Source organism: Schistocerca cancellata, chromosome 11, assembly GCF_023864275.1.
Source record: "Schistocerca cancellata isolate TAMUIC-IGC-003103 chromosome 11, iqSchCanc2.1, whole genome shotgun sequence".
NCBI classification, from domain to species: Eukaryota; Metazoa; Arthropoda; class Insecta; order Orthoptera; family Acrididae; genus Schistocerca; species Schistocerca cancellata.
Genome location: NC_064636.1, coordinates 165,178,825 through 165,446,924, shown reverse-complemented (window position 1 = coordinate 165,446,924; position 268,100 = coordinate 165,178,825). Strand labels below are relative to the sequence as shown.

At 41.5% G+C, this 268,100-nt stretch overlaps 2 protein-coding genes across 2 annotated transcripts; one reads left to right on the top strand and one right to left on the bottom strand.

The window, feature by feature from the left end:
* Positions 1–37,402: 37,402 nt before the first annotated feature.
* Positions 37,403–134,539, bottom strand: LOC126108436 (protein RCC2). Its single transcript, XM_049913653.1, has 9 exons — positions 134,162–134,539; positions 122,998–123,268; positions 108,072–108,203; positions 105,830–105,918; positions 93,536–93,650; positions 86,689–86,855; positions 80,205–80,385; positions 41,364–41,542; positions 37,403–39,284 (listed from the first exon to the last, which is right to left on the bottom strand). The coding sequence occupies exons 1-9, from the start codon at positions 134,339–134,341 to the stop codon at positions 39,114–39,116; spliced, it is 1,485 nt and encodes a 494-aa protein (XP_049769610.1). The 5' UTR covers positions 134,342–134,539; the 3' UTR covers positions 37,403–39,113.
* A 402-nt stretch (positions 134,540–134,941) lies between these two features.
* On the top strand, positions 134,942–262,547 carry LOC126108401 (zinc finger CCCH domain-containing protein 10-like). The gene is made up of 9 exons (XM_049913611.1): positions 134,942–135,171; positions 143,008–143,417; positions 160,910–161,171; positions 174,040–174,501; positions 215,771–215,966; positions 222,222–222,353; positions 238,584–238,593; positions 248,409–248,464; positions 258,212–262,547. The coding sequence occupies exons 2-9, from the start codon at positions 143,132–143,134 to the stop codon at positions 258,410–258,412; spliced, it is 1,605 nt and encodes a 534-aa protein (XP_049769568.1). The 5' UTR covers positions 134,942–135,171; positions 143,008–143,131; the 3' UTR covers positions 258,413–262,547.
* Positions 262,548–268,100: the final 5,553 nt, after the last annotated feature.

Genomic DNA, 268,100 nt, shown 5'->3' with positions numbered 1-268,100 from the left:
CACTCAGTCTCCCACTACCCCCTCCCCCCTCCCCAAGCCTCACTCTACAGCCACAGAGGAGCATCTCCGTCATAACTCAGTGTCACCCAGGACTGGAGCAAATGAATTACATTCTCTGGCAGGATTACGACTACCTCTCGCCGTGCCCTGAAATGAGAAATGTCCTACCCACTACGCTTCCCACCACAGTGGTATTCTGCCATCCGTGGATCCTACACAATATACTCATCCATCCCTACACAACGCATTCTCCCGACCCGTTACATCGTGTCTCGTACCCCTTAATAGGCCTAGAAGCAAGACCTGTTCCAAACATCCTCTCTCCACCACCTACTCCTGTCTGGTCACAAACATTACCTAGCTGTCAAAGCCAGGGCTACCTGTGAAACCAGTCATGTACTCTACAAGCTAAGCTGCAACCACTGCACTGCATGATATGTGGGCATGACAAACAACAAGCTGTCTGTATGCATGAATGGCCACCAACAAACGGTGGTCAAGACACAATTGGACCACCCTGTTGCTGAGCATGCTGCTCAACATGACATCTTTCATTTGAGTGACTGCTTCACAGCCTGTGCCATATGGATCCTTCCAATCAACACTAGCTTTTCTGTATTGCACAGCTGGGAACTCTCCTTGCAATACATTCTACGGTCCTGTAACCCTCTTGTCCTCAACCTTCATTAGTCTTTTTCTCACCCACCCAGCCCCTTCCCTGTTCCCATACCAGCACTACACAGCCATTATTCCACCAACGCAGCTAGTCTTTTGACATCTCTCCTTTTCTACTAACCTCCCCCCCCCCCCCCCACCTCTCTGCCACCACTCTCTTGCCCCTAGCTACACTACCCTCACTGCACCTTGTTCTTGTGTGCTCGCCAACAGCACTTCACTGTCCCCCACCCTTACCCTGCTTTACCTCCCCCAGCCTCCTCCATAACCCCATCCATTTGCCACTCCCATCACGCACTGCTGCTGTGGCTTGCTGTGTGGCTTCAGCTGCCAGAGGCTGCAGTAAGGTGTGTGTGTGTGTGTGTGTGTGTGTGTGTGTGTGTGTGTGTGTGTGTGTGTGCACATGAGAGAGAGAGAGAATTTTGTTTGGTGTGCACACTTACATGTGTGTCGTCTACTTTCAACAAGGGTCATATTGAGCGAAAGCTTATATTGTGACAGTCTTTTTTTTGTGCCTATCTGTGACTCAGCATATGGTGAATAGCAACTTTCCTTTATGTAATATTGTTACATTCCATCCCGGATTTTCCAATGTTTGATGTTTGCTGATAGCTTTTCTTCAATCCTCCCAGTGCCGTTTTCCTTTGTTACTATTTTCTAATGCAATAATATACTCAATGTCCGTCCTTCTTTGTAGTCTTTCCTGTGTTTCTCTTGTCACCTTAAAAACCGCACTTCACACTCTACCTACGAGCAACACTGTGTCAACCATCTCGGCTGCCCAAAACAAATAGCTACAAGACCACTGTGATTGTTGGTGTAGCACCTCACTTCACAATTACTCCCATCAATATCATTAATCCTATACCTTCAAATTGATCACTCTCCTGAATTTTCGCATGTTATTTCCCGCACCTTTCCGGTGTCACACAATCGTGTACTTCATCGTACGAATCCCGCCCCACCCTTCACTCTCCCCATTCTATTCCAGATCACTCCCACTAATTTCACCTGATCCAGTCACATCTTCCATCCCCGTTCTTCACATTTATCCACCCTCAGACCTGCTACCCAGTACCCACAGTAAAATATCAGTTTTTCTATTATTTATATCTTTTCTTTGATCTCATTGTAAGCTCATGCCAATTTTAGTGAGTGTTCGCCTTTCACTACAGTCGACTCCCTCAGATTCCATCTTGTTTCCCCCTTTTCATCCGTTTCTTCTCATAATATTTCCCACGTATTTTGACATAGTTTTGAAAATTTTTTATGGACATAATATACGTAATTTTTCGCATTTTTTTCCACCAACATAGGTCATTGCTCCTTCCATCTGTGTCAATACAGAAAAGTTTCCTTATTCCTAGCGTTATTTTCTGCCCACTCGTCTAATATAGGGTGCCTAGGAAACTTGCTTTCTCAGATCACTAGACAACAATTCAAGCAAATCGTATTACTAGATTTTTATTACAGTAAGAGAAATGACAACACTTAACTTTGTGTGTTGACAAAGGTGTGTCTCAAGCAAATAGTGGCACGCAGAAAATCAATGTCCTTCGGTATAAACAATTCCAATGCAAACAAAACAATACAGTTCATAAGTCGCTGCTGTAGTATTCAGAGGATGGCTCATCTCCAATTCGATCCACAGCTGTGCGGCGCTTATATTCTCTTCGTGTAGCGGCTGCTCCTGTCTCGGTGTCATCCTAGAGAGCGACCCGTCATTGTATTATTGGCTGACGTTGTCTGCTGTAATGTTCCTTGCCGACTTTCCGGCTCTTGACATTATGCCGGAACTTTCTCCCACCTACGAGACAAACCGTCATTGTGTAGGGAGCACAACAAGGATGGGGGAGGCAAGACTGCGGACACTGCACTGGATCGGAAGCCGTGGCTGTAGGGGACGTCTCGCTTCCCGTCGTACCCTGCCATCTGGCCTTTACTCTGACAGAAACGTCCCCTGGAAAATGACCGGGAGGGTACGCATCCACCTCTCGAGGCCAATAGCAAGATGTTGAAGGCACGGTCTGCTGCAGCACATGCAGGTGCAGCTCCATCGGTAGGACGAGAGGAGTTGGAGGAGGCGAAGGCTCCGTCTCCGTGGGGTTGTCCCACGACGTCGTAATGACACCCCCTGGCAGCTGATGTGGCTGCGGTGTCCTCGAGATCTGTGAATCTGGGGGAAGAAACACATAAGCGTCACCGTGCACGTGACAGTGGCAAAGTTGACTGTGCTGTAGGCGCTACAATCCGTCTGGACCTGAAATGAGATAGACGCAAGTGCTAAGTCGACGGACGATCTCGCCTCGTGCCCACTGTCTGCTGACAGTAAAAACCCTATAAAACACAATATCGTGAAGTGCGGAGCGATACTTGCAGCCTTCCTTCAGCGCTGGATGCTGAGGAGGGTGGTTCAGGTGGAGCTGTGTCTGATGGTGACATTCGTGAAGCAATTCCGCTGGCGATGGTCCGTCTCGTGGACGTGAACTACAGGAGGCGAGAAACAGTTGCAGTGCTCGATCCCTGGTGTGTGCGGATGGAAGTTTGGCCATCTGCTGCTGGAAGGTTCTGATAGAATGTTCCGCTTTACTGTTTGACTGTGGATGGAACAGTGCACTAGTCAGATGCTGTATGCCATTGTGTTCACATAATGTTTCAAATTCATTTCACTTGAACTGAGGGTTGTCTGAAACTATGACTTAAGGTAAACCTATGAGGCAAAAAATAGACGACAACACCTGAATTGTCCTACGTGATGTTGTCGAGTTCATCGGTACAGCGGAAGGAAACTTGCTACGAAAGTCAACCGTAATCGATCGTACCCTGCCAAGTACAGTGTTGACACGCTAGCTGTTTCGTACGTACGATCCCCCAGTGTCCTGGGTGAAGTAACTGCAACACTTCTTTTTGCAAAGCTTTAGGGTTCAAAACGAGCAACTGTCCACTGTCATTTTGAACAAGAATCACACCTCTCTGTATCACGGGGCTATGCCAACATACAAAGTATCAGCGTACTGCAGAGTTCTTTACGCTATGCGAGGAACGAGGACGAGAAGTACAAATTTATTTTAGCAAAATGTTCACATCTGAATCAGCTTCCGTGGCCTGTCAATTTCGAGGCTCCACCACTGTTGTTTTGAACTACAAGAATTACCTGGCAGGAGGGCTCCAGCAGCTGTCAAGATACATCTACCTACAAACGTTGCCACAGTAACCCCATTCCAAAAATCCAGCAGGATCTCCAGTCACTACTCAAACTCTCCCCGAGTCCATCTCTCGGCTCACCCCCCGCACTGCTGTTTTCTACGTGCTTCCTAAAGTTCGTAAACCCGACCACCCACGATGCCCGATCGTGGCTGGTTACTGTGCCACTATTGAGAGAGTCTCTGTGCTCGTAGGCCAATATCTTCAGCCTCCGGAACCTACCCTCCTGTATGAAAGATACAAATCATTTCCTCCCCCGACTCTCCACAGTCCCTGTCCCTTTACCACACGGTGCCCTGCTCATCACTACTGATGCCACATCCCTTTACAGTAACATTCCATGGCCTTACCACTATTGAACACTACCTTTACCGACACCCGACGGATTCCAAACCGACAACCTCCTTCCTAGTCACCGTGACCAACTATATTCTCACCCACAATTACTTCTACTTTGTAGGCATTACCTACAAACAGTGGGTATGGCTGTGGGCACTCTCATGGCACAATCCCATGCCAAACTCTTCGTGGTCTGTATAGAGGAATCCTTCCTAAACACCCAGAATCCTAAACCCCTCACCTGGTTCAGCTTCATCGACGACATCTTTGTGATCGTGCAGCCTAGCCCCCTGTAGTCGTCGCATCTGCTATGACAGGCGGTCCCTCTCAAAATATACTGAGGATCTCACTGAGGCCTTCACGGGCAGTAATTATCCTCCCAACCTTGTACAAAAACAAATCTCCTGTGCCTTATTTTTCCATTCTCCCACTACCCCCTAAGTCTAACCATCTGGCCACAGAGAAGAATTACCCTCATAACTCAGTATCACCCAGGACTGGAGCAACTGAATTACATTCTCTGCCAGGGTTTCAACTACCTCTTGTCATCCCCTGAACTGAGAAATGTCCTGCACACTGTCCTTCCCGTACCTCCCACAGTGGTATCCTGCCGTCCACTGAATCCACTCCACATACTCGTCCATCCCTACACAACCTGTGCTTCCGACCCCTTACGTCGTGTCTCGTACCCCCGTAATAGACCTAGAAGCGAGACCTGTCCCAAAAATCCTCCCACCACCACCTACTCCAGTCTGGTCACAAACATTACCTGGCCGTCAAAGGCAGGGCTACCTGTGAAACCGGTCGTGTAATCTACAAGCTAAGCTGAAAGCACTGTGCTGCATTCTGTGTGGGCATGACGACCGACATTCTCGTCTGTCCACACGAATGGCCACTGACAAACGAGTGCACCACACTGTTGCTGAGCATGCTCCCATACATGTCATCCTTCATTGCAATAACTGCTTCACAGCCTATGCCGTATGGGTCCTTCCCACCAACACCAGCTTCTCTCAATTGTGCAGGTGGTAACTCTCCTCACAATATATCATACGTTATTGTAACCCTCGTGGCCTCAATCATCATTAGTCATTTTTGTCACTCACCCAGCCCCTTCCCTGTTCCCATTCCAGCACTAGACAGCCATTATTCCACCAATGCAGCCAGTCTTTTTACTTCTCTTCACTACCTCCCCCCCCCCCCCCCTTCCCCCACCTCACCCCTGGCCACCATTTCACCTTCCAACTGCCTTACACTCTCTCCACCTCATCCTTGCGCACTCCCCAGCAGCACTTCACTGTCCCCCACCCCTAACTGTGCTCTTTCTCTCCCTCCCTGCCCCAGCCTCCTCCTCCTTGCCTCCACCCATTTGCCACTCCCATCACAACATCGCACTGCTGATGTTGCTTGCAGTGTGGCTTCAGCTGCCAGAGGCTGCAGTAAGATGTGTGTGTGTGTGTGTGTGTGTGTGTGTGTATGTGTGTGTTTTGTGTGTTGTGTCTGTTGTCTATTTTCGACAAAGGCCTTATTGGCCGAAAGCTTATATTGTGACAGTCTTTTTGTTGTGCCTATCTGAGACTCAGCATCTCCACTATATTGTGAGTAACAACTTTACTTTACATAATACACTACTGGCCATTAAAATTGCTACACCAAGAAGAAATGCAGATGATAAACGGGTATTCGTTGGACAAATATATTTTACTAGAACTAACATGTGATTACATTTTCACGCAATTTGGGTGCATTGATCCTGAGAAATCAGTACCCATAACAACCACCTCTGGCCGTAATAACGGCCTCGATACGCCTGGGCATTGGGTCAAACAGAGCTCGGATGGCGTGTACAGGTACAGCTGCCTGTGCTGCTTCAACACGATACCACAGTTCATCAAGAGTAGTGATGGCATATTGTGACGAGCCAGTAGCTCGGCCACCATTGACCAGACGTTTTCAATTGGTGAGAGATCTGGAGAATGTGCTGGCCAGGACAGCAGTCGAACATTTTCTGCATCCAGAAAGGCCCGTACAGGATCTGCAACATGTGGTCGTGCATTATCCTGCTGAAATGTAGGGTTTCATGAGGTCGAGTGAAGGGTAGAGCCACGAGTCATAACACATCTGACATGTAACATCCACTGTTTAGAGTGCTGTCAATGCAAACAAAAGGTGACCAAGATGTGTAACTGATGACACCCCATACCATCACGCCGGGTGATACGCCAGTATGGCAAAGACAAATACACGCTTCCAATGTGCATTCATCGCGATGTCGCCAAACACGCATGTGACCGTCACGATGCTGTAAACAGAACCTGGATTCATCCAAAAAAATGACGTTTTGCCATTCGTGCACCCAGGTTTGTTGTTGAGTACACCATCGCAGGCACTCCTGTCTGTTATGCAGTGTCAAGGGTAACTGCAGCCACGGTCTCCAAGCTGATAGTCCGTACTGCTGCAAACGTCGTCGAACTGTTCGTGCAGATGGTTGTTGTCTTGCTAACGTCCCCATCTGTTGACTCACGCACGAGACGTGGGTGCACAATCCGTTACAGCCAAGCAGTTAAGATGTCTGTCATTTCGACTGCTAGTGATACGAGGCTGTTGGGATCGAGCACGGCGTTCCGTGTTACCCTCCTGAACCCACCGATTCCATATTCTGCTAACAGTCATTGGATCTCGACCAACGCGAGCAGCAATGTTGCGAAACGATAAACCGCAATCGCGATAGGCTACAATCCGACCTTTATCAAGTCAGAAATGTAATGGTACTCATTTCTCCTCCTTACACGAGCAATCACAACAACATTTCACCAGGCAAGGCCAGTTAACTGCTGTTTGTGTATGAGAAATCGGTTGGAAACTTTCCACATGTCAGCACGTTGTAGGTGTCGCCACCGGCGCCAACCTTGCGTGAATGCTCTGAAAAGCTAATCATTTGCATATCACAGCATCTTCTTCCTTTAGGTTAAATTTCGCGTCTGTAGCACGTCATCTTCGTCGTGTAGCAATTTTAATGGCCAGTAGTGTCTTATTACATTCCATTCTAGATTTTCCATTGTTTAATTTTTTACGTACATATTCGGCATATTCATTAGATGTGTCTCCTATTTTTTGGCACTCACCTCTGAAAAGAGTGGTGCGATGTAGTTCTTTCTCCATATGAACACAGTGGGAATTTTATGCTACTGTACTTTTCAAGAAATGTCCAAGCACTTGCAACCATTGAAGGAACAAGATGTAACTCACACAACCAACAGCAGGTTGTGACATGCAATGGAACAAAATTGGCAGTCATCTGCGGTTTGAGGTCATACTTGGACCATTCCAGCAACTGGCATAGGGGCTGAGAAGGCAGGCCTTTCTCATGGAGTTTCAATGAAGCTCACGATCTGCAGTATTTGATCCTACAGCTTATTGGGAACCTTTGGTTCTGAGCTGAGTAGAAGTTAGATTTATGACCAGCTCATCTCTGGCTTACTGGACTTATACCATTGGGTCGGTAACTTCCGCATCCCTCTAAATGGATGTCCACTAAATGTTAGAGGTCGCTTCCAGGTGGCTGGCTGTGTGTGGAGTGCACACAAGTTTCTACACGACTCTCCGCCCAATCCAAATAATGATAGCTGCAAGAGAGCCTGAAGTATTAGGGCAAGGTTCAAAGAAATGGCCCTAAAGGTTAAATAAAATTCTGAAGCACTCCTAAAAGGCAGTGGAACTCACAAAATGTAAATTTCAGAAAGTTTGTTAAAACCTGAAATTAATATCAGTAAGATTTTTGGGGAAAAATTAAATATACCATATATAAAAAGGGTAGGCTGACAGGAAACAGAGGTAGTGTATTTGTCACAGTAGAGAAGAAACTCAAACCCACTGAGATAGAAGCTAAAGCTGTACGTGAAATTCTTTGGGCAAGGCTCAGTACGGAGGGAGGCTTTCTCTCTCTCCTTTTTTGTGTTCGTAGCTGATAAAGTTCTTGTTTCAAAAATAGATGATCCACAGTTTCAAATTCTTCTTATTTTTTTTTATTTTTTTTATTTCATTGTAGGTCAACTAAGGACCACAAGATAACTATTTCTTGTTTCCTTCCTCCTTCTCCAACACACTTCCATTTTCTCATAATGAGCTCTTTTCTCTCATCTGACCATTTGACTCCATTTGTTTTGGTCTGTTTTTATCTTCCTTACAATTTCTTGACTTCTTGTCTGAATTTGTCTCTGTCGAGTAAGGAGCTGTTCGATCTCCATTTCTCTTAAGTCCTTTTTTGTATTACCTCCTCACCCATTTTCTACATCTGTTTTGATTTTGGAAGAACATGTGGATCTTCTTTGTTAATCTGTCTTCCTCAATTGTCTCTAAATGTCCACAGATTGGAACATGTCTTTTCCTGATCTCATTTATTATTTTAGGGCAGCATAAAACTGAACTGCCACATTAGTTCTTGATCAGACCTAATATTTGCCACAAGATTCTTCTTTCTTTCCTTTCGAAATCTTCTAATGTCATTTTGCATCCAAATAAAAGTAGTGTTTCTGATCCATACAGGACTTCTGGTTTTACAGCTACATTATAACATTTAAATTTAATATCTTTAGAAAAACGTTTTTTATTGAGCATATTTTTCAGTTCTGTTTTCAATTGTATATTTTTTACATTTTATGTTTATATTTTCACCAAGATATTTAAAGGCATCCATTTTCTTGATGTTTCCATACTTTTTAAAATTCTTGGTGTGCTGCTTTCATTAGCCACATATTCTGTTTTCGAAATATATTTTTTAGATCTGGCTTTTCATCTGTCTACTTCAAAAGTTCTCGTACTTTCATTACATTCTCTGAGGTTCCATCTATTATTATGTTTTCTATTCTTTTATAACTTTTCCCAGCTCATCGCTGTATAATTGTGGTGACAAAGTATCTCCTTGTCTGTCTCCTTGTTACAATTTGGAAGGGACAAGAAGTTGTTCCAAGAAATTTAACTCACACACTCCACTGCAGAGTGAAAATTTCATTCTGGAAACATCCTCCAGGCTGTGGCAACGCCATGTCTCTGTAATATCCTTTCTTCCAGGAGTGCTAGTTTTGCAAGTTTTGCCAGAAGAGCTTCTGTGAAGTTTGGAAGGTAGGAGACGAGGTACTGGCGGAATTAAAGCTGTGAGGATGAATCGTTGTGCTTGGGTAGCTCAGATGGTAGAGCACTTGCCTGCAAAAGGCAAAGGTCCCAAGTTCGTGTGTCGGTCTGGCACACCGTTTTAATCTGCCAGAAAGTTTCATATCAGTGCACACTCCGCTGCAGAGCGAAAATTTCATTCTGTAGGTACAGTGTTTGTAAGAGTTTGTTTAGTTAGTTGCAGGGCTTTCCTTTCTACTGCAAATTCCTACAAGATTTTGAAGAGGGAGTCTCTGCCTATTGAATCACAAGTCCTTTTAAAACCAACACATACTAGCACTATCTTTTTATATACCTAATTATTTCTTTAAGGTTTAGAATTTGCTCTGGATAGGATCTACTACTTCAGCTTATACTCTCCAATTTGTTTACCTAATAGAGGCTTTAATATGTCCAGAACAGCTTACAATAATATTTTGTATTCTAAGGGCAGTAATGAAATTCCTTTGTAAGTATTGATACCTGTTACGTTCCCTTTTTTTATGATGCAGGCGTATTAATCCATCCTTCCAGTTTTCTGGAAGTGTTTCAGTGCGTCAAACCTAATCTAGTGTTTCTTTTATAAGTCCAGGATGGAGTAACAACAACATCATGAAAAAGATAGATTGCTGCTCACCACATAGAGAAAGCGTAGTCCACAGTGGCTGGATACAGTGGATAAGTGTTTGTGTGAGTTGTGCTTGTGTGAATGTGTTTATGCTTTCTGTTTTGGAAGAAGACTTTTCACCATAAGGTTAATTGTTTAGTAGCCTTTTTTATAATAGTGACACTGAATTTTAGAGTTTTTGCTGTGTGGCTACCTTCACCTAGGGCTTTGTTGTGGTTCAGATGTGCGACATAACTTTTAATCAAATCAGTGCTCGTGGATTTTAATTTTTAATTTGGAATATTACTATGGAATTTTGTTTATTTGGTCAGTTTTTCCCAGTTCTACTGCTTTTCAAAATATGCTGTGTTTGCTTACAGTTTATTCATTGTTAAGTGCACATTTTCGTTTTAATGAAGTGCAGTGATTGTAGAATGTACCCAGATATACAGTTCTTAAATGTTTTGTAACAGCCTCTTGTATTATATTTACTGGAATATTCTGCTATTGTTTTGAGTTACACCTTTTGAAAGCACCTCTTTTATGCCCTAATAATCTTATCTGCTTGCTTCTTATAAAAATGCTAGATTTTCCAATAACCCCCTGTTTCCTGCGATAGCAGTTGTTCCAAGATTTCCTTTTTTCCCCATCTAAGTGCATCTTGACATTTGTCATGCACATACATCATCAGTATTTTTTGGTGGTTGTTCTCTGAAGCTATTTCAGACATAGTCATTGTTTAAATGTTGGCCTGTAAAGCTATTGGCATCAGTACTCACTTCCTTCAGCATCTTTTGAAAATCACATTCCTTTTCCTTCAAAGATCCATTATTAATTCTCTTAGTTGTACTGGTTTGCTTCTGGATTTTATGTTTTGGTATAAATCTCAATGTGGGTCTCAGACGGGTAGAGGTCTGAATCAACTTCCTTTTCCTCTCTCAACTCTAATGTTCCTGATAGTTATATCTGGAGATGACGATGTGATCAACTTGAAACTCTCAAGTTAGGGTTTGATGATATCCATGTTTTTGCTTTTTAGATAGAGTTTTGGAGTGTGTTGTCACAATATTAAGATCAAATGATTTGCATCTACATGCTAAGTTTGAGCCATTTGTGTTAGTTCTCTTGCAAGCTGGATAGTTTCCAATAACTTTCTGGAATGATTTCTCCTTACCCAGTTGTGCATTTAAGTCCTCCATTGTTATTATTACATTGTGAGCTTCCAACAGCCTGTTTTTCATTAGTTCCTAAAAGTGTTTTACTTTTATGTTGGTTCTACTTGCTATCTTCATTTGTTGGTGTATGGAAGTTGAATGGTGAGTAATTTTTATTCTTGTCTTTCACTGAAGTATTCAAGATCTAAAACATTTTGGATTATACATTTGCGAACTGCAAAGGCTGTTCCTAAAACCCTAGGATTTGAGTTAGAAGGTCTAACAGCCAATTTTCCTTAAAAAACTCGTAGTGGCAAACCCAAGATAACTGCCCAAATTTAATCCTTGTACCCCTGAAAAGATGAGTGAAATCAGTGTTAGTGCCAGTGGTGTTGAGAAACAGCTGAAAACATTAAAATTGGACAAAGCTTCAGAGCCTGATGAAATTCCTCATATTCTATAGTTGAATTTGCATCTGTGTTAGCCCCTCTTCTAACTATTGTAGATCCCACAAACAAAACACCGTGACCAGTAGTTGGAAGGAAGGACAGGTAATATCCATCTACAAGAAGCATAGTAGAAGTAATGCACAAAACTACCATCCAGTATCTCTGACATCAGTTCATCGTAGAATCTTAGAACATATTCTGAGCCCAAACGTAATGAGGTATCTTGAACAGAATGACCTCCTCAATGCCAACCAGCAAGATTTTCGAAAACATCGATCATGTGTAACCTAACTTGCACTTTTCTCATAACATACTCAAAGTTTTGGATCAAGCCAACCAGGTAAATCCAGTGTCTCTTGATTTCCAAAAAGCATTTGACTCAGAATCACACCTATGCTTATTGGCAAAAGTAATTCTTATGGGGTGACAAGTGAAATTTGTGACTGGATTGAGGCCTTTTTGGTAGGGAGGACACAGCATGTTATCTCGGATGGAGACTCATTGTCAGATGTAGAAGTAATTTCAGGTGTTCCCCAGGGAAGTGAGTTGGAACTGTTACTGTTCGTGTTGTATATTATTGACCTTGCGGACAGTATTAATGGCAACCTCAGACTTATTGTAGATGATGCAGTTATCTATTATAATGAAGTACTTTATGAAAGAAGCTACATAAATATTCAGTCAAATCTTTATAAGATCTCAAAGAGGTGCAAAAATTGGCAACTTGCTCTAAATGTTCATAAACGTAAAATAGTGCACTTCACAAAATGAAAAAACATTCTATCCTCAGATTATCATGTCAGTGAGTCACAGATGGAATCGGCCAACTTGTACAAATGTCTAGTTGTAACACTTTGTAGATATATGAAATGGGATTATCTTATAGGATCAGTTGTGGGTAAAGCAGATGGTAGATTTCAGTTTATTGATAGAATATTGGGATAGTGCAATCTGTCTACAAAAAAGATTGCTTCCAAATCACTTGTGTGACCCATTTTAGAATACTGCTCAAGCCTGTGGGACCTGTACGAAATAGGACTAATAGTGGATACAGAACATACGCAGAGAAGGCAAGCATGAATGCTGCTCACAGGTTTGTTTGATCCATGGGAGGGTGTCACAGAGATAGTGCAGAAACTTAACTGGCAGCCTCTTAAAGATAGACGTAAACTGTTCCGAGAAAGTCTACTAACAAAGTTTCAAAAACCAGCTTTAAATGATGACTCGAGGAAATACTAATACCCGCTATGTATTGTTCACATAAGGATCGTGAGGACAAGATTAGAATATTTAATGCACACCTTGAGGCATTTAATCATTCTTCCTGCACTCCATACATAAATGGACTGGGAAGAAACCCTAATAACTGATAGAATGTAACGTACCCTCTGCTACGCACTTCACAGTGGTTTGCAGGTTGTGGATGTTATGTAGTTGTCACTATACATTGTTATGTGCTTCAGCATACCATGTTTTTTGGATAGCTGACGGCAGGATGTTGTTGTTTGTTTCCCAACTTTGCGAAGTGAGTTAATACGTGTCACAATAGTTTTTGGGATCTCTGAACTGTTCCTTGTGTGATGGTTCAGGCACTCAATAATACAAACGTCTGTCTCAAATCCTTTCAGGAGTAGTGGACTGGCCACCTGGGTAATATTAATTTCTTGTTTATACTCCACAAATATCAATTTTGTATTTTATTTACGGGATTATCCATTTGAAAGGGCACAGCCAGCCCATTTCCTTCTTCATCCCTTGCTAATCTGAGCTTGTGCTCCACCTCTAATGATCTTGTAGTCAATGGAATATTAAATACTAATTTTCTTTCTTTTCCTTTACTTATTTGTCTTTCGTGACACTACATTCCAGACTGATGGCTTGCACGGTGGTATGAACGGTTGATTCTTTAGAGTGTTGTGACCCCAAAACTAGCAGCAAAGAATGAAATGATAAATGAAATTAAAAAAAGTGAGGCTGTGGAATTTCTTTTCCAAACAGGGGTTTTAATCATCCAACAGTTGACTGGACAGTAACAGTTTTGATATCAATGGCCAAGAAGGACATCCTGTGGAACATTACTAAATGCCGTCTCTGAAAACTACTCAGAAAGGATAGTTTGGAAGTCCACTAATGACGTAAATAAACTGCTGGGCAGGGAGGGGGGCGGGGGGGGGGGGGGGGGGGGGAGATTAGTACACCTGGAAAGACAATGCCGATTTTGATCTGATGATGGCATGTGCCATCTGGGGAATGGTAGATGTACTGAGAATGGTTTTTAGCATCGTCCGCCAACATATAGCAAAGCGCCATCTGTGTCTACCTCTTAATAGGGAATTGTCACAAACAGAAGGCTCAGTGTGGTGCAAATGTGTGAAGCAAGCAGGCACCCATGCCACAGAGACACCTGTGGTTCCTCCGTCTGACTGAACAAGTTTGAAAGGTCAAATTGTACGCTTCTGAATTACAAGATGGTCCTTTTTAAAAACTGTCTCACAAGTTCGATGTGCCGTGTCAGCCGTGCAGCAGTAATGGTACTGGTGGTCACGTGAACATTCTCACACCTGCAGACGAGTCCCGGGTGACCGTGCAGCACGGACGCCCACCGAGGATTGTCGTATTGTAAGGGCAGCAGTGGCAGATCATATAGCTATCGCAGATAAGAGTGCTCGTGAGCTGAGACATGCCAACACAAACTGGTTATTAGCAGTGGTGCTACTGACACACACACCTCCGACCCGTCTTCCACTAAAGCCACAGCGTCCACCTGCACAACTTGACAGGTGCCATCAGAGGATCACTCGGAAGGTGGAATGGCGTGCCACAGTCTTCAACAGTGGAGATTCTGCCCGTGTGCAAGTGACGGCCATTTGCGCATTCGATATAGACCCGGTGAGTGCTGTCTCCTAGAGTGCAGTCGTTGCCTTACCCCACGTCTTACAGTCTGCTGTGCGATAAGCTATAACTCTCGTTCATCTTTGGTGTTTCAGGAGGGGACACCGACCCGTGCTCGGTACGTGCAGAATGTTGTTAGACCCATTCTTAGGCTGTTCTCGCAAGAGGAAGGTGATGTGTTGTTCCGACAGGACAATGCTTGCCCATGTACTGGTGCAGCAACTTCTCTGGCCAGCACGATCTTTCCAGATGATCGTGTGCGAGATATGATGGGATGAAAAGTGACTCATGCGACTCGTCAGTCGAAAAGTCTTACATAACTACCTGAACAGGTCAAGCACGTACAGTATATCACGTATCCCAGGACAGTATTTACCATCTGTACGATCAACTGGAGAGTCAGTGCCTGCACTTCCCGCACATAGAGGCTATAATGTGTACTGATATGGATGTTTCAGCACGGATCGATACCTGGTACCTTAGAACCACTTGTGCTATTGATTAGTAAATGTAATCCTTTCGTGTACTCCACAGTCAATGTTGCAACATTAAATCTAGAGTGAATTGGGAAACTTTAAAAAGGTGTACTAATTTCTTCCGCCAGCAGTGTATATTGCATCTAATAGCAACAAATAGACTTGAACTCTTTGAGGATGTGCACACTAAAATTGGTGTCAGTTACCATGAGGCTGTTGTAGCACCAAAACTTATGAAGTACAAAGGGGAAATAAAACAAGTTGAAGGATTTATATTTTCCATGCTACAATCACTGTAAACAAACTTCTTTAGAAACAGACTATTGCATTACAAGTGTAAAGCAAAGCTTAGGTCTACAGATAGAGAGATTCCAAATTAAGAATGTTTGGCTGTCAAAAGAACAATGCATGAAGCCATCAATGCTTTTTGAAGAATCACTCACAAAACCAAAGAAATTCTGGTCATACGTAAAGGCTGTTAGTTGTGCCAAAGTTAGTGTCCAGTTATAAATGAGGCAGCGACTGAAACTGAGGACACTAAAGCAAAAGCAGAAATGTTGAACTCCATTTTCAAATGTTCCTTTAGAAAGGAAAATCCTGTAGTATTGTCCCAGTTGAATTTTCGCACCATTGCGAAGATCAGTGAAACAGGTATTAGTGTCAGTGGCATAGAGAAACAGCTGAAATCATTAAAACTGAACAGAGCTCTAGGACCTGTTGGAATCTCTATCTTATTATGTACTAAATTTGCAGCTGAATCAGCACACCTTTTAAACATAGTCTGCTGTAGGTCCCTCAAACAAATGACTGTGATTGGAAGAATGCTTAGGTCACACTTTTCTCCATTAAGGGTAGCAGAAGTGATCCACGAAAGTACCATCCTTCCTCATTGACATCCATCTTTTGCAGAGACCTGTAACATATTTGGAGCTCAAACATGGCGCAGGTATATTGAACAGAATGAAATCTCAATGCCAGTCAGCACTGATTCTGAAAACCTAGAGCATGCGAACTCAAATTGCACTTCCCTCACTTGACATCTTGAAAGCCACGGATCAACTAAATCAGCTGGATGAAGTATATTTTGACTTCTGAAAGGCTCTTGATGCAGTACCACACTAATAACTGATAATAAAAGTAACAATTATATGGGGTATCATACAAAACTTGTGACTGGATTAGGGATTTATTGGTAGAGATGAAGCAGCATATTAGCTCGGATTTAGATTCATTGATAGAATTAGAAGTAACTTCAAGTGTGCCCCAGAGAAGTACAAGAGTTGTTTGAAAAGTTGTCAGAATGGAATAGAAAGAAATAACTTATCTCAGAGAAACTTTTTTCTTCCTCAGTGTAGTCTCCTTGTATACTAATGCACTTGGTCTATCAATGTTCCAATGCTTTTATTCCGTCTCGAAAATGGCCCGCAAAATACCTGTCAGCTTTGGCTGTCAGATTCCATTTGAAGAGAATCTCAGTCCACCAAGGAAATTTTGAGCTTCGGGAAGATAGGGAAGTCTGATGGAGCCACATCAGGTGGGTGTGGCAAAATTCGTGTTGCATTTCACATATTTTTGCTACGGCAATGACAATTGCATGTGGGTGCCCATTGTCTTGATGAAAGATGGCTTTCTTCCTTGCAAACCTGGCCTTCTTTCACACCTCTTTTGCTGTAGTAGGTTAGTGTAGTATCGTCTTGTAATTGATTAGTGGGAAAATAATTTAACAGCACAACCCCTTTTGCATCGCATAAAATTGCACCACGACCTTTCTGGCCGACAGCAATGCTTTTGCCTCCTTCGGTGGTAGTGAATCGACATTTCCACTTATTTGACTGTTGTCTCTAGGGTATAGCAGTGGATTCGAGTTTTGTCTGTGGTCACAAACTGTATTAAGAGTTGTGGCACCCATCTAGCAGATAACTTTCTCATACTGAATTCCACTGTAAAAATGTGACAGGTGACATCCCTACAACTTCAGAATTTTCTCGTACTTTCAGTTGGCAATCCTCCACGATCATTTTGTGCACTCTTACAATAATTTCCGGGGTAGTGACACATCGTGGCCTGATCGTCATCTGATCTGTCCCGACCAAATTTAAACTCATTTGTCCACTTGGCAACAGTTGAATACAAAGGATCAGTGAGTTCTGAAAATTTCCTTTACTTTCAAAACTCTCTTCACAAAGTATTTAATCACTGCTCAAATCTCAATTTTTTTTCCATCTTCACAAATCACTATACGAGTACAGCAGATAGTTGTCGGTACCACAGATCTCTACCCAGAGCCCCGACGTGTCACGTGTTTACTCATAAAGGAAGAGCTATTATAATGTGGAAACCTCACTGCGGTGAAGCAGTTATCTACGATGAAGCACTGTCCGAAAAAGTCTGCACAAATATTCAGTCAGATCTCGATAAGATTTCAAAGTGGTGCAACTTGATTTAATGTTCAGGAATGTAAAATTATCCACTTCAGAAAATGAAAAAAAACATAGCATCCTACGACTAGCCATTGACGTTACAGTTAAAATCTGTCAACTTGTATAAATATCTGAGTGTAACCGTTTGTAGAGGTATGAAATGGGATGATTACATAGGCTCAGTTGTAGGTAATTTCATTGGTGGAATTCTAGGGAAATGCAATCACACTCCAAAGAAGACTGTGCACAAAACAAATGTGTGTCCCATCCTGGAATATTGCTCAAGTGTGAGCACTTTACCAAATATGACTGACAGGAGATATTGAGTAGGTACAATAAAGGACAACACGAATGGTCATATATTTGTTTGACTCAATGTGCAGCATCACAGAAACAATGGAAAACCTGATTTGGCAGAAATGAAGATAGACACCAATTAACCTGTGAAAGCCTGTTTACAAAGTCTCAAAAGCCAGTATTAAGTGAAGATTCTAGATATTCATCATTCCACTGTGTACTACTCTCACAGGGACCACGGAGACGAGATGAGGCTCATTACAGCACAAACAGGGCAATTAAGTAGTCATTCTTCCACACATTATATGCACTTGTAACAGGAAGAAGCTCTTAATACGCACTATTGTGCTTAGCATCTTCTGCCATGTGCTTCACAGTGGTTTGCAGATTACGGAAGTATAAATAGAGTGAGACAGGTCTACGATAAGAGGTGATTTGCCAGTCTCCAATTTTATAGCTTGGTGTTAACCACAGAATATTTGTCTGCCTGGAAATATGCTCCGGGTCACTAATTGATTACCATATTAGAATATTATGAAAAGGATAGACTACTAATCACCATAAAGATGACGTGGTGAGTTGCAGACAGGCGACAAAAAGACTATTACACAATGAGCTTTCGGTCAGACCAGGGGTCTGGGGGACTAAGAAGATTCCTTCTAGATGACCCACAAACAGAATGGCATAGGAAGATGCCAGAAGATTTTTTTTTTCTGTGTTCCTTTATATGCCTTCCCTCTTCCTGTGAAGGGAATGTATGTAAACAAATCTGCAGAACAGCCACTAGCACCTGCACGAAAATTTCCTTGCCAACCTGTTTGAAGGCCTCCCAATACCACGAACCCCTGGTCTGGTTCAGGTTCATTTATGATACCTCTACGATCTGGACTCCAGGTGAGAACACCCGATCCTCGTTCCTTCACAATCACGACATCTTCTCTCCCATCTAATTCGTGTGGTCCTTCTCAACCCAGTGTACAAGCTTCCTAGACATTGACCACCTCTGTCCTTATTAAATCCACCGACCACTAACAGTACCCGCATTTCGACAGCTGCTACCCCTTCCGCACCAAAAAATCCCTCCCCTACAATCTGACCACCTGGAAAAGGTGTATTTGCAGTGCCGAGAACTCCCTTCTTTAGTAAGCTGAAGGTCTCACCGAGGCCTTCGAGGACAGACACTGTTGCCCAGACCTCGTCCACAAACAGACCTCCCGTGCTGTATCCCCACGTATCCTCGTTCCTCCCACCGACCTCGAGAACCGGCTACAAAGGAGTATCCCCTCTGTCACCCAGTACCACCCCGTGTTGCAACAACTGGAACCACACCCTTCATCAGTGCTTTGATTACCTACTGCCACGCCCTGAAATGACGGACATCCTTCCCGAGATCCTTTCGATCCCTCTTAAAGTGGTGTTCTTTTGCCCACTCTGCCTCCACAACGTCCCAGTCCATCCTCACGACTCCCTCAATCTCGACCCATTGCCACAGGGTTAATATCCCTGAGGAAGGCCTAGGTGCAAGTATTGCCCAATCCACCCACCCAGCACTTACTATTTCAGTCCTGTTAAAGGGCTTGTCCTACCCCATCAGAGGCCTGTGAAATCAGCAACATGTCACATACCAGCTCTGCTTTGTATAGTGGTATGACCACCAACCAGCATCCACCAGGAACACTCACGACTGACAAACTGTGGCCGAGACCAAAGTAGACCACCTTGTGCCACAATGTCCGACTGAAGATAAAATGCTGATTTCATTGGCTGCTTCACAACCTGGACCATCTGGATCCTTCCCTTGACCACCCGCTTTTCTGAACTGGGCATATGGGAGTTATCCTTACAACACTCTCTCCGGTCCCAAATCATTCTGTCTTCAACCTGTGGTAACCTACTGTTCCCACATCCTGTCCTATCATCTCCCACTAAATTATGTACCCTGACCCTCACTGGGGTATAACACGGAACCCGTGCCCAGGGTTACGGGTGGAGACCTCAATGGCAGCGACGGTGGAGAAGGAAGACTTCGGAACGGCGTAGCTGGCAGATGAGGCAACCCTCCTTTCTGGGGATTAAATGAGAAGGGAACCACTGCCTTGTGGTGGAGGAGAAACTCCAAAGGCTAAGGCAGACAACCCCAACAAAAATCCTTTCTCGTGTTATGCCTAGCAAGCCAGTAGGAAAGTCTTCATATATTGCTTTCAAAACACAGCCGAGCCTCGGAACGAACCACTCGGGATTTGACCCCACTGCTTCTTCGAGTACTGGTGCGAATGATGGGAGACATGATATTTGTCAGTACAAGAAGATGAGACCGACTGGACTAAAAAATAACCTAAATATTGGCACCCTTAATATATTAACCCTCAATGGAAAAATGGAAGAAATGACAGATGTACTAACCGAGAGGAAGTTAGATATATTGGGATTAAGCGAAACAAAGTGGAAGGGAAAAGGTGAGAAGAATTTGAGAGGAGGAGGAAAACTGTACTGGAGTGGGAATAACAGGTATGGAAGAAATGGTGTGGCAGTGATGGTGAATAAGAATGTACAAAGCTGTATTGAAAACGTGAGATATATATCAGACAGGATCATAATCTTAAACCTGAGATTCCAAAAAGAAACACTAAAAGTAATCCAGATTTATGCACCTCAAGTGGGATGTAGCGAAGAAGAGAAGGTAGACTTTGAAAATGTGTTAGAAAACCGTATAGAGAGTGCTAATATAGTGATGGGAGATTTTAATGCACAGGTAGGCAAAGACAGAAAGGGATTTGAGCAAGTATTGGGATGTTTTGGATATGGAGGCAGAAATGAAGAAGGGGAAAGACTCCTGGATTTGTGCCAGAGGAATGGAATGAAAATAGCAAACAGCTGGTTTATGAAGAGAGAAAGTCATGTTATCACCAGATACAGTTGGGATGGAAGAACGAAGAGTGTAATTGATTATATTCTAGTAGATAGGGAATGGGGAGAGAAAGTAACAAATGTGAAGGTAATTCCAAGTGTGAGTGCAGATGGAGACCATAGATTACTGGTGGGACAATGGAAAATGAATCAGTGTGTGAAAAATAGAAAACAGAAGAAAGTGATGAGGATACGGGATTGGAAATTGAAGGAGAGTGAATGTGCTGAGAAGTACAGGGAATTAATAACACAAAAATTTCCAAAAGAAGTTTTCTGCGATGTAGAAAAAGAATGGAGTTTATTCAAAGACACTTTAGTCGAAGCAGCACAAAAAGTATGTGGCAGAACATCTGGAAAGGAAAAAATAAGACAGACAAGTTGGTGGGATGATACCACAATCCAAGCAGTTAGAAGAAAAAATGGAGCATGGAGAAAATGGTGGAAAACTAAAAATGATGAAGACCATAAAAGATATGTAGAGGAAAAGAAGAAGTGCAAAGAAATAGTGGAAACAGCAAAGAAAAAGGCATGGGAAGAGTTTACAAAAAAACTTGAAGAAGATGTGAAGAGCAATAAGAAAATGTTCTATAAAATGATGAAAAATAAAAGGAAGGCTTCTGAAGTACCAGTAAAGATGGAAACAGAGGACGGTACCAATATTGAAGATCCAGGGAATATAAAAGATCTCTGGAAAGAACATTTTAAGAAGCTGTTAAACGCTGAGGAGCAGGTACATGAGGAAACAACAAATAATGAAGAAATTGAGAGAAGTTGGGAAGCAGAATTAGGACAAATTACACGGGAAGAAATGGAAAAAGCTGTGAAGAAGATGAATGGGGGAAAGCCCCAGGACCTGATGAAGTATCAGTGGACATGATAAGAGCAGCAGGTCCAGTGGGAATGCAGTGGCTGTATAGAGTACTATCAAGCGTGTGGAGAAATAGTAAAATACCTGACGACTGGAGAACAGGAGATATTGTTCCCAACTTCAAGAAAGGCAATAAAAGACTTTGTAAAAACTACAGAGGAATAACCCTCATGAGTCATACAGCCAAGATTTTTGAAAGAATTTTACTAAATCGAATAAGTGAAAAGATAGAAAAGGAGCTGAGTGAAGAACAGCATGGGTTTAGGAAAGGAAGGAGCACGATCGACCTGATATTTTCTATCCGTCAACTGATGGAAAAAAGTTGGGAGTATAAGATAAAAGGGTGATAATGGTTTTTATGGACATAGAAAAGGCATATGACTCAGTTGACAGGGAAAGACTCTGGGAAGAACTGAAGAAGATAGATATAGAAGATTGATACATTAATGTTATAAAGACAATGTACAGAGGCCACAATTGTAGAATTAGAACACCATTGGGGAACTCTGAATACTTCGAAATAAGACAAGGACTTAAGCAAGGAAGTATTCTATCTTCTGCGCTTTTTAATGTTGTGATGGAGGGAATGAATAGGGCAGTTAAAGATATAGTAAAAGAAAAAGACAAAAAGATGATTTTTGCAGATGATATGGTAATATGGGGTGACAAAGAGGTAGATGTACAGTTACAGCTTGATGTGTGGAAGGAAATAATGAAAAGGTATGGATTAAAAACAAATAAAGATAAGAGTGAAGTAATGGCATTTGGAAGGGAGAAAGGAATCAACGGAAATATTACCTTGAATGGAGAACCCCTCAAAGTGGTAGAAAGTTTCACTTATTTAGGGAGTGAAATATCTAGGGATGGAAGAATAACTAACGAAATTAATAGGAGGTTACAGAAGGGAGGCAATTTCTACCAAACAATAAAACATCTGATTTGGAACAATGAAGTTTCAGAAAGAGCAAAACTCCTTATGTATAAGAATTATTACATCCCTATTGTCACATATGGTGGAGAAACATGGACAATGACAGAAAGGGACTGGAGCAGACTGCAAGCAGGGGAAATGAAATTTCTCAGAGCAGTTAAGGAAAAAACAAGAATGGACAGAGTAAGGAATGTAGAGATTAGAAAGGACCTCGAACAAAAAAGTATGAGAGAAGAAATTGAAAGAAAGAGATTAAGATGGTATGGGCATGTTAAGAGGATGCATGGGCAGACTCTCCCCAAAATTATGGAAGAACTAAAGACAGATGGGAAAAGACCTAGAGGGCTCCCAAGAACACGGTGGAAAATGGGAGTGAGAATATCTGTTGAAAGGAGAGGTGTGACCTGGCAGCAAGTGGAGGAAGAAAAGTGGTGGGAGGACCGAGCCAAATGGAGAGGACTCGGCAGCACCCAGACCCGGCAGTAGCTGGAGCAGGATTCGGATATAGATAGACCCTCACTGTACTCATATGTATGTGCAGTGTGCTTGCTTGTATGAATGTGTGTGTTCTGCTCTCTGCCAATGCTCCATCAATCTTTCCCCCTTCTCTGCTCCTCTCCTTTTCCGCTCCCTGTCCCCCCATCCCTCCCTCCTCCACAGCTTCCCAATGCTGCATCTGGTAGCATTGTCCACCCACTATGTTGTCCTGCACACTCTGCCAAAAAGCAATGATTCTTCTGCCCACACTCATATCCCACTATCCTCCCCCTTGCCCGACGCAGTCTGGATTGCTGCTCCCGTCTGACGTGACAGCATTGCATTCTGACCGGAGATGCAGTTGTTATGTGTGTGAAGTGTGCTTGCTTGTGTCAATGTGTGCAAATTTTACTTTCTGAAAAATGCTTAATAGACTTTTTGTTGGGCACGCCTGCAACTCTTTATGATGAGTAGCAATCTATCCTTTCATAATATTGTTGATATTCGGACCTGGACTTTTACATTGTTCGATTACAAAGACAGTTTACGAGCAAACCTATCAAGTCAGCACAAGATTTTAATGTTTGACTAGAAACACTACTGCAGCAGGCAGAATAGCTACTATTTATTGACTTAATGAATTTTATAATGTCCTCCTTATGGGGTATACATTTAAAACTAATGTCTATCTACACTGTTTGCTATATAAATTTCTCCTGAGCACTGTTTCCATAATTTCTCTGTAAACACTGACATCAAGTCATTTTTTATGATTCTGGGATACAATACTTTACTTGTAATGTCTGAACCTAAGGGGTCAGTAGATTCTATTGCTAACATTTGATTATCGTGCACAATAAACCATGAACTCCTTGTTTTATAGCTAAATTATTGCAAGTTGCTGTGTTTAGAAACAAATTTTCAAAGGTTTTTGCATTATGCCCTTCAGTCCTCATAAAGGATTTGATTGTGGAAAATAATTCTAGTTAATCTAATAAATCTGGATTTGGTTGCATATTACTGGGTGAAGTGTTTGCTGTTGCTGTGAGGGAGTAATCATTAAATTTGGGGGTCAATAATTTGAGTGTCACCATTTCTGTGAGAGCTATTTCTGGAGGCCTTATTTCATTTAGAGTTCTACTTTTATTTTTGTTTGATAATGTTCCACATATTTTTTGCTCTGTTTACTCACTGTTTAATTTTTTTTTTTTTTTTAGTATTGTCCTCTAAGTTTTCCTTTTTTAATAGCAGTCTGGAGGATCTGACAATACTAGTGCTATTGGAATTTCAGCTACTGCTTGTTCTCCGAATTACTACAGCTCTCGCTTTATGGAACAAGATCTAAGAGAGTAGACCTTGATTTGCTTCTGTTTTATTTTACCCGTATATGTTTTATTGGGAAACAGGATTCAAAGTGCTGTAGGAAACAGTGTAGCAAAGTTAAATTTACCACCTCCTCAGTATTATTTTTGTATTGTCTCTCTAAAAATTGTGATAAAGTCATCGTTTTTGATTCTATGATACAGGACTTTTCTTCAATGGCTTGTACCTACCCAATCTGTACTGTTTGTGTTCTAGCACCCTGAGACAGTGGCTATGTCTGTGTGAGATGTGTGAATGTGTTTTCTACTGCAAAAGGACATGGCCAAAAACTTTAATATTTTGGTAGTATTTTTCACTGTGCCTGACTGAGACTCCTCTATATGGCGAGCAGCAATCTATCCTTTCTATACTGTTTTTATTCCATCTGCACTTTGCATTGTTTGACTTCTACTAATCAGTTGATTTTATTGTTTACATTTTATCATTGTGGTCAGATAAACTATTTAACTATTGGTTTTACAGTAAATTACTGCAGACTGTTGTGTTTAGAAACATTTTCAAAGGCTGTTACACTATGCCCTCCAGCCCTCAAAGGAATTTCGCTATGGAAAATAATCAAAAGCCAGACACCAACAACTTTATATGCCTGAGATGTACTATCTGACAGAAAATTAACATTAAAGTCTTGACAAAAAAGAACTCTCCAGATAATCTGCATAATCTTAATTAAAACTGTTCTTAGCTGCTTTATGAACCTCGACATACTCTCTTGTGTATGCACTAAAGGTTCACACGTTTCCTGCTCTACTACCGTGGCAAAACATTTAGGTGCTGTTCAGCACAACATCCGTTAACTTTTAGTGTCTCGAATTGACATTAGTTTTTTGCATACACAGCCATTCCATCCTCCTTACTGAATTTTATGGTAGTATTTTATTAGCCTGTAACCACCATATCTGTTAAATTTGAGAGATTTTCATGTGACGTTCTGATATACACCGACAGTCTCTCTCCTTTCATTTTCATGTACAGGCTTTCTCATTGACTGACGGAAGCCACTATATGCATTTTCTGTAATATACGAGGTGCATTCAAGTTCTAAGGCCTCCGATTTTTTTCTCCGGACTGGAAAGAGATAGAAACATGCGCATTTTTTTAAAATGAGGCCGCGTTCATTGTCAATACTTCCCAGAGATGGCAGCACCGTACGGCAGATGGAATTTTACCGTCAGCGGCGAGAATGAGAACTGTTTTAAATACTTAAAATGGCGAAGTTTTGCTTACTTGAACAGCGTGCAATCATTCGTTTTCTGAATTTGCGTGGTGTGAAACCAATTGAAATTCATCGACAGTTGAAGGAGACATGTGGTGATGGAGTTATGGATGTATCGAAAGTGCATTCGTGGGTGCAACAGTTTAATGAAGGCAGAACATCGAGTGACAACAAACCGAAACAACCTCGGGCTCGCACAAGCCGGTCTGACGACATTATCGAGAAAGTGGAGAGAATTGTTTTTGGGGATTGCCGAATGACTGTTGAACAGATCGCCTCCAGAGTTGGCATTTCTGAGGGTTCTGTGCACACAATCCTGCATGACGACCTGAAAATGCGAAAAGTGTCATCCAGGTGGGTGTCACGAATGCTGACGGACGACCACACGGCTGCCCGTGTGGCATGTTGCCAAGCAATGTTGACACGCAACGACAGCATGAATGGGACTTTCTTTTCGTTGGTTGTGACAATGGATGAGACGTGGATGCCATTTTTCAATCCAGAAACAAAGCGCCAGTCAGCTCAATGGAAGCACACAGATTCACCGCCACCAAAAAAATTTCGGGTAACCGCCAGTGCAGAAAAAATGATGGTGTCCATGTTCTGGGACAGCGAGGGCGTAATCCTTACCCATTGCGTTCCAAAGGGCACTACGGTAACAGGTGCGTCCTACGAAAATGTTTTGAAGAACAAATTCCTTCCTGCACTGCAACAAAAACGTCTGGGAAGGGCTGCGAGTGTGCTGTTTCACCAAGACAACACATCCGCACATCGAGCTAACGTTACGCAACAGTTTCTTCGTGATAACAACTTTGAAGTGATTCCTCATGCTCCCTACTCACCTGACCTGGCTCCTAGTGACTTTTGGCTTTTTCCAACAATGAAAGACACTCTCCATGGCCGCACATTCACCAGCCGTGCTGTTATTGCCTCAGCGATTTTCCAGTGGTCAAAACAGACTCCTAAAGAAGCCTTCGCCGCTGCCATGGAATCATGGCGTCAGCGTTGTGAAAAATGTGTACGTCTGCAGGGCGATTACATCGAGAAGCAACGCCAGTTTCATCGATTTTGGGTGAGTAGTTAATTAGAAAAAAAATCGGAGGCCTTAGAACTTGAATGCACCTCGTACACAGCTTTGTCCAAGCTGCAGTATTTGTTTCAATAGTAACTGTTTCATCTACATCTACATACATACTCCGCAAGCCACTGTACGGTGTGTGGCAGAGGGTACCCTGTAACACTACTTTCATTTCCCTTCCTGTTCCACTCGCAAATAGAGTGAGGGCAAAATGACTGACTGTAAGTCTCCGTAAGAGCCATAATTTCTCGTACCTTATCTTCGTGATCCTTATGCACACTGTATGTTGGTGGTAGTAGAATTGTTCGGCTGTCAGCTTCAAATGCCGGTTCTGTAGATTTTCTCAAAAAGAGCATTGCCTCCCATCCAGGGATTACCATTTGAGGACCAGAAGCATCTCTGTAACACTTAACGTGTCGTTCGAACCTACCGGTAACAAATCTAGCAGCCCGCCTCTGAAATGCTTCGACGTCTTCCTTCAATCCGCCCTGGTACAGATCCCAATCACTCGTGCAGTACTCAAGAATAGGTTGCAGCAGTGTCATATATGTGTTATCCTTTACAGATGAACCACACTTTCCTATAATTCACCCAATAAACCAAAGTTGACCACTCACATTCCCTACCACAGTTCTCACATGCTCATTCCACCTCATATCACTTTGCAATATTATGCCCAGATATTTAAATGACTTGGCTGTGTCAAGCAGGACTCTAGTAATATTGTATCTGAACATTGCAGGTTTGATCTTTGAACTAATCCGCATTAATTCACATTTTTCTACATTTAGTTGCCATTCGTCACACCAACTGGAAATTTTGTCTAAGTCGTTTCGTATCTTCCTAGTCATTCAATTTCGATACCTTACTGTACACCAGTTGTGATGAAACTGCAGCAACTGTCACAAGCTATTACTGCTGACTGCATTATCAGCTAACAGAGAACTAGGATGGATTCTGAAAGCACAGATTCAGACAGTGTGCACGGAACTATATTTTCTGCCGTGTCATTCTCAGCCGACACACGATGCAGACACAGTGGGGCACGCAGTCAGTCACCACTCTCCTGGCCGTCATCAGTTTTCGTGACCGGGCCCACTGCTTCTCAATCGAGATGCTCTGTAGTCGGCCTCACGAGGGCCAGTGCACCCAGGTCGCTGACAGCGCTCGGCAGAACCGGGCGGTTACCTGTTAGAGTGCTAGCCAAACCCGGCAGTGCTTAACTTCTGTGATCTGACGGAAACCGATATTACCATTGCATTAAGACTGTTGGCGCATAACTGTACCGCTGGCCACTAAAATTGCAAACAACGAAGAATGGAAAATATAAAAAAAATACTTATTGTGGGTGCACAATTAAACTGGTAGGTAGTATGCAAATTGTGAAATTAAATATACAGAGCTGTCACATCTGTCGAACTGAGCTGAGATGTTACGATACGTGTACTCCTGCGCCAGAGTTAGATCACGGTGACTGGCAATAGGTGGCCTGCCAGTCTCTCAGCAACTCGTAACCAGATGTTTGCAAGGGGTGAACAGATCTGGAGTGTGTGCTGGCCAGGCAACAAGGCAATACAGGCAACACGTGGTCTCACATAGGTTAACATTGTGCTACAAAAGTAAGGCACAGCCACTGATCTAAACACGCAAGAAGTGGAATGGCTGCTGTCCAAACTACCTGCTACGGCTAGGTGATTGTGTTGTGTAGTCATTGGTACCCCATAACATAATGCTAGGAGCTGTGACCCTACCACAATGACTACAGTCTGGCAACATTTGTTCTCCATGGAACCTCCACACACTGATGGGTCTGTTACGGCTGTATACAGAACGGTCACTGATGGAAAATGACCTGCGTATTTCTCAGTTTTGGTGTCTAAAGTTATACCACAGCTTTTTATTTTAGAAAAGATTGACTTAATGTGAAAAAATGTTTGCAGCCAGTAAAGTAATGTTTTATGTGATTGCAGAGAGAGAAAATCAGGACACGTGTGTTTATATCTAACACCACAACTACACTTAAGCTTACCTTTCTTGTCAGTTATCGTGATATTTTGAAATCGATAATAGGCCCAAAACAGTGCAGCAGCTGAAAAATCCATAGTAAGACTGTACCTTCATTTTGTTAATTGGACAGGAAAATATCACACAGAAATAAAATTCTTTTCTTCAGAAATAAAAAAAGACATATTTACTTTTTTATTGTAACAGTCTGGATATATTTTCTGCATGTTTAATCCCATACTAGGTACTTAGGTGCAATTTATTAATCCTAAAAACCATGTAATATACTAATCAGTAATCAGATACAAATTATACATTTCATATTAAAATTCAAGATTTCAAACTGCTAGGGCAAGTGTGTATACATGACAAATGAAATGCAATAAGCATTCGAAATGCAATAAGCATTCGAAACACTCACATTCTTCAAAAAAATTGACTCCATGTGGCTGCAGTACTATTATGAGAAATGGTCTCAGTTAAATGTTGCTCCTTTATACCTCCTTTGCTTCTGTTTATACTTGTCTTGAAGAACATGACGTGGAAGATCGGTATCTTTTCAATGCATTTCTTACTCTTTCTTTAGGTATAAGGCAAGTTAAACCAAATGTAGTAGGCTTATATACTGTGAACATATGTATTTCTAAATCCTTCTACCCCTAGGAAACTCGTTTTTCACTAATATTTAATTACTGCACACATTTTGTTTCTCAATTAAAAAGTGGGACAATTGAGTGTCCCAAATGATGTATTTGGGACATCAGGACATTTGTACCAAAACAGGGATTCAAAATTGCGAGAATCCTTAGTAATTTTCAGGTGAAAGGATTTTCTGCCCACCATCTAAGATTTCGGACGTGCTGGGACCAGTGAAGGATAATTTGTTATTGCGGAAGGCGGGAATTTACAAAATATCTACCCAGAGTGGCATGGCCTACATAGGACAAACAACATGGACAATGGAAGAGTGATGCACAGAACACAAACGTTGCATTCGCCTTTTGTTATCCAGCAAGTCTGCAGTTGCGAGGCATCGCATTTCCAACAAACATGCAATGGAGTATGACAACACATGAATTTTGGCCACAGCAACATTTTGTTGGGGTTCCATTATAAAAGAATCTGTTGGAATATGCATGGAATCCCATCATCTACATACAAAGACAGCAGAATACTCTGATGGCTGTGGCTGCTGATCTTCACTGTTCCACCAGTTGAGAGCACTGCTGACGGGTGGTGTGGTCTGTCTGTCACTGTGACTTCGACGCATGCACGGCAATACTCCAATGCGCTAGTGGGGCAGAGCAGAGAACTTCTTGATCAGACTTCGATGACTTACTGGAAGGTAACTGGCAGGTGTCCAGTTGAGATATTGTAGAGTGAAGTTTATGATGACCGGCTGCATTCCCAAAATCTCTTCGAACTTTTAATTCGCTGGAGAAATTTTAAGTTTTATGTGTGTTACCTGTTAATTATGACTACAAGTACTCTTTATCACTCGTGCACAGCCAAAGAAAACCTTAAAATTATTTAAGCAGCAGAGAATATCTGAACCCACGCAGCAGGAAGAAAGTACAATGTGACCGAAAGCTGTATTCACGACAATCCAGCATTACGATACGAACAGGCGGCAAGGAGAAGCAGAGGTGTACAATGATGATGTGTGTAACTAGCAATGGACAAAAGTTACCACCTAATGTGATACTTAGAAGGAAAACTATTCTAAAATACCAGTCAAAGGCATATTGGTGAAAGTGAGGAATGACAATGACCTTCAATTGACAGTGTGATGTGTTCGGCAACATCTCCCTGGTGCGTTACTGAATTTACGTAAAATGTTGTTCCAGGACAGCTATCGCAAACATACAGCTGAGGAAGTGCGAGAACTGATTTGGTCGTAATCCCTGGAGTCCTAAACTAACATCCATCCTGCAATCACTAGACGTGAGTATAAATTAGCCATTTGTAGTTGCACTTAAAACAGTGATAAACGCAATGGATGGCTGGACCACAAGTTCGTGCCAAATGGAAAAATCGAGATTTGTGAGTGGGTGAAATGTGCACGGGACTCCACTCCGCTACCACTGATGGAAAAGTCCTTCAAGAAAGGTGGTATCACAAATTTAGTGGACGGAACCGAGGATGACGCACAATGGGAAAATAGTGACGCACACAATTCTTCCATTAGTGATGACAGTGAATGTGACAAATAGAACCATTATGTTAGAATAATTTTTTTGTAAATAAAACACAAATTAAAGCCAATATTTCTTCCTTAAAACTGGGGTGCCCAGATTATTTGATGGTGTGGATTATTCGTGTATACAGAACCGATAAACTTCAGGGACAGATTCCCAATTGAAAATGGAGGAAAAAGGTCCTGTGAACATGCATTTTCATACACATCATTGCCACGGTAAATGGCATTGACGAATTAAAGTTCCTCTGACCACACGCTGTGTGTTCCTTATGTGTTGCAATCTGTGTGGTCGATGCAGCATAATGGTCCTGTATTCATGTTGGGAACAAGCCGAGATGATGTTTGTGTACGGCCAAGCAGATGGAAACAGTCGAGAGGCAGCACAGCTGTTCCAAAACAAGTACATCTACGTCTACATTTATACTCTGCAAGCCACCCAACGGTGTGTGGCGGAGGGCACTTTACGTGCCACTGTCATTACCTCCCTTTCCTGTTCCAGTCGCGTATGGTTCGCGGGAAGAATGACTGCCAGAAAGCCTCTGTGTGCACTCGAATCTCTCTAATTTTACATTCGTGATCTCCTCATGAGGTATAAGTAGGGGGAAGCAATATATTCGATACCTCATCCTCAAACGTACCCTCTCGAAACCTGGACAGTAAATTACACCGTGATGCAGAGTGCCTCTCTTGCAGAGTGCCACTCGAGTTTGCTAAACATCTCCGTAACGCTATCACGCTTACAGACACCAATATCGTGCAACATTGCCCTTTCTGGCCATTTGTGTGATCACGGGTCCTTTCAGACAGACGAACGTGCAGAGAGGCACCAGATCTGGAGGACTGGGTTCTACAAGATATTCAGATGAACCATCGTACAAGCTCCAGGCGTGTAGCCTGCCATCGTGGTGTAAGCCAATGAACAATTATGTATATCCTGCATGACAATCGCTACTGTCCCTATCACCTGCGCAATGAGTGCAAGGATTATCAGCTGTGGATTTCCCTCTACGAGAAAGATTTTGTCTACAGTGTTTTGCACCAGACCACCACAATTATGGGATTTCTGTCAGCAGTTCTCTTTACTGATGAAACTACCTTTACCATAACTGGCATCAGTAGACTGCGTAACTGTCATCTGTTGTCTACAAGTAATTCTCAAGGAATGGTTCAGGTGTCTCATCAGCATCTACGCGTGGCAGGGATTCTTGGCAGCCAAGTACCTGGACTGGTTACGATTCGACAACGCCTCGATTGGAGAAACGTATTTGGACTTTCTGTAAAACATTGTGCCTGGGCTGCTTGAGAATGTGCCTTTGACGATATGTAAGGTTATGTGGTTCCCACATTATAGTTTGCCTTCACCTCAAACACATCTTTCCCCGGCTGATGGTTAGGACGAGATGGCCCTGTAGTGTGACCTGGACTTAACCCCCTGGATTTATAACTCTTAGGGGCATCTGAAAAACATATATGGTGAACCAGATCCTGCTGTGCAGACCCTTCAACAGCACGTTCACGACACCTGTGACACTATTCGGAGAAAGGCTGGAACCTTTGAAAGTGTGTGGCAATCCACGATGGCCGTGTTCACTGCATCCCACGGAGAACACTGAATATCTATTGTGGCACAGATGCAATGCAGCTCCATACTGTGTTCCAAGATGACCTATTGTCATTGCATGCACACTGTCAGTTTCCACACACTTGTTCATAGGATCTCTTTTCCTCCATTTCCAATCAGGAACACCTTCCTGCAGCTTGTCAGTGTTATTAACGTTCCCCAGCATACAGTAAATGTATCTTAATTCTTACTGTATACATGGCTTACAATAAAATAAAATTTCATTCGACCTAAAATTCAGACAACTCAAGAAAGTAAAATAATCTGTTGGAATTTGGCCCCCTTGTCTGACGTTCAGGGTACATCTCTGCGTTGAGGTGCAAAGAGTTTCAGCAAGCTGCCTGCCAACAGGGCTAGAAATTGGGAACCTGCAAATTCAAAAAGGGGAAAAAAATGTATCTTCTTCAGCACCATAAATAATTTGCTTAGGCAGACTGAAAACCCTTACTAGCAGCACAACATTCAATGTAATATACTTCCATACTTAAGAGTTAAGATGAATGTTATTCTTTGACAACTGTGAGTGTACTCTTGTAAAACAGTACAAATACAACAGCTTTTGTTAAAATTGCCCTCGACACTGGTCATATTGCATTCACTTACAACGTTTTTAGCATGAACAGTCTAGCAGATTAAGGGCAGTTAACTGTGAAGGCCGCTAATTCTCAATGTCAATATACAGAGTGGCCAGGAAGTCCGTTTACAAGTGCAGTTATTCCATCGTAACCCTAATAATGCTTACAGTTATTTGCCCAAAATGCACGAATGTGAACCACTGTTCATCTTTGCACAGCGTGATACACTTTTATGTTCTACTTATCCTCTTAAACAGCTGCAGAATTGCACATTAGCAGGTCTAAATCCACTTTTGTGTAAAGCTGCAGTGTGTGCTTTTTGATTCAAAGTTACGCAGCACACTTTCTGGTCGACTTGCAGGATGATTGCATCACTGATGCACACAACTTCTGCACTTTTCCCTTCAGGTTGATGGAAAACATTAGTGGGGGCAAACAAAACACTTTCCAGGTGAAAAGCTTTCTTTTCTAACACAAATCTGAAGATTTTGTTGCTCTTTACAGAACCAGTCAAGTAAATTTTCCATAACCTGAATCATAATTTTGTTGTTGTGCTTCTGTTCATAGACCCACCCACTTGTCACTTAAGTACTTCCCCAAAGCACCAAAGCAAAGTTGCTGCTGCCTGCCATTGTCCTTTACCAAATATGGAAAGGCAAACAATGAAGTGGTGAATGCACAGACTTTATTATCCTCCCCTGGCAGTCACACAGCAATGCACATGAAGGAGACTGTTGGCAAGTCAATGATCGCGATGACAGGTTCACATCTAAGTACCTTACTATCATATACTGTTACCTGCATTTAGTTTGGGTGTAATGGGATTTCCTTGTCACCATAGTTTTTCACAATTTAATGTACTGTGGGATGAGTAATGGGTAGCTGTGGGATATTAATTACAATAGTAATGAATTTCACATGAATTTTCTGCTTTATTGCATCAGATGAAAAGTTTTTTCTTTTTCAAAGTCTATACAAAGAACAAAAACTTACAAAACTTATTTTATGAGGTAGTAGTCCATTTTTATGAACCATTGTATATATATTTTTGGCTTCCCAAATTGTATATTGTTAAAATTTTTTGAAGTAACTGCAAAAAGATGTTTCTCTTCATTTATTATCTGAGAAAATCTATTGAGAAAGGACAATAAAATTGCTGAACACGAATAGACTGAGTTGTACACGAATTGTTGAAAACACACATCAGAGTACCTTCCCACTGAGAAATATTTGCTCTCACAAAATATCTGTACACACATTCTGGCAAGAAAATTCTGTTTTATAAGGGCATTCTTAACATGCCCTTCCACTTAAATAGATTAATGTTGTAATCATTAGAGCATACAAAGATGGACATTCCCCTAAAGCTACAAAATTCACATACCAACTTTCAAAACCGTACTTAAAATAAGAATGCTGAGAAATTTTGTACTCCTCCTCAACACTCAACACACATGATATTTCTGTGCCCATAAAACTGATAGAAAAGATCTTTTTCATTAAATCACTATAGCTTTCCATCAGTTCAGTGCGGCAATCTGTTGTGCAAACAAACAAAAAGGCTTACAACTAAATTAAATGCTACTTTGTGCTTAGTACCACCACACTTTTTCCAGTGCATTTATGTTTTACATCAATAGGTACATAGGGAGACAAGAAATTACATCAAAATGGGCACAACAATTGCTTCCCAACTTTTCCAGGGAGAAGATATTCACTAAAGCGCTCTGACTTTAAAATAGGTGCAACATTGTACAACAATTAAATCACTCTCCAAAATACAGGCACATGCTATAAATCTCAAAGTTATTAAAAATGCAGTCAGTTTTCACTCTTGCCGAACATCCTCTCTTCCGGAGCAGTCATACTTATAAATAGACACAAAAAGGAAGTCCCAAAGAGGTTTAAATTCTAAATTTACATAGCACACAAAAAATACTATTAACTATAATACCGGTCCATTTTATCTATGCAGTCAAGACAACCATTTACAACTCTTAAAAACTAAACTCAGTAAAAAATAATGAATCACTTTTTCCATGTTCTACATCTTTAAAATATTCTGTACATCAAAAAAGCTTTTTCATTATGAGATCTATATAGTGAGTGCAAATATAGTTTTTCCAATTACTGAATTCTTTCATTTTAAAAGTAACTGTGAAGGGCATATCTGGAAAACTGGTAAATGCTCAACTCTGTTTCTCCATATGATATTACATTATTATATCAGCAGTCTCCATCAACCAGTTGCAAGTTAAAAGGAGATAACTCAAACACAAATCTCCTCTGAAGTATTAAATGTCACCTATGTGGGTGATTGTAGGTATATAACAACAAAAAATGAAAACTAGGAAACAGAACAAACATGTCAAAAGAACAGAAGTCAATGAGAGCAGCCAGTCATCCACTGTGAGTAATAAAGAGGCTTGATAACATAAAACTATGCAATTCAGAGGTTCCACACAAGTTAGCATACTGCTGCAGAATGCAAATTTTGCTATGTGGTTTTTTTTTTTTTTTTTTTTTTTTTTTGTAAAAATGTGGAAAACAAAACATACCTCCAGGAACTAATTATTTTTTAAATATCACTAACTCTTGTCAACATTTTTAAAAAGTCTTTGATTTAATTCTCGGTTAATTATTTTTCATAAATAAAATGCACAAGATGGCTTCAGTACTTTCACTTCCACTTCTAACCAATTTGTAAATAGTAATACTTAAATTTTGTGTTAATAATGTTCATGTATGGCTTGGTTACTTGTTGTAAACAGATAATTTTTAAAATTACTTTCCAGATTGTCTTTCTATATTAAAAATACAGCAATAAATGAAATTCCTTTCAGTTGACTGCATAGTTTTGCTTATCACTTGGCATTTTTCTTGTAAATTCATACAAATTTCTGTCTTCTAATCTTTGACTCCACTGGCCTCACAAACAGTGATGATACACCGCCTTAGATGGACTATAGTGTGTTTCAGACTGGCTAGAATGAGCAACACCTATTGAGGATACATCACCAAACAATATTTGTCCAATATTAATACTGACAATTTTGTCAATCAGACTGTGTGAGAGGTCCCTATATTAAGTACACTATACATGTTACTTTCTGCCACATATAAAACAATTACATTTGTACAAAAGTAAATGCCAAATACTCTTGAGACAGGCTAACAGTAAGACAGCCATTCAGGGTACATATTAAATTCTCTGACAACACAAAAATACAGAGTTAAGTACAGTTGCCACAGATACAGCATAGAACATGGTCAAAAGGTGAAATTTCTACAGCAAACTGAAGTGAGCAAATTTCCTTCACTTGCTTATCAAATCTGAGGCAGATACAAATGACAACTTGTAAAGTCTATAAAGAGCAAGAAATATCTACACTGTGAGGCAAATGACTGACATTAAACCAAAATATGCAATTGCGATGTGTATGGGTAAGGGTAAGGAATAATGTGCACTTTCTTTGACTGATTAAGTGAAGGAAGATTGTTTAGCTTAATATTGTAAAACAGTTAATGTGTGCCTCAATATTCCAATTCAAAAAAATTAAAGAGATTACTTGTTGGCTGTATGTTCTATAAATGAAAGCATCACATACAACTGGAACAGTAATATTCCCTGCCCAGATGTTGCATTGCCGGTCAGTGTGACAAGAAATACACACCATGGAATGACAGGAATATGTCCTGGATTTCCAGTCTTTAATGGACAGTGCCTTGGGAGAACTGGCTTAAAAGTTATTATGAAGTGTTCACAGGGCATCAATTACAGATGACACGTACTGTGCAAGTTGCGAATTTGAAAATTTTACACATATTACTTTAGACAAAAATGTGCAACTTCCACGTCAGTCTCACATGTTGGTACTACTGTAATGTGACATTATTAATTCTACCACTTACACTAATGTAACGAATTCCCAAAATGGTGCAGCACACCAGTAGAAAGAATAGCTTTTTGTGGACTGGCAAAGTTCTACATATTTGAAGACCCAATAAGGTGACTGTTGACAATAAAAGACTAACTGAATGGCACTGTTCAGGCCCATGGCTTTACAACCTAACTAAATTTATATTCACCGTGCCTAAAATGACAGAAAAAATGCCATCTGCCCAACTTACAGTACTGGCATTAACATTTCACTTTTTGATTTTTTATGTCTGTGACAACAAGTACTTATAAATTCTTGTTCCACACGGGTAAGAGTTATACAACATACAAGAAACTTAAAAACATCCAAATTTATGATTTCTTATCTTAACATGCAGAAATGAACTGTCATGGTTTATGTAATGGAATGTTCACACGACAATGACAAATGTTCACACATTAATCATTAATGTCAAAAAGATCTGTAGTACTACATTATAGTAGGTTTGATTTTTAACACGTTTGTACTTTTTTGCTATTAATAACTAAAAAGTACACATCACAAGAGAACAACTCTACATTATACTTTGGACACTGGCATCTTACACACACACACACACACACACACACACACACACACACACACACACCTTGTTCTTGTAATAAACATGGCAAAAAGTTATGAAACAGTGGACTTTATATCCTTCGTTTACCTTACCATTAACTGTAGAGTAAAAGTAGCTTTTGGAAAGCAAATCACAACCTCCGTCACAGAAATTATGACAGTTAAATGCACATGGCCAAACTATAATAGTTTACTCCTAAATTATTTAGCATTAGTAAGATCCTACATGTTTTCTTATATTCTTGTTTCTTAAAAAATAACTTTTTGCATACACACACTATTTTTTTTCTTAATTTTCATAGTTTCTTTTTCACCCACAACCAGGCAAGTTTAAGTGCAAATAAGAGCATAGTTTTACAGAGTCATTTAAAAAGAGAAGCTGACAGAGTATAGTTTTATCAAATCAATCTTCTGCTGAGAGATCTCAGGATTTTTAAAAAAAGGAGCCTGTAAAAATTCTCTAGGAACAGTAGTGCTTAATGTATCAAAATTGTGCTAGAAGCTTCAAGTCTTGCCAATTTTTATTGGCTGCACTGAGATAGCAAGTAACAAGACATTTTTGCTACAAAAAAATTTGTCAACTTTTCTGTCATAAAGTAGTATTCAATCCAACAAACGAAAAAGAATAGCTCAAATCTGTCCCAGATTAAAATTATAGTATGTGGTTATCAGAAAGTAAGGTAGGACACAGTGCTTACTGCTCTTGTCACCTTCCGGAGACTGCCATTGACAAATTATTGTATAGTGATAGTACTACTAGAATGGAATGTTCGTGCAGAAAAACAGAATGACACAACAGTAAATGATTGGGAGGAAACCAAGAATGACAACTTATTATGAAGTACAAACAAGTATCCCATTCCCTGTCAGTTTCCCAGCCATATTCTATACTAACAACACATGTAGACACATACACAGAGGACAAACCACGGACCACAAGACAGGACACTTTCATTCCTCAATCCTCAGTGAGAGGTTCAGAATATCCAAAGCGAGTGTGCGTATCGCATTTCACCTAGTGAAACAAATTACACATTTTTAACTGTTCTTTTTTTAAAAAACTACAAATTCAAGTATCTCTCGAGATACCGTGACGTAAGTTACCAAAATGTACTCGTAACCTAGAGATGTAACACCATCATTCGGCAACACCTAGTACGCGTGCTTCAATCTGACTTCACAAACTTTAACAGGTTTCCCTCAAAGCGACTGTAAAAATCCACGCACAAAAGGCATCGGCAGTAACAAACACATTCTACACCGGCTCAAAGAAGGTGATAATTCGAAGAGAATACGAAAAATAAGTAAAACTGGGAAATGGTAGTTATTTTCTTGGACTTAGGCCTCAATAGGAAAACCACAAATAATGTGAATGGTGAGCTGACAGTTCTGAAGTAATAAGTCAGAAAGAGAAAGGCTTGCTAAATCAAACAGGGAGTGGGGGGGATTCTGAAATTGCACCGAGAATGAAGTACCGAAAGTGGAACTAAACATAATTTTACCAACTTGTGACTTTAAAACTACTTGCTGTTACCGACCTCTGTCAACTGTATATTTCTAAAGAGACTATGCTCTCAATAAAAAACAGACCAAATCGAGTTAGGACAAGTGACCGGCAGTGTCCAGAAGCACGACGCACCGACAGGTGACAGCGTCGCTGACCGGGACAGACGTCAGTACTGTGACAGACCTAAGGGCTGTACTCCGGCATTTTGGCAAGGCGGGCCTCGTCTTGCTCACTATCGTTCCGTGCAATGAACATCGTGTGTCCCATGCCACAGGAGACCTGCTTCACGTACACACCCTCCAGCGCCTTAACTTCCATCGGTGTCGTCGAAGATTTACGGAGCTCACCGAGTCCCTGAAAACGAGAGAAAATTACTGGAGTGATTCCAGACACAAAATAGTTAAATAATGTAACCACAATAGCACACTACCAGCACAAGGTGGGGAACTGGGTTTCAGCCCTAGACTGGAGTAAATTTTAACTCCATTTAAAACATTCATCAAGGTGAATAATTTGCCCTCAGCTGGTATTCTACATTATCAATTTGGTTGTATCTACTGATCTGACTACACTGCGAAAGCAGTTACAGACAAATAATTAGGTGAACTGAACTTCAGAACTTTATTCCAAATCTTAAGAGTGAGGTACATAAACAAAACAAGTAATACATGCAGAAAAGAAAAACAGAAGGAACATTAAGATAAAGTGCTACTACGCTTAACAAAAAGAAATTGCAATAAAAAAAAAAGAAAAGCAGAACTGCTGTCAATTAAGAAGCAAAAATTTTATTAATTTTAAGGAAACAAAACTTTATACAACCTTTGAAATGATTTATAGAAATTCTTAAAAGTCAAAGTTTCCTTCTTCAACAATTGCCTCCATATGACTGAGCTAAATGGAATTTCATACAAAGCACTGGAAATGCATAAGCAAAGCTTTCAGCTTGCCAACCTGTATCGGATGCAACAGACTGAGCACACTGCATTTTGTGGGGCAGAACTGATCATCAAGTGCAAGTGCCAACCTTTTAAACAGATGGTCATGTGACAGTGAACTGTTTTAAATGCCAACTGCCAACAATAGCGACAGAAACTGACAGACCGATAAGATACCAGTGCTTTGCAGAAGATGGAAGAGTATATACCTTCCAAAATGTTGTGGATTCACTGAGCATTGTTACGACACAAACTCAAGATTTTACAGTACTGAAATGGCCCAAAAACATACATCTACGTATCACAATTCTAAACCGCCAAGGAGGACAAAAAGGTAGCTGACGCCGGGAGAGGGGGGCTGCCACGGAATAAAGATTATTAGAAGTTCGATTTGACCAAAGCTTCAGAATAGCGACAAAATAGCTTTCACATACGAAATCTAAAGAGATGACATCAGCCTTCTTGTGACATTGCAACAATTTATTTTAGTATACAGAAAGGGTAGCCATGTAACTAACAGCACAAGGGTGTTTGCTTTAGCTTAATCCTCGCCACAAACTAATGATATATAGAAGTGTCGGAATGCGCTGCTGTTCTCTGTAAACACTGTAGCCGAGTTTCACAGCATGTTCTTGAGAGCACAATGTAATCTAAGCTTCTGGTCTTTCCTTCTCATCCCATACGGAAAGTCTCCCCTGACTTGCAGCTCTGGATGATTTTCCCAAAATCTAGCCCTTTTCCTAGGCCTCTCCAGTCCTTTTCTTTCATCCTTCTTCCTTCCCCTTCAACCCTTCTGCCTGAAGGACGAGCCACTGGCTCTGAAAGCTTGTCAATCACAAGTCTTATGTGTGTGTTCTGCAGCTGCTCGGTGAGTAGATTTTGTATCTTTTTCAAAATATTGTCGTATTGAAATTAAATTTCCTTCGGCATATCTACTCTCAGCTATCATTCGATAATGTTCCGAGTTCTACAATATTCTTGTCACATGATAAGGTAATGACAAAAATTACTACATACAAAGCAGCAGTGGTGCACCCTGTCATAAAACAGACTAGATTACATTAGCATCCTGTTATGTACCAAACAGATCTCATCAAAACTGGCTACAGAAGTCAACACTCGCTTACATTTAGCGAGTTAAAATTGTGCACAAACCAGACCCCGAGCTCCCATCTTACCTTTCACGAGTCTTGCACCAGGAATTGCACTATGTGCGCACACCAGATTTCTATCGAGATACGTGACGGCTCACCCACAGGACTCGGCAAAGACAGTGGCTTCATTACAGCCTCAAGCTAGTACTGACACTATCGGGCAAAAGCAGCCTTTGGAAAGTGTACTAAGAGTCCCTCACTCACAATCAGCTGCACGTTGATAGCCAACGGCACATTTCTGGGTTTGACTCATAGCCTGTTACACAATATTATCCTGCCACACACACTGAAAATTTAATTCGCCAACAGATGTTCGTCTAATGCTCCGGTGCAATAACACTCACCAATTCGCCGTAAGTAGGTGACGGGCCCCACGCGATGACACTCTCATCGGCTGCCATGACAATCGATGTAACTGAGCAGCCGACACTTCTCACTGTCCAACCGGTCAGATCTTGGACAGGCTTCGGGTACATATTAGCCTCACCGGTACGCTTTGTTTGCCCAAATAAGTACACACACCCTGCAACACAAAGAAAACAGAATTAATCCAATGTGCAATAAAACCCAGTAGTGACAACTCTGTAAATGCTAATTGCTGCACAGAGAAATTTATGCCGAGAAGTGTAACAGGCTCGCCTAAGAAAAGTCAGGATCTCGGCATTTGTCCCTCTGCGATGTCCTCTCAGTCACGGGTTGTTCGTGGATTCAGAAGTTAAGCCTCGAGCACAGTAGGTTTGGTGCATTCAGTCTGTCACTGCTCTCAGTATTATTGGCAATCACGGAGAGTTTCTTTGATTTGAAAATAGATGTATGACTTACACGTCTAGATTAAATTCAGTAGTACTTATTCTTTCTTACTCTTACTCTTACTAAGTTAAATTACATGCCGTCGTGCTACAATTCAGAGCCCTCTAGTAGCAGATAGTTCCAACTTGTGCCAGCGTAGCGGGAAAGTCGATCGAGTCCTACTCGACAGGAAACACCTCGATCAATACTGAGAATGAAATACAAAATTTGGAGGCATTACTTTTCAGCACACCCTCGTAGTAACCTGTATATATTACTGTCCTACATGGCATTTTTCTGTCCATATGTTAAGGGTAAATCTCAGGAACTTCTGTATAGATTTTGATACAGTTTTAAGATAGATTGATTCTTGAGGAAGGTTTGTGTATACACGGCAGTTTCAGACAAAAAGCATTCACACGAATCTGGCAATATAACAACTTATAGCTTCATACTTACACTGATAAGAAGTTACAACTGAAATAACAACATTTAGTTATTCCATTCAGGCACTTTCACCACAGCAATAATTGCAATTAGGAGACAAAAATATCTGTTTAACACAACCTGCATATTTTCAGTCATTACTGTTCTAAGGAATACTATATGGGGCAACCTCCCATTTACACCACACAGAATTTAGATGACAAAAGACAGTAAACTTCCTAACAAACTGAAACTGCATGCCTGACTTTCCTGCTACCAAATGAGCTATTCGAGTGAGAATAAAAGCTCCCAGCTGTGAAGGCGAGTTGTGCCCCAATAACTGTCATTAAGACCACTACCTGCAAAAGAGAGCGGTCTGTGGTCAAAACCCTGTCCTGCACACAGCTTTAATGGGTCACAGAGTTTTACAACTGTATACACTCCATAATACTTTAATGTTTTGGAGAACACGCCCAAGCACAGCTCAGAGACCAAGTCTGTGTATAGGCTGAGTTGCAATATTCTTGATACACAAGCCATCTATCATTCAAAAATTGGAACCACTTCAATTGAGAACAATGCACAGATGTCTCTTTATCTGTCCCTCGACTGCCATTGCCTTCTGTTGTTAATCTCTAGAATTATTTTGAGAGAAACATTAGGGAAGATAACAGCCACTGTTGTGAATGGCTGAGCAAATACAATCGCAGTGATGTAATTTCGTGCATTTAGTCTTTAGGTGTCACAGGTTTCTGCTACTTTGCTACAAATATGTCATGTCTGTTGAGTGAGCAAGAAATTTTGGAGAGAAAGAAATTGTTCAATAATTCACCTTGCACTTTTTTCTTGGGAGGATAGTTATACTTTCTGTCATCATTATTTTAAAATTTGTGATCTATCAAGGAACACGAAAAATAAATCTTTAAGCTTGGTAATTTTTTAGTATGTGTTACACCATATACATCAATTACATGTGTGCTGGTAAAGCTTTAAATAATGGCATAAATGGCCAGTTTTCTAGGCCCGTTAACCAAAAGAAAGTAATTTGAATTATGCGTAATGTTAATACATATATATCTCTCATATCTATTCAAATAGGTGAAAGGAACAACACAATGACAGTACATTTATTTGCTAATCAAACTCTGAAGTCCATTTCATTTACGAATAAGGTCATCATTCACAAGCTTGACATCTAAGATCTCTGGACACATTGGAATGAACTATACAGCAAAAAGCATTGCTAAAATCTATCTATGGAAAAACAAATTCCGACTGACCATAAAAAAATGCTACAATATAGTGTGACTTGTTTCTTCTTGTCAGCTCCTACCAAACAGAAGAAGGAAGTAGGTTAAGATCATATTAGCCCATCATCAGAAACCACAGCATTTGCTCAATTTGGTCGAGGCAGGCAAGAAATTGCTGATGCCATATTGATCCCTGCATATTGTATAGACACAGAGGAGGCAGAAGACACTTGATATTGAGGATCTGTAAAATAATTAGTGATGACACATGCCCAGAATGTACATCATCACAGAGAAGAAAGGCCCCACAGTTATGCGCTCACTAAGTTCTTGTAGCATTCACATATAATCAATTCACACCCTCTAATGGCAATGGAACATAGGCCAATGATTAAAATCGGCCAGATAAATGTGGTGTGCAGTGTCGTGGCGATGCAAAATCTTGGGAAGATGTTAGGGGGGAGAGACCTGCACATAATATGTATAATATGTATATTCCACAAATGGGGTGTTACCCCTCATGCCAGTTATGTGAAAGATCACAATACAAGGTTATCTCCAATGGCTGCTGTTGTGGTGCTGGATAAAAATATAACAGTGGCAAAGTACATCAACAGTTTGACGAACAAAAAATAATAACTGCCTTCGGAAAACTTTACATAACTAACCAAAATTTTCATCACAGTCCAGAAATACAACCACATAAAGCAGGGCTTAACAACTGGCCGGTTTTGAGCACGAGTACTTGCGTCTGCTCAGGCACGTGCTCGCGAGCAGGTGCAAGGTCGCGGAGTAGGGAGGGAGGGGAAATGCATGCGCACGTTTGAATGTGATCTCGCGTTCTTAGCAGATTTAACTAGCCATCTGAATGCTTTGAACATTTTACTACAAGGTAAAGATCTGCTAATTACTCATTTCATAGATCGAATACGAGCTTTTAAAATGAAATTGACACTTTGGGTGAGTCAGCTGGAAACAGGAAACTTAGCTCATTTTCCTAAATTATCATCCATGCAAGATGTTCACAAAGACTGTGAACGTTATTCACATAGTTTAGTTGATCAGCGCTTTCAAGATCTGACAGCACTAGACAGTGATTTTGATCTGTTCTCTCCATATTCAGCGAATATTTGAGAGATTTGTCCTGAGCTGCAGCAGGAAATTATTGACCTGCAGTGTGACAGAGAATACAGAGACAAATTTCAGAACAAGAAAAAAATTTTGGAATTCTACAGACACTTCCCTCAGGATAGATTTCCTCGTTTGCACAAACTGGCGACTACAATAATATCAATGTTCAGTTCCACGTATGTTTGTGAACAACTGTTCTCTGCAATGAAATGTAACAAGACGCGCCTGAGAAACGCATTGTCTGATCAAAATTTAAACTGCGCGCTGCGCCTAAAATGCACAAGAACAATTACTCCGAACATTGACGCAATTGAAAAGGGCAAAAAGTACAAGATAACCGAGAATCCCACACTTCAGTGACACCTTTTATTGTGTAACAGTTCACAAATTAATGCGAATGTAGAGGCATACACTAAGCTAATAAAATTATGTACATTCTCCTTTATTTGTTTCATTTGTCGCAGTAATAATTCGTGAGTGACATCACTGCAGGTGGCCGCGGATTTACATTGACTGGCGGCAGCTGTTGTGTGCCCCATGTGACTCTCCCCACTCTCCGCTCTGGTCGAGCTCGCCTCATGTCATGTCTCAAACCCTCTACTTCAAATATAGATATCCCACTTGCAAATTCTAAGGTCAGTGGTCACATTCCAAACTGGAGGTTCTGCAAAGGACTTACAAGTGACAGTAATCTCGTCTGTTTCACAACTGAAGATGCAAGATAATGACTTAGCGCTAACATTCATCTCGAGTGTAATCTCTGCAAAGCCAACAGGGAATTTTTAAAGACAGAGTTCAAGGGACAACGATTGCAAGGAAGCAGATTTGATGTTGAAGCCAAAGTCAACTAATTAGTGCAAGTATTCTAGATAGCTCAGTACCAGGCAATCACAGCATTTGTTAGGAAGTCAAAAGGTTTAGAACTTTCTTGTAGTCCCACCCTACAGTCCCTAAGATGCAGAGCACAAGAGGCAAGAAGATACTAATTTTCTATTGAAGAAACAATATAAAGAACAATTACTATGAGAATAGAAAAATGGGAGGCACATGTAAAGAACCAAATGGTAGCAAATAGTTGGGGTTTCGATACAAACGTGCAACAAACAGTGTTTGATATCCACTGTATAATGCACCTCGACTCGATCTGATGACGTGACGATGACTGGGAAACATCAGTGCAGTACCTACTCAGAATTCTGTTAATGTGTAAGACACAGAGCATCGTCAGTATTTTTGCTCTGAATTACTAGAGCAGCATGTAAATAAGGGTGTTGCAATTTCATTTGCCCAGGAGGAAGTAAGGGTGGCAATAATAAAGTTAACAGCAACAGAGCCTGATAGAATTATGGCAGAAGGGTTGGAAGTGACGGTGGGGGCCAGTGTCTGAACAGTACGGACATTCGTGCACGACATGTCGGGTTATAGGAAGGTTTGCACTGCTTATGAGCTTAGCACTGCAACACCTGTTCCAATATTGTGAAGACACCATTTTTTTCCTGGAGCAGACCATCACCAATGACGAAAGCATTGCTATCACTTAGAGCCAGACACAACTGGGGAGAGATGTAACAGAAGCATTTGTCATTACCTCCCCCTAAAAAATTCAAAGCTGTGCACTCAGCAGACAAGGCAATGCTCACCATCTTTTTCGACGTACAAAGTTTGATACTCAAAATTCCTCGAGCACGGAAAAACCGTTAACAGTGACGTATACTTTAAGACACTGTAGTTTACGCAAGCCCATCGAGAGCAAACGGTGTGGGCTGCTCACAGAGGGAGTCCTTCTGCTCCACGGTAACCGACATCCACGTGTCTCTGAGGTCAGACTGTGTGCGATGGCTCAGCTCGAGCGGGAGCAACTCGAGCTCCGTCTATGAGCCCGGACATGTCACCCTGTGACTTCCGTGTGTTTGGTCTGCTATAAGAATAATCTCAAATGGAAGTGCGAACTCGGATAGCGAACTGAAGGACAAAGCGGAGGAATGGCTCCTGCCACAGGCTTTCTGGGAACAGGAAACCCATCAGCTCATGAAACAGTGGGATAGTTGTGCTCACGGTTCTGGTGATTACTTCTGAATAAAGACTTCAATTATACCCACAGTGTTGTTTCGTACTTTTTCTTTTGAACACCCATCATATTTTGTAATGGGCCACTGAGAAAGAAATATATCAAAATATTCTGGAAGTAGCCCTGAACAACCTTTGAAATTTTGTTGGTTGACTACACTTTCCCCGTGCATACACTACAACAGTGAGAAAAAATGTGTGGAATAAGTTAGCAGTTTTGTCAGCAGGTCAATACAGTAAGAGTTATAAAGTTCAAATGGAGCAATACGAGCACATTTTACAATGATGTTGATACTAATTTAGCTTCTTACCAAGATGAAAACAATCGAACTTCATTTAGTTTACAATTTCACATAACCATCCACCACTTTTTTCTCTTCCTTCGTATTACTTAACTCCTGTACTTTTAACAACTGATGCCTTCCAGTTTTTTAAAAAGAAATTAAAAAAAAATTGATTCTAAGAACATTTCTCACTGTAGTTTCTATATCACTATATATTATAAAGTAAAGTCCACTGCTGCATTTTCAGGGTGTATACGTGGACAAGGAAAAAAAATTCCCGGATTTCCCGGTTAAAAATACACTTTCTACCGGGTGAAAAAAAAAAAAAAAAAAACGTTTTCCATGTTAAGTGACTTCATATTTTCCATGCGAAACTTATCAATTCTTTGAATGGTTATGATTTTGTACACGGGCGTTGAATTTCCCGGCACTTTAGAAAACGAAACTCAGGGAAAAAGACACGTTTTGGAAATATCTTTGGTGTACAACAACATGTACGCTGTGTATTTTCGTATTACGAAAGTATACATTGGAATTCCACCAAACAATGCATGTTACATTTCGTATCATTGAAATAGAGATTGTGATGCGCTTCTGTAAGCCAGTTATGGTTCATGTCACGTGATCTCGTTAGCCGATGACAGCGGTTATTCAGAGCATGGGACACGTGATATAGTCAGTCAACAGCAACATTGCGTAGCATGAACACACAAACAGAGAAAGTTAATACTTTAAATTAATATACATAGTGTTGCTACAAGAAAAGCAAAGCTTTCACATATAATTTTCGTCTGTAAGGTTAATAAGCTGCAAGAGAAGCTAAGCTTTTGCATACAATGTTGATCTTTTTTGTGAGTGTTACATTTTAAGATATATCACACAAATGTGCCAGTAAAATTTTTAATAGTGACATAAATGTCTGATCTTCAGGGTACGAAATTCTTCTAAATGGGTCGTCATCAAAGAGTTGATTTTTAAGTGAGAGTCCAACGCTCTGTGATTTAAGAAATTCATGGAACATTCTCGCACATAGTTCAACTTACGTAAAAGGATATTTACTTTGAAAATAACGCCTTTCTACCCACCATTCTCAAGATTTTCCTGCGACTTGTTAGAAATAGGTTCGTTTCAGCAGTTGCCACAGAGCGCAGATAACAGGCAACACAGCGCTTGCGCAGCTACCATGTACGTACGTGTAAAACATTGAAAGATCAATTATGTCATAAAAGAAACAAGACATCAGAGGATACTCCAAGAGCATCGGAATTTCGTGAACCATGCTGAAATGTGCACATTTAAAGTGCATAGCCTACTTAAAGTGCACATTCGTATGTCCAGATTCCCAATGAAGTAGACCTCGACCTGATATTAAGTTTTTCAGTGTGGTTTTCGGGATTTAAATTTTCCTGGAGCACCGTACTGTATTACATCATGTTTGCTTCTTTTTTATTATGGCATAATGCCATACGTGCTAGAAGATGAAAACCTGCACTTTAAATGCAGCGAACAATTGAAACTGTTGAATTAAACATTTCGTTTCAAATACATTGACTGCCTCTGCAGAAAAGGTTAAGAAAAGTCAAATTTCTTTAGCAAACAGACAAAAATAACTTCACTGTCCGAAAGTTGAGAATAAAATAAAATCTGAAACTAATAACATATTTTAGCCTTCCGTAATTATGTTAATGTATTTTAATTCACTTGATAGCCCCCGGCCACAGATATCCATTTTGTTTGCATTTGACGTGAGACTAAACGAAGGAGAAACAGCAAAATCACTAAATTTAAACACGGGTCATGAGGAAACTACCCACAATAACTCAAACTGCTCTGCGCAGTCTACAATATTTGCTAACCGGGTCAAAAATATGTTCATCTTGTAGCGCACACATCTTTCTGAAAAGTTTGAAACATAGAACATACGTGTTCGAGGAAATGTAAGACATGTTGTTTGGTCGTAAGTGTGCCAAAGTGCAGTGCCACGTCTCTTCAGACAGCATTCTTCTACCGCACGCCACTGTATTTCGCTCCGTGGTATTGAAACATGTATATTTTTTAATGGATACCATGAAACTACATTCACGACAGTGGAAATTGAAATGTCCTGTGGTGCTTCTCCTTCTCCCAGTCAGTCGGTTTATTTCTAGATGCGACGAGGATTCTCCTGACAGAGACATCACATACACTATGTATGCATTCAAAAATCAACTTAAGATTCATTCAGAAATCAACTTAAAATGTGTTCAAAAACCAACAGGGATGTTTTTCAAAATTATAGGAATCTTTGTTAGACCAATGTGCGCTGGATGCTAAGCGCTTTGCTGAAACAAGTTCTTTTTCCCTCGCGATTATGAATTTGGCTCCCCCTTTCCCGGTAGCATCTAGTTACTTGCTGCGACTGTTTGCTCAGCCAACAGCCACACTCCTGTAGCCAGAAGCGGGAGAATCTACAACTTAAACGCGACTCAACTGCGGATGCGCATGAGCACGCTCGTAACTGCTAAAACGGATCTATGGTAAACAGTTGTGACTTCTCGCTCATCGGAGGTAATTTGTTGTTTTCAACCATTGCACAGTCTTCCTAAAGCCTTTGACACATTTTGCTGTTCGCACACGCTTGCATGAGCACTGTGTGTCGTCGTCGTATATGGCGCATTTCCTTTGCAATTTAAGTTATTTTCGTTTTTTTCTCTCATTTATGTTTTATTGATTAAGTATTATTCTGCAGTAGCAGGATACAGTAACATCCTTCATTAGAGTATCAGTTCTTACCAGTCAAAATTACAAAAATTTAACAGAAAACTAAAACAATGAAAAATTCCCGGAATTCTAAAAAATTCCCAGGTTTTTCCCGGATGAAAAAATTCACGAGTTTTTCCCGGATCTCCCGGGCCGTATACACCCCGATTTTTTTTTTTTTTCCCAGGAACTAGTGTGTAATTTCGATACAGTGTTCACTAACAGATAGACTGATTAACAAAGAAGATTGCTTGATATAATTGATTAGCTCTATGCCAATCACCTGGCCGTATATGCTTAGTGTTACCCGTGTGAAGCCGTGGCAGGTTCCTAGTAATTTTTTTGCGAATTGATTGGACTATGAGGAACTACCGCCCATTGCTTTGTTTCACTGTCTGTATGGGAAAGGCTTCATCGTGACTCTATTCACCGATGCAAAAACCCAAATGACTGGGAAAAAGTGTGACTGACACCTGTACACAAGGAGGATAAAATAATGGAACAGCAAAATTACAGACAAATATCTTTAACATTGGTTTGATGCAGAATTGTTGAGCACATTCGAAATTTGAATACAACGAATTACCTTGAGCTGAAAATCTGATATCCATAAAGCAGCATGGATTTAGAAAGCACCATTGTTTGAAACTCAGCTTGCCCTTTTCACACAATATCCTGCGAACTGTGGATGAAGGGCAACATGCAGATTACATATTCCTAGATTTCTGGAAAGCCTTTGACACAGTGCTCCACTGCAGACTATACATGAAGGTATGGGTACAACAAATAGGTTCTCATATACACGAGTGTCTGAAAGACTTCTTAAATAATAAACCTAGAATAGAGTCCTCAGTGGCAAGTGTTCATTGGAGGCAAGGGTTTAATTAGGAGTGTCCCAGGGAAGTGTTATAGGACAGTCCTTGTTCTCTAAATACATAAATGATTTGATAAAGTGGGCAAGCAGCAATCTTTGAGTGTTTGTTGATGACATTGTAATGCACGGGGAACGTATCATCACCGAACAGGATACAGGACATCTTACACAGAATATCTATTTGGCTCGATGGCAGCTTACTCTCGACATGATGGCAGCTTACTCTCGACATATAAAAATGGTAAATTAATGCAGATGAGTTGAAGAAACAATCGTGTAACGTTCAAATGCAGTGTTAGTAGTGCTGCTTGATACAGCAATGCCAATTAGATGTCTATGCGTAACACTGTAAAGCAACAGTAAATAGAACAAACATGTAAGATGTATACTAGGAAGGCAAATGGATAACTTCAGTTTATTGAGAGAATTCTGGGGATGTATGTAGATAATGAACTGTAGGTATTTCGATATGGTTTTCGCTAATAGACTCGTTCACAAGAGGGTTTGTGTATACAGTTTTTACTGCTAGGCTAGCATGTCATGCAGTCATAGGTACTAAGTGCTATCAGTGCAAATCCATGCTGGGTCACTTGTGTTGAATATTTTGTGATTTAACTTGGTACTACACACACACACACACACACACACACACACACACACCATACCATCTGCCTAATTTTCTCATTTTTTGCATTTCTGTTTTGCTTTGTACTTTAAGTATCATTTGACTGTAAGTGCTCTTTCATTTTGTGGTTCTGGCATCTATACTGATTATTGAAATTCTTTTTCTCTAATATTCGTTAGTAAAAATGTAGGTTTTTTTGACACTTTAGTAAGAAATTATCCACCAGCATATGATAGTTTGCTTCTGTTCACAACCTCCCCCTCCCCCCCACACATACACTTTTATTATAGAGATTGTTACTTGCAAAACAGGAAATTCAGGAACCACAAAAAGCAGCAGTACAACCTTCCACATCGAGGCAGCTGCCCAAAAGCAACCAAGGAATCAACATAAATCACTGGTTGGGCGAGACACGCACATTTGCAAAAGTGGAACGACAAGAAAACATCGCCAAGAAGGGAAAGAGGAACAGAAATTGTTTCTCTCGTCATCCTTACAGCAACGTGAAAAACAGGTAACAATTTCTGTGTCACTCTCTCCACACTAACACAGAAGTAGCTGCTAAAATTATGACAACATGTTAGCTGTTCCCATTTTGTCAGGTTCCTATTTCCTATTTTTTTTTTTCACTACCTATACATAAAGTTTCTCCTGGCATTGTATTAACTCCAAATTTATGGAAATATCTCACTAATGTGTTCTACAAAGTGTGTACCGTATTTACTCGAATCTAAGCCGCACTCGAATCTAAGCCGCACCTGAAAAATGAGACTCGAAATAAAGGAAAAAAAAATTTCCCGAATCTAAGCCGCACCTGAAATTTGAGACTCGAAATTCAAGGGGAGAGAAAAGTTTTAGGCCGCACCTCCAAATCGAAACAAAGTGTGTCCATTGTAATATGAGACACAATTTAGGTCGAATGAATGACGATACAGCTACAGTAGTTTGGTTCGAGTCTAAGCTTAGCAGTTAAGCTTTACCACGTAGCCATTGCTATGCGTCAGGTGCTCCGTCCGTATTTATACGGGTGCCCTTCCTTTTTCACGTGCTTCGTCTAGTTTGAATCGATTGCTTATTTTGCTTTGATCTGATAATTGCCGTTTTCTTTGTTATAGGTGTTTACGTCACTCTTAAGCTGAAAATGCATTACTGCACTGTGTCATGCATTGTTTGTCGCATTCTGATAGTGCGTGTTTACGGCCTGTCGCGGCTCGGCTTGCTTTTGTGCGCGCTTCGTTGGATAATGTATGAAAATGCAGTGGTCGAAACTCGCGGCGGAGAAAAAAAGCTCGTCTTCCACTTTTTTTTTTTAAATTTATTTACTGACGCTGAGATTTTGGTGCCAGTATTTATCCTTGTGCCTACAAAACATGCCTGCGTAGTGCTACATATATTCGGCGGCAGAAGTTAGTTGTGGCGGTATGTACCGACATTTTTCATAACTTCTGCTTGCTTTGCACTCGATTCTAAGCCACAGGCGGTTTTTTGGATTACGAAAACCGGAAAAAAAGTGCGGCTTAGATTCGAGTAAATACGGTAAATAAAGTAATGAGGGAGAATTTTTTTCACCTGTTAATATCATTACAACTAAACACTGTCCGCATCACAGTACTTGCCTCTAGAAGCCACACAGCACTGTACACTGTTCTCCAGTGCTGGAACTCTGATACTGAAATGACAGTCATCTGGTCAGTTGTAGCCACTTAAATGTTGTCCAGAGCCCCAAAGTAACATTGCTCGAGGTGTGTTTTCAGTCTTGTCACCGGCAACGGCACACTCCAGATACTGGGGCCATTTTCAGTCGATTCCAAAAAGTCAACACACCTACCACTTCCCACATCTTTTCAGTCCGGCGCGAGATTTCTCGGAACTAAATTCACCTGGCGAACAGCAATAGTATAGAGTCCATAGTGAGGACTATACATGCCTGGGCACACAACCCTTTTGTTTTATTCCTCAGCAAAGGGCTCTCTTTTCCCCTCCAACTACTTTTAGTCCACAAGTGTTTGACGTTTGTTTCTTCTTGAGAGGAGATAATAAAATCTAACAAACAGTATGAAACAGGACAGACTTTTACTCATCACACGGAGGTGATGTTGAATGGCACATCTAGAAGTGTACTGTTAAGACCTTTTTAGCTATTGAACAAAGTCCTTAATTTGACTGACCCCTTTTCTGCACGAGTATATTGCTACGAGGGCCGTTCAGAAAGTAAGCTCCGGTTGATTTAAAAAAATACACCAAGTTAAATAAAAATATTTTAATATATACATCTTACAACTACATCTTTGCACTATTTTTCTACATAGTCTCCGTAGCGATTGAGGCACTTATTGTATCTCTTCACAAGCTTTGAAATTCCTTCTGCATAAAAATCACCCGTTTGTGCCTGGAGCCAGCCTGTGACCGCATCTTTGAGCTCTTCGTCGTCATCAAACCGCTGTGACCCGAGCCATTTCTTCAAATGCATGAAGAGGTGATAATCACTTGGCGCCAGGTCTGGGCTGTAAGGTGGATGGTTGATAACGTCCCACTTGAAGGACTCAAGAAGGGCCGCTGTTCTGCGAGCAGAGTGAGGACGGGCGTTATCGTGCAAAAAAACGATACCGGAAGTCAGCATACCACGGCGTTTGTTCTGTATAGCCCGTCGTAACTTTTTTATTGTTTCACAGTACACGTCTTGATTAATGGTCGTACCACGTTCCATGAATTCAACCAACAACACCCCTTTGGCATCCCAAAACACCGTTGCCATCAGTTTTCTGGCAGAAAAATCTTGCGAGGCTTTTATTGGTTTGGTAGGCGAATTTGAATGTGCCCACATCTTTGATTGTTCTTTTGTCTCAGGGTTCACGTACTTAATCCAGGTTTCGTCACCGGTCACGATTCTGTTTAACAATGGTTCTCCTTCGTCCTCATAACGTGACAGAAAGTCTAATGCAGAGGCCATTCTTTGAGTTTTGTGGTGGTCGGTAAGAATTTTGGGCACCCATCGTGCACAGAACTTACGGTAACCCAATCTTGCTGTCACTATCTCGTACAAGAGAGTCTTAGAAATCTGTGGAAAACCAGTAGACAACTCCGACATTGAGAAACGTCGATTTTCACGAACTTTTGCATCAACTGTCTGAACGAGTTCGTCAGTCACCAATGATGGTCTACCACTCCTCTCTTCATCATGAACGTTTTCTCGTCCACTTTTAAATAAACGTACCCATTCACGGACAACTCCTTCACTCATAACTCTTGGTCCGTACACGGCACAAAGCTCACGATGAATAGCTGCTGCAGAATATCCTTTGGCTGTAAAAAACCTTATGATAGCACACACTTCACATTTGGCGGGGTTTTCTATTGCAGCACACATTTCAAACTGCCACAAAAACTAAACTAGCGCAGGTACGACGTTCACTCGACCACGGCTTGATGCCGACTGACCTGTTGAGTGCGTGAACGCACAGATGGCGTCGCTACTCCCCCCACAACCCGCACTGTGACCGATCGGAGGTTACTTTCTGAACCGCCCTCGTATTACTGGTAGTAAAACAGATACATCATCTAAAGGTCCAGAATGAGATTTTCACTCTGCAGCGGAGTGTGCGCTGATATGAAACTTCCTGGCAGATTAAAACTGTGTGCCTACTACCAAGACTCGAACTCGGGGCCTTTGTTTTTCGCGGGCAAGAGCTCTACTGACTGAGCTACGCAAGCACGACTCACAACCCATCCTCACAGCTTCAATTCCGCCAGTTCGAGTCTCGGTCCAGTTTTAATCTGCCAGGAAGTTTCATCATCTAAAGGTGTTCCTGAAACTTTTCTGTGAGTGACCTTCGCACCTGTTCAAAGTTAATACGCTCAGTCTACATAAACACTACCTGGAAATGATAGAGGTACATGTTTTATTAGCGGCAGTTTGAGTCAAGTTTTAACTTCGCATCATTGTGTGAAATTCATTCTGCTAATTGTATCCTGTCACAGAGCCTAACCTGTCACAAGGTGGTGCAAGCAAAATTTGTGAATTTCAATGTTGCACTGAGTTAAGGGCAGGCACTGACGTTCAAATATATTGAAATGCTATCGTAATAGATGCGGCCACTCTTGCGCAAATAGTCCAAAGCTAGTGAGACATACAATTCAAGAATCTGACATACAAACACTATCTTGTACCAATAGGCAGGATCTTCCACATGTATAAACTCATTTTGCAGCAACAAAGATGTATGTGACCAAGTTCAGGAGTACTCTTACTAGCAGCTTCAAGTTCTCCACAAAATCGGGACTCAGTATCTCATCTTCTGCCAAAATAATATCTGGAAAATTGCATACGTTACTATCGAAAATAAGTACAGTATAACCCCACTTTTATGTTTCCGGAATTCAAATGTCCTATGTTCACAATGTTAATTCATACCCGATTTTGCATTGACATATTTATAATTTTCTTGCAATTTATGCTTTATAACAAAATTTTTGTGGAAAAAAATATGATGTAATTGGGTAAAAATTACGCTGGCCTTCAAGCAGTGTTAAACATTAAGCGGTTAAGTTTCTCGATTCCACAGTGATCTACTCTGCAAATCTGAATTGGTAAAAGACGGAACAATTTGTACTTTTATCTTCCGCTGGTGCCAAGCTCTACTCGTGATAGTGGCTGGTGGGAGTAACTAGGTTCCTTCTAATATAAAGGTATCATGACCAATCACAACCGTTTCCAAACCGTCCCTACTGCACACGTGCAGCTTCGCGATTGTTGTGGTCGTCATAAAATCCTCGCATAAGCTCAAATGCAAATATGTGCATATATCACATGTCGCTTACATGGACACTTGCAGCCCTATGGTGCATTTAAAATTAGTTGCAACTTTTTACGTTTGGCTGACTGGAGGGGGACATTATGCTGTTGCCCAGGTAATATCAATGGTGAGCCGGCTTTCCCACAATGCCACCAGCGGTTCAGCTGGTAAAGTGCCCGTGTTGCCAGTCCCCAAATAAACAGTACCGTGTGGTGTCACACATTAGATGCATCAATTTTCTTCAGCTCTCACTATTAAGTTGTATTTTGTGGAACTGAAGTGTTATGTAGTCATCAAGTATTGTTAACAAGTGTTTTGTGTTTGAATCATATCAACAAGAACAGTGCAGTATATCTAAATATGAGATTTGCAATAAAAGTGTTGTCCGAGAACACATTCACGGGCTGGAAAGGCAATGTTATGTTGCAAAGCATTCCTCGGAATTCAACAATACTAATGACCAAAACGCCATACCACTCTGATGTGATGCATATAAATCTCCAGCAATGCAGTGGACAAAAGTGGATATTTTGCCCTGGGTACAAAGAAACATTACACGAGGTAACGTTGTACGTAGCATGTACACTCCTGGAAATGGAAAAAAGAACACATTGACACCGGTGTGTCAGACCCACCATACTTGCTCCGGACACTGCCAGAGGGCTGTACAAGCAATGATCACACGCACGGCACAGCGGACACACCAGGAACCGCGGTGTTGGCCGTCGAATGGCGCTAGCTGCGCAGCATTTGTGCACCGCCGCCGTCAGTGTCAGCCAGTTTGCCGTGGCATACGGAGCTCCATCGCAGTCTTTAACACTGGTAGCATGCCGCGACAGCGTGGACGTGAACCGATTGTGCAGTTGACGGACTTTGAGCGAGGGCGTATAGTGGGCATGCGGGAGGCCGGATGGACGTACCGCCGAATTGCTCAACACATGGGGCGTGAGGTCTCCACAGTACATCGATGTTGTCGCCAGTGGTCGGCGGAAGGTGCATGTGCCCATCGACCTGGGACCGGACAGCAGCGACGCACGGATGCACGCCAAGACCGTAGGATCCTACGCAGTGCCGTAGGGGACCGCACCGCCACTTCCCAGCAAATTAGGGACACTGTTGCTCCTGGAGTATCGGCGAGGACCATTCGCAACCGTCTCCATGAAGCTGGGCTACGGTCCCGCACACCGTTAGGCCGTCTTCCGCTCACGCCCCAACATCGTGCAGCCCGCCTCCAGTGGTGTCGCGACAGGCGTGAATGGAGGGACGAATGGAGACGTATCGTCTTCAGCGATGGAGTCGCTTCTGCCTCGGTGCCAATGATGGCCGTGCAGGTGAGCGCCACAATCAGGACTGCATACGACCGAGGCACACAGGGCCAACACCCGGCATCATGGTGTGGGGAGCGATCTCCTACACTGGCCGTACACCACTGGTGATCGTCGAGGGGACACTGAATAGTGCACGGTACATCCAAACCGTCATCGAACCCATCGTTCTACCATTCCTAGACCGGCTAGGGAACTTGCTGTTCCAACAGGACAATGCACGTCCGCATGTATCCCGTGCCACCCAACGTGCTCTAGAAGGTGTAAGTCAACTACCCTGGCCAGCAAGATCTCCGGATCTGTCCCCCATTGAGCATGTTTGGGACTGGATGAAGCGTCGTCTCACGCGGTCTGCACGCCCAGCACAAACGCTGGTCCAACTGAGGCGCCAGGTGGAAATGGCATGGCAAGTCGTTCCACAGGACTACATCCAGCATCTCTACGATCGTCTCCATGGGAGAATAGCAGCCTGCATTGCTGCAAATGGTGGATATACACTGTACTAGTGCCGACATTGTGCATGCTCTGTTGCCTGTGTCTATGTGCCTGTGGTTCTGTCAGTGTGATCATGTGATGTATCAGACCCCAGGAATGTATCAATAAAGTTTCCCCTTCCTGGGACAATGAATTCACGGTGTTCTTATTTCAATTTCCAGGAGTGTATAAGGCTAAGTCAACGGAACTCGTATTGCTGCATAAGCCAAAACTTCACTCTATCAGGCTGAAAAACAGGCTAACTATGAAGTGCATAGTTTAATCGGGCTTCCTCTGTCTCGCACTCATTTTAATCTGACAAAGTATTTGGGCCTAGGTGGAAAGTAATGTGGCAAAAGGCAACAACAGGTTTACACTCACTGAAGCTGAAATGCTGACAAAAGAAGCCACTGCAAATGTTACATAACAGGAATGGTCTTGAGTTGTCAGCCATATCAACAAGGTCATTGAAGAGACACTGATTAATGAAGAACTCTGATGAATTTTGAGGAATATGTAACTTCTTTTGTTGCCATGTTGAAATCTGCTTCTTATTACAAAACACAGCAGTTTAGAAACATTCATTTCATCTTACTAACATTCTCGTGCAGTTGAAATTGCAACAGAATCCTGAAGTAGTGTATTATTAAACTTACAACTGAGTGCAAGTCAGGTCAATAGTTTATGAAACAGCAGTCTCAGTATAAAAATAAATGAGTAACTTCTTCACTTACATTGTTGCAAAAACCACAGCAATTCTCGTTTCATCAGCTATCGACGGCGCACAATAATTACATTATTTTATTGAAAAATACGCAGCTGCTTGAATACCCCAATAGTTATGGAAGTTTTGCATATTAATCATATGGTAAAACACACTTGTGTTTGCATGCTATCATTTGCCAAAATCTTGTTTCAATATCTCAAACCATTTACGAGATATGAGGAGTTTATGAATATTTCATACTAGATTTTTCACTGATGCAAAAGTTTGTGACAGAGCGCTTTCATGCATTGTTTTCTCCATATTTGAAACGGACAGCAATATCCTTCCAAGTTTGAAGAATAATTCGATGTGTTACCTACATTTAACACGCAGCAACAAACAACCAAACATACACCAATCACAAATTCACAGCAACACCTCTTTTTCAGAGCAAACTAAGAATTTCTTGCAGTAGTTTACCTACTACTGAAATAGCACAATAAGTACGACCATTAGGGAAAAGATAGGCGATTCATCATAAAGCTGTTTAATTGTACCATAAGCTGTTCTCGCACTCAAGCAAGCCTGCCAGGTTCTGCGCTGAGTAGGTCACCTGCCGACGTACCCAGCACATGTCGCCGGTTGCGCTTCCCTCCACTCACTCCATACCGAACTGTCAAAAGTCTCAACTTATTTTAAATGCACTGTAGTTGACACGTCTGTCTTCTTTGTGTTGCTCGAATGTTTTTTGTTCGAACAGTACCATTTCGTATTTTTACACAGTTATCAAGACACATTTTGAGAATTTATTCTCATTATCGAGTGCAAATTCTTGCGTAAGCATTTTTAGTGATGTTTCACAAACAAACTTTGTGAGTGATAGTTTGCATGTGTGTGGTTTTCTGCCTAATGGAGGAGGCACAGTATTTAATTACTTCAAAAAGATGACTACAGTGCAGGACACGAACAACACCAATGGAAACACCACACAATATACTTACATAAATATTTGTGTATAACAATTAGAATAAATTTCAAAATGATGGAGCACAGCAACCAGTTGTTCTTTCCTTTCACATACTATTAAACAAATTTAAATTTTGGCTACTGCCTAACCATTATCAATGCACTATTTAATAGCATCAATGCATGGCACAGTATGTCAGTCTTCTATTGTTCGGGCTTCTGTTGCCTTTCATTTGAGTCTTGAACAAACTGTGACAGAAGCCCAAGCAACAGGGGAGTGATGTACTAGGACATGCATTGACACTATGAAGTAATGCATTGCTAGTGGCTAGGCACTAGCCGAAAACTAGATTTTCTAAAAAAAACCTGAAAGGAAAGGACGACTCATTGCTGTGCTCCATCATCTGGTGAAAGTAATATCACAGTTGCTGAGTGCATTCACATTCCTACAGGAAGGTAACTCGATGAAAATAAATTCTCGAAACATGTTGCGCTAAGCATGAAAAAATACATAACTGGTGCAGTGATTCATTATTCAAATAACGGTTAACTCTTGCAGGCTTTCCAAAAACATCAAGTATGCTACAGTATGTGAAATTGAGTCACACATTTCTACTTTCCACACAGTTACCAGTTAGGGTTACATCAGCAGCTAAACACATAACAAAATTTACACAACCTTTTTTTAGATGATAAAAAAATCCCTGACGAATATTTTGATGCCTATTGTGTATTTAATCATAAATTACAACCAAAAATGAAAGGTGTGGTCCTATACATGCCTTTCAATGCTCAGATGTCATGTTATGTTATGTTGCTAACAGGATGCAACACCATCAGTATGACTTGAGAGGAAAGAACTTACTTCCGTGTCATTGACAACTTAGCAACTGTATAAGCAGTAGCTAAATGAAGTGTCATGACTTATAAATAAAGATAAGAATACTTATTCCAGGATTGAAGAGCTTTAGCCAAGAAGATTAACAAGATATTCTAAATGCCCACAGCACTTTTAATTTAAAGTACTGGCTTTAGTACAGGTACAACATCCACTAGCAATCTGTAATCTACCTTGTGTGTTTGCCTGCTGAACTTCTTTCACTGGCATTCTCCCCACTTCCTCTCTTCTCCCTCTCTAATTACATTCACAACTCATTGTTCTTTGCTGCACCTTTTCGCTTCACTGTCTACTAATAAATAAGTACCACAAAACAATACTTCAGTCCCAACAAAATAATATGCAATTTTTGTTCTTTTAACGATTACGTTTACCAACTATGACTGCAGACTGGTTGCAATCAACATTACCATCTATATTCTCAATAATATGACGTAAAAGAGGTTTTCAGTATTGATGAAACTGGTTTATTTTAATGCTGGCATACTCAATAAAAATTTTATTCTTTCAAGGAAAATCTGTTTCAAGGGGGAAAATTCTAAGGAAACTGGCAAAATGTGACTCAAGATGTACCCAGAAAACTACCTTCTTTTACAATGGGTTGGTTTGCTAGTTAAAATCAAGCTATTTTAAAATTTTAAGTAAATTACCAGTCAAATATAGGGTGAACGGAAAAGTGCGGATGATGGGCGCCATCTCACTAATTGGATTCTCAACTAAACAATAACATTACCACCCCCACCTCCTAAAAACAATAGTATACTTGCCTACACGTGCCCAATGTATCTACAGGAGCAAATTATTGAAGTATTAATGTCCTTTCTACTGCATGCATACAAAAAAAGAAGTACCCTCAGTTCTGTGTTCAGCTTTTTACACTGCATTTATGCTATAAGATTATAAGTGCTCCAAACGAAGTTAAAAGGAGGGCTGTAAGTACCTTTTTCTCCTCTCTCATCTCAAACTGCTGCTTTCTTAATCATATTAAGTATAAAAATGAAAATTGTTACTCTTCATGCTGTTAACAACGGTTTCCAATGATTGAATCTAGTGCTCAGGGAATTTGTAGGAATGTTAACCAAGATAACTTTTTATTTCCTGTCCACTTTTCAGGGAATTTGAGTGCCTCATTTTATGCCTGGAAGCAGCTCATTACAGGTCTTTACACTGGAGTACTGACTGTACGCACATTAACCATTTGTTTCACCACATCTCATAAACGGCTGTGAAATGAAAGAAGGAAAGAGTTTAGTATCTCATTCACACCGAGGTCATTACAGCATTTTTCATGAAACTGGCCCAGTAGTATTTCCTGAAATGGTGTGTATTAACCAGTGGAAAGTCAAAGTGCAACAACAATCTCTCAACAATTTTATTCCTTGTGGCAAGCCATAACATTCCTCTCCCCCCCCCATCTTCCCAAACAACATTTTGCCATTATCTCACTGTGAAGTGCAAAGCTGCAGCTGGAATAATACCATTTCTTTTCTTTTTTTCCCAACAGATCCCACCGTGGTAGGTTTGTTAGCCCAGAGCGTGAGCCCGCCAGCAGCAGAGGAACAGCGAGAATTGACAGTGGTATCGGGACAAGCCGCCAGACCAGAAGAAATCCTCCATGCCAGCAAGAACAGTCCACGGTGAAGGGCAGCCGAATCAAATAAACACACGTACCCCCCTCTAGGAAAGGCCAACTTTAAAATCCTGCTCATGCTCCATTGAGATCGTATTTGTGCAGGGAGACCTCAAAAATTTGAACTGCAAGCTCCAAACAGTACCATACAGTGTCCATTCACAACCGACATGGGAAGGCAGCTATGCTGAAGTGTGAGTACCTGAACTTTTGAAAATGAATGTGTGTTAGGAGCAACATTGGCAGTTGAAGCAGAGGAAGCACATTTCATGTTTGCCACTCTGTTATGAACTCTTAAGTGTTAGACTGGGAATATTTTAGTATTTATTTGGACAACGGAAAAAGTGAAGCTAAGAAACAACTTGCTGTGTAGATGACACATTGTGCATTCAATACGCACATAACCTGGACCAAGAATGTTTTGAACAGAGTACAAACAAACACACACACACACACACACACACACACACACACACACACACACACACACACACACACATGCGTGTTTTAATTAGCTGGGAGGACTAGGGAGGACACCATACAAAGGGTTTGCAACCTATCACTTTCCTATGTGCCTTTGACCATTCATTCAATGCCTGAACTATGCGGCGAGTTGTTTTCTTTAGTATTATTTTTATATTTCATCAAAATGATGATGATGACAAGTATCATTATACACTTTGTATTTTGGTGCTGCTCTTACTTTGTAAGTGATATGATAGGGTAAAACGGCATGGAACACAAGGATATGAGGAAGAAATGTGTCTAACACAAGGGAAGTATCTAGCAGTAGACAGGAACTCTGCAATTATCAGGGGAGAGGGGGGGGGGGGGAGAGAGAGAGAGAGAGAGAGAGAGAGAGAGAGAGAGAGGGGGGGGGGGGTGTTTCTTGATGAGGAATGCAGATTTTAAATCTAAGCTACAGTATTCAACAACATATTTGCACCGATCCAGACCTGGCAGATAAGACGTGCAGTGTGTAGTTACATGTATTTCTCAATTGTAAAACAAACTGTCATGTGTAATATGTACCTACAAAAAGTACCAAGAATTAACATACCAATGCACACAGGATGCTACGAGACTTGCTTTTACTGTTGTAACTAACCATAAATGCGTAAGTATAGATACATCAACTTTGTTCTGATCTTTACTTTAGTGTTAGATCAGCAGAAGTACCGAAATAATATCAAGAAATCAGCAACAGAACCAGAAACACTGGCTGGTAATCTTTTAAGATTTCTCTTCAGCATTATTTGCGACATCTGAAAAATTAGAATACTGCAATCATAGCCGTCAAGACTGCACTGACACTTTGCTCAATATTCCAGGCCCTTTCTGCTTGTTTTCTAAAATATATTACAATTTTGTGTTTCATGAAACATAATTTGTCATATCTCCCCTTGTCAGTCAGTAGTCTGATAGATAAAGGATCGCCATTGTCACACCAGCAAGTTTTCTCGTGCACACATCTGCTCCAGTTGTGCAATTGGTAATAAGGCTCTCTACCGTGGCTTAAAATCTTCTCCATTAGTGTTTGTATTCTGTATTTTGTCATGTACTCCTAAGACTGTGAGCAGTTTATCCGTGCACTAGCTTTGGGAGATGGACAAACAGCATAAAACACAATGACTGGCGAAAAAGAAAACCCACATTTCGAGCCGTTATTTTGCTTGAAAGCAAGAAAATAAATAGCACTCGCCAGCCTTTATAGTTGTGAAATGAATAATAATAATAAGCACTTTATTTACTTCAAATGGCAAGCATTTATGGTTCAGTGTCAACACAAAACAGTGAATTTTAGCTGTCAGTGTAATGCAGAATAAAATGTAGTTTGTCTAGAAAGAGAGAATAAAACCTGGAAAATGGGGAGTAACACGTGATACAGTAATAAATTTCCAAACGAATCTTAGTCTTTAGCAAAACATCAACTTTTGTCTGTTTTTCAGTGTTAGCAGGTGGACCTCTGTTAGGATCTCTAGGCAGTGTCCAGTAAGGAAAGAAGGTAAGCCAATAGAAGCACTGACACAGCATCTCCTCCAGTTTTTCACCGATGCAGTGTCAGAGTTACAAGTACCCAAGTTACCCGTAAGCAGGCGAGCACATCTGAAATGCAATGTAGATGAATTTCTAACCAAGGACAGGAAGAGCAAGAAAGTCGCTGGCCGGGGCTGTCCCCAGGCACTTTCAAATATCAGGCAACCTAAACTTGTCTCAAGGTAACACGGGAATGCTTCCACTGAGAAACTTTCTGAATGTGTGTGTGTGTGCCATTTAAATGAGGGGAAGAAATGGCATAGGCATGAGGAAGAATGTGGGCTGCTTTGTCAAATGTAATGATGTGTCGAAAGGAAATTATACATATCTCTATGGAAGGGATTATCAAAGTTTGAGCACTCTGAAGTGAAGCTTCACAAGACACCCTTATTCAATACATTTCATGCGATGCACTTCACAGTCTGTCAACAGGTTGCGTGAGATGTTTGAGTGTGCATAACTGAAGACTAGCCAGTGGCTGTCGGGCCCAGACACTGATGACTATTCACAGCTGAATTAAATATTACAAATATGGGAATCTGTTTCATAATATTAACACAGCTATAGATCATCAACCATGTCTGTTCCTTCAGACATGCAAAATAAAATAACTATTAAACACTCATAGACTGTCTTAAAACGATGACAACAACGTCGGTCTCTCCGTGTTGCGGGAATCATATTACGTGCAACCATTGACGGATTTGTACAGTGTGGCATATGGAGGTTTGGATCGACCTACAAAGTGAGCAGGTACCCAAAGTAGTTAAGGCAACCGCTTGTAAAATGCAGGGAACTGGGGTTCGAGTCCCGGTTCTGCATAAATTTTCATGTGTCACTAATACAGTCTGGCCTGAGCTGGTGGTCAGGATAATTGTGTTTTCAAAAAGGGCTACTGAAATAACAATCCTAACAGATGTATCAGTTGAAACATAACAATAGTAATGAATTCTATTTACATTCCTGCAGGAGGTGTACCTTACCCTTGAAAGAAGGAAAGAAAGAAAGAAAGAAAGAAAGAAAGAAGAAGAAAACAGTTGGTAAGTCATTGCCCATGAAACACACATGATGAAGCTTAAAAATGTTTAGGCACCTCGAGAACCTACATTGTACAAAATAACGGCTCACTAATGTAGTCAGTTGTCACAACGGTAGCAGTGAGAATGTCCTATTTCGTTATTGTAAAGATATGTTATACTATGATGTAATTTTATTCTGCTTTCTTTTCTTTTTACATTGGGCATATTTATTAATATATCAGTTACCCCCAATTCTTTAAAGACTCAAACTACGATGTATAAAACAGCTACAAATGTCTGATTACTTTACAAATGAGTTAATGCGTTAAATATTGGCCAATAAGCATGTAAACAACAAAAAGTTTATGAAAGGCTTGAAATTACGCTTAAAATTTGTTGGAAGATGCTAAGTGCTCTCATTACGAAACACTGAATGAATACAGTCTGGGTGATCTGCACTCCATTTTAAGCAAAAGCTAATTATTCATGGATCTCAATGTTTATGACATCATATCTCCAGGCCTGTGTGTCATACAATGATGTAATTTGGAGGTACTTTCTCTGGTATATGTGGATACTGTCTGCAAATTGTGTTGCAAATAGAGTTAGTAGTAAAGAAGTAGTGAATTAAAACCTCATGCCCGAGGGTGAAGTTTGACTGCACAAAAAGGAAAAGTGTAGCAAGGGACAAAATGTTTTCCTTTAATCATTTTGCAGAATCTGTCAGCAAGAAAAAGTTTTGTAAAGATAAAAAATTATATGTAAACTTTGTAGAAAGTCACAAACTGCTCTCATTCTCAAATACACTCCTGGAAATGGAAAAAAGAACACATTGACACCGGTGTGTCAGACCCACCATACTTGCTCCGGACACTGCGAGAGGGCTGTACAAGCAATGATCACACGCACGGCACAGCGGACACACCAGGAACCGCGGTGTTGGCCGTCGAATGGCGCTAGCTGCGCAGCATTTGTGCACCGCCGCCGTCAGTGTCAGCCAGTTTGCCGTGGCATACAGAGCTCCATCGCAGTCTTTAACACTGGTAGCATGCCGCGACAGCGTGGACGTGAACCGTATGTGCAGTTGACGGACTTTGAGCGAGGGCGTATAGTGGGCATGCGGGAGGCCGGGTGGACGTACCGCCGAATTGCTCAACACGTGGGGCGTGAGGTCTCCACAGTACATCGATGTTGTCGCCAGTGGTCGGCGTAAGGTGCACGTGCCCGTCGACCTGGGACCGGACAGCAGCGACGCACGGATGCACGCCAAGACCGTAGGATCCTACGCAGTGCCGTTGGGGCACGCACCGCCACTTCCCAGCAAATTAGGGACACTGTTGCTCCTGGGGTATCGGCGAGGACCATTCGCAACCGTCTCCATGAAGCTGGGCTATGGTCCCGCACACCATTAGGCCGTCTTCCGCTCACGCCCCAACATCGTGCAGCCTGCCTCCAGTGGTGTCGCGACAGGCGTGAATGGAGGGACGAATGGAGACGCTTCTGCCTCGGTGCCAATGATGGTCGTATGCGTGTTTGGCGCCGTGCAGGTGAGTGCCACAATCAGGACTGCATACGACCGAGGCACACAGGGCCAACACCCGGCATCATGGTGTGGGGAGCGATCTCCTACACTGGCCGTACATCACTGGTGATCGTCGAGGGGACACTGAATAGTGCACGGTACATCCAAACCGTCATCGAACCCATCGTTCTACCATTCCTAGACCGGCTAGGGAACTTGCTGTTCCAACAGGACAATGCACGTCCGCATGTATCCCGTGCCACCCAACGTGCTCTAGAAGGTGTAAGTCAACTACCCTGGCCAGCAAGATCTCCGGATCTGTCCCCCATTGAGCATGTTTGGGACTGGATGAAGCGTCGTCTCACGCGGTCTGCACGTCTAGCACAAACGCTGGTCCAACTGAGGCGCCAGGTGGAAATGGCATGGCAAGCTGTTCCACAGGACTACATCCAGCATCTCTACGATCGTCTCCATGGGAGAATAGCAGCCTGCATTGCTGTGAAAGGTGGATATACACTGTACTAGTGCCGACATTGTGCATGCTCTGTTGCCTGTGTCTATGTGCCTGTGGTTCTGTCAGTGTGATCATGTGATGTATCTGACCCCAGGAATGTGTCAATAAAGTTTCCCCTTCCTGGGACAATGAATTCACGGTGTTCTTATTTCAATTTCCAGGAGTGTACTAAATGAATGAAGTGCGCCGTCAGTTACACTGTCTCACGACAAACTCACAGTTTCGAAGTGTAATACTTTTTTACTTTGTTAAACTTTTAACGTAGGATTATACCTTATTATAAATTTGGTCTTTAATTATGCACAATATTGAAAACTGAATTTTTGTTTCTCCTATGCTGCAGCTGGCACCTGGTTCCAAGACGTCTGGACACACCCATATAAAAGGCGAATGACGTGAGGAATCTTAATGGTGCCTGGTATGGGATGTCTGTACGTGAGAGAGCAACTTATAGGAGCTACGCAACAATGGCGGCCATCTTCAAATCTGTCATCTTGGATTTGGGCTACGTGTTTCAAATGGGAAAAGTGCGTTACGTGGCATGCCATTTTGAATTGCCTCTTTCTGAGGAACACACATTTAAAATTTTATTTTTCTTTATTTACACGTCAAATTCTGTAGGACCAAATTGAGGAGCAAATCTCTAAGGTCACGGAACGTTTCAGTACATGAAATTACGACATAAAATTACAGATAAAAATAAAATGTTTTTGAACCCAAGAACAGTCAAGTCATGTTGTTGTTGTTGTGGTCTTCAGTCCTGAGACTGGTTTGATGCAGCTCTCCGTGCTACTCTATCCTGTGCAAGCTTCTTCATCTCCCAGTACTTACTGCAACCTACATCTTTCTGAATCTGCTTAGTGTATTCGTCTCTTGGTATCCCTCTACGATTTTTACCCTCCATGCTGCCTTCCAATGCTAAATTTGTGATCCCTTGATGCCTCAAAACATGTCCTACCAACCGGTCCCTTCTTTTTGTCAAGTTGTGCCACAACCTCCTCTTCTCTCCAATTGTATTCAATACCTCCTCATTAGTTATGTGATCTACCCATCTAATCTTCAGCATTCTTCTGTAGCACCACATTTCGAAAGCTTCTATTCTCTTCTTGTCCAAAATATTTATCGTCCACGTTTCACTTCCATACATGGCTACACTCCATACAATACTTTCAGAAACGACTTCCTGACACTTAAATCTATACTCGATGTTAACAAATTTCTCTTCTTCAGAAACGCTTTCCTTGCCATTGCCAGTCTACATTTTATATCCCCTCTACATCAACCATCATCAGTTATTTTACTCCCTAAATAGCAAAACTCCTTTACTACTTTAAGTGTCTCATTTCCTAATCTAATTCCCTCACCATCACCCGACTTAATTCGACTACATTCCATTATCCTCGTTTTGCTTTTGTTGATGTTCATCTTATATCCTCCTTTCAAGACACTTTCCATTCCGTTCAACTGCTCTTCCAAGTCTTTTGCTGTCTCTGACAGAATTACAATGTCATCGGCGAACCTCAAAGTTTTTATTTCTTCTCCATGAATTTTAATACCTACTCCAAATTTTTCTTTTGTTTCCTTTACTGCTTGCTCAATATACAGATTGAATAACATCGGGGAGAGGCTACAACCCTGTCTCACTCCCTTCCCAACCACTGCTTCCCTTTCATGCCCCCTCGACTCATAACTGTGATCTGGTTTCTGTACAAATTGTAAATAGCCTTTCGCTCTACGTATTTTACCCATGTCACCTTCAGAATTTGAAAGAGAGTATTCCAGTTAACATTGTCAAAAGCTTTCTCTAAGTCTACAAATGCTAGAAACATAGGTTTGCCTTTTCTTAATCTTTCTTCTAAGATAGCTCGTAAGGTTAGTATTGCCTCACGTGTTCCAGCATTTCTATGGAATCCAAACTGATCTTCCCCGAGGTCCGCTTCTACCAGTTTTTCCACTCGTCTGTAAAGAATTCGTGTTAGTATTTTGCAGCTGTGACTTATTAAACTGATAGTTCGGTAATTTTCACATCTGTCAACACCTGCTTTCTTTGGGATTGGAATTATTATATTCTTCTTGAAGTCTGAGGGTATTTCGCCTGTCTCATACATCTTGCCCACCAGATGGTAGAGTTTTGTCATGACTGGCTCTCCCAAGGCCGTTAGTAGTTCCAATGGAATGTTGTCTACTCCCGGGGCCTTGTTTCGACTCAGGTCTTTCAGTGCTCTGTCAAACTCTTCAAGCAGTATCGTATCTCCCATTTCATCTTCATCTACATCCTCTTGCATTTCCATAATATTGTCCTCAAGTACATCGCCCTTGTATAAACCCTCTATATACTCCTTCCACCTATCTGCTTTCCCTTCTTTGCTTAGAACTGGGTTTCCATCTGAGCTCTTGATATTCATACAAGTGGTTCTCTTCTCTCCAAAGGTATCTTTAATTTTCCTGTATGCAGTATCTATCTTACCCCTAGTGAGAGAAGCCTATACATCCTTACATTTGTCCTCTAGCCATCTCTGCTTAGCCATTTTGCACTTCCTGTTGATCTCATTTTTGAGACGTTTGTATTCCTTTTTGCCTGCTTCATTTACTGCATCTTTATATTTTCTCCTTTCTTCTGTTACCCAACAATTTCTATTAGTCTTCGTCTTTTTACCTACTTGATCGTCTGCTGCCTTCACTACTTCATCCCTCAGAGCTACCCATTCTTCTTCTACTGTATTTCTTTCCCCCATTCCTGTCAATTGTTCCCTTATGCTCTCCCTGAAACTCTGTACAACCTCTGGTTTAGTCAGTTTATCCAGGTCCCATCTCCTTAAAGTAGCACCTTTTTGTAGTTTCTTCAGTTTTAATCTACAGCTCATAACCAATAGATTGTGGTCACATCTGCCAATGGAAATGTCTTACAATTTAAAACCTGGTTCCTAAATCTCTGTCTTACCATTATATAATCTATCTGATCCCTTTTAGTATCTCCAGGATTCTTCCATGTATACAACCTTCTTTTATGATTCTTGAACCAAGTGTTAGCGATGATTAGGTTGTTCTCTGTGTAAAATTCTACCAGACGGCTTTCTCTCATTTCTTCCCCCCAATCCATATTCACCTACTAAGATTCCTTCTCTCCCTTTTCCTACTACCGAATTCCAGTCACCCATGACTATTAAATTTTCGTCTCCCTTCACTACCTGAATAATTTCTTTTATCTCATCATACATTTCATCAATTTCTTCGTCATCTGCAGAGCAGTTGGCATATAAACTTGTACTACTGTAGTAGGCGTGGGCTTCGTGTCTATCTTGGCCACAATAATGCGTTCACTATGCTGTTTGTAGTAGCTTAACCGCACTCCTATTTTTTTATTCATTATTAAACCTACTCCTGTATTACCCCTATTTGATTTTGTATTTATAACCCTGTATTCACCTGACCAGAAGTCTTGTTCCTCCTGCCACCGAACATCACTAATTCCCACTATATCTAACTTTAACCAATCCATTTCCCTTTTTAAATTTTCTAACCTACCTGCCTGATTAAGGGATCTGACATTCCACACTCCGATCCGTAGAACGCCAGATTTCTTTCTCCTGATAACGACGTCCTCCTGAGTAGTCCCCACCCGGAGATCCGAATGGGGGACTATTTTACCTCCGGAATATTTTACCCAAGAGGACGCCATCATCGTTTATCCATACAGTAGAACTGCATGCCCTCGGGACAAATTAGGCTGTAGGGTTCGCAGTACCATCACAGCAAGGCCGTTTTGGTTGATGTTACAAGGCCAGATCAGTCAATCATCCAGACTGTTGCCCCTACTGTTGCAACTACTGAAAAGGCTGCTGCCCCTCTTCAGGAACCACATGTTTGTCTGGCCTTCAACAGATACCCCTCCGTTGTGGTTGCCACCTGTATCGCTGAGGCACGCAAGCCTCCCCACCAACGGCAAGGTCCATGGTTCATGGGGGGGGGGGGGGTCAGTCAAGTCATAAGTTTAAATAAACACAATCAACAATATTACATAAGAATCAGCTCAAGTTTTCAAGGAACTCCTCAACAAAATAGAAGGAGTGACCCATGAGGAAACTCTTCAGTTTCGATTTGAAAGTGCGTGGATTACTGCTAACATTTTTGAATTCTTGTGATAGCTTACTGAAAATGGATGCAGCAGTATACTGCACACTTTTCAGCACAAGAGTGAAGGAAAACCGATCCAAATGCAGGTTCGATTTCTGCCGAGTATTAACAGAGTGAAAGCTGCTTATTCTTGGGAATAAGCTGATATTGTTAACAAGGAACGACAGTAAAGAGGGGCCAATGTTAAAATACTCAGACTAGTGAACAGCGGTCGACAGAAGGTTCACGAACTTACACCACTTATTGCCCGAACCACCCGTTTCTGAGCCAAAAATATCCTTTCAAAACGGGAAGTGTTAGCACAAAATATAATATCATACGAAATAAGCAAAGTAGACTAATTTTCATGTCGAACTACCACTTACTTCAGATACCATTTGAGTAGTACAAATGGCAGCATTTAGTCTCTGAACAAGATCCTGAATGTGGACTTTCCATGACAGTTTACTATCTATCTGAACACCTAGAAATTTGAACTGTTCAGTTTCACTACTCGTATGCCCATTCTGCGAAATTAAAATGTCGGGTTTTGTCGAATTGTGTGTTAGAAACTGTAAAAACTGAGCCTTACTGTGATTTGGTGTTAGTTTATTTTCTACAAGCCACGAACTTATGTCGTGAACTGCACTATCTGAAACTGAGCTAATGTTGCCCACAACATCCTTTACTGCCAAGCTAGTGTCATCAGCAGACAGAAATGTTTTAGAGTCACCCGTAATACTACAGGGTACATCATTTATATAAATAAGGAACAGGAGTGGCCCCAGCACTGATCTCTGCCCGGCCCCCCTCCCCCCATTTGACCGTAACCCCACTCAGACCCCACATCACAGCCTTTCTCAACACTGTGAATAATGAACTTTTGCTCCGTGTTGTTAAAGTAAGAGGTGAACCAATTGTGAGCTACTCTCTGTATTCTTCTGGAGCAATATATTGTGATCAACACAATCAAACACCTTAGTTAAATAAAAAAATATGCCTAGTGTTCGAAACCTTTTGTTTACCGTATTAACTCGAATCTAAGCTGCACTTTTTTTCCATTTTTTGTAATCCAAAACACTGCCTGTGGCTTAGAATCGAGTGCAAAGCAAGCGGAAGTTCTGAAAAATGTTGGTAGGTGCCACCACAACTAATTTCTGCCGTTGAATATATGTAGCGCGACACAGGCATGCTTTGTAGGCACAAAGATAAATACTGGCGCCAAAACCTCTGCGTCAGTAAATAAAAAAAGAGTGGAAGGCGAGCTTTTTTTCTCCGCCCCGAGTTTCGACCACTGCATTTTCATACATTATCCAACGAAGTAAATACAAATTCCGTATTGTTCATCTTCCAATGTAACAGAATTTCAATGTACTACGAAAATCCGTCTGGCAAGACTGTTTTGGATGTTTGTCAATATGGCCAACTCTGCGTTCTGAATTTTTTCCTACCCCTGAGAAGAGATGGTTGCTAATAGGAACCTGATGAAATGTGAATCACATGCAGTATTCTCTTCACCATAAGAATAATACGAATATAAACATTTTGCCATGTATTCTTTCGTGTTTGCTGCTATCTCGTTTAAATCCTGTCTGCCTAATAAACTACGAAACTAGAGCGGGACAACAGAAAACGCGGAAGAATATACGTATCGTGTCATGTTTATATTTGTATTATTCTAATGCCTAATAGTGATACAGTCAGAAATGATGCACAGCAACTGACTAGATTTTTAAATCTAAGATGACTCTGATTTCTATGCAGAATTTGATGTACTAAAGAAGTGGCCGCAAAGATTTTCAAACTGAGAAACATTTTCGCCTAACTCTCGTTCAGAACATGTTCTATCATACGCAGTCTATTATTTGGTTCTTGTTGATCATTATGAAAGAAAGCAGCAGTGTAAGTAACATCAAATAGCAGTCTCTTGCCATTGTTTCGCTAATGAGACAATTCCTCTCCTTTTTTTATTGTAAGCGGTGTTAGCGCGCGCAAAAGCAAGCCATGCCGCGAGCGGCGACAGACCGTAAACACGCACTATCAGAATGCGACGAACAGTAAATGCATTTTCTGCTTAGAGTGACGTAAGCACCTAGAACAAAGAAAATGGCACTTATCAGATCGAAGCAAAATAAGCAGTCGATTCAAACCAGACGAAACACGTGAAAAAGTAAAGGTACCCGTATAAATACGGACGGAGCACCTGACGCATAGCAATGGCCACCTGGTAAAGCTTAACTGCTAAGCTTACGACTCGAACCAAACTACTGTAGCTGTATCGTCATTCATTCGACCTAAATTGTGTCACATATTACAATGGACCAACATTGTTTCGATTTGGAGGTGCGGCCACTTGAATTTCAAGTCTCAAATTTCAAGTGCGGCTTAGATTCGGGATTTTTTTTTTTTTTTTTTTTTTTTCCTTTATTGGAGTCTCATTTTTCAGGTGCGGCTTAGATTCGAGTAAATACTGTAACCCATCCGGTACCTCAAAGAGAAAAGAGAATATAGCATTTTCAGTTGTTAAACTGACTTCTAAAGCTTAACTGTACATTTGATAGTGAACTATGTGACACAAAATGATCAATTATCCTTTCATACACAGGCTTTTCAATAATTTTAGGAAACAATGATGCCATAGAAACAGGTCTAAAATTGTCTACATTATCCCTTCCTCCCTTTTTACAAAGCGGCTTTACTACTGAGTACTTTAATCGTTCAGGAAACTGACGATTGCTGAAGAAAAAATTACAAATATGGCTAAGTACAGGGCTAACATGTGCAACACAGTACTTTAATATTCTGATAGGCACTCCATCGTATCCATGAGAGTCCTTTGTCTTCAATGATTTAATTATTGACACAATCTCCCCCTTGACTGTATCACAGATTTCTCTGCTTGGAAACATGATGTCCTCTGGAGGTGAGCCCTTAGTTAGAGGGACTTCCTTTAAGCACGTATACCTATCAACTGACTTCAATCTAAAAAAGGTGCAGCTCTAACACCAACTACTACAGGAATTTTTCCACGAATGATTCCACCACCACTCATTCCCATACCTACTGAGGTGCAGGCCACGCCTAGTGAAACCCAATCTACTGACAGACTCAACTGGCATCACTGCAATGCGACCCACGACCTCTGCCATCGGCACCCTCCCCAGCCCCACGTTAACAGGCCTAACACGACACATTACGGTGAGGTTGATCGTGACGCTGAAACAGTTGCACGAAATGCACATCGGTGCCACCAGGTCACCACCTACATCATATTCCCTGTCCCCATCGAGACTATTCACTGCTCCACCCACTATCACTACCTGATCCTCTTTCATAAAATTCCTACACAATTCCCTGTGCTGACTGTCACCGGAGCCAACCTACACTAGGCTTTACAATGCTGGTGACATTGTACTCATTCCCCAACACTTCCTGCAGCTGATGGCACAGGCCTCTACCTAGCAGCAGAACCACCTCCTCTCTGTCAGACTTCGCGACTGACTCAGGTCTCCTAACTGCCGAGGACTGCTGTACGTTTCCTACACCTACAAGCGGCTCCTCTTCACTCGACTCTGACAGTTGGTCAAATCTATTGCATAAACACGTAGTACAACAGTCTGAATACCACCTCCTCCTAGCTGCCTTCTTGCCAACTGCCAGTTCCCATTCCCCAGCACCCTCCACCCTCCTCAAGCTATCTAGTTTTTCCTTTGCGTATTCGAACTGCACCTGAAGAGCACAGATCTTACACTTCTACTCCTCTATCAACTTATTTCTACTACAGATTCTGCATCCCCAGGAGATGATCTCACTAGAATGTAGAATGCCCACTGGCTTCCCCATTGCAGGTGATCCACAATGGCATTTACACAGCAGGATATCACCGAAATTGTGTCGACGAGTGGTGCACGAAGTACCAGAGTGTTTGCTGCTAACTTCAATGCCCGTCATCCTGACAGAAATAATGTTTCACACGTGACAGTATCCACGTTATCGGACAAATTTCGTGCAACCGGTTCTCACGTGGACAAGCCGTACAGTGGACTTCCTATAACAGCAATTGTGGCATCGTTTGTGGAAAACCACATCACAGGATGCGCCGATTATCTGCAATATCAAATGTCAGCCGGTGATCAATCCTGCATGTGTTGCACAAACACCAACAGCATCTGTACAAGTTACAGTTGCAACGTCATCTCTCAAAGGACGATGCCAATCGGCGGGTGCTGCGCAGAATGGGCTCCGGATCAGTGTAACAGCAGTCCAAACTCCATATGACAGACGTCGTTCGGTAACGAAGCTAATTTTTGTGTGCAAGAGGAAGTAAATAAACAGAATCACCGTTACTGATCAGATCCGAACCCCTCGCAGGTGGATCCCTGTAAAGGCACTGGTGGTGAAAAAGTGATGGACTGCTGTGAGATGGGAAACGAGAATCACAGGTCCGGTGTTTATTGGTGGAACCTCGAATGGGGGTGAGGTATCTAAACACACACTCTGATTATGTGTTTTAAACACTGTTGAATGTATAGGGTGGTTTCCAAATCTTCTTCCAACACACTACTGAAGTCAGACAGTTCCCGGATGAACACTTTGGAGGTCACTGGATAGGTAGGAGGAGTCCTATCAAATGGCCACCACAATCCCCTAATCTTACACCCCTTGACTTTTATCTGTGAGGACATTTGAAATCTGTTGTGTACCCGAGGTACAAATCAACACTGTAGCTGGCATACTGAGGAGGTGTGTGCTTCTGTCGACCAACAGACACGTGTGCTGTCATGCCCACTGACAACTGTCCTAAACTTTAACAGGTCATAGCTCTTACAGAAATAAAAACATTTTAAAACATATTTCACACGTGTATTCCTGAAAAAGAGTCAGTTTAAAATTATGTGCCACATGACCCATTCCCATTTGAAACACTTAACCCAAATCCGAGACGGCAGATTACAAGAGGCCACCTCTATCGTCACAGCTCCTGTAAGTTGTGCCCCCTCCTAGAGGCATACCGTACCGGACGCCATTACGACTCCTTACGCTGTTCGACTTTTCGAGGGGTGGATCTACACTTTTGCCTCACCCTGTAAATAGGTATTGTAACTTTGTCCTACACAGGGTGATTCGAAAGTCACGTCCCGTAGGACGAACGGCCTGAACCGAAACTCCCCTCGCTTTGATCCACACTACCACCTGTCAAAATATGGAAAGCAAAGAGTATACAGTAAAACAGATTTCCAGAATGAGATTTTCACTCTGCAGCGGAGTGTGTGCCGATACGAAACTTCCCAGCAGATTAAAACTGTGTGCCGGACCGAGACTCGAAGTCGGGACCTTTGCCTTTCGCGGGCGAGTGCTCTACCGACAGCTACCCGAGCACGACTCGCACCCCGTCCTCACAGTTTTACATCTGTCGGTACCTCATCTCCTACCTACCGAACTTAGCAGAAGCTCTCCTGCGAACAGATTTGTTTCGCAGTATCTAGGATGAAGAAGTTGTCATTGCTCTTATAGTATGCAGTTTAGAGTCCACGTTTAAAGACAATTTTTTTCTGTTTTGGTCCATACTACCATCTCCGAAAGCTTGTCAGTGGAGTTCGGGTTCCCCTGTTCGTCCAATGGGACATTACTTTTGAATCGCCTCGTACATATCGTATCGTGTAGTTGCTATTTATGAAATTTTTGTTTCAAATTTTTTCTGATGTTTATTTGCACATTTATTAACACGCGATTTAAATAGTTTTCCACTAACATAATAATATGAAATAGTAATTTTGCACAGAGTTTGAACAGTGGATTCTGTGTAATGCTTAGAAGAGAAGTTCAGCGTAACACGCGAGAGTTACGTTCATGGCCACGGTTTTGAGACACTTTCACCAGTGTCGTGTACAGTTCCAGTACCTACCGCACACAATTAAGCTAAACAATACGCGTATTAAAGTGCTTCACATCGTGGACAGATCCTGAAATTTAAACTTGAGAACAGGATGTGTAGACAGCAGATCTGCATGGTTGTGTGAATGGCATCCAGTGGGTACAACAAGAATTGTCTTTAAGTGTATTACAGACAAAGTCTAGTATACAGGTAAAATAGGTTTCTCTCACCTTGTGGAATGTCATTTTACAGCACGAACTTGAAAGATATGATGTGTGAACAGTGCAGTAGGCCGTTTGCCAAATGGACGGTTTTTGCTGAGCCAAGTGAAGAACTTCACGAATAGAGATTGCAGTGTCTGCTTTATAACTTATTGCATCGCAAACTAACAATGTGAAACTACCTATCACGACTGTGAAGAGTCCATTATAAAAAGTTGATTGCTTTCTTTGAATTGTGCAGACAGACTTTGTGGTAACAAAATTAACTTCTTACTACGGGGTCTGCAGCTTGTGGTCCAGTGGCTAGCATTACTGCCTCTGGATCATGGGGCCCCGGGTTCGATTCCCGGCTAGGTTCGGTATTTTCTCTGCCCGGGGACAGGGTGTTTGTGTTATCATCATCATCATCATCATCATCATCATCATCATCATCTGTTACCACCACCACCACCACCACCACCACCACCACCACCACCACCACCTTTTGTGACAGTGGCTAGATTGGACTGTGTAAAAATTGGAACTCTGTACGGGCACTAATGACCACGCAGCTGAGTGGTCTAACATACCACACAATGATAATCTGAAGGCTACAATATCCGGCCTGTGAAGCAACATGTTTAACAAATTAACTGTTTCTGACATACATCACAGACTGTGTTATATGAAGTGCTCCTAGCTGTCATCTGATACGAGATTACAAGACGAACTGTGACTGGAATTGTTAACAAGCACTGTGACATAGGAAAACACCACACGCTCGCTGGCCGAAGAAGCACGCCCGGCCTACACTGCCGACTGCAGATACTTTAATCGAGAGGATACGGTACACACTGCAAGTTCCTGCTGCATCTTCAAATGGGCAGTCAGTTTCGAGAGAACAATTATGGCAGCAGTTGTTATGAGGATTACATTCACATTTTCCAGTCTCCGTTTTTCTGATTTTATTGCTTATAGATACGCATTTGCTGTGTTTTACTCCTACATATTGCACAATTTTTTGAACTGTATGTCACAAATTTGTGCTGTTTGTTGCAGTATGCTGATAAAATGTGCACCTTGTACAGTGTCTGCCATTATGTCAGTCGGCTACAGCCGAGCAGAAAACAGCAGCTGTGCTTTCATTTATTAGACCGAGTGAAAACTTTGAATCTGACAGGCGCACGTTACATTGCAATTGTTTACATAACAATATTCGTCACGCTACGGTACTCTAAGCCATTAAAGGCACGAGTCACTTATAGGCACGACAAAAAAACTGTAGCGTCAGTTGCCTGAGCCTGCAGTTGTGTGTGTGAGAGTTGCATTTGCGCGAGTACGTACACGTGAGTTTGTCATTTAATTTGGCAAAGGCCTTGCTGGCTGAAAGCTAAATATGTGACAGTCTTTTAGTTGTGCCTATCTGCAACTCGGCGTCTCTGCCATATGGTGAGTAGCAAATTTCCTTTTCAGAGTGCTGTTACATTCCGTCCTGGATTTCCACAGTTCCATTAAGGGCTCGCTTATTTGTTGGGCGCAATATTTCATTAATTCTAGGAACAGTTCAATTTTCTCAGTTTTACCTGTGTCAAAATTACACACACGAGATCTCGAGTACATTTTCTTCAAGACGTACCACATTTCCTCCACTTTTATTAAATAAGCACAGTCATTTCTGGTAGGAGTAACATTAGGGGTGGGGTTTTCCATTTTGTCATAGAAAATGTACACAACGCATTTATGGAATTCACGGTTGTCTCGTTTGCCCTCATCTAAAGACACACGCATGACAACACCAGCAGTGCCACAGTAAAAGGTTAGCAATTAACAGCAACAGCCTTCCATGCCAGTAATATTTCCTGGACGTACCACAATACTGCCATTATTCCAACAAACTGGAACAATGTTAAGGGCAATACTATTGCAGCCACTCACTGCTGTAAAATATGGCCTATGTAAACGCATCTTAAGGAGTAAGACACCCGTGATAACAATGTTGGAATAGTATGTAGACAGAGCTTACATAAATGAGGGGGGGGGGGGAAGGTGGTTGTTTAGCATCCTGCTGATAACAGAGTCACTGAAGATGGAACAGAAGCTCGGATTTGGAAAGGAAATTGGCTGTGCCTTTTCAAAGGAATAATCCCGGCATTCGCCTAAAATGATTTAGGGCAATCAGGGAAAACCTTAATCTAATTGGACGGACAGGGATCTGGATACGAATTCTTTGACTTACGAATTAGCCACATCATTTGCTACCTTATAGTAGCTGCCGCCTCACTCTTCACTGTGCGGATGTGGGCATTTATGTGACATCCACACAGCCTACTCACACAATACCAAGATATGAGGGATGGTCACCAAGTTTTAATTATCAAAAGAAAAATCGTAGTTACGTAAATAATTTATTTAATGTGTCTGCTGGTATATATCTGAGGTCCCAGTTGACGCTAAAATCCCAGCACCACAGAACCACAGCATACTGCCAGAGGAATCAAAATAAATTGGTGTAGCCTACCGATAAAGTGGAGTATCGTGGCAATTCATTTCTGGCAGCAACAAAAAAGTGCAGTTGTGTCACACCAATCCAGGCAACTACAATAGTAATTCTACATTACAGGGAAGAGATAGAAAAATAAAAGCTCTTCCCCTTTAAGGCGAGCCGACACACGTCTCGTGGCGATAAGTCAGAGGAATGAAATCGAGTACCGAGCTGTAGACAGTCTTCTGTCGTATTACGTGACCTGCAAACAAAATGGGAAGGAGACGGAACACCGTGGCACACAACGTACTATTTGCCACATATTCTGCAGTGTACCAAAGCAGACAGGAGGAGGAGGCCGTAAACTGCGTCGAGGACACTCTGCACGACCGTGTCGGACACGCCGCACTACGTGCGGCGAGCTCGGCCTCACTAGAAGTACTCACCCAGTTCGTTGACGGCGAGGCTGTAGGACGAGCCGCAGTGGACGGAACGCACACCCCGCGACTGCGAGTCGAAGAACTTGATGAGTCGCGGGACCAGCTCGTCCTTCTGTTCGGCGTGTCCCAGGCGACCCAGCCCGCCCCAGCCCCACGAGAAGGCACGCTTCTTGCTGTCCACCGCCACCTGCGCACGTCGCAAAATACAGACGATTTATTATCCCGGAAGACCCTCGCAGGCTGGCCCTCTCAGATTTTCTTCGTACTTATACAATTTACAGGCAAACACCCAGGTACAAATTCTATAGGACTGCGTACTTCTCGAAGGAAGCGTAATGTACTAATCTTATAACAGTCAGCTTGTTAGTTTGAGCCTCTTTAAATACAATAATTTTAATAAAATTCTATATTTGTAAAATGTGAACTTTCATGCCCGGGAATGTTACATGTCATGATGAGACGAATTTCTTACCAAACACACTGCTTTCTCTCTGCCTGTGGAGAACGTCTTTGAGGGGGTTATTGATGCAATAATTTACCAACAGCCGTATGTATTGTAGAAATTTATTTTATTTTATGAACTTCTATATGCTACCAGTTTCGGCATTACAGTGATGTCATCTTCAGGCCCCACTCGTCATAGTCGTAAAATATACACTGAAGGAGCCATATAACTGGATTCACGGATCCAGTTATATGGCTCCTTCCGTGTATAGCGATTTTACAACTATGACGAGTGGGGCCTGAAGATGGCATCACTGTAATGCCAAAACTGGTAGCACATAGACGTTCATAAAATAAAATAAATTGGTGAATTATTGCATCAAAAAGTTCATGCCAGCCATCGTCCCACGATCCATAATGGATCAATGAAGACATAATGGATAAACGAAGATCTTTGAGGGGGGGTTATAGGTTTTTGGAAGATCCGATACACACCTTTACACTCACCACGGTGAAGTAATAGTCAATTTCTGCGTGCACCTGCACAGAAAGGTGGCATCACACATTTTGAAAACTTTAGCACAGTTGGCCACTGTCAGTTACTGTCTTCCACTGCTATCACCTCGTGGTGGAAAATGTACACGTCATCTTCGGCATTGGAATCCGGATACCATTTAGTTCCACACCCTCCTCCTTTCGATTAAAATTATTACAGTGTTTAGTAATTTTCCACGGCATCTCTGTACGGCCTTTTTCAGTATATGCTCCTACATGCCAGTACTCGCGTATCATCGAATCTAAACTGTTTTGACAACTGACCTGTCTCTTTCTCCCATTCTACAGTTGCCCTGTACTGCTCTGTGTGTTTCTCAACTACTGTTGCACGCTAGTCCTACAAAAGGAAGACCTTTGAATTTGATCATCCTGTGAAGTTTTATAGGAACGAGTTTTTCCTTTTGCAAATATAATACAGAAAAAAAAAAAAAGCAGTGCAATCCTGCAGTCTTGGAGGCACTATGCCTGAGAAACAAAAATAAAAAAGGGTTAGTGGACAATTAGGGTTTGACTAATGAAAAGAAATTATGTGGTCATACCACAGCTCGTAAAAATGTACAATTTATCTCAAAATTTGCAAGAATGACAGTTTGTACTGTCATAATCAGTGGTACTAACAAGCGAAATGCTTACAAGTACTGCAGCATCCTTTGTGTTTCAGATGCTCTGAGGCAGCGGCGTGGATGAAGGTGACCCGGGGATGGTGCAAGGGTCACTCAGCTGACAGTTATTGAGCAATCTTACATCTGATCGATAGAAACTATGCTGCTAAACAGTCACCTATTCGGTGGTTATCCCTGAGCTGCCCAGTGTGAACTGCATGTGATTGCCAGGCTCCGTAAGTGAGCAAACTGTAGCACCTGTAAGGGTTGTGGGATTCACACACATATCTACATCTAGTCAGTGAAAGACTGCCCCAAAGCCATTTCCAGAAACACAGACCAAAGGATGCCGCGTGTTCGCAAAACCCGAAGGAAGAATGAAGAAATTTTGTGAGTGACACTAGCAGTTAACGCATTCCGAAATCTGGCAACTGTGCGAAATGAACACAGTACCGACAGTGCAGACACTGTAGTGCGACTGAATTTTTGACCGCACAGCTGTCTTTACTGCTCGAGTCACATTAGGGTAGATATTTTTTTAAATACAATTACAGAGCTTTTACACATTACAACTTTGTGAAAAAGAGTCCAAATTTTTATATTTCATGTCGAATAAGTGGGGATCGGAGCAAAACTGCTGCGTGCACAGTTGCAGGAGCAGAGTATCGGCACACGTATCAGAGCGACACCTTTAGCCGATGGAGAGATACTGCTGTTTTGTTGTAACTTCTAGCAGCCATTACTAATAAAACTGTAAAAAGGAAAAGGATGTCCAAATGTACCTCGTGTAATGTTTCATTGCCATTTGGGTCTTACCTCGAAAGGTGGTCTGTTATTTGAATAAACGCGTATTATGACAATTTCCTTTATACTTGTGACATTAATTGTGGAAAAAGTGAAAATAAATATTTTATTTATGAAATGACGGGATGACACTGTACGAGGAATTTACTATCAGATTCCCAACTTGTTTCCGAGATGCATACATATGTAAAAAAGTGAAGTAATTTATTTTTATCATTTTACAAGATTCACCAAATCAAAAGAGTATACAGAGGATTTTATTATCTGCACTTATAGAAATATCTGAATACATATAAAACAGTAATAAAGTTTCAAATATTCTAAATGTTATTGAAAAGAAAGTAGAAATGACAGAGCAGTGTCGAAGAGAAATAAATAAAAATAGAAAAAAATTGGTAAAAGGGGGTAACTTCAGAGGCTGAATGATATCTTAGGTAATAAGTATAAATTACGTTTCTGGTTAATGAGTTAGCAAAAGGGAATGAGAGACTTATCTTACATAATTGTTAAAACTGACAAAATATTTTGATGCTAGTAATATTCCCAACCAGATGATGTAAATCAGGAGAGCTCATACTTGAATACAGATATATAACTAAAAATATATACAGGAAGTATGTCACAACACAGTCACAAAAAGTGAAGCAATTCATTGCAACACACGCGGCATTTTATCGGACAAGTCTTTGGTGCGCTCACAAAGCCGAACGTCGGGCAGCTGACCGTGTACGTGTATGGTCTCGCTGTTCCACTCTGCTCTTTACTACGAGGCTAACTTGACAATTTGGGGAAGTACATTACATGAAATTCTGCGCAGCACTCGGTAGCCAAACATCCTATTAACAGTGAATGATGCCTATCCTTCTGTTACATAATAACACTAGTGCCAAGTTAGTGCAACCAGTAAATACGTAACTACTGTTAACATCTCGTGAATCGACGTTCCACAGTTCACTTGTCAGATCAAACCATCTGCTGAGACTTCAGCCCGAGATCTTTCGCGTCTCCTACGGGTAGAGCACTTCTACAACAACACGCTGAACAGACCCACTCAGGTTTTACCGTTCTGGTGGCTCTGTCGAGTTTCTGCTCGTCAGTCCTTCAACTTCCATCGACAGCTGACAGTCACTTAAGCTCTACACTCTCCCTTGTGCAGAACTAGCCCACAGAAACAAACTGCTTCACTTCACTCACCAAACATCTTTTTCCCAAGCTCACTTTCACCTTTTCTGTATCGGTGCTAAGGTTTTTTGAGTAAGTTTTATCTTCGCTTGGAAATAAAATTATCCTACAGTGTTGAAAATATCGTGTTACAATACTGTCCAAATATGCTCAATCATTGCTTACAGCAGAATTTAAATGTCTGTAAACTTTACACAGGCAGTTTTACTGAAACACACACAAAGTCTCTGTACTACACTGTTTTATGCAAATACAGGCCACGCACTGTTGCTTGAATTTTGGCTCATAACATCACACTGCGGCCTATAATCAAGATTTTTCTCCTCGGACCATAAATATTCAATTTCAAAATTATATTTGCACATATCTTGTGAATTAAAATTAATACCACTGCAAGTTCTGCAGTTACTTTTGTAAGCCAGAAAAGACTTAAGAAAAAAATAGCAGAAAAACTTATACTTTGTTTACAAATACAGTAGCTGCTGTTGAAAAAAGAAACCATAGCTGCTGTTGAAAAAAGAAACCATCACATCACTGCTTTTAAGCACCACATCCCCATGTTGGCACACTGTGTTCTCCTGCATTATTTACTGTAGTGCCCACCTGCTTAGCTGAGAAGTAATGTGTTTGCCTACAATGCAGCGGACCCGGGTTCTATTCCTGGCCGGGTTGGGTATTTTCTCCCCTCGTGGACTGGGAGTTGTGGTGTCTTCATCATCAATTCATTATCGCCGACGTGCAAGTCACCCAATGTGACGTCACCTGAAATAAGACTTGTACCCGGCGGCTGAACTTCCCCCGATGGGGCCTCCCGGCCATCAATGCCACACAATCATTTCATTTAATTTACTGTAATTCTGTTTGGCACACTAAAATAGATCAGTGTTTACTCTGCATTCTGAATAAAATGTAAAATACAATTTTAAATAATAATAAAAAATTGCATCGAAGATGAATTACACAACGCTGGAAAGATATCGAACTGGTTTTGCGTGCTTGCACAGCTTTTGTGCAACTATAGTTCCGTAAAGACAGACATCATTTCATTGCATAAATCACCCAAACCCATCTGTACGAAACTTTACATTCTATTGGCGAAATTTTTATTTCACATGTTTTTTGCAGCCTTCAATATGAACCATTTCAGTTGTAGCAACATATTCACATTTCCTGTTTTGAACTACAAAATTAAGCACCTTCGCACTTGAAATCTACTATGAGGGTTATCCAGGAACTAACACGTTTTGAAAAATAAAATTAACAACATGGAAAAACCAAATTTTACTAAATACACTTAAAAGCATACTCTTATGATATTTTTCTATACATCCACCATTCAAACTGTGGCACTTATTGTACTGCACCACACAATTTTCTTTATCTGTCTCTGTAGAAATCTGCCGTCTGTGATCACAAACCACCAGTTTATACCAGCACGAAGTTTGACATCAGTACCAAACTGTCACGTAGCGAGCCACGTCTTCATTGCTAGGAAGAGGCGGTAACCATTCAGCAGCAAATCTGAGCTGCATGTTGGACGATCTGATGCCTCCCATCCAAAATCCTGTAGGAGCTCTCTGATACAATTGACTGTGTACGGACACACGTCATCACGAAAGAACGAAACTTTTGCGCTAAGTTTTCCCCGACACTTCTTTAGTATCGCCCACCTTAACTTCGTCAGTGTCTGACAGTAACTCTCAGAGTTAACTGTTGCTCCACGTTCAATGAAATCAACCAGAATCACTCCCTTAGAGTACCAAAACACAGTAGCGACGATCTTTTTTTTTTTTGCTCACAGCATTGGTAAACACTTCCTCGGTTTCTTGGGAGAATGTGTGTGTCCCCATTCCATCGACTGCCACTTTGTTTCACAATTGCCACACTTCATCTGAGTCTCGTCCCCAGTTACGAAACCATCAATAATTTTATTACCATTTCTCCTGTAATCCTGTAATCTTCGATGAAGGTCAGTGCTGCAGCCAGCCTGTGTTTTTGTGGTCTTTTGTTAGGATTTTGGGAACCCACCTAGCACAGAATTGTGGTAACCAAGCTAGTCCCCTGCAATTTCACATACTAAACTTTGCGAAATGTTGCAAAAGTTTTGTAACCACAAGACGACGATTTTCATGAATTCTTTCGCCGATTTTCATGACCAATTCATCACTCAAAAGGCTATGTCTGCCACTACGGTCCTTATCGTGAACACTGGCACAGACATTTTCAAAAATCAATGCTCAATTGCCTCATTCAGCTTTCACTCATTATTCCTTTTCTGAACATATCACGACATCACAATAAATTTCATGTGGTTTGCATCTTTTTGCAACAAAACCCTAATTGAAGAAAGCACCTCACAAGTGGGTGGGAATTTTTATTGCGACACACATTTTAACACATCACAGAAAGCAAAGCAGCAGAGAGAAAGACCACACAGTACTGTCGCTGGACGTGTACCGAGCGTACGAACGTTACGACACCACGACGGCAGCTGTAGCCCCGCCTGCTGCCGCGATAACACGGACATGTCTGTTACTTTCTGGATAGCCCTTGTACGTGCAATCTGTGTCCATTTAATTGTAAGGCCTACATTTGAATTTACATTTTACTTTCTCATGTCTAAAGCTGATGTGCAACCTATATTTACACAGATACTGTATACGACATCATTGTACAGAAACTGTATACGAGATCCTTAGGTCTCGAGAATACAGGCAAGTAGTTAAGAGGCACAGTTCTGTGAGCATATTAGCCACCTTCTAGCAGGAACATAATGACAAACGGTGACAGTACAAAAGCTGTCACCAAAGAACGGCCGGTTAAGAAGCTCGAAACTAATCAGACCCGAATATCCGAGTGTTAGAGACAACTGGCTAATCTGCTGCTGTGCAGAGCTGGCTTACCGTGTGATTCGATCCGCAGCTGAAGTCTGTGATCTCCAACACCTCCACCGGTGTGACGTGCCCGTCCTTGGCCTTCTCGACATAGAAGACGATCCGTTTGGGAGATGTTTCGCAGTGGAAACCCAGCTTGTTGCTCGTAACGAAGTACTTCCCATCTGTATTGTGACCTAAACAAATAGCAACAAAACAAATGGTGACAAATGGCAGAAAATTTTGAAATATCGAGTTCAACAACCTTTCACTTTGTAACACGTCAAAATAAAATTGCCACGATCATTTTCACATTAATTTGCTGCAACGACAACACATTCTGGAGGCTCCCGTATTCTTCTCCGAGTGGCAATTTTTCGTGGTTGCCGTGTGAATACGTGCAACGCTTTGACGTACGAACTAGTTAGCCTCACAGCATTTCAATTATGGTCACCAAATTACATGCAAGGATCTGATGGTGAGAAGTTAGAAATATGCGCACAAGATAAAAAATAAATGACTTTATTTACATTTCTGACAACCATGTAGCAGATGTAGGAAGTACCAGAAACGGCTGTCTGGGCACGATTTGACACTTCAGTCATATTAGAGCCAATGGACGGGCAGCGAGCCAGTGGCGAGGAGGGAGGAAGGGGTAGGGGGGGTGGGGGGCAGGGTGGCAGGCATTCCCAGCCCATCCTTCGGCCCGCGGCAACACTCGGCTCCGGCTCCTTCAGAATCTAACAGTGCCGCGTCATTCATTGCTGCATTCTGCTGACCAATGTTTTCCTTTATGGAATATTTTTTCACATGCACTACCAGTGTTTCTCATCTCACACACACACACACACACACACACACACACACACACAAATATTTTCCTTGCTGGCATTGGAGCCATTTGACTGCAACAATTTATATTTTATTATTATACGGTTCAGATTTCACTGTATTTCATACCAGTCTGATATCTTTTGACGAACAAATAAGTTACTGTACTTGAAAAAAAGCTATGGCCGAACTCTGGATCGTATAAAAATGAAATAAAAATTATTACTGTCAAAGGGCGGTAACATCATTAAAAAAATTTTTTTGATGACTATGGTTCCAGCCAAAATAAAAATTACACACACAATCAGATTTTCAACATTAACAAGGTAAAGCAAATTGCACAAATGTTATGTGTAAACTATTGAATAAGGATGTTACCTCTATTTTTCGTGCTGGAGAACGGAAACCCCAAGATCATTATCATCTGATTGGTCATAGCTCGTCATGACCACATGGTCTTTGGTATCTTTGCTGATAAAGAAATTTCAATATTATGAACGGATTCTTTTCTCACATCTTGTTCTATGTTTGATCTTGTAATCTCTTTCCACACGTGGTTCACCACATTCTTCCAATTTTCGGGTGTTATTCGTGTGAAAGCCTCATTAACCAGCACCTCTGTGTCTTGCAACAAAGGTTTTGTTTTGCTCTGCAACATCTGTGTTTATTTGAGCCCAGGTGAGTTCAATTGCATTGTAATGGTAGTGGTACGGTGGAAGATATATAACTTTAGGGATGAGGTTCTCTGCTAACGTATCAATCACATAATGCGTCTTCTGTGACTTGCATCGTTTCACTAATTCCAGAATCTCTGCTTTCCACATATTCTGTGCAAAGCCTATTTTATTATCTTTCAACCAGCTGACTATTTTGTCTCTCCCTGCAGCAGGCGTTGATGCCTTATTTAATTGTACAGAATGGTAAGGCGCATTGTCCACTACAAAAACACTACCAGAACACATTTGGTAGCAAACAAGAAATAAACCAGTCTTTTGAATGTATCTGCACTCATCTCCTCATGGTAACCGACAGTTTTTTTGACTGTAACATCATAACAACACCAGGCACAAAACCGTTCACAGCGCCAGCACAAAATATAATTAGTCACCCTTTCTTACCAGTTGGCACACTCTTAGTTCCGTGGCATGCGTCATCTGTCCATGGGACGGAACTTGCACGACGCACACTGACCCACGTTTTGTCAATCCATATTACATTTTCTGGATTCGCTGCTTGCAACTTGCACAGGAAACGACATCTCCATGCTACAATGTCTCCACGTTCCATTAATATCTTTCGTTTGTGCAACTTTTTTCAAAGCAATGGAGAGACTTCTTGTTCTGGCAGTGAACAAACCATTGTCCGACAGTGATGCCACTAACATTTTAAGTGTCGGATACTTCTTCCTGCTGTAGTACGTGTATGTGTGTTGCCTGATATCTCTTCCTTGACTTTCCAGGCATCACAATAACAGGGCTCAAAGCTGAATTGGCAGCCTCTTTATCACTGTAGAGATGTTCAATACTTCTGCCACTCTGACAACCACTTCTACTCAGACATCAAATGCGCACCATCGTCCCTTTCCCTTTCAAAGCAAACACACAATTTGTATATAAATTCGCGTGCTTGGGATTTCAGTGTAGTTCCTTTCACAATAGCACTCTTCTCTGCAGTACAAGTAGCCATTTTCCACTTATACAACTGCAAGGAACTCTCAGAAATAGCAGGATGCACACAAACCTGAAGGTAACATGTGGTGCAACTGACTGAAAGCAGCGGTCGCCCGGCACTACGGCAACACTGGGGCGTCGGCAAGGTAACGTAAACAATAGCTCACGATCTGACCGGTCGTCGTCGACGCGTGAAGCACATGCGCCAAGGCCACGTCAATTGTCAGAGCTCTTTTCTCACTGTATGGAGTATACTTCTCTACATTTCAGTCACACGAAATGCCTTACGGAAATCATTTTTAAATGCTTTGTGTGACTGATTGATTGAGAGGGTTACAGTACTAAACGCCGAGGGCACCAGTCCTGCAATTCCAAAGTTACGCGCGGAAGAGAGGGGGTCCACTAAAAGTGGAGAGGAGTCAAACTGCAAAATGAGGAATTTAAAATACACAGTAGAAGGTGTAAAAGGGTCGTCCAACTCTACGAATTGGGAAAAAACAGAGGGCTTAGAAAGGAGGAGTGGTCACGCGTCCCTGATCGAGAAAACATGAAGAGAGGCTCCGACCACAACCACCCTCCCCTGCTCCAGGAGTAAAGCAAAACCTTACATGTGAAAATAAAAACCACTAACCAGCTGTGAATTGTCTGCTAATATTAAATGTAAGGAATCTGGAAGACTATACTTAGTACGAAGAATCAAAAGGAGGGGACATTCCACCGATATATGGGATATCGCCAGTCTGGCTCCACAACCACACTGTGGGGGAGGTTTGTTACACAAGAGGAAGCAACGAGTGAGCCCGGTACGGCCAGTGCGTAGATGGCATAAGACAGTGGACGCCTCCTGAGACGAGTGGAAGGAAAGGGTCCAAATTGCAGTATTCTTCTCGACTGTGCAGAGTTTGTGTTCTCGACTGTGCAGAGTTTGTTACCGAGAGCCATAGTGCACCACATGTAGTTTCACTTTTGGGCAAGGAGAGATTTGACGTAAATCGCCATATATGTAGCTGGAATAATGAAAGGGAATAGGGGATAAGTAACTGTTTCTCAACCCAAACGGTCAGCCAATTCATTCCCTGGGATGCGCACAACTTGGAGACCCAGAGAAAGGCAACTGAGCAGCCAGCACAGCCAAAGACAGAGGGAAGATCATAGAGACCAAAGGGTGACAAGAATAGCATCAGTCGGCAGCTGCAGGCTGCTCGTCCATTCGGTACAAATTAAAACACTGGAGGGAGGCCTTTGTGAATACAAGATATTCTAAGCCAGTAGGAGATGTGAAAGTGTGTCCCGCCTTATCTATCATCTTAAAACCATCAATGTAGAAGATGTGTGCCCTGAAACGCCGCAAGGATAGCACGTACAAGATGCCAGAAATCATAGGGGCGACAAAGACCTTATTACCACAGAACAGGTCGGTCCTAAACCGTGATCTAAGCACCATCAATGTGAAGAAGAATGGGGGGGGATATACACAGGGGTCGCATGGCGCATTCTAGTTAGTGCAGATGGTGATCGCTACAGGGGAAGTGATGAGGCACATTCCAACTGGCAATCCCAGCCAAGGGCAGTTATCAGAGGGGAGACACCCCTCATTTGCAAAGAGGACAGGGTACGCAGGGTCGGCAGCAAATTGGCAAATGGCTATTGTGTAAGAAACCAGGAGTTTGCTCCACAGTATTTGTAGAGAGGGAATCCCTGCTTCTGTAAGGAGACTCGCCGGAACTAGTGCAAAAGGCACCGATAGCCAGACGCACCCAAAAATGGTGGACAGGGTGAAGTATTTACAGAGTGGAAAGAGCTGCTGAGTCATAAACCTGACTGCCATAAGCTAGTATGGACAAGACTGGAGCACAGTTAAGATAGAGAAAAGTGACACAGTCTGCACCCTAATAGGTGCGGGCCAGGAGGCAGACAGCATTAAGTTTCCACACGCACGTAGTCTTTTGGTGGCGAATACGGGGCAGTCGTGTCAGATTTTTATCAAAAATGAGGCCCCAGAAACGGGACGTGTTACAACACAGAGGAGCCGGTCGCCTAAATGAAGTTCCCGTGTTTGGGAGGGAGATAACCGGAAGCCACGGGAGATGGCCCACACATAGACCCGTCGTACGGCGCCTCGGAGCCGGCACTCGGCAGATGCTACCGAGTGGGAGCTGCGCCAGATGCAAAAATTGTCGACGTACGACATCCGGATAACCACGGGCCCGACAGACGTTACGAGCTACGAGGAAGTGTGCGACACTTAACACAGAATCCTGTGGGATACTGTTCTCCTGAATCTGAGGGGCACCGTGTGAAGTGCCAACTCTAACTCGAAAGATCTGGTGAGACGAACACTCGCGGATAAAAATCAGTAGGGGGTAATTAAAATGTGATGGCACCGAGCCGTATCTTATGCCTTATGTAGGTCGTAAGTTTAGCAAAAGCCTGTCTGGTTGCTGTTTCCAATCTGAGTAAATGGCCAGTCAGAGTTTGTTCTTCCCGGAAGCCACACTGATACGGAGACAAAAGGCCCCGACATTCCAGTACCGAACAAAATCTGAAGCTAACATCTCGAGCAGTTTACAAAGTACATTTGTCAGGCTAATCTGGCGGTAGCTGCAGAGAGACGCTTCCTGGGCTCGAGGACAGGGACAATTATACTGTCTCGTCATTGCGACGGGAAAGCACCCGTGAGCCAAACGCGATTTAAGACCCTCAGGAGATGTTGCCTCTGGGTAACATCCGAGTGTTGGATCATCTGGTGTGGATGGAATCTGGACCTGGGGCCTCGTCACGTGAAGAGATAAGTGCCTGCAAGAATTCCCATTCGGTGATTTCCTGTCAGAGAGATCACAGTTCGTTGTAATTGACAGAAAGTCATCGAGTAAATCAGAAGTGATTTCTCACGTTCCCCAAGGTAGTGTTATAAGTCCTCTGCTGTTTCTTCTCAATAAATGACTTAGGAGACAACCTCAGCAGCCGTCTCAAGTTGTTTGCAGATGATGCAGTTGTTTATCTCTAGTAAAGTCATCAGAAGATCAAACCAAGACAAAATGATTTAGAAAATATAGATATACGGTACAAAAATTGGCAATGACGCTAAATAATGGAAAGTTTGAGGTCATTCACACGAGTGCTAAGAGGAATCTATTGAACTTTGGTTACACAATAAATAAGCCAATTGTAAGAAATTACAGTTACTCACAACTTACATGGGAAGGAACAAATAGAAAATGTTGTTGGGAAGATGAACCAAATATTGTGTTTTATTGGCAGAACACTTAGAAAATGTAACAGCTCTACTACAGCGACTGCCTTGTCTACGCTTGGCTGTCCTCTTTTGGAGTGATCTCGGATCCTTACCAGATAGGATTAACAGAGTACATCAAGAAAGTTTAAAGAAGAACAGCGCGTTTTCTATTATTGCGAAATACAGGGGAGAGTCACTGACATGATACGGGATTTGGGGGACATCATTAAAACAAAGTTTTTTTTTTTCTTTTTTTTTTTTTTTGTTTTTTTTTTTTTTGTACTGTTGGAATCTTCTCACAAAATTTCAGTCACCAACATTCTCTTCCAAATGTGAAGGTATTTCACTGACGCTTACCTACATAAGGAAAAATAATCTTCATAATGAAATAAAAAAAAATCAGAACGCACACGGAAAGATATAGGTGTTCTTTTATTTCGCACTCTGTTCGAGATTGGAATAATAGAAAATTATCGTAAAATGATCTGATGAACACTCTGCCTGGAACTTAAGTGCGATTTTCTGAGTACCCCTGTAGATGTAGACGTATATTTAGAAGTCTGACAGATAGTTGACTCTGAACTGTATCAATTTGTAATACTTTGCAAACAGTCGTCATACAAGATGTTCTACAGCTGTACAAGTTTGAAGAATGTATGTACATCTTCACAGAGGGACTTCAGTTATTTGGTAGCACACCATACACAGATAAGATGATTTCTATCTCCGACAGTGACCAAACTTCGCAGGAAATGAAGTCCACGAAAGGAAGAAAGAAGATATCGAGTGGGGAGGCATACTCCAGAAAAGATAGTCAGTGATTTCTGATCTGTACACACCAGTATCTGAACTGTTACAGGAAAGTCCCCATCTGAATATTTAACCATACAGCGGGGAACGTCTGACGACAACCTTATTAGTTTTAATCCGCACATTTATAATCTAATATTGCAGTAGCAGTCCTACAATGTGGTCTAATAATTTGAATTAATATTACATTTTAAGACTTTTATGTAGGAATAACCTCAGTTACAGAAACCTGCAATACATACATTCTCACAGTCTGTCGTCCATTTGACAGAACAGATTTTGCCACTAAACAGTTTACAGCAAATAGTGAAATTGTTTGTGGTTTACTTACCCAGCTGGCCATACTCGGGACATCCAAATGAGTGGAGAACACCCTTGCAGTCCAGTACGACGCTGAACTCGCCCCCGCAGCAAACTTTCACCACCGGAGGGCCCTTGTAGCTCAGCTGCAGACAGCGACAAATCAGTACACAACTGAGACCACTGTACAGTAATCTGAGAACGACAAAGTAGAGTGAGAAGTCTAGCAGGACGGTCACAGTTGGGATAATTTTGGTATAATGAAACAACATTTTTAAGTTTAATGGCTTATAGCTTATTAGTTATACAGGTTTCCTGCCCATTCTTCACATGTCAGCAATGTTACCCTCTATAATCATTCTATTGTGTCTTCAAGTGCGACAACCCTTTCTTATCGTAATAAAATGACTCCGAGCTGAACTCTACCTAATTTATCCCATGGATGGGGTAATTTGTGTAAATACTTCAACTATTATTCCTAAATCAGGCTATGGTATGTCATCTATCTTTGGAAAAATGTAGCAATTACCATCTCCCTTGCATCTGGCTTTGCTTGTGTGGATCTTGTGCTGTTGCCTGTCCCCTGAACTCATTCACTATCTACAACATTCAATTCGTTAATGCACTGAAACCCATGATCCGACCATTATTTGTGAATCCGAGTTAATTCTTGTTGTACAACAGAGGAATTTTTTCCTCATCACTAGACCTAGCAAAGACTGCCTAAGTGTTTTTATGCAATGTTGAATTTTTTAACAGCAGCATACAATGACACTACCTTTTTCACTACATTTCTGGCCTTCTCAAGATCACTCGAATCATACTTGGATGTCCTCTTCGTAACATATGATCGTGCCACAATCTGGAAAGGACGACTGAGAATTGTCCACCCTAACCTACAATTACACCCAAATTGCCTCCTCACATTCTTAATTTCAATTTATTAACAAACTATCAATGATATATTACTAACTTAATTATAAGTATTAAATGTATACATATTTCAGTTTGGTCACTGTATTGCAGTATGTTTCTCAACAGCTACTCTTCAATTGTATACCTTCATTGCATTATTAAGAAAACCAGACTCATTTCAAAATGGCATTACCACTAGGACCAACACAAATTGTTAATACCATGTTACAGCTGTATGTGAAATGCAGAATATATATTAATATAATAGAAAGAAACATTCCACATAGGAAAAATAGATTAAAAAACAAAGATGCTGTGACTTACCAAACGAGAAGGCGCTGGTAGATAGACACAATAAAAAACACACAAACAAATTTCAAGCTTTCGCAACCCACGGTTGTTCATCAGGAAAGAGGGAAGGAGAGGGAAAGACTAAAGGATGTGGGTTTTAAGGGAGAGGGTAAGGAGTCATTCCAATCCTGGGAGCGGAAAGACTTACCTTAGGGGGAAAAAGGACAGGTATACACTCGCGCACACACACACACATATCCATCCGCACATATACAGACACAAGCAGACATTTGTAAAGGCAAAGAGTTTGGGCAGAGATGTCAGTCGAGGCGGAAGTACGGAGGCAAAGATGTTGTCGAATGACAGTGAGGTATGAGCGGCAGCAACTTGAAATTAGCGGAGGTTGAGGCCTGGTGGGTAACGAGAAGAGAGGATATACTGAAGGGCAAGTTCCCATCTCCAGAGTTCTGACAGGTTGGTGTTTGTGGGAAGTATCCAGATAACCTGGACAGTGTAACACTGTGCCAAGATGTGCTGGCCGTGCACAGAGGCATGTTTAGCCACAGGGTGATCCTCGGGTACCAGGATGGCCCCCTCGTACGCCAACCTATTTATGGGTCGCTTAGAGGAAGCCTTCTTGGTTACCCAGGCCTGCCAACCCAAAGTTTGGTACAGTTTTATTGATGACATCTTCACGATCTGGACTCATAGCGTAGAACAACTCCAGAATTTCCTCTCCAACCTCAACTCCTTTGGTTCCATCAGATTCATCTGGTCCTACTCCAAATCCCGTGCCATTTTCTTCGACGATGACCTCCATCTGTCCAATGGCCAGCTTCACACATCCGTCCACATCAAACCCACCAACAAGCAACAGTACCTCCATTTTGACAGCTTCCACCCATTCCATATCAGACAGTCACTTCCCTACAGCTTAGGTCTCCATGGCAAACGAATCTGCTCCAGTCCTGAATCCCTGAACCATTACACCAACAACCTGAAAACAGCTTTTGCATCCCGCAACTACCCTCCCGACCCGATACAGCAGCAAATAACCAGAGCCACTTCCTCATCCCCTCAAACCCAGAACCTCCCACAGAAGAACCCCAAAAGTGCCCCACTTGTGACAGGATACTTTCCGGGACTGGATCAGACTCTGAATGTGGCTCTCCCAGCAGGGATAAGATTTCCTCAAATCCTGCCCTGAAATGAGATCCATCCTTCACGAAATCCTCCCCTCTCCACCAAGAGTGTCTTTCCGCCGTCCACCTAACCTTCGTAACCTCTCAGTTCGTTCCTGTGAAATCCCCAAACCTACCCTCTGGCTACTACCCTTGTAACCACCCCTGGTGTAAAACCTGTCCCGTGCACCCTCCCACCAGCACCTACTCCAGTCCTGTAACCCGGAAGGTGTACACGATCAAAGGCAGAACCACGTGTGAAAGCACCCACGTGATTTACCAACTGACCTGCCTACACTGTGAAGCGTTCTATGTGGGAATGACCAGCAACAAACTGTCCATTCGCATGAATGGACACAGGCAGACAGTGTTTGTTGGTAATGAGGATCACCCTGTGGCTAAACATGCCTTGGTGCACGGCCAGCACATCTTGGCACAGTGTTACACCGTCCGGGTTATCTGGATACTTCCCACTAACACCAACCTGTCAGAACTCCGGAAATGGGAACTTGCCCTTCAATATATCCTCTCTTCCCGTTACCCACCAGGCCTCAACCTCCGCTAATTTCAAGTTGCTGCCGCTCATACCTCACCTGTCTTTCAACAACATCTTTGCCTCTGTACTTCCGCCTCGACTGACATCTCTGCCCAAACTCTTTGTCTTTACAAATGTCTGCTTGTGTCTGTGTATGTGCGGTTGGATATGGGTGTGTGTGCGAGTGTATACCTGTCCTTTTTTCCCCCCTAAGGTAAGTCTTTCCGTTCCCGGGATTGGAATGACTCCTTACCCTCTCCCTTAAAACCCACACCCTTTTGTCTTTCCCCCTCCTTCCCTCTTTCCTGATGAAGCAACCATGGGTTGTGAAAGCTTGAAATTTATTTGTGCGTGTGTGTGTGTGTGTGTGTGTGTGTGTGTGTGTGTGTGTGTGTGTGTGTGTTTGCATGTTTTTTTTATTGTGTCTATCTACCAGTGCCTTCTTGTTTGGTAAGTCACAGCATTTTGTTTTTTAGAATATATATTAAATTTGAGAATGTAGGAAGATTAGGTTAAGAATTATGAAAAAAATTTCATTTACCTCAATACACTCAAATCACCCGAACTGGCCATACTGCACAAATGCTGGATAGGTCACTCAATGAAATGTCATCAGTTGGTGACCAGTTGACTTGAATACAGTGCATCCCACACAAAGCCGGTAGACCTCACATACAACTGGAATGCCTCATGTGCTACTTAATCATTTCTAGTCAAATTACTTGTGAAGTCAACACTGTCTCGAAAGTTGGCAACATAGCAATTTTACCAGAAAGTTGAGTGTAGCTGTGTGTTCGTGTATAAGTTCTCGTTAGAAGCTCACACAGTTGAATTGTTACAGGAATGGGGCAGTTTGCATTAGAACAGCGAACTGATATGTGTAGTGTTGCATACAGATTGGCTCCACCAACGAATGTAGTGTTTCCAGTGAAGTATTCTGGTAGGAAACTCCCCCAACTAACACTATTCAAAATCTGTACAATGGAGGGCAGTAGGATCCATTCAGAACATGCGAGAAACAGGCATTTGACAGTGAGTTCCACTGAAACTACAGACAATTTGCATGACATTACGAGAAGTCCCCACAATTCAGTGAAGAGTTTATCGCAGCAGGTCAGTGCATCTTTTACATCGTGTACTAAAAGATATGAAATTAAAAGCCTATATACGTGCTCTGGTGAAACATTACAATTTAGAGTTCACATTATGTGGCTATACTGCAATAACGATGCTGCAACCACCTCTATAAACATAGCAGATGATAAGCACTTCCATTACATCTCATAAACGAGAGCTACTGAGCGATAACAATTCGTTTTTCAGTTGCTACCACAATGACAGCAAATATCATAGTGTTCAAAAAAAAAAAAAAAACCAATCATTCCACTTGGGACCTGTGGAGTGCTACATTAGCTTATTTCTTTGAGTTGTAAATATTTGTCACATATTATTGTTTTCCTGACATGTTCTACATCCTGGAGGACCTCCTCACTACAGATCAATTGGAATGAAAGTAAATCTAATCTAAAGAGCTGCATAATATTGTGGACATAAGTATAACAAAAGCAGATGCTTTTGATAACGGTGCAAAGAAATACGGAAGTAACCATTTAATGATGACCAGTATCTTGAAAACAGTATGACACATAGCTTACAAAATAAATAATAATGGAGATAGTACCTTCTCACTTTAGGTTTTTTTATGACAGCGATGCAATAAATAACCGAGATTTGTAGCTTTTCTCTCATCATTTTACGGTGACAATGGCGCAATTCTATCCTGCTCCCCATCGTCACTGTTGTCCGAATCGGCACCGAAACCATTTTTGTCGTCATTATTATTAGCTGTTCATGGTCACTAATGATACCTACCACTGTTTGTGCTGCTCATGTAAGTTTTTCGACATGCTCGACCGTTTTCCTCCACAAGGCTGCATACAGTCACAAGAGCTTCACACAACAGTCCTTCCACCTCTGTTATTGTAAAGTACTTCTTATTGTTCCTTGTATATGTCTTCAAATCACTGCATATTAACTCAATGGGAATGAAACGGCTGTTATGCGGTGGCAGCCTTATTACAGTACGATGGTGCTCCTTGGCAATTTCGTCTACCACATATGTAGGCAACGAGGGCTTAGTTCCTTTAACAAGCGAATATGACGAAAGCTTAATCATGCTCATATCTGCACAATATATCGTGCCTGTAACTATTGCACTGTAAGCTTTTCGCAGTCGTCTGTTGATGGTACTTTGTTCAGTATCACTGAATGATATGGATTATTGATTACAATTATTGTAGGGACGGAAAACTGTTTTAAAAGTTTCCTAAACCACCCAACAAATCATGTACGGTCCATGCCCTCACGGTAATCACATGACCGAAAAACTATAAGTGCATTACGAACAAAACCACTGGAATACCCTGCACGGACCACAACTAATCTTGCTCCTCTTCCAGTCAGCTGACGACTGCTACTGCTTCGAGTGCCCTCTGTCCAACATTTGCTAACAGCTTCCCCAGTATTAACTCATATTAACTCACGTTTTGTCTACCCATATTATGGATTGAATGTCCTTGCTCACAATTTTGTGCAAGATTGTGCTTCGAGCCATTACAATATGCGCCTTTTCTAACAGGACTTTCTGTCCATCTAGCGCTTTCTAATGGAAACCCCTACTTTTCAGCACAATTTTCAGTGAAGTTTTCCCACACCTAAAAAGTTCACTTTCTTTCAACGACATCAGCAACTTTGCTATGGTAGGATACTATTTTCTGCTGTAGCAAACATAAATATGCCTGCAAATAGCATCAGTCTGGATGACGATGATGATGAGGATGATGATTTGAGCTGACGGGCACATAACATCACGGTCTTCAGCAACCTGAGGATAAGTCGGCATGAAGGCTGTCTCCACATATGGAGCAGTTTGTAATGCACTAAAGACACCCCCCCCCCCTCCCACCACCACCACCACCACCACCACCACCACCATGGATGAGGACATAGTTCACAAAAATTCACAACTCTTGTAACACCGGAATCAATCGGCGAGGATGGTGGACAGATCTCCATTGAGACTGAGGGCTGCCTTAATATCAGTATATAGGGAATGTGTCCATCCATGAACCATAGACCTTGCCATTGGTGGGGAGGCTTGCGTGCCTCAGCAATACAGATACCCGTACCGTAGGTGCAACCACAACGGAGGGGTATCTGATGAGAGGCCAGACAAATGCATGGTTCCTGAAGAGGGGCAGCAGCCTTTTCAGTAGTTGCAACAGTAGGGGCAACAGTCTGGACGATTGACTGATCTGGCCTTGTAACACTAATCAAAACGGTCTTGCTGTGCTGGTACTGCGAACGGCTGAAAGCAAGGGGAAACTACGGCCGTAATTTTTCCCGAGGGCATGCAGCTCTACTGTATGGATAAATGATGATGGTGTCCTCTTGGGTAAAATATTACGGAGGTAAAATAGTCCCCCATTCGGATCTCCATGCGGGGACTACTCAGGACGACGTCGTTATCAGGAGAAAGAAATCTGGCGTTCTACGGATCGGAGCGTGGAATGTCAGATCCCTTAATCGGGCAGGTAGGTTAGAAAATTTAAAAAGGGAAATGGATAGGTTGAAGTTGGATATAGTGGGAATTAGTGAAGTTCGGTGGCAGGAAGAACAAAACTTTTGGACAGGCGAATACAGGGTTATAAATACAAAATCAAATAGGGGTAATGCAGGAGTAGGTTTAATAATGAACAAAAAAATAGGAGTAGGGGTAAGCTACTACAATTAGCATAGTGAATGCATTATTGTTGCCAAGAAAGACACGAAGCCCACGCCTACTACAGTAGTACAAGTTTATATGCCAACCAGCTCTGCAGATGACGAAGAAATTGATGAAATGTATGATGAGATAAAAGAAATTATTCAGGTAGTGAAGGGAGACGAAAATTTAATAGTCATGGGTGACTGGAATTCGAGAGTAGGAAACATAGTAAGTGAATATGGTTTGGGGCTAAGAAATGAAAGAGGAAGCCGCCTGGTAGAATTTTGCGCAGAGCATAACTTAATCATAGCTAACACTTGGTTCAAGAATCAAGCATTTGACCATACCAGGATGGGATGTAATTGGGGGTGGGAGGGGGGTTGGAGGGGGGAGGGGTATGTCTATGTGTAGCAGCTGTGGAGGCTCAGATCACGAATCAGGCAATTATTGTACACTTCCTCCAAAATGTGTAGACTGCTCTGGGGATGACCCAGTGTGGAGCAGAAAGTGTGAGGTTTACAACAAGGAAAAGGAAATTCAAGTGTTAAAAAGTCAAGCGAAGCATACCATCCGGTGAAGTTAGAAAATCTTTCAAAGCTATGCAACCTCCTGTTTTTACTACTTCTTTTGCATTAGCCCCTAAGACGCCAATCACCAAGTGTGATGCCTCCACTCAAACTCAGATCACAGATTAAAGTATGAGCACATGCACTTGTCGGTTTACCTATGTGCGAAGCACTACACTTGAAACGGAAGTCATTCAGAAGTCGCCAATGATGGGCTTACCACTTAATCCACATACCACTGCTAACCATCGGAAGCCTACTAAGTCATCCCCTCAACCCAAGCAACCAACTCCTCCCATAAGTAGAGAAAATCATCCTTCGAAAAGTAGTACGAAGTGGTAGTTAAACCTTAGGATCTGTGGGCTCTCTCCCTTTCTGATAGAGACTATGCTTTTGAAGATATGGACTTCCAATTGGAGGAACCAGAGAACTGGGAACTGACTAACGTTCCCCTCTGACATTCCCAGTAAATCACTGCCTCCGAGAGAGATTGGAAGAATTAAATATCCTGGTCCAGGAGAAACTGTTCTGTGTCTGCTTACGAGAAAGTCATCTTAAAGTCACTGACACACCTGCATTACAGGTTCACCACCTCTACAGGAAGGACTATATTACAGGAGACAGGGCAAAAAGTAGAATGACTGTTTTCATTGGTGACAGATGCCACTCCTCTCCTGTCCTCCTTACTGTGACCATACAAGCAATTACGATGAAAGTTCTAGTACCCTTTAACGTAACAGTGTGTTCGTTGTACCTTCCACTTAATGATACTTTGGATGCAGACACAATGACAGAACTCTTCCGGACACTGCCGTGCCCATTCCTCCTTGTGGTGGACTTCAGTGCACACGATGTGCTGTGGGACTCGGCTACACTTACTCCAGGAGTCGGACAACAGAGTGACACATCCATTATGAGAATATCTGCCTTCTATATGTGGGTCGGATGACACTTTTCCACAGCTACAGGGTCTTTTTCAGCCACTGACCTTTGTTTTTGTTTTCCAGCTATTGCCGACTCAGTTCAGTGGGAAGTGGCACCAGATTTACATTCTAGTGACCACTTTCCAGTGTGGATCCGTCTGCCGACTAGGATGGTGGCTGACGGGAGACCGTGCAGATGGGCGATACCGAGGGAAAATTGGATGCAGTACAATCGACAGGCTATTTTTAAACGAACGGATTGTGCACAAGAGACAGTGGCCCGTATCACGTGAGGTCCGACGGGCTGCTGCATAGTCCATCCCTCAGTCTAGTGACCACCCCAGACGAAGGCCTGTACCTCGGTGGAACGACGACTGCCGATTGGCAATCGGGGCCAGATAAACAGCTCTGTGAAACTTCGAACACTGTCCAACTACGAGAAACCTTCGAGCGAGTGATAAAAAACCAGAAGTGGCCTTCCTGGAAAGAATTCGAGACTTCCACTAATCAGCCCAATTCCACTACACAACTGTGTGACTCGATAAGGCAGGTGAGGGCAGTATACAGCCTCGTGAAGTAATGGGGTCTCAGTGGACACACTAGAAGACGTGACTCAGGTTTTAGCTGAACACTTTTTTACTGTCACTACTTCATCCAGAAAAGCTCCCGCTTTTCAGTTGTCGCATAGGATTGTGGAAATAAGGAAGCTCAATTTCTTCTCGCACAATGAGGAAGTCTAAAACATTCTGTTCTCGATGTGGGAACTGGTATCAGCTTTGTCTGCGGTCAGAGATCAGTTATTCCGTACTTCATCATCTGTACCCCGAAACAAAAGGACAGCTCCTTTCTTGTTTCAATCAGATCTGGTTTGACAGACAGTACCTCACGACTTGGAAGGAGGCGACGTTACTTCCATTCTGGAAACCGGGCAAGGACCGTAGTGCTCCTAACAGTGACCAGAGTGTAACCTTCTCTAGGTGTACGGCTAAGACTCTCGGACGCGTGGTAAACTGTCACCACGTCTGGCTGCTCAAATCCTGAGGTCACCCGAGTTGCTCTCGGTGTGGTTTCAGGTGCTACTGTCGACAACGTAATTCTACTGGAGACGGTGATACAGCAGTCCTTCTTATGCCAAAACTATTTGCTCTCTGTGTTTTTTGACCTCTTAAAAGCGTATGACACTACTTGAAGGTACAACATCCTTCACCAACTTCACGAATGGTAACTATATGGAAACCTGCCAATTCTTATCCTATCGTTTCTCGAGGGCCGGAGTTTCTGATATTGCGTTGTCTGACTGTTACGTTCGTGAGGACGGGGCCCCCCGAGGCAGTGTCCTCAGTGTCACGTCGTTTGTCACTACTGTCAATGGCAACTGCAGGAGCTCCATCAAATGCTCTTTGTTTGTGGATGACTTCGCAATCTTCTACTCTTCCTCTGATCTTATGACGATGAGGCAGCTACAGCTGACCATTAGGAGGCTGGAAACCTGGGCCAGGACAACTGCTTTTCCATTCTCATCAGAGAAGACTACATGTGTCCTGTCAACTTTAACTGTGCTCGTTGAAGTTTTAACCGAGCAGTGCTCACAGTGGGGGACAATATTTTACGTTTTCGTGTTACTGTACGCTTTTTGGGTTTATTATTTGACTCGGTATTGACACGGTTCCCACACCTGACAGACCTATGAACAAAGGGCTTCCCGGCACTGAATATCTTGAAATGCCTTAGCAGAAAAACCGAAGTGGCATCAACTCAAAAGACTGGCACCAGGCAACTGCTCTACCCGATGGGAGGCCCTAGCCATACGACATTTAATTTAATTTAATTTCAATGTGTTCCCTGAAGACCAGGTCTTAAACATGGTACGTTTCTTATTTATGGGGCATACTACAAAAGCAAAGCGTATGCTGAAAGCCCTCACACAATAGACAATACATTACTTGAAATATTAAGAATATCACACCTGCAGAATTACAACCTGTTGCTGGTAACAACTTCACATGATGTCAATGAGTCTGGATTCAATGGCCACCGCTTCCAGCATCTCTCATAAACATGTAACTTTACGTTTCTTAATGTATCTTTACCTATTTTTTTTAGTTAGTTCACTGCTACTTTAATCCCAGCTGTGTGGCCTACTGGTTTTATGTCTGCCTTAGAGAGTTTCTTGTCCATCTGAACACTGATGTATCTGAATACCTAATGATGAGCACATCAAAAATGCATTACATTTGTTGACCGGCTGAGCACATTGCACTAAGTGATCTTGAGCAGTATTACTAAACTGGACTTTACTGTTATCAGAAATCTGAAACAAAGTACCAGAAGGAGTGGAAATTTTCACTGTGTTGCCGTTACACATTATAAATTGAAGTCTCACACTTGCAGCACATTAGCAAAACCCGCTTATCACAAAACAGACTGTCACATTACTGTTACAATCGTAGCATGGTCACCACACGGTCATTCCACACTGCAACTACGCGTATAATGTTACATATCCCTCCCTCCTGGATAATGGAATGTAGTCGAATTAAGTCGGGTGATGTTGAGGGTATTAGATTAGGAAATGAGACACTTAAAGTAGTAAAGGAGTTTTGCTATTTGGGGAGCAAAATAACTGATGATGGTCGAAGTAGAGAGGATATAAAATGTAGACTGGCAATGGCAAGGAAAGCGTTTCTGAAGAAGAGAAATTTGTTAACATCGAGTATAGATTTAAATGTCAGGAAGTCATTTCTGAAAGTATTTGTATGGAGTGTAGCCATGTATGGAAGTGAAACATGGATGATAAATAGTTTGGACAAGAAGAGAATAGAAGCTTTCGAAATGTGGTGCTACAGAAGAATGCTGAAGATTAGATGGGTAGATCGCATAACTAATGAGGAGGTACTGAATAGGATTGGGGAGAAGAGGAGTTTGTGGCACAACTTGACCAGAAGAAGGGATCGTTTGGTAGGACATGTTCTGAGGCATCAAGGGATCACCAATTTAGTATTGGAGGGCAGCGTGGAGGGTAAAAATCGTAGGGGGAGACCAAGAGATGAATACACTAAGCAGATTCAGAAGGATGTAGGTTGCAGTAGGTACTGGGAGATGAAGAAGCTTGCACAGGATAGAGTAGCATGGAGAGCTGCATCAAACCAGTCTCAGGACTGAAGACCACAACAACAACAACAACAACAACAACAACAACATCCCTCGCTATCAAACTGTTCGTAGATGTACAGAAAGTAAATATCTTACGCTGAGCTAATTATTCTAGTGTGGTGAACATTCGTATAATTTCATAGGGACAGAGACATTATATTACCAGGTAAGTGTTACTTATCTTGCTATGGCTGTCTCATTGTCTAGGATGTCAGTTCCCGTTTATGCTTTTCAATTAATAGGTCAAATGTTTTTTCTTTCAAAGTTGCTGGAATAGTACTGATTTTTGACATCATCACTATTTGTTCACAAACAGCTCACGAACAGATGACTACTGTCTCTGGTAGTCTTTTTGTTGTGCCCGTCTGAGACTCAACATCTCTGCTATGTAGTGAGTAGCAATCTATCATTCTCATAATATTGTCATTTCTATAAGTATTCCAGATCCTTCTAGAACAGGATGCAGTTCAAAAGAATTTTATTATGACTGTCTTAAATGGAATTACTTTTCTGGTATAATTAGCATAATTTTTCTGGAAATAATTATTTATATAAAGATTTATGTACCTAATAATTAATAATTAAGGTTGCCAACTTTGAAAATATAAAAACTATCAGCTTCCTGTCTTTGTATAATTGTCGACTGAATTATCAATAACAAAATTAGAGAAACTAAAATAGAAATTTTGTTTACCTGAAAACTGAAGCATACTAATAGTTTCACTGTAAAGTTATTTTTGACCCTTTAAGTTAACAATCACAGTTACTATTTTTACAGTCTAAGATTGCTGTTGTTAAATGGATCAATATGAGAAATAAAATTATATTATCACAAAAACAGTGGTTCGGTGATCAAATATACGCTTTAGATGTGGAATAATCAAACATTTCCACTGAAGTACGAAAGTTCTGAGCAAGCAAGATTCATTACAGCTAGCACACCTGCAGCTGCACTGCTGGTGACGAAACTGAGAAATAATAGGCTTCCTACTCACCACAGTGGCCGTGGCGATGACAGGGTGCTGGTTGCCCACGCCGCACTGGCCCAGCTTGTTGTCACCAGCTGCAAACACGGCACCCGTATCTGCAAACAACGTCACCACTTTTACCTCCGTGTCCAGCAGTCGTTCGCCCCATCGACCCGCTTGGCAGTTCCACCCCTTCCGGGGTGAGCCGGCAGCTGAATGCACGAATGCTTTATTGATTGGTTAAAAAAGTGCAACTGGAACGAGAATATAAAAAAAATCTCTGCAAACAATAACTGCTGCACTGCACATAAATGCAAGGTTCCAGAATTGTACGTCACGATCGGGTTTACGAGGCTTGCCTGTGCAGTCTTTCGTTTACTCGAAAAGGCCGAGACGACAAATGGAGTCTCCTGAGCTGTTTGGTAGACACTAACAATAACAATAAAAGACAAAAAATTTTCCAAGAAATCTAATGTATATTAAAGTATCGTATGAAAATATCAAATTGTAATAAATATTACTTATTTTATGACAGCTGTTGAGATATTGAGCAGCAAGATATTAAAAAATTTAACATTAAATTTAGAAATTAACAGTTTTAAATTATGACCTGCAATTTGTTTTTCTCCTCATCTTTAATATATGTGAACAGTATTATTGTGCTAACTACTGACAACCTTCACCAAATGTAAACAATTTGCACATTAAGTACTTTGGCAAGTGTCAGCTTCACTGCAAAATTTTGGTATTTTTATACACACAAGTTTAGTACAGAATCAATCAAACTGGAGTACTATTTCACATTAATTTGGCTGTGAAACACAATAGTGTATACCCAATTCTTGTTGTGTTTCATGTTCAACAAAATTAATATTAAATAGGCCTATTGCTAGAAAGTGAACCTGAAGAGCATTGTAATATTTACCATTTCTCTCAAAGTTTAAAATTCCATTTTTTCTGACAGTTATTTTTGGACTTTGCACACTTCACCTATCAGACACAAGAAAATCTAAATTATACATAGCAACCTTTAACTACAGATACAAACCCAGTGAGTCTGTGCAAAATGCAGTACAGCAAAATATGCAAACTACATCACACAAGATCTTTTAAAAGGTAATAAGCACCCTTTACGGCCATCTCTTCAAATGTGTTCGAATGGTAACCTGTGCGAGATTAAATAATATTGAGAATTTAACTGACGGGAGCCTTTTTTTGTACTTTTAGTATTTGAAGGTCAGCACCTGGACATCAATTTCCTACAGCAGTATGGTGTTAATTGGTTAAAAGACTGAATCACACTTTTTGAATAAAAACACCACCTTTTGATGTATGCATACAAAATGCCTTATTGTAACATAAAACATATATACAGCAATAGTACTGCTCAGTATCTAGAAACAAAAAATTATTTTATGTTTGACATTTTGCACTTTGTACCAAATTTTAATTTACTATGACTATCTACCTCCATTTTAATGTGACTGGAAAATAATAATGAAAACAACAACAACAATAAAATAACATTATTTTTATGATTCAATATTTATTAACTAGCATTTCCATTTACACATCTGAATAGCTGGGCCTGTCGAAGTGTCCAGTTCCGGCATACGGGGAGTCGTGCTAGCCTCAGATGGAAGCTGCCGCGTGGATTAATGACAGGCAGCCAGTATTTAGGCCAGCCCACATTTCAGTTTTTAAGTGCTTTTCCACATCGACCTAGGCAAATACCGACCCGGTTCCCACATCACGATTCAGATACAAGATAAGTAAACACTTTGAAATAGGCAGTGCCACATCTGACTGTGCTGTTCCACTAGATGTAGAGAGACAGGATGGGGAGTGGGGGAGCCGGCAGTAGTCGCCATCAGGAGTGAAGATCCTATCGTAATAACACCCCACATACGAGAACATTCGATTTTCTGCAAAACTGGAGAAGTACTGCACCAGTACCGACCAGGCCCGAATAAGGGGCACCGAAAAGGAAAAAGGAACAAACATTTCAAAGCGGCTGTTTTGTACGTGACACTGCTCAGAAATAATATAATCCACAATGATGACATTTTGAAGCTTTTTTGATAATTGGGTGGTACTCCTTTGGGAAAATGACACACGGACAATGACCTTCAAATCCTACAAATACGAAGAATACTGAAGACAGCCCCTGCGCAAGGCTGCCTGGTGAGACGTGTAACTACCACAGTTACTCACCTGGCAGATAGGGCCTGCGCACGTGCGCGCACTGCAGCAGACTCACTCAGCTTACCTGTCAGCAGCAGAGTATGGTTCCGCCCACACGCTGCACCGACCACATTCAGGTTCTTCACAGCTTCGATGGGTGTCGGTATATCGCGTCTCACCGTGTCCCCGAGACCCAGTTGCCCCTTCTCGTTTCGACCTGTCGGAAAGAGAGTTGGAACCAAAAATCAGATGCGTAAGTGAATTTTTCCTTCAGCATTTACAATGCAAAAAATTAGTGGTTAGCCGTAAAGCAGTAAATATCTACTTTCTGTACTTCAACCACTCAAGAGAATTTTTATTGCAATACTGCCTACATTACTGAATGGTTTCTTTAAATTATTATATTGCTGACACGTTTCAGTTACTATCATTAGAATACAAACTTAGAACCTGTGAAACCAACTTTCAGTGTCAGCTACAGGCAAGCCTGTGCCCACTCCAAAATCTGGAGATTAAAAATCTCCTCCACCAGAATCAAAACAGGGTCAAAAAACAACTACAGCACATCATTCCGAATGGAGAAAAATCTTCAGACGTAGAAGTAACTTCGCTCGTACCCTAAGGGAGTGTTATAGGACGTTTACTTTCCACAATATATATAAACGACACAGTAGTCGATGCAGAGAAGTTACGACGGTAGAAAATTCTGGTGAAAAGCAGAAGACCTGCAGAGTATTGACACTCGGTGTACAGATTGGAAGTTGACATTCGACATAAACAAATTTAGCATATAATAAAGAGGCAGAAAGACCCACCTTTCTACGATTACACGATTGCAGATCACTGGAAGCAGTTACATCCACAAAACATCTAGGAATAGATATACAGAGCAATTTAAACGAAATGACCACGTAAAAATAATCGCAGGTAAGGCAGATGCAAGAATGTGATTCACTGGAGAAATCCTAAGGACGTTTTTAAATGAGTCAACCAATTTATTGCTTCCTTGTGCATGTATCTGACAGGAAAAGACTACATAAAATAAGAGAGGTTCCAGGTAACACAGGGGGCTTACAAACAATTGTTCTGCAGTTGCCCCAGTATGTTCGATTAATGGTGAGCTTCTGAGTACACAGCAGACTTGTCATTTCCATTTTATGAGCAATATTTTGACGACCAACCCAGTTTTCATCACACACTGTGAGCTTTGCTGTTCGTGTGTAATCATCACCTGCACTACAACCCCACTGAACTACTGTCAATCCGGAGCCACTATTTACACCAAAGTGCCAAAGACACTGGTACAGGCACGCGCATTCAAATACAGAGATACGTAAACAGGCAGAATGCGGCACTGCGTTCTACGACATCTATACGAGACGACGAGTGTATCGCGCAGTAGTTAGATCGGTTACTGTTGCAACAATTTCAGGTTACCGAGTTTTAAGCAAGTTTGAATGTGGTGTTTTAGTCGGCACCCGAGAGACGGGACACAGCATCTACGAGGTTGCGACGAAGTGGAGATTTTCCTGTACAACCATTTCACGAGTATACCGTGAATATCGGGAATCTGATAAAACTTAATCTCCGTCATTGCTGTGGCCAAAAAAAGATCCTGCAAGAATGGGACATACAATGACTGAAGAGAATCGTTCAGTGTGACAGAAGTGCAACCCTTCGGAAAACTGCTGTAGATTTCAATGCTGGGCCATCGACAAGTGTCAGCACGCGAACCGTTCGACGAAACGTCGATAAGGGCTTTCGGAGCCGAAGGCCCACTCATGTACGCTCGACGACTGCACGCCACAAAGCTTTACACCTCACCTGGGCCTATCGACACCAACATTGGACTGTCAACGATTGAAAACGTGTTGCCTGGTCGGACGAGTCTCTCTTCAAATTGTATAGAGAGGACAGACGTGCACAGTTACGGAGACAACCTCACGAATTCCTGGACCCCGCATGTCAGCAGGGGACTGTTCAAGCTCGTGGAGGCTCTGTAATGGTGTAGGGCACATGCAGTTGGATTGATACGGGACACCTGATACATCTAGATATGACTGATGTAAGCATCCTGCCTAATCACCTGCATCCATTCACGTCCATTGTGCATTCCGACGGACTTGGCCAATTCCAGCAGGACAATATGACACCTCCAGAATTGCTACAGAGCGGCTCCAGAAACACTCTTACAGACTGACGGATGGCCCTACGGGATTTGTGGTGTCAATTCCCTCCGGCACTACCTCAGACATTAGTCTGAGTGCATACCACATAGTGTTGCGGTACTTTTACATGTTCGTGGGGGGTCCTACACGATATTAGGTAAGTGTACCAGTTTCTTTGGTTCTTCAGTGTATAACCGAATGAGAATCTCAATGCCCATTACGCTCTTTGATGCCCATTTGTTTTTCAGAGCCCATACTAATATTCCCTGAAATCTAAATTCTCCTCAGCATTTTCCAGCTTTGCCGGACCCATTGGCCGGCAAGCTCTGAATAAACTGAGTGCCGCACACAAGGTTTTGTTCAAATTTGAGCCTCCATCCTCGTTTATTAACATTTCTGACATTTTTATTTCGACAGTCCCTCGTCGAGGTGTCCTAGAAACTAGACGTCTGCACCATTATACTGGTCAAATCGTATTTCACTTCATAATTATAGTCGAAGCAGGGTTTGGCAACAGCTAATCTGTCATCGTTTAACTCGGGTGTATCGCTGATGCTCCTCGCATCTCTCCTCAACTGTTCTAATAGTTTGTCCGACATAAAACATGTCACATTCACGAGGAACGCAGTACAGACCCAGCGTTTGGAGGTCTGAATAGTTTTTAACCTTACAATTGTACCCTTGTCAGTGTTTCCGCAGGAGTTTACTGATCTTCCCAGACACTAGGCCAGTATTAGGTACCGTATTTACTCGAATCTAAGCCACACTCGAATCTAAGCCGCACCTGAAAAATGAGACTCGAAATAAAGGGAAAAAAAATTCCCGAATCTAAGCCGCACCTGAAATTTGAGACTCGAAATTCAAAGGAGAGGAAAGTTTTAGGCTGCACCTCCAAATCGAAACAAAGTTGGTCCATTGTAATATGAGACACAATTTAAGTCGAATGAATGACGATACAGTTACAGTAATTTGGTTCGAGTCGTAAGCTTAGCAGTTAAACTTTACCAGGTAGCCATTGCTATGCGTCAGGCGCTCCGTCAGTATTTGTATGGGTACCCTTCCTTTTTCACGCGCTTCGTCTGGTTTGAATCGATTGCTTATTTTGCTTTGATCTGATAACTGCCGTTTTCTTTGTTATAGGTGTTTACGCCACTCTAAGCTGAAAATGCATTACTGTACTGTGTCATGCACTGTTTGTCGTATTTTCATAGTGCGTGTTCACGGCCTGTCGCCGCTCGCGGCATGGCTTGCTTTTGTGCGCGCTACCGCCGCTTACAATTAAAAAAAAAGAGAGAGGAATCGTCTCATTAGCGAAACAATGTTAAGAGACTGCTATTTATTGTTACTTACACTGCTGCTTTCTTTGATAATAATCAACAAGAACCAAATAATAGACTGCGTATGATAGAACATGTTCTGAACGAGAGTTTGGCGAAAATTTTTCTCCGTTTGAAAATCTTTGCGGCCGCTTCTTTAGTACATCAAATTCTGCACAGAAATTAGTCATCTTAGGTTTAAAAATCTAGTCAGTTGCCGTGCTTAATTTCTGACTGTATCACTATTAGGCATAAAAATAATACGAATATAAACATGACACGATACGTATATTCTTCCGCGTTTGCTGTTGTCTCTAGTTTCGTAGCTTATTAGGCAGACAGGATTTAAATGAGATAGCAGCAAACATGAAATAATACATGGCAAAATGTTTATATTCGTATTATTCTTATGGTGAAGAGAATAGTGCATGTGATTCACATTTCATCAGGTTCCTATTAGCAACCATCTCTTCTCACAGGTAGGAAAAAATTCAGAACGTAGAGTTGGCCATATTGACAAACATCCCACACAGTCTTGCCAGTCGTATTTTCGTAGTACATTGAAATTCTGCTACATTCAAAGATGAACAATACGGAATTTGTATTTACTACGTTGGATAATGTATGAAAATGGTCGAAACTTGGGACGGAGAAAAAAAGCTCATCTTCCACCTTTTTTTAAAATTTCAGCAGAAGTTAGTTGTGGCGGCACATTTTTGAGAACTTCCGCTTGCTTTGCACTCGATTCTAAGCCGCAGGCGGTTTTTTGGATAACAAAAGCAGGAAAAAAAGTGCGGCTTAGATTCGAGTAAATACGGTAGTTACACTGACCAGCCAGAACATTACCACCACTGGCCTACTGTCGATATAAACCAGTCCACGCGTTAGCAGCGTCAACTGGCGAGAAATGACTGCTAGTAAGACAAACGCACAGTGCACGTAGCATCGGTAAGCGTGCTGCACCTACGTAGAATGGGGAAGGCGGGCAATCTACCCGAGTTAGACCCGGGGCAGACTGTGATTGCCCGGGGGCTCAGCACGAGCATTTCGGAAACGGCACGACTTATTGCATGTTCGAGGAGTGCAGTGCTGAGTGCCTTCGACGCGTGGCGAAACCACGTGCAGATGTCTTGAGGTCGGACGGCCACCCCTCGTACAAATGTCGGAAGTCGTAGGCACGGCAGTAGGCAGACTGGTAAAACGGGACAGGTGGCCAGCTGTGGCGGAACTAACATCAGACTTTAATGCCGGGTAGGTTACGAGTGTCCGAACACACACTGCACCGAACACTCGTGACGATCAGCCTCTGCAGTCGACAACCCGAGCACGTGCTGACGATATCACCACGACGTCGGCAACTACAAACAAAATGGGCACCGGATGTCGGCACATTTGCAAACCGTCGCACGGTCCGACGAATCCCGATAGCTTCTTCGTCGTGCCAATGGGAGTGCACGAATGTGTAATCTTCCAGGGGAACAGCTCCGCGATACCTGTACTGTGAGACACAGATAAAATGGCAGCTCCGGGAAACTTTCACACGGGAATCCGCAGGTCCAGCAGAGCCCGTGCGAGGCACCACGACGGACGAGGACCACAGACACTACTTCGTGACGATCACATTTCCCGATGGCAGTGACATTTTTCAAAAAGATAATGCGCCAAAACACGAGGCCAGGAATGTGACGGAGTGATTCTAGGAACACAGTGGCGAGTTCCAAACGATGTGCGGGCCCTCCCAACTCGCCGTATCTGAACCCGATCGAACAAATCCGAGATACGATCGAATATAGTGTCAGAGCTCATCGGCCCGCACCCTGGAATTTACAGGAATTAGGTGACGCGCACGCTCGCGCCTGTGTGTAGACGGGGTGCCAATTCCCTCCGATAATCAACGGAGGCCTCACTGCTTCCGTGTCACGTGTCACCGCTGTTATTCGTGCCAAAGCTGGACACACGAGCCATTAGACAGGTGGTCATAATGTTCTGGCTGATCAGTGAAAGCAGTTTTCCTGGCTGCTCTTTCAATGGCACAGTCTCAACCCCTTTCTCAGGCTTTCTCAATTTTCACTTCAACAGGTGCTCAATTTGGTGATCTAAGTACCAATTCAGCTCGCATATATACGAATTCTGTGGTGGCGTTCTCAATGTCTGAAAGAGGTCGTGGATTACAGACCGGAGTCTTTGGCCGACGGGCTCGAGGCGTGGATATAAAGGTCGTCGGTGTGCACGCACGGGTTTTCCACAACTGCCGACCTCGAGACGAGGCTGCCGGTGATGACAAACACGTACGGACAGGGGTCTGGAAAACTATCAAAATCGGAAGCCCGATCTAGGCCTTTAAATGCTGTATTTTAGATACCCTTAGCGGCTAATGCTATGTACATAGTATTTTTGCTACATGTTTTCTTCTTTGCTTTTCAGCCTATTTTTTCCACAACTGCTGATATACAAGTTGTATAGGTTAAATACAGTATTTTGCAACTGTAATGGACGTTTTATTAAGACAAACACTTTTTACTCTATTCTCGTCAGCAGGACGAGGAAAAAAATTACGGATTTTTCTCGGATTTCCCATTTAAAAATACACTTTCTCCTGGGTGAAAATACACTTTTTCCGTGTTAAGTGAGAATATACTCCTCCTCTGACCTGTAAAACTTATCAATCCTTTGAATGGTTACGGTTTTATACACCGGCATAGAATTTCGCATTTTGGAAAGATCTTTGATGTGTAGCAACATATGCGCTGCATACTTTCGTATTACGTAAGTATAAATGTGAGTTCCACTAAACACCGCATGTTACTTTCTGAAGCACTGAAATTGAGATTGCGATGCTCTTTTGTAAGCCAGTTCTGGCTCGTGTCACATGATCTCGCCAGCCAATTCAGAGCATAGAACACGGGATGTAGTCAGCCAATAGTAATATCACTGTTAAGTAGCGTGTACACACAAACAGGAAAAGTTAATGGTTTAAATTAATATACACAGTGTTGTTACAAGAAAAGCAAAGCTTTCAAATATAATGAAGATTAATAAGCTGCAAGAGAAGCTTTCACATATAATGTTGTTCTTTTTTGAGCGTGTTACGCTTTCAGATACATCACACAAATGTGCCAGTAACATTTTTAATAATGACATAAATGTTTGATCTTCTGGGCTCAAAATTTTTCTTAACGATCGTCCTCAATGAGTTCATTTTTAAATGAGAGTCAAACAATTTGTGATTTAAGAAATTGACCATACATTCTTGCACATAGTTCAAATCCCGTTTAGGGAAATTTACTTTGAAAGTAACGCTTTTCCAACTATCATTCGCAATATTTTCCCGTGACCTCTTAGAGATAGGTTTGTTTCAGCAGTTGCCAGAGAGCACCAGGTAACAGGTGTCAATACACTCGCACAGCTACAATCACGCAGGAAACCTGTGTGTTCGTACGTGTAAAACATTAAAAGACCTTACATTATGTTATAAAAGAAACAAGACGTCAGAGAATACTCGAGCATCGGAATTTCAAGAACCATACTAAAATGCATAATTCAGCTTAAAGTGCAGATTCGTATGTCCAGATTCGGACATAAATTTTTTTGGGGTACCAGTACTGTATTCTCATGTTTGGTTCTTTATTATGGCATAATGCCGTAAGTGCTAGAAGATGAAAACGCGCATATTAAACAGTTCGCTTCAAATACATTGATTGCCTCAACAGAAAAGATTAATAAAAGCCAAATTTCTTTAGCAAACAGACAAAAATAACTTCAATGTTCTGCAGGGCTATTAATGTTCGACTGTCAGAAAGATGGAAATGAAATAAAATCTGAAAATAATAACATATGTTACCCTTTCGTAATTATGTGAACCTATTTTAATTCACTTGATAGCTCCCGGCCACAGGACTCCGTTTTGTTTTCATTTGACGTGAAAGCAATAAACGAGGAGGAAACAGCAAAATCGTTACACTTATTAAACACAGGGCACGTTGAGACTATCCACCTCCCCATTACAACTCAGACTGCTCTATGCATCAGCCCCGGATCAACAATATTTTCGAACTGCAGCAATACTAGATGGTGATGGTCCCAGTAGCATATAGCTGCTTGCTGCGACTGCTTACACAGTCAACAGCAACACATCTGTAGCCAGAAGTGGAAGAAGGTACTACTCGTGTGCGACTCAACTGCACATGCACATGAGCCTGTTCACAACTGCCCAAATGAATCTAATGTTAACAGTTGTGATGTCACGCTCGTCGGAGAAAGGTTGTTATTATGAAGCATTGCATAATCTTCCTAATCCTCTGACACATTTTGCTGTTGGGAGACACACTTGTATGATCACTGTGTTTTGTTGTTGTATATGGCGCATTTGCTTTGCAACTTAAGTTTTATTTTGTTTCTTTCTTTCTTTCTTTCCTCTCTCTCATTCATGTTTTATTGCTGCAGTATTATTCTACAGGAGTGGGATACAGTACTATCCTTTGTTATTGTATTGTTTTGTACCAGGCAAAATTACAAAAATTTAACAAGAAACTAAAACAAAAAAATTCCTGGAATTCTAAAAAATCCTGGGTTTTTCCCTGATGGAAAAGTTCCTGGGTTTTTCCCAGATCTCCCTGGTCATATACACGCTGCTAATGTATCTTTAGTAGTCGTCAGGTTTTTAGTTCTTTACGCCATTCTCTCTGTTCTTCCACATATGTGTTAGATTTTAGCACACAGCACTTTTACCAACACTAAATACATTCATGTTTTTATGTTGTGAAGAACCACTGTCATCTCACCATTCTGTGTGTTTTGTTAAAATAAAGCAGAACAAAACTGGTCATATTACAACTTTCATTATAGATGGTATTTAACCTATATAATGCGACTACTTTTGAACATAAGTAATGTCACAAAATAACTGAAAATTTCATCCATCTATAATAATTTACTTCCAGAACAATTTAAGGGAAATTAAAAGATACGGCCATTATTGTAGTAGTGTCAGTGTGCTGCATATTATTAATTATGGATAAATAGGTGAAATGCACACCTTTTGTGGTGTCACCTGATTAGAAAAACTGCAACAGCTTGTGATAAATGCCTTTAACCTCGAGACGTTGTTTGGTTTGAAAGCAGTTTTTTCCTATACTTTATTAGTCAACATATGCAGAACGAAATCTTTTTTCCGCTCTCAGCATAATCTACCTTAGTATAGAGTAGAATAGAGGGAAACATTCCACGTGGGAAAAATATATCTAAAAAGAAAGATGATGAGACTTACCAAACACAAGCGCTGGCAGGTCGATAGACACACAAACAAACACAATACACACAAAATTCTAGCTTTCGCAACCAACGGTTGCCTCGTCAGCAAAGAGGGCTTTCTAGTTTTACCTTCATCTCTCCCCATATATTTTTATATTTATTTTCATTTCAGCCTCGTGTTCCACTTTCCACCTTCTACTACCATGTCACCCTCACAACACCTCCACAACGACCCCATTAAGTTTTATTTACATTCCCTCCGTAAACATGCCTTTGCCCTAGCCAGATTACACTCCCATATTTTATTTTCTCAGGCTTGTCTGACATTCGGCATCACCCCCAAAGGCCTCACACTTAAAGTTCCCATCTCTGGCTGCAACCTTTCTTTCCATCAGTCCCTATACCAGTTCCAAACCGAACAATCCATTGCCCTCACCCACCTAATCCTTCACCTACACATCCACTCAGCCAATCAACACACCCATTAACTCCTATCCTTAATAAAAGTCCTCAATCTTTCCTCTCCCACATCCACACCGGTTGTTCAGAGCATCCTCCTACAGGCCAACCGCAAATTAGAACAGCATGCCACCCTCCACCTTAAAAAACTATCCAATCTCCTGGTTTCCCACCACCGGAAAGGCAACTCACTCACCCTTCACAACCTTTCCAGCAAACCTCAACCTCCTCTCATTGCACACAAACCCAGTCTCTCCCATCTACTCAATCTCCCACTTCCAGCTCCACTCCCTCCAAAACCTCAAAATTCCAATCAACACAATCTGGAACCACAACACCCCAATTCAGTAGTTAACCTTTCCTCCAAACCTCTCTCCCAATCCGAAACCTCTGTCCTATCCAAAGGCCTCACCTTCAGCCCCACTCCCAGATTTAACCAAACAGCCCTCGTCAAAGATTTACTGTCCTACACCCGTACTCTCTGCTGGAAATATCACTTTGACATGAAGAAAAATGATCCTAATCCTACTCCTAATGATCCAACTCCCCAAGACACTATCCAAATTGAACCATGCCTGGAACAGTTCCGTCCTCCGTCACAGCGGGACCCACCTCCTCTTCCTCAAAATCACCCTCTCCTAACCTTCCAGGAATTTCCGACTTCCAGCCTTGCCTCTCAATCCTTCTTAAAAAACCTTAATCCTACTCCCAACATCACCACTGCTGAAGCCCAGGCTATCTGTGATCTGAAGGCTGACCGATCCATCGTCATTCTTCCGGCGGACAAGGGTTCCACGACTGTGGTACTCGATCGTCGGGAGTATGTGGCTGAGGAACTGCGTCAGCTTTCAGACAACACTACTTACAAAGTTTGCCAAGGTAACCCCTTTCCTGATGTCCAGGCGGAGCTTCAAGGAATCCTCAGAACCTTAGGCCCCCTACAAAACCTTTCACCTGACTCCATCAACCTCCTGTCCCCACCAACACCCCGCACCCCTACCTTCTACCTTCTTCCCAAAATTCACAAACCCAATCATCCCGGCCGTCCCATTGTAGCTGGTTACCAAGCCCCCACAGAACGCATCTCTGCCTATGTAGATCAACACCTTCAACCCATTACATGCAGTCTCCCATCCTTCATCAAAGACACCAACCACTTTCTCGAACGCCTGGAATCCCTACCCAGTCTGTTACCCCCGGAAACCGTCCTTGTAACCATTGATGCCACTTCCCTATACACAAATATTCCGCATGTCCAGGGCCTCGCTGCGATGGAGCACTTCCTTTCACGCCGATCACCTGCCGCCCTACCTACAACCTCTTTCCTCATTACCTTAGCCAGCTTCATCCTGACCCACAACTTCTTCACTTTTGAAGGCCAGACATACCAACAATTAAAGGGAACAGCCATGGGTACCAGGATGGCCCCCTCGTACGCCAACCTATTCATGGGTCGCTTAGAGGAAGCCTTCTTGGTTACCCAGGCCTGCCAACCCAAAGTTTGGTACAGATTTATTGATGACATTTTCATGATCTGGACTCACAGTGAAGAAGAACTCCAGAATTTCCTCTCCAACCTCAACTCCTTTGGTTCCATCAGATTCACCTGGTCCTACTCTAAATCCCATGCCACTTTCCTTGACGTTGACCTCCACCTGTCCAATGGCCAGCTTCACACGTCCGTCCACATCAAACCCACCAACAAGCAACAGTACCTCCATTATGACAGCTGCCACCCATTCCACATCAAATGGTCCCTTCCCTACAGCCTAGGTCTTCGTGGCAAACGAATCTGCTCCAGTCCGGAATCCTTGAACCATTACACCAACAACCTGAAAACAGCTTTTGCACCCCGTAACTACCCTCCTGACCTGGTACAGAAGCAAATAACCAGAGCCACTTCCTCATCTCCTTAAACCCGGAACCTTCCACAGAAGAACCCCAAAAGTGCCCCACTTGTGACAGGATACTTTCCGGGACTGGATCAGATTCTGAATGTGGCTCTCCAGCAGGGATACGACTTCCTCAAATCCTGCCCTGAAATGAGATCCATCCTTCATGAAATCCTCCCCACTCCACCAAGAGTGTCTTTCCGCCGTCCACCTAACCTTCGTAACCTCTTAGTTCATCCCTATGAAATCCCCAAACCACCTTCCCTACCCTCTGGCTCCTACCCCTGTAACCGCCCCCGGTGTAAAACATGTCCCATGCACCCTCCCACCACCACCTATTCCAGTCCTGTAACCCGGAAGGTGTACACGATCAAAGGCAGAGCCACGTGTGAAAGCACCCACGTGATTTACCAACTGACCGGCCTACACTGTGAAGCGTTCTATGTGGGAATGACCAGCAACAAACTGTCCATTCGCATGAATGGACACAGGCAGACAGTGTTTGTTGGTAATGAGGATCACCCTGTGGCTAAACATGCCTTGGTGCACGGCCAACACATCTCGGCACAGTGTTACACCGTCCGGGTTATCTGGATACTTCCCACTAACACCAACCTGTCAGAACTCTGGAGATGGGAACTTGCCCTTCAGCATATCCTCTCTTCTCGCTATCCGCCAGGCCTCAATCTCCGCTAATTTCTAATTTCAATTTGCCGCCGCTCATACCTCACCTGTCTTTCAACATCATCTTTGCCTCTGTACTTCCGCCTCGACTGACATCTCTGCCCAAACTCTTTGCCTTTACAAATGTCTGCTTGTGTCTGTGTATATGCGGATGGATATGTGTGTGTGTGTGTGTGTGCGCGCGAGTGTATACCTGTTCTTTTTTCCCCCTAAGGTAAGTCTTTTCGCTCCCGGGATTGGAATGACTCCTTACCCTCTCCCTTAAAACCCAAATCCTTTTGTCTTTCCCTCTCCTTCCCTCTTTCCTGACGAGGCAACCGTTGGTTGCGAAAGCTAGAATTTTGTGTGTGTGTTTGTGTGTCTATCGACCTGCCAGCGCTTGTGTTTGGTAAGTCTCATCATCTTTCTTTTTAGATATATTAGTATAGAGTAGCATATGATTAGTAAAATGTAAACAGTACCTTCATGTGTATGGTACGCTGTGTAAGGTGAATCATCAATAAATGGAACATGTTAAAAGATGTGATAGCATGCATTTTATTGTATTTTGTGATTTTTATGACATAATAGCCATATGTGTGTGCTACATATATGGACATGGCCATGTGCACAAGGTGCTTTATGAGTGTAAATGTTCCTTTCTGACAATGATTTTTGTAATGTGCCGTATTTTATCCACTAACATGACAACTTGGCATGAGGTTCCCACTCACAATGAACATGTTTTGTAACAAAAATTTTGAAGAACTTAAGATGACAGCAAAGTCTGTGGGAACTGGTTGTTGAAAATAAACAAATATTTATGCAACCTTGGTTGTAGAAAGCTTTTTATGAATTAAAACAGGTACCACCTCCTCATTTCTCAACATGAAAGATTCTCAGATCCATACCCGACAGAACAGTGCCAGTATCAGGAATATAAGGACCAGTTACAACAGTTGTGAGCCATCTTGCCCCTGGAGAGGATAAGACGACTATGAAACCCTTCCGAACAATCAGTGGATGCCTCCTGGCCAGAGAAGAAAAGTCATTTGATAACTAGGACCATACTGCCAAATTCTTCCTAAATTTTACTATTTTGTAATCCTCGAATTAACATCGTGTACTCTTTCCACCGATAGTTTCATTTCATTTTCTCCTCTTCTGCTGCATGCTTAACTTCTTTTGGCAGACAGTACATTTGTTTTGTCTGAAATAGAGAGAGAGAGGGATGCTATCAATGTAGTGAACACACCACACAGTTTATACGCTGTGACTCTTATTAATGTTTAACAATCTCTGAAGCGATTTACACGATGCTGAGACACGTAATTTAATATAAGACACACAGAGTCGGAAACGCGCGGAAATACATCAAAAGTGGATGACATATGTTGAAAGTGTGATGTCACCAGATGATGCACCTCGTCGCACGTGCGGCGAACGCCTATCATTCTGTCAAACCTCGTTATTCCGACTCGAGTCGAGCATTCGTGTCGGTGGGGCTCTAGGTCCACGTGGGTGACTTTAGTATGTGGAGCTCTGGGTTCGAGTCTTGTAGACAGTATTTTTTTTCACTCTTAGATAATTACCCATTTACAATGAGACAAGATTTATTATTTATTTACCTGTTTCACGGTCCATGCTGGTTCACTGCAAAGTACAGTACAACAAAAACACACAGTTATCAGGTCAAAACACACAGTTATCAGGTCACAACAAGTAAAAGAATACAAGCTTCAGAACTGCATCATTACCAGTAAATGGCCTGTGTTTTCCTTACTAAATAATGTCTGAAAGTAAAACAAGAAGGGACAAAAGGAAAGAAATAAGAACAATTTTTACTTGGTTACATCAAGGACAATAATTTAGTAACTGTTCGAAATTTGCGCCATTTTCTTGAATTTGGTGTTGTATTGCTCAATCGTCCCTTCATGCCCTAGCCCCCACTGCACATGACATGAGGTACATCATCTGGTGACAGTCACACGTCCCGTATTTCTCATCCATTTTTTGGGTACTTCCCGACACTTGCGACCCCCTGTGTCATGTTAAATTACTTGTCTCAGTGTTGTCTACATCACTTCAGTTTTCCAAACATTAATATGAATCACAAAGTATATTCCAACTGTCACGTGGTCACCATTGTAGTGTCACTGAAATGGAGCCTAATGTAGCACTATTATGAAAAACAAAGCAAGAGCCGACATTTCAGGACACTGGTAGTTCATGACATAAAAGATAGCAAAACAATTGAAGTTATTTTCTCATTTCTCCGTTCGAAACGCCTCGAGTGCTTAAACTTTATTGTGAAACCACGATCTAAGGATAAGAGCAGTACAGAACCTAGCAGTTATGAAGGTACAAATTTGCAAACACAAATTACATAGCGAATGCAACATCATACGACTCCAAATGACACAGAACTGAGTACGGCTTGAAACAATCACATCAGTGTTATTTTGAGTAATTATGTGTGGGATGATTTTATATTACAACAGCTACTGCTGGTAGTGTGTTTGGATGATGTTTTAAAGATCTCTCAATGTCAAACAAGATACTGTGTGTGCATACAAGTTGCAGTGACAGACAGGTGTACACACATCTCAGCTCTACGGTGGGCAGTGGAACCGTGACCAGAAGGCCTGACTACGAATATTACATTCGTAGAATATAATCTAATGAAATAAATACTTCACATAATGATCTTATATTGAATAATAACTGAGGATTGATTTTTATATTGGTAATCACTCCAAACATAGTCCAGCACCAGGTTTTAGTTAATAAACTTGAGTTGTCTGTAGACATCTTGTTGGAGTTGGGAGTGAACTGTTAACCCTAAGGGCTGTAATAACATTATTTCCTTTAAAGAAAAGTTTGCTAAAAGAGCTACATCTGACAACAAGTTACTAAAAGTTGTAGATAGGCACACAGATTAAAGTTAGTCAAAAGAAAGATTTCTCTAAACATTATCATACAATCAAAGTTCCTTCCCCATACTTCACAACTGTTCTCTCGTACCATCCCGGTCTCTGGTTGACTAGACTTTTCCAAAATAGATTCCAAATGGAAGGTGAAAAGGAGGAGGAGGAGGAGGAGGAGGAGGAGGAAATACTATGTACGAACTTTTTTCTCCAATAATAACTACTCTAATATCCAAATTTCTCTACAGTGTTCCATTTTTGTTAGTGCGTCCAGTGAGAAGCTCACCGAGAGCATCACGCATGGGCAATAAACACGAACCTTCAAATCTGGCTTACCCAAAGCGAGTGCCTGACCCTCTTCTGTGACGATGATATTGTGGGCAGCATTGCAGCCGGAAGCCACCAGCTTGACACGGACTCCCGCCAGTGGAGCGAATCTGTGCGGCGACCACAGGTTGCGACCCGAGGCCGGCCCCACTTTGCCCGCATTCTTCGGGGCCGTCTTGCGACCGGTCAGGTCCCAGTTTGTGCAGCCGGCAATTAGGAAGGTACCGCCTTCTCGACGCACCGGCGGCACGTCCGTCTGTGGAGGTATCGGTGTTTCTACCTGTAAACATGTGTGCCACACCTGAAAGTAAACTCTATGCCTCCTACACAGGGTCAAATATTAATTAACCCTTAACCGGAATCGATATTTTGACAAACGTAACTGCAATCGCGGGTCCAAATGGATCCTTGAATAAAAATTCGACATAATCCCCATACAAGATATAATTCATATGTAAATATGTAATGATTGTATTAAAATAAGTTTTGTTTCAAACATAAATCAACTTTTATTGAGCAAAACTTTTTCATAGTATAATTTTTTAATCTAAGTCCTACGTCTCATATTTTACATGAAATTTTAATAACTTGCTTTGGAATGCTACATGATTACAAAAAAGGCTTAGATTAAAAACCTAGATATAGCATGGGGTTTCTCATAACTTCCCCGTAACATAAATAGGGATTCTTTATGCCATCACTGAGAAACAAAAATAATGACAACGAAACATGGAAGTGTCCAAATGTTATCTATATCAGTACCTGAACTAAGAATGGCACTTGGTACACAACACTTTTTTTTTCTGCTCGTCATTTACAGATGAATTTAAGACATCTGTCACATTTTTGTGATTGTTTGCTGCCAGTTTTAGGACCACATAAATAACATCCTCATTTTCGTGAGCCACTTTGATTGCAAGGTGAATTTTCTAGTTGTAGGTCATTTTGTGGTTCATCAGCTGCCCCTAGAAAATTATCAATTCTACTTTTCAAATCTACTGAAAATGAAGAATACGCTATCTTCCTTTCTGTGATAAATGACCTTATCGAATTCAGTCCAATTTCTTTTATGTAATGATTACGTTTCGTACATTTTCCACTATTTGATGCCTTCCATAATACGAATCTATTTGCACTCGCAATATTCAATATTGTTGAAAAAATGACATGGCAATCGTTGAGTTCTTCTAGAGACTGAATAATTGGCGCATTTCTGATCTGATGTATCAACACCACCTTTTGTTTTGTTGTAAAATTCAATTATCTCAGGTTTTCCATTGTTGTCATTGACTGAATTGTCATGGTGCATTGTTGAGATTACCACTACACTTTGACTCTTTTTTGGGACATAATATGTCAATGTTTTATCCTTCACAAAACCAAATAACATAGATCCTACTACCAATCATTTATTGGCTAAAAATTCTAGTGGTATTTCCCTTTTATTTTTGCGCATCGTTCCAACATAGGTCAAACCATTTTCAATCAGTTTGTCAACCAACTCCACAGAAGAGAACCAGTTATCAGCAGTTATAGTTCTGTTTGTTCCAAATAAAGGTTCTGCAAGCTGCAGTACATTCTGTGTCGGAACTGAGAGTCGGCTCGTTTTATTAGCAATTGCTTTGGCCGTACAGATAAAAGCATTGTATAAATAGTGTGTTTTAGCGTCGCAAAGGCACATAATCTCGATGCCATATTTAGCAGGCTTCGATTTCATATAAACCCTGAAAAAACATTTCCATCTAAAAGGGCAAAGCATTTCATCAACTGTCAAATATTCTGAGCAGCTATAGTTTTTCTGACAGTTCTGAATGAAATTTCCAAATATTTCTCAGATGAGACCAGCGCGATCATTAGTAGTTCTTTCTTTCCTAGAATTCACATCAGCAAATCTCAAAGCAGATAACAGGAACATAAATCGCTTTACCGACATCGTTATTCTGAATATATCTCAGCCAGTTCCATCAGTTGCCCATAAACTTTACATGTCTTCATAGCCAGATTTGAATACACCTGATAATAGCAACAACCCAAAAAATGCTTTCATTTCCATAATACTCACATGGTTAGTGTAAGTAGCATTAGTTTTATACTTTTCTGAATATTCTGTTATTTTCTGATTAGTGCAAGTGCAAATAATTGCAGTCATTTCATCTGATATAAGCAACTGCCACGATTGGTGACATGTTCCGTTTCTCACGAGGTGTACTGATGAGACCAGGCAGGTGAGTGGTGATGTTGTGGCTTCTGACTCTGAACCTAGCTGGTGGGTGAGTAGACCACTTGAATCGATTTTTGCCACAAAAATATGCACTACTTGACAGCCAGCTATCTCTCTCTACTGAATCATCAGATGATGAATTATTTGAATCAGAAGAAATTTCTTGCTGTGTATTTTCGTCACTTATGTTTTCTTCATCACAAGGTTGAAAACCACTTAAAGATTCTGTGTCTGAATAATTTTTGTCTAGTAATAGTTCACAGATTTCTTTTTCAGTGAGGCCCCGCTGCACTGTGGCAATAAAGTGCCCGAAACACCACAAAATAAATCTGTCTACACCGACTTCAAAAATCCCGTATCTGGAATCGCGGGTCAAATTGGACCCAGCGATGGCACTTACCTCCACTTCTAGTAAATTTCGAGCAGCGCGCTCCCGGGCCCTGGTGCACCTCACAATATACTGAGATTACACTGGCGCAAAACAGAAACTCCGCGTGTTTCCACTGTTAGACGGTTTTATTGTTGTCGGTGGGTCCAATATGACCCACGATTCCTGTTAACGGTTAAGTACGAAGAATTTTGATTACCGCAGTGAAAAAAATGAGTCACGTAACAGTATCTGTCTGTCTGCAGGAACAGGTCTGCCATCCCAGTACAGACTTAAATCCCCACACCACAGTACTGCGGCATCCCACTAGAGAACACAAAACGACACGGCGCCACTGATCGCTATATCGGAGTATCTCGCAGTAACTCATTTTCTGTATTTGAAATGGAAAAAATGCTGCAACAATCTATTCTCAGTTGGTGGAAGTGTACAGCCACAGCACACCACTGTGTGACAAAGTGGTGCAGTGTAGACACTTCCAGTGTGGTCAAATGCATCTGAACGATAAAAACAAATTGGCCGACTACGTCTGTAAAGAAGCAGGAATTGCTACAAAAGCACCATATCACGATCGAGGCGATAGTGGAAAACTCGAAAACGAATCACCGATCAGCCTCCGACATCTCCCACGATGTGTCGAAAATCACTGTCCACCGGATTCACAGACTGTTCACACACATCTGGAAGTCCACCAAACTGAGGCAGCAGTAAAATTTTGCCGCCGTGTCTAGCCTGTCCCGATGACTGCTTTAGCTCTGTATTAACCGTAAACAAGTGCCGAACATATAAGGGGAGATCAAAAAGTTTCCATTCGAGGGCACCATTGCAGTGTATATGCAACAGAGAGAGATTCCGACGTGGGTATAGAAGCATCGACACACAGGCAAGGGATTAGTGTGGGGTTTGTGTCTCTCTGACCCACACACAATAAATGCAGACACTAACTGTGGCAACGTTATTCCCAAAGGTGTCCAAACAGGGCTGACACACAGTTATTTTCTCGGCTGCTGAAGGACATAAACTGGCAGACATCAATCAGAAAATGAGTTACATATACGGGGAAGCACGTCTGTTGGGAATCACTGTCATTGAGCGGTGCACTCAGTTCTGTGTCGGTTGTGATACGACCCGAGATGCCGATCGATCTAGAAGGTCGGCCACAGTTGTACCAACTCGTACGCTAGACACTCTGGAATGCACCCTATAATCCAAATCTCTCTCCGTGTGATCATCACACGTCCCTTAAGAAAAGGCTTCAAAGGGTCGAAGATTCCTCTCGGACGAGGACATACGAAAGTTAGTAATGGACTTGTTCGCGCAGCAGGACACAGTGTTTTACCAGCTGGGTATCTCTGACTCAGTAGACTCAATGCCCATAGTGATTTTACCCCATTGGAATACTGACTCTGGGACTGTACACCATTTGAATGGAAACTTTTTGATCACCCCTTCTAATACCATAACCGAGAAAAGAAACAAACTGAGCAGGGGGAATTCAGCACTGCCAATACAAGTGAAGATCCAACTACTGTCAGGCAAGGCGACGCTGTGCGGTTTTTGCGACTGTTGTCGTGCAGTGCTAATATATCCAACTCTTAACAGTAAGTTTAGAAAATGATTTCAAATTACGTTTACAGTTTGTTGTTAAGTGCTATGACGTATCTCCTGAACTGTGAATTGCACAATGATATAATTTTGCAGGTACATTTTGTGTTATACGTAGATATCATCTGCAAAATATGCTGCAGATGCAGTTAGTAATAAATAAGTAATAAACTAAAACATGACACCTGATGCTGAAGTTTGGCTGGACGAACAGCAAAAATGTAGTGAGTGATTAACCACTTTGAGTAACCTACGGGAATGCAGCCAGGTAACGCCACCAACAATCACCGGTATTTCGACATGTGACCGTGCTGCCATTCTCGAGGCAAAAAATTGCAGGAAGTAAGCACTGAGGTATGAAATTCAAAATTTTGTTTTGCAGAACAATTCCATAAACACATTCTCTCTCTCTCTCTCTCTCTCTCTCTCTCTCTCTCTCTCTCCACCAAAACCAAAGCTGACCAATGTAAGAAGTTATTGATAGTGAAAATTACCAAACAATGGATGAGGTAACATTAACTCTGTCCCTCTATCTTTTAATAAAGGAGACAGCAGGATTCCATGCAGAATTCTAGCAGAAACCTCCATCTCATTGTACAAGGTTACTAAATTCAACTGCTTGCTTACAACACAACCCTCATTGTGTGTTATGCGAGGTGCCAAGAAAATGTACTGCAATCTCAGACTTGCTCGGCTGTTGTAAGCATGTATGACATGTAAGCTCAGCACAGCAATCCTGCACGGTCCTGATAGTCTGAACAATATATGAGCAGGGTGGCTGCTCATACTTGAGGGAGTGGGGTGGGGTGGGGTGGGGAGGAAGATCCCTGAGAGTTCCAGGTGTGAGGAGGAAGGAAGCTGCTGGTAAATTAATGGCGAGTTGGGTAACGGGTGAGTGAGATACCACAATATTGATTTTTCTTTCCTCTCAACCGATATATACCCGCAACAAGCAATTTTAAAGTTTGATAATTTGTACGGAATAATATTCGTATAATTAACGCATTTGAAAAATTAGTTATTTTGAAATACGCGATTTATAAAACTCATTTAAATTATATTTCAATGCTAGGTTAAAGATACAGAATTCCCCAAGATTTTATGAAATTAACAGAGATTTCACTGATTTTTCTGGGTAATATGTAATTCCTTGAGAATTCCAGGTCTCCAGAAGAACTGTCGCCCTGATATACTACAACTGCAAGGAGTGAGACAGACACCCGCTTTACGCAAACTGAGATTTTTCTTAACAGAACCTGAAAGGACCCTGATCTTAGATGGAGGTTGGAAAAACACTGCACATCGTATTTCCACAAAATACAACCAATCTTCCAAGCAGTAAAGGGTGCAGCAATTAGTTTGCAATTACGTTTATTGCATATCTATATTGCAGTCACTGTGCGGACATTTACTACTCGAAATCGAGTCAGTCACTGGGCACACCTGTTTCCTTACGGGATCAAACCCGATACGACCGATCGTGTCGGAAATGTTCCCCGCATAAGGCAAAATGGGTGTAGACTGTGTCAAATAAGTAATGTCACCACTCACCCTGCGCACAGTAGGTCGACAGTGCGACGACATCTTACCCGTCTTTCACTACACCCATCCAGACAAAAGGTGACATCGGGATGGGACAACACAGCTGCCAAACTCTCAGGGTCTGTAATGATGTGGACCTTGTGAACCGAGGTACAAAGCACCCTTTCACACTGAGCCGAATAGTGACAACTATCAGCTTGTAGATACAAGATAGTGCGAGTAGGTTCCCTATACACAGAATGTCCCAACACACCATCAACCTTCCCCCTGACCGACACATCGAGGAGGGGACAGTGGCTATCCTTTCCACCTCCATCGTGAAACAAATAATCGAGTGGATCAAATTCAGCTGTCCTAAAAAGTCTTCATATTCTCGCTGCTGTGACGTCGAGCAACCTAAAAAAAAAAAAAAAGTTTTATTAACACGCAAATTTCGAAGCCATTAACTAAGGCACGGTCCTCGATTTCCATTAACAGATGTACAATGACGACGAGCTTCCCGTCGCAATTTCCTCTTTCAGCTCGCATTACTTGACACTGAATAAAGAGTAAGCACAAGTCGACACTCTCCAAAACAAGTTCGTTAATTCACACCAAACTTGACCTTAATTAACCGTAATGAATCAGACAGAGGAACACGAGTGAAGAGAGAGACCCCTTTATAACCTAATAGAATATCAGAGTCATTCAAATGTGTACCCTGTAATGGACACACAAAAATTTGTCGAGTTATGAATTTAATGCCCACACTGACCAACTAGTGGGTTCAACAGAGTAGCAAGGCATTTTGTTACACGGCATGTCAGAGCACCAATGTTACTTCACAACTGGACGAAAAGGAATCCCTTTTCTGTGGATCTTTGGAAGGCCATATAATCTAGGGGAAACAGCACAATAAATATTAATACTCTTCATAGTCTCCTTCAACAATGAACTTTTCTTCAGGAGGCCTTTAGTCTTTCTCTCAACATTTTTTGTGGGGACAGCACTGATCCTGTAATACCCTGAATCAGATAGTAATCACTACACAATTTTAATGTAATCGTGCTCGTCCAGAACAACTGTCACCAGATCAGCTCTTAGTGAATGTAAAGCAGTGTTTACTGTCTGATACAGTGTATCACAGGATCAGTACTGACTCCACAAAAAGTGTCTAGTGGAAGACTAACAGTCCCCTGAATAAAAGTTCCCCGTCACAGGAGGGTACTGAGAGTTAATATTTATTTTGCTGTTGCACATAGGTCACATGACCTTCCAAAAATTCACAAGTTAAGGATTCCTTTTCATCTGCTTGCGGGAAACACTGGTGGTATGATATATCGTGTAGCAAAACACTGTGCAACTCTGTTAAGCCCACTAATTGGTTAGTTCAAGCATTACATTAAGAACAAAGCATATTTCTTATGTCAATCAGAGACAATATATTTGAACTACTCTGATATTACATTCAGTTTTAAAGTGTGCGATTGAGTACTTCGAATGAAGTCTATGGCCTTTTTGCCTTATGCAGGGAACATTTCCAACAAGATCAAGTTTGATTCCATAGAGGAAACTTGTGCCCAGCAGCTGTATTCATTTCTAGTAGTAAATGGATGCACAGTGACTGCAATCTAGATATGCAATAAACATCATTGAAACCAATTACTGTCCCCTTTACTACTTGAAAGAGTGTGAATGGAGTGTCTGGCATGATTAGTCTAATTGGGACTTGTTTTTAATGTTTTAACTTACATTTCCTGCACTGAGGATAGCTACACAGTGACTGTACTCTAGATATGCAATAAAAATCACTGTGACTGCTCTACTCTTTACTACTCAGAAGATTGGTCATATTTTCCAGAAACATGACATGCAATGTGTTTTCTGAATTGCATCTAAGATTAGGGTGCTTTTAGGTTGCTCTGAAACCCAATGTTTGGGATTCCCTCGAACAGCACTTTGCCTCGATAACGACAGAGCACTAACCTATCAGTCGGCAGTTGTCAATGACGTTAACTGGTTGCATTCCCATAAGTTATTTGAACACATTTAAATGACAAGAGAAGCTCAGATAAACTTCTTTCTTGTCACCATTATCATCATTTTGTGGTGCAGGAGGAGGGGCAACACTGCGCTGCTTGACTCCTCGTCAGCACTGTCAATCTGAGGGAAATTTTGTGCAGATGTTCCCCAGAGAATAAAACTAATTTGTGCTCTAAACGACTCTAGGTTGTACTGAGTTTTCAACAAATGTCATAATTCAAGCATGCCCTTGCCACCCTACATAACAAAACAAAGTATATGTTGAGACTCATCTTTAACAACTTATTAATGGTCTTTCAGAAATCTGTAAATGGTTGTTATTTATCAGAAAATAAACCAGGAAAAACAAAATTGGCATTCTACAGTTCTACACATATATCTCGCAAGCCACTTTAAAAAGCCATGTGGTGGGGGTATTCTGTGTACTACTGTCACTCCCCCCCATTTCTTATTCCAGATGTATACGGTTTGCGGTAAGAACAACTGCTGGTTAAGCCTCGGTGTTGGCTCAAATCTCTCAAGAGTGTGGGATCTTAGATCCCAGGTAGGTAGGTTATAGAGCTTAAAAATGAAATGGACAGGTTGAAGTCACATATATTGAAAATGAATGAAGTGTGCTGGTAGAAGGCATAGGACTTATCAGATGAATATGAGGTTATCAACACAAAAGTAAATAGATGTTAAGTAAGGCAAGAATAGGCCTGATAATGAATAAGAAAACTGGAATGGGTAGAAGCTCCATTATTTAAAGACAAATTATTCAGTTGGTTAGCTGCAAATCCTTGCTAATCACTTCAGGAATTTTATGAGTGTAAAATATCATAGTGGTACTCGTTTGGAGAGTGCAGCATAATTTCGTTAACTGAGTAATTTATGATGCAATGTTTTCATATTATTTCATTTTAAATATTGTATTTTATGGAAAACCAATAGTGACATACTGATTTTCAACCCATGTATATGTGCTGTATAATTTGTATATACGTAACTTGACTTTATCAATTGCTGTAATAGCTAAACGACAATAAAATTTCATTCAATTCAATATTATAGATAGAGAAGAGGAAGCAAAGAAAGACTTAAGTGGAAACGAGGCCTCTGAAGTGAGTGACATTCTCTTAGAATTATTGAGATTTTTGGGAGAGCCAATAATGACAAAATTTTTTCACCTGGTAAGCAAAATATGAGACAGGCCAAATACCTTCAGGCTTCAGGGAGAATGTAATAATTACAATTTCAAAGAAGACAGGTGCTAACAGGTGTGAATACCACTGAATCACTATTGTTGGAAAAAACTGGCATAAATTATTTACATAAGTATGAAGAATAGAAAAACTTATAGAAGCCAACCTCAGGAAAAATCAATTTGGGCTTCAGAGGAACATAGGAGAATGCACCACAATACTGTCTTTACAACTAACGCTGGGACATAGGTTGAAGAAAGGTAAACTTGCATTTAAAGCATTTGTAGATTTAAAGTAAGTTTTTGACAATGTAGACTAGAACTACTTTTGAAATTTTGAAGGCAGCAGGAATAAACTACACAGAGCAAAATTCTATTTATAGCCTGTATAGAGACCAGACTGCATTTCTAACAGGACATGAAAGGGAATCTGTAACTGAAAAACGAGTGAGATGGGGTTGTAGCATATTCCCAATGTTATTCACTGAGTAGGCTGTGAAGGAAACCAAGGAGTAATTTAGAAAGGTAATTAAAATCCAGGAAAAACAAATACAAAGTTTCATGTTTTCCGATGAATTTCTGCATTTCAAAGTGTAGAACCTGAAAGGAATCTTGGCAAAACAGTATGATCATGGTACTGGCACTTGCTTAACACATAACAGAACACTGATCAGTTGCTAGTCAGTGTTCTTTCCTACAGGTATGCCGGAACCTATGGAATTAAAATGTTTAGCAGATACATAAAGCACATATTTTTCACTATGTTAATTCAAAGTTATGTAATTTAGTCTTGTTTAGGAAATAAACTTTTAAAAAATGTGGCCATTATTAACCTAAAATTTGGTTTGGACACCACAATATTGTACTAGGCATTTTTTTCTATTGTAAGACTTACACAGAGCTGCCACTCCTATTCATTACTCACAATTCATATACTAAATACATAGTACTTGATATTTGTTAAAACACACATCTGATACTTGTGATAGGCTAATAGTTTTTCATCCCATCAGTGGTCAGAGTGGGGTTCCACACTTCATTCACCACTAGAATAGTTTTTCACGAAGGCATTTCAACATAAGGAGGTCTTGCGTACATATGACAAATATATAATCCATAAAAGACTCACAAAAATATATGTGCAGATGATTTCTATAAGCAGGACACTTTTCTATAAGCAGGTCACCATAAGGGGCACACTGAAAATTATTCAAAATTAATTCTCTTTAGTAATTACTGAAGTAGTTATATGTAACTTGTAAGCATAGCTAATTACACTGTGCGTGACGCTAATGAAATTTTCTATAAACGAGAATTAATTATATTATACAGTCTTGATTTGCGAACACTGTCTCGCATAATTGATATTTGTTACTGGTAAAACTAAAATCTGACTGGCTGTGCAATATTTTACCTAATCATATTTACGAAATAAATGCACAAATAAAAATAATAGCAATGAAATTGTTTACACTGTTACAGCCATAATGGTTTGCTATTCAAATAATTGCACGTCTATGCATGGAGCTCCGGTTTAACAAAAAATGGATGAAGCTTCCTCGCAGGATATGGATAAACGCTATGCAGTCAAAAACTCTGCAACAGGATCATTCAACTATCGTTTCCTATGTAATGCAACTATTTGTCTATACCAAACAGTCAAGACGACTGACAACTTGAGTAGAAAACAGTCCAGTAAAGATTTCTTACTGCGACAGCATTTTCCATATAATCTATTATCAACAGGCACACTATATCCCTACGCTTCTCAAAACCACGAGATCTTCAAATTACAATAAAAATAAGCATATCGCAAGAGATGCTACGTGGGAGCATCATCGACTTCATTTTATTTCACTGCGTCACTTCGTCTCATATTTAATTCCATGAATACCAAATAACTTCGAGAGTACACAAGCGAAACTACTGCAGTTTCTTCTCCCTCAACAATATTTTCTTAAGTAATAATTAATATGTACGGCAGAAACAATAAGAATTTCGAAATAACATGAAAATATATAAAACTAAAATACCCATTTGTTCAATTCGAGAAAATATCATATAATTTATTTCGTTTGTGACAATGTATTTAAAACGCCGCAGGCAACTTTTTTCTATAACAGGATCCCAGTTATGCATGCAAAAATCTGCTTACGCGTACTGCTTCAAACATGCAAAGTTCTCAAAATTATATGAACTTTGAAAGCATTACCTCTGTTTTATTAGATTCTGTAGCATCGTTTTCTGTGTTTGGTTTTTCTCCGTGGTCGTTTGGTGATGCAGCAGCTCCATTTTCGTCGCCTTTCACTTCAGTTTTCTCGGTGTTTTCGAGTTTAGTTTGCTTAACGTCCCCCTCCACGATTACATCCTCAGCTTTACGCTTTGTAGACATGCTCACAGACTTTTAACGAAAAATCACATGAAAATTCTTCCCTGGTAAACAACCTCTTTTATCGATTTGGGTCGTCCAACTCTTTCTATTGTTCCGTAATGTAACGTTTTTTTTTTCACCCTCCCCACTACAACCAGTTTAGAAAAACATTTGCTCGTGAAGAAGTATCAATATGGCCCAACACTTGTTATGGGTTATTAAATTTTATTTTTCGAAAATGAAGGTGCTGAGCTATGTTTGGGTTCATAGGACTCATAATACGGGTGTTTCGTTAATTATCTGAGTAAATTTTCATTATGAAACACGTTTGATATCAGTTATATGCCTTCAATTATAAATGCAGTCATAAACTTGTGTGCAGCAACTAGAGAAATATTCGTCTTCATCTGTACCTCGCATCTTAATTTGTATGAAGTGCTGACCATATATGCGTAGTTACACTTCAGTTTTTAAATTTGTTTGCCGACTATCTTCGATTAGTACTCTTAAACTGATTAAACAGCATACTTATTATTTTCTTTAAAAGATTTCTGCTTCCGAATACGTTTGCTGTTATTAGCTCGTTTTGTAATTCTTCCGCGGGTAAATTCGTGTCTGTTAAGTTTGTACCCGAGATGCCATTAGGTTAATGTAAAATGGCTGACGTTCACGATATCAGTTTTACTATGTGTTTTTCTTAGTGTATGCTGTATTTACAAATATTGGAGAGCTTCGTGTGTGTAACAGTTGAGAAACTAACTAAATGCAAATTGTGTTTTACGGATTTATTAGGTTTTGGATGCGGATAACTGTAGAAATCAGTTTCGTGTTGGTGATGCGATACCCAGCACGTAAGTGTTGAAGAAATGCCGTAGCTTTGATTACAAAACTGGGTTGGCGTGTTTTGATTAGTGCTAATATTCTTCATCTTTCATAATTTCGTGTCTTCATAAATATTATGAAAAGTAGTGTGAAACTTGTTCTCTCGTGATTTTTTAAGTCAACTCATATGTTTGCAGAATAATTATATATTCTTGGTAAGGACCTGGCTTAGGAATAGTATGGTGTAGCCAGTGTTTCATGTATGTCATTAAATATTGTTAAATCTATGTAGGGGATGTCGAGGAATTGGTAATACACCTTGAATTGTTTCTCTAAATAAGCAATGTTTCACTAGCTGGGGAGACGGACTTGGCACGTAGCAATATGTATTGGACTTGTTCGGTTATTTATATTATAACCACGTTGGAAGCATCTTTTTCTGTAGCTGTTGTTTTAAAGTATATGTATAGGTGCGTAACATTTATCGAGGAAGTGGTTTGAGGCGCATTGTTGTGAAAGTAAAAATTTGGTGTTTGTAGTATGGTGATGTGGTAAGGGGGAGCGTGCCGAAGCTACGAATTTTTTGAGAGAGAAAATTGCCACCGGAAATTTTTCAAACTTCTCTTCGAAATTAAAATTTACCTGCATCATTATGGCCTTCTTACATAGAAAAACATGAGCCCTGTGGTTTATTATTAGTTTTAGTAATTTATGCATAAACATTCAAATAAATGTTGAAGATTGGCACATGACATTAGTTACGATCTTCTTTAAATTTCGTGGTTTGAGTGAGTTCTCCTGTTTGTCATAGCCTATTTAGTAAAGGCTTGTGTCTACTAAAACGCCCAATAAGCGCAGTGAGAGGCATTTCCCACTTTTTATTAGGCTACCTCATTTAATTTGGCAGGAATATGCAAGCATTTATTGTTTGTTTCTTGGCTTAAGTGCAGGAATACTGAATTTAGCAAATATAAGCTTAAAGAAGGAAATGTTTAAAAGTCACCTGTATTATTTTCATGTTTTTTAAACATTTGTGGTTTGTGAGGCATGTTCACATTTTCAAAATTTTTTAAATTTGCCATTTTCATAGCAATAGTTGGACTAAAGGAGTCGGCTTCATCACTAGTAGGAGCACTATTATAACTGGTGGAATATTTTTAATTTCCTTGTGCAGTAGACAGTTACATTTTGCACACAATATTTACATGATGGTGACGTGAAGATGCTTTTAGTAGTGTGCCGGTATATGCTAACTGCCTAAAATTCAATCAGACTGTGTGCAAAATGGAATTGTCGCTTTGGACAGAAACTCGAAATTATTAAATTGATGAGCCATGCAGTGACACTTGGAAAACAGTGAACGCAGATTACTGTAGACTATAAAGTAATAGGAGTTGTAATGAAAATATATGTAGGGTGATTACTTGTTAAGTTGTTTAGGGTTCCTCACATTGCACCATTCAGTGTTTGGTGTGTGTTTTTGCTAAATGGCCTAAGGAAAGTATACAAACTTCTAGCCCATAAATATTAATAGTTACTGAGTAGAAAATATAAAGTGAAAGATGACAAAATGTTGTGGCCAAGTTCAAGCAATTTTGCAATTTTTCAGTGAATAATAGTGGTAAAGCTGCAAAATTTGACAAGATGGTTGAATAGTTTGCATTGTGCCCATTGTGTATCATGAGATGTGAGTCACTATTTTTGCTCTAATCAGAACTCTGGTAATGGAGTGTTGCAACAAATTTTCTCAGAAGTTTAGGTAGCTTGACCTCTTCACAGTAACTACCATGTAAAAGCTGCAAGATGTATCACTTTTTGGTTTATATTTGTTGAGATGCATGGAGACAAAGTTAAGCAAATTAAAGTTGCTCCAGAAATAAGTCTTTCAAAGCCTTGTTTCTTAAAAGGATGTTTCATTCATGCTTTACATATTTGCTACTTCTACTCTGATTGTAAATAATTATCCAGTAAAGTTTTGCGAGGGAATCACTGTCTGAGTATCATGTTTTAAGGCAGCATGCTTTTTTTGGGAAGCAGTGGTAAATGGATCCTCAAATTCTGTTTGCCTTAAATGAAAAACAAAACATATGCATTGTTCTGAATTTTCCATTACTTTAAAAGCAAATTACAAAACAGAAAAAAAATCAAAGAAAAATTTATTCTTATTGGTCACTTCTCATTCTGTTGCTCTGAGAATGGGATTCTGATATAATTTTTTTTTTTTTTAACTGGTAAATTGGCTTTAACAATTCAGCAGTCATGGTAAAGTTTGGGAAAAAGTTGTTACACTATAATGGCAACTTGTAACACATTGGTTTTTGTTAGAGCTTCAGCTTTACCTAATGGAGATATTCAGAGGGGAACGTTCCCTCATATTCCTGGTTCCACATAGTTAAGGGGAATAAAAAAATTATAAGTTCTATGACTCACTTGAGATTTAATGCTGGATAATTCTGAAGCAACCTTAATGGAACACATGTTCAAGATAACCTGTGTTGTGAATGTGATGGAATAACAGTAGAGGATATCAGTGACGTATTTTATTAATGTAAAATATATACAAACCAGAAAATCATTGCCATACAAAAACCAATCTCATGTAATCAGTTATCAGTACCAGAAACCATGCCAACTCTCCTTCATTGTATTGTAGTTTTAGAATTAATTATGACATTCACTGATAAATGCATCCAAAACACTTAGAGATGGCCGTGACTTTCAGGTCAAGAGTCACTATAACAAAACAAAAAAATATTTGATGAAAACTGAAAATTTTAACAGCAGTTAGTTCTCTTTCAGCTTCCCCTCTTATAAATTCAGAAGGTAATGAAACATAATTTAAAATCTCATGTGAAATGCAAAGTTAATGAGAGAGAGAGCTTAATTAGCCAAGAGGCATCACTAAAGGCTTAGAAATATTTGGAAGAAGAAAACTTATATTCATGATGAGAACATTCAGACTATCTTGTTGGCACTAAGGAGAAAGCCAATTAAAAAAAAAAAAAAAGAAAAAAAAGAAGGTGTGGATGACTATGTTGCTGAGAGAGTAGTTAAAACATCTAGAAAGCTGGATTAGCAGTACCAGGGAAAAAGTAGGGGAAATTCTTTCTGATGTAGCAAAGAATGGAGTACTTGTTTTTTCTGAGGATGATTAGTAGGGTCTGCCCTAACATGAATGAGTGTTTGTCAGAATTAATGGAATAAAGTACAGAAATAAAAATGGTTGTTGCTAAGAAATTTGAAATAAATGTTCATGGCTTATCCAAGTAATCATGCCAAAGTTTGGTTATCTAAATTCTTTGAGATCTCTGGATAAGGCGGTGTATCTCAGGTTCCTCAATGGTCTACTCAGTGTATGTTCTCACAATGCACAAGAATATCAAACTTATATTTGTTTGTAGGACAATTGAAAAAAGACTACAGCATGTGTTTGGCAGTTTACAGTACTGAAAAAAAATTCTTAATGTGATACCTGTCTTAAAACAAATACCTCCGAAAACACCTTGCTCCTGTTGAAAGCACCTTACTTATCAGGGCAAGGACATTGATCGTGTGGAAACAGGGGACCCAGACAGATTATGCATTGTTTGAAACTTAACAATTGCAAATTGATTCAGGTGAATTGATTTTCTCTTGTTCAGGGAAGCTCTCAAAGCAGAAGAAAAATTTACTTCTTGATAAATTATAGCTGATTGTTTGAGCCTAGTTCACAGAAAGTGCACACATTGAAATTTGTGAGAATTTTGTTTTTCTTGGGTGCTGCAGTCTAGTTTGTGTAGCTAATCATTTTACAGTGCTTCCAGTACCATCATATGAAGGGTTTCTGTTACTTGCAAAAAAGAGACTGAGATGGACAGACCGAGAGAGCAATGATGGACAGCATCCTGGACAATAAAGAGAATAATTCTCTGCACAATCAAGCGTTGCAATCACATCACCCGGCTTAAGCCGTCGTCTTACCATTTTGAGAAACTATTTCTGAATTTTGATATTCAGGTCAAAAGTTTTTTATGTTTTGTGACAAAATCATAAGCTCCCTGGTGCTTAGTTTTAAGTGATTCATTGTATATGTCAATCCATGTCTACCCCACAGTTTGTTCAGGATCGACAGCCTTGCACACATCAGTTACGTTGCCATAAAGTAAATTTCTTCCAGGTCATCTCCAACATTGGTGAGCACTTATTGCAATACTCTACACTGCCTAACCAACCCATTGAAAAAATTGTAATCCTTATCAATGATGCTGTTGACATCATAAGTTTAATACTGTGCTTCATTATGCGCGCGCCCACACACACACACACACACACACACACACACACACACACACACACAGAGTTCACAGAATTTAGAAAAGCTTATTCCTTCGTGATACTTGTTTGACATAGTGAAATTGAACAGTTCTTTCAAATAGTACAAATATCTGTTGGGTTAAGCAAATAAAAGAACATTGGAAACTCTAGCAGAAATACACATTGGTATTGATTTTTAAGTTGAATCAGAACTCAACATTTGTTGTCTGATATTTCTTCACTAACTGCCAGCCAATATGTGGCAGGTGCAGAAACTGCAACCCTCTATGCTTCACAAATTTCAACTCCCAATATATCCGGCTTAGCCACTGATTTGAATTCATCAAAGCAACAATAAAAGGTAGGCCGTACAGATGTCGCGGACTCTTCCTGATACTTCAGTCTGCGAGCTTGCCAAGTTAAAAATAATAATAATATATGGAGGAAACAGAAGGAAAAATTTGGAATTAAAGTTTATTGACAAAAAATAAAAACTTTGAGGTTTGCCAATGACATTGTAATTCTGTCAGAGACAGCAAGGAACTTGGAAAAACCGTTGAAGGGAATGAACAGTGTCTCGAAAGAAAGATATAAGATAAACATAAACGCAAGCTACACAAGAGTAATGGAATTTAGTAGAATTACCTCAGTCGATGGTGAGGGAATTAAATTAGGAAATGAGACTGTAATAGTCATAGTTTAGTTTTTCTATAGGGGCAGTAAAATAAGTTATGGCCAACGTAGAGAGGATATAAAATTCAGACTGGCAATGGCAAGAAAAGTGGTTGTGAAAAAGAGAACTTTGTTAACGTTGAATATAGATTTAAGTGTTACGGTGTCTTTTTTTTTTGAAAGTGTATGTATGGAGTGTAGGGAGTGAAACATGGAGGATAAACAGTTTAGGTGAGAAGAGAATACAACCTTTTGAAATGTGGTGCTACAGAAGAATTCTGTAGATTTGATGGGTAGATCATGTAACCAATGAGATGATCTGAATAGATTTGACTAAAAGGAGGAGTCAGTTGATAGGACACATTGTGAGACATCAAGGGAACACAAGTTTAGTATTGGACGGAAAGTGGAGGGTTTCTAAAAACTTTAGAGGGAGCCCAAGAGATGCGTGCAGTAAGCAGCTTTAAAATTATCTAGGTTGTAGTAGTTGTTCACCGATGAAGAGGCTTGTACAGCTTGGACAGCTGTATCAAACCAGTCATAGGAATGAGGTCCACAGTATCACAGATATACACTGAAGGACTTTATAAGCATATCAGTTTGATGATTGTTCCATTTTTATTAATATAAAGTTTTCATCTGTTTAAAACACATCTTTATGATTGCATGTTTTCTGAGAGAGATGAAATACACATTTTTCATAATCTGGGCTTGTTCATGGTAAATGTTGAGAATCTGCTGTGTGTGTGTGTGTGTGTGTGTGTGTGTGTGTGTGTGTGTGTGTGTGAGTATGTTTTTTTATTCCTTACAAAAAACTTTTTATATGAAATATTTGACGGTCCTCAGCCAGCCTTTAGACAGTACGTTTATGCCGTAGCCTCACTGGTGCGCTTTGTCAGCACGTCTGGCTGCCTCTGGTAAATGAACCTACTGACACACGGTGGCTGCTCGACCGTCACAGTAGCAGCGTGCACTCTTTTCTCCAGGTGTGAATGAAATAACTCGTGTACACATGTTAACACAAGTACACACATGCCTCTGCTTGCTTGTGGAGGCACATACAGTTGCACGGTGACTAGCTGTTAGGGCACAGATGTAAATACACCTTAAGGGAGTATGCTTAATCACTCTGTAAGTTCGTGGCTTGTCCTGAGCTCTGTGCCTTCTTTTCTGGTGGTCCAGTTGTTGTTTACGGTTGCCTCACTTGACCCGGAGGCTCGTGACAACAGTAGCAATATTCAGCTCTTTTTTTATTGTAGCCAAACTGACGAATAATAGTTTTAATGGAAAAGGGACCTGAAGGGAAACTGAAGGGGAGGTATTAAGAGTGTAGACCCTAGTGTCTGTAAAAGTGGAATGCAGTTACACTTTACACGTCTACATATTACACATTTGTGTCTACGAGCTTGTGCAGTGCAATAATTCAACACTGACTGGCATTTTTGTTTGACAATAGGTCTCGTATGCTACCACTGTGAGACTATTTAGTTGCAGTTTAATGTGTACGAATATACCTATTGTCTCAGCAAACCACCTGCTGAAATTAATTTCTTAGAAATTTAATGTAGTATCATTTTTTAAAACTGCTTTGCCTCTTTCATATGCGACTTATTTATTGTGGCAACTTTTAAAACTGAATCCCATAGACAGATCAGTTTTTTCTGAATGCCCTCGCTAACCTCAAAACTCGAGTTCCGTAGGACAGCAAGTTTGAAGTCTCTACAAATTTAGTGTTTTTTGTATTGTTAATAATATAACAGCAATTCCTGCCTAAATAATATGTTTGTCCACACAGTTACATGTCGTGTGCACTGTGCGTGTTCTTCCTCGGCGGGCGGGGGGGAACTCGAATACTGTTATGCTCAGAATTGTGGTCCTCCTACCTTCTTTCTCACACAGTTGACTTCCTCAGCTTTACATTTTGCTTGGTGGACCTGGTGGAGTGGTGGGGGAAGTGCAACACGGGGTCTCAATTTGGTGCCCTCAGTCGCGCTACAGATGTCACCGGACACAGGTCTCTGTCAAAGTTGTGACAGTGCGTCCTTATCCTCTTAAATTGCTGTGACGGAAGCGGATTTCCGTATAGACTGCTGCTGTGCTCTGATGCTAGAGGTTGGTTGCCAGGCCTTGTTTAATTTAAACTAGTGAAATAATAAATAAAGGATGCAGTTTTCAATTAGGCGAGGCCTGGGACTCGGCTTTGAGCACGGTCAAATCACAGTGGCAGCCTGCGTGGAAATCTGCTCCTGTGGCAGCAGTCGAAGAGGATGGCCGTGCACTGTCATCGTACTGGCAAAGACCCACATCTGGTGTCAGCCGCTGTGTGACTGACGACACTGGATTGAGTTCTCATGTCACGCTTATTTCACCGCTGCACCTGGCCTGTGCCCAGAGCCATCCGTCTGGGGACTCCTGAGCCAAAATATCACTCAAACGATGCTACCTAACTGAATATCCGAAAATATTTGAAACTTTCCTGTGCCAGGAAAACCTAAAATTATTAATAATGTTAATGGCAAGCTGCCACTGCTGCCTGTGAAGGAATTTACTTCTTTTCTGGGCTGTGACGTAGATGTGAAGAAAGAATGATCCAGTACTATATATACAGAATTCCTTTCTTTCATGCCAGTTAATGATAACAAATAAATTGTTTGTGACAATTGATTGGAATTAAAGAAAGTCATTCCAGAATTTTGTGTGATAGCTTTCTGTGTTAGCTCTGAGAAGTAACACGCATATTACTTTCGACTGAAACGCAGCTGTACCTTACCCTGTGACCAAGTTATTTCCCACTACGGCAGAGTCTACAACTCACTTTGTTGACTAAGATTAGTAAATAGTGCTAATAGACACCAGTAACTTTGACTATCCTCGTGCTCAGTGCTTCTGTCCCGTTCCAGATGCGGGCCACGTAATACACGGTGGCAATCGATTATAGACGAGAGCAGAAGACAGCTCCATTAGTTTGTTACCAAAACATTAGGAGAGGAGAGGAGAGGGAGACCGGCAAAAGTGGCCGGTGGCATGAAATCGGATTCAAAGTCCGACGGCGGAGGCGGCGATATGGGAGACAGACGAGTGAGTATCGGCGACGACGACAGGCGCGAACGAGACAGGGACCGTGATGCCAGGGATCACCGTGACTCCGGCGGAGGGCTCGGCGGTCGCAGACGCGGTGAAGATAGGGGCTCAGACGGAGATGCATCTGGTGGAGAGGAGAGCAGCGTGTGCCGCGATTTCCTGCGTTCGAACTGCAGGCGCGGGCGGCGCTGCCGGTATATCCATCCCGAAGGGAAGGAAGGGGAAGAAGGTAAGTGGGAGGAGGTGTGTCAGTGGTATTAATGGAGTGCCCGGATGTATCGGGCTCTCCTACTTATTAAATTTCTGCCTTGGCAGTATCACAATTACAGTAAATTATTTTCACACCATTAGTGATTATGGCAATGTAATGTTTTCAGTTTCTTACTCTGAAACCAGTGTATAACACATAACTTACATCTTAAATTGTATATTTGAAAAACGTGTGCAAATTTCTGAAGTTTTTATTGCTTACTACATTTCTGCTGTTTGTGAAGTAGTACTTCAGTGTCACATGTGACATTTTAATTTGTTGCCTCTTTACTACTAACTCTATTCATAACACAATAGTTAGATATTCATGAGTGGATTTTAGTGATGAGACACTGAGATTTCTTGCGAGTTTTTGAAGACCTACCGTTCTTGCTCATGTGTTAGTGGAGGCACAACCTTGAGAACATTAGCAACAGTTCTGGGAGCTGCTGATCCAGTCTCTTAGCAGATACACACACACACACACACACACACACACACACACAAGTGGATTTCTGTGAATGGCTTTTGTTCAGCCAAGTCTGAGAGTTTATGCTGAGCAAGTATGTATTGGTCACATAAGGGTTGTGAGGATAAGAATAGAATTACTACACGCACAAAGACATTCAAACAACCATTCTTCTCACTCTCCATATGTGAATGAAATGGGAAGAAACCCTAATAACTGGTACAATGGGATGTACACTCTGCCACGCATCTCATGGCAGTTTGCAGGGTATAGTGCAGATGCACTTTCTTACATGATTTTAAAGAAAGTATTATTTACATAAGTTATAGCTTTATGTGTCATCTTTATGATGAAGTGCCTGTCATTTTGTTAATGGTTATAGTTATTTTGATATTTTGCATATAAGTAAAGCAGTGCTTAAAAATCAAATATTTTGCGATGAAAAATAGAGGTCACTATGAATTTGTGTTTGGTGCATATGAAATTTAGCTAACACATTGAGTTTTTCTTTACGCTTGAGAGGAGGTCTCTGTCACCAATCGTGAGGAAATGGAAATACTCATAACATACCTCATTACTCACTAAAGGGTTGAGATATAAAACAAGATTGTGGCAAATGACACTCTCCTCTTTGAGTGCTATTTTGGCATTTGATAAATATGCAGAACATTCTTATCTACTGTGATATATGAATAACTGCAGACATTTGCGACAGACCACTGTTTATTAAAAAAGGAACTGAGGACAAATCGGGTCAAAAGCGTACAAAAAAGCACATACTCGGTATAAATACCAAATTGTAATTTCTTCACTTATTTTGTTGCAAAGCTCACACTAATTCACCGAGCGAGGTGGCGCAGTGGCTAGACACTGGACTCGCATTCGGGAGGACGACGGTTCAATCCCGCGTCCGGCCATCCAGATTTAGGTTTTCCGTGATTTCCCTAAATCGCTCCAGGCAAATGCCGGGATGGTTCCTTTCAAAGGGCACGGCCGACTTCCTCCCCCTTCCTTCCCTAATCCGATGAGACCGATGACCTCGCTGTCTGGTCTCCTTCCCCAAACCAACCAACCAATTCACATTTCACAATCTATCGACAATTGCAACTGCATTAGGATGTTAGTGTGGTAACATTGTGTAAAGTCCACTTTGTTCTGTCAAAAGAAGTAAATTTTATCATGGCAACCAGAGAAATATAGGTGATAATTGAAATTCACCACTGATAAATGTGTGGTTTTCAGGTGATAGCAAGTTTCAGTTGCTACAACTATTGAAAGGAGATGCACCAATGCCCACATCAAAAAAAGTGCGCTAGAAAATACCTTGGTGTAAAATTTGACAGATTGACATTATGCAAACAAGAATGTAATAAATGAAAATAAAGTAGGTCATACAAGGAGAGATGGTTGAAACATTTCTAGACAGTATTCCCACTGTGAATTGCAGTGCCAAATGAGGTAATACCTCAAAAAGATGCAAGCAGATAGTGTTCCCTGAGGCGAGCAAAAATCAAATGTAATATACCGTAAATAACACAAGATATTTTGTAAGGAACTATTTTTAGATGCAGGGAGCAAGCCAGAGTGTAAATATGTTTCATTACAGACCACTGACGGTACATTATTTTAATAAAGTGAAATGTATTTGATGAAAAAATACACTTTTTGTTTTAGCTGCAATGTTGGATTTAAAATAACTACAATAATTTCATAAATAATCTCAGAAGAGGAAGGTCTCATGAAAAAAGTGTAAAAGGGGGAGGGGGTGAGTTGTATAAATCAACACTATAGTGATTGCCAATGAAATATTACTTTTACTATGTTCATTACTGTAGACTATTACCCGTACCAGTTTGTCCTTTATTTTACAGGTATTACAGATTACTGTAAAAAGGCTCATGCAGCCTGTGACTGCCACAATTGCTATTCTAGTGTCTTTCCTACTTTCTCTCGAAGATATAAACTACTTTCAAAGTGCAAAAATGTAGTACAATAAATAAGGTACCTATAAAACGCCTCTCTGTGCAGAGTGATTGTGGTTAGACACAGTCGCAACTCTCAAAATCTGTCGCCCGTGGCACCTTGCCAGTTGGAGCGTGCACGGCAGTCCTGGGTCTACGGGTAAATTGCAAAAATCCGATGATTTGCCTCCGCACGAGAAAGGTCTCAGCCTGCGGGTAGATCAGAGAGCTGGATCCAATTGATGGGGACTACACATTAGTGGAAAACTGTGGGCCTCAGATTGGTGGGCCATATCTGTCAGGCACCTGTATAACTGGCCCGTGGCAGAAGTGTGCTTATGCATTGCCAGCTATTTTGCCGACAGTGTCCAGAGATACCACTGAACATATCTGTAGAATAATTCAATGTACAAGTTCAGGAGATAAGATGTATAAATATTTGTTAAAATACTTCTTGCTTACAAGCTTAACATCAGATGTTAACACTATACCCACTTACAGGACAGTTTTGTCTCATAATAAAAGTTTAACCCCACATCCTCTGTAATTGTTTTTGGAGGTAGATGAGAAGTCATGAATTCTAATATTTCTTAACCTAGTTCATTGTGAAATCAGTGGCATCAATTCCGCAGTTTTTGAGAAAAGATAATAAATGCCTAGAATAGGTTCCATTGATAAAGTAATTGTTGCCAACTCCAGTACATTGCTGGTAGCCTTTATTGAGTCTGCTGCTGCAGTGCAGATATGAAACTGTAATTGTGGCGTCTTTTACCAAGTAAAACTGTATATAAATAGAATAAACAGTGCTGTTTACGGTTGGCATTTTGCAAGCTAACACTGATGAACAGAGTGCAGCTAAAGCTAGGTAATGCATTTTGACCCACACACATGCTGAAAGGTGATATAATTTAGGTAAAATATGCTCTCTGACTAATATGATTTTTCAGTACAGAGCTCCTGATGGTATGAAGTGAGAATTGGTTCCTACTAATATTGGAACGCCTTTGAAGTGTGAACAGCAAAATGTATTGACGGGTTTCAAAATGTGTACATTCCTGGTCCATATATTTCTGTAGATGAGCAGTTGTTTCCAACCAAGTGTTGATGTTGGTTTCCTCATCTTTTGGATGCAGAACCTAATGAGTATGGCAGAAATACTAGATCTGTTGATAAAGATTCCAAATGTATGCTCAGTTCGGTAAAGATGAAATTCATCCAGCCTAGTGCACGAAGAAAGCTCAGAAGGATCTATACAAGGCCGTAGCTTTCAAAAATATCAATATGATCCTTATAATGTGTCGTGAAGAACCCAGGAGAGAATGGAATAATTCTCAGTTCTTTGCATCAAGATTTTGACTTGACTATATTTCTATAAAAATACAAGGTCCTGCCAAGATATTACAAATAATTAACAATCACGTATTTCCATGTTAAATTTGATGCGGTGGAAAAGCAAGAAAATATTTCTTGTTCAGATTTAAATAAAATAATAGACAACTAGAGTAACTACTTACTACAGAAAAAAATCATCCTTTAAAATAAAAAAGACCATGAACAAGCAGTAAAAGCATTTACTAACGAAGGGACTTTATGGCCGTGATGGCAGTTTCGAAAAAAAAACTGGCATTTCTAGTGTTAAATACACTAACTCATTTGTAAAGTAATCAGACATTTGAAGCTGTTTGATACACGGGAGTTAGATTATTTAAAGACTCAGGCTGCGAGATTTACTGGTACAAATGCAACACAATGGATTAAAGTATGATCCCACAAATAAAGACACATGAAACACCACATGCCTGTGATGTAGTTCAGTGTGTGCTGTATCTGATTATATTACATTATTATGATGATCTCAAACTCGCCAGCGAAAAGTATGTAATAATTAGGCATCATGTCATGCCTCGTAGAGATAGGTATGATCAGCTTGGCAACGGTGGCCATTGCTGGCAGATCTTTCAACTGTCAAGTCAATCTGAGGAGAACAGCATTCTGTGAAATAGATTTTGAATTTTTTTGCTTACACACATACACTGATATGGTACTAGTGGTGACTAAATGGTTGACAGTGTGGAATGTTCTCAATAGTTTGCTATGCCAGTAGTTACAAAGAATAATTGTAGAGTCCATCAATACTTCAAAAAATCAGGATAGGTAAATGGCTAAACATAACGCAACAAATCATGCAGTATGTGGAAAAAACTTTTTTTATTAGTGTGTTGTATAAATGACATTGTTTTGAAAAGGATAGGTTGCTACTCAACGTATAGGTGAGACGTTGAGTCAGTGTGTGTATGTTATATAATTCAGAAGGCGGCCTTTTGGTCGAAAGCTTACTTGCTTAACAGTCTTTTCGTTGTCCATGTCTGATTCAGCATCTCCACTGTACGGTGAGCAGCAATCTATCCTTTTCATAATATTGTGGGGAGTCCACTTGCATGTATCATGTCTGAAAATTCTAAAAATTCTCTGGAATTGGTTTTTTTCTGAAATTACCCGGAATTAGTGAACATCATGCTCTTTTATGCGAGATATGTGGATGACATTCTTCTACTGGTTAATAACTCTCCAGAAGGAATAAAGCAAATGTTCACAATGTTTAACAGTCTACATGGCAAAAAAATTCACACAAGAATTGGAATCAGCTGATAGATCACTAAATTATCTTGATTTGACGTTGACTATTAAAGATGCCAAAATAGAGTTCAACATATTCCGGAAGCAACTTTTTCAGACATCATCATCCCGGCCGATTCAACCCACCCCCAAGCGCATAAAATGGTGTTTCTCTATTCTGGTATCCATCGGGCAATTTCTATCCCGTACGTATAAAATATTATTTAAACGTTTGCCTAAAACAAGCCATGTCTTAAGTCAACTTTATACAACTTGATGCATAACCATAAGGTTTTGTCACTTCTATTAAACAAGCTGTAGCAAATTCACTTTAAGCCTGTCGTGTGACTAGAGACTGCGGACTGCGAGGGCTTCGCGGTCTGCCTCACAGAGGACGGCGCGCATGTGCGAGACGTATAGAATCGTACTCTTATTACGCATGCGTCAGATAAGATTTTTGCTATGAATTAATTTTATACTTTACTATTGTAAGTTAATTACTGTATCTAGCATGACTGCGTTTTACATTCTGCTACGGAACCTTATAAACTGACCACCAAATCCCTTATGAACATCTGTGGGAAAGGTTCTATAATTACAGAAACTGTAATGGTCACATGCATTATGAATTATTGTAAACCTAATATAGGCTGGAAGCCTTCGAAATATGCCCTATTTTTTAGATACAGTTGATCGTTCAGTAAATTGCCTCTATCTGTGATTAGGTGTGCATAAATTTGTAGTTCCTCAAGCGTGTCGAGTCTATATCCCTTAACTTCATGATGTAGTAGCTCTATGTCATGTAAAGGTTTAGGTGTATGAGCCATTTGCACCAGATGTTCCGCAAAGGCTGACCCCGTGTTCCTACGCCCTTTATTGGAAGATGTTCTTTAAACCTTACTGCTATAGCTCTGCTTGTTCGACCTATGTAATAACACGGGCAATCATCACACATAATCTTATATACGCCTGATTTCGCTGACTTATCACAGTCTTTCTCGAGGGTACGAACCAAATTTCGCTTTAAACTATTACTCGTCGAGAAGGAAATTTTAAAACCTGACTTTTTCGACAGGCGCCCTATCTTGTAGGAGACATTACCTATATAAGGAACCGACAACCATTTCTTGGTCTGATCTTGGATTTGAGTATTTGTGTTTACTAAAGTCGTCGTCCTTTTTCGCGTTTTGTTATGATGTAATTGCCTCACTATCTTTGGATCGTAGCCATTATTCTGTGCAATACTCTCGACAATTTGTAATTCTTTTAAGTACTACACGTTGCATCCTGTAGGATGACCATATCTAATATAATTTACTAGCACATTATAATATTAACTTTTTGCAGGTTCTGAAGAAGACGTTATTACTAACGTTGAAACCTAGGTAAACGTAAAGTTAACCTGCATCTGTAGGCTGTAGATTCTTATATAATTAATACCAATTGCTGCCACTGCATAAAAATGTTAAAAATCATGACGTATAATGAACTCAATAATGGGAGGAAAAAAAAAAATTGAATTAATAACAGATGAACAAAGATTTCAGGTGGAGAAAGAATGACAGGAAGAAAAATGAAAGCAAATGAAGAAGTTGATAAGTTGATACTATTAAAATTATGTGACAAAGGAATGGCATTAAAAATTACATTTAAATCAGTTAATTGAATAAAAATGATCAGTCATTTTGATTAGAAAAACCACTTACTGCACTCAATGAGATTCAAACCTACATGCAAAACTGTTGTATCTATTACATCACGCGACCACTCCATGCAATGCAAATTTTTTAACGCTATTGAGTATCACACTAAATTCAGAACTCCCCCCTCCCACAGTCAGTCACTCGCAAACAAGGACCCACCTGGATGTATGGCTACAGTGTGTGATACCTGGATTCTTAACCTACATTACCATATAGGTAGTTTCAAAAAGGTGATCACACTGTTGGGGACCTCTTTTTGTAAAATCATATGCAACATATGACTTCCAGTTCAAGATTTTGGAATTACAAACATCTAAGAATTTAGAAGCTTCTTTTACATTTAAGTATTATTTCCAGTGGGTTGATCAGGTTTTGTGCAGTGCTGAATCGCATACACTATGTTTTATCTGATTTCACTGACAGTCCATTTGCGAGAATCAGTTATTAATTTTCAAGAAAATATATTTTACATTTTCAAGTACTGAAGATTATCCATTAGACATGATTACAATACTTTCACCATAAGCAAAGAGACTTGTGGATGGGCATTTATGTACAGGGTGTTCCAAAAATATTTTTATCAACTTTGGGAACAGGTTCCTTACACACAAGAAAGGAGAAATGATTGTATAAACATGGCAGTAAATCCTTCGTTTTTGAGTTAATGATTAAAACTCGAAGTTCAGTGGCTCTCCGGGCACAACCGAACAGCTTCACTTATGTATGCACATGTTTTACTCACTATATCCTAGATAGTGTTGTTGCCAGAGACTTGTTTACATTCTCTGTCTTCAACTTTTCCATTGTGTACATGTATTACAGATAGTGTATGCTCCATTCAAACATGGAAGGGTATTCATTTTGTGAGCAGGCATATGTGATTGGCATGTACAGCCACATGAATGGACACAAGCATGGTGTACACGTCTCAGGAAATCTGAAGAAAACCCAGGAATTTTTCATTGTTCTAATTTTCAGTTAGTGTAATTTTGACTGGGAAGAACTGATACTCTAACAAAGAATTTTAGATTTGACTGCTACTACATAATGACACTGCAGTAATAAAACATAAATTAGATAATAAGACCAAAATAAAACTTGAGTTGCAAAGAAAATTTGCTGTTTACAGCATCGAAATTCAGTGGACACGCAGATGTCAGCCACCAGCAATATGTGTAGGATGAAGACTGAGCGGTACTTCAGAACAACAAACTACCTATGTCGAGCGTGACATTACAACTCTTTACATTTCTAACAAGTAATGGGAAAGTATTATGAATGGTGGTTTGAGAAGAGTTACTTTCAAAGTAAATTTCCTTTTACACGAGATGATTTATGTTGTGTGTGAGAATGTGGGGTGAATTTCTTAAATGATGGAGCATTTGACTCTCATTCTAAACAATGCTTTGTGGACCAGCTCCTTAAAAAGATTTTGGGCTCAGAAGACCAGCAATTTATGCCTTTTTTGTTTGATATATCTTGAAGGAGAACACAGGTTAAGAGAGACCAAGGTTAGTTTCTCATATTTATTTTAGGTCTTTCGTAGATTATAAAATATGTAATAACAATGGCAAAAACTATAATTAATCTTAAAAAAAATTGCGAGGTGAGCTCTCGGTCAGTTTCTCTCGTAATTGGCTTTGTTATGGAAAAGTCGAAGGGCTTGATGGAACATGTATTCAGCCAAGTAACCCAAGAAATGTTCGGTGCACAGCAGTGAAATTTATAATAGTGCTTATCAGAAATATTCAGTTGCTGCAGTTTGCTCCTATGATCCAGCTTAACCACAGCCTTGAGAATGGGGGGAGGGGGTGTTATGTGCTATTTAACAGTGATGTTGCTATTGGCTGAATATGTCATGTGTCCTATGCTCTGTATATGCTGTCATTGGCTGGCAAGATCACAATCTTAATTTTGGTGCTTTCAAAGCTACCATGCTGTATTTGGTGAAATTTATATTTGAACTTTTGTAATATAAAAATATGTTGTTTACATGGAGCTGTGTAACAAAGATCTTTTGACAACTTCACTGTTAGATTTTGTTTTTTGCTATTATACAAAGACTTGTGTGATGTATATTTGTGACACCAATATTTGAATGAAACAGTTTGAAATATAACTTACCTCTGTGTTCCCCTTTAAAAACCAAATGTACATTGTTAAAATGTCGTTTTTATACAATATTTCTGTAATAGAGGTGTCAAATGTACAAGAAATGATGGTTCTTGTATGACACTATGTTACTAGCATCATATAATCTAAATAAGATTTAATGAGGTAAGTAGCGTAAAGATGTACATTTGCTGCATTGTAGTAAGTATAATTGATGTTACAATTACCAAAAATGAACTGAAATATTTGAAAGGGGTTAAATTTTAATGTTAGCCTTGTCTTGGCCTTTAACATAATTAAGGAAAATGACTGGGATACTGATGAGTTAAATACAAATAATTAAATACAGTGGTCAGGAAGAATAAGAACTGAAAGAGAATACTAAAAGCAGGGCGAAGGGGAAATAAAAGTAAAGCCAATTTTTGTAAACAATGTATGTGGCTCACCTGGAAGATAAGAAACAAGTAAAACAGATATTAAAGACGATATTTGTGAACAAGAAGATGATGAAGCAGTTAAGACTCAAAGGATGTGAAGAACACGAAGCCATGGGCATCATAGCAAAAGTGAGTCTACCATCTTAGGACAGAACAAATTTGAGTGTTCACAGACTAGAAGAATAAATTATCAAAATGAATCTGATGACATATTTTAAAAAATCCTGGTGTTTTCCTTCAACTATGTTAATTTTGTGTTTTTGTCAAAGGCAACTGGAAACAGCAGGCCAAACTGTTGCAGATATTTTTAATCAAAGAACTGGAGAACAGTGGTCCCCCCTCCAACCCCAGCATCCTTCTCCACAAAACTAGTTGCAGAAAGATGGCATTATCAGCATACCTTCTTTAGCTGTCATTTATTTTATACACAGAGGACGGAAAAGTAAAAAGATAAAAAGGTGCACTGTAATAAAGTTGAAAGTTGAGCTCTAAAGAGGTTGTATTATTTTCTTGGAATTCACCGTAATAGAGACAGACCAATGGCGCCCGCGAAAGGCAAAGGTCCCGAGTTCGAGTCTCGGTCGGGCACACAGTTTTAATCTGCCAGGAAGTTTCATATCAGCGCACACTCCGCTGCAGAGTGAAAATCTCATTCTGAAAACAAAACCAACTTTGGTTGGTATTAAATAACAACATACTTTATTATGTGGTTTAAGTCGGATTTGATCTTCCATAGAATTGGCGTGTGACCTGTCTTTACTAGAAACTTTTCATTCAGAATCAGTTGGAAAAATAATGCAAAGGTGAACAGAATAGTTATTGTTGTATGGTCAATAAGGGTAAATGAAATGAATAATATAAGAACAAAATTGATTCATCTCTCAGTGAAAACATCAAAGTTATTTACAGCATTGATTTCCCTTATAGTTCTAAATTTACATGTCATGCATACAGAGCTGCATCGCAAACATGTTCAATTCCAACAGCAAAATATGGAGGTAAGTCAGTACTTCATTGTGGTTGTATAAGAAGTTTTAATTGGAATTGGAAAGCTGTGTTTCATTTAAGGAATAGTGGGCAACATAATTTTGTAGTAAGATGTTGGATTGTATACTGCGTATCAACATTGTGAAATACCTCGAAGAAAACTATATTGACACACAACCAAACACGTATGCAGAAAATATTGTTCTTGTGAAACAGACGTGGCCCTTTATTCACACAAAGTAACGAGTGCTGTCGATGGGGATCTGGAGTTGATTCTGTATTTCCTTATGGCTTTTGACCCCTGTTCCTCAAAAGCTGCTTGTAATAAAATGGTGTGCCTGTAGAGTATCGTGTCTGTTGTGTGACTGGATCCGTGGTACCTTTGGCTGCTGAGAAAGTGTTATAGAGGCTTTCTCCTCTTCTTAATCTATGTGAATGACTTAGAAAGACAATGTGAGCACCCATCTTAGATTGTATGCAGATGATACTGTCATTTACTGTGTAGTAAAGTCATCAGAAGATTGAAACAAATTACACAATAATGTATATGAGCTATGTGCATGGTGCAAAGACATGGGGGGGGGGGGGGGTATTAAAAAACAAATTAAAAAATAAAATAGAGATGTTCTTGACGTTAGTACTAAAAGTAATTCTGCTAAAGTCCAAACAGTGGAAATTCTGGGTTGGAATATCAACAATATTATGAGAAGCATAGATTGTTACTCACCTGATAAATTTTTGTTACATGATAAATCATACAGCTTTAAAGGTTGTCAGTTGAATTAAATATCTAGTGATTGCTATTACAAACAGCTTAACTTGGGACCATGACATAGAAACTGTTGGAGGGAGGGTGAACCGAAGCATGTATGCTGTTGACTAAATACTTAGGTGTAGCAAGTCTACTACGGAGACTACCTATACTGTCCCTTTCTGCTCTCTTCTGAAGTATTGCTGTGCCGTATGGGATCCGTACTCGTGGAAGACACTTAAAAAGTTGAGAAGGCAACTAGTTGAGTGTTATCACAAAAAAAGGAAAAGTGTGTCACGAATGCGACTTGGGGTGGCAGTCATTCGGTGAGATATTTCAGGAAATTACAATCACTGACTTTTTCCTTCAGGCGCCAAAATATTTCGTGGAGTTCATTTTTCCCCCCATGCTGTTTCATGAATGGAATAGTGGAGAAATAGTCTTAAAGTGGTTGTATGAAATCTCTGCCAGGCACCTGAAGTGTGAAAGGCTGAGTGTTGACCTAGATATAGACTTACTGGATGCAAACAAATGCGCATATGAGGAAAATGATTTAGGATTGGAAACAATGATATATGAAGTACCTTCTGCCACACACCATATGATGGCTTTCAGGTTATATTTCCTGTTGAAAATTGTTTTTACAGGAATCCGTGCTAATCATATTGTCATAAATACTAGAATATGGATCCGTACAATCCAAAAGAACTGCAGACTGTCATGTCTACATATCCGTATGTGGAAAATTTGTGGAGTCTTTTAGAATCCTGCACTAAAAGCATTCATACTGGAAATAAAATCAATATGAGGAGGGAGGAGGCTACTTCCAAATGCCTGGGACAAAATATTGGTAGTAGAGATATTAAAGCTGATAGGATCAATTGAGAAATACTTCCATATTCTACTTGTGCAGAAGAACAATACAGGTGTTTGTTAACAATGGTGCTTGACGTAACATAGTGTGTGTAGTTTTTAATTTTTCTGTACCTGGTGTTTTTTTTAAGTAAGTCACAATTTTCAATTATCAGCCTTCTTTGTATTTTAATACTGCCGTAGTGTTTTGTCCCCCCAGCCTCCACTGCTAAATTGCCATAATATCAGAACTGTAATTACTCCATTTTTCAAAGTGTCCAGATAGTCAGTCAGTCAATATTACCATCAGAATTGAAGAGAAAAGAAATCAAAGAAAAATCCATACATGTCAGAATACTTGGTCTGCAACTAAAATGTACAACTTCTCAGTTTTTTTTTCCATAGTGTTTCATTTCCAGAGCGTCTACAATTTGTGGTGCATATTCTTGCTAAATAGTGATTAGTCTCTTTAAAGAAGCTCCAATATAATGTATACATGGATAAGTATCTAATTGCCACCCTGTCTGTCTCTTTTCACCCAAATTTCAGTGTAAACTATGTATTCTTGTGACGATCTGTTAAAAATTGAGCTGTCATTACATATACACTGGAGTAGTCTTTACTTTTATGTTACAGTTTGAAATTTTGAAAATAATGGTGACACAGTAAGAAGTAATTAATCTACGACAACTGCAAGACGTTTCTTAAAAGACATCATGGTCGCCGTTGACTGTATAAAATATTTATTGTTACTATTGCAATTTCGGCCTTGTGGCCATTTTCAAGTAACACTGCAAAGTTACATTCTGTCAGAATATAAAACTATCTGACATGAGTACATCTCGTCGTCAAAATGCAGCCTTTTGACTGTGAGAGTCCCACAAGATCTGATGAGTACGACACTTATTACATCGTAATATGTTGTTAAATATATACTGAAATGTCGATGTTACCATCGTTCTAATTATCTGTCCCACATACAAGTTCAGGTGCACTGCACGTTTTTGGTGTGTAGACACCACAGAGAACGTCATTCGATAAGAGTTAAGAAGCTGAGCTTTGAAATGTACATTGGTGAAGTAAAAGTGCCACTGAAAAGACTGTAAACAAACTTTTCTTTATGAAGTTCTCCATTCATTTCACTGTCTGTTTTGTCAAGAATAGCCACTGCGGCTACTGTGAAATCACCTGCATTTATCAAATAGTTGTGTTCCCAGTTTTCTTACAGAGCGTCGATAAGAAACAGTGAGATTTCGCGTACTGTGATTTTAGCTGACCGAACTTCACTCGCATTTTTCTGGTGTCTCATAACTACTCTCAAACTGACAGTGACTTCTCCTGTACTCGCTACAAAAGTTGATGCCGTTTGTGTGCACTCACCCAGCTGTTACTTAAGATTGTTCCACAGTGAGGCACTATCTATAACTGTGATTGTTTTTTTGTACACCAACACTTTTGATTTAGAGTCTTATGATTTTTTCAAAAAAATATTTAAAGCTGTTTGTAATGTAGGAGTGAGGATAACAGCTCCTCAGATAGTAAGAAATCTCTCCTCGTATCTCTGTCGGACTGTGTGTGCTGGTCAAATACACAGTGCAGGACTGCAGTTCATCGGGTAGATTGGAGTGAGTGTGTGTGTGTCGGCTGAAGTGGATGAAGGGTGAAAATCGTCACTGGTAATGAGTTGTGGGCATAGCGCTACTCGTCCGAAACTGAGTGGGCCTCTGTGGAGTGGAAACGTGCTGATTCCCCAGTACAGAAAAATTTAAAGTGACTCAGTTTGCTAGGAAAGTGCTTGTGACAGCATTTTGGGGTATATGTAGTGTTTTATTGGTGGATTTTGCTGAACACATGACCAATGTGGTTGATGCAGCCTAATTTAAAACTTCGGTTAAATTGTGTGGTGTCGTTTCAGACAGACACCACAACACTAATGCTGACAGTTTCAGACTTCTTCGTGACAATGCTCGGCCGCATATCATTGCTCCTGTTCGCGAGAAAATTGCCAAATTTGGGTAGGGTGTGCTCCGGCATCTGTCGTGCAGTCCAGACCTCGCACCATCAGACATTCATCTTTTGGTCTCGTGAAGAAATTGCTGGGTAGCCAACACTATGTAAGAGGCGTGCAAGTGAAATCAGCAGTCTGCAGTGTCTATACTCCAACCAAACAGTCCTCTGCAAACACGGCATATTGAAACTAGTAGTATGCTGGGAGAAATGTGTTGTAACTGTTGGTGACTGTGTAGAAAAGTAGGTAAAAGATGTAAGCTCATTTGTGATTTTTTTTGTTTTGTTTTGTTACCTATTAAACTTTTTTGTGATAAAATTATCGTGCATTACTTTACAATCTTCCCTTGTATGTGACTGCTCTGCAATTCACATTTAAGTGCCTGGTAGCCAGTTCACTTCCACACTGTCTCTCTACTATTCCGTGGGTAAAACAAAATCGTAACGCTTTCTGTGCGAGCTCCAATTTGTCTTCTTATTACAATGATCATTTCTCCCTATATAAGTGTGTGTCAACAAAATATTTATCCATTCAGAGGGGAATATTGACGATTGAAATTTCCTTAAAAGACCTCGCTGCAATGAAAAATGTCTCAGTTTTGTTTTAATGATTGCCGTGCTGACTTGAGTATCGTATCTGAGACACTCACTTCTCTATTTTGCAGTGATATAAAATAAACTATTGTTCTTTCGTCATTTTCTGTGTCCGTTTTCAATCTTATCTGGTATGGCTCCCGTACTGCACAGCAATATTCTTGCAGAGGACGGACAAGTGTAGTGTAGACAGTCTCTTTAATAGATCTGTTGCATTTTCTAAGTGTTGTTTGTTTTACCTTCCCTACAACATTATCTTTGTGATCATTGCAATTTAAGTTTGTAATTGTAATTCCCAGGTATTTAGTCGAATTGGTAACTTTTAGATTTGTCTGATTTGTTGTGGAATGGAAATGTGATGGATTCCTCGTAGCGCTTGTATGGATGACTTCACACTTTTCATTATTTAGAGTTAGTTGCCACTTTTCATGCCATACAGATATTTTGGCTAAATCATTTTGCATCTAGTTTTGATCGTATCGTGTCTTTACTGAATAGTAAATGACAGCATTGTCTGCAAACTATCTTAAGAAGCCTGCTCAGGTTGTCTCCCAAGTTGTTTATATAGATTAGGAGCAACAGCGGGCCCGTAACACTTCCTTGGAGAACAGCAGATATCACTGCCGTCTTACTCCATGACTGTGTCAATTACTACACACTGTGATCTTTCTGCCAGGAAATCACTAATTTAGTCACACAACTGAGACAATACTTGGTAGCCACACAATTTGATTAAAAGTGGCTTTTGAGGAACAATATCGGAAGCGTTTTGGAATTCTATAAATATTGAATCAGTTATGAGATCCCCTGGCAATAGTGCTCATTATTTAATCAAATAGAACTGATATATGACACAGCTGCTTTCATAGGTTGCTCTGCCCCTGATGGGATGGGATAAGCCTTGCAGGGAACTTGAACATAATGAGGTATCTTGAACAGAATGAGCATCTCAATGCCAACAGGTATCTATTCCGAAAACACCGATCGTGTGAAACCCAACTCGCTTTTTTCTTGTATGACATACTGAAAGCTTTGGATTGAGGCAACCAGGTAGGTGCAGTGTTTCTTGATTTCTGAAAGGCATTTCACTCAGTACTGCACTTACATTTATTACCAAAAGTACAATCATATGGGGTATTGAGTTAAATCTGTGACTGGATTGAAGACTGTTTGGTAGGGAGGACACAGCATGTTATCTCGGGTGGGGTGTCGTTGTCAGATGTAGAAATAACTTCGGGTGTGCTCCAGGGAAGTGTGTTGGGACACTTGCTGCTCATGTTGTTGTATTAATGACCTCGCAGACAGTATTAATAGTAAAAATCAGGCTTTTTGCAGACAATGCATTTATTTATACTAAAGTACTATCTGGGAGAACCCGCATAAATATTCAGTCAGATCTCGATAAGATTTCAGCGTGATGCAGAGATTGTAAACTTCAGATATGTAACATTGTGCATTTCACCAAATGAAAAAAATGTAGTTCCCTATGTCTGTAATATCAGTGAGTCACTGTTGGACTAAAGTACTATCTGGGAGAACCCGCATAAATATTCAGTCAGATCTCGATAAGATTTCAGCGTGATGCAGAGATTGTAAACTTCAGATATGTAACATTGTGCATTTCACCAAATGAAAAAAATGTAGTTCCCTATGTCTGTAATATCAGTGAGTCACTGTTGGACTAAAGTAGTATCTGGGAGAACCCGCATAAATATTCAATCAGATCTCGATAAGATTTCAGCGTGATGCAGAGATTGTAAACTTCAGATATGTAAAATTGTGCATTTCACCAAATGAAAAAAAAAAAAAAATGTAGTTCCCTATGTCTGTAATATCAGTGAGTCGCTGTTGGAATTAGCCAACTTGTAAAAATACCTGGGAGTAATATTTTGTAGGGATATGAAATGGAACAATCGCATAAGCTCAGTTGCGGGTAGACCAGATGGTAGACTTTGGTTTAGTGGCTGAATACTAGGGAATTACAATAAGTCTACAAAGGATGTTGCTTACAAATTATTTGTGGGACCCATACTAGAATGTTGCTCAAGTGTGCAGGACCAGTACCAAATAGGACTGACGAGGGATTTTAAGCATGTACGGAGAAGGGCAGCACGAATGGTCACAGTTTTGTTTAGTCCGTGATGGAAGAGTGTTACAGAGATGCTGAGGAAACTGAACTGGTAGGCTCTCGAAGATAAACTACCCAGATAAAGCCTATTAACAAACGAGTCAAGAACCAGCTTTAAATGGTGACTAGGGACATCGACAACCCCCTGCTTATCGCTCACACGGGGATCCTGAGCACAAGATTAGAATAATTATAGTGTGCACAGAGGCACTGAAACAATCCCTCTCCCCATGTTCCAAATGTGAATGGAATGGTTAGAAACCCTAATATGAATGGAATGGTAAGAAACCGTAATAACTGATACAATTGGACATACCCTCTGCCACGCATTTCACAGTGATTTCCAGAATTTAGATATGGATGTAGATTTGGAACTGGAGTAGGATGTGTTGTGTTAGGGAATCTGACAGGTGATGCATCTGGGTCTTGCACACGTATATAATAAATGTGGCAAGGGATTTTACCAGTAGCTGAGCTGAGGTGTAGGGATGGGGCAGTCAGCCATCCTGCTTCAGTCCTCCTCGTGCTCCCTGCCTATTTCCCACCCCTCACCTACTCCATTCAACGCAGTCCCCTCACCTCATTCTACTCGACAAACTTCAGTCTCGACATCGCGTATATTTGTGTCCCTCGTTTGTGTGAAGCTATCAGATTTTTCGTTCCTTCTTGTGCGACTGCCGACGACTCGACACTTCTGCTAACCTATTTGGTGAGTTGTTACCTCCACTCCTAAAGTAATTGCTTTCTCCCATAACTTTCTGTAAGACATTCGAAGCTAATCAAATACTTGCAGATTCGACTTAGCATTCTGTGTCATTGTAACTGTTTTTTTGTATACGCTGCCTCAATTTTCAGCCGACAACGGCTCCCGTCAGTTCGTCTTCTGCCGAGACTACCAGAATTCGACCTGCCGGCGAGCAGGTTGTCGTTTTGTGCACTGTTCGCGAGAGGACGAGGCGACGTACCGGATGACGGGCATGCTTCCACCGCACGTGTTGGAGGCAGCTATCATGCAGGGCAAGACGGGCGGCTTACCTACGCTGTCACGCCCCGGGGAGGCCCCCGTGTGCCGTGATTATCTTAAAGGAGAGTGTCGCCGCGGACCGCAGGCCTGCCGGTGAGTACACCCGGTGTTTCCTTGACTTGAGTTCGGGAGAACTTTGTACTTAGACCAATAGAAATGAGTAAAGTTAAGGTATGTGTTTATATATAGAAACAAAACCCTGAGAGAGAGAGAGAGAGAGAGAGAGAGAGAGAGAGAGAGAGAGAGAGAGAGAGAGAGACCGACTGACTGACTGACTGACCTTAACTGACATGTATTTGAAGTCACTTGCTCTATTGAAGCCTTTGGGCTCCCTCTAATTTTCAACCCTTCCACACTTACTCCACTACAAATTGACATTTTCTTGGTGCCTCAAGATGTGTCCTATTGATCAATCCCTTTTTAATCTAATTTCTGTGCCTCCTCATTTGATATTTGATCTATCAGTGTAATTGTAGCAGCCACATTTTACTTCCGTACGAGGCTACACTCGAGACACATAAAAAATTAGACATCCTAACACACTATATTTAGTGTTAAAACATTTCTCTTTTTCCAGAAATCCCATCCTTGCTGCAAACAGTCAGCATTTTATTTCCCAAATACTAAAACTCGTCTACTACTTGTAGCATTTCACTTTCGAATCTGATTGTGTCAACATTGCCTGAACTGATTGGGTTGCATTCATTACCTTTGTTGTACTTCTGTTGATGAGTAGTTTGTTTCTTCACACTAAACTTTAATTCTTGTACCAGATTTCTCTGTGGACGCCTTATTACATGGTTAGTGCACTGGGGATAGTCTACAACCTTGTCATGATCCCTTCTTGACTACTGCTAACTCTGTTATGTGTAGGGTCCTGAAAGTGAAGCACCAGTCAGACAGATAGTCCCTCTCTCTCTCTCTCTCTCTCTCTCTCTCTCTGTCCCCCTCTCCCCCTCTCCCCCCTCCCTCCCTCCCTCCCTCCCTCTACTTCAGCCCCCCCGCTCTTTTTTCCTTCAAACAATTTACCCTGTTTCAGATTCCCCCCCCCCCCTTCCCCCTCCCCTTGCCCCCTCCCTTAATCCCCACAGTCCTGAGCTTAGATTTTGTAAATAAAAAGTTTATATTGATGGTCAGTCCTTTTTCTGGCACAAAATAAGCCTAAAATACGAAATTCAATAAATTTTTGTTGCTTGGCAAAATATTAGACCGTGTAGGTATATGCTACATCAGGACTCAAATAGGTTTTTCCCCCCTTGTAATTACATGTTCTCAGGGATTCATTTGATGGATTTTATTTATGAACTGAAATACATGCATACAAGTAAGTGCCACAAAATGTTTTTTATTATTACATTTGACACTTAAATCTGAAAATTTTTCCATGTGATTCGACCTCAGAAAGTAAGTAGAATTATTTCTCATTTGAAAGCACCTATAGGAACAGTTACATCAGGATACGTGAAAGTTTTTTATGTTTACATCACATTACTCAGAACAAAAATGCAGCCGACACATACACAGGTAATGTCTTACTGAGGAAGGGAATTGTTTCCCAAAACATGTCACGAATGCCACAAATTAAATAAAAATCTGTGACTGGCAATAAAAAATGTGAAAAAATAATATTCTATTAGGAAATGACAATTATTTACTCCGTATCGTACATTTTGAATCTCATGGTTCAGAAATCTTCATTTTTGAGGGAAGCTGATTTAACAACCCAGTGCATTATAAACCAATTGAAGATGATATAGTAAGTGCCTGGATAGTAACATTTCATTCTTGTGAACAAACAACACACATTCTAGATAGATATCCACCATTCAGATAATTCCATTTAAAAATTCATGAATGACTGCCGACAACACGAATAGAATAATTAGTGTGCGGCTCAAATCACTACTTAAGAGCTGTAATATTCTTCTTGTGTACTATCTGAACACTATCTAATCGAAAGTACATGGACAACAGTTAGTAGACTTCAATATGGAGTGTGTCGATCTTTCACCTTTATGATGGTCAAACTGTGCTCCAGACACTTTCAGTGAGGTGTTTGTGTGTGGAGGAATGGCAGCCCATTCTTCCCCAAGATCTGAAACTGGATAATGTAGTGGTGTCGGATGCCAGGGTCTCCAGTGAAGTCGACATTCTGACGTGTCCAAAATTATTGCACCGGGTTCAGGTCACGACTCTCGGCAGGTCGGTCTATTTTGAGAACGGTATTGTCCGCAAACTGTTGCCTTACAGATGCTGCTGTGTGACAGTACAATCAGTTGTTGTCTCTGAACCTTTCCTTTACTGACACAGTACACAATGCTGTAAAATGTATTCATATCCTTCCACTTTTAGTATTTTCTAAAGCGCTATAAGGGGATCATAACCGAACAGCGAAAAACCTCTCCGAAACATGATACCGTCTCCTCTGTACTTTCCTGTTTTCACTACACACGATGACAGGTGACATTCTCCCGATATCGGCCGAGCCAGAACCCTTCTGTCAGACAGCCACAGGCTGTAGCACTATTTTCCATTCCAAATTACTTTCTCCCATTCATCCACTGTCGAGTGGTGTCGCTCTTTATACCACCTCGATCGTCGCTTAGCGCCAACTACAAAAATACGTGGCTTACCGGGAGTTTCTCGACCGATGAACGCCGTTCTTTACATCTCGGCGTGCGCCGTTGTGCTAGCCGGGGTGCCGGTTGCAGTTCGGAACTCACGAGAGATACCTTCCACTGGTTTCGTGCGATATTTTACAGTCGCTCTCTGCAGTGCTCGACGGTTCCTGTCCGTCGGTCTTTTTAGCTGTGGCTGTTCTTTCACATTTCCACTTTTAGGAGGTTGCTACGTCCCTGCCCGATTTCTTACTCGGGTGACTCCAATATTTAGTCCGTGTTCAAAGTCACTGAGCTGTTGTGACTGACCCATTCTAGTGTTACTGCTTCTCTACCAACAGCAAGACACTCCTCACTTTCTTATATACTGGTGAGTCCGCCTCTTGTGGCATCTAGCAGTCAATTCTGCTTTGCACAGTGTTGTCTAGATACTTCTGATCACCTAGTGTATTAATGGTCCTGAACGGTGTTTTCCTCGTTGTTAGTGTACCCGGATGAGAATAAGAAAGTGATTGACAGCTAGTTGTTTTCAAGAGAGCAACCGTAGCAGCAGAAAGTAAGTTGTGCATTCTTTCCTGTTCGCCGTTGTGATATTTCTCTTCGCCATTGGGTGCCAATTGTCACACTGTAACCTCCCCCTCACTTATCGACCTTCATGACAGTGAAAAATTAAACCGCGTGTACCTAATGGAAATTTGGGAAAAGCAATCGTCACCGAAGTTAATTTGTCGATAAAGAGGGAGGAAAGGGTTACATCTAAATGAAAGGAAAAATGCTAATGAAACAGGTGGAAATTAATTTTGAAAAGGGGTAAAGTTAATAAAGAAAGTAAATGTGCGGCCGTTACGTTAACAATTAACTAGCGGTAATTAGATATTTGAGATTTGGGGGAAATTACGGTCGCCATTCCTAAGGACAATTACAATAGTAACTGAAAAAGAAAGGTTATTACACATATAATTAGCACTAGAAGCGTGGCAACTGAAGGTTGACACGTGTAGTGTGAAAACTGAAAGTTTGTCAGAAGTAATAAATTTCGCTACACTCTGGCTTAATTTAGCAAAAGAATTAATAAAACAGGAAAATCGAAAGTTAATTTAGTGACTGGAGTTAATAGTGAGCTTTCTTTTTGAAGCACATGGAAATTCAGTAAAATACGGTTAGTCTTGGACTACCTCAACAATCATTTCAAAAGCTACTTGAATCTACGCAATTTAGAAATAAGGGATTTAACTTTGAGCTTGAATTAAATGATTCTGAACAATTAACAGTAGTAAAATTTAGTACGTACCAAGCTGAGCTGCAGTCACAGGTAAGCTAAAATACGATAACAAAACTCGCACTCTTAATTTGTGCTGTGTAATCTGAATATTGTAGCCAGCTATGAATACCTAAAGTGAACTTTGAAATTAAAGCAGTGAAATCGAATGATGCTGGCGTTTGAATTTCAACGACACTTGGGTTCATTCCGGAAAAGGAAGGGACCCTGCTTGGTAATGCAATTGGGACAATGAGCAACAAACATTCATGCTAAGTTGCTGTAATTTAGTGATGCAACAATTTTAAAAGTTTGAAAAGCTGAGGTCTGCCATACAGTTCTAAACCTTTACATGCTTCCAGTCTTCCTTGTTGGCTGATTGAAGGTTTGAAGCCGTCGATCGAGGAGGTGGCGACAGTCACTCATTGTCGGCCGTCGCTGTTGCAGAAGCTGGATGTTGGCGCGCCTTCTTCTCGACACGGTCACCAGACGAAACGGGCTCTTGATGTGCGCTAGCTAATGCTTCCCGTCCGCGACACCATGTCAGAAACTATTCATCGCAAGTCAAGTGCAATTACATTCTGCCAAACCCCGAAAGCGCGGGAACTCGCGGGAGCTTCACACAACACATCTGCTCCATTGCACCACCCCAGCCAGACCCTCTCTCTGCCCGCGCTCCACGCGACAGAGTTGACACTACCAAAGATCCTAAACACTTTCATTCTCCACACGACCTATCGACGTATTCGTTCGATAGTATAGTTTTCCCTAGGCCAGACCCAGCGTATAAATACAAATAATATTCACAAAACAAACCAATTATACATCGACATAAATGCATATATATACAAATAGTAAAACAATTACAATATACAAAGACACAGAAATGTTATACCTTCAGGTAACAAAATAAGGAAAAAAACTTGCAGTGCAATAGATGGAAATAGGAGGATATGCATTTGCGGCGTTACAACACTCAGTTGTAGATGAAGTTCGCTGCTCGTAAGGTAACAGTTGTTAGTCATTTTTGTTGTTTGGATTGTTTTTCTGTGTGGCATTATTTTATGTGACAGACTATCCTAAAGTAGTTGCAAAAGTACTATGAAAAGTAGTAGGACTATTACAACTCCGCTAAGCGAACTCAATGTTGCACGTGGAAGCACCCGTGCTCGACTGTCAATCACTTAATTATTTTGATCGACGTGCAGCGTACACCCCAATCTTTGATCTGACAAATATTTATCAAACAGAGTTATCGTATGTCTTTGTTCAAGAATGAAGTGGTCCACACTTGCAAAGTGATTTTCCAGAGTTTTGAATGGAATGTTCATCAATTATCTTTCCAAATTGATCTTTGTCTTCTTTTATTCTTTAAGCACTGTGTAAGCTTTCAACCGTTGTTAACTGTTTCTCTCTAATAGCAGCAGTATGTTCTTGCCGGTGAATGCACTGCCTCTGATTTGTGGTGTTACTTGGCATTACTTTTCTCTTCCTACACAATTCGATAGTTAAAAAATCTTGGGAACACAGTTTTCAGATCTGTAGTATGTGAGCGCTGAGTAGCATATTGCTCAGCTCTTTTGTGTGCAGGGCTAGATGACCCACACCAGACAACATTACAGAACTAAATTGTACAGATTGCTTTGCTCTATGATGGCACACCTTACAGAGATCTTTCACCTACCCAACAATTGAGACAGGCCAGAGCTTATCTTGGAAGCACACTGGTATGTCACATTTTCCCGATGAACAGTACCAGTAACCGTTATATGAATAATCACTTATTTGAAATTGGTTTCACCCATTCTTCATTTTAGCATCAGGTTTTGGATAATAAAGTTAATTGCTTCTGTCATAAATTACGTTTTTCAAAAGCCTGTGATTGTGTCGATGATGGCTTAAATAATGAAACACAGCAATGCGGAGGTCATCCAGAAAAAGAAGAAGAAAAAAAAAAAAAACATTGATTTAAAAAAAAAATGCTGTTATGTACTTAAAGGTTCGTTTACCTCTTTAAATACTCACTCTTACATTTAAACATTAGTTACGTCTAGTCGCCAGCTTCAGAATTCCCACATTATATTCTTCTGCTGCCAGTCATTAAGCCAGATGTTCACTGCATTCTTCAACTTAGTCTTACAGTAACAATTTGCATTGATCATAGTGTCATTTGGCGCAACACATATCAGAAGAACCCTTTTCCCGAAAGACAGTTGCCACAGCCTTTCATGGTGAAAGTGTTGCTTTGAATTTTTTAGTTTTTTTGGGTTAATAGGGGTGACCGCCATCAAGTGAACGGCATCTGCTTTCTGGGATAATGTGGAACACCCAGGTCTCATCCCCAGACACAGTCCGTTCGAGAAAGCGTCACAGTGCGTGCGATGTCGGATCGAGTGTGGCGATCCCATTTGCCGAGCTTTGGGTCGGTTACTCGGTTGCCGCGTAATCCGTCATGCACGTAGTTTGTCGTAGCCGAGATGTCACGACACAAATTCACCGAGCAAAAAAGAGAAATTTATGGCAAAACAGTGTGCAATTTGTCGAGAGTTACGGCGTGCCCTGCAAGATTCTGATGTTAACTGTAATTTTCAGGTCTTTTGTCATAAGACGTCTAGCCCGAGTTTTGTTGTGCGCATTTGTTCGTCTACTGTGTTCATCCACTGTTGAAAATTATATCCTAATTTCTCACTTTTTTTTCATTTGTTACATTATCCCCGTACACTGCTTTCAGTTGACTGAAAATTTCTGCCGATTTCATCCTCCGAACATTTGGCAATCGAATAAGACTCCTTACCCCACAGTTGGCAGGATTTCCAATCGGTCAGTTCATTTTGACCAGACACCGATTGCAGAAGGGATACTTCTTGCCACCTCCAATCACAGCGTTATACGAGCAAAGCTATTACGGAAGGCGATTGACCCTAAAAGGAGAAAGTGGAGTGAGCTGCACGCCGTAAATGTACGAGAGGACTCTTGTTTGAATGCAGTGACCACCTGACTTAATGAACTGATGGCAGAATAGTGTAACTTTGGAATTTTGAAGCTTGTGGCCAGATATGACAAATGTTTAAACCTATCACTGCTACAGACGTGCTCTTTGCACTGTGTGATGAGGCGGCTTTTGTTACGGCTGTATTGCTGGTGCGTGTGCTGAGAGGCAGTGTTCCAGCTGACAGGAAATCCTTGGAACACGTTACGTAAACTTTGCGTACGGTTGATTTTAGCTCGTAAATTGCATTAAATTGAGTGTGGATAATATACCAAAATTTTATTTTAAGTTGAGAGCAGAACAATATCTCGTATCAGTCTCAAGTTATTGCATTTTTATATCTGACGGATGGTCGGGTGCGAGGTGCCCAGTTCTGCCCGTGCGGACTTGCCAGCTGCTTTTAAATACTTACATATGTTTTAAAGAAAGCTATTGGGTGAAAAAGATTGATTTTTGCGCATCTTACAGTTTCGCTTGATAAAAGACTGAATTTCTTTTCATTATATACCGTACTTGTTGTACTGCATCAAATTAAGTAAAACATTGCATGAAATTTTAAAGCTTTTGCAGAGGTATGAACATGTTGCATAAAATTTGTGTATGGTTGATTTTAGTTCATACATTGCAGGGTCAGAAATGTAGAGAAGGTACTGGAGTTTTATTTAAAATTACCAAGCAACGTTAGCACACTAACTCACATTCAGGAGGATGACGGCTAAGACCTACGCCCAGCCATTCTGATTTAGGTTTTCTGTGATTTACCTAAATTGCTGCAGGCAGATGTCGGGATGGTTCCTTTGAAAGGGCACAGTTGATTTCCTTCCCCGACCTTCCCAAATCTGAGCCTGTGTTCTGACTCCAATGACCTCATTGGTGAAGGGACGTTAAACACTAATCTCCTCCTCCTCTTTATTTAAAATTGAGAGCAGAACAATATCTCGTGTCACTGTCGAGCTGTGTCTTATGGATAGTCAGGTGGAACACGCCCGTTCGCGTGCTTGCGCATCGTGAATCGTGACAGTCATCGTGTCTGATAAATGCCTCGAGACATCGAAACGAGGTTTTTTTGCAAATGATAGCATGCAATGAGGCCCGTGTGTTGTGTGATAAATGTATGATAAATATTTGAAACTTTTTTATCCACTAGGATATGGAAGTAATTCAGGTGTCCATAGCATTTGACTCGAGTGGAATGTGTGTACACGTCCACAGCTCCTGAGGAACAGCAACGAAGGGTTGAATGTAGGAGGTAATTAGGTAGACAGGTGAAGGAAAGCTTCGTGTATGTAACAACATAGTTTTTCCCAGTAAATATTGTTTTTCATTTTATATAACTAAACAGTCTTTATTTTCTGGCTGATCCTCATAATTACATTTTTCATGCATAGTGTCACACATTTAAAGGAATTTATTCCCATTGTCAGGTGCTGTGGAGTTTGTGTTGAAAGTGGCATGTGTGTGGGTGTGTTGTCACACCTCTGTTGTCCAGCAATCATATTTTTATTGTTATGTATATTTTTTTGGTTACCTACTTACAGGTATTGTTAAACAGTGGAAAATCCAGGATGAGATAACAACAATATTATGAAATATGATAGGTTACTAATCATCACATACAGGAGGCGAGTCATATCTACATCCACATCTATATCTGTATCTACATCTGTACTCTGCAAACCACTGTGATGTACATGGCAGAGGGTATGTCCCATTGTACCAACTATTAAGGTTTCTTCTTGTTCCATTCACATATGGAGTGTGGGAGGAACGATTATTTAAATGACAGTTTGCGTGCAGTAATTATTCTAACCTTATCCTCACAATCCCTATCGGAGTGACACGTAGGGAGTTGTTGTACATCCAGAGAGTAATCATTTAGAGTCGTTTCTTGAAACCTTTTAAATAGACTTTCTCTGAATAGTTTACGTCTGTCTTCAGGAGTCTGCCTATTCAGTTCCTTCATTATCTCTGACACTCTCCCACAGATTAAGCGAACCTGTGACAATTCGTGCTGCCCTTCTCTGTGTGTGTTCAATATTCCTTGTTAGTCCTCTTTGGTACACGTCCTACACACTAGAGCAGTATTCTAGAACTGGCCACACAAATGATTTGTAAGCAATCTCTTTCACAGACTTGAGTGCACTTCCCCTGTATTCTACCAGTAAACCAAAGTCTACCACCAACTTGACCCGTGACTGAGCCTGTATGATCATTCCATTTCATGTCCCTACAAAGTGCTACACCCAGGTATTTGCATGAGTTGGCCGATCCCAACAGTGACTCATTGATACTATAGCCATAGGATACTACTACTTTTTTGCACACTTTTTACATATGATCGTATTTTTGACAATAAGTGTAGGTGTGGTACTGAGTCAAATGCTTTTTGGAAATTGAGAAACACAGCATCTACCTGGTTGCTTTGATTCAAAACTTTCAGTATGTCATGTGGGAAAAGTGCGAATTGGGCTTCACATGATTGGTGCTTTCAAAATCCATGCTGGTTGGCATTGAGGAGGTCATTCTGTTTGAAATAGCTCGTTATGTTTGAGGTCAGAATATATTATAAGAGTCTACAACAAAATGATGTCAAAGTTATTGGATGGAAGTTTTGTGGATTACTTCTACTACTATTCTTGAAGACGAGTGTGATCTGTGCCGTTCTCCAGGAACTGTGTACAGTTCTTTGTTCGAGAGTTCTGCAATGTATTATAGTTAGAAGAGGGGCTAACTCAGCCACAAATTCAGTGTGGAATCTGACAGTTGTTCCATCGAGGCCTGGAGCTTTATTCAGTTTTAACGATTTCAGCTGTTTCTGAACACCACTCACACTAATACTTATTTCATCCAACTTTTCAGTAGTCTGAGGATTAAACTGCAGCATTTCTCATGGGTTTTGGTTTGTAAAGGAATATTTGAAGAAAGGAGTGAAGCATTTCAGCTTTTGCTTTGCTGCCCAATTTCAGTTCCTGTCTCGTTCGATTGGGACTGGACACTAACTTTGGTGCCATTAACAACCTTTTCATACAACCAGAACTTCTTGGATTTTGTGAAGTGTCGTTTGACAATATTCTGCTACCGTAGTCATTGAAGGCATCGTGCACTACTCTCTTCAATTTTTAAAGACTTGTCACTAAATTTAACATTTTTCCTGTTCCAACGTAAACTGGTTGTGAATCTGAGGGTAGCACTTCACAAGTATTGATAACCAATAGTTATTAAAAGCTGGAATTGGATTTTGACTATTTTTGTCAATTCTGAGAAATGCATATAATCTTAAAATAATATTTAATATCTCGTGTAAACAACTAAGGCTTTGTATGTGATGCTAAACAAACCAGATTCCTGTAATAGTTTTAGTAAGGTATGTGAAATTTTTCAACAGTTTTACGCAACCAGCTGTACAGAAAATGACAGGTCTTTTTTTATATTTTTAATGTAGTTCATGAATTACTCTAGATATCTTCATGATATGCAAGTATAAACAGGAGAAACACCAGATAGGGCACTTTTGTTTTGCCCATTTGAGCTAAACATGTCCCCAACTTGTGTGACAGGTCATGTTGTCAGGAAAAAGATCCATTCACAGTACAGTTAAAATATAAATGTTCTCAGTGTTTTATTTTACTGCCAGAAACACTTTGCATTACATCACAGGTACTGTGCTGTGATTGGCCGACAGAAGCAAACCAAACACGTGTAATGTCAGTTTGCGTGTTTGTGAAGCTAAAGTGCCTATTTGGTGATTTTCGCATTTTGCTTGTGTACTACCAAAATATGCAGTTTGATTGCTGCACCAAATTAAAGATCACTTCAAAGAGCATCATTTTTGGTAGCATTTTCTGTGCAAAAATGTCATGAAATCTGACATTGCTGTATAAAACATTGCCCTTATTCCAAGTAAAAGGTGAAATTTCTTCATTATTGTGTGAAAGTGAACTCTCAGTGATTGAAAAGTAATCAATTGAGAAATATGACGAGATGAATATTTCAGTCGAAAGTGCAGGAAACACTGAAATGCCACGGGCTGCAGCTTTAAATAAAGCTGACAACTCTTATGGTGACAAATATGTGTACTGGTCTACTCTCTTATTTGAGTTGTGCGGATCTCAACAGTTTGAGATAGTCGAAAAGCAACTTTTTGATGGCGGCAGGACATGCAGACATTGTCAAATGTCCGGTATTTTACCAAAGGCGGTTCGTCTTCTGTGTTCAAATGTGGATTCTGGGCCGTTTCTGACACTGTAACAAAGAATTGATGGATCAGTGGCACATTCTCAGACGAGCCTCCAAGAAACATCACCATAACCCCAAGCTGAATGTCAGTGTGAGGAATAGTGTTTTGAGGAAGCTCACAGCCACCGTCTTGGGAGCTAGTCCTCGTGTCCCGAGAACTAATGGTGTCCTTTTGTGATTGTCAGCTGCAGAGTACACTTCACCTGCACGGAGTGCGTCTGCTTGTATGCCGGCAATTCTAACTGAAGATCAGGCGGTTGGAGGAATGGTCTCACACCGCAGGTTTTAAATTCTGTTTGGAGAAAACAGTTTCTGTTGATTTTAATTGTTCCCGCTGTCTGTTTAATTTACCTGTTTTAAAACTGGGGGACACTGCTCTCACTTTTAAGGAAAAGTTGAGGTATATGGGTCTTACTTTTGATGAGAAGTTAACACGGTTGTCACGCCTTAAAGAAGTGAAACTGAGATGCCTCAAAGCCTTAAACATCCTTAAATGTGTCAGCCGTAGGTGTGGGGGAGCCGACATGGCACATCTGCTCCAACTTTAAAAGGCCTTTGTGCTACCCCGGCTTGAATACAGATGCCAGATTTATGGGTCAACTACTTAGACCTAGCTTGCTTTTAGAACCGACTGCTTACAAGAAGCATTGTACCACAGACAATGTTTTTAAAATTAAATCTAATGAGATTTTATGTAGCTTCGTTCCGAGACAGGAGACAGACGTGCGAAACTGAAGCATCCTTCCAGCTGATGGGGATGTGTACTGCCACTGAGGAATGGCACGATATCTGGCCTACTTTCTTGTATGCCTACTACTGAAACAACCTCACACGACACGGGACTCGATCCGGGCGAGTATCGAGGCTTTTGGGGTGCTACATTTTGAAAATGCTGACTGAATGGGGAAATGAACGAATTAGAAGAGAACTCTGAAATTGTGACAATTCTTTCTTTGAAAAAACTTTCAAAACAGTGAAAATTGGCACTGCGATTTTTTCTTTAACTGGTTAGCTTTGACGATTCTGAGAGCAACACGAATGGTCACAGGTTTGTTTAATCCCGTGGGATAGAATCGCAGAGATACTGAACGAGCTGAACTGGCAGACTCTTGAAGACAGATGTAAAATATCCCAAGTAAGTCTATTAACAAAGTTTCAAGAACCGGCTTTAAATCATTACCTTAGGGATATACTACAACCCCCTAGACATTTCTCAAATAGCTATCGTGAGGATAAGATTATAATAATTACTGTGCGCACAGAGGCATTCGAACAATCGTTCCTCCTGCACTCTGTACGTGACTGGAACAGGAAACACCCTAATAACTGGTACAATGGAACGTAGTCTCTGCCGTGCACCTCACCGTGGTTTGGAGAGTATAGTGGTAGATGTAGGTTCAGGTGTAACATAAATCATTCCCTTTTTTAATAATGTAATTAATGAACACGAAAAAATGGTGAAATTAGACAGTAATATGGAACTTACATTGCTTAAAAAAATACATTAGAAACAAATATCAAAATTGACAAAATAAAAAATGCCAAAATTGAAAATAAATCACAAGAGAGAGAGAGAGAGAGAGAGAGAGAGCTGCTGTCAGTAACAACTATTGCTATTTAAACTAATATTTGTAGTTCACATTTATTTTGTTGCAAGTATTGAGAGAAACATGTGAAACATTGAACACAGTTACGGATTCACTACAGTAACTCATTTACAAAATCATTGCCGAGGATTTATACTCTACAGTATAGCATATATTTTGGAATTTTTCGTTTCGAGCCAGGTTTCACATCTCTGTTCGTATATATTGCCGATGCAAATGTTTGAAGTTTCTCTACCGAAGTCACCGGTTGCAGGTTCCGTCACCTGTCTGTGCGCGAGTACCAGGAGGAGCTGGGATACGTGAGCCAGGTGGCGGCGGCGAGCTCTCCCGCGGCGGCCGCCATGGTCGCGGCAGCCATGCAGCAGCAGCAGCAGCAACAGCAGCAGCAGGCGAGCACACTGCACCACCAGGCGAGTGCCACCGGGACGGCCGCCGCCGGCAACGGGACGGCGGCAGCCGCCGCCGCGGCGGCTGCGGCCGCGGCTGCCGGGGGTGTGGGGGCGATGCAGGGCTCGGTCGCGGCGCACCCCGGCACCGTGGCCGCCATGTCGGCCGCGGCGGCAGCTGCCGCCGCCGCGCACCACCCCGCGCTCGCCGCTTACCACCACTTGGGGCAGCCGCCGCCCCCTCCGCCGTGGCAGGTGGGTGCTGTCGGCGATATCGCCAATGGCACTGCGCAACACTACGCTGCCGTCGCACCCGAGCAGTACTTGAGGTACGTGCTGCCGAATTACCTCGTTTCTGCTCGGGCCTCCTTTTTGAAAAGAATCCGGTATCGGTGTTTGCACGGTCCTCTACTTGTAAGATCACACCTTCGGAGTTGCGGTCGGGACTGAGTACTGTACGAAATTGGTTTGCAGTACCTCGAGTGTGAGTCGGCATTTTTGGCACTTGGAAGGAGTCCGATTACACCTCGGCCACTCGTTTTGCTCCGAATTGTTCTGTAGGGCGAGTCCGTATCGAATTGACTGATTGTTATTAATTTTAGAAACTTTGTGCTCCAGATTTCTATGACTTTTTAACATTTAGCAATCGCCTTGCAGTTAGGAAATATTGTAAATTCTAAAAGCTTTGAACTTCTCCAGTTTTTGTTTCCATATATAAAAAAATGGAAAATTTTTCCTATGTTTTGGGGAATAAAGTGAGGTATAACTCCAAAACTATTGAAACTGTGCAGGACGAATTTGATAAATGTGGACAGACTGCGGGAAACGATATGCGAGGGGACAAATAGTGAGAAATGTCTTACGGGCGTATGCTGGAAATGCTTGCTGGGAGAGGTACAGCCTTTTGAAGGTGAAGGTAAAAGGTCTGTGCTGTCGACACCGGGCGGGTGGCCCGCCAACACGGGGCGAGCCGGATAACCGTGGAAAGTTTTCCACGACATCTGCCACTATCTGTATCACGTATAGGCCTCGGCACTTACCTGACTCACCACTGTGGCGACAGTTTTGTCTCAGAGTCGTCGTGTGGGTCACCACGGTGCCGGGATTTCTGTAATCGCCCTATTCGCAGCCGAGGCTATCTGTACTAGAGGTGATATTGTCAACCTGCAAGTCACCTACCTGCGAGTACCTCTACTACAATTTGTCGGCACCATTTTGACCTCGGTGGACGGTAATTACTGGTAACAGCTTCGTGGATCGGTCGTCCTCTGTGCCCGACATAGAGATGTACCTGCCCTCACTGCGGTAGAACGTGCCTACACTGGCATAATACGTGCCTTTGGTGATACAGAGGCTAATGTGGCTGGTGAACACCTCCTTCGGAACACATTCGTGGCTGTATGCTTGTGTGATCATTTTTTGCTCCCTATCCTCTCAGGAACTGTTTTCTGCAGTTTGCCCCATTTAGCAAAGTCACCCTGTGGTGTTGATCTAGTGTCATTTTAAAGCTCCTGAGCTGTGCTTTCATTTGGTTTGCAACACAAACTACTGGGAGATTAAATTAAACTTGCAAAACACTGTTTTTATTTTTTCATTAAAATTTGTGTGTTTCTTATGTATAGTTCTTTTGTCTTTGATACAATTTGAAGATGCAGAAAGGACGGGTTAAAATATATAGCTCTGCATCACACCATTACTATTTTTATGAGTTCATATTGGAAGGAATACTCAAGACTCAAAAAGTAGGTAGTTCCGTTGTTGCTTTTATTCTAATGTAATAGTGTGAATGTTTCTCTGTTAGAGTGTTTTCAAAAGTAATTATGTAACAAACATAAAAGAGGCCCTTAATCATTCCTACTATGAGTTATTTGTTTAGATACTTACTGGTGATGTTGCATTTGTCTTCATTAGGAGTGCTTTTTGAAATAATTGATGTGCACATTTGTTGTTAGTCCATATTTAATGTACACTCCTGGAAATGGAAAAAAGAACACATTGACACCGGTGTGTCAGACCCACCATACTTGCTCCGGACACTGCGAGAGGGCTGTACAAGCAATGATCACACGCACGGCACAGCGGACACACCAGGAACCGCGGTGTTGGCCATCGAATGGCGCTAGCTGCGCAGCATTTGTGCACCGCCGCCGTCAGTGTCAGCCAGTTTGCCGTGGCATACGGAGCTCCATCGCAGTCTTTAACACTGGTAGCATGCCGCGACAGCGTGGACGTGAACCGTATGTGCAGTTGACGGACTTTGAGCGAGGGCGTATAGTGGGCATGCGGGAGGCCGGGTGGACGTACCGCCGAATTGCTCAACACGTGGGGCGTGAGGTCTCCACAGTACATCGATGTTGTCGCCAGTGGTCGGCGGAAGGTGCACGTGCCCGTCGACCTGGGACCGGACCGCAGCGACGCACGGATACACGCCAAGACCGTAGGATGCTACGCAGTGCCGTAGGGGACCGCACCGCCACTTCCCAGCAAATTAGGGACACTGTTGCTCCTGGGGTATCGGCGAGGACCATTCGCAACCGTCTCCATGAAGCTGGGCTACGGTCCCGCACACCGTTAGGCCGTCTTCCGCTCACGCCCCAACATCGTGCAGCCCGCCTCCAGTGGTGTCGCGACAGGCGTGAATGGAGGGACGAATGGAGACGTGTCGTCTTCAGCGATGAGAGTCGCTTCTGCCTTGGTGCCAATGATGGTCGTATGCGTGTTTGGCGCCGTGCAGGTGAGCGCCACAATCAGGACTGCATACGACCGAGGCACACAGGGCCAACACCCGGCATCATGGTGTGGGGAGCGATCTCCTACACTGGCCGTACACCACTGGTGATCGTCGAGGGGACACTGAATAGTGCACGGTACATCCAAACCGTCATCGAACCCATCGTTCTACCATTCCTAGACCGGCAAGGGAACTTGCTGTTCCAACAGGACAATGCACGTCCGCATGTATCCCGTGCCACCCAACGTGCTCTAGAAGGTGTAAGTCAACTACCCTAGCCAGCAAGATCTCCGTATCTGTCCCCCATTGAGCATGTTTGGGACTGGATGAAGCGTCGTCTCACGCGGTCTGCACGTCCAGCACGAACGCTGGACCAACTGAGGCGCCAGGTGGAAATGGCATGGCAAGCCGTTCCACAGGACTACATCCAGCATCTCTACGATCGTCTCCATGGGAGAATAGCAGCCTGCATTGCTGCGAAAGGTGGATATACACTGTACTAGTGCCGACATTGTGCATGCTCTGTTGCCTGTGTCTATGTGCCTGTGGTTCTGTCAGTGTGATCATGTGATGTATCTGACCCCAGGAATGTGTCAATAAAGTTTCCCCTTCCTGGGACAATGAATTCACGGTGTTATTATTTCAATTTCCAGGAGTGTAGAAAGTGAGGGAAACCAGTTTTTCTTGTTGTACCTAGGGGCAGGAAAACATTATATAACAGAAATGTGTAAAATGATACAAAAACCTGTGGTTTTTAGGGACATTACAAGAAACTGTCAGTAGTTACATAATGTCACGAAATTTGGCATTGTATCTGTTCCAGATTCAAATTTTGTAAATCTGCGAGTGGCAGTTAATGGCTACTGAAGCTGAATTTTGTCCCCCCCTCTCTGTCCCTCTCCCCCCACCCTCTCCATCTCCCCCCACCCTCTCCATCTCCCCCCACCCTCTCCATCTCCCCCCACCCTCTCCATCTCCCCCCACCCTCTCCATCTCCCCCCACCCTCTCCATCTCCCCCCACCCTCTCCATCTCCCCCCACCCTCTCCATCTCCCCCCACCCTCTCCATCTCCCCCCACCCTCTCCATCTCCCCCCACCCTCTCCATCTCCCCCCACCCTCTCCATCTCCCCCCACCCTCTCCATCTCCCCCCACCCTCTCCATCTCCCCCCACCCTCTCCATCTCCCCCCACCCTCTCCATCTCCCCCCACCCTCTCCATCTCCCCCCACCCTCTCCATCTCCCCCCACCCTCTCCATCTCCCCCCACCCTCTCCATCTCCCCCCACCCTCTCCATCTCCCCCCACCCTCTCCATCTCCCCCCACCCTCTCCATCTCCCCCCACCCTCTCCATCTCCCCCCACCCTCTCCATCTCCCCCCACCCACTCCTTCAGCCTCACCTCCACCCTCTCCATCTCCCCCCACCCTCCCACTCACCCTCACCTCCACCCTCTCCCCCACCCTCCCACTCACCCTCACCTCCACCCTCTCCCCCACCCTCCCGCTCACCCTCTCCCCCACCCTCCCGCTCACCCTCTCCCCCACCCTCCCGCTCACCCTCTCCCCCACCCTCCCGCTCACCCTCTCCCCCACCCTCGCGCTCACCCTCTCCCTCCCGCTCACCCTCTCCCTCCCTCCCCCCGGTCTCCCCCTCCCTCTCCCCCTCTCCCTCCCTCTCTCCCCCTATCTCCATCTACATCTACATCTACATCCATACTCCGCAAGCCACCTGACGGTGTGTGGCGGAGGGTACCTTCAGTACCTCTATCGGTTCTCCCTTCTATTCCAGTCTCGTATTGTTCGTGGAAAGAAGGATTGTCGGTATGCCTCTGTGTGGGCTCTAATCTCTCTGATTTTATCCTCATGGTCTCTTCGCGAGATATACGTAGGAGGGAGCAATATACTGCTTGACTCTTCGGTGAAGGTATGTTCTCGAAACTTTGACAAAAGCCTGTACCGAGCTACTGAGCGTCTCTCCTGCAGAGTCTTCCACTGGAGTTTATCTATCATCTCCGTAACGCTTTCGCGATTACTAAATGATCCTGTAACGAAGCGCGCTGCTCTCCGTTGGATATTCTCTATGTCTTGCATCAACCCTATCTGGTACGGATCCCACACTGCTGAGCAGTATTCAAGCAGTGGGCGAACAAGCGTACTGTAACCTACTTCCTTTGTTTTCGGATTGCATTTCCTTAGGATTCTTCCAATGAATCTCAGTCTGGCGTCTGCTTTACCGACAATCAACATTATATGATCATTCCATTTTAAATCACTCCTAATGCGTACTCCCAGATAATTTATGGTATTAACTGCTTCCAGTTGCTGACCCGCTATTTTGTAGCTAAATGATAAAGGATCTATCTTTCTGTGTATTCGCAGCACATTACACTTGAGATTCAGTTGCCATTCCCTGCACCATGCGTCAATTCGCTGCAGATCCTCCTGCATTTCAGTACAATTTTCCATTGTTACAACCTCTCGATACACCACAGCATCATCTGCAAAAAGCCTCAGTGAACTTCCGATGTCATCCACCAGGTCATTTATGTATATTGTGAATAGCAACGGTCCTATGACACTCCCCTGCGGCACACCTGAAATTACTCTTACTTCGGAAGACTTCTCTCCATTGAGAATAACATGCTGCGTCCTCTTATCTAGGAACTCCTCAATCCAATCACACAATTGGTCTGATAGTCCATATGCTCTTACTTTGTTCATTAAACGACTGTGGGGAACTGTATCGAACGCCTTGCGGAAGTCAAGAAACACGGCATCTACCTGTGAACCCGTGTCTATGGCCCTCTGAGTCTCGTGGACGAATACCGCGAGCTGGGTTTCACATGACCATCTTTTTCGAAACCCATGTTGATTCCTACAGAGTAGATTTCTAGTCTCCAGAAAAGTCATTATACTCGAACACAATACGTGTTCCAAAATTCTACAACTGATCGACGTTAGAGATATAGGTCTATAGTTCTGCACATCTGTTCGACGTCCCTTCTTGAAGACGGGGATGACCTGTGTCCTTTTCCAATCCTTTGGAACGCTACGCTCTACTAGAGACCTACGGTACACCGCTGCAAGAAGGGGGGCAAGTTCCTTCGCGTACTCTGTGTAAAGTTGAACTGGTATCCCATCAGGTCCAGAGGCCTTTCCTCTTTTGAGCGATTTTAATTGTTTCTCTATCCCTCTGTCGTCTATTTCGATATCTACCATTTTGTCATCTGTGCGACAATCTAGAGAAGGAACTACAGTGCAATCTTCCTCTGTGAAACAACTTTGGAAAAAGACATTTAGTATTTCGGCCTTTAGTCTGTCATCCTCTGTTTCAGTACCATTTTGGTCACAGAGTGTCTGGACATTTTGTTTTGATCCACCTACCGCTTTGACATAAGACCAAAATTTCTTAGGATTTTCTGCCAAGTCAGTACATAGAACTTTACTTTCGAATTCATTGAACGCCTCTCGCATAGCTCTCTTCACACTACATTTCGCTTCGCGTAATTTTTGTTTGTCTGCAAGGCTTTGGCTATGTTTATGTTTGCTGTGAAGTTCCCTTTGCATCCGCAGCAGTTTTCTAACTCGGTTGTTGTACCACGGTGGCTCTTTTCCATCTCTTACGATCTTGCTTGGCACATACTCATCTAACGCATATTGTACGATGGTTTTGAACTTTGTCCACTGATCCTCAACAGTATCAGTACTTGAGAGAAAACTTTTGTGTTGAGCCAACAGGTACTCTGAAATCTGCTTTTTGTCACTTTTTCTAAACAGAAAAATCTTCCTACCCTTTTTAATATTCCTATTTACGGCTGAAATCATCGATGCCGTAACCGCTTTATGATCGCTGATTCCCTGTTCTGCGTTAACTTTTTCAAATAGCTCGGGTCTGTTTGTCACCAGAAGGTCTAATATGTTATCGCCACGAGTCGGTTCTCTGTTTAACTGCTTAAGGTAGTTTTCAGATAAAGCACTTAAAAAAAATTTCACTGGATTCTTTGTCCCTGCCACCCGTTATGAACGTCTGAGTCTCCCAGTCTATATCCGGCAAATTAAAATCTCCACCCAGAATTATAACATGGTGGGGAAATCTACTCAAAATATTTTCCAAATTATCCTTCAGGTGCTCAGCCACAACAGCTGCTGAGCCAGGGGGCCTATAGAGACATCCAATTACCATGTCTGAGCCTGCTTTAACTGCGACCTTCACCCAAATCATTTCACATTTCGGATCTCCGTCAATTTCCTTCGATACTATTGCACTTCTTATCGCTATAAACACGCCTCCCCCTTCACTGTTCAGCCTGTCTCTGCGGTATACATTCCAATCTGAGTTTAGGATTTCGTTACTGTTTACGTCTGGTTTCAGCCAACTTTCTGTCCCTAGTACTATATGGGCGTTGTGATCGTTTATTAATGAGAGCAGTTCTGGGACCTTTCTATAGACGCTCCTGCACTTTACTATTAGCACATTAATATTGTTATTCCCTGTTACATTTTGCCTACTCCTATCTTGCCGCGTCTCAGGAGGCGTCTTGTCGGGCCTAGGGAGGGGATTCTCTAACCTAAAAAACCCCCATGTGCACTCCACACGTACTCCGCTACCCTTGTAGCCGCTTCCGGCGTGTAGTGCACGCCTGACCTATTCAGGGGAACCCTACATTTCTCCACCCGATAGCGGAGGTCGAGAAATTTGCACCCCAGATCTCCGCAGAATCGTCTGAGCCTCTGGTTTAAGCCTTCCACTCGGCTCCAAACCAGAGGACCGCGATCGGTTCTGGGAACGATACTACAAATAGTTAGCTCTGATTCCACCCCGCGAGCGAGGCTTTCCGCCTTCACCAATTCCGCCAACCGCCTGTACGAACTGAGGATGACCTCTGAACCCAGACGGCAGGAGTCATTGGTGCAGACATGAGCAACAATTTGCAGTCGGGTGCACCCAGTGCTCTCTATCGCCGCCGGTAGGGCCTCCTCCACATCTCGGATGAGACCCCCCCCCCCCCCCCCCGGCAAGCAGACAGAGTGAACACTGGCCTTCTTCCCCGACCTTCTCGCTATTTCCCTAAGGGGCTCCATCACCCGCCTAACGTTGGAGCTCCCAATAACTAATAAACCCCTCCCCCCGTGTGCCTGCTCAGACCTTGCTGAAGGAGCAGCCACATGTCCCCTCACAGGCAGAGCGGGCGATGCCACACGGCCAGCCTCCACATTGACCTTCCGCCTCGTGCGCCGCTGAACCCGCCACTCCCCTTGGGGAGAGGGTGGCCCAACCGCACCCGGTACCCGCGAAGATGTCTCGACAGCAGGGACAGTGGGTGAAGCATGTAACACCTGGGGTGTACCTTGCGACGCACCAGACTCCCCACTGCCGCTACACTCCGAGGCAGCAGCCTGAAGACGGCTGACCGCGGCCATCAACACGCTCAGCTGTTCGCGAACAGTGGCCAGCTCCTCCTGCGTCCGTACACAGCAGTCACACATCCTATCCATCCTAAGGAAACAATTTACTGAAGAGAGTTCATCAACCTTTAACTAGACTGCTAATTCACTAAAGGCGGCTGCTTATTCACTAAACTGTGGTTGCTACCCACTTCTTGTAGAAAACAATGAAAATAGCACTTCCTGTCTCTGGACTGTATTGAAAACAAACACTAGCACTACTGGCACTATGGTTGACTACAGGGACTGTCTCTGACTATTCAAAACAAACACGAAATCTATGGAACACTATTAAGAGCACTCGAAAATTAAAGCTTCCTAAAAGCAAATACACACAGAAGAAGAAGTGACAAGTAAGAAAAATACAGTTAATACTTAAATTAAGGTAGCTCGCTGCACAGCAGACGTGAAGCAGGCGGCATTTACGACGACACTCCCCCCTATCTCATCCCCTCTCTCCCCCTATCTCTCTCCCCCTATCTCTCTCCCCCTATCTCTCTCCCCCTATCTCTCTCCCCCTATCTCTCTCCCCCTATCTCTCTCCCCCTATCTCTCTCCCCCTATCTCTCTCCCCCTATCTCTCTCCCCCTATCTCTCTCCCCCTATCTCTCTCCCCCTATCTCTCTCCCCCTATCTCTCTCCCCCTATCTCTCTCCCCCTATCTCTCTCCCCCTATCTCTCTCCCCCTATCTCTCTCCCCCTATCTCTCTCCCCCTATCTCTCTCCCCCTATCTCTCTCCCCCTATCTCTCTCCCCCTATCTCTCTCCCCCTATCTCTCTCCCCCTATCTCTCTCCCCCTATCTCTCTCCCCCTATCTCTCTCCCCCTATCTCTCTCCCCCTATCTCTCTCCCCCTATCTCTCTCCCCCTATCTCTCTCCCCCTATCTCTCTCCCCCTATCTCTCTCCCCCTATCTCTCTCCCCCTATCTCTCTCCCCCTATCTCTCTCCCCCTATCTCTCTCCCCCTATCTCTCTCCCCCTATCTCTCTCCCCCTATCTCTCTCCCCCTATCTCTCTCCCCCTATCTCTCTCCCCCTATCTCTCTCCCCCTATCTCTCTCCCCCTATCTCTCTCCCCCTATCTCTCTCCCCCCCTATCTCTCTCCCCCCCTATCTCCCTCCCCCCCTATCTCCCTCCCCCCCTATCTCCCTCCCCCCCTATCTCCCTCCCCCCCTATCTCCCTCCCCCCCTATCTCCCTCCCCCCCTATCTCCCTCCCCCCCTATCTCCCTCCCCCCCTATCTCCCTCCCCCCTATCTCCCTCCCCCTATCTCCCTCCCCCCCTATCTCCCTCCCCCCTCTATCTCCCCCCCCTCTATCTCCTCCCCTCTCTCCCTCTCTCTCCCTTCCCCTCCCTCGCCCCTCTCACCCCATCCCTCGCCTCCTCTCCCCCTCTCCCCCATCCCTCGCCTCCTCTCCCCCTCTCCCCCAGCCCTCGCCTCCTCTCCCCCTCTCCCCCAGCCCTCGCCTCCTCTCTCCCCCTCTCTCTCCCCTCCCTCTCCCCCTCTCTCCCCCCTCCCTCTCCCCCACTCTCTCCCCTCCCTCTCCCCCACTCTCTCCCCTCCGTCTCCCCCTCTCTTCCCCTACCTCTCGCCCGCTCTCTCCCCTCACTCTCTCTCCTACCTCTCCTCCTCCCTCGCCCGTCTCTTTCCCCTCCCTCGCCCCCTCTTTCCCCCCTCCTTTGCCCCCTCCCTCGCCCCCTCTTTCCCCCCTCCCTCGCCCCCTCTCCCCCCCTCCTTTGCCCCCTCTCCCCCCCTCCCTCGCCCCCTCTCTCCCCCCTCTCTCGCCCCCTCTCCCCCCCTCCCTCGCCCCCTCTCTCCCCCTCCTCTCTCTCCCCCCTCCCACACCCTTCCCTCGCCCCCTCTCCCCCCTCCCACGCCCTTCCCTCGCCCCCTCCCACGCCCTTCCCTCGCACACTCTCTCCCCCTACTCATCCCCTGCCTCTTCCCCCTCTCCCCCTGCCTCACCCTCCCTCTTTCCCTCCCCTCCCTCTTTCCCTCCCCCTCCCTCTTTCCCTCCCCCTCCCTCTTTCCCTCCCCCTCCCTCTTTCCCTGCCCCTCCCTCTTTCCCTGCCCCTCCCTCTTTCCCTGCCCCTCCCTCTTTCCCTGCCCCTCCCTCTTTTCCTGCCCCTCCCTCTTTTCCTGCCCTCCCTCTTTTCCTGCCCCTCCCTCTTTTCCTGCCCCTCCCTCTTTTCCTGCCCCTCCCTCTTTTCCTGCCTCTCCCTCTTTTCCTGCCTCTCCCTCTTTTCCTGCCCCTCCCTCTTTTCCTGCCCCTCCCTCTTTTCCTGCCCCTCCCTCTTCCCCTCTCACTCACTCTTCCCCTGCCCCTCCCCACCCAATTTTTTAACTCTATTTAAGCTCTCAACAAATAATAGTGTCCGTTGAGAAACTGCAGAATTTTTGCGCCAGTGAATTGAGAGCTTCTATTTTTCTTTTCCCACCCAATTCAGTGTTTACAATATCGTCAGAATATTAATTACGGCCTTTTGTGGGCATTCATACAGTGGTGCTCGTAGTTGACAATGCTACAGATAGAGCTGACAAGGCACTTCTTGGAGAAGAAGAACCAAAAGTAAAACCTTCAGACCAGTTGAAGTACACTGACAGATTTTAAGTGTGGACACTAGAAAATGGCGGTCTGCCACATGTGTAAACAAACTAGAATTATGAAATGGGAGGGGAGAGTAGCAGCATGAGGGAAGGAGCCCCACCTCCCTCTCACAGGGTAATAGCCTGTACACATGATCTGCATTTCTGCAAAACCAAAACTGACACACAGTCGTAGGGATCGCTGAATTTTTGTGGACGAGGATTAGTCTCTTCACACATTTCAAAATTAAAAAAAGAAAACAACAAACAACACACATCATCAAGTACTCAGTAATGGCTACTGCACAATTGTTTCTGAGATTAGCAGTGTTGAAAATGTGGTAGTTCAAGCCCAACTTCTACTTGGATTTGATACAATTATCTTTGCATTATGTGGCACGTGTCTTATACAGAACATTCAACTGCCCACAAATGGAGTGGCACCAGAGCATTGAGCGCACTGATACATCGTTGCATATGTGCACTTTTATTTTGCAAACACATTCGTATGCATGTTATCTTTCCAAAGTGGCCTTCACCATCTGATGTGCAATACTAGCATCTCATAGTTGATTACATTTATGATATTTATGCGCAGAAAGTAAAGCTGTATCTGATAAAGTAGTTCATCTGGATGCAGTTTGTCTATTAGGTACATTCTAGGAATTGGCATTTCAAAAACCCATTCTTTCTGCCTCTTGAAATTGGAACCATTGTTTGTAACTACGCGAGTGAAAGAAACATTTTTAGAAAAACAAAATGGATTTTAGTAGAATCAAGCAAATGTTACAACATTATTGTGTTACATACTAAATTAAAGCTTAAACTAAGAGCTTTAAAAAGCACAGTTTAACTAACTAGCACAAATGGTTTTGAAATGTTTTTGTTTCATGCCACCCTCAGAAACATGAGCATTTTTGATCTCTTGAAATTTTGGAAGGCAATTATGTATGTGTTGAAAGAGAATGAGATTTTGTACTATTGTTTACTATGTGTGTACATACAGTAAACAAGAAATAGCAATAATCTGACAGTAGTAATCGTCTGATACTGAAGGCCAAACCCGTGGTTGGTTTGAAAAGTGTAGTGCTTTACGCAACTAGTACAGATAGATCCAGGGGTTCAGACCTATGTATCTCACCTGTGCTCACAAGGGGAGGACGTGGCTTACCAATTTGGCTTAAACTGTGTGAGTAGAAGCAGATAGATGCCCCTTTCAAGTTCCTAAAATATGCTGCCTGAGTGGGCCATAAGGAAAGAGAAAATGTTCTCTAAAGATTTTCAAGTACAGTATCAGGGATTACCCGAAAGTTCCTAAATGCAATGTAACATATACCGTACAGTTAAAAGGAAGTCACACTTGATTAAGGTCCGCGTCACTTTCCATTTTTAACCAGACATAACGTCTGAGAAAGGAAAGTAGTAGTAGTAGTAGTAGTAATAGTTAATCTTCAGCAGAAGGTATAGTTTTGATGTTCACCACTGGTAGAAAATGCTTAGTGGGTTTCCATTTTCCAATAAAGTAATAAGTTTTCATGGAAACTCACCACAGAAGTGGCGAGACACTGTTCACAACTGTAGAGACAGTTACAAATTGTCAGAAAACAGGTACAGTAAAGGCTGACTAGGGAGAATTTAAAAGAGCTGCCAAAGTGGTGCGCTCTAAATGCATCAAAGAACAAAAAAAGCAGGAGAAAGTGGGGATGCGATGACAACAGAATGGCCGGCCGCCGTGGCTGACCAGTTCTAGGCACTTCAGTCTGGAACCACGTGGCTGCTACAGTTGCAGGTTCGAATCCTGTTAAGTCCCATATTGCTTAGAGCCATCTGAACTATCTGACAACAGAACACAGCCATTGAAGGACAGTTACGATCACAGACAGTCAGAAAATGTATCGTTCAAAATAATTCCTGTTTAAATGTATTAATTAATCGCATCTAAGTAATCATAACTAAATTGAAGATCTTAATTTTACAGGTATAAATTGAACTGATAAATATATTTAAATTTTGCAATTAATAATTTAATGTTGTGAAAAATAAAATAAAATGAAATAAAAAAAAAGACTGAAGGAAAAAAATTACGGTAGCAGCGGGACTCAAACCTGAACCGGTGAATTGACAGTTGGTATGCTAGAGCATCACACTGTGTCACTAACTCAATTGTCGAGTGCTATTTTGAGCCCTCCACTTGTCAGAATATCCAGATTGTTGTGTAAGTTCACTAATGTTTCTATTAGGAACACTCTTAACTGTATTTGTGTGGAAGCAGAATGGAGCATCCTTTTTAGCTTATGGTCTGTGCCATTTGATAGTGCGTCAGCTTTCTTAAATAACATAAGCCAGTTGAAATGGAGGAGAGATATTACTTAGAGATCTACGTCAGGGAAGTACGTTGTCAATGAGGAAGATCAATATGTCAAATTGTTGGGCTGTGCAGCTGTACCACAGGCTGTCTGATTCTGTTTACATAACAAAGTCCGCATCCTTCTCGAAAGGATAGAATAAAGATAACTCTATATTTGGAATAACAAAAAAATTGAAGAACATATTTTCTCACCTGCAGATTACTGAGAGGTAGCACTTAGACTCGTGTGTGAGGGGACTTTAAAATTAAGTTACATGCTATCTAAAAGTAAGTTAGACATGTCATCCCACACCTAGCCCATTACAAATGAGAGGGGTGCATTGTGAGAAGAGAATACGTGCTCTGGGTTCTCAGCAGACACAGTTCTGCAATGTGGATTGCGGGGTCACCACAGTGTGCGAGTGAAATGGTGCGGTTACTGGAGATGTACTGTGGAGTTGAAGTACGCGGGGCAAACCGGTTGTTGTGGCTAAAACGTCTGAATTGCCCACAGATTCACCCTGATATTTTGGCAGTGTACTGACCAAATGAAATGCCACATCCAACTGCAGAGAAATTGTGTCGACAGTTTGACTGAGACTGCACAGACGCCTGTAGTGCCGATCGATACGGAAGGCCGTTGACTTCGAGCACTGGTGACAGCATTTGGAAAGTCGAAGAACCGATTACAGTGATTGCAGGTTTCATGATGGTGAGCATGTTTACAGATTTTACAAATTTCTTATGTAAATCAGTTTGAAACGTTCAGTATTCAAGAACAAAATGCTTTTTGGTATGGAAATGCATACCCACTGTGATACAAATACTTGAGACTTTGATGTAAATGTCACATGCTATCATTACTAATATGAAGAATAATAGGTAGCACCATCAGTTGCACAGTTCGACCCTAACTGTTGAAGTACCATACAAGCAATGGCCAGCACCACTATTTGATGCCAGGTGGTGTAACCGTGTCGATGGCTGTTTAAAGAGCGTCACACAGAGTCGAGGTCAGAGAAAGTATTACATTTAAATTTTTAAGAAACAGTTGCTGAAAGTGCATGTCAATATCTAAAAGATTCAAAAACTCCTTGCCCACACAGGGGCAAAAATCTTACCTTACTTATAAAAATTCAAGTGACATATTATCATAAAATCAGTATATAAAAATCTTTGCAATGCTTTCTGTTTGTATACGTATGTAAAATTGTCGCTATGACCAATTGGTATCGGTTACAGTGCAGATTGGCTATGCAGCTTAGCATAGAAATACATTTTCATTTTTATTACAAAGCAAAAGTTCATGGGTCATTGCTTATCTGACCGAGAGCAAATATGTAAAACATTAGGACTTCGCAAATAAAAGGCTACAATTTCAATTTCATTACAGAACAATGATTCGTGAGTCATCACCCTACCAGGTACAAAATAGGTGTGAAGTTAAATGAAGTAAAAATTTCACAAATGAAAGGTTATTAACAGCTCAAGGATTGAGATAGGCAGGAACGGGATACTATATTATTTTAGTTTATTTTGATGGAAGAACAGTTCATCAAAAAAACTGAAAACCAGTTAAGGTTGCTTGTTGTCTGCTCGTTAATCGAAAGGATTGGGTTTGTCCAGTTAGTGACGTAAACTTCTATGTATTCAAATTATTGTCCTTTTAAATGGCAATCCTGTTCCCTTAGTTGTACTCCAGGATCCTACTGTTACTAGTGTAGCCGTGCTGCCTGAAACATGCTTCAAATTCCCTTCCTCTGTGGCCAATGTAGTAACATTTGCAGGCCCCACATCTGATCCCATACACACTAGCATTACAAAAATTTTGAACTTCAGCAATACATAATCTTTTTCAGAACTGGCTCACTAATTTTTGTGGGAAGATTGTTATTTAAGCCCATACCGAAAATGTTAGTTTCTCCATCTGAGAAAGGCATATTAGACAGGTTCACTACATGTGTAGCAAAATGGTGTTTACTTACTTCGCATGCAGGTGCAGGATGGTGTTTGGTACTTTTTGTAATGAGTAGTTTTATTTTCCACCAGTGTCTGTGGCTGATAACTGCCCTCTCGTATGAAGATAAGGTTTGTCAGTGGTTTGGCAAGGGAGTCTAGTTTGTAAGGTATCCTTTAGGAAGTCTAATTTGTAAGGTATCCTTTAGGAAGTCTTCATGAACAATTTGGAAAACAATTTTTTTCACACCAACGGTTATTTTTGTAAAAAAAAAAAGGTCCTGTTTAATTATTATTATTATTATTATTACATTTTTAAGCAGTTGAGTCCAGAAACTTGAGGCAACTCTTAATTATGTGCATGGAAAAATACAATAAAATTTTAAAAAATCCGGTCTGCAACTTAACTAATATCGCTTGCTCAGTTTCCTAGATTTGCGTATCATGAAAGAGGTTTCATTTCTTCAGAGGTACTGTATAGTTTGTAACTCAGCAGCTACAGACTCTATTATTTCCACTGACTCGTGCCATCCTGAATCTCATAAAAAAGCCTTTTTTAATTCCATGAACGTAAGTTTGAGTTGCGCAGTGATGCAAGAAGCAAGGAAATAGAAGCAATTGTTCAAGTTGGTGTGACAAATTGTTCTGATGAAAAAGTTATTGGCAATGTAGGTAAACAAAAACAAAACAAAACATCAGGAAAATCGAAATGAACAAAATAACAAATAAGGAAAACATTAGACATATTGCCTAATCTTACTATGGTCCATTATCAGATTTGCAAAACACGTATAAAAAATTCAACAGACACGTCGGTTTCCGTACGAATGGGGGTAGATTCTGCGACGTAGTTTGGAAGTTCCAAAAAGTAAGTTATTACAGTGCTGGGGTGTACAGGATCAAATGTGGATCCAGTGAATGTTACTACATTGGCCAGACAGGAAGGGAATTCAAAACACGTTTCAGGAAGCACGGATACACCAGTAATGGTAGCGCCCTGGGATATGTCTCAAGGGAACAGAATCATCATTAAGTTGCCGTTGAAAACTTTTTTATCAATATTTCACACTGAAAATAAGAACAATAATTTGGTTATACCCAAATAAATGGAAATTTATGTCAATAACCGGTCGAACCCAACAGTAAGTAGCAACCTATCTTTTTCCTACATTATAAGTAAGGTAAGATTTTTGCCCAAGTGTGGGTAAACATTTAAAAATTGTTTTATTTATTCGCATGCACTTTCAGCAAGTGTTTCTTAAAAATCTAAATGTAATACTTACTTCGGCCACAAATCTGTGTGGTGCTCTCGAACCATGCGTCGACACAGGTACACCGGCCGGTGTCACTCAGACTTCCTCCCAGCACCCCCCGTTACGCTGGCTATTGCTCGTACGCTGCGTCGACAGTTAGGGTCGAACGGTGCAACTGATGGTGCTACCTGTTATTCTTGATATTAGTAATAACAGTATTTGACATCTACATCAGTCTCGTGCATCTGTATCTAAAATGGTGTGCACATCTGTAAATAAAAATAAAAAAAAATTGTTCTGGAATATTGTTTGTTTAAAACTGACTTTTATAACAAATTTGTATTTCTGTAAAATCTGTAACATAACATCTGTTACTTTTATCTGTTTCTAACAGATCATCAGATGATGGGTTAAGTCCATAATGCATCATCACAGCTGATAAATAAATTCAGAGAAAAGCAGCAACTATTTTTAAGCAACCCAAAAGACTTTTTAAATTGTTTCCAATAAATGTGTTCCTAATGGTTGCATGTCTCTGCAAGGGATTTCAGTCTGATTTAGAATCCTTTGAAATACAGTGCAGCAGTCAGTAAAAGTTACTTTGCACGTCATAATAATGTGCAACTTACTTTTTGAAGTTCCCTTGTAATGGACAGTGCTAGGTCACACCTCACATGCTACTGTAAATTCTGTCTGTCACCAAATAACATTTTTACCAGAAAGGCTCACTCTCTTCTAAATCATTACACACCAATGAAACATCTTGTTATTCTATTTCAAATACAGCAGTAAAGTAAGCTTGTGGAGAATGTGAGAATAGATAGCTATGCTCTTGTCAGTGAAAGCATAGACACAATGTTCAAATATCCAAACAGTTGTCTGTCTCATTCTACTTATTTTGTAAGATAGAGGTATGGTGTGAACCATGGCCGTAACATATTGTGCAGTGTTCCCAGGGGAGCATTACTCGAGGCTGTGTGTTCAACTTACGATATTTTTGACCATTCTATAGACATGTTCTTCCGCGATGTCATTCAGGATGGTCATGGCGTTTGCATTTTTTCGGTGGTCCACTGCACTACTCCAAACCGGGCTGCCAGCTCAGAGATTACTCAAACCCTGAACAGGTACCACAACTGTTGGAAAAACTGTGATCACTTTCCCATCTTAAAGATGTGCAACATCTGTCCGTGTAATCGTTACATGCACAACGGATTACAAAAACCTTCTGAGAGCTTTTCAGCCTTAACTGCTAAACTATTTCACGGTTTCAACTCTCGTGACCATCATTCGCCAGCTAGGTAGAGCTAGGGTCACACGTCATTCTACTAGAGCTCTCGGTGGCCATTGATGCAATGTACCAATACGAAAATTCTTCATCCCGAGACTCTCGGACATACGTTTCCCGATGAAGTGGTGCCCATTTAATTGTAACTTTACATTGGGCTGCATATCCTAGAATGGGGAATAGCATTATTCTGAAGAATAATTAAGTACAGAGTTCCAGTAACAAGTGTTTCATGGGAGTAGACTAGGCTGACGACTCGGTTCTACACTAATACACACCACACATCGGTCTTCGGAATATCAGTTATGGGCTCTATCACAAGTGTCGGCTTTTCGGTACTCCGACCCACAGATTGTGTGTGTGTTTGCAGTGCCAATTATATGAAATGTTTCTCCATCTCAAAACACACGGAATAAGATGGTATTTGCAAATTCTGATCATTATTTGTAATCACGTGTTTTCAATTCTTGCAAGATCTGAATTGTGTGAACACGCACTTACCAGAATTGGTACAACACTCTGTACGGCGTGGTTTCGGTAACTGGAGCTGACGTTACGCTCGTCTTACCGATTTTGATTGAGATGGACTGTCTCTGTGGGTTTGTGATTTTCTGTTGGACAGATGATAGTTCATAGTAAATGGAAAGTCATTGAGTAAAACAGAAGTGAATCTGGTGTTTCCAAAGGAAGTGTTATAGGCCCTCTGCTGTTCCTAATCTATATAAATGACTCAGGAGACAATCTGAACAGCCATCTCGGATCGTTTGCCGATGATGCTATCATTTACCACCTAATACAGTCATCAGAAGATCAGAACCAATTGCAAAATGGTTTGGACAAGATATCTGTATAGTGCAAAAAGTGGCAATCGACCCTAAGTATTAAAAGTGTGAGGTCATTTATATGAGTACTGAAAGGAATTCATTTAATTTCAGTTACAAGATAAATCACACAAATCTAAAGGCTGACAGTTCAACTAAATACCTATGAGATACAATTTGAAAAACTTAAATTGGAATGATCAAATAGATAATGCTGTGGGGAAGGCGAACTGAACACTTTGTTTTATTGGCAGGACACCTTTAGAAGGTGCAACAGGCTACTAAAGATACTACCTACACTATGCTTTTCCATTCCCTACTAAGAGTACTGCTGTGCGACATGGGATCCTTACCGGGTCGGACATCAGGAAAAGGATAGAGCACATTGAAAAAGTTCAAAGAAGAGCAGCTCATTTTGTATTATCGCGAAATAGGGCAGGGGATGTCACAGATATGACACGCGAGTTGGGGTGGCAACCATTAAAATAAAGGTGTTTATTGCTGCAACGGCAAGGTCTTTTCACAAAATCTATACTGCTCTCTGAATGTGGAAATGTTTTTTTGCCACCCACCCGTATAGCAGGAAATGACCAAAAATAAAAGAAATCGGAGCTCTCAGAGAGAGATTTAAGTCTTCGAGAGTGAAACGGTAGAGAATTAGTGTCAAAGTGGTTCTGTGAGCCCTGTGGGAGGTACTTAAGAGTGAATTGCAGAGTAGTGACGTACATTTGGACGGGAGCAGTATCGGCTGGACGGTTACGTAAAAATAGTCGCGATAACAGAATGTGTGATTTTGGGATGCAGCAGTGAAAGTTGGGACACGAACCCGTCCTCTTCACAGACGCCCACGTTATCGGTCCGGACTTCGGTTGGCAGTAATAGCAGCTTATTGTGCCTGCCTCACACGTGCCGAGCTGATGCAGCTGCGACATATGCAGGTGCGATGATAATCCCATTGAAGCGTGTAGGCGACGTGACGAGGATGACGGTCCTACGGAAGGAGGAAGTTGGACCTGATGCCTGGAGGCATAGGTGACTCTACTGACTCTTCACAAAACTTAGCCACTAGATAGGCCCTGTAATGAACAGAGAAAGATTATGACAGAAGCACATTTCCTTTCACGCCTATCGCATATTGTCGTGTAAATTTATTGTAGTGAATGCTGCTCAGTTGTATCCGTTAGTGAGCTCCAGAGAAAAGCTACATTAAGCAGAAATACGGTCGTCCATTTTCACTACCGCAGTCTGCAGTTTGCGATTGGCTGAAGTCGCGCCACGTGACACTTGCAGCCGTGTTGGGCTCTCCTGTTAATGTGTGTAGCACAGGATGTGTATTGTATGTTAGGAAGATTCCACTGAAATAATGCTACCGTGTTGCACTTTCGGCACCACTTTTTGAGGCCAGTAGGTAAGGAAAATTTTTAAAATTCCTACTGAACGGGTTGCTGCAACAAGAATAATTTTTATACGTTAGCGTATATCCTATTCAGATTTGACATTCACCTACAGGTAAATCTTGTGACACAATTTTAGTTTGAAGTAATTCGTGGACTCACTCTATTCTCATTTGATTACTGGTGTTTTATGTATCATTACAGCAAACAGGAAAGAAAGCACAAAAAGTATTGAAAGTGCACAGTACCGCCTGACATTGAAAATAGGTACAACTTTCTTCGTTATTCTTGTCAGAACAACATATTTTTTGTAATAACAACTCAATTTCACTTAATACACCGAAGCCGGATACCAGTGTAGGAAAGATTGATAATTTATTTATTTAATTGATCACGTGTGCACTCCCACAAAATAAATCCTCATATCCAATTTGGTGAGATCTGCGAAATGAATGAATGTATGTATGGTCATCTAACCGCAGATAGTGAATGTGCAATATATGATCATCTTTGAGACGGTCCTTTGTTCACCTTTGGTGGAACCAAAGAGATGAAATTTACCTGAGCTTTGAGTGCCTGAAATGTGGCTGACCAATACGGTAACATGGTGCTCCCCCACCTCGACGGAGGTGCGAGCTGACCTGAAGAACGGCCATGTTTCAGCACTCTGACGCTGGATCTTGTGTTGGTAGGACCTGTCTTAGGTGTGCTCCGTAAAGACAAAAGAGTGGAGAGATGGTATGCATGTGAAATACTTAAAGAGTACTTAAGAGTACTATTTCAGGAACTTTTGTGGGGAGAATTAAATGACAGGCAGGTAATATTAAGGGGATCGTAGTAATCTACGGAAGTGACCAATGGTCACAATGAAACCACGTGTAGCACTAAGTTGAAATACTTCAGAGTGCTAAAGTTAAGCTGAATTACTGGCGTGTGTACTATAAGTTGGAGATATTTAAGAAATGGTGTGTGCAGGACTTGAAATTAGAGACGAGTACTTCCACGTGGTGAGTACTGTATCAGTCTCAATCTGTGTATGTGACAAAGGATAAAGAGAAGTACTCGTCCATGGTATCAGTTGAGGACTCGCGAATATGTTCTTAATATTACTTTGCATGTTACGTTTCCGTGTGACGCTGGATTCAAACTCTAATACTCTGAGAGAGAAGCAAGGTGAGTCAGCCGTCTATCCAGCAACGCCACTTGGCTTGCATTGCACAGGAAGACGTGCATATATCCTCCAGAGTTCGTAGTAGGAAAGAAAAGTTAAGAAGTGTGGCAGTGTCGTGTGAAACTGGGATGAATACTAATTGAAGTGGGAAAGCTGAAAATGAAGTGATTCTAACGTTGTGACTATTCTTTGTGATGTATGTTGCCACTGTGATGTATTTCATGTAATTTAAGTATGTGTGGTTTGCATGGGAGAGTAGCAAGATAGGTTCAGAGGCAGTGGGTTATGCATGTTCCTTTTGTACCGCTCGGTCTGGAGGAAATTTTCATGATGATGGGTGTGAGAGTAAAAGTGTGAGATATAGCAAAACATCCACCATCCTATCCAGAAAGTGCACTGTAGCATTAGATAGTTATGAGACCATAACATAGAGAATCACCAATGTAAAGCCATGCCCACTGGGCGGAGTTTCTCATAATTTTGTAATTGTTGTTTAAAATGTAACGGTGTGTTTAGATTATTTGTGAATCATAATAGAATTTATCTGAACAAAAAAGATAGTGAAAAGAAAAAGATTGGTGGCCTTGTTCTTCGAACAGTGTGTAGCCGTGATATCTAGAATGTATAATGTGTGCGCCATTCATATTCAGTGTGATGGCCACATGTTGATCAAAGCCGCTGAATAAGAAAGAAAATGTGGTATTGCCAGAGCTTAGTGAACAATCAGAGTTGTGTAAATTCCAAATAGTCAGATGTGCGTTATCCGTTTCTGTTGCGTATTGTTCAAACAGGAAACAGGAGAATAATTTGTAGCTTCACTGTGGGTACTAGAGCTCATAATCAGTCATTGATGTTTTTGCGAGAAATAAAGAATAAATCCACTCGCTTGGCAGGCTACTCATCTTGCAGGCCTGACTGCTTGATGCCACAGTATGAGCAAGGCATGTGGAGTGCCTCTCAGTATAAAAGGCATGCAGTTGTTATCAAAATTGTGTGTGTGTGTGTGTGTGCTTCATTGAAAGATGCTGCTAGTCAAGACAACCACTGTTTTTTGCTTGTTCTCTGCTTGTTAAGTTCCTTCATGGATTTGTAACTGTCAGGACAGTACAGTACTGTGAATCATTGAGAAAACCTAAGTGTGCAATTAAGAACAAAAGGAAGGTGCATAATACAAAACAAAAGTTGTCAAATGCCCAGTCGAGGCATTGTGTTGCTTCGTGACAATGCACGTCCCCATTCTGCTGGTGTCACTCGAAACCTTATTCGACAATTCGGTCAAGAGTAGTTCGACAACCACCGTGCAGCCCCGATATCGCACCTTCCGACTGCCACTCGTTCTCGAATTTGAAGGCCGATTTTCGAGTAAGGCGCTTGGACAGTTGTGATGATGCGGAAAACGATGTTCGACAGTGACGGTCTTCACTGGCAGTATCGTTGTATGAAGAGGACATAGAAAAGTTGGTTTCCCACTATGTCAGATGTTAGAACGATGATCACAACTGTGTGGAAAAATAGTTTAAGAAAAGAAATGCTCTTTCTGGTAAAAATAAATTTTGATTTAAAAAAAATGGTTTTGTTAATTTTTTACGAAACGGCACTTACTTTCCAGACAAATTTCATAATTTATTTACAGCTGTTCCTAAGCTCGACTGAGAGATTCAAAATGTAAATCCGCGGTACAGTATGTGCGTCAAATAATGTTTGTCGAATACTTCCGCAGAAAGCTCAGAACCTAATCTGGCTATCTGTTAGGTAATAACTATCGGCAGGGATATTGTGAATGCTGTGTGCTCGGGTGATACAGATGTATATAGGGTACTGTTTACTACACATCCATTATCCATAATACATTTTATATTTTGCACAACACTTTGAAAATTCGTTAACTATATTACAACATGTGCAGTAAATAGTATACTACAGCCATGTATTGGTAATAAATGAAATATTATGAAAGTGTGATAGTAGGGAACAAGTCTAGAGACAAAAGTTTTAATCTAATATCTTGTATAAACTTTCCTGCCAGAGAAGAACGATTTCTGTACTAACAAATGACTCATTTCAGCTAGAGTCCTTCGAAATTCCGTAATGAAAACTGCTCCAGAATTTTGATCTTTGTCGTGCAGCTTTGATTAATCATTTTCTGATCATTTTTGTTACCTTTTCCTGCTGCTGTTGTTGGTGAGGATTTGAAATGATCACCAAGTAACAACTCACTGCTGTAACAGGGACTACGGAATTTGCTGCTGTCACCATTAATAAATGATGGCGACACAGAAACTGGGATGTCTCCTAAAATTTAGACTGCCTGACAAATAAAGTGGAGTCCCGAGAAGGGGAGGAGGATGAAATGAAACTCTGTGGGTCGGAAGGTTACGTGACATTATTTTAGCGATTACAAAATTGAGTCAAAGTTACAGAAATCTCAACAGCTCGAGCCCACTCACCGGTACGGCATTCCACTATCGCGGTGCACAGTATGGCGATCCTCGCTTGTCACACTCAGACACGGTCGGCAGGACCTCGGGTGACGATTGTGCCGTCCCTCACGTTACCGTACAGACCGACATTGGGCCACTATCACATCTGAATACCCCACATATGTAGAGACGAGCACGATTCGATGGTCCTGCCAAACGGAAACTGACAGTGAGGCCCCTTTCAAACTTTGTAAGGTAGCGATAACTCTGTCTCTCCTTAGTACGCAGCATCTCTGTGTCCTTCACAGGACTCTCTCGACATTTGACACTGTAGGCCTGTTAGATACCCTACCAGGCCCGGTAATGACACTAATGTACTCTGGTGCCCATTCTAACTATCACAGAAAATTGCAGCACTAATTTTTTACGTACCCACCAGCGGTGCGTATGAGTATGAGGTTGAACTGCTGTCTGACAGTGTCTTGTAAGTCCTTCTTTTTTTTTTTTTAATATGATTTTAGACACTGTTCGCTTTAATTTTTTGTCGCAGAGGATTCGAGAAGTTCAGTTTTGAGCTAGTGTCCTATGTCGGCTATAGACGGGGTAGTTGAGCTCGTTCATTTGATAGAAGTGACTAAATGTCTGAAAGAGGCCAGGTCATGAGCAGCATCGAGATGAACTCAAGATGGCTGTAAAGTGACCGGTTGGCCGTACGTTCCGTATACGGAGGTTTGGCTCTCACGTGCTTCCTGCTCATTGGGGCTCTTGTCACTCGCAGTGAATGGTCGAATGTGCAGCTCCCATTACAGCTGCTGACCAGTTACTGGGACGGTGCCGCATTGAGGGAGTGAGAGGTACATTAAATGTGTACGGAACATTCCTATCGAACGCGTGTAATGCTTTGTAAAACCAGAAAATGCAGAAGAATTGTCTGCATAAATATAATGAAAAACCGTACCAGTTTCATCTCGACAGAATCTGATGTGGACGTGGAAGAACTAAGTCCTTCACTTACAAATTGGGACTCTCTGGCTCCCTGTTGTGTGACTGTGGAGCAGCGGAACAGTCTGTTGAACACATTGTAGAGGAGTGTTCCGATAGATGTTGTAGTGGAGGCTGGAATGACATAATCGACGCCTCGCTGACAGCACTGGATTGGATACTCTCTTTGGATAACGTTCTGTGATATAATTAGTGACTGTAACTCTTGTACATTCCTTTTCTTATGTCTAAATAGCGCTGTAAATTGCGGGTGTATTTCCATACGATAAATAAAAGTTTCATCTTCTTGGAGTGAACCACAGTTTCTTTTTTTGTATCCAGGCAATTTTTCTTTATTTCTTGTTAATAAATCTGAGGATGACAGTACCAAAAAAGACACTTTCTATTGAAACTATTCATTGGGGTACTAGGAAACTAAAAATGTCATTGTCATCCGGACAGAAATAGAAATAGTACATAGAACATTTATTCGGCCACTAAAATTTCAATGTTTCTTTGCAAAACCAGATGGGAAAATGTCAAGTGTCATGAGTATTTGCTATGTTAATTTGAGAATGCTCCTCATAGTTGGATCCTGAAGATTGATCTCTTTGTGGTATAAAGCCACAAATATCGTGACAGGTGTGCAAAATTTTTTTGTAGCTCAGAGAATGGTGTTCAAAGTGCGTAATATTTTAGTACCAGCTCCTGGCAGTCTCAAAACTGAGAGGCCGTAATTTATGACTGGTTGATTACAGCACATCATTGGACAAAAATATAAAGGAGTTTTTTTAATTGCACATTTGTGTCTGAAAGAAGTGTACAGTTAATCACAGAAACAATATTTGTATTTGTCAAAGTTTGGCAGTGTGTTAGAAAACTTGTTAACATTGTGTTAGTAAATTAAACCAAATACAGTTAAATCTCAGTGTCTCACGGAGAGTGTAAATAACAATAACTTTGGAAAGTTCCAGCTGAAGTAGCACATGATCGACTTTCTTGTCGACTCGAGACAAGTGCGTCTGTGGCCCACCCGTGGCATTTTATTCCCATACTGAGTCACGTCTGTTTTAAGTGGTCATTTTAATTTACACGTCAGCACCAAATTTACCAATGTTGTGAGAGCTGTCTGCTGTGCAGTTTTACATCTGAATGGCAAAAGTGAGGTTGTGAGGGGCTCTTCTTTTTTACGGAAAAATCAAAATGTAGTAACAAAAGTGGGAAAAAATGTTTATTAATGACCGAAGCAGAATTCAAATGTAGTTCTTGGCAAAGGTCGTGTGGTAAATTCTCTACACTCTTCAGAACTGAAAGAATAAGAAAAGTGTCATCCAAAGATGTCAGAACAAATAAATTTATTTGTTTGAGCTAACATATAGTTGCAAACATCAGACAATATGTGGAATGCAGCAAATAGCACCCATTTGCTTTATATGTTCTATGTTGTTTACTTGCCAAAAAACAACCAAAATTATTTGTCTCGTTCAATAATACTGACTTTTTCATTGCTGAAATAATTTTCAGTAAAACTCATTGATCTATTTATTTTCTCATTTGTGCAAAGTGTGGGTTTTTTCCTCTGTAAAACTCAGATGCTTTTTGGCTTTCACACATTTCAACTTTGTAGAACACTAGTAGGTAGGGGGAAAAAAAACTAGGGCCTTGTGTAACTTTTCAGTGTGCAATGAGATAAAGAAACAACATAACAAAGATTAAGAAGACACAAAAACACAAAATCTGTTTTTATAATAAGAGTGAGTTCGACCAGAATGGGTTACAACTTAGGACGTTAGCATACTCTGCCATAATCCCTCATCTACTGTGTATGCAGTGTGCAACATACTCAGAAATTTAGAACTCCGCAGTCGGCATACACTATAGGTCACTGACATCGTAGGCACACTTGTGTCGTGGTCAGTTGCCGATTTACACGAGGACGTGAAAGGCACACGCATTTAAAGAGTGGCCGATTCTGATCAGAAAGTCACTCGTGTAAAACGGGCTTTAATGTCTGTAAGCATCCTTCTCGCACGAGGTCATACTGAAGTTTGGTGACTTCTAGAGGAAAGCATCCCACCCACCACCCAATTTACGGCAGGATAGGTGAATTGTGGAAGGCAAATTTTATGTTGGCTGCAAAGTCAAATCTGCTCACTTGAGATGATTTCTGCTTTCTTCAATTTCTGCTTCAGACCTTTACCCTGGCATTTAAGTGATGTAGACCCTTCCGTTGCTAATAATGGATTTATAGACAAGAAGAGTGTAACAGCCTTTTTGCTGTGCTAGTGTGAATGTTATTGCCTCATCTACCCCTCGGCATCCACTCCACCGCTCGTGAAAACGAGTTGCAGAAATTTCGCGATGCTTCTGGAGACTGGAAAGTTACTCTAGTAACTAGTACAGACAGGTCCTCCAGAGTGCCGTAGTCGGTAGCTGTTATGCGGCGCCCATTCCTGTGAGAGCTCGTGCGCTTTGCTGGCGGTTCTGTGAGCGAATATTTACACGGCAGGGAAGCTCCTGTACGCCTGGCAGAGGCAAGGTAGTTTGGCACATAAATGCACAAGTTTCTAGTATCACGAGCTCCATTTTCTCACTGTTTCTGTACACGCGAGCGCTATAGTTTTAATGCAGGCGGGCTGTGGAGATCAGCACGTATGTGCTCGCGCGCTCTGTCTTTCTGCCCTCCTCCTCTCACCTCCCCATCCCTCCGTCCCCCCTTCCTTGCAGGACAGTCTGGTGAGCAGTCACCCTTTCATTGGGGACTGTCACATGTTTCCTGGCTAATTCCTCCTCATTGCGACCATTACTAATCTTAATACTACCAGCAGCCAGTTCTTTAGCTAAAATTTGCATAAGATTTTGTTGCAATGAATCCTGGGTTATTAACACGGTTAATGTAAAACTAATACGATTGAGCCACCACAGCAAATGTTACGATGATGAGCTTTATGCCACACAGAAGAGTCCTCTGTGTTTTAATGAGTCAGCTGATGCTTCTTTATTATATCGCACAGTTAGTTAGATGCAGTTATAATGGTTTTATCACTACGTTTCTTAGGTGCCAAATTATACTAAGACTGTCTTTTGGAAAGATGCAGATCTAGTCCCGCTAAGTTTTGGGCATTCCAAATGAAGTAACCCTACTGTTTCTATTAATTCTATTTATAAGCGTGTTGTACAAAAAATGAGTCGCCACCGGTAGACACGATGCCAGCACCACACAGCTTTACCTCTAGCCCAGATAAGGATCTCAATTCGACGAGGAAAAGACCCCACGAGTTTCTTCGTGTATGCCGTATCCAGCCGAAGCCACTTGTCGGTGACTGGATCCGATAGATGTATCAAATTGCAGGGATGTCGATTGCCGAGTTCCACCCGTGGTTCCGGGTAGCCCCGGACATTTTCTACGGGATCGGCATCAGTTAATTTAGATGCCCGGGTGTGGTGCAGTAGGGCATCAGACTGTTTGTCAAACCGAGAACGTACACCTACATCTCTGTGAACGTCACTGTTGTCATCTCGGAGGACGGGAGTGTCCACCGCATACTGACCACGATGTAGAGAAGGACAAAAGTCAGTCAGTGAGGATGTCAAAATTGACATCACGGCACATGTCGAGGGTAAGCTAAATGAATGGGCCCGATTGGTAAGCGGGAGGATTTGGTGCCTCATTGGGGCTTTAGTGCACTGCGTACTCTGCATTTGAAAAGAGGCAAAATTGTGACTTGTCGGACCACACTAAATTACTGCACTGATTTCGTACAACTAACACGTAAGTACCGCTTGACTGTCTGATGCATGTCAGCAATGTATGATAACTTGCTACCAGTTTGACACCATCTACAATGCTCCAAAGTGGTCAGTGTGCTGTTGTAACGGGGTGATTAATATTTTGTTCAGTGAGCTTACTGCTCTGACCCTGCTATCGAGATGCCCTCCGCGAAACATTTTAACCTCAAATTGTGCAGCTCGTTCTGCGTCCAGTCCAGGTAAACAATCTGTTCTGTCAACCAGTTAAATGTTATTCAGTAAAGACTAATGTATAGGGCATTAACTTTTATATCTGGAAAGTTATTGATACAGACCCAACAGTAGTTCGATTACTACAATCATACTAGCAGAAAGGGAAAAAGTGTGGAACACTTGTACTAACACCTTTCCCGCAGGCCACCACTACTGTTGTTCGACCTCCTTGCCCCTCTCCCTCCCTCAGTCCCCCCCTCCCGCCCCGTCTCCCTCCCTCCCCGTCTCCCTCCCTCCCCTTCCCCCCTTCCTCCATCCCCTTCCCTTCTTCCTCCATCCTCCATCCCCTTCCTCTTTCCTTCCAAAAACACACACACACACACACACACACACACACACACACACACACACAGTACCCATAATTGTATTTCAAGGCCTTAATTTTTGTGCTGTTAGACCCTCACTAATAATATTCTGTACACAAGGCAATGCGCATACTTGAGCCTGCACCGCACTGCACTGCTTGCTGAGGTTTGGGAGTTGTTTTGCTTGTGTGCGCTGTCGCCCAAAGTTCCACTCGACGAGAAGATCTCTCGAGGAAACGCCGCGGCTCGAAGCGCGCGACAGCCTCTTATAGGAGGGCACGGAGGTGCGTTCGCACTGCCGACCTCTCGAGCCGACGGCTGCTCTCGCAAATTCCGCACTCCTCTCCTCGCAAACGCGCGTCCCGCGGCCTGCGCCCGCAAAGCTTACCGAGGTCTGGGTTTCCCAGTCGCGTGCGCCGCCTGGCCTCGGAGCTCCGGAGCATCGGAGCTGGAGCGCCGCAACTGCGCGCGCGCTACCTTTGACATAGCGAGTTCTAATTGCGGTCCCGTGCTGTGCTGCGAGCAAAGTTCTTTTTTTGCAGAGACGGGCAGAGCCACTATGAGTGAAAGATTTCAGTTTGGCACCAGAGAGCATTCTGTAGTCCCCGGGTTCGACCTGCGCCGACAGAGGTGAACAGCCACCGGTAGGTGCATTTGCAGCGAAGCTTGTAGCTACCAGTTCCTTGTATGGTAATGGGGTTATTATTTCCTTGTGTAACTGTGGCGCACTTGCGAGTTGACGGCTGCGCAAATTGTAGGTGGGTCGGGAGTTACGGCGTAGATTTGCGGCTCTGCTGCCGTACTGCCGATTGTGCGCTGGCACCAGTTTGTGTCAGGTTTCACTTTCTGCATCACCCTGCACCACGAGTGAGCCGTTCAGATTTGAAATTGGAATAATTGTAATTTTGGTCATTATTAAAACGTCCAGTTCTGAGGAGGCTCTTCGCTTATGCTCGATCTGTATATAGTCAAAACATACGATCGGTACTGTTACGGTTTTAAACCGGTGATGGATTTTGAGGTGATTAGTGATTGTACGGCTTTGAAGATAAAGAAATTTCTTCCTGGCAGTACAGATGATCTATTATAAGGTGATGTGCAGAGTTTTACTCGATTCAGTGTACAATCGAGTTCTTCATTCGAGTAATTGGGGGCAGTGTATAAGCAATATCTGATTCTAACCTTCATCTTTACACTATCACTTCATTTACTCTCTCAATACTATCAACAGCTGAGCTTATGCAACAGTCGAAACTATCACATTTAAATAGAGACCAAGATGTGATATATAAAAGAAAGAAAAAAAGCGCTGATAATAAGTTCTCACTACTTTGAAGAAAATAAATGACGGGTTTGCATCGAGGCGGAACCGCTAACCGTCTACTGCTGTAATCTAATTGTCTGAAGAATATTTATAGACCCTGCCACAAAAACTGATTTTTAGAATTTTCTAAGTAGACTTTGTGAAATATTATTCTTATTTTCCCTTTCCACAGTGTGTGGGAAAAGGTCTCATGTCCCTTTGTCAAAGCAGTGAATTGTATATTGGAGTACTTAAATATAAAAACTATGTACCCACCAGATCTGCATGTTGACCATTGTGCCGTGCCTTATGCAGAGATCTGCAGGGGATAGGCAAAATATGTGAACAGTGGTAGTAACGGGACAGTTGTGCGTGATGGTCAGCAACACTAGCAAGGCACGTTTTGCACTGGACTGTGCGTGTTCAGTACGGACTAGGCATCAGTGCAGGTTGTTTACGAGTAGTGCACACTTTACGTTTGCATTCAGAGGCCGAGGTCGACAGGCAATGAAAGACCTAACAGAATTCCAGAGAGGGCAGATTGTGGGGGCCCGATTAGCTGGAGCATCAGTAAACGAGACAGCCAACTTATTGAATGTTTCGAGAACAACTGTTTCAACAGTCATGACACTCGACACAAAACATGGAAAGGCATCATCGTGTAAATATAATAGTAGGTGCAGATCAAAACTAAATGACCGAGATCGTCGTATGATGACACGAATTGTGTCAAAACAACACAGAACTGTGTCTGCTAAAGTGACTGCAGAGATCAGTAGCCATCTTCGAGACCCCGTATCTATCGACACTGTCCGCCGAGAACTCCACAGAGCGAATATGTGTGGGTGAGCTGTTGTACCGAAACCATTAGTGATGACAATCAATGTAAAGAAGTGTAAAACATGGGGTCAGGAGCATAAATGGTGGATAGCTGATTAGTGGAAACACGTCACATGGTCTGACGAGTCAATGTTTTCGTTATTTCCAACATCGAGCCAGGTTAATGTCTGGGGAATGCCAAGAGAAGCCTACAATCCTGATTGCTTGATTCCAACAGTTAAGCATGGAGGTGTGGGCTGCCATATAATGGTATTCTGCTGGTCCCATCACAGAGGTTGTGTTACAGCCAACAATTATGTGAACATTTTAGATGACCAGGTGCACCCCACGATTCAAATGTTGTTCCCCAACAGTTATGCCATATTTCAGGACGATAATGCACCCATTCACACAGCCAGGACTGTACAATTGTGGTATGAGGAGCATGCAACTAAACTGCAGCGTCTTCCCTGGCCAGCGCAGTCCCTGGACGACTTAAATATTATCGAAGCCTTTTGCGCAGTATTGGAGTTCAGACTCCGGAGCAGATTTCTGCCTCCCACATCACTACAAGAGTTAGAAGAGGTTCTGATCGAAGAATGGCATAACATTCCACTGGAGACTATACAATCATTATTTGCCAGTATTCTGAGAAGAATGACAGCTCTATTACAGACAAATGGGGGTCCAACCCCTTATCAATAAACAATTCCCATGTAAGTGCAGGTGTTCACATTATTTTGCTTATCCCCTGCATGTGTCTCCAGTTGATTGACACTTACATAGCATCTCATTTCTGCTCTGAAACACTACCCTGACACTTTTTTGCAACTATTCAAACAGTGGAAAATCCAGAATGGAACAATGACAATGATAGATTGCTATTCACACCATATTGCAGATTGGCACAACAAAAAGACTGTCAAACAGGTAAGCTTTTTCCCAAAAGAGTCTTCATCCAAATTACACTAGACACACACCTCTTGCGCTCAAACGTGAATGCATTTCTCGCACTTGTGACCACTGTCTCTGATTGCCGATACCTCGAAAGCTTACTGGTTTGACAGTCTTTTTGTTGTGCATATCTGTGACCCACCATCTCTGCTGTATGGTGAGAAGCCATCTATCCTTTACAAAATATTGTGCAATTATTCATTAGTCTTGTATCACCATTGACCCACACAGGACTCGATCATTCCTTATAATGAGTTGTCTTTAGGGAAAGCATTTGACAGTGTTGACTGGACAACAGTTAATTCTGAATGTAGCAGAGAAAAAATAGAGGGAGGGGAAAGTTACGTACAATTTGTACAGTAACCAGTCTGCAGTTCAATTAGTCAAAGGACATGAAAGGGAAGCCCTAGCTGAGAAGAGAATGAGTCAAGATTGTATCCAGTCCCTGAAGTTATACAATTTCTACATTGAACAAACTCACGGTAATTCTGTCAGAGATAGCTAAGGATGTGGAAGAGTAGTTGAATGGAATGAGTAGTGTCTTGAAAAAAGATTATAAGATGACATTAACAAAAGTGAAACAAGGGTTATGGAATGAAGTCGAATTAAATCGGACAATACTGAGAGCGAATTAGATTAGGAAATGAGACACTAAAAGAAGTAGATGAGTTTTGCTATTAGATAGAAAATAAGTGATGATGGCCGAAGTAGAGAGGGTTATAATGAGAAAAGTACTTCTGAAAAAGAGGGAATTTTGAACATTTGAAATAAATTTAAGTATCAGGAAGTATTTTCTGAAGGTATTTGCCTGGAATGTATCCTTGTACGAAAATGAAACATAGGTGGTAAGCAGTTCAGACAAGAAGAGAATGGAAGTTTTTGAAATGTTGTGCTATGGAAAAATGCTGAATACTAGGTGGGTAGATCGAATAACTTATGAGGTACTGAATTCAAATAGGGAAAAAAAGTTTATGGTAGATATCTACTAAAAGAAGGGATCTGTTGATAAGGCGCATTCGGAGGCATCGACAAACAGTCAATTTGGAGTGTAACCGCACATGATCCAAAAATGTATTTTTGAGGTGAACAATCAGTTACATTTGCAACAGGTGCAATTAAAAATTTCCTCTCACACCCATTAAAAAAAGAAAAAGAAGAAGAAGAGGAGGAGGTAGAAGGTCCGAATTGGTATCATGATGACATCCTGGCTCATACATTACACAGTGACAATTTCTTTGCAACTCTTGTGCATAATGGAGATTTTTATATTGGTGAGAAAACAACGTTCAGTTGCAGAAAATTATGCAACAGAGCACAGCAGGCTGCTCCGTGCCATTGTCACAGCATTCATTCACAAACATCTGTCTAGTATTTTCATTTTACTGTGCGATTATACATTGATGATCATGGTATTTGAAGTTCAACTGCTCTTTTGCAAATTGATTTCATCGGAGACTGCTCTTCCAATCGAGCAACAGTTGTATGCTTCCTCTCCTGTTCACTACACGTGTAGTTTCCTATGCTGCCTGGAATGAAAGCAAGTGTCTCCCATTCGAGCACGGTCACTTTACGACACGAGGCCCATCCCAAAGTGATCTATAAAGATATTAAAGGTGGTAAACAGATTACTTATAAATCACTCGTGCAACCCACTCTTGATTAGTGATCGAGTGTGTAAAACCTGTACAAAATTGGGCTAGCAGGGGATATCGAATGTGTAAAGAGAAGGGCAGCACGAATGGTCACAGGTTTGTTTGATCTGTAGCAGAGAGTGAAAGAGATGCTGCAGAAACTGAACTAGCAGACTCTTGAAGTTATATTTGAAAATTTTGAGAACCAGCTTTAAAAGACATCTTCAGGAATATACTACAACCCTCTTCATATCAGACGTGCCTAGATCGTGGGGACGAGATTAGATTAACTACAACCCATCGGGGGGCATTTAAACGACCGTTCTTCCTGTGCTCGGTATGTGGATGGAACGTGATGAAACCCTAATAACTGGTACAGTGGGATGTGCCCTTCTGTCGTGCACTTCCCAGTCGCTTGCAGAGTACAGATGCAGATTCTCTCTGTCTGGGGGTGTTCGTGCTGCCGATCGCTCCCCAATAGTGTTACTGTGTTTGCTCTCACCGGCTGTGGCTTTGTAACTGTAACAGAAACATTTAACAACTGAAACAAACTAATACAACTTCCAAGCAATAAAACAACTACTTGAAACTTCCTGGCAGATTAAAACTGTGTAGCAGACCGAGACTTGAACTCGGGACCTTTGCCTTTCGCAGGCAAGTGCTCTACCATCTGAGCTACCAAAGCACAACTCACGCCCCATCCTCACAGCTTTACTTCTGCCGGTATCTCATCTCCTACCTTCCAAACTTCACAGAAGCTCTCCTGCGAACCTTGCAGAACTAGCATAGTGAATATTTCATTCTGGAAACATCCCCCGGGCTGTGGCTAAACCATGTCTCCGCAGTATCCTTTCTTTCAGGAGTGCTAGTTCTGCAAGGGTCGCAGGAGAGCTTCTGTAAAGTTTAAAAGGTAGGAGACGAGATACTGGCAGAAGTAAAGCTTTAAGGACGGGGCGTGAGTCGAGCTCGGGTAGCTCAGATGGTAGAGCACTTGCCCGTGAAAGCCAAAGTTCCCGAGTTGGAGTCTCAGTTCGGCACACAGTTTTAATCTGGCAGGAAGTTTCATATCATTGCACACTCCGCTGCAGAGTGAAAATTTCTTTCTGATAAAACAACTACTTATTTGCTCAAGTTAAGAGAATTATAGGAATTTCTGCAACACCCTGGATACGCTGATTAATTTTGTGCGGCTCGACAGCTCGTGCGGGTCTTTGTCGGATGTCACTTCGACAACTTACAATCCCTGACCTATCCCAGTAGTTCTCCTGGGGAAAGGGGACCTACAGTTTAACGTGGAATCCAAACCACGTTTCATTCCTGGTGAATCTTCACATTGTTGAGTAGTGGAGGCTATGTTCTAGGCAGACTGAAAAATGTTCCCAGCACAGACACTGTGGACAATTTCATTTAGAGTCAACCGGTAGTTCTCTGGTCCCCTAACAATAAACTGAAGTCCTGCCTTTAAGTGAACACACAATACCATCCCGCATAGTATCCCCTTTATTACTTCCACCATTGTTACATTCCATCCTGGATTTTCCATTGTTTGTTTTATTAGTTTCAGGTATTTCTGTGAATTTGTTAGTCGTTTGGGTAATGAAAGGGTGTTGCATTTTTACATTTGGATGCTGGCCTTACATGCTGGAAGACAGTTACTGTTCCTGATTGTGTAATTGTCCTACCCCGTCCCACTTACTTTTCTTCATGCGTTTATACCGCACTTATTCATTGTAAGCGTGATTATCTCTTTTCTTTAGATTGGATCCGAAGTAGTGCAATTTAAAGTACGTAGCTGCAAAATAAGAGCTCGAAGGGCACAAGAGAGGTGTTTTTGCAGCTACCAGTCAATAAAGTTACATATTAGTGGACAACTACATATTATTTACAGTTGTAGCCTGATCAGTGATGGCATTTTAGTATATGCTGTTGCTTGTGCAGCGTATTCGACAATTTCTGCGCTTCGATTCAGAAGCAAGCTACAGTTTTCCTTGGCAGTGTCGGCAGAAATCTTTGGCACCGGGTCCACGGAGACAGGCGTGAACATTACTGTTTGGAAGGTAACCACTCAGATTGCCTCGTTTCGTATCATGTCAGTTTATTTATCTGGGATTGTATGTAAAAGTTAGCGAGAAATGTTCTCGGCTGTTCCGAGACCCTAGTTTTGTACAGTTTATTACTGCCCCTATAGATGTTTCATTTTTGAAAGCAGGCATTGAATGTGCACGAATTCACCTATTTGGTTGATCGTACACATATTTATGACAGGTGCCACACGGGATTTTTGTGGAAGAAAGGCTGTCAGTCAGTTTTTGGCCAACAAGTTTGTAGGGTTAACTGGTCACAAATGTGTGCTCGGGCAGTCATAAATTAATTTTCAAAATGTCTGTCTTCGGAGTTGTCAGTCTGGTACTAAACTGCAAACAAGTACGCACCTAATATACACGGTCAAAATAGATGAGGTAATGGCATCTGTAGGGAGCATTTAATCGATAAATTTTGTTTGTGTGGCACGGTCAAAATAGATGTAGGGAGCATTCAGTCGATAGATTTTGTTTGTGGGCAGTAAGGAAGATTACTCCTTCAGGGTGGCGATCGTTGTAGAAAATCTGAAAATCTCAGGGAATTACATTTTACCCAGGAAAATCGGAGAACTTTCAGGGAATTTCATAAAATCTCAGGGAATTCATCCTTTTTATCCTAGCATTGAAACTGAATTTTATTGAGTTCTATAAATCACAAATTTTAAAATACTTAATACGTATCTCAGAAGTGTGTAAATTATATGGCTATTATTCCATATGAATTACTGATATCTAAAAACCTTGGGTAAACTATTGCTTATGGCTGGTATGTTGTTCAACTGGGGGGAAAGAAAAGTCATTATTGTGGCAGGCTCCCCCACCGGCTATCTGCCGAACGTTCCACACAGTTATCACGTGGCTGCATCAACGTTCTGTGCATTGAACTCAAGTGGGAGGAAGCTATGTAGGACACCTCGAGCATTAAAACAATCACCTTAACTTTTCTCAATTTTTTAAAAATTAATCCAGTCTCGAAATTTTTTGGACTGACAGTGTATGCCAAAGATCTCACGGATTTAATCATCTTCCATACAACTGTAGTATGACCTTAGATGCAAAGAATCCTTAAAAGTAATAATGATAATCAGAGTGATAAAAAGTGATGAATTATATTAAGGAATTGTGATGAAATTAAAATGTTCTGAGGTGACAAAAGTTATTGGATAGTGATACGCACATAAAGATAGGGCAGAAGTACCACGCACATTAGGTATAAAAGGACATCGCATTGATGAAGCTATTGTTTGTACTCAGGTGATTCGTGCGCAATAGTTTCCAATGTGACTACGGCAACACGGCAGGGTTTAACAGATTTCGAACGTGCAATAGAGTTGGAGTTTGACACGTGGAATGGATTGGATCGTGCAGTGCAACTGAACCGATCATTGACTGGAAGTGGTTATGTTTGGCTATTTGGAGGTCATTTGCAGCCCTCCGTGGGCTTCACGTTTCCAAACGACGACGAACTTTTTACGGATGACATTATGCCATGTCACTGGGCCACAATTGGTGCGAAGTACGTTCTGGGCAATTCGAGTGAATGATTTGACTACCCAAATCACCTGACACAAATACCATCAAACGTATACGGAACGTAATGGAGAGGTCATTTCGTGCCCAAAAATTCTGCATTGGCTGTAGAGGCAAGACGACTCACTATTCCTGCAGGGGAGTTCCAGTGATTTATTGAGTCCATGCCGCATTAGTTTCTGCACTACACCAGACAAAAGCAAGTCTGACACAGTACAGGGAGATGTCCAATGACTTCTGTCACCCGAGTGTAACTTTTTCGATGTATTTGGAGATGTCTCATGGTGACAGCTTACTGGCTTATACCAGCTTCAAGTAATGCATACTGTATTTGAAGTACAGTGTATTGATAAATGAATGTTCATACTGTCATGGTTCCGTATTGTATCACAGTTATACTTCCCCACATATGTACCACAGTGACTGTTATTCCTTTCTGAACAAGCAAGAGGTGTTGTTGTGATAAAAGTAGTAGATTTCTGATTTTGGGGGGGGGGGGGGGGGGGCAGAATGACCCAATTTAAACTCAGTATGGATAGACTGCTACTCTTCTACATACCGGTTAACTCCGCTGCTCAGTGATTAGCTGCTTCATATGTTCGATAAGCTTGTAAAACTTTTTGATTATTGCTCATCAGTGTGGGATCTGTACCAGGTTGGGTTGACAGAGGAGATAGAGAAGATCCAAAGAAGAGCGGCGCGTTTCATCACAGGGTTATTTGGTAAGCGTGATAGCGTTACGGAGATGTTTAGCAAACTCGAGTGGCAGACTCTGCGAGAGAGGCATTCTGCATCGCGGTGTAGCTTGCCGTCCAGGTTTCGAGAGGGTGCGTTTCTGGATGAGGTATCGAATATATTGCTTCCCCCTACTTATACCTCCTGAGGAGATCACGAGTGTAAAATTAGAGAGATTTGAGTGCGCACGGAGGCTTTCCGGCAGTCATTCTTCCCGCAAACCGTACGCGACTGGAACAGGAAAGGGAGGTAATGACAGTGGCACGTAAAGTGCCCTCCTCCACACACCGTTGGGAGGCTTGCAGAGTATAAATGTAGATGTAGGTGTACTAAAGTTGCATTTGCCATTCTGAGTATATGCTACGATCTAGCATCCGACCGACATTGTCATTCATTATTCTCAAAGTTTGAATTTTACATTGAGCAGTGAATGCTAAATATTTAGCATTTAGCCAACTGTGGATGTCTCAAGTTATGGACTAGTTCTCCAAATTATGCAGTGTCTGCTGGAAGACCAGTATGTAGCACTAAATTAATTTTTGTAAACAAATATCGATTTTCTCAGATGTGTACATCCAGATATATTCTTCGAATTCAGTACAAGGATATAGTTTTCTCAGATGTATACATCCATATATATTCTTCGAATTCAGTACAAGGATCTGGTTTTCTCAGATGTATACATGCAGATATATTCTTCGAATTCAGTACAAGGATCTTATCATTGCAAATACTTCTCGTCGTAGTAACATAATTCGGTACATTATGACACCTTACATTTCAAAATCAGAATTAGGAATAAATGTACAATGCAATCTTCATACATCTTCCAAAGTCAGTCCCACGATTGTTTGATTTTGGCTCTTATTTGTGGGCCGACGTGCTACTCCGACTTGCACCGGCGACACGTGGAGCGCACACGTACGCCTGTGCAGGTGCTTCCTCTCACAAAGTCACTGCGATTGCCTCCCACCTCGAAGACACCCACCGTCCCTCGACACTACACGTCACGTGAAAATAGAAGATGAATTCACACAGTCGTCATTCTCTCTTATAAAAAATTTGTTCTACCATTTTATCATTTACAAGTGTCATTTGTCAGAAAGGTAAAGATAGGGTTTCACATCACTTTTCTGGAGTGATGTGTAATGTGAGTAAAATTGGTGGCCCGTTGCATGTACATGTAAGAGCAGCTACACTGCATAGAAAACTGAAGGTGGGACCGTTCAACTTTAGGAGAGTGCAGATGAAGAAAAACGTGCCCTACATGTGTATACACAGTAAGGACATATTGTGCTCGATTTACTTCTTATGTATTGTTCTTTGCAAATAACGTAGTTCTCCGTGTATAGTAGTGATTGGTCTCCCAAAATATGGAAGATATTTTAGGGGTCATTTCAGAATGTCGTTACTGGAAGTGGTTTCTGGCAGTCTATAAGCACTGCAGCTCGGTGACTTCGAGATGTGTAGCTGGCCTGTGTAGTCTGTTGTATTCGTACCGTGTAGGATTTTGTTTTCTGCTGTTTGTTAGTTTATGTCCGAATGAGAAAACTCACCTCGTGGTGTTTGGTGATGCAGAATCTGAAATGAGGCATTCGTGTAAAATGTGCCTGACAGTATGTGGCACGAGGAACATCTTTAGTAGAGGACTTGAGTATTTGTAAGAGCAGCACTGCACAACACGGCAACTTCCTGTTATTTTGATACAGCCATAGATGCTAATTTGCTTATAGAATACTCACAAGATAAGTATAGCTCAAAGTCCGATTGCTACCGATTTAAGTTGTGCATAAATAAGCTGACTGGATGGTTTTAGTGTTTCCCATTATGTGTTCCTGAGTGCAGCTGTTCTGAAAAGCATGGAAATTATTTGTGGGAGATGAGATGAAGGGAAACACATGCAAGTCTGTATAAACTTTTGTTTTGACATTTTGTGCTCAATTTTTATCATGGCATCAATTTTGCTTCCATTTGGTATTCAGAGCAATTATCAAATGCTTCACTTATCAATTATCTTCGAGTGATAAGCTTTAAAACTGTAATATAAATCATTAAGAGCGACAATAGTGGATTGAGAAACTGGTAATTAGGGACCATAGTGGATTGAGAAACTGATAATTCAGTTGGTGTAATTTTTTTACTGCGGCCTCAGTTGTGTGTAAGTTATGTGATTATAACTTTCATTGCCCTTTGCAGAAAGTTTCAGAAAGGTAACTAACTTGGTTGTTAAGTGGCGCAGAAAGAGGTTTAACAATAAAGACCAGCTCTTTGTATATGTGATGTGAGGGAGAGGGGGTAATGTTCAGCACAGTGATGCCCCTCTAGAAAAATTTGCATGCAAAAATTTTGCAGATAATCGCTTAGATTTTTATTTTGTTGCCAGTTTATGGCTCTACCTTGTATTAAGTTTAACAAATAAGTTTTCAGTCTGCTCTGATTTTACAAGATGTCTGTAACAAAATTTACTTATTACATGAAAATGAGTCCTATGACTTGCCTTTTTTTATTTATTTACACATTTGTCTGTTTCAGAGTAAGTCCTTATCAAATTCTGAATTAATCTGCTGCCTTTATGGGAGCAGTGTTATGGAAATAGATGATTCTATAGTTCGAGGGTCACTCCAAAAGAAATGCACACTTTTTTTTAAATCTATCTTTTATTCTACATGTTTGAAAGTTTTACAGTGTGTAGATACATCCTTTAGGAACAATATTTTCATTTCTCCACATAATTTCCATCCCTCCCAACTGCCTTACATCATCTTGGAACCAGCGCCTGTATACCCACACAGTAAAATTTTGGACCAACCTGTTGGAGCCACTGTTTGGCAGCGTGCACAAGGGAGTCATCATCTTCAAACCTTGTTCCAAGAAGAGAGTCTTTCAGTTTCCCAGAGAGATGATAGTCACATGGAGCCAGGTCAGGACTGTAAGGTGGTTGTTTCATTTTTGTGATCGCTTCCACGGTTTTTTGTGTGACATACGGCTGTGCATTGTCGTGCAACAGCAAAACATCCTGCTTTTGCCAATGTGGTCGAATACGACTGCCGATGTGGTCGAATGCGACACAGTTGAGCTTGACATTTCTCCAGTGTCGTCACATATGCTTCGTTAACTCTCTGCACACTGTCTGGAGTGTGTGCAGTACGAGACCTGCCGCTGCGAGGACAGTCCTCAATATTGCCGTGCCCGCTTTCATCACGTAACCTGCTTGCCCACCGACTAACTGTACTGCGATCGACATCATCATGTCCGTACACCTTTTTCAACCTCTTGTGGATGTTTCCCACTGTCTCGTTTTCACAGCACAGGAATTCTACGACAGCACGTTGCTTCTGACAGACGTCAAATCTAGCAGGCATCTTGGCATGCTGTGACGGCGCCACTCTCGGGAATAGGTCGAACTATGTTTAAAAACGAGCGGGAAGGATGTATCTACACACTGTAAAACTTTCACGCGTGCAGAATGAAAACTGTATTTTTACAAAAATTGTGTGTATTTCTTTTGGAGTGACCCTCGTATGATGAGTAAACTAAACTGCAGTATATGTTATTGGATCTATTAACTGCTTTTATAAAGTCACTCGTAGCATTGAAATCAAATTTGGAAAGTTAAAGAATGTACTACATAAGAGAATTCTGGTCTTCTGGAAGCATGTCCTCATATTAAGACGAGAAAGTGATAAAAAAAATTTTGTGGTTTCACCGGTTTGCGATAGTACCACTGACAGGGTGAGTTCAGGAGCACACACGGTTAGTCACAGTAAGCACTGCCGTATAACAGTTACCGTGTGCGCAATTCCTATTTCTGTTCCGCACAGGTTCGATTTCCCGCCACCGATGCAGCAGCCACCTCCGCCGCCGCCTTCACTGTGTGTTGGCTACGAGCCGGAGCCGAAGCGTAGCCGCATGGACCACGCCGGCACTGCTGCTGCTGGCGGGGAGGCTGCCCGCATTTATGTGTTGGAGGAAGAGAATGCCATGCTCCACAAGAAGCTTGACGATCTTAAAAAGCAGGTGAGTCCCTTGCGATTACTGCTTCCCTCAGACAGTTACCGGTTGCACTAAAGTCGGTTAGGTCTTATCACGATATCCTGTGCCGCTTTACTTTTTATGCTGCATAACACACGAGTCGTGCTTCCTATCCAGTGAAACTCCACTTTCACATTGGAGTGACTTTTAAAAAATTATGTAAAATATGGGAAAATGTAAAATGGGGGAAATTACTTTCTATTCAGAGAATTTATCCTACGAAGACCACATTAGGACATTGAAATTAATCATATATGTGAATTGAAAATTTGTGCTGGGCTGGGACTCGAACCCGGACACTCTGGTTCTGTAGAATGGTTGCTGTGATCATCCACATTGAATGAATCTTGTCTGACTGTCACGTCTTATAGAAATATTACTTATCCACGTGTGTGATGTTTGTTCCATTGAACATGTCCAACAGAACAGGCACCGAACACTTTTATGATTCAGCTGCTGTGAATATCTGTATTCAGTAAAATTCTTCTGATAACAGCTGTATGAGGGCATTGAAATTAAAAAATAATATTTCTATAGGCTTGACAGCCAAACAGGATTCCTTCTATGCGGATGCACACCAGATTTCATTTCCTCTCGAAGGAATAAAGCTTGCACTGTGGGCGAGATGTGCATGAACGGGGTGTGAAGAGTTGGAGATTTGGGTCAACTGGAAAGCACGTTCAGATGGTCGAGATGTTTAAGGCAACCTTTCTAGAGAAACGGGGCATCTGTCTTAGAGTCTTGGTCTGGCACAGATTTTCAACTTGCATCACTGATTAATTTCAGTGCACAAATGTGCCCACCGTCAGGAAATTTCCCTGGATATTGATATTCGCAGCCGCTGAATCATGATAATGTGTGGTTTGTGGTTTTTCAGGCATGTCCAACACACACACACACACACACACACACACACACACACACACACACACACACACAAATTATTTTTTTGAACAGTAAAAGTGACATACAGGACCCCCCCCCCCTCCCCCAACAGTTTTATAATTCATGTACAATATATCTACTTAACAAACATCAAAATATTCATCATAGACATTATTTATTATTTAACAAAGGTTTTCTGAATATGGTACTACGGTTACCCGCCGACTTGATACTTCCCTTGTACTTTAGTACACGAAATAATATATTCTGGAGGAGGAGGAGGGTAGCAAATGGAGGAGCAGCTGCTGTGTTGATTTGAGTGTCTGTGAAGCTAAGGTGCCCTATTTGGTACTTTTCATATTTATACTTGCCTACAATGAAAGTGTTACACTGCATTAACATCATTTCCAAAACCTGTCATTTATAGTGCAGTATGTTCTGCTACAGTGTTAGGAAAAGTTACGTTGGCAGCTGAACATAGTACCCTGAACTTATCCAAATGTTTTAGGTGTTATAACAAAAAGCGCATGGAAATATTACAAAGTGTGTAAAATGTGGCATGCAGACATAGAGATCAGGGAGTGTTACAGATCAGTCCATCAGCATAACCTACAGGTGGGAGGGAGGGTGGGGAGTTACCACATCACACTTAAGCCTTTTAAGCACACACTTTACAAAATGGTAATAAGCAATTTCATTTAACATACTGAATGTTACGTAATGAACAAAAAAATAACAATAATAAAAATAAATGCAAAAATATGTATTTTTACTTTTGGTTTTCCAGTTCATCAAAACAAGTGAAACCACTGGCATCTATATTCGCAAAAGAAATAAATTTTTACTGTCTTCACTGCTGCGTCTACAACTGCAATAGAGGAAACAGTGCTGCCACTATCGCTATGACTTCCTGCATGGTCATCTTTTTCTGTGTATGGGATACTCTTTATCTGTGACAACATTCTCCTTAACACATAGGATATCCCGCACTGTGTGCACGAACTGCAGCTTTTCCCCCTGATGAAACAAGTAGAATTTCCGTGTCATCATTATTACTTAGATTTGGAACTTCAGATCCATTTCTTTCATCTGCTCGATTGAATCCCACATTTTAAAAGCAGTAGAAGATGGCATGTCCGTGCTTTGGAAATGGGTGCTAAGCATAAAAAATTGACGTTTTGAAGGACGGTGGGTCTTTCCAGCTTCCGTCAGATTCGCTGTCTCCTGCACAGTGACTTTCTGTAATAAATTCCAAAGGTGAAGATAAAGCCCAAATCTGAAGGCTGCAATTTGCTTGTGCTGTTTGGTGACAGGGACTCTTAACTGTATATAGCATAAACTTATGTTTTGGGTGTGCAGGCCAAAAATCCACAAACTGGAGAATTTTCCTGTTTCAGGTTCTCATTCTTGCATCAAAGGCTGTAAAATAGTTTCTCTATTTGTTCCTCTGTCACCTACACTTTGTTATCGACACTTTAGCTCACGGCAATGCGTTTACGCTATCAAAACGATTGTTTGGCCTGTCGTATGCAGAGAAGTCCTCAGTTCCGAGCATATGGGCCACCTTCGCTACATTTCCACTGTGCAGCATCACGCTGTCGATGGGAATTTTGGGTGTGTGTGCTGTCTGAAACCAGTCTGTGATACTTCTTTCCAGCTTCGCATATTTTTGGTAACTTGCATATTTTGGCTTTCTCGAATGTGGCCCACTGTTGCACTTTGCAAAACAGAGCCTTTGGTTTTTGACAGTGGTCTTCAGCACAGACACAGATATCACAAAATTTTGTGTTAATGCAATGCATATCCTGCAACAGACTTGAACACTTTCGAGAATTTTTACATTCTCCTCCATCAAAAGGGGTTTCCTAACTCTTTTCCTAATAATTTTTGTCTCGAAACTGAGACACAAAACACTTAACTTATACTCAAAGAAGCAATTATCGATGCAACACTTCACTTCACTTACACAAAAGCTGCAAACAATGTTACGTTATAAAGACAATTAACTCTCCAGCACGGAGTTATGACAGCAGCAGCTGTGTCAATCGAAACTGACTCGCATCCGTCTGTAGTGAAATTGACTCGGCACTGCCCGCAGCAACAAATTTGTCGGCACAACCGACACAGTCGATCTCAGCTAACAGACCAAACTGCACTCTGTGCGTATACGAAACTATATTATAATAACAACTAAAGCAATCAATTATTGATAAAATTATGTAACCGGACGGATAAAAAATCTACTCACCGAGCGGCGGCAGAACCCACACGTAAAAGACTGTCGCGATCGGCGAGCTTTCGGAGGCAGTGGCTCCTCCTTCAGGCAGAAGGATTGAAGGGGAAGGAAGAAGGGTGAAGGAAAAGGACTGGAGAGACCTAGGACAATGGGTAGATTTCGGAAAAGTCACCCAGAACTGCAGGTCAGAGGGGACTTACCGTACGGGACGAGAAGGAAAGACCGATCTTATCCTGTACGGTAAATCTCCCCTGACCCACAGTTGTGGGTGACTTTCCAGAAGTCTGCACCTTTTCCTAGACCTCACCAGTCCTTTTTCTTCACTTGTCTTCCTTCCTCTCCGACCCTTCTGCTTGAAGGAGGAGCCACTGGCTCCGAAACCTTGCCAATCGCAACAGTCTTTTATGTGTATGTTCTGCTGCCACTCGGTGAGTAGATTTTTCATCTATCTACTTAAATAAAACTATAATATTACTTACAAATACTGGGAAGTGGACGTCTTCTGCATACGATCACAATCACAGGGTGAAGTTAATGTCTAAACAGTACAGCTACTGTAATATCGGCATACTTCTTTTTGTATAAAATGTTAACCCGTGATCAGGTCCCAGAGACAGTCGACATACTGCAGTACTGTCCTCGGCCATCTGTCATCGGCTGCCGTACAGGAGGCTACGGGTTCGGCACACTGCACTCGTGGCCATTGTCGCCATTTAGACCTCAGAGCTGCTACCTCTAGATTGGGTAGATCCTCAGTCGGCTTCACGAGGCCGAGTGCACCCTGGTCCAGTTGGACCACTGGAGAGAAATACCTGGCAGTCCCCCACACGGAGGGCTGCCGAGTCGATCGCCCGACTGTGGAGGTGGTGGTCATTTTGTGTGTAGCCCTCGATATTGGAGAAAGTTGAGGTTGGGAGTGCTAACAAACAATTGAATATTCATCTGAAGTCACAACACCTTCAAACTTGGTCAAAACAATTACTTCCTTCAGTCACCGAGCTGAATGTAGCCTGGTAATGGCAGGAGGCAGAGTCATAGCACCACAAATTGTTCCGACTTTTACCGGTTAGGATCTACAGAGTAGAGGAACCGTGGCTCGAGAAAATTAATTGTGTAATGTCTGTAAACACTACTCTAAAGCCAGGGTCATCTTTTGTCAGTTACGCCAGTTTTTCTCCGTGAATGTGGTTTCGTAAAGTATAAATCGTGAGAAACAGTATTATGAAAAGGATAGTTGCTACTCGACATATAGTTGAGATGCTCAGTAGCAGATAGGCACAACAGAAAGACTGTCACAAATAAAGCTTTTGGTCATTAAGGACTTTGTCAACAGTAGAAAACACACACACACACACACACACACACACACACACACACACACACACATACACACATACACACACACATAAAATTTAATGGGAGTTATAAAATTATTGAAAGTGGTGGGAAAACGTTAATTTTTTGGAATGTCAATAGGGAGTTATTCAGTTAATCAATGAATACGGTCATCACTCTCCTTCACTAATTGCAGCATAAAGCAGATATCAGCAATGCGTGTCATCGTCTAGTCGGAGGTAGAGTATTGGAGGACGGTATGCAGAAGGCGAGGAACAGTTGTTAACCAGACGTGGCTTTGCACCGATAACATACAAAATCAATGGCTTTTTGTGGATACCCTTTCCTTCAAATTGTGCTTTTTCTACATGTTCATTTTTATTGTTTTATCTATATATAGCACTTTTGCAGCTTTGGTCGAAAAGGCAGAATCTTGTTTGTTCTGAAAGATTTTTCTGTAGCCTGGCACGAGGTCTACATTAGCTTGGAACATGACGCCAACACGTGTTAATATGAAATGTACGCATGTGCTGGGAGGGGGGATGCGACAGTTTTAAGTCATTTGTTATATGGTTGTGTGTATTTGCCCCAGAAAAGAAAAGCTTTCTTCAGATAATTTGGCACCTATTATGGTAAATAAAAGTGGAAAGTAAATATTATGTCATTGGCTATACAAATATGCTGTTCTACTATCATGATTTTCCATTACCACTTGTGACTGGTTTTAACAACACTCATCTGTTGCGGTGAGTGTGGACAGATCCTTCTAAAGTTTTACTTATTATTCTTGTAATGCAGCTACTTGCAGGAAAAGTATTTCTTAATAAGTAATGTGGCAATTTACAGGTCAGGTAGGACAGTTTTTCTTAATTTATTGTTTATGCTGTTGCTTTAGAAACAGTAAATGGTTTGTAATAGATACCTGAAAAATTATTTAATTTTTTCAAAAAATGTTTGTGGATTCATCATTAATATATCACTTCTCCTTTGTTTTTAATAAAAAATATCTGCAGTTTGGTCAGCATTCTTCACTGCAATTACATATTACTTACAAGCTAAATTCAGATGTAACTGTGTTTGAATTTAACTTAGTAATAATATTCACCTCCTTTCCACAAGTGGCATATCTTTATGTCAATCACTGTATTGAAGCATTGTTGAAACTCTGTATCTTGTAACTATTCTGTACTCGGTTTCGTCCAATATAAGTGAGTCGTAACCTATGGTGCATCTAGATAATTTGCATTGTTCCCCAAAGAATGTGAACACTGAAGGAGACCACTGAGATTGGACCACTGAGATTTCATATGAAAACATGAACAACATATGTGGTGTTCATTGGAGTACACTGATGAAAACAAATTTTCCATGATGTCATGTTGTGTTAAATTACATTCTAACAACTGTAATTGTCACACTGAAGTAACCTCCCTTCCATCTTAAGGGGGGAAAAAATGCCTGTATGCTACCAACATTCGCAATCAGTTTTTATGAAAGTAAAAATTAAATATAAATACATTGCAGCGTATTTAAATATGTGCATTAACTTAATAATATAATGAATTACAAAATGTAATGAAATGAGATAGACAAAAAGTGTAATTGTATAGGCAGTAGGAGTAAGTGTAGGAGTCCTCAATTCTCCGACACTACTTTAAATGGCTCAGTGTCTTACCTACTGTTTCGTATTGTATCTGCTCTTCAGTGATCCTTATCGGTTGTAAAGATGTTTCTCTTTTTGTGACCCCACTGTACACATACCATTCGGTCCGTGAACTCTGCAGGTGCAGGACCTGACGGCGACGAACGAGTTCCTGCTGGACCAGAATGCGCAGCTGCGCATGGCGAGCAAGCGGCAGGTGGTGCCCGCGGTGAGCATGACGAGCACCGTGCCCGGGGCAGGCCCCACTCTGCAGGTGAGTGCGTGTATGCTTTGGTAGTAATTGAAGTAATTCGTATCGGCTTGCCAGAGGAGGGGTACTTACTAGGGAGAGTCTTTGCCACTTCGTCATTTGACAGGGTAGCCAGTCAGCTGGCTGTTCTAGACTGCCATTCGGTAGCTGTCTGTGTAACACGGTGGACAGGTGTGACAGATACGACGGATTGAGTGCCTTCTTCTTTTCTCACATAATGTGCCGATAGCAAGTTATTTCAAAATTGTGCTACCGGAAGCCACATTACACTTGCCGAAGTCATCGTAATTCGATAAGTATTGTGGATTGTCGGCATATCGTTTTGTAAGATGTACCGACATTTCGGCACGTGTTGCGAGTGACATTTACCCAGATTTGTCAGGTGGCTGAAATATTGGTACATTTCACAACATTACATGGTCTACAAGCCACACAATTTTTAAGGAAATTGACTCTGATCACAAAAGCCTGTGAACATATGTGCAACTGTTCTATTTCTACTGCAAGAAATGAGGTATTAATGTGGACACGTCGCAGCAGACTTGGTGTTTCTAGGTCTGGTAGTTAGACTTGATATGTGTTCACAACCTCCTCTTCTCACTCACTGATTTCTGAGAAGTTTGGCTGCTGCAGATCTGTTTTATATATATATATATATATCCGCTTCCAGTTGTATATAGGGCCTTCAGTAAGTAAGTTACATAAGTTGCCCCATGCTAAGACAACTGCGTGACAAGACTGGTGCAGTTTGAGAAGAGAGTGTGTATTCTGGGCCTCCTGTGGTCACAGTTCTGCTGCGGTTACAGATAATGGGTGCATCAAAGCGTACGAGTCAAATGGCGTGGCAGCTGGAAACGTACTCTGAAATTGTAGTATGTAGGACACTTACGATTTTTGTATGTGAAACATCTAAATCGCACAAAGGTTCACTGTGAAATTCTCTCAGTGTACGGATCATATCCGATGTTGCATTCAGCCGTAGTGAAGTGGTGCCGACAGTTCGATCGAGGTTCCACAGACCGGGGTAGTGCCGGTCGCAAAGGAGAACTGTTGACATCGACCTCCGGCGACGGTTACCGGTCGTTCGAGGAACCGATTCGTAGCAATCGCAGGTTTTCCGACAGTGGGGACATTCGCAGTTATCGAATGGCTCGGTGACTAAGAAGTGGGTTTCTGTCGCCGAGGAATTGAATGATTGTAGAATGTTCTGACCTTTCTTTGTATTTACTTGATGACTGTATTGAAAAATAATGTCTTGTATGTGCGTGACTTTGGAGTGCAGTGCAGCCTTCAATAAAAGTTACTTGGCCTGAAGTGAAAATGTGTAAGTTACTAATTGAAGTCCTGCTGTATTATTTTCTCTCTGTGGTGGATATTTTGTTATTACAACTAATGCTAGAGGTGTGCTCCGACAGGGGAAATGTGCTCTGTCCACAATATTGGGAAGTAAAATGAGGTTTTGTTGCAAATTTACATCTCGTATTACATTCAGCATAGCCATTTAGTTAACTTACGAGATGTGCATTAACTCACCATAATGTTAAGTCGTATAAGTGTTGCAATGGGTACCTGTTAATACGTTTGAGGGACATCGATAGTGTAACAAACATTATTTGTGACACGTGTTACGCACAAAAATGAGTCTGACCGTAAAGCGAAGATTCTGACGGACGGTGTGTCCTAGAAGAGGTTTTGGGTAGCATTGTAGCAGCTGCTATTAGTTGTGTGACTTGTTATTACGAACAAAACAGGTATGACTCAGTCTTAGGACAGCTGCTGTTAAAAAAAAAAAAAAAGAGGATGTGTGAGTAATTGTGCAGGAAATCAAAAATAAGGGGGTTTAACAGTTGAGAAGTGGCAAAGATTAGCAGTGAGATGTACTGAAGTACAGAGTAGGGAGATACTTGGCAAGCTGTGCAAATTACGAGAGAGCTCAGAATAGAAATGACAAACGGCGTGGCGTACGGCTCGCGCTAGCGCGGCAGCAGCGCAGGCAAATCTCAGCATTCATCTGTAATGGTGTGAGTGTATGTTTTTTTCCTGGTGTCATTTTGGAGTGCAAATTGTGACACACGTTATCTAACTTAAGCATAATTTAGAAAGATTGTTAAATGGAAATTGTTGTGTGGAGCCGAGTGTCAGTTCGAGTCTGCTTACCAGATACGTGCACGTACTTGTTATAAGAAGCACACTTGTAAGTGCTCACTTTCATCCGAACATATTGTCTTCAGGCACAACGCAGTTTCCTCAGTTGTTAATTTTGTTTTGTTTTTGTGGTTTTTTCTTAAAGAAGGTCTTCACAATTTCAGCTGCTTACAGGCAGAGGAATTCGCACCCTCCTCGAAAGAGACAGTGGAATTTTTTTCTCTAATACAAGTACTCGGGACATAAATATGGCAGAGACTGGTCTGTAAGTTTAATGTAAGTGTTCCTGAGCAGTTGACTTGCGAAGATCTTTCTACATTCATTTCGTCGTGCTTGTGCGCGAGAGAGACAGTGCACTGCTTTGAGACGTGACCGAACGGCAATAAACAGCTTGCACAGTATGATCTGCAAATGTCAAAAATTTTCTATTTTCGAGTAAGGGTCATTCCGTGTCAAGTCACCCAGGCCTTGACACCAACCGTGTCAGATTTTGATGAAACTTGGTACAATTACTTCTTTTATCATCCTGAAAGCACTTGTAAAAATTTTTTTGCTCTATCTCTCATAATTTTATATATATATATATATATATATATATATATATATATATATATAAATATGTCTGCTTGTGTCTGTATATGTGTGGATGGATATGTGTGTGTGTGCGAATGTATACCCGTCCTTTTTTTCCCCCTAAGGTAAGTCTTTCCGCTCCCGGGACTGGAATGACTCCTTACCCTCTCCCTTAAAACCCACATCCTTTCGTCGTTTCCTCTCCTTCCCTCTTTCCTGATGAGGCAACAATTTGTTGCGAAAGCTTGAATTTTGTGTGTATGTTTGTGTTCGTTTGTGTGTCTGTCGACCTGCCAGCACTTTCATTTGGTAAGTCACATCATCTTTGTTTTTAAGTGTATATATATATATATATATATATATATATATATATATATATATATATATATATATCCAAAAACAAAGATGATGTGACTTACCAAATGAAAGTGCTGGCAGGTCGACAGGCACACAAACGAACACAAACATACACACAAAATTCAAGCTTTCGCAACAAACTGTTGCCTCATCAGGAAAGAGGGAAGGAGAGGGAAAGACGAAAGGATGTGGGTTTTAAGGGAGAGGGTAAGGAGTCATTCCAGTCCCGGGAGCGGAAAGACTTACCTTAGGGGGAAAAAAGGACGGGTATACACTCGCGCACACACACACACACACACACACACACACACACACACACACACACACACACAGGGATATGTGTGTGTGTGCGAGTGTATACCCGTCCTTTTTTCCCCCTAAGGTAAGTCTTTCCGCTCCCGGGACTGGAATGACTCCTTACCCTCTCCCTTAAAACCCACATCCTTTCGTCTTTCCCTCTCCTTCCCTCTTTCCTGATGAGGCAACAGTTTGTTGCGAAAGCTTGAATTTTGTGTGTATGTTTGTGTTCGTTTGTGTGCCTGTCGACCTGCCAGCACTTTCATTTGGTAAGTCACATCATCTTTGTTTTTGGATATATTTTTCCTTCGTGGAATGTTTCCTTCTATTATATATATATATATATTATATATATATATATATTTTATATTTTTAAGTATATATATATATAAATTTTTAAAGTTTTTAGATTTGGCGTTGTTTCAGCAGTCGGAAATCGTAACTTAAACATGTCCTCACAACTAAAAAAATTTGTATATTAAAGAATACTCAAGATATCAGTATGAAATTTTGGAATAAGTTTGTGTATTATATCTAAATGTTAAAAAAATTACCATAAAGATATATTAAAATCTTCCAAATGAAAAAAATTTACAAGTTTTTTATTTTTTATTTATTTATTTATTTATTTTTTAGGTAACGGATGTTTATTTTTACAAAAACTGCAATATCTAGTGTCTCAGACCTGATAGAAACCTCAAATTTGTTTTAAAATACTCTTAATTGTATAGGCTATTAGATAAAAGAAAAATTATGTTGGCTTTTTAACCTGTTTAATAGTTATCTAATTTTTAAAATAATAATAATTATATTTTAAAAATAAAAAGTACCAAGTGACTTAGACACCGAAAATAAGTTTTTGTCTTCTTGGAGTAACAATGTACGTTTGGATTTTGTTTTGTAACTCCTGTGATTTGAAGTAAAAAATTATTACAGTGTTAAATAGTGCTTGGATAGTATTTTATTAAGTTTATTCGAACTTTCAGTAAGTACTGCTACTTAGTTTACAGAGATTCTTTTCCAATATCCAATAAAAGTAACCAGAACAGTAATCAGACCAAAAGTGAAATCAGTATGTCAGATATTCAAACCTGTAGCGTAGGGTTATTTAAAAAATCTGTTTCCAAACAACCTACACACCTTCAAAAAAGTTACAACCTGTATCTGAATTGAGTGAGGAAGAATAAGATTTGATCCTCTTACAATCTGGAATTAATCTGTGTGAATTTAAGAATATATGTTCACACCACAGCTACCACTTTTTAAATGTTTTTGAAAAGTATCAAACAACATGTGTAGAACCACTAAAAAAAACACAAAAAGCCCATCAAAGAATCGTTGAGAAGTGTAGGCTTGGATCTTTCTAAACAATTACTGACAAAAAATATTAGCATAAAACCTGGACAAAAGCTCTGCTCATCATGCCGTATCTTTTGTGAGGAAAAATTAAAAGTTGAAGTCAATGAAAGTGAAACAGATGATTAAGTCATGGTTGAATTAGAATCATTGGAATCCAGAAATGAATCCCTCATACAAACAAACATTGCTCTTGATAATTTAGGTTTAACACCGATAAAGCTTCATGGCTTGTCAGAACAAAGTAAAGGGTCTTATTTTAAAAGGAAGGTTAGCAGTATTGAAAAGACTGCAAAAAAGGCGGTTTCAAAAGCATTAAAATATGATGCACCAAGTTCTGGTGATGACAAAGAAGATACAAATATGGTTGAGAAAGCAAAGGATTTTGATGTTATGATTTCTCTTATGAAAGAGAAGACTTCATCTGTTGGGAGGTCTAGAAAAATCCAGATTCTGACCTTGGCTCCAGATTCTTAAGAGTCGAAATAAAGTGATGAAAGAATTTGATGTAAGTGAGTACATGGTGCGACAAGCTAGAAAGCTAAAATCTGAAAAGGGTATTTTGGAAACTCCTGATCCAAAAAAAGGTAAAACTCTTTCTGAAAATACAGTAAGACTTGTAACAGATTTTTACAAAAAGGATGAAAGTTCCAGAGTGCTACCTGGAACAAATGACAAAGTAAGTGTTCAAAAAAATGTGTACATGCAAAAAAGACTCATTTTGTGTAACTTGAGAGAACTCTATTATTCTTTCAAATGGGAGAATCCCGAGGTAGAAGTAGGATTTTCAAAATTTTGTTTCTTGAGACCTAAATGGTGAATCCTTGCTTGTGTTGCAGGCACACACACTGTATGTGTATGCAGTATCCACCAGAATGTTAAACTATTACTGGATGCAGTGAAAATTGAAGAATCTTATAAAGACCTAATTAAGATGCTTGTGTGCAACACGGAAAACCAAAACTGCATGCTACATCATTGCGACAGCTGTCCTGCAAATACTGCACTAACTGAGTACTGAACTGAAAAACTAAGTGAAGATTATGATTTAGAAGAAGAAATTGTAATCAGTCAGTGGGTTAACACAGACAGGGCAGAAATTATAAAACAGTCTATCAGTGTTGAAACCTACATTTTTTTATTGGTTAGGTCATTGGAAAAGCTCACCCCGCACTCGTTTATAGCAAAATCCCAATCAGCAGCCTTTAAAAGATTGAAAGAAGACCCACTACCCAAAACAGCAATTATTGTGATGGATTTCAGTGAAAATTATTCCTTTGTTATACAAAATGAGATCCAAAGTTACCACTGGAATAGAGGTGGTTGGAATGTACACCCAGTTTGAGTTTTTCTAAGAAATGAGGAAAACAATGTTTTTGTTTCCAACCACTGTTTTATTAGTGATGACCAAGAACATGACACTGGTTTTGTTAACTTTGTACAAAAAGAAATTACAAAGTGGCTGTCGTTACATCATACTGACATTGACTCAGTTCACTACTTTACAGATGGTTGTGCTGGGCAGTACAAAAATAGAAACAGTTTTAAAAATTTGACTGAACACTTGAGAGACTTTAATTTGAAGGCCCAACACTGTTTTTTTTTTTTTTTTTTTTTTTTTTTTTTTTTTTTTTTTTTTTTTTTTTTTTATTGCAACAAGTCATGGGAAGTCAATTTGTGATGGCCTGGGAGGAACTATTAAAAGAATTTTAAGGAAAGCCAGTCTACAACTTTCAGACGAAGAACAAATAATGACAGCAATCGATGTGTACAAGTTTTGTGAAAAAAATATTGAAAACATTCATTTTCACTTTATTGACAAAAAATAAGCTGATTTACTACGGTTAAAACTAGAAAAACGTTTTTCAGCAACCCAAACCATTCCTGGAACAAGAAGTTTTCATAACTTCAAACCACTTCCAACAAACAACCTTGAAATTAGAAGGACTACAGATAGTGTAAAACCCTCCTTAGTCTTTTCTTTCCATTCTTCTTCTGATTGGGTTCATGTTGAACCATCCATAAATAGCTATGTGGCTGCAAATTATGATGGTAACTGGTACTTTGGACTGGTAAAAACAATATTCAATGATGAAGAAGATGCAGAAACTCTATTTCTACATCCTTCAGGACCAGCTGCATCATTTTATTGACCTGAAAAAGAAGATTCTTGCATAGTGTCTTTGGAGCACATAGTCTGTGTAGTAGACGCACCTCAATCAAGCGGCACTGGAAGAATGTATTACTTCAAAAAAGACTGTATCAAAAGAACTAAAAGCTCTTGGATGAAGTGGAAACACAGTTTGAATCAGCATTGATGTTTATTAAAAAGTCAAAATTACTCAAAAAATTCAATGTTTCAAGCAATCAGTTGGGTTATACATAAGTGTCGTAAGTACACTATCTTTGTACATAATTTTAATGTAATCTACTATAATTAATAAACATGTTAAAAAGCCATCATTATTTTTGTTTTATCAAGTAGCCTATATGTTTAAGAGTACATTAAAACAAATTTGAGCATTCTATCAGGTCGGAGACTCTAGATATTGCAGTTCTTATAAAACAAAACATCCGTTAAAAAAAATTACATATATATTTTTTTCATAGAAAATATATAAAAAAATACATAGTATCATTTTTATCTTCAAACATGTATAATAAATAAACTTGCTGCAAAAATTCATGGTGTTATCTAAAAGAGTTTTTAAGATAAGCAATTTTAAAGTTTTGAATACAAATTAAATTTACCATTTCCGAAGGTTCGGAAAACACAAAACATAAAAACTTCAAAAATTTATTAAAAAAAACTATAAGAGATGCAGCAAAAAACAAAAATTTACAGGTGTTGTCAGGATGGTATTAGAACCATTTGAGCCAAATTTCATGAAAATCTAAGGAGGTGGGTGTAAAATTTATTTTTTATTGGATGATTTGATATGGAATGACCCGTAAAGTAACACACGCGGATCCAATTATTGCTGAGAAAAATTTGTATCCTGTCATTTTTTGTGAGGTAGAAAATAGATAGACTGGCCCTCTTTACACTTGTAATTCAGGTCATAATAATACAGCTTCTTTATGATTTTACTGTAAACTGCCAAAATAAATTGGCAATTTTTTTATACTTATTCTTACAAGGAGAGGTTCCCTGCAGTGGGATTGACGTTTTGAAACAATTTGTACGGTGATGTAGACTAAGATCCAAGGAATCACACCGTTCAACCCGGAGGGCCCTCATTTGTGAGTAATCGATGAATTTTGTGTTTTGCTATACAGCTTTAAAAATGGTAACAACTAACAGACTGGTTGTATAGTGTAATGGTTAAGTTACTGACCTCACATGCAAAAGGTTTTCAGTTCAAGCTTCGTCAAATACATTGAAATTTTTTAATTTTTAAATCTTGATTGAATTGATTTTGATCATTATTTTTATCAGTTAATTGGTTTTAATGTAATTTTTTTTTATTCAGTTGTCACATCATATTATTTATTGTTATGATGGAGATGGAGTCGCAGATGGGCACAACGACAAGACTGTCACGATATAAGCTTTCAGCCATAAGCATAAGGCCTTTGTGAAAAATGGACAACACACACACACACACACACACACACACACACACACACACGACTGCAGCCTCTGGCAGCTAAACTGTGGCTTCAACTGCCAGAGGCAGCATCCATGTGTGTGTGAGTTGCATTTGTGTGTTTGTGTGTCTGTTGTCTATTTTCGACATCAGCATCTCTGCGATATGGTGAGTCCTTTTCATAATATTGCTACATTTCGTCCTGGATCTTCCGTCGCTTGATTTTATTTGTTGTACGGAGTACATCATTTGCTGTCATTTTTCTTCCTGTCATTATCTATTAACTTCAATTTAATTGCTTCCATTTTGTCATCTGACATATTTGTCCATGTCATTGCATTCATTACTTCTATTTCTCATGTTGTTTGAATTTCACTTTACTTATAATCTGCTTTCATTTAAATCATCATCTGTGTTATTTTGTCTATAGTGCAGTGGATACCAAGTGGAAAAAGAATGAGAAAAAGAAAAAAATAAGAGCAATTGAAGAAATTAAAATGTTGATTAAAATCGCGTGACAAAGGAATACAAATAAAAGAAATTGCGTGTAAACCAGTTAATTGACTAAAATAATGATCAGAGTCATTTTGATAAAGATTTAAAAATAAAAAAATTCGTTGTATCTGGCGAGATTTGGACCTAAGACCTTTTGCGTGTGAGGTCAGTTCCTTAATTATTATGCTATGCAGTCAGTCTGTAATTTGTTATCATTTTTAAAGCTGTATACCATCACACAAAATTCAAAAAAAAATTTTTGTCGATTACTTGCAAACAGGGCCCCACCAATGTGATTGGTTGCAGAGTGTGGTTCCTTGGACCTTAACCTGCATTGCTGTATAGATTTTTCAAAAAACTGATACCACTGCTGGGGATCTCTCCGTGTCAAGTGTGATATTTAATTTTTTTGTGGCCAGTATGTGTAGTGGTTTCTTTCTGAACCTTTCAATCTAACACTTGAGAACTGATTATGAAGCTCAATTGGGGGTCCAGGTTTGACAGGGGAACCTTACAGGGTGAATTGTGTTAAGAAATATGGAACTTGCATAAAAGTATAATAAACGTTACTGTTTGTGGGATTCGAACCACTACCTTTATAATTAAGACATCTAACGCTGAGCACTCAGCTGCTGGGACTGCGATAATAATTAGAAATGTGTTGTGCTCGACAGTATAAGAATTCTTCCTTCAAAGGTGATAATTTTTTTTTTTTTTACTGTTAAAGTCATGTCAGTTTAGGGAATTGATTTCTGGGCACTAACCTCAAATCGTGGAAGTACAGAGAAAATCAAAGGGGACCAGTTTTTAAGTCCCCTCATGAAGTTTAGTGGGTCATTGGATCTCAGTTAAAGTGAGGGTAATAGATTATAATCCAAAAAAGTGAGCGTTTTCATTCAGCGGCCCAGCCATTGTTTGCACTAGTTACAATGCTGTGCCCGAAACAGGTGTTTCGTGAGCGAGGGAACGAAATTTATTAGGAATGGTACGAAATCGTACACACTACTGTGCAGAGGTGGGTTTAGGAAGAGTTGCAGTTAATTTCTGTTCCCCAGTGTAGCAGTCGGTGTTCGTAATATTTTATGCAACCACTGTGTACGGTCAGATTGATTGCGCCTGAAGACGATACGTTTGTGCTCGGGGCTCCCTCGATCACTTTTGGAACAAACAGGTTATTTTACTTAGCCGAGTTTTGCAGTTTACATTACTCGCAACCTGTTCGGAAGCTCGGTACGACTGCACCCTCTGGTGTTTCGTTAACTGTGCCTGAGGGTGAGGCCATTTACGCTTTGAATAACAAACAAACTGCAAACACAACTGAGTGGAAAATTAGTGTGAAATTACCCTGTGTGAAAACCAAAATAAGTGTATGCTGTGACAGTGTCCTGTTTTGTAGTTTTCTTGTCACCTCAAAAACAAAATGCACCCATCCCGTGCACAAAAATGGAGTAGTAATGAGAAAAGGCCCAACAAAAGAGTCGAAACGAGGGGTGTGCAAGTATCTGGTGCAGTACCGGATTCCGGTGCCTCCCACCCCACCCGAGGCACGCCCGAGGTGGTCCGATTTCGGTGCACCGAACTCTGGGCACGAGCCGGAGAGTACCCGCCCCCACTGCCGCCGCAGGTGCGGGCCGCGGACACTGTGGGCGCTCAGATGCAGGTCGCGGGTGCCGCGCAGATGGCGGCGGTGGCGGCTGTGGCGGCCGGCGCTCTGAGGTCGGCGGCGGTGCCCGTATCGGTGGCGGGCGTGGCGGTGCCCGTGCCCTTAGCTGCCGGCATCGGCGTGGCTCCCGTGCAGATCCCGCAGTCGGTAAGTGGGTGGGCTGTGGGCGGACCTGCCACGGACGCGCAGATGAATGCTGGGATGGCGCCCGTCTCTCTCGGTATTGTCTGTCTGTGAGTCAGTGTTGATGTCGAGGTGGTGGTTTCTGTAAATGTGTGTTGTAATTTTTGCGATGTGATGATAAGGTGTAGAAGGGGTACTTAACTAGTGATTGCTGTATTTTTTTATGTCTGAACACTTTAGAAAATTCATTTTTTTCTACAACTTTTGCCACCGATCTGTTCGCCCGGATCTGATGCTGCGAGTGATAGTTGTATTTACTCACTGTCGGATTCAAACCGGACGTCTGAAGTCAGGCAGTTGACTCAGTCAATTGTTGTATAATGTTGTGTGTGTAAGAGTGGAATTGTTGTCTTTGGTGCCGAGAGTACCTTAAAAACTCTTTGACACACTTCTTATGTATTTAAATTCTATTATAATTAGTACAATAGTTAGCTAGTTGAATACTGTCAGTTGCAGGGAACACCAGTTTAGAGATTATACTTGTTGTATTCTGATGAAGTGTCTGTTTTTGATAAGTGTTTTCACGAGTTTTGTTCTCTCTTTTTTTACCATCTGTTGTGTGTTAAATATAAAACGCACTTCTCTACAAAACATACACAGTACGCGAATTGGTGAACACTGTGTAATGTTGTGATAATGTTAGCCTTCGGTGACCTGGTTTAGTGTCACTTTGATGATTGAGGTCTCACTGCCCTCGTATTACAGTTCCTCGAGTACGTACAGCTGGAATATTGCTTCATTACAAAAGTAATAAGAAGCTTGCCTTTTTGTTAGAAACACACATGCGTGGAAGGCTACTGCACCTTGTGATTCACCGAGCGAGGTGGCGCAGTGGTTAGCACACTGGACTCGCATTCGGGAGGACGACGGTTCAATCCCGTCTCCAGCCATCCTGATTTAGGTTTTCCGTGATTTCCCTAAATTGTTTCAGGCAAATGCCGGGATGGTTCCTTTGAAAGGGCACGGCCGATTTTCTTCCCAATCCTTCCCTAACCCGAGCTTGCGCTCCGTCTCTAATGACCTTGTTGTCGACGGGACGTTAAACACTAGCCACCACCACCACCACCACATTGTGATTCCCACTGCCCGTATCTATGTGGCTGCATTTCATCTTGTGCAGTACCTTCTGAATGCATGTTCTGCCTGTGCCCACAAAGCAGTGAATGAAACAGTCAGATGATTGATGGCTGTTCTTGGTAATACAAACATAAAACTATCAAAGTATGGTCAGCTTTATTATGACTCTTGTGTTTTGCGTGCTTTCAGAAGTTGAAGAGCAGTTTTCTTCTGAAATGTTTTATTTTTATGAGTTAAATCAAATAAAGATGAGACTTAATTTTTTTATTTTTATTTACTTGTGCGGGGTGGGGGAGGGGTCGGAGGTGTAATGATGCACGGGGGGGAGGGGGGGGGGACTTTCCATCTGTAAACGATTAGCTTTTTGGTCAGATGTCAAATGCACACGTTAACTTTTTCCTAACTCTTAACTCATTTGTGATAGTGGCAAAAGTGCTACCATAACTTATCCTGACATCGTCTGCGATCTCAGTGACAGTCAAATGCGTGTCACCCTCCAGAAGTTGTCGTCATCTTCAGTGCCAGTGTGGGGTAGCGACAGTAGCCCTCATTCTCGACGTGCTCACGACTCTCCGTTAATCGCTCATGCCGAGCAAGAGTTCGAGATCTCTGAAGTTGATCGTCCTCGAATTGTCGACTCGCTCTTCTGAATATTTTGCCCGGTCGTTACTCCTTCCCGAGTGAGAAATGTACTATCGGACCGCTCGACAGACGCAAGTTCCTCAGGCAGTGTGCTAATGACAAATGACGAAAGTGAGCGGCCCAATTCTACTCTTGCCGCGCTCCTCACGTCCCCACCCGACACCAAAAGGAGTAGTACCATCGCGTGCAGATGTATCGATGAATGAAATGGATATTGACTTATTTGTTACTATGTGTATTTTTATCTGCTTAAGTCACTTTTTCCTTCTGAGCACCGCAAACAGTGAACAAAAGACCTCCCCCCCCCCCCAGCTCTCTCTCTCTCTCTCTCTCTCTCTCTCTCTCTCTGTGTGTGTGTGTGTGTGTGTGTGTGTGTGTGTGGGTGGGTGGGTGGGGTGCGGGCGCGTGCATGTTCCATTCTTTCTTGTGGTTAACAGAATCAATTCAGTAAGGTGATTATAATTTTATGCCCTTTCAGGCGATGCGTGTTTTTACTTTGGAATATTTCAGCTGGAGTAAGGCAGCCTTTCTTCTGACAGTGTTAAGACATTCTGTGTAATGCTCTGTTCTTTTCACAGACTTTAATAATAGTCACAAGTTTAATTTTGTTGTATAGGAACAAAGCAGTAGTAAAAGTAAACAACAATGTAGGAAAGATAGATTGCTACTTACCAAAATGAGACAAATTAAATTGCAGACAGGCACTTACATAAAACTTTCGGCCACAGCCTCAGTCGGCATAAGATAAACGCACACCGTTCGTACTACGAGCGAGCACACCTCGTGCACACGTGACTGCCAACTCCAGCACCTCGGGCTGAGCTGCCAGAGCTTGCTTGTGTGTACGAATGGTGTGAGCTGATGGAGGCTGTGGCCAAAAGCTTAGGTGTCTTTTAATTGTGCCTGTCTGCAACTTAATGTGCCTTCTTTATGATAACTAGCAATGTATCTCTCCTATACTGTTTATATTTCTACCTACAGTTTTCGTTTTCCGACAGTAGAATTAAGTAATAGTTTGCTCTTCCTTCCGTGAGGTTGCAAACAGAGGTGTAATTTTTTTCCCCTTTTTTTATGAAAGAAATTTCTCTCACTCGAGTCATTTGTTCACAGTGGATTTGCTTCAAAACTTATCATCGATACGTGTACGAATCGGACGCATCTCCTCTGGCATCCTCCCATCTAATGCACTAGCCAGTTGGTTATTACTGGTAGTAATTTGACCTTAAAGTAAAACTCACTTGTTCAGTTCCACTTAACACTTCTTCGTAGAAAAAGTGTGTACTCTTAATGAGCACTGTTCCCCTGGAGAATGTAATTTTCAGTCTTCATTGTATTACACCCATTGAAATTGTTTTGCAGTGCCCTGTGTCAATGTGTCTACTTGTAACTGCATTTTTGTATGTACTTTGGTTGCAACTATTTTGCACATTGTTGAGCTCTATGTTGTTGTTGTTGTGGTCTTCAGTCCTGAGACTGGTTTGATACAGCTCTCCATGCTACTCTATCCTGTGCAAGCTTCTTCATCTCCCAGTACCTACTGCAACCTACATCCTTCTAAATCTGCTTAGTGTATTCATCTCTTGGTCTCCCTCTATGATTTTTACCCTCCACGCTGCCCTCCAATGCTAAATTTGTGATCCCTTGATGCCTCAGAACATGACCTACCCACCGGTCCCTACTTCTTGTCAAGTTGTGCCACAAATTCCTCTTTTCCCCAATTCTATTCAATACCTCCTCATTAGTTATGTGATCTACCCATCTAATCTTCAGCATTCTTCTGTAGCTCTATAATGTACAGAAATTTAGACCTGTTCTTTGTCACCCCCACTTCACGAAAATAAACAAGATTTTTATTTACTTCTCAGTTGTATTTTGAATACTGTTCATGGCATTTAGGTAGCTCTTCTGCCACCCCAATCCTCATTTTAAAATAATTTCCCCCGACCATCTCCTGGACCTCTCCTATTCTAATTTATAGTGGGATAAATTAGTTTATCACCAGTCGTGCAAGTACAGAGTGCATCGGACGACTGTCACTTAGAAATTAACTTTTTTGTTCCTGAGAAGGAAATGTGGGAGCTATACAGAACTGTAAGAATTTGTCATTCTCAGCGAGTAACAGTTTCGATCAAAGTCGGAAGACAGTACGTTACAGAACGATATTCACTCTTTTTCTGGTCACTACCGACCTTACGTTTCGTTGAACGCATCAGTAAATTTAAACCAATTCCAGCTCATTTACGTCTGACATTTACATGTTTTTTTAACTCAAGACACTGCATTTGCGTTTGTTTGCAAATGTGCGGACACACTGAATGCAGTGTCATCTGCTAACCGAGACTGGCAAGGTCAGCTTTGCCGAGAAAGCTGTCTTTATCTACAGAGACTGTCTAGCTTCTATACAGCTAATTCCTTCAGCAACCGAGCTGTGTTTTTTTGGATGGAACAATCAGTACTGAGCGGTATCAGGTTGGCCTACCTTGAAATATGGAAACTACTACTCGTTGTGATTTTCCAACAGTGGAAACACTTTATAATGTCAGTGTACGAGAACTCTTCCTCAAAACTTAAATGTTTCATTAGCAGTGTCAGGTTGTCCTACAGCAGTTAGTGTGTGACTTCAAAATTAATGACAGGGATGCCTGCAGGCCTTTAGCCACGCTGTTTATTCAGGTCTCCTTTGTTTCAGGAGTAGTAAGTAGCAGCGACATTTAAAACCACAGGCCACCAAGAAATGTAGAATAAGTGTGATGGGCTACTGGGAAGCAATTGTGTCGTATACCTCTGCTGGAAGACAATAGAGTGTAATCTTGACAAACTGTGGCTACTTGTTTATGTCTTTCTTTGCACATGTGTATGAAGCCCTTCTAGTTGATAGCACTTTGGTGGCTGGGATGTGACTTTTTGAGTGGATTATCATAATGACTGCAGTTTTACCTGTGGTGTGTGTGTGTGTGTGTGTGTGTGTGTGTGTGTGTGTGTGTGTGTGTGTGAGAGAGAGAGAGAGAGAGAGAGAGAGAGAGATAGGGGTGTGAGGGGAACAACAATGACAATGGCGCACCGTATTTGCTGAATTCAACTTCTGGCATATGAATTTCTGTAGACTATGCCATGTCTCGGATGTAATTATGTCTGGTGATCCTTTAGAATGTGAATGCCAATTGACAAAGTAAAGTGATACCGAGGAGCTGTTTCCACACCTGTTATATTGCTTTGTCTTCTGTTCTAATAATACTGTTGTCATCACTTGTGCAATATTACACTTCTTATCTGACGATCTTGCAACAGTATGGTACCGAACAGTGGATTCTGTAGTGCTCCCAGATATTCTTTGCTTATTCCTGTACTAGAGTTGTGATTTTTCTCTCTCTGTTTCGTGTTGTGACATTTTGTATATTTTAGTGTGCCAGTCAATAGATTATAGCTTCTGAAACCATAGAGGTCGGTGTTTATTAGCTGTCGAAACTGCAGTGACTACCGATCTTTCAGAGATCACGAACCGATGTAAGAGTATTTTAAGACTAGTAGTATGTTTGTGCACAAACCGGTCACAAAATCAAAAATTTTAGTAGTGATCTGAGATTGGTTGTGTCTGTGCAAATCTCCATCCACAGGTACACAGACCGGGTGCAGCCGTACACAGTAAATGCCCCGTAGCGTGCATTGCCGGCGGGAGCTGTTGCCATTCTCACATCGCTTTGGCGCCCATGTGCTGCTGCTGTGAATTTTCTGTACTTGTTTATTATGAGACAACTTCTGTCTTTTTTTGTCAGTTTCAGCTTTGACGCTCAGAGCTTTTGCGGGGCGAATGGAATAACCAGTATTTGGCTGAGAATCTTTGACGTTTGATTTCAGGACCGTTCTGGTAAACCCACATCCCATCTCTAGTACTGGTCTGGTTGAGTGGTTACAGCCCCAGATTCTTCTTTGACAAAGGTATCAAAATTATTTTTGTGTTTTCCTTATTTTCTGTTCTTAAACCATTCTACACCCCCATATCTCTCTCTCTCTCTCTCTCTCTCTCTCTCTCTCTCTCTCTCTCTCTCTCTATCTATCTGTCTATCTCTGTGTTTCATTTATATCTTTATTTACATTTTATGGGGTTAGAAGACCTTGCTGAATAAGTTATAGTGTGACCCATTGCGTGATTTGGGAGTCTCACTGGGTTGGGCCCTGCGGAGTGGTGGTGATCTCAGTGTGAATAAATGCCGGTAGCATGCTGTACCACGCAAAATGTTGTAATGAGTTACATCTTTACTGGTCAGTTTCTCAGTAAGCTGACCAGGAAATAGTTCACACACACACACACACACACACATGGGAATTCAGGAGGAAGAGGATGGAGAAAGCTATGAACACTGTTTCTATGAAAGAGTATGGGACCACTACAATATACGGATATTTTCAGTTGTTATTTATAAACTAGTTCAGTAAATGCAAGCAATTAGTTCAGGAAACACAAAAAAATTGAGCCCTACAGAAGCATCACAGAGGAAATGTACTAAAATTAAAATTTGTGTCACATCCCCACACAAAATTAGAAAAATCATAAGGACCCTTGAAATGAACATTATCAGGGTTTTGATGACAATTTTGTTAAAGCACTAAACATTTGTGATTCTATAATGTGTAATATTCTTAGTTACATGTTTAATACATAAGCAAATAAGTTCCGGAATTAAATTGTGTATGAGAAACGAGTGCTGCTGTTATTCAAACAAATATAGAACCCTCTAGACTGTAGGCCAAAGTTTTCCTATGTTAATAGTTTTTTTAGCAGTTAGCAACAATCTGGTGAGAGTAAACGAGATCTTTGTAGGTGCATGTCCATTATTTGTCATTGTTTCCTGAGCTACATTAATGTTCATTTGCACCACCAGTTTTTGGCCAAAAGAGGAATAACAGTCTTCAAACACGACAGTCCGTCACTCTGCTAGATTTCCACTGAAAGTGCTACCTGTAAAATAGTGCACACTTCCAATACGGTGGTTAAGGAAATGTCATTCGAGAGTTAATCATTTGTCTGTCTAGTGCATGCTACAGTTCCTTTTGAATGGTGTGTACTACTGCTGCTGGGAAGTACACGGGTCAGTACGATGTAGTTGAAATTCAGATTGTTCTGATAAGCCTTTTCTAGGCTAAGAATGTTCTTCGTAAATGCACAGTTCCTTTAAGCTGTGATACCACGGGAGGTAACAGTGAAAGAAAGCAAAGGAAATTATGAATACTGGCTGAGATGATGAATTAAAATTTGTGCCGAGGCCGGGACTCCTACTCACTAGGGAGACGCACTAACCGTTGCACTACTGCCACCCTAGGATTGTGCACGGATTACCCTTACTGAAGAAGGGGAATATAAAGATCTGGTAAGACGTGGATTGGAAGTGGTATCAGGAAGGGAGACTCGATGGAGTAACGAGCGCAGCCGTGTTAGGCACAGTGCCACGGTGACGCAGGATTAGCGTGTTTGCCTAGTGAACGGGAGACCCCGGTTCAAAACCCGGTCTCGGCACAAATTTTAATTCGTTGCTTTTGCCTGTACTTATTATCGTAGAGAGAGATGAGATTTAATATGTCTCCGGAATGTATAATTTCGTACATTTAATACCGAGGAAATAAGCTTTCCCGTAACAGTGGAAAGCGTCACTTTTAAGCCGGTGTGGATTCTGAAATTGTCGATCGTGTGGAATCCTGACTCGCATTTTTATTATATGACATTCTGAAAGAGACAGAGTGAGCCAGTTGGCTGGATGTAGTATGTCTAGACCACTGAAAAGCTTTTAACTAAGTACCACACATACATTTATAATGAAAAGCCATATCGTTGTGGGGTATAAAGTGAAATTTGTGACTGGACCGAGAATTTCTTTGTAGGTGGGACACAGTAATCTGTCTCAGGTGGAGTGTCGTCTACAGATGTAGGTGTAATTTTTGCTGTGCACGGGAAGTGTGTAGGTCCCTTGCTGTTCACATTTTGTATTAATCACCTGGCAGACAATATTAATCGTGAACTCAGACATTTTGCAGATGATGCAGTTATCTATAATTGAGTACCGTCTGGAAAGATCTGCGTAAATATTTGCACGGATTTCAAAATGGTGCAAAGTTTGGCAACTTGCATCGATTGTTCAGAAATGGAAAGTTGTGACTTGGCACGCAAAAAAGTATTCTGTGACTACAATCACAGTAGTTTCAGTTGGAATTCTTCAATATGTACAAGTACTTGGGTGTAGCAATTTCTAAAGATAAGAAATGGGATTATGACATCGGTTCAGTGGTAGCTAAAGCAGGTGGTGAGATGCAGTTTATCGATAAATTACTGGCGAAATGCGGTCGGTCCACAAAAGAGACTGCTTACAAATCCTAGAACAATGTGGGATGTCTACCACATAAGACTAAAAAGCGATATTGAGCGCACGGAAGTAAGGGTAGCACAAATAGGCAGAGGTTTTGTTTGACCGACGGTAGAGCATTGCGGAGGTGCCGAAAAACTGATCTGGAAGACTCTCGAAGAAAGATGCAAACTATTCCACGAAAGCCTACTTTTGAAAGTTTTGAGGACCAACTGCAAGTAACGAATCTGGCAACATACTACAACCCTCTACATATTGCTCCTGTGGGGATCGCAAAGGCGAGACTGCAGTGCCCGCAGAGCCATTTGAGCAGTCGTTTTTCTCGTGTTCCGTACGTGAGTGGAGCGGGAAGAAACCCTAATAACTGGTGCAGTGGAAAGAACCGTCTGTCGTGTGCTTCACAGTAGTTTGCAGAGTAAAGATGTAGATGTAATATTGCATCAGGAACTGTGTAAGCTGTGCTGTGTGGCAGTGTGATGAGCTGGTGTTAACACAGCTACAACTTGCAAGATATTCTGCATTGCATTCCACATCTTTTACTCTGATGCTCGCGTGACATGATGCTTGCGTGATGGCAGACCGTTTGTATATATCGACAGAAGCGGTGGACCCCGAATAGCTTCCTGTGGGATCCCCGGTTTGCAATGGCCCATTCACATCGGAGTCTGTTCCTCACGTGAGGACACGGGAAGAAAACTTAGTGTTCCCAGTTCACTACATACAAACTGAACCTTTGGCTGTATTGCTCTGACTTTGAAAAAATATGGCGTGGTCCACGTCACTGTACGGTGCGGTAATATCGAAGAAGATACCTACTGTCTTCAGCTTTTCTGTAGTCCTGCAAATGCCTCACACAGAGGAATAAATTATGTTTCCTGTTCGTGCTCCCATCCTGAATCCACACTGCACAACTGAAAAAAATTCTGTACTGCGATTTGTTGCTACTCTCTTACGCACTACTATAACAGTACCATTATGAAACACTGGTAACAAGTTGTTGCCTTCAGTTGTCTGCCTACGTTTTTATTAGTGTAGTAAATTTTTTAATATTTGGGGAACCGATCACAGCCGAACGAGCACAGAACTTGTCGACCGTGTACCGGATTATTCCACCGTGCTAGGTATTTCTGTGTGTCGGTATTCTCTTTTAAGTGATTTAATAATCGACGAAATCTCCCTCTCGCTCATTTTCTGCAGCTGTACGACACCTTCCTCTCGTATGTCGGCTTTTAAAAATTACGCTTACTCGTTTGCACCGATAATACACTCCTGGAAATGGAAAAAAGAACACATTGACACCGGTGTGTCAGACCCACCATACTTGCTCCGGACACTGCGAGAGGGCTGTACAAGCAATGATCACACGCACGGCACAGCGCACACACCAGGAACCGCGGTGTTGGCCGTCGAATGGCGCTAGCTGCGCAGCATTTGTGCACCGCCGCCATCAGTGTCAGCCAGTTTGCCGTGGCATACGGAGCTCCATCGCAGTCTTTAACACTGGTAGTATGCCGCGACAGCGTGGACGTGAACCGTATGTGCAGTTGACGGACTTTGAGCGAGGGCGTATAGTGGGCATGCGGGAGGCCGGGTGGACATACCGCCGAATTGCTCAACACTTGGGGCGTGAGGTCTCCACAGTAAATCGATGTTGTCGCCAGTGGTCGGCGGAAGGTGCACGTGCCCGTCAACCTGGGACCGGACCGCAGCGACGCACGGATGCACGCCAAGACCGTAGGATCCTACGCAGTGCCGTAGGGGACCGCACCACCACTTCCCAGCAAATTAGGGACACTGTTGCTCCTGGGGTATCGGCGAGGACCATTCGCAAGCGTCTCCATGAAGCTGGGCTACGGTCCCGCATACCGTTAGGCCGTCTTCCGCTCACGCCCCAACATCGTGCAGCCCGCCTCCAGTGGTGTCGCGACAGGCGTGAATGGAGGGACGAATGGAGATGTGTCGTCTTCAGCGATGAGAGTCGCTTCTGCCTTGGTGCCAATGATGGTCGTATGCGTGTTTGGCGCCGTGCAGGTGAGCGCCACAATCAGGACTGCATACGACCGAGGCACACAGGGCCAACACCCGGCATCATGGTGTGGGGAGCGACCTCCTACACTGGCCGTACACCACTGGTGATCGTCGAGGGGACGCTGAATAGTGCACGGTACATCCAAACCGTCATCGAACCCATCGTTCTACCATTCCTAGACCGGCATGGGAACTTGCTGTTCCAACAGGACAATGCACGTCCGCATGTATCCCGTGCCACCCAACGTGCTCTAGAAGGTGTAAGTCAACTACCCTGGCCAGCAAGATCTCCGGATCTGTCCCCCATTGAGCATGTTTGGGACTGGATGAAGCGTCGTCTCACGTGGTCTGCACGTCCAGCACGAACGCTGGTCCAACTGAGGCGCCAGGTGGAAATGGCATGGCAAGCCGTTCCACAGGACTACATCCAGCATCTCTACGATCGTCTCCATGGGAGAATAGCAGCCTGCATTGCTGCGAAAGGTGGATATACACTGTACTAGTGCCGACATTGTGCATGCTCTGTTGCCTGTGTCTATGTGCCTGTGGTTCTGTCAGTGTGATCGTGTGATGTATCTGACCCCAGGAATGTGTCAATAAAGTTTCCCCTTCCTGGGACAATGAATTCACGGTGTTCTTATTTCAATTTCCAGGAGTGTATTTTGAGTTGACGTGTCAGCTGCCGGTAGGAACGATTATTGAGAATATTGCCAAACTTTGATGGGTCCGTGACGGTTTCTTCCACAGAAGAGGTGGTAGTCTAATACACTGCCCGACAAGTAAAGTGAAGCACGTGTGAGGGGAGAAGGAAACAGAACGAAACTTCACGAGTCGAGAGGGCACGCGACGTTATTTCAGCGACGACACTACCTGACGAAATTTGCGAAAAACTCTGTATCGCGTGCCCACCTGTCGATACGACGTACACATTCTGGCGTCCGCAAATGCTTCGATTCGGTTAAAAAGGGTGTCGTAAAGTTACCGTATCCTCTCCCGAGGCAGACTGGGCCACAACTTCAGTGACTGCACCCGGATGTCAGAGGCGCTGCCACCCGGACCGAGTCGAGCCTCGCGGTCTGAGGCACCTCGTAACGGTTCACGCAGCTCCTCAGTGTAAGTTAGATGAAGTAGTGTGTGAGCCTAGGGATTGAAGACGTCAGCAGTTTGGCCCCACTGAAACTTACCTGTAGATGGAAGACCGAGCTGGTCCTACACGTGCCTGTGAGTACAGTCCTGGGAATCTTGCTGGGCACGCGAGTACCTCAACATCGTGCACACAGTTTACGGAGATATCTGCCATTTGTGGACGAGCACCGATATCTCCAATAGTGACACCACGACAGTGCCGCATGAGAGATAACACCTGAGAATGCTGGACGTCTCTGTCGTACTGTTGTGCCGTCGGTGTTTTCTTAATCACTACCGGCTGTGAATCAAAATCGTACCCGACGTCTCCCCTTACCGTGATACTGGGAGTAATATTACCGTCTCTCTCCGAAACGTGAAGTGCGGGACCTGTTCGCAGGTTGCTGCCGTACTCGCCGGTGGTGTCTGTCTAGAGTACTGGAGAACTACATCGGCAGTCCGTGCCTTCCGGTCACGGCACTGCACGGGACGGAACCGTTTGTGTCGTGCCGTTAACTGCGGCCTACGTGTGCGACAGTAATTCCGCAGTCCGGCTGCCCCTAGCACGTGACGGACGGTACGTGGCGGTGCAGAATATTTCGGGGGCTCCGTTACCCGTCTCCGGATGGCAGGCGCAGGTGTGAAGGAACTACAGTGTGTTCGGTGCACGGTACGGTGATCTTCCCACGTGGCGATCGGATGTGGTCGACCGGAACCTTGTCGACAGGTGTACTTGTCCTCGCATTCCTGTGCAGTCTGACTTCGGGCCACTGTCACGTCTGAATACCCCACCGACCTGGATATTGCACAGTTTGACCGTACGGCCAAATGGAAACCCGCAGTGGGGCCCCTTTCGACCTGTCGGTGCCGACAGTGCCGTCTCGCGTGAGTACGTGGCGGTGACCGTTCGACGTGTAAGTCGTTTGACCCACCTCGTACACTGATCGGCTAGAACATTACGACCACGTACTTAATAGCCGGTATTTCCACTTCGAGTACGGATAACACAGGTGACGCGTCGTGACACGGGAGCAGTAGGGTCTCGGTAGGACACTGGAGGCAGTTGGCACCACATTTGCACACACGTGTCACCTAATTCTCACAAATTCTGGGGAGGACGGCGACGAGCTCCGATGCCACGTTCGATTGCGTCCGAGATGCTTCCGTCGAGTTCGGATCCGGTAAGTCGGGCAGTCGGCACGTCGATCGGAACTCGCCACTGTCTTCCCGGAACCGCCCCGTCGCACTCCTGACCTCGTGACACGGCACACTGTCGTTCTGAAAAATACCACTGTCGCCGGGAAACGTTATCGTCCCGGAGGGCCGTACGTGGTCTGCGACCGGTGTACGGTACTCCTCGGCTGTCACGGCGCCTCGCACGGGCTCCACTGGCCCCGCGGATGCCCACGTTAATGTTCCCCGGAGTGTAACCGAGCCACCACTGGCTCGCCTCTCTCTCGCAGTACTAGTGTCGAGCAGCCGTTCCCGTGGAGGACGACAGATTCGTGCCCTCCCATCGGCACGACGGAGGAGGTGTCGGGATTTGTCAGACTGTGCGACACTCTGCTACTGCGTAGACGTCCGGTGCTGACGGTCACGTGCCCTTTTCGGTTGTAGTGGTCTTAACGTCGGCACACGTGTGGGTCCTTTGCTGCGGAGGCCCGTCGTCGGGAGTGTTTGGTGCACTGTGTGTTCGGTCACCCTCGTACTCTGCCCGTCATTAACGTCTGACATTAGTTCCACCACAGTTTGCCGCCTGTCCCATTTTACCGTTCTGACCAGCCTACGACGTCCTGCATCTGTAATGAGGGTGGCTGCCCGACCGCAATACCTCTGGACACAGTTTCACCTCGGTTTCGCCACGTGTCGAAGACACGCACCACTGCACTCCTCCGACACCCGACGAGTCGTGTAGTTTCTGAAATGCTGGTGCCGAGCTTCTGGGCAGTCACCTTCTGCCCTCTGGTAGATCGCACGCTTTCCCCGTTCTACACGAGGACAGCACGCTCGCAGGTACTGTGTGCACTGTGCGTGTGCCCGACTAGCAGTTATTGCTCACCAGGTGACGTTGCTATCGCCCGGGCACGTTTGTATCGGTAGTAGGTCGACAGTCGGTGTATACGGAACGGGATTTTCACTCTGCGACGGAGTGTGAGCTGATACGAAACTTGCCGGCAGATTGAAACTGTGTGCCAGACCGAGACTCTAACTCGGGACCTTCGCCTCCCGCGATCGAGTGCTGTACCGACTGAGCTACCCGGCCACGACTTACGACCTGCCCTCACGGCCTTAATTTCGCCAGTACCTCGTCTCCTACCTTCCGAACTTCACAGGAGCTCTTCTGATCGGTGTATACCTTACCGGGCCTAGCAATTTCTCTAAACGCAAACAACACTGATGCACACGGATGGTCATTCTGTGTGTCACAGAGATTTACAACTCTTAATCATTTACATACCCACTGATAGTGTGTGTGTGTATCTACAAAGTTACATTAACATATGAAATGTCTTCGGGTCCCTTAACTTTTTTCGTCGAGGCAGCGTATTTCTCCTTTATACTTTTTGCACGACTGAGATCCCTCCCGCCCTTTTTTTAGAGCTCCCTATTTTGTTGAATTTTTCAGCCCTTTATAGTATTTTACTTTGAGATTGTTCACAGCTCCCATTTCCTATTGTGTGATTTTCTAAAGTAATCAGTTTTCCAAACTTGTTGATTTACAGTACTACCTATCTCCTTACGATTAGTGGAAATGAGCTGTTGAAGAATGGGGCTGAAATGATTACATTTGAGTAGTCTGTGTTGTGCCCTCCTAGATTATCTGCATGCTAATGAATCTGTACCATTAACTCTTTTACCAGCTTTGGGTATCTCACTGGCTGCGTCCCTTTCTCTGCATCATTATCTGACAGATGTAGTCTAATTTTTCCCACATTATGCTCCTCAGCTGGAGAACATTCTATGAAGATACTGATTATGACTGCAATTTCCCTTTACTCTAGCTGAGAATGACACTGTATCACATTGTAGGAGTTGAGTAGGCCCATAAACATTGAAACGTCACGGTAGATTACAACTGTATGCGAGACCGTGACACAAATCTGCTGTACGGGCACGACTCACTATCTGCACTCGGAGCCTCAATTTTGCCTGTAATGCTCCCCTGCTTTTTCAACTGGCAGAAATGAGGCTGCTCGGAGCTATGCCGTGCCCTAGTTATGGACTGCATTGCGAGCCTCAATTATCTACATACTTCAAGGATTTGAAGGGCATTGCCAGACATCAGTTTCCTAAAGCAGTACAACACAATTCTTTAAAAAAAAATATATGTTTGAAGATTAGAATATTTCTGAGTGCTATTACATACAACGTATTGACATTGTACGCGACATCGTCGGTAGCGGGGTATGCGGCGTACAAGTCTTGTAATTGTAAAGTCACTGTTTGTACTCTTACTAGTAGCATTATTTTTTTAAATTGTATGTTTATTAAAAGTTGGTATGTTAATAACAAGAACTGAATATAATTTTTGAATAAAAATAAAATATTTTTGTTAGTAATTACTAGTCACACGAAAATGCTAGTATTCACAGTAAAATAAGATTTTTTATAAAAATTCAAAACATCAAACATAAAATAAACTATGGTTTTGATTCTACTGTTAAGCAGTATTATTGATGTATGTAATTTTTTGTCTTTTAACTGTAGGACATTAACATGTCTGTATAAAATTTTAACTTATTTTCGTATGACCAGTAATTAAAAATGAAAAGGTGTTATTTTTGTTAAAAGAATTATGATTCAGAATTTGTTAATTAATATTTCCATTTCTTAATAAATATAGAGTTTAAATAAAAGTAAAACAAGGAATGTTGCTACTAACGGGAATCGGATCGTCAGCTTTACAAAACTTCTACACTACTTTCTGATATACTGCTGACTGTGTTACAAAGCTCAAAATGTTTTGTGCTCTTTGGAACCTTCTAATCTCCAAGGGTGATTTCCTCCAAGTTTTTTTCAGAATTTCCCCCACTGCTTAAGGGTGCTGACTTTCCAATCCTGTAAGTACGAAGAAAACCGAAGAGAGTTGATCTGTTAGGTCCCTGTGTCAGTTTCAATCTGCTTGTAACTTTCAGTGTTAATGCTTTTACTAAAGTTCTAAAACCTGCTACAGTGTTGTTCCGAATCAAGGTTCTGCTTAGCCAGCTGTGCCTGTTAGCAAACCAGGAGGTAGTTAACAGCAGATGCTGGCACGAGTGAGTGCCAGTTATTATTTGTGCCCTAACTGCTTAGTCAGTAAGAGCACTGTCTGTGGAAGGTGAGTTTCTGTGCTTGTCTCCCAGTCCAGCATATGTTTTTCGTCTGACGAGGAGTTTTGAAACAGTCGTTCTGGCTCCATTAATGATCACCTTTCTGAGAGAATTAATAAAGAATATATTGTTTCGGTCCCTTCAATGAATTAATGTAATGTCTTTCTTACAGACTGACAGAAGAGGGAAATCTTCTTGTCCGAAGTGGGAGATCTTTCAAGGTTTATAATTGAGAATTGATCTGTCCTCCACGGGCTTCAATCTCTTGTTTGTTCACTGTTTTGATTAGTCAGTACATACGGATAAACAGTGATGACTAACATGATGAAGGTTGGAAGGTAGGAGACGAGGTACTGGCAGAAGTGGAGCTGTGAGGATGGAGCGTGAGTAGTGCTTGGGTAGCTCAGATGGTAGAGCACTTGCCCGTGAAAGGCAAAGGTCCCGAGTTTGAGTCTCAGTCCGGCACACAGTTTTAATCTGCCAGGAAGTTTCATATCAGTGCACGCTCCACTGTAGAGTGAAAATCACATTCTTGTGATAACTAGTCACCTACATGAACCACATTCAAATCCGATAAGAATTAACCCACTAAAGGAAGCTTTAGTATTTGTTCTCTATATAAGAAGCATGTAGACCTTCAGTTGACACATTCTACATCTTTCAGTGTGAAAAGGGCCTGTATAACACCTACGAGACGTCCCCAGCAGTGGGACCGACTTTGAAATCATTTATATGATGATGTAGGTTAGGGTCCCACGTGTCGCTCCCTGCAGCCGCTCACCCTGGTGGACCCTCATTTGCGAGTAAATGGCAAAAAATTTCATAAATTCGATTAATTCTCTACAGTTTCGTAGAAGGGATAACTGACTTTGCAGTGTAAGGGCTGAAGCAAAAGGTTATGGGTTTGAATCTGATAAAAGTGCTTCAAAAGTTTTAATTTTTTAAATCCTTATCGAAATTACTTTGGTCATTATTTTTATACAGTTAGTGTTTAATATAATTTTTTTGTTTCTGTTCCTTTTGTCACTTCGTTTTAAATTAATATTTTCAATTGCTCTCATTTTTTCTTTGTATTGTTTTTTTTTCCAATTTGGAATCTTTGTGCATGTGTGTGTGAATTTAATTCTTTTTGTTTATCTATTATAATGTTTAAACATTTGAAAATGACAATGTATCAGTTAAGAAACAAAAGACAAAATACTCTACAGGTATTTATATTAATTGTGCATTGGTATCAAAAATGTGTTTTTCGTTGCAAGGTGTACATTTTTTGGATGGTAATCATCGTACAAACATTTAAAAAATAGGTTTATTAAACAGTGAACAAAATAACACAGATGAAGATGTAAATGACAGAAGGGATTATAAATAAAACAAACTTAACGCAAAATGAGGAATAGAAATAACGAAGACAGTAGCGTGGACAAAAATATAGGATGATGCAACAGAAAAAATTAAATTGAAGTTAACACATAGAAATAATTAAAATCGCATGAACAAAGATTCCAAATGGAAAAAGAATATGAAAAAAGGAAATAAAACGCAAAGATTAAAATGATGTGTGAAAGCAATATAAATAGAAAATTACATTTAAATGAATTAACTCAATAAAAATAATGAACAAAGTCATTTCTTTGAAAGCTGTAAAGCATTGTGCGAAAATCAAAAAATTTTTTCCGCTTGTTACTTGCAAATTAGGGCCCACCAGGGTGAATGGCTGCAGGGTGTGATACCTGGGACACTAACCTACATCACTGTCTAGATGATTTCAAAAAGTCGGTCCCACTGCTGGGGATCTCTCTTTGTTAAAGAAGTGGGAGCAGTAGCTGTTCTAAATTTGGGGAATAAAAAGGATGATATGGGTGTGTTAAGGATGCCTGTTGTTGCTAGCGTTTCTGGCAGGGATTTCCTCCGTGTGCTGCCATAGCCGTGGTTATGTAATGGATTTTCTCTTTGTAGGTTTTTAATGCACCATTTTATGGCACTATTTACTGTCTGTACTTCTGGATGACAGAGTGTGTACAGTGCATCCTTTTAAAGCACAACTCCCAAATAAATAATTTTTTTTGTACAGCATCATTTATCATTAAGTTTCTCAAATCGAATTGCATGTATTCTGAGTTTAAATGTAGTGAGGTAATACATCAAATAGAATTATCTCCTCCGTGCACCGACCGGCACGGATTCCGTAAACATCGGTCGTGCGTAACCCGACTTAAATTTCTGTCTCGTCATATCCCGAATGCCACAGATCGGGACAGTCGGGCAGATGCAGTATCTCTCTAATTCTGAAAATCGTTCGGCTCGGTACCACACTCGTTTGGGATATCGAGCAAAATTTGTGACCGAGGACTTTTTAGTCGGGAAGGGGCAGTGGTATCTCGAAAGGAAAGTAATCGGCAGGTGTAGAACTAACTTGAGGTGTACTCCAGGGAAGCGTGTCAGGACCCTTGTCATTTTGTATGTATATTAATGTCCTGGCAGTCACTATCAAAGGTAACATCAGACATTTTGTAGATGATTCAGTTATTTGTAATGAAGTACTATCTGAAAGTAGTTGCACAGATATTATGTCATATCTTGATAAGATTTCGTAATGGTGTAAAGATTTGCAAATGTAAACGCTTACATTTCACTAATTGAAAAATTGTAGTATCCAATGTTTACAGTATCAACGAGTCACAGTTGGAATGGGTCAACTCGTACATACATCTGGGCGTAACAGTTCATAGGGATACGAGACGGAACGATCAGTTACAGGTTTTAGGTCTTACGTAAAGCAGGTGGCAAGTCCTGTTCGGTGGTGGAATACTAGAGAAATGCGAGGTTGCTCACAAAACACCTGTCCTACCAGTCGTAGAATATTACTAGACTGTGTGGGACCCGTACCAAATAGGACTAATGAGGGTATACAAAAAAGGGCGGTAAAAATGGCCTCACGTGGGAGAGTGTAACAGAGCTGCTGAAATAAGTGAAAGGGCAAATACTTGAAGAAAATAGATGGATACTGCCCTGCAAAATCCTACTTACAAAATTCAAGAAGAAGCTTTTATGTGAGGAATCTAGGAGTATACCATAACCTTGCCCATATCACTCCTTTGAGGACTTCGGAAGCAGCAGTAAATTAAGTTATCGGTACACCAATAGAACAGAAAGACGCGCTAATAAGTGATGCCCTCTATGATGCAATTGGCGGTGGTTTTCACAGTACGTGTGCAGATCTAGAAATTGCACGAGTTGTGTGCTCATAGTTAGCTGACCGTCTCTGCACTTGTGGTTACAACCTGAAATACACTAGAAGTGGTAACAATACAGGGTGGTGACTCTAATGGAATTCTCAGGAAATTACCTGGAAAATCAGGGAATTTCGGGAGTTTTATAAAATATTAGGGAATTCTGTGTTTTTAACCTGGTACTGAAATTGAATTTTATCGAGTTTTATAAACTCGAAGTTTTAATACTTAATACATTGACGGAAAAAAATTGCGGCACCGAGGGGGAGTTGTGTGACACAATCTAAAGACGGTAGGCACGTTTCCACATCTGGAAAATAATGTCTCGTCAGATTTCTCTCCAGTCACGTAAGAATGGCACTAGTAGTGCCACTGTGAGGATGCAAATCGGGTTTCCTTTAAATTCGCCTTGTAACGGTCGAGCTACCTCCGAGATCGGATGTGGCGGTCGACGTCAGTCGAGACCGTTACCGACACCTCGCTACGTTAGAACGAGGTCGCGTAATAGGGCTACGAGAAACCGGATGCTCCCATCTGCGATATTGCAGAAAGGCTCGGTGGGAACGTAGCCGCTGTGCACGATTGCTGTAGCGGTGCTCACGAAAATGTTCGGTCGCGAGAAGACGGGGCTCCGGACGACTGCGTGGCACTGCCGAGAGGGAAGGCGTACGGATCTGGCACGTCCTAATGCACCTGCTTTAGCAATTTGGGCAACAGTAGGCACCACCGTGACACGACAAACTGTTACAGATCGGTTACTTCGAGGACAGTTCCCGGCCAGACCCACTGTACTGTGCATTCCACTGACTTCAAACCGCTGCCATTTGGGACTTGAGTAGTGTCGAGGGAGAGCCGGTCGTAGGGCAGGGTGAAGGTCTGTCGTGTTTTCTGACAAAATCTGTGCCTGCCTCGGTGCCGGTGATTGCCGTGTGGTGGATCGGAGGAGACCAGTTGGCCTGCAGACGACCTGTCTGCGTATTTGACACAGTGGGGCTACGATCTGGGGTGTGATTTTGTACGACAGCCCGGGCTGTCCTGGTTATCCCACGCGTCCTTACTGCAAATACGTATGTCAGTCTGGTGATTCGACCTGTTGTGCTGCCATTCACAAACAGGGGGTGTTTACCGATCGGTTAATGCTTGCCGACATACCACCGTCGTAACCTAATAAGCAGAGTACCGATATGTTGCCAGATCTGTATGCAGTCGAATGCGTACGGTTGACGACTCCCAGCATCTTCCACGACCGGCATTAACTTTCCCCGTACTGACAGACCGAGTGCAACAGGCGTGGAACTCCGTCGCACGAGCTGACGCCCGGCACCTTCACGGCACAGTGCGTGCACGTTTGCGTGCTTGTGTTACACATTCTGGTAGCTACACAGGTTATTAGTGTAGTAGCATTTCATATTTGCAATGGCTTAGCTCGTACTTACATTAACCTGTGACCTTGCAGTTTTAATACTTAAGTATGTTACCTAAACAAATGTATTCCCAAAATTTCATTACGCTACATTAGCTGTTATTTGGTGTTCAAATTTTTTTACCGTCTCTGTATTTCAAAGTGTGTTAATATATGAATATTATTGCATATAAATTACTGATGTTTAAAAACTGCAGTTAAACAACTGCTTGTGGCTAGGGTATAGCTCATTCAACTGAGGGGAAAGAAAAGTCTTCCCCCACCCCCATCCCATTCATCATTAATTTATTAGACTCTTCGTGGCACCATCTTCCTCCTCACACCCGAAATTCTCAGGGATTCTTCCCCCCCTCCCCTCCAAGTTTAAGTCGCCACCATGCAATACTACAAAGTCTCTACACTGTGGATGTGGTTTATCTTTGTCACTGTTAGCGACACAGTGCAAGTTGACAACTGTCACTCTATAGAAAGTTTGTACAGTCCTTGCCGTTGAAAATGACAGTGTCTGTGTCGAGGTTCAAGTCGAAGTTGTGGAGTGTAGTTACTGTCTGGAGAGGGATTAGTCGTTTGCGGGATTATTGCAGGTGACAAACTTTATTGTGTAGTACATGTATTGCTTGTAAAGGAGAAATCTCCTTCACTGATGACTGTAGTTCATATAGGAGTGTGTTATACACATGTTGCAACTAAAACTTTCAGCAGTTACCAGTCATTATCGGGCCGGATAAATTTGAGCATTATTTTTCTGTCACCAGTGACGTGGATGTCAACAGCTTGTGGAACCTTAGCCTTCTTTGTGCCATTCCTTTTCTCTCTGTTGTTTAAGAGATATATCACTTTTCCTCTTTTCTTTCTCTTCTTTTCCTTACTTCTCTTTTAAGTGTACATTGTCCATAAATTAAATAAGGACTAGCAGTTACGTTGAACATGTTTTCAAATTTAGGCAAAAATGGACTAAAACAAATTGATTTTTGTAGGTTTTCATATTAATTATCAGCAGTGTAATCTAGATTGACTTAGATTAAGGACCCACTAGTGCTCTGGATGGTAAGTTCTAATTCAGTTTTTCAGTCTGTATTGTCCGATATGTATTGTAGTGTGATGCCAAAGGCTTTACTATAGTGTATTATAGTATATGTAAAACATAACGTGCTTGTAATGATCAAGACAGATTTCTTTGAGAAACTTTTAAGGTGGGAAATGGGAAGGTCCATTCTTCTGCTCATCGGAACATCACAATTCCCAAACATTTTGGTAATACCTGTGAACAGAATGATTTGACAATTTTCCTCCTGTTTTCTGTTCCATTTTTCCCTTGCTCAGCTCTTTATCAAAAAAAAATTTTTTTTGATGGTTGCTATAGCTTTCTGTTTGTTATAGAAAGGCTGATGAAAATAAAGTGTAAGTTAATTCGCTGTGCTTTCTTCTCCTCTCTCATTCATTTTTATCTTCCTAATTCTTTCCCATTTAGTTCAGCAATTGTGTTTATTGAATACTGCGAAAAATTCCTGGTTATAAGTGAAAAGTTTACGAGACCGATTAAAAAATTGTGTCCGATTGGGATTCAAACTTGAACACTCACCTGTGGGTATTTAGTCCAGTCGGAATTTAAGTTAGAAATACTAAACAAATATAAAGTTTTGGAGGAAAAGTAGCGTAAGATGTAGAAACACTTAAGGAAGAGAATTTTGATGCTAGAAAGGATTTGGTAGGAGCAAAGTATGAAAGAGTTTTCAGAAATTTAGTGGGTACATTGTCCTAATTGAAGCTTTCTATATCCAGATTCAGATATGGGATCATTTGTTAGTAAAAATTATGCAGTAAAGAGGCAGAATATTTACACTAATAAATAAGTAAAAAGTAGGGCTTTTTTTTGTTATCAACTGTCTGATACTGAAGGACTCGCATTTATTTTCTTACGATTCACTGAGCGAGGTTTAAACTATTTTCAGGTGGACAGAAAAGTGCTTATAACCCAAACTGATGAGTTTTGAATAAATTTGTGGATGTTTATCAGTAAATATGGCCAAGGAGAAACAGTAATACATTTATTGGAAAATTTTGTAGCCGTGGAACCCAAAATAGCTCCGAGAGCGAGGATCAGAGTCGGGAGCGAGCTTCCACGGAACATCGTGTGTCGGTGTAGGACAGAAGTAACTCGGATCGGTGCATACTGCTATCTCAAAGCTCGTATCTCTGCTGCTGTCGGAGAATACCTTTTTTAATGTGCAGTCGTATATCGAGAGTGGAGATTTATCTCTCTGTAATCATTAATACAGTACAGTGGCAACTATTTCTGTAAGGGTTTCTGTAGATCGAAGAGAGGTCTCGCAGACCTTCCGGACACCTCCGTATAGTGTGGACTGCAGCTAGGCAATAATTGACCTCGCCTCACAGGTTTAAGTGTGCAAGTCTACAGTGTCGGACACGTGTACGGGGTAAGCTGAAAACTCTGTACAGTTCGTGCCGATCGTCCTTTCCTCGTCCGGTCGATTCTCCCGTGTCCTTTCAGATCGATTCGGACGAGGCACAATTACCTCTCCGAGTAGCGTATCGGGGCTCAGAACTGGCTGCTCGATTCCCTTTTTGCGTACCGTCTCGAATAGACCGGCACAGACGGAACTGGCAGTGTCCGTTTTAATTTTTGCAATCCGAGGTGGTGCAGGCGTCGGGAGCTGTCGGCTCTCGCCTAGATCTCCGTTCACCCGGTACAGTTTCTCGAACTGTCGAGGTGTTCCACTCGTGGGCCAAATAGTTTGAGCTGTCGCACAGAATGCCAGCCTACTGTGGGGCCCTCGAGTACGAGTTCCTCTGTGACCGTCTCGTTTAAATATCGCCGTATTAATTGTCGCACTGGAATTGCTTTTAAATTACTCTGACCCTATCTTTCTTGCTCCGTCTAATTTCGTGCTGCATTAGGAAACAAGTTGAAAATAACATGTGGCATAAGATTGTAGAGCCTAAAACTTGTTTCATTTTTATGTGGAAGAGTTTATTTTTTGCATATTGTGAAAATTTGGGGGGAAAATGCAGAATCTACAGGCAACACAATACAATATCTCTTGGATTTGAACTGAGTATACTTGAGATTGACATTTGATTCAGCAAATGTGGAACTTTTATCTGGCTGGCTTTGTTGCAGTATGAGGTAATTACTGTAAATTTTTACACACATACTTATTTCTATTTTCTTTGGCATCACGTGTCTGAAATCATTATATTGTTCTACCGTACTATAAGAATGGTCGTAGTAGGAATTACGAACTAATGGAAATTATAAGTCTCGTCACCAGTGGACCGTGAGATAATATACTGTTGTATGACAGGAACTGAAATCGAAATAAGAATGTTGCCGAGAACGTTAGTTCCACCTTTTTTTTTGTCCCCGGCAATTATTTATTCCACACAATGAAAATTACACAATAATGATACTATACACATTACTTTTCCATCTAATGTCCTTCCAGTTCTGTGGCCTCGCTCCAGCGAGACACGAGGGTGTGAATGCCCTGTCGGTACCGGCCCTGGCTCTGTCCGAGAAACCACTCGTTCACTGTGTGAATCACCTTGTCGTAGTCTTCAAAATTTCTTCCACTATCCGAACTAGTAGCAGTGTGAGGGAGCTATGCCAGGGCTGTAGGATGGATGAGATAATATTGCCCAAACCTTTTTCTCGTGTGGTCACTTCAGAGTATGTGAGAGTGCAGATAATTGCATCCGAACTTTCTTTACCGTTTGACAGAAGTAGTGCCAACTGCCGAGTCGTAATCCGTCGATCCACACAAATGAGAACATTGGCACACTGCGACGCGTCACCTGTGACAGTCGTCGGAAATTGTGGAGATCTGCCAAACCCTCTGCCGATTGTCTCACCCTCTGCACCCAGCGATCAGCTGTACTCCAGTTGACTGCAAATGCATCGTAGTCTTCACACGAACGTTTGTGAATATTCTCCACAGTTTGAAATTCAGTGACTACGTGCTGCTTATAACGTACGACACATTTTGAAACACTATCTGTTGGAGAAAATAAAATTTTTGCACACACACTTGAGAAATTTCAAAGAAATCTTACCTAACATTTTGCATTCAGAGCATTGTTGTCAGTAGAGCATTACTTCCTGAGCTGCCTGTAGTGCAATGCTTAGCGTTTTAATCGTGTAATTGTGAAGTTACTGGATTGATTCTCACTAGTAACGTCATTTATTTTTACAGTTACTTGAATTCCATATCTGTTATCATATTGGAGTATTAATTCACAAGTATTGAATCATTGTATTTAAATAAAATAATATTTTGTATTTTAAATTACTAATTGCTTTAAAATGTGAATATCGTAATAAAATTGGGTAGAAAAATGGGAAATATGTTACTGTTAAGTGAAAATATAGTGTGTCAATAATACTGCTCAATCTCTGAAATTAAAAATAAAATATTTTCGATTTGATGTTTCACATACTTAATCAAATTGTAGTTTATTGCGAGAACTCGTATTGCGTTGTGGTTAATTAAAAACAAACAGTGCGGTTTTAGTTTAAAGTTATCGTGTAATACTTGGTAATTACTATTTCAGTTTGTTAATATACAGAAAAGTCTAGGAGTCTAGAAAAAGAAAGTTTCTGCTAGCAAGAAACAAACCATTAACTTCACTATTAGAAGATTAGAATATTATGCACTCAGCTGCAACTAACTATGTTAAAATGTCAGAAATATTTTGCACTTAGTAGAACTCGGAAATCGTCTCTCAATTTATTTAGAGTTTTCGGGCAGTGTGTCGTACAGCTTAAGATTTGATGTCTGGGCAGTGACCTCGCAATTCCTCGAGTACGAAGAAAGTCGAAAAGGATCTGTCTGTAAGATCCCCTCGTCATTTCTGTCCGTACGGTAATTGTCGGCCCGCGACCTCGTGCTGTAGGCGATCGAAGGAAGGGTAGTTTTTTAAGACGCGCCCGGATTTCCCGCAGGTGGTGTCGATGGCGCAGCCGCAGCCGCCACCTCCGGCCCCCGCCGGGCAGCCCGGGGCGGGTGCACAGCCGCAGCCGCCGCCACCGCCGGGAGCCCCCGCCCCGCAGCCGCAGGCACCGCCTCCGCCCCCGCAGACACCCGCCATGTCGATGGCCGCTGCCGGAGCTGCGGCGAGTGCCCCGCTGGTGTCTTACCCGATGGTGGGGCAGGACCTGCGCCCCGTGCTGCCGACTGGCCTCTCCCACTGAGGGGGTCTACTTCACACTGTGAACTAAAATTCCGTCACGACTCTAGTGCAATTTTTATGTGCTGATTTTGTGTGTTGATTTCTTTTTGGTTAAGAAATCTTTTCCTGAAATTCTGATTGGAGATAGTCAAACCTATGAAATAGTTTTTCCAGTAAATTTTGCCAAGTGTCATTTTCCACAGAGAAAGCGATTGGACAAATATTTGTACCTGGCAACAGTTAAGGTGTCCAAAACGTGTACAGTGATATAATGTACGCTGCGACTTCGTACTGTGCGGTGGATCTGACAGCGGCTCGCTCTGAGCACTATTTGACCCTACCTTTTACGATTGTCGTAAAGCACGTACTCTGTCTTGTATCTGAGTTTTCTCCGTCATATGTACAGTTTACTTACCTATTTCCATTGGCTATTCTGTGTTTTAGTCATTTCAGTAGCTGACTCGAAGAGCTGTAGGTAGCTGTGTGATCGACTACTGGTGTGTATAAGTATTTTGGTGATTGGTCTTTTTCACGTAGAAATCTGTTTCCTAATTGTGAAACAACTATTGTCAATTAAACAGAAAATGTATCTTTTACTTTTATTGATTTTTGTAAATACAAATTTGGTGTGTTATAGTTATGGAATGTGTAATGTGAAACTGAATATTGTTACATAAAATCAAGTTTTTGATTTTCCAAATGCTGCAAAAGATTCCACCTGCAGAAAGAATTTCTGCTCTCGAATTTAAAAATTTAATCACGTGTAACTGAATTGGACATCAGTCCCGTACAGCTCTGTAGTGTAAGTAAAGTAGCACGATAGCATAGCTTCCGATGTGTTACTTTGAATTTAATTACAGGAAAAGAATTTCTTGTTGTGAATTGAAATATTGTCTCTTGAGTTAGGGAGCCTGGCACGAGATTGTACAAGATTGTGAAATCTTGGATTGTCAGATTCGACAATTACAAAAAATGCGTATTGTGTATGGTACAAAACATTACACAAATTACTGTGAAATAATTACAGAAAATGGAGCCAAGAGTAAGAAAGATGACTAGATGCTAAGCACTTGCAAATTAACATGTACAAAAGAATAGAGACTACAATGTTATCAGTCCCTTCATCTTTGTCTGGAAAGAGTGTGACTGAATGGAATGAGACTTATGGATACACAGTGGTCTCACATTAGCCTTAAAATTCTCTCTCAATCCCATATGTGGCAGCAAATCAGTCCCAGGTTCCGATAGATTCTGTTATGTCCCTATTTGATTCTGGAGACTGTTATTTTTCTGAAAATTCAGAACTGCTCACATAATACAAGAAACACTTATTCACTGATTCTACCAGTATTTCTGCATTTGTTTTCTAGTTATATCACTGATAGCGGTATTCTGTTTACACTTAAATTTTTCTGCTGTGTGTTGAATGAAAAACGGATGTGGCTTCACATGAGTATATGCTCAGCTCACTTCCAGTACTGCAAAGTTCCATTCTATTAAGGAAGTTGCCAGTGATTAAAATTGGTATTACCAAAGATGTTTTTGATTTTGAAGAATGTTTCATATTTGTTGTATTTGAGTCAATATTTTGAGAGGTCTGTTTAAAGGAAATGGGACCAGTTCTTAACACCGGTTAAGAACTTGCTCATTTGAAAAACGTGTGGACGTTGACAAAACGTTTACAAATGGGAAATTTGCTGTGCGAAGTCTTGGGCTAGGGAGACAGTTTCAGATTGTAAGTCTGCTTGTGACAGAAGCTATGTAACTTAGTTTGTAGGTAACATTTTTCATATTATACACAGCAGAAAACTGTTCTTTCTTTTTTAAATTTATTTTTAACAGTGCATCACAAACTGTTAATTGTTCTAATTAATCACACCAAAAGCAGCTTTTCAGTGGTTTAGGATATTTCTATGACACGGGAAGAGTCTTTTAGGTTTTTCCCACTAAGAAATATCATTAATCTGAGTGCTTCATCAAAAGAAATACATTTGTTAGTGATGTCACTGCGAGGAATTTTCCCATGCTGCTGACACAGAGAACAGGGTTCCCAGATTGGCAATCTGGTTGGTTCATAGCAAGAAACATGTACGGGATTGAACAGGAAAGACAGTATCAAATTGTGTGTTTGATGGTTTGTTGCAATTGATCTGTTGATATATTTGAAACCTTAAAGTTCTAGAGCTATTGCTCTTAACAGAGTTGACTATCTCTGTCACACTGTGTCTCCATTTGCGATTATCAGATGAAAGATAGAGGAAGAGGTATTTTGCAGTGAAATGTAGTTGAGAGCTTTGGTGGGTTTTGTTGAAACAAATTTTATTTTCCTCACTGTGAAATGATTTTGTTGTAGAAGAATTGTTTTATTGAATAGTCCTTATAATGTACATAAGTTTCTACAAGCACTAATTGTGGAGTATATTTTAATTTTGTACTGATATTGTATTCCATGCGCTGTCCTCTGAAATATGTATTATGATTTAATTTTTGTTGAAGTTGTGTTTTTATTTTCATTTGTCATACATAATGGTTTTTATTGGTCTTACACGTATTTGTACATACATTTTACATTGTGGTTGACTATATTGCACGCGAGAGCTGTGGAAGGTGACACAGTATTGGACACTTTACTTTCCTTTACTGTTATTAACTGTCTGCTACAGAATTTTGGAATGAGTTTTTTTCTATTTCTTAAAAGAAAGTCTCATTTATACAGTGTTTTTCTCAGGTGGAACTGTTCCTTTTGTGATCCGTTTTGTGTGTATGCCCTCCATCATGTCCCAGTGCTATTTCTGGGATCTTAATTTGTACAGGAATACAGATATAAGATTTTTTTTTTTTTGAGAATTCTCTTTTTGCTAGCTGTTTGAATCATCCAGTGTCATAACTGTCACATTTACACTTGGCAGTATATATAGGGATTCCATTTGATGCTGCAAATAATGTTCTGTAGCTCTGTGGTTTGGCACAGTATATTATGTAAATAATTCTTAATAAAAATGAAATTGTGGTAAAATGATCGGAACATATTTGATGTGCAGTGCATATTTATTGCTCTCTCTGCAGTATAATTTCCCCTCCTCTTATAGGCATGGTTTCATTTAGTGCCCTCTATGTGATAGTTTTGTATTGTTTCTTAGAAACTGCTAGGAAAATTTGACAAGAGGTCATAGATATATTTTATTGTACATTTGTGTATGACAATCTCTGTAACACTTTGAATGACTATTAACAGATTAACAACTGCGTGTGATATAACAAAAATATAAATAGTAAGTAAATGTAGAAAGTAACTGTCCATTGAGTGTTTCAAGCACATATTTGGACTCTGCTGCTCTGTCTTTACTGTGTTGGTGTTGCAGAATGTCTGAAGAAAGTAGATACCATTTCCAATTAAAGTGTAATAAGATCTTTCAACTGTAATCAGATCTGGAGAAGGGTGTATGCAGTTTCCCCAGTGTCACATTTTTTTCAAACTCTGTGTTCACATTAATAAAGCTAGAAGAAAACGAAAACTGATAAAAGAAGATGGGGATAGATGTTAGGGAGGGAGGGGTGAATATTCATTTGTTCTTGGTGAAATGGATTCTCTGTACTTGGAAAAACTGATAGTAATTAAGTCTGTCTGTATTCTAAAAAATCCAGTTTTTAAATATGTTGTCTATGTAATTTCCTGTCATCATTTTTATAAATGCTCAGTTAAATACAAAATGTAACAACTGTTGCTGCAAGCCCTTAGAAGTTGTGTATCTTTTAATTATGCCAACACTGATAAGCCTCTACGGTCTTCAGTTATGACAGTTTGACTGTTAAAATAGAGGCATGTAATGTGAGACATGCCACTGGAGGCAGCTCTGTCATTAATCTCAACAGTTCTGTTCAGAATACTGACAGAAGAGAGAGACTTTTCATGTAATAATATTTTGTGTGTGTGTGTGTGTGTGTGTGTGTGTGTGTGTGTGTGTGTGTGGTTTTGCAGTATCAGGGTTCTTAATAAGATTAGCTTAGAATTATGGAAATTTAAAGTTAAATATATGACATTCTGGGATGTACATGTTTTGCTTCTTTGCTTTTCTTGTCTCATGTGTGTTAAAAAAGTAGAGATTCAATTATACATCATTGCTGTAACCAAGTATAATAAACATAATTTTACGTTCTGGAGTTGTTTGCTGGTAACTTTCATGCTCTGTGATGTTTCACTTATTTGAAGTTTACCCAGTCCCCTCTACTCTCCCTTAGTGTTGAAATGGTCCACGTTTGGAATCTGAGCTGAACCGAGTTTTATCTCAATTTCAACTGTTCGTGAAAAGTAAAGAATGGCATCTGTGTATTTTCAACTGTATTGGTAAAATTCAAAATTTGATTGCTTACAGATGTTTCTTCTAAATATTTGCATTTTAACCCTTTCTCCGCTGTGAATGCGTATACATTTTCTCCTTTTTAACGTTCCCCAGGTGATGCGGATTTGTATATGCACAACACGTAGATTTTCCTTTAGTGCTATGGGTGTCTGAATGAATCTTAGCCATCAACCTCTCACTGCTATGGATGAGTTACTTCCATATCCTGGTGAATAAAAAAGTTTTGAGTATTTCTGGTATATGTACAGCACATACTATCATTTGCGGAAAACCTAGTTTCGATATGTTGAATCATTTATGAGATGTGACAATTGTGATGACCAAGGTTCACAATGTGGAAGGACATGAATGGATGCATTGTGGGCAACTACCTTCGGACGTAAAACCCAATAACTTGAGAATGATATAACTTTCTGCTCTCAATTTTAAATAAATATCAATATTTTATCTACATTTAATTCACTGCAGTGTATGAGCTAAAATCAGCCATACACAAAGTTTATGCATTGCATTTTTACCTCTGCAAACTCTAAAACTTTGTGCAGTGTTTTACTTAATTTGATACAGTGCAAGTAATTATGGTGGGTAACGAAAAGAAACTCATTTCTTTATCGAGTGAAAATATCAACCTGTAAGATACGTAAAAATAATTTTTTTCACCTAATAATTTTCGAGAAATCAGATGATAAGTATTCCATATCGACCGGAACACCATCTAAGCACAGGCTCAAGTCATTGGTGAGCAGTACAGCCATAATGAATGCCATGTCAGCACATAATGCAAAGAGCAGTGAAAGGGTTAAAGGAGTGTTGCAGTATCACAATTAATTTGTATGCCTTTTCTCCTTTTAAAGCTACTATTGACAGGTTTTACAACATGCAAGCTACAGTACCAGTTTTCTCCACATTTTTGTATTTTTATGACATAGTCACAAGCTTCTCATAATGCTGTAACTGGTTTTGACCTACCAGTGTTCACCTTCAGGCAAAGAGCAGACAAAGAATCTGCCAAGTAGCTATGTATGTAATACAATCTTGAACATGGCTGACGTACAGCAACCATATTTAAGTTTTACTGAAGGACAAAAACAGCCAACTGGTCACACAAATTTTATTGTGTTGACCTGGTTTCAATACCACTAAGGTATCTTACAGTAGAGTGTTGATTATCCATGCCTCAAGGACTCAGCATGTGTTTGCTGAGTACGGGCTTGGTGACCCCAGGATTCCTGAGCTGGAGGCTGGTAAGTGCCACCAGACCTCTCTCTGTAAGCTCTATGAATGCTTCAGAGACCATCATGTGGCACATTGGTGGAAAGTTTTGTGTTTTGGAGAACGTGGGTCTTGGCTTCACTGCCTGGACCGCAAGAAAGGTACACACCTTTATATTGGTGGGAAACCTCTGGGCCACCTGCCACCCCCCACTTGTATAAGGCGTGTAGGGCTTTGCCTGCGTCGACGAAGTTCCCCTAGCATCTCTTGGGATCCCTATGGAATGGTCTCGTCAGACTGCTACTACTGACGGGATGAGTATACCGTGAGGTAGTACCTACATCCACTCCTCAAAGAGAGCTCTGTTTGGCAGTCATCTCAAAAAGAAGTCTCAGAATCATAGTAACAGGGCACTAGTGTGCCATAACACTTTTATTGTAATAACCTTTGAGAAGGTCTCCCCTTTCTGCAGTTACAAGGTGTTGCTGGGCCTGTACAAAGTGTCAGACGACAACATAATGGAACACCTCTGATTGAAACTGCTAATTCAGGCCGTATATCTAAGCTTCTGGGATGTAAGGCCTTGACTACCCAGTCAAGGCTGAGTCGCATAACAACCTTAAGTAAGAGCGTGGTTACCTACTCTGATATAATGGAGGTGGACCCTGCGAAGTTATGTGAAGAATGGAAAAATATGGGCGTCACAGAAGTGCAGAACTATATGAGGAGAGTCAATGGCAAATTGGAAAAATCGGCAACATTTATTCTAACATTTAGTATTCCAGAATTACCTGAATATATCCTTGCAGGCTATATCCATCTTAAGGGAGGAAACCACAGTAGGAGATTCAAAAAGTCTGATTTTTATTGCCTAAATCATTAGCTTAACTATCAAAGAATATGCCGTCAAAATTTCAAAGTGAAATTCGCATTCATTTAGATTTTATGAGCATAGACATGAAAAAAGCAACTATGGCAACATATATGATTTCCCCGGGAAAATCCTTGACACGAGTATTGCCCAGAGGGAGAAGACAGCTGGTGCGAGTGGCAGAAACTAACAGCCCTTGGAATAGAACATGAACTGCACCCCGACGTACAGAAGGAAATTCTTTTCAATATATGAAAATTTATCAAGGGATGAATTACGGGAGAGATGTTTAGGTGGCCCCACACAAAATGGGAACAAAAGTTTTAACTCCACTATCTGGCGATTAGCTCCTAAACACTTGCACTCCTGACTAAAAGTCGTTGAATTGGCATCGTATTTAGCAGCAGGCATATTCAAAGACGGAAATTTATCCCTTCTCATGGTCTTGAACAAGGCAGGAATTGTAGTAGGCACGAAAGCTTCAGTTTTGCCGAACAAATGGATAACCAGTGCGTGAGCCGGCGGAATTGACGTTCATTGGAATTGAAGGAAGATCGGAAAGCACTGCTGCAAGTGCAAAACGAAGCCTATGAGACAGAAGAAAGATTGCTATATGATCCTGGAATTGCAGATTAATCTGTAAGCGTTTTATATTATTGTTAACTTCCTTGAATTTGTAGTTTCCAAGAATTTATATTTGTAACACATTTATCTTGAAAAGACTTTATTCACATTTGTTTACAGTATAACTCAAAAAGTATAGAAACGATCATTATGAAAATTGATAGTATGTTTCCTTATAAAATTATGAATTATATGAACCAACTTGTGAGATGATATGATGACTTTTAAGGGTAGTTGTTCCAACACCTGCAAAGTTTTTAATTTTAACCTGCATTGACCTTCATATTCTTAGAAAATATGTTATTAATGTAAAATTAAAAGATTTTTGATTTCAGATGAAAATCGAAATGGCTACACTGCACGCAATTGGAGAACTATATTCACAACCTTGAGCGGACATCACAGCGTAACTTTGTTATTTTTGGCTGAAATTCTTCAAAAAAATCACAAAAACTGTTCAAAATATGAATTAAATGATGTCAAACTTAGATTAAATTCTAATTAATTCTTCCCACCCAAAAAAATCAGTGGCAAACAGCATCCTAATGTGGTTTCCTCCCCACCCCCCTTATGGTTCGCCCATTTGTTCCTAACACAGTGTGATGCTACCAATGTCAAAGATTTGGCCATACCACTATGGAATTTAATGGGAAGGCTATGTGTGGCAATTGTGGAGGCTCAGCTCACGAATCGGGAAATTCTTGTACACTTCCTCCAAAATGTGTAAACTGCTCTGGGGACCACCCAGTGCGGAGCAGAAAGTATGGCATTTACAACGGAGAAAGGAAAATTCAGGAGTTGAAAGTCAAGAGACACACAAACCCGTGACGGGACTGGAATAGGAAGTGCTGCGTGGGTGGATTGGGCAGGTCTTGCACCTGGGTATTTCACAGGTATATGTTCCTTGTGGTGAGGTATTGTGAGTGGCATATTGATAGACTAGGATGTTGGATGGTTGACAGAACAACACTGTAGAAGGGGTGGGAAGGATGTTCCTTATTTCAGGGTTTGGTGAGGGGAAATGGCCCAGGGGATCTCTTTGTAGACTTGGTCTGAAGGTAGTACCTGCCTGTGAGGGCCTTGGTAAGACCTTAACCGTACTGGGCAAGGGAGTTCATCTTTTCAGATATGCTGTCCCCAGGTGACCAGACTATAGAGGGTTTTTTGTTCTGAAAGGGATGACAGCTGTCAAAATGCAGGTAAGGTCGAGTGGTTTATTGGGGACAGGGGTGCAGATGAAACTATTACAGAGGAAGTGGTCAATGTCTAGGATGTTGGTACACTTGATTGAAGAGGATCATGCAAAGTGGTTGGAAGAGCAGATATTGAGTTATTGCAGGAATTAAGATATGGTGTCTTGACCATGAGTCCAGATCGTGAATATCATCAATGATGCTGAAGCAGACTAGGGGTTTGGCGTTCTGGAAGACTAGGAAAGTCTCCAAAAGATGGCTCATAGAGAGGATGGCATAGCAGTGTGCCAGACTTGGGCTGCGTAGTGGATTTGTTTGTACACTCTCCCTTCAAAAGAGAAATAGTAGTGGTTTAGGATAAAGTTAGTAAGGTATATGAGGAATGAGGTAGTGGGTTTGGTCTCAGAAGGACGTTGGGAAAGGTAGTGTTCGACAGTGCTAAGACCATGAGCACAAGGGATGTTAGTGTATAAGGAGATAGCCGCAACGGCGATGAATAGGGATCCAGGAGGTAAAGGGGTGGGGATGGTGGAGAGTAGCTGAAGGAAGTGGTTGGTATCTTTTACGTGGAAGGCTAGATTACGGGCGATAGATCGGACGTGTTGGTCAGTGATGACTTGTGTAAATGAAGGTCTGTGTTGCTCTTTTCCAGACAAAGACTGAGGCTGAAAGCGTATGTGTATGTGTTTCTTAACTGTGGCTGTCAGCAGCTCAACATGTCGTCTTTATGACAAGCAACAATCTTATCTTTTCCTACTTTGTTGATATTGCTATCTGGAGTTACCATTGTTTGATTTTGAGCAACAGCTTTTCTTTCATCCTACAACCCTGTGTTGTTTCACTTTGTTACTATTCTCTATAGCATTACTGTTCCTTTCTTTTTTCTGCATTATTCACCATCTTTCAAACTGCATCTACTTCTGAGCAACATTTTATCAACGATTGTCCACAAACACCACAGGCTTTTCGACTACACGGATTGTTGATGCAGTATCTGGTGCCCCAGGTGCTTTGATTTGTTAGTTATAAATGGATTTATTCCTTCAGTATGAGATTTGCACTCTGGAGCGGGGTGTGCACTGATATGAAATTTCCTGGCAGATTAGAACTGTGTGCCAGATCGAGACTCGAAGTCTGGACCTTCGCCTTTCGCAGGCAAGTGCTCTACTATCTAAGCTACCCAAGCACGACTCACACCTTTAATTCCGCCAGTACCTCGTCTCCTACCTTACAAAATTCATAGAAGCTCTCCTGCGAAACTTGCAGAACTAGCACTCATGGAAGAAAGGATACTGCGGAGATATGGCTTAGCCACAGCCTGGGGGATGTTTCCAGAACGAGATTTTCACTCTGCAGTGGAGTGTGCGCCGATATGAAACTCCCTGGCAGATTAAAACTGCTTGCCATAGCGAGACTCAAACTCGAGACCTCTCCCTTTTGCGAGCAAGT

What these genes read in the sequence shown, in the direction of transcription:
- LOC126108436 (XM_049913653.1), bottom strand. Translation starts at nt 134,341, where the DNA reads ATGTCTACAAAGCGTAAAGCTGAGGATGTAATCGTGGAGGGGGACGTT. An exon ending in CAGAATCTAATAAAACAGAG is followed by an intron (nt 123,269 to 134,161) that starts GTAATGCTTTCA and finishes ACATGTTTACAG; the next exon opens with GTAGAAACACCGATACCTCC. An exon ending in GGGTCAGGCACTCGCTTTGG is followed by an intron (nt 108,204 to 122,997) that starts GTAAGCCAGATT and finishes TCTTTCCGACAG; the next exon opens with GTCGAAACGAGAAGGGGCAA.
- LOC126108401 (XM_049913611.1), top strand. Translation starts at nt 143,132, where the DNA reads ATGAAATCGGATTCAAAGTCCGACGGCGGAGGCGGCGATATGGGAGAC. An exon ending in CGCGGACCGCAGGCCTGCCG is followed by an intron (nt 161,172 to 174,039) that starts GTGAGTACACCC and finishes CACCGGTTGCAG; the next exon opens with GTTCCGTCACCTGTCTGTGC. An exon ending in GCACCCGAGCAGTACTTGAG is followed by an intron (nt 174,502 to 215,770) that starts GTACGTGCTGCC and finishes TGTTCCGCACAG; the next exon opens with GTTCGATTTCCCGCCACCGA.